Raw genomic sequence first — 288,358 nt, forward strand, 5'->3', positions numbered from 1 at the left:
TAGGGATAATTTAGGCCCGCATAACTAACAATAGACAACAATGGGCCCAACTAGAAATAGAGTATATAAATATGTGAGGGAGGCTTCACCATAACTGTAAATGGTTGAATAAGCTGAAAATGATGATGGTGGTGATAATGATGATGGTAAACAAAAGATAAAGTGGAACTGATTAGGGTAGACGCAGTATGATGAAAAAGTTTTTATTGACTTTTGATCTTCCAAGTTATATTAGTTTTAGAATCAATGATATTTAAAAAACACCTGGATATTTGGCCACTAAAAAACAAATCAGAAAATTAAAAAAGTTATCTTCTATATAAACAAACTTGCTAAATTACCGTCGCACACAGGGCTAGAATTGAAATCTAAGTGGTAAAAAGTAACCTTTAGAAATGCTATTTTTGATAATATTATCTCATTTAGAATATTCCAACTTGATAAAAAAATAATAATCAATTAGAGTTATATCTCTTAGTTTTTGTTTTGCAAATAAATAAACTCGTACTTTAAGTTCAATTTGATGGTTATGCTTAATTTCCAGAGTAGAATCGTTTTATTATACTGCGAATCTAACACAGAAGGCTTTGGAAAACAAAACTTTAGTTTACGTCAGTTGACAGCCTGCCATTTAAGTTTCCATTTTGCTTGACAGTTTGAAAGATGCTGTTATAAGCACTGAGTGCTGCGGTGGAAAGTGATTGCTTGAAGCACTGTTTTTTTTATTAATAATTTAACTTTGGCAGAAGAAAAACGTTAAAGGGATAAAAAGTGCCAACAATTCAACTAGATTTTTGAATACTTAATGGTTTTGAGAAGTTAAAAATGACAGTTTCTTATTGCGATTTTTTGCGATAGTACTCTTTTTTGTTAGATACTTCAAATGTACAAGTTAACATGAGAAAGATTTTTTAAAATATAACGCTCTTCGGCCGAAGAAAATAGCCATATTGATTTACTATGGAGGATTTTGATGTAAATAATATACTGTGTGATATAAAAATTGCAACACTCAGTATACTGGGTGCGTCTCAAAAGTGGCTCACCCCTATCACATCTTTATTTTTTCAGATAAAAAAACGACATTTGGTATGTTAGTATATGACATAAATTAGGATTGATTGACGTATTCAATTGTTTTTGGTCACTTCATGTTTCACCGGAAATGACTTTAAGGGGGTGAAAAGTTATAAGGGTGAGTCACTTTCGAAAAACACCCGGTATACCATAAATGTACTAAAAAGATTTAATAGGTACTATTCTTGCTTCTTTTAATAAAAATTAATAGAAAATAGTCACATTTTTTAAGATTGGAAGCTGAAAAATTCTTAAAATCTCTAATATACTTATTACCAGTTACTGTTCCACTTTAGCCCACAGTGCGCCGGCGATATAGAGAATTGACGAAAAAAAGACCACCGTTAGATGGCTTTACATATTTATTGACATGAATACTGCCGAAAAACGAGGTAAATCTTTCAGGTGCTAATTATATAAAGAAGGAAAAAAAAACAGAAATACCCCTCTAATTTTACTAAATTTTATGTTCCGCGAATAGGTACTGTTGGAAAACTACATTTTATTGCATACAAAAATAGCAAGAATCAACATTTTCGACAAGTTAGGTACAAAATAAACAAGCGACGAATACTAAACTTTTTTATCACCTAATCGCAATGCAAGGCAATTTTTGTAAATTCAACCCCTAAGAGATTAAAATTAGGGGCGAAAGATTTAGTCGTTTTTGTTTTGATTTGGGCAAAAAGTTTCTTCTAGCAGTAAGAAATTTTGGTAGATATATCCCTTAAGTGACGTAATTGTGCAATAACAAGCTAAAAATTCATCCGCGAAGAAGGTGCTTTTAACGAAGTTTCGCTAACTATGTAAGCATAACTAGCAGATAATTAAAACTAGTTTTAATCATGTATATATTAATACAAATTGGTCAGTAAATTTGTTAAAACATGCAATGTAATATAATCGTGCCATTTGTGGCCATTTTATAGTTCTGATTTAGCTAAGTAACATACCAGTGCCAATAAAGTTACCCAATATTATACATCCACATTTGTTATCACTCTGAGCCTCTCCTTTGCGAAACCCGAAACTGGCAGCCTTTTCAGCCATCTGGCTGACATCAAACGATTTTATGTAGATTTTGCAGTTAAGAAAATAAAAAGTTTAAAACAGTGCTTAATTTGAATTCCGCCTGTAAAGAAACCAAAATACGGATGCCGCGGCAGGATCTTTGATGGCTGGGGGCGTGCGTGAGATCGCAGCCATACACGTATCACGCATCGCTTCATCCACATCGCAAAGGAATCCCTTTTTTGTGTCTTGATAATTTTTCAATAAAAACAATCTCAATACTTGTGGTGACATAATTGATGTATTCAGTAGGTATAGGAGATTTGGTTATAGAAACAGTAAAAAAAGATAACATGAATATTTATACAAAAATGTGTTTAGTTATTATATTGTACACCCCTATAGTTTTTTTTATTTTTTAGATAAAAAAACGTATATGACATAAATCAGAATTGATTGACGTAGTCAGGTTACTTCCCGTTTCACCGGAAATTACTACAACTTTTGATTTTTAGATGGCACCCTCGATATTTTTTACTTTGTTTGATAGAAAATTACATTCTGAATAGAATGACATATCGTAATATGTCAACTCTTAACTTCATCGCTTAAATTTTAATTTCAATCTAGATGGCTGTATTAAAACATTTGTGTGAAGATTTACAGTGAATCTAAATAAGCCTATTTACTATGATTTTTTTATCTGTCTAGATTTGGAGTAGTGTGACTTTCAAATAAAATACTTTTGATATTCCTGAGCTTATTAGGGGAATCCAAAAGGTTCCAATCTAGCTGAATTAAAGATATGGTATGAGTATAATTTTTTTAAATTTAATAATTTAAGAATTAGCAACAGAAAATTTGATTTTTTATATGGGACACCCTAAATATCTTTAATTTATTGAAAATAATTTAAAATTACCTTTTCAAAAATATAGGACACTTGATATTTTGCTCGATTCCTCTTCGAGATATAGAGTTGTCAAAAATTCGCCCACTTTGAATAAGTAGACTTTGAACAGGCGCGGCACCGGCTGTAATGCAAAAAAAATCTAACTGTGAGCAGCAATTAAAACGAAAATAATATTTGCAGTGAGAGATGCAGCATTTTATAACAATTTAAATTACCTATATTTAACAACATCGACACATTTAAACTATATTTAATAACAATAAAAATTAATAGCAACCAAAACATGAGATTTTGCGACAGGTGTTCGACATGTCGACCGTTTTCTGTTGTGGACAAACGGGACCGTTTTCGAACATTTCTCGCGGAATTCATTAAACCAGTGGGGGTGAAAGTTACCCACGCATAACCGCTAAGTACTTGTAATGTCTAGATTACACGGGCAATTTAAAAATAAGAACCTTTATTCTTCCGCAAAGATAAAAATCCATAGGCGGTAAGTCCGGCGGCCTCGACGGCCAACGGCTGAGATTTTGGTTACCTATTCAATTATTCTCGAAGTTGATTGCAAAAATTTGCTGATAACTTTAGCGTTCTGAGGAGGTACTTCGTCTTGCTGGAAAAATATGTTTTCGAGTTCTATTATGGGCAGATCATCAATAAGGGTTCCAAAGCGTACTAGTTAAAAGTCAAGAACAGTTAACCTAATAGGACTGCTCATTCAACCAAAAGTGTCCGCCAGGTGCATGCGAAAACTACTCGCTTTGTGACGTCATTGTAGTCCTTGTCATAGTTATTAGTCCTTATCCGGCAACCAATAATACACACGTGCATTATTGATTACCGAATACAAAACGTTCATTATTTAGTTTATTTATTTAAACACCTTATATGTATGCAGTAAAGAAAATTAACTGTATAAATCGTATTAAATACTCGGATAATGCATTTTTAAGAACAGCAGGTCCCAGCATCACCTTTTGCAAGCATTCTTTTTAGAGTACTCCCATATTTTGCTTTAAAATAATTAATAAACAAAATCGTGGGCACTTAGTATGCACTTTGTCACAATCCACAACACAAAATGAACGTATTTATACACTCTATAGCTCTAAAAACTTTAAATACACCCTTTTCACATTTAAAATTGACAAAATAATTAACTCAACATTTCTCAGCTGTTATTTTTATAAGTTTATCATAGGCAACTAATAATACACACTATCATGACAAGGCCACGAAGGCTTTGACAAGGGCTACAATGACGTCACAACTGTCAGCTGAAGCGCGGGAAGAGGCGAACGTACGTCTTATGAGGATGAGCAATCCTATTAGTTTACCGTTCTTGGTTAAAAGTAGCGAACTTTAAAAAATTCTGTATTTCGAAGGGGACTATAACAAAATATCAAGTGTGCTATATTTTTGGAAAGGTAATTTTAATTTCTTTTAATTTAATTAGAAATATATAGGATGTCCCAAATAAAAAATCAATTTTTCTGTTGATAACTCTTAAATTATTAATTTAAAAAAATATATACTTAAACCACTAAATTCTATGTAAAAAGTGCTTTGGAAATGTTTTCATAAAAATACAAAATTTTCCATAGCAAAAAAGTTACAGCGATTCGTTAAAAATGCATATTTTTGAAAAATATCCCGTAACTCATAAACGGTAACAGATATCGATGTGTGGTTTTCACCATCATGATTTTGATAAAAATTGGGCTCCAGACACCGATATAAGTTTTCGTCTATCTCCTATAGAAAAGGGTGTTTCCCTTTAAAAGCGTCGAATTTGACCCACCCTGTACTTTCTAGGAATGCTATTAAGATATGCTTCAGACGCGTTTAGATCCGCTAGTTCATTTTCAGCAATACCAGCATGACTAGGAACCTAAATAAAAGAAATAGAAGAGCCAAGTGAAACTACTCAAAATAGAAAATCTTTAACTAGAGCATTGGTTGGATACAGTCTCTCTCTACAAGAGAGGGTTGAAAGAAAGACCGAGCTAAAGAGCAAAGTGAAGCGAGGTCTAGAATGTAAGTACCGTATGATCGAAAAAAAACTGCATCCAGTTGGCTGGGAAATGACGATCGATGACATTTCCCATATAAATTTACATATAAAATGACAGCGATCTTCATTTCATAACCAACGCTGACGCTGTTTTTTCTCGATCATATGGTATATTAGGGCCTACTACTACTGAACTGATGAAGTTTAAATCATATTTTATAGTTACTTACAATTTAACTGTACAACTTGAAGTTATTATCTGTGCCTGAATAACCTGTATGGATTATTTGGTTTTGGGAGGTCAGCTTGTTGAACTCAATGAACAATTATGGTAAAGCCATGAGTATCCTGATGTTTATCCAAAGAGAGCATTGTTTTGAAATACAGGGTAAAATAATAAGGTTAAAATACAAGTATTTTAACTGGCAGTATATTTCGGCCTCAGAAACACGCCTATGAGGTATTTTATGCGAAAAAAAATTTGGAATTTTTTGAAAACAACTTTTTGACATTTTTTTAGTTTTAAGTTAAAAAACATAATTTCTTGGTAATATGGCAACATAGGCAGTAGCTTAAATTTACATAAAAGAAAATCCAGAAAAGATCCAGTGGTTCTCAAAATTTTAGCAAAAAATCATTTTCAAAGTAAAATAACTCGGTTATCTTGGACTTATTTGAAAAACGGTAAAGAGAAAAAAAATCCTTTGACCAGATCTACCATCCCTTTAAATACTTGCACTTATTGTATCTTAAAAACAGCCCCTTAGAGACACCTTGTATATAAGAAGAAGAAATCCATGGGCGATTGTTGGGGGGATTATGAGGTAAGTGTTCTGGAGGATAATGTCTCATATCTTGTATAACCATCTAGATTATCTTCTTTCTATCAGTGAAATTTACATTGCGAATAGAGTAATATTAGTTCACAAACACACAAAAAACATTAATAATAATTCACACAATTAATGATTACGATATAGAAAAAAAACATAGTATCATATTCATGGATATTGAGTAATAAAATTTTCTGTTCTTTATCGATAACCGCTACATATAAGTATATTCAAGTGATCCTAAAACAGCAGGACCGTCAGCTTTATGGTGTTATTATTGACGTTTATCGTGATAAGATGAAAACTATAAAACCTAACGACTTTCCAACAAAAATTAATGGGCTAAAGGGCCGATTAATTGCAGGACAAACTGCTCGTAGGGACTATAAATCAATTTAAAACCGATTACCAGAAAATTGGAATAAGTGCTGGATACGGCGGATCCTGCTAATTGAGAGCAGGACTAACTGGCAATTAAACAATCAAGCCTCTAATCAGGGCCGTTTCCGAGAATCTAATAGTGTTTGGCTGAATAAATGACCGGGAATTACGAATGGAGAGTAAATCTAAATAAAAATTGGTTAGTAAGTATTGTAACAAGAAGTCGTAGTTATAAAAGTTCTTAAGTGAAAAACAAATACCCCAGTCAAAATAGACATTTCGATTAACAATAATTCGCATAGAGCTGAAAATTGGTACAGTAATGGTTCTTATACTTTTTTCTTACAAACCACCATTCCTGAACTCGTATTTTTCATAATATGCACACATTTCCGCACCACCTATGAGGTAGTGTACTTGGCGCGTTTTTTTTAACGTGATTTCCCCTGTAGGCCTAGTCCACGATCTATTGTGGTTAAGTTTTAGTACATATTATACTATTAATTTTAAAAAACGGTGCTCTTGGTAATGATTATAGTCGAACGGATTATTGTTGACTTTGGGAGAATTTTAATCTGAGTGGTAATCTTCAAATGATACTTCAACAGTATAATGTCTTCTTCGCTTTCTTCTTTCTCATCTTCTTGCGGAATATCTGGAAATCCATCTATGACAGATGCATCAGTTGTCTCCTCATAAAAATCCTCATCTCTATTTAAGTCAATATTGGAGCAAGACTGACATTGGCAATTAGTACATATTTTGGTGTAGAAAACAATCCGACTCTTTTACAACCACAGTTTGCGCTACAACACTTTTTGCAATTGCAAAAAATTGTGTTAAGTAGTTTTTCTGGAGCAGGTGGAAGTAAAGTTTTAATCGGCTCCAAAGTATTGTCTATAAATTTCCAACCCCAGTCTTCTGGATTCAGTTGATTACCTAGCTACAATTGAACTTGATAGTATACACGATATAAGTGTTGACAGGCAGAAGCAGATGTTGGAGGAAGACAAGAATGTTGTATATTTTTTTATTATTTTATTACGAGTATTTTTAACAAAACTTAAATATCTATACTTGTCTATAGAATCAGTTTTTTTTTGGAGCACCATATATAGCAAGAAGCAAGCGAATTCCACTTGTGATGATGACTTGTGGAGAAGAGTCAATCTTTTTGAATACATCTGCGCAATCAATTAAATCATTACGTGTTTTAATTTATATGGGCGAAACCCGTTACAATATTTTTATTAAATTGAGCCTCCTATGATGTATACTGGCCGAGTATATGTGCATATTAATATTTTCGATGTTATCTCAGGAATGGTGGTTCGTAAGAAAAAAGTATAAGAACCATTATTGTAGAAAATTTAATGGTCTACAACATTTGTTTAAGGTACTTTTAAAAAAAGCAAAAAAACATATTTTTGACCTTTGACATTAAATAATTTTTTTAGCAGACGTGGGAGCGGTAGGGACTTTTCAGATATCACTTATAATAGTGTATTTAAGTCCTGTACCAATTTTCAGCTCTATGCGAATTATTGTTATTTAACCCCCTTTTTTGTTTATTTTGACTGGGGTAAAAGGCGAATTGTTATGGAAGAAATGTTCCATTAAGAGACTTCTAGCATTAAAAGATTATCCATTAATTTTTTGACCCCCCTCCCCCCTTGTTGAGATATCGTGAGATTTGTTTCAACCAGATAAGATAAAGGATTATACTATATCCGTATTGTAGCACGTTTTTAGACAACTTCTTTATTTTTAAGATTTTGATGGTCAAACATCAACAAAATATTCCTTATGTTTGGACTAAATTTTCTCGAAAATAAAGACATAATTTAAAATTCCATTACAATACGGAAATAGATTGAAGTTTTTTGATTACAGTGATATAAAATTTATATGGTTTTGTAACAAATTGCTTGCTATTTTATGGCAAATGCTGAAGATGGGCAAACCTTAATCAAGACTTTATCAAAGTACGTGTGTTTGGAATTTTGGGTGTAGCTTAACACGACAGGATCGAGCTAAGCCTTAGGCAGATTTCTGAAATATAATATAAATTTCCTTAGGCTACACACCCGCTTTACCCGATCCTTGGGAGCGACCCGAAAGTACAGCGTAATAGACTCTTAAGGCTTTAGAGGCTCTTAAGCTCCTTAGGACTTTATTAAGGCTAGTATTAGAGACATTTTTTTTTCTTCATTACGTCTATTTATGGATTTAAATCAGGGTTGGAAAAAAATCATGATTTAAAAAAAAAAAAGATTTTTTTGATTTAAATCAGATTTTTTTGATTTTTATTCAAAACAATATTTAAATCGGATTTGCAAATAACTAGGACATATTTCCAATTAAAGTCCTATCCTAAATGGCTAAATCTATCTAGATTAACATTAACAATTCTAGGGGGCGTGTGATTTTTCCACTTATATTCCAACAATATATTCCGCAAAGAAAAGTCGTTCGCTTCAGATCAAAAGGCTTATTAATTTTTTGTCATTTCAACGCCTAGGCATAAAAGTAAAGCACTGTTACGCCTAAGCACAAAAGTGCAAAAATATATTATTAAACTGATATTAAGTGTCGAATTCAACGAGTGTACAAATCGGTGTTCGATTACTGTTTATATTATTTGCAATGTTTGAAATTGATTAAAAAATTATTTGTAATGTTTAAAAAAATTAGTATGTTCTATTCGGAATAAAAATGTATTTTTTGTGCCTCCCTGTAACGTTGGAATAGCTTTACGATGGTCCTTCCAAGGTACAGCATCGTCAAAAAAAGTATAATTTTTATTCCTAATAAAACAATACACTATTGTTCGGAAATAGTCTTAAGTCGAGAATGAAATTAGTATGTATTATCTAATATCAAAGTGAGTACTTACTCCAAAATCAAAAATCAAAATGTCGGTAGGAATTTGGAAAGATACAACCGTTTCAAAAAAAAAATAAAACAACATATTTTCTGACAACAAGTATAGATTCTCGGGAATAAAGATATAATCTCTATATTAGAAGAACCTACTTCTGCACTAGACTTTGCGAATGATATGTATTTGAACAGCGAATTTTTGTCACTTATACAGAAATTTTAAAATAAATCCTTGTGTTTAGTGGTCTAATGGATTCACACGAAATTAGTTCAAAAATCGGTCCAACAATTAAATTGATGAATATATATTTTTATATAGTTTTATAACGTTTACAATTATTTTTCGATTTATTATCTGCTACATGAGATATAGAAAATGTATATAGTTTTCTAGGAGACATTTTTATAACTTTTACAGTTATTTTTTGATTTATTATAAAGTTTCAATAAAATTATTTTTTTTTATTTAAATCACATGATTAAAATTAAAAAAATCACTTGATTTAAATCACGATTTAAATCATGATTTAAATTATTTGATTTAAATCATGCCAACACTGATTTTAATACACTTAGATACAAAAAAACATTTGGGTCATAAATGACCTAAATACAAAATATTTTCATGGTGTCTGTCCGTCTGTCTGTCCGTATGAAAATATGCCAGTTTTGGATTTATGAGTATGTGACTAGATGTATGTAAGCAAAGAATAATAATTATCCACCAGAAAAATACTTTCAAAACAAGGGTTCGACAAATAATTTTTTTGCAATACCAGAGAATTTAAACTGTGAAATATCTAAAAAAAATGTAAAAAGCCAAAAACAGTCAATTTTAAACTTTTTTCTTACAAATAGTGGAGAAAATTGTCCATTTTGGTCAAGTTACTGATTAAGATAAAATTACTGTCGTTAACTAAGTATGTAAGTGTAGAGTAAGGGTTTTGAGATATGTATGTATACCTACAGTGTGAGCATTAAAAATGCAAATATTTTCAGGGCTTGTAGATCTCGGTAAAAAAAATATATTTTCTCTTTGTCGTTTCTCAAATAAGTGGAGATATTTTACTTTCAAAATTTGAAAAATAAAATATTATGCTGAAATGTTAAAAACCACTGTATTTTTTCTGTAATTTCGTTCCTCTAAATTTAATCTAATACCTATGTTGCCATATTAACAAGATATTATGTTTTTTACCAAACAAATTAAAAAAAAAATCGAAAAATACAATTTTTTTTTCGAAAAAAAAAATTCGTAGACCACCCTAAGGATATTTCCAAATTTATTAATTTTATATTGCAACTTTTAACTAGTTAAAAATTATTCAAAAACAGGTGTAACACGATAACTCAAAAACCGCTGAACCAATTTTAACCAAATTTGGCACAAAAATACTGTGGCACCCGAGAATCTGGCCATTAGTTTTCGGTGGGGGTGGGGGGTTGGTAAGGGGGTATGGGAGTGTGTTAAAATTTTTTAAAATTCGTAACTCCAAAATTACACAAGTTTTCAAATTAAGATTAGGAATAATATTTGCAACAAAATTTGTAATAACATCAAAATCAGTCAAAGTCGCAGTTTTCGAGATATTAACATATTTTAGTATGGGCGGCTATACGTGCCTCCCGGCGTCAATTTTTTCAATTATTCTTCATAATGATAATAATCACCAAAGCTACCTCTTTGGTGATTATTGTTGTGTACGATTGAATATGGTTCTTAGTGTCGGAGATTGTCCAAAAATCAATGATTTTGTTCAAGATGGCCGAAATTATGAATATTCGCTTGGTTCTTGAAGAGGAATGGGAAAACATAACACAATATATTTGCAGCCTCATTAACAGTATGAACCGACGACGCCTACAGATATTGATAGCACCCGGGGAAGGCAATACAAAGTATCAGAGTATTTTTTACAAGTTTTTAGTATATTTGTATACTTAGTTATTACAGTTATGTTTTAATGTCCTTAGTTCTGTTAGAGTTATTATTATATATTTAAACCAAGCCAGTATCGTTACTTTTTAACGTTTTTTAAATTTGAATAGAGAATTCTGATAAATGTCGATATGACATTAAGATGATAATCACCAAAGCCACCTCGTGAGATTAAAAAATCACATCATAAAGTAATGATAGATGAAAAAGTTGCAAATTGTTGGTAGCTAGTTTATTTCGTTTTTAAAAATTAACCAGGGCCCGAATTCTGTAACTTAGAAAACGCTAAGCGCTTTTAGATGCTCAGCGTATATGACGTTAATTTACACTGAACGCGCACTTAACTACCGATTTGGGTATTCTCATCTGACGCGCTTGGCTTCTTTACTGATTGCGCTAAGCGCTTTGAAAACGGTTGCCTTAAAGGATCGTTTTGCTTGTCGAACTGTCGGAAACAAATCGAAAAAATTGTGATTTTGTGCGTTTTCTTGCTCTTTAATGAAAATTACTATTTCTTCTATAAATTCCTCAATAAGTAATTGATAATTTACGACAGCTATAAATATTGTTCAAAATATCGAAAATGCTAAAAAGCGTTTTCAACATTTCCCTCGTATAATAAGAATAATAATTATAAAAATATATATCCATAGAAAAATAGATTGACATATAACTCAACAATGGGTTATGAAATTCACGTAACATGACATTTTTCATTGTTTTATTCCAAAGTTTTATTCACATTTGACTCTTAAGGTATGGTTCATTTCACGCGGCCGTCGCATGAGGCAGCTGCAGCGCGACTGTCACCTGCGATGGCCGTTGAATCGAGTGGTTTCTTAGCTTCGTATCGCGTCGCGATTCAAGCTCGCGACTTGACTTTGATCAGTATAAAGACAACTATCTTTGGTGAAAGTCGTGATGGATCATCTCACATTGTACTTATTACTAGAAGAAGAGGAGGATGAAGAAATATTATTATAATTAGCCAATCTAAAAAATGGAATTGCCCCTGTAAATCCAATATTTAAACAAAGACGGGATGAAGGATGTTATACTACATTGATAAATCGGCATCTGCAACATGATGATGTAAAATTTAGAGAATATTTCAGGTTCAATAAAGCACAATTTAATTTTCTTATCGACTTAATAAAAGAAGATATAAAAACCGAGCCATTAATAGTAGATTATTTTCTTTTATCTATGGTCATTAAGTCACTAAGTTTAAATAAAATGCCTAACGTGTCAATGAAATATTTATTATTATTAAACTCAAAGAAAAAACTAAATAAGAACAAAATAAACACAAGTTTCAAAAAAGTAATGAGCAAATATACTCAACAAAGTAATAAAATATAGTTATTTGGTTAAAAGTTATCTAGATCTAATAAGTAATCTTCTGATGACGGCGAATTGTAAGTCGTACGTAAATTGCCTGAACTCGTTGCACAAGGGGTTGCTGGGCCTGGTGTAAGTTCAAAAGTATTTTGTTGCTGACTTGATCCAGGATGAGAACCTGAGTATGGTTGAGATTTATGACGAGGTGCTGAGTATGGTTGAGGTTCATCATGACGAGGTCCTAAGTGTGGCTGAGTTTCATGACGAGGTGCTGGGGATGGCTGAGATTCATGACGAGGTCCTGAGTATGGCTGAGGCTCATGACGAGGTCCGGAGTATGGCTGAGGTTCAAGACGATGTCCTGAGTATGGCTGAGGTTCATAACGAGGTGCTGGGGATGGACTTCACCAGCATTTCTCTGTTCTAGTTCGAATACCAGGTGCACTGTTCTCAATTTAGCTTCATTGATTAACTCAGGTCTCAATGCCTTTACTGAAGCTGCAATACTCTGGAAAAACAAATCCAGAGAATCTGGTTTGCTTGGACCAATTTTTTTAAATATTTCATTTCTTTCAGCACTTCTTTCTTTTATTGTAGCGATAATGTCGTCATTTATCCTCTCTTTTCTGTCGCGACTTGATTTGGAAAACTGTTTTTTTATTGCACCCGCTACCGTATTTCGAGCTGGGTTAATGTCTGTCAGGACACTTCCCCTGACTCAGTATCATTTTGCCTGTCTTCCTCACTCATCATGTCATTCTCCTCGTGTTGGTCAGTTCCGAGAGATGTACTTCTATCAAGAAAAAAAAAAATAACAATCGTATATTATATTTAGAGTACTTTTTGAACAAGAACTCACGGGCGTTTGTGCTCGGTTTGGTCCAGGAAGGACAACATGTCTGCTAAAGCCCATTTCGCCTGTTTGGGCAATGCAGCAGAACCTGTGCTTTTCTTTTTTTTTCTTCTTCTATTGTAGGTATCCTTAATATTTTTCCAACGTTTTTTGCAGTCGTCCACTAAAATTGTAAAATAATATAATAATAAAATAATATTATAATTAAAATTTTGTTATTGATTTTTTTTTCATAATAAATATATTTTTTAGATTTTTGGCAACCGGTGAGGCATTACGTTCCTTAGCTTTCACGTTTCGAGTCTCCCATAGTTATATTAGCAGAATCATAAAAAAAAAACATTATCATCAGATGAAGAAAAATAGGTTGACATAACTCAACAATAGGTTATGAAATTCACGTAACATTAACATTTTTCATTGTTTTATTCACATTTGACTATTAGATACCTACGAAATTGCGATGCTGTCAAAATGTGCTCAACGCGTATCCAGAAAACGATTCGCACGGCAGCGGGAATACCAAAAAAAAACTGCTTGGCGTTCCGCTAATCGCATACTTTCGCTCACCGCTTTGAAAGCGTAACGTTTTTATGTCAAAGTTACAGAATTTGGGCCCAGGGCATGTGTCGACATGAGTCAGAAAACAAAATGCTCAGGACACATGGTTCTGATGCAAAAAAAGGCCATTAACAAGCTGGATTTCACACAAAAAAATATGTTTCTTAGATTTCTGTGAACATCAACGGTATATAATACACGTACATGCTAAAAGCTAAAGCGTTCTTGAAAAGTTGTATTTAGATTTAGATTTTAAATTAACTAATAAGAAAATATATTTTTTCTACAAACGTCAGTAAAAATGTATTTTTTAACACATGCTGTCAGTGCCTAAAATGTGACATTATGTCACTGATGGTAAAAGTCATTTACTTTTAGCACTAAACCACGTGACTTACTTTTAGGACCAGTGCTAAAAGTAAATGACTTTTACCATCAGTGACATAATGTTACATTTTAGGCACTGCCAGCATGCGTTAAAAATTACATTTTTACTAACGTTTGTAGAAAAAATAATTATTTACTCAAATTAAATATACAATTAGTGAAATTACAATTGGAATTCCATGTCGATTATATGAAAACTTGTATTGATCCTTGGACTTGCTGGGTAATAAATCAAAAGTAAATCTATTAGCGGCTTCTTCAATTTCTGCTGGGAAACACTCAGTCTCTTCATCACTTTCCATCATTTTACAAGAGTTGAGGCACAAATTTGACATTAGTTGACAACAAATGATCGAATGTTTGGAATCTTTCAATTACCCTAGCAACAATAAACTTCATAATTAATTTGATTTGAGAATGACATAATATTATGAATTATTCATTAACGCAAAAGTAATAATACCTTGATATATAGGAGCATAAACTTGTTTGTAGAAAAAATAGTGTATGATATGTGTGCTAAAAGTGATTTTATTTTGTTCGAAGGGATGGGATACGACGCCGAAGCTTCCCTTCTCACAAAATAAAATACCACTTTTAGCACTTATATCATACATAACTATTATTGTATTGAAAATTGATGCAGTTGTTTCCAATTAATAGTATCTGAACCATCTCAAAAATTGAATCAACTTTTCTGTTTTAAAGAGCACAGCAACGGCTATATTAAATTTTGTTCACGTTCATTTATATTAATCGGTATAATTGTTTCATGTTGTTTTTTCAGCTGGCAGCTTCACGTCGTAAACTTAACTAACGATCCGTTCAGCTCCCGCATCACCCATAACAAATAAAGACTCTCTCCCGTTTTTTACGTTTCGATCATAGTGGTAGATTAGGTGATTGCGGTGTGTTCTTTAAGTATTTTTTAAACGGGTGTAATTTTTTTATTTGCGGTTTGGTTCATTTTCTAACTTGTGGGAAAGAAATACTTAGTAGAACCTATAGATTTTAAATTGAAACAAGAGGTTTTAGTGATTAGCTTAACTGTGATAAATGGTATAAGGTCTATAAAGTTGATCTAATACTAAAAGATGGCAGATGTTGAAATAATTATCTAATTTTAACTGACACGAGATATATGCTTGATAACTAAAAATGATAAATAATTTGTCACTGATAGATATACAACTACAAAAAATATGTTTGGTAGTTTATTATAAAATGCTACTCAGTTTAGAAACCACGAACCCAAATACTTAAATGACCATTTATTTTTACTTGTAGAAGAAGTTGCTTAATAGACAAACATTATTTAACGTTTCGGGGGTACATTTCTGCGCTTCATCAAAAGTAAAAAAAATCTATGTTAGGTTATGTTAGGTTGCTGGGATTTGGGATCATGTTTGATCCTTCACTCGGAGGCCTTGTGCCCATTGCTATACCCCTGTATTGTTGTGCCAAACCTTCCTCTCATTCTTTCTTTACGATAAAGCACTTCCAGCTCTTTGCAAAGTTCCCGATGTCGCTGATGTTGGCTTCTGCTACTTCCTCTAGTCCCTCCAAAAAACCTTGCCCTAAAGTTTTAAAGCGTCGGTATTCCATTGCCGGACAGTGGCACAGCAGGTGCCCTATGGTTTCTTCTTCCTCCCCGCATTCTCCGCAGTAGTCGTCGTTGAATCGAGATGATATCGAGATGATATCTTCCATCTCACGAGGTTTGCCCCCGTGGATCAGGTTCCAGTGACGACATCTACAATTATGCGTCCTAGGTTTTTTTTGTGCTCTAGTAGTTGTTTTGTCTTTTTGCTATCTACCACTGGCCATAGTTTTCGAGCTGTAGCGTAATCCTTATGGTGTTGCCACGTCTCTAGCTGCTTGGCCTTGATGGTAGTTCCTATAGCTTCCTTCAGTGTGTTGATCGTCACAAGTAATGGGTCATCTGCCACTTGCGGAAGCATCTGTGTAGACTGCTATCTCTTGAGAGTGCTCATTAAACATCCATATACAAAAATATCACAAAATTGTTTTTCAAACGATGCAGCAGAGTGATTACCTCGGATCTCTTAACTTGTAGTGTCCTGAAGATGCAAATACATTTGCGTAATAATAAATTGCTGCGAAACGTAGACTACTTTAAAACAAAGACATACTGTTGAGTTTTTTTTCGGTTCTAACCTAATTAAATGAAAACAGTCTAGATATAAACCTGGGTCTGGGTATTTCGCCCCTATGAAATGAAAACCTAAAAAAAGAAAAGGTATTTTTTGTGGTCTTTTACAGGTAAAATAAATTTGTCTAGTCGAGAACAAACATTTCACGAGACCTATTATAGTCCTCTTCTGATCCTTAGTTGCATTCTCCAGTCCTATCCTTTTTACAAAGTCTAGCAACTTGGAGACTGAACCTTCCAAACAGCTTTGTCAATGCCCCCCCCCCCTTTATTATTGTCTAGTACAAAGAAACTTACATTTTCCTGGCTGTCGCACCGACATAAAATCTGTCGTTAATTCTTCATATTGACAGAACCTACACATAGCTTCGTCCGTCAACCCCATCAGCTTTGATGTCAATTCAGCTTATAATGCCCTGTTATTAGACCCAGTACACCTTTGGTTCTTTTTCTGTCTTTTTTTCTTTGCTTATCAAAATCAGCAGATGATTAAAACTACTAACATTTTATTTTGCTGCTATATGTAAAGACAAAAATTATATCATTTATTATATCTTTTCTAGTAAAAATATGTATGCACTATGTGCACTTGTTTTCAATTTGTTCCTGTAATCTGTACATTTTCTTGTACAGTTTCCTCAATTGCCTACAAATGTTCTGGAATACCACTCAAAACACACTCTTTTAAGCAAATGCCTAATAATGTTAACGCTTAAATTTATTTAAGAAGAGAAAACATTTTGAACCTAACCGACGCAACGATTTGTATTTTTTATCAATCTGTATATGACAGTCACTTTGTATATGACAAATGACAATGTCCCTCAATGAAAATGCGAGTTGCTTAACTCTAATAATTCTAATTCTGAGCTAGCAAATGAGCTAAATGCTTTACCTAGACCTATAGATTCAGAAGCTATCGATGAAAATATGCATGAAAATTTACTTCCTAGCACACAACCAGAGGATATTGGTACCCAGGTACAGTATTAAGTTTATTATAATGCTTGCTATTGTAGCATTTTATTTAAAATTCACATAATTAATATAAATGGACAGAATTATTTTATTTAAATAGGTAATTCAAGTTTAAGTCTTCGCACCGAGATGGCATTCTAAGTATTGTTATTATCTTTTATTTTTTCTTCAAGTTTATTTCTGGCGAGATTTTTCAGTCCGGTCGAAGTTGGTTCGTCACTTTATTTCTGACGGGTATTGGTATATACCTCGTGCCTACCTTTATCGCCATATTGGTGGCTAAAGCTGAACCCGATAGAGCTATCGGCGTTTGTTGGTATTTTGCCGATTTGTTTGGGAAAACTCTCTGACGAAGACTTTTATTTTAAACGTGACGTTGAGTAACGTTTCCTAATACCTTTCTTTTCTTTCTATAGGGTTTTAGTTTACGGCAGAATTTTATTTTAAGGCATTTTATGGTGCCATTTTGTCTTTTTTTGTACCTAACATTTGGTCCACGTTTGTACCTACATTTCACACCGGGAATAACGGAGGAATCTCCTGAATCCACACAAGTGTTCGATCCTGTCTGTCCAGAAACATCTTATACCACAATCCAGTTCCGGTAGAAGTTCGCCACAACCAGCTTGTGGCCAGAACGGATAAAACAGGCCAGATCATTTGATTTTATATCTATAATTTAAATTCATTTTAATTCATTAAGCCCTTCAGGCATATTATATATTTAATTACTTAAGAATTCACTTTGATAAATTTTACATATGTTATGCATATTTCTGATATTCACATAGTACGGTATTTTTTTGAATATAAAAAGTCCCTACATTTTGGTAACAAGATCGCCAGACTTTATGTGGAATAATTAATTAGTAAAATATTATTCAGAAGCGTGCAGATTTAAACTACCATTAATAAGAGTGATCTACTCTGACATACAATTTACCAACAGATATTTTCAAACACCAAATTTTTTCATATTCTTATTTTATTCTATTTTACATTTAATTATTAATTATACTTAGTTATTAGTTTATCTCAGCGTTTCATTTGTGTAATTCCTAAAATAAGTAATACCTATATTCTGAGTTGATTTCTCAGTTTTCAACTTAGAAGTTTTCGAAAGTAAATGAAAAACTGAGTGGCGCCCAGTATCTTATAAAGACGTAAGTATCACAATTTAATTTTCACTAGCTTACGACCCATTGCTCACCGGCGAACAGCTCCGTCGCATAGTGTTAGTTGCTTTAAACATTTTTCCAAAAGAAATTTCTTATAAAAAAAAACATTCCAACTTTTTTTAAAAACTTCTAATGCTACACTATACACAATTATCAAATTATGTAGAAGTAACAACATTTGATAACTTTTTCTTCAAAACGAATGCTCTAATTCAAACTGATGACTCTTCATCGGAATAAAATAGCCTCAGTTTATGGTACCTACTTTGTTAAATTTTAGGTTCTTTGTCTAAAATAAAAACAAACATTAGAACAAAACTATTTATCAGCAAAAAATCAACATCAGCTCCATTAATTTTAAAACTAATTTCATCCGAGGCCAATAAAAGAAACAGTTGCCGGAGAGAGATTGAGTCGGTCAGGGCCGGCTGTGATCTACCAGCGGGTTAATGACGCGCGAACTGACAACGACAATGACGCTCAGTTGTTTCATTAATCCTGGGCCCCAGCTATTTTGATTATTATCCGTGTTTTTGTGCCCTCGACTGTGCAGTAGTAGCAGTCGCGAACGCTCGACCAGTTATATAATTAGGAGGATCGTTGCTACCGTTGCCTGCGATGGAAAGAGAGATGGAGGAGAAGGCAGACAATGAGATTTTTCTTTGTTGTCGTCGTAAATAGGAAAAATGCAGTGACCGAGAGCAATATATAAGTAGAGAATTAGCTAGATTACTGCGGGTGAGCTGCTGGGCTTGATTAAAATGGGCGCGGTGTGCGGTTATGTTGGATTTCTTGCTTTCTATGTAGTACTTAAACTAAAATTACTCTAGCCATTGCCAACTATATATCAAAAGGCATACTTTATTTAAAGAACATTATATACAGGGTGGTCCGAACTGTATTCCGGAAACCTCGGCAGCATATTCTGCGAATAAAATAAGTAAAAAAGTTTGTATCAATGTATGTCCTAAAATGCTTAGTTTCGGAGATACAGAGTGTAGAAGTTTCATTTTTATTTCGATATTTTCCAGATACTTTCTGAAGGAAGGTCAATATTTCGATGAAAATTGGTGACTGGGAGTTTTTCCACATGAGAAATTTGATTTTGATGTCAATATGGCTTCTATTTGTAGGGGGCGCCACCTACATGTGTTTTAAAGGTTTTGAAGAGTAATAATTTTTCGTCCGTATCTCTGTAAAACTACTGAGTGAAAAAATATACAATTCCGTGACTTTTTAGGTAAAAAATGTCTCTTGGTAAAAATCGCTACGATTAACCGTTCTCAAGATATTTAGAATGGAAATAGTCAATTCATGTCATTATTGACAAACGATAAACACGTTGAGTAAAATTTGAGCGAAATAATAAATTTCGGGAATTTTTTTTTAATTAATCATAAATTTTTCTGCGAAAAAATGATGATAAAACAGTTTCTGTTGAACTTTTGGCACAAAAACATTTCAAATTGATGATTTCGGTCTAATAACTATTTAGTCAACATGTTTAATTATGTCAGTGATGACAGGTATTGATAATTTCGATTCCAAATATCTGAAGAACTATTACTTGTAGCATATTACTCGAAGTATATTTTTTTACTCAGTTATTACTCTTCAAACCAGTTAAAAAATATGTAGGTGGCGCCCTATACAAGTAAGCGTCATATTGACGTCAAAATCAAATTTCTCATGTCAAAAAACTCCCAGACACCAATTTTCATCCAAAGATTGACGTTACTTCGTAAATTATTTGGAAAAAATCGAAATAAAAATGAAACTTCTACACCCTGTATCTCCGAAACTAAGCATTTTAGGACATACGTTTATACGAACTTTTTTACTTATTTTTATCTGCAGAATATTTTGCCCAAGTTTCCGGAATACAGTTCGGACCACCCTGTATATCGGGTATCACATGATAATTTTGAACTGTCCAAATATTGGCTCCTCTGTTTAGTTTACAAACAGAGTAAAAGTAAGTAAAATATATTGAACAATTTTGGATAAGCCGATTTTAATTAATTTAAGGAAAAACTGGATCTATTTTTAAATTAAATCAGAATAGGTAACAATGCAAAACCAGGCAACTGCCCACGTACCTCAATCTTACTCCTACTACTGCCATTACTCGCTGACGAGTATTTGACACGCACCAGATTGTTACACAATGCGTTTTCTTTCATAGGCTTTTCTGTGACTAAAAAGCCCGATACGTGATGTTATCTCTCTTCCGAACATTTAAAAATCGCATTGCTTTAATGCCTCTACTTTTTCTGTACCAAAAATTAACAAACTGAGTTTACAATTCTTTTCCATTGCGTTCTATTGTGCGCTTCTTCTTCCCATTAATTCTGCATGCGTATCTTCTTTAAGTTTTCGTGGAAAATATCCTTGTACCTTTTGTGTTATCCACCCGGTTTCCTCTTACCGTCTACAAACTTACCGTAAAGAAGAGATTTTGGTAGGCGGTTTTCTTGCATTTTGCATACGCGACCAGCCCATCTTAAGCGGGATTTTGTAATCATGACTTCAACGCTCTCGCAGCTAGTTTTTTCAAGTTTTTTCAAGGACCTATACGTTTGAGACATGGTGGAACTATTTGATTCTTAAGAGTTGTCTAAGTTGTCTCTGTTGCAACTTGTTTAATCCGTTCATGTGTCGGCGGTACGGTACCCAGGTTTTACTTCCATATAACATGGTAGGGATTATTATTGCTCAGTACACTGCAAGTTTCGTTTTTGTGCTCAAGTCGTGATTGTAGAAAACCCTGTCTCACAATTTCTAAAAATCTAATTATTTGGCTACAAAACTATGTGTCGAATGGCGTGAACAATCCTGTATATACATAAGTGCATGTCATTTACAAAAATATGTATTATGAACGTAAAAATGTGTAAATACATAAATGCCAATTCCACACACACCTCTTATTTAATTTTGAAACTTCTTCAATTTTCAAATATTTCGTGATATGATGAGATATTTGTGTAGAGTTTTTAGTGTTAAATCCTGTGGTGCTAAGACTACTCTTTTATTTCTTCCTTAAGTTTTATTCCGATGCTCCAATTGTTTAAGTTTTTCTTCGGTAAGTCAACAATATATTATTCAAGTGAGTAATTTGCATCTTCATGAGGCAAATCAACAACAACAAAAAACAAACAACAATATCACAAAAAAAATACAAACAACAAAAAATACACAATACAAATAATAAAATTCAAAAAAATTTAAGTCTTTAAAATTACAAAAAGAATATACATGGACAATTGTAGAACAGTACGCAGTAAATAGATATAATTTTAGAGTTATAAAATATTAAATACTTGACCTTTGACCAGTGTGTGAGATGATCAAAATTTTAAAATACAAAATTGTCTCCAGTAGGTATGATTTTAGAGCTTCGCAAAATGCGGGAAAGAATGAAAACGACTTGATATTCAAAGGCAGATGATTGTACATTTTTTTGGCATTGTACAGTATTGAACCTTTAACTAGCTCTGAGCTCGGGGTTCGCAGATATAGACCGTGCTCTGCATTCCTAAGTGGATAGTTATGAGATGGCATTTCGGGAATAGCAGATATGTGTTTGCGGATTAAGCAAACGGATTCAAAAATGAATAAAGAAGGAATAGTCAGTACTTTCAAATTTTTAAAGAAATTCTGGCAGTGAGTTCTACTGTTCAGTCCCAATAAATATCGAACTGCTCTCTTTTGAAGTCTAAAAACACGATCAAATTTTGTTGTGCAGCAAGTAGGTACCCCAGAATGGAAGGGCATAACGAAGATGTGACCCAAAAAGGGCATAATAGGCTATTCTAGAGGTCGAGAAGTTAAGTTCCTTAGAAACTGATCTTAGCGCAAAACAGGCAGCGCTTAGTTTCTTTGATAGAGCTTCGATGTGAAAGTCCCATTTTAACGAGTTGTCTACAACAATTCCTGAGAATTTCACAGAGTCCACGACGTCAATATCATTAAGTCTCTCTCCAGGCAACCACTTTCTTAAATTAGTAATGTCTTGCGCGTGGAACAATTTGTGGCTAAAATCTATGTTGCCTATTCTCATTTTACAACTTGACAACTCGTGGATTTGTTCTCGTATTATATGTATTTAAGTTACATCTATTTAAAGAGGTGGAGAAAATGTAGACAGATACCGGTATCTCAGCCGAAGACAAGCCCCTTGACTGTGAAGGGCACGGTTTGGGCAAAATGCGCCAAACCCCCAAAGAGTGTACCTTCAAAAGAGGTAGATGTCCACTCCTTGGAGGAAAAATGTCTGTTGTCAGAGGAGGATGGGAAATACTTTGTCCCTCCTACAATAGGAAAATCTCTATGTATGATGAGTTATAACTCAAGAAAAGGGGACACAATATATCTTTAAGGACGCGGTGATTAACCCTCCTGCAAATAAAAAATAATAATAAAACCGCGTATAAGTGAACCACGCACAATAAATCTCTGGTATCAAAATTGCAAACACGTATAAACGAAATATGCCGCGTAAAGGTACGCGCACACTGACAAAAGCCGCACGCGCCACATTGTCCAAAGAAAAATATTGTTTGTGTTACTTTAAATGAAGGTGCGCACACTAGCCAGAGTCGCACGAATCGCATCGACGAAAATGCGGCTAGCATTGTTGGGTCAGAATGATTTTTCCGTCAATGCGGCTAGTGCTAGTGCTGCTAACATCACACGTAATTCCTTCCACTCTACGCGGGTAGCCGAAGAGGAGATTAGAAATTCAATATGCTAAGAAAGTTCGCAAATTTTTCATGACTCATTTTGAAATATTGAAATATTTTTAGTTCGACCTCAATTAAATATGGTAATAATGTGTGGAATTCCCCTCCAAAGGTAATTTTTTTGCAAATATTGTGAACCCATAACTTTCGATTCTTTCTCGTGATTTCTTCTTCTTCTATTAGCAAGAAGCTCATAATTATTTCTTGTTCGTTTTCATTCATTGCCGACATATAATAAAAAAGACACGCGTATCATTGCAGACAGGACTCCGGAAGCGAGTGATGAGAAATTCGATTGGCAAATACAGGTGTAGTAAGGGCAAAAAGAAACAAAAGAGCGAATAATGCGGTGAGTGCGGCCCGTTCGGTACGGGTCAGTGTGCGCGGTAAGGAAAAAAAGTTCGATAGGAGCGGCGAGTGCGGCGCTGGTCAGTGTGGGCGTACCTTAAAACGGCTTTTTTGTAATAAGTTAATGCGAAGCTGGGAATTAATCTTCTACAGACTAACGTAAAAATGAATACGAATACCGAATAACTATAATGACAAATCAAAGTTGTGCTTACAGAGTCGCTTTTTTACAAAATAAATATTTTTTTTGTTTTAGTGACTATATTGTTGAATTGTTGAAACTTGGAATTTGCGGATATGACTTTGTTATTTAAAGTTCTAAATAAATCTAAATTATTATACAATATTTATTTAATCACACATCCAGTTTTTATTATCACAGATAATCAGAGTCCCTACCGTATGTGTACTTTTTGGGTTAGGCGCTAGATTATAGTACCATATAATTTTATCGCTCAGTAGATAACTGTGACCGTGTGCTCTAATAACAACGTTAACCGATACAATAAACAAAGATTAATTTTATTACGGGGATAAATTGAGCAATAAACCGCCAAAAGGTTTCGACGCTCGATATCGTATCGAGAGGCCTATAATTATTTTCGTTTCGTTTTTGAAATGTTTGCCAACTTTGTATATGATTTATTGTTCGTGACGTACAATAATAAATCTTGTTTGATAACGAATTATTTCTTTTCATTTTATAACAAGAACGACAAAAAATATGTTGGAACTAGATTAGAGGACGTCATACAACTATCAAAAGTCACATGAATTCTTCATACACACATTATCTTAAACGTTACTCCTTCATTTATAGGAAATAACGTATATACGCGCGTTTTAGCAGAATACGCGTTTTTTAGCAGAATGCTTTTAGGTGTTCCCTGTTGTTTCAAATAGAGAATTAATTTTGGTGTTGTTATTTTATATGAAGGGTCAGGGGAAAAAGCAGGTAAGTCAATTTTTCTCCAAACTGAGAGAAGCACGATTTAATGTTCAAAATGTAAATTGGCAGCAGGCCTGGAAATAGCAATAGAGTTTTTTTAGAACTAGGTAAGGTATTCTTAAAGGTATTTTTTATTAGATTAAATACCATTATAACATACAAAACGTAGAAACTCAACAATGCCTTGCATGCATGGCTTTCTTCTTTTTCAATGACTTGCCTGCTTTTTTCCATTTATAGTATAATTTTGACGCTATACCGGATGCGTCTTAAAAGTAGCTCACCCCCATAACTTTTTTTAATTTTTCAGATAAAAAAACGAGATTTAGTATGTTAGTATATGACATAAATTAGGACTGATTGACGTATTCAATCCTTATCGGTCAATTCCTGTTACACGGGAAACGACTTTTGATTTTTATATGGCACCCTCGGTATTTTTTTTACTTTATTCATTTTATATTTTTTATAATTTTCAGACCAATTTAATGCAAAAGATATTTGAAATCGTCTGATGACATTTTACACAATGACATAAACTGTTTACATGCTAACTTATTTAATGCCTGCACTGTATTTTTTTCGGCTGTGCATCAATTTTGTTTTAGCTGTCATTTTATTCTGTTACTTTTGCAAGCCTCCATGGTTACTGCGGCAATCAGGGACGCGCCAAGTATTATCGGCGCCGTCGTGCGAAATAAGGGTAGGCGCCTTTCTCCAATCTATACTAATATATATAAAATCCTTAAGTGACTGACATATTGATTAATCACGATCCTGCTCAAACCACTCAACGTAAGAAGCTCAATTTTGGTATACAAGTTGATTCTAGGATGTAGAGGTTCGATAAGAAGAGATTTTTCGAAATTCCAGTTCCAAGAGGGTGAAACCACCCCTCAAATATTACAATATTTTTTATTTAAAAAACGGTCAAGTTTCCGAAAAATCGCTTGAACACGTATATTTTATTTTGTTTTTTTACATATTTTAAGATTTTTTAAAAATGTATACAGGGTGTTTCGAAAAATCTGGTCATTGATTAATCATAATCCTGCTTAAAGCGCTTGACGCAAAAAGCTGATTTTTGGAAAACGGATTGAATTTAGGGTGCAGAGGTTCGATAAGAAGAGATTTTTCGAAACTTGAATTCTAAGGGGGTGAAACTATCCCTCAAATATTAAAATATTTTTTATTTAAAAACCGGTGAGTTTTTCGTTTTTTTTTAAACGCTTACACACGTATATTTTATTTTGTTGTTTTACATATTTTAAGATTTTTTATAAATTTATACAGGGTGTTTCATAAAATATGACCATTGAGTAATCACGATTCTGCTTAAACTGCTTGACGTTTAAAGCTGTTTTTTGGCAAACGGATTGACTGTGGGGTGTAGAGGTTCGATAAGGAGGGGTTTCTCGAATCTCAAATTCCAAGAGGGTAAAGACGCCCCTCAAATATTAGAATATTTGTTATTTAAAAAACGGTTAGTCTTTCGGGAAAACTCTTGGACAAGCATAATTTATTTTGTTTTTGTACATATTTTGAAATTTTTTAAAAAATCATACAGGGTGTTCCAAAAAGTTGGGTAATTGATTAGCCACGATTCTGCTTAAACTGCTTGACGTAAAAAGCTTATTTTTGGCAAACGGATTTTTCGAAAGTCAAATTCCAACGAGATGAAACTCCCCCTCAAATATTACCAAGTTATATAATAATATCGCCATATTGTTTTTTCTCATGCTGACATAAATGTGAGAAAATTTTATCCAGTTTGTATGTTAATGGAAATTCTTGCTTTGCTTTATCATCACCATTACAAATGATTAATTCGACGCGAATGAAGTTGCTGGTACACGCTAGTATTATAATATTAAGCCAAAATTTCAAATGGCCAGCGGCGCGGCGCGACGCTCGACATTGGTGGATAATATATTTTCACCACTGGCGTTGATAGATAAAAGTATTACTTAAATTTTATGTTAATTTGTTGATAAGTTCCAAAAAATGGTTTTATTATTTTTTAAAGTCAGTGACCGCAGGCGCCTTTAGGGCTTTGGCGCCGTCGTGTGCCGCACGACCTTGCCCATATGGACGGCGCGTCCCTGGCGGCAATTTTTAAATTGTCATTCATATTTCCATATATGAAAGGTCAGGGGAAAAAGCAGGTAAGTCAATTTTTTTGGTATATTTAAATATTCGATGCATTTGGTCCAGAGTGAATGATCTTTAGAAACCGCTAAACTGGGAAAAAAACTATTTAGTAGTTATACCGGGTGCGTCTCAAAAGTGGCTCACACCTATAACTTTTTTATTTTTTCAGATAAAAAAATCAAGATTTGGTATGTTAATAATTTACATAAATTAGGATTGATTGACGTATTCAATTGTTTTCGGTCACTTCCTGTTTCACCGGAAATGACTATAAATTTCGATTTTTAAAAGGCACCCTGGGTATTTTGTTACTTTATTCGATAGAAAATGACTCTGAATAGAATGACATATTATCAACTTTTGACATTTTCGACAATATGGTTTATTTGAAATTACAACATGCGATTCATAACGACAATTTGACTCGAAATACCAAGTGTGTAGTACCAAATTATTCGTAAAAAATGCATTTTCTAAATATGCTAATGAGCCACCCTCGCTCCATTTGAAAAAATTGAGATATTATTAAAAATACGATTTGGGTATCTTTTATCCGTCCAGAACAAGACACTAAAAACACTAGACGATCAAACCTATTTTTCCACGGTCCCTTGATTAAAAATTTGTATTTTTAACACAGCCATGGCCCCCTAGATTGAAATTTATAATACAGTTTTGTTTTAAGCGAAAATGTCAAAAGTTGGCACATGATATGTCATTCTATTCAGTGTGTCATTTTCTATCGATTAAAGTAAAAAAAATACCGAGGGTGCCATTTAAAAATCAAAAGTTGTAGTCATTTTCCGTGAAACAGGAATTGGCCGATAAGGATTTAATACGTCAATCAATCCTAATTTATGTCATATTAAACCTCGTTTTTTTATCTGAAAAATTAAAAAAGTTATGGGGGTGAGCCACTTTTAAGACGCATCCGGTATAGCGTCAAAATTATACTAGTCATGCATAAAGAAGAAATCCATGCATGCAAGGCATTGTTAAGTTTCTACATTTTGTATGTTATAATGGTATTTAATCTAATAAAAAATACCTTTAAGAATACCTTACCTAGTTCTAAAAAATCTCTATTGCTATTTCCAGGCCTGTTGCCAATTTACGTCTTGAACATTAAATCGTGCTTCTCTCAGTTTGGAAAAAAATGACTTACATGCTTTTTTCCCCTGACCCTTCATATAAAATAACAACACCAAAGTTAATTCTCCATTTGAAACAACAGGAAACACCTGAAGGCATTCTGCTAAAACGCGCTTGAACGAACATAAGTGCGCGTGATCGTTCGCGAGCGATCTGTTCGGCTTCGCGCCATGGGCGAAGTTAGTGGGGGGCTTGGGGGTGCTAATCCCCCAGTTCCTGAATTAGCCCCCCCAGACCGAACTAGCCTACACAACAAATAATTGAACATTATTGGTACTCAGACAAAACCAAAATAAAAAATACTTTTCTGATTTAGATCGGTAAAAATTGTATAATTTTTAGTTTCGACTCAGTAGCGAATGCGAAACTGAAGCGAAATTGGCAACCAGGCGTAACGGGAATTATGCCGATAAAGAGAGCGACAAACAGGGTTGCCACCTTTTGTATTTAAAAATCGGAACAGCACTGGTGAAACATTTTTTCTTAAATGTAAAATTTTATGTGCCTATCGGATTTTTAAACAATATTTATATCTTTTTGCGTTGACTTAAAAAAAACTATTCGAAATTTATAAATAATTATGTAAAAATAAAAAAAGATAAGTTGAAAACAAAATTAGTGAACAATCAATTAAATCTAAAACAACTAGAACAAAACCTAAACAAAATCAAAAGTTTCAGATGTATAATCTGTATAATTGGCTTGTGATATGAAGATGTTTTTTTAATTGCCTGTTTTCTTTTAGTTTTAATTTAATAATCATTACAATAAATTTATTATAAAAATAAAAAGTAATTTAGTTATTTATACAACAAGAAACAACATACAGTATACAGACAAAAAAAATATATTTTAATTATATTATTATCTATTTATTTTACCCTAGAACAGGTATTGGGGGTCCAGGTACCTTTTTAATAAAATTTTTATACCCTTTATGAGAAAATGTAGCGTAATTGGGGCGTGGCACTCCAAAATTTTTTCGCATACGGCGCTATTTTTGAAAATGACGGAAACCTTCCGCTTCTTCAGGTTTGTAATAATAAATTTCATAATTGGGGCTTTAGCTCCCCCAGATCCAACGACCTAACTTCGCCCATGCTTGGCGCTGCTAGTTTGAACGCGGCTTTAAAATAAAAAAAATAATGAAATTTGTAAATTATTTTATCATCGAAAGGAAATTGGTTATATATTTAAAATAGGGCCAAAAAAGTATCATAACAGAACATACAAATTTATTTTATTAAACAAAACCGGGCAACGGCCTAGCTACGTCGAAACACCGGTTCCCATTAGAACACCGAAGTTAAGCGACGTAAGGCGATACTAGTCGATGGACGGGTGACCGGTTCGAAATTCTGTATTGTGCTGTTGTTCAAAAAAAAAGGCAAAAGTGTAAAATCTATTGACACACATTGCTCATTCACACCGGTTTGAGGCCGGATGAGATCGGATATCTCCTGGGTAATAGTCGATTTAGACACTTGCCAAGTCGGTAGGCCATTAACCATGATATGGCCGAGGACCGCGGTTCGGATTCCGCGTAAACAAAGTAGGCCCCGTCTAGATTAGCCCTGGCAACAAAAAGGAGACGTTAACTTGAAATCTTTACTTTACTTTACTTTTAAACAAAACCTTGGCATTTACTAGAACACCCTGTATCTACCCACTACCGTATTTATTACCGAGCTCATGCAGCATTAACAAGTCCATTCTGATTCGGTAATGCCGTGGAGGGCTCAAAGCAATCGCCCTTTCGACGGCGCCAACGAGAAACCGAAAAGTAATAATATGGAAATTCGGAAAGGAAAACCTGGAAAGGAATCGCTTACCATCTCCACCGGGATTTGGACGATCTAAATAGAAAATGGAAACAATCAAAACAATCCAGGTTGAATCGCACCGACAAACCGTATTCGAACCTGTTTTGCTTCCTTTTCTTTTCATTTCAAATCGAATACATTGCCATCGTTGAAAGTTGTATGACATCGTTGAGAGTGGTGAGATATGGAACGGTTTATTAAAAATAAGTTTTATTGTGAAAGAATAGTTGTTATTTATATGTATATGTTACCCGATAGTGTGCTAGTGTATAGCTAGCTGGTTAGGACACATTATTCAAACGTCTGTGGTTATTTTGAAAAACAATCCCCCCCCCAAAAAAAAAATTCACTGTCTGTACAGTAGGGTGGATCGAAAAAATCGACTATTTTTTCACTTTATACTACTAAAAAAGGTTGGTAGATGCCTCAAAAAAATTCTCTCCAAATATGAGCTCTTAATTTTAATTGGAAGGTTCTCTGTCTTTCAGTTTTCTATTTTTTTCCTTATATTTAGGCCTTATTATTAGGTCTTTCCTTATTAGACTGTACGGTCGCTTTATTTATTTAAATAAAAATATTTATTTATCTAAATAAAGCGACCAACGAGCCGCTGCGCCACCTCAAGGAAAGCAATGGCAAACACCTTGAGTATATTTGCCTTGTACAGCCTCTCAAATAGTGCCGTTCGGATTCGGCGATAAACTGTAGGTCCCATGTACTTGTGAAACACTGATGACACACATCACAAGTACATGCGAGAGGTAGCCGACGCTCTATATAGAATATGGCACTGTAAGAAGAAGATTAGAAAAAAAATCATATGTTGGAAAAAATATCTTGTCTTATATTTTTTCCGACTTATATACTTATATTATTATTTAAATTGAATTCTCTACAAAAAAGGTCTCTTACAATTTTTTTGTAAACCTCATCGTTCGAAAGTTATTAAAGATTGAAGTTTGATTATTTTAAGGCAGATTTCTTTTTTCTTGTGAATTTTATAACTCGTTAACAAAAAATCAATTAAGTTCCTCAGTATTGTATGAGGAACTGAGGAACTTAATTGAAGAGGAATACTTCAGCTACGAAGAAGAAGAGCAGAATGGTTTCAGAGGCGGAAGATCATGTACAGATAATATCTTTGCATTGAAACAGATCATCGAGAAGAAATCTGCAATGAGCCAGGAAGTTCATATAACATTCATCGATCTACAAAAAGCATATGATACAGTGCCAATAATAAAATTATGGAAAGTATTGCACGAATCAAGAACTAACGCAGCTCTGATAAAAGTTGTACAAAATCATTACCCTGGAGGAAAATCACAAATAAAATCGGTCAACGGTCTCTCAGAGGAAATTGCTATAACTAAAGGGCTCCGATATTGTTGCTGTATGTTGTTGATCCCCAACACTATTCAAAATTTATATTGCCAAGGCCTTACATCTATGAAAAAGAAAATGTAGCGGAATGGGTATAGAACTAAATGACATATGCTTATACACCTTGCAATTTGCAGACGACCAGGCCATAATTGCAAACGACAAAGATGGCATGGAATATATGGTGCGGAAAATAATTGAAGAATATGCTAAATGGGGTCTCACAGTAAATACATAAAAAACAAAATACCTTCCAATTGGAGCCAATACAGAAAATCTTATTTTGGACAATAATATGGAAATTAGGGCATGTGAAGATTACAGGTGCCTGATGGGTTCGATATTTAGAAATAAACAACAGAGTAATACAGGCACGAAGAGTTATCAGATGCATAAATGGCATTCTATGGAGCACTGAAATTACAAAAAAACAGGAAATATAATATATACGAGACACTAGTTAAAAGCATATTACTCTATGGATGTGAAACATGGCGACTCACTGTAAGGAATAAAAGGAAATTAGAGACAACAGAAATGGACGCGATTAGAAGAGCAACGAGAATTTCACGGAGGGATAAGATCAGAAATGAAGACATTAGACAACAGATGGGAATAGAGGGAACAATAGTAAATGCTATGGAACAAAAACAATTAATATGGTACGGCCACGTTCAGAGAATGCACAATGAAAGCATTCCAAAACAAGTCATTCATTGGATACCACCTGGTAAACAAAAGAGAGGACGTCCCAAGAAAACATGGATGGAAGGAATAAGAAGGTCCATGAGCGAGAAAAATCTGACCGAAGATCAATCGGAAAATCGCACAGGGTGGAAGTTAGACAACGTCGTAGGACGTTCTGACGCGAATTTATATATAACAAAAAATCATTATGATACGCTCAACTCATGGTTTTGTAGAAAATCTACAAAAATGGTTTCTTATGATTAGTCGATTAATTTAGCCATTTACAAGATATTTATCGTCAAACTTCAATGCACAATAATTAATTAATTCCAATCAAAAAACTGTTTCATAAAAAAATGACTTTTTTATTCTAGATCAATACTTTTTATATTAAATTTGTCACAAAAACGTTATTTACTCGAAATTTAATGAATCATTGACCCTAAGTTAGAAAAAATACAATAATTTTTTGTTTCAATGTACCCAAACCATGCTTAGGACTAAAAAAAACTAGAAAAAGTTTAAAATCTTTCGTTCTTCATAGAAGCTCAAATTTGTACAAATTTTTCCGAAACTCATAAAATAAATTGAAATTGTTCGAATTATTAATCAAAAACTGTTAAAATTATTGTGCATTGGTGTTTGACGAATGTAGAATGTAGAATCTTAGAGAGGGGGGTTAATTAAACTGTGACCTTAAATATCTATTGTGCCCTCCTTCCTTGAGTTATAACTCATCACACAATCTATAACCATGTCTTTTTTTTTTCTCTGAGGATGGTAAAAAAAATCTTCTTAGACGCCCGGTCTGTTGTTCTAGCGACCGAGGTGTGCCGGATTCCTACCGACTAAAAAAAATCCACCCTATTTGGTTGATAAACTGCGCTGGAACTGCTCACGCATTACTTCGGCGCTGATGCTCCTCTCTACGTTAGACTTTGGTCATTCTTCAACCCTCCGTTGATCCAGCTCCTTCTGTCGTAGAATTTTTGATATAAACGCCACGAAAGCTTCCCATATATCTTCGTCCTCCACAATAGATGGTATTGGGTTTTCTTTTTTAAAGGGTACCTTAAAAATCCCTTTGATCTTTAATCTACCTGGTTCCCAGGCCGAGCATTCAAAAATGGTGTGACTGAGATCGTCGATGGCACTGCTGCAATATTTACAGGCCGCACTAGCTCTTTTCTTAAAACGATAAATAATGTTCGAAAGCTCCGAGACCGCTAAGTATCTGGGAAAGGTAATAGTCTACCTGTCCGTGTTTTCGTTCAGTCCATCTTCTTATATTCGGGATTAACATATGTGTCCATTTTCCACCGTACGCCTCATCCCATCTTCTTTGCCACTGTTGATATAATATCTCCTTCGCTTCATTTTTGATATCAGCCTTATCTGTTCTTCCTCTAGTTTTCTGATCATATATATAAGCCCTTTCCTTTACTACCAGGTCTATTTGTGGTATACCTGCGATTACGAATAAGGCGCTCCGTCGCTGAACTGAAGTTTCTGGTTTTCTTTTTTAACCTCCAGTGCCTTTGCCCATATTGGAGCGGCGTTCAAGATGATGGCGTGGACCACTTCATTTAAAAGTATCCCTTTCTCCTGCCTTGGACCTCCGATGTTTGGCATCTTACTAATTTAGCCACTGTTGTCTGAGCCTTTACCACTACCGCATGTATGTGTTCTTTGAAATTCAGCTTTTTATCAATTTGCACTCCCAGATACCTGAGGCTTTTGGACCATTTGATTTCCGTCCCATCCAACACAATCCTTGGATACGTAAAAGATCGCTTATCCGTTATCAGTACAGCCTCTGTTTTATGGACAGCCAGTTGCAAATTTTTCATCTTCTGCCAACGATGTATTCTATCTAAACTATCGTTTACTTCAATCTCCAGTTGTTCTGTTTTACTTGCCGATGCCACAACAGCAATATCATCTGCAAATCCCACTATATCTGTGTTTTCAGCCATTTCCAGTTCCATAAGCTCGTCATAAAATATGTTCCATAGGAAGGCCCTAGGACCGATCCTTGGGGAACTCCCATTGTCATGTCATACGTTTTTGTTCCTTCAGACGTTAGATATAATATTTTTCTCTCTGTAAGATAGCTATTCGCCATATTTTTCAGATATTCTGGGATTTTTTTTCTATCCAAGGCTTGTATAATTTCTCCCCATCTTGCAGTATTGAAAGCATTTTTGACATCTAAAGTTACTAATGCATAATATCCTTTATTTTTCCAATTCCCTTCCTTTACACTCCTTGCAATGGTGACTACTCGATTGATTGCGTCGATGGTCGATATGCCTTTACGATATCCATACTGCCGATGTGATAATCCTCCTATGCTGTCTACATGGACCTCCATTCTTTGTAGTATTAATCTTTCCAGGAGTTTGGCACTGGTGTCTATTAGGCAGATTGGTCTATAAGATGACGTATTCTCTATTGGCTTGTTGGGCTTGTGTAGAAGGACCAAATTTTGCTGCTTCCATTTGTTTGGGAAACATCCAGAAAGAAGACATGCATTTACTGTGTGTAGTAGTAACTCCGGCCATACATCAATGGCTATTTTAAGAACTTCGTTTGGTATGCCGTCAGGACCCGGTGATTTATTTGCCGATAGTTTTGTACTTGCTTGTTCTAGTTCGACTGCAGTAAAATATTTTAGTTCTATTGTGTTGTTCCTGCACGCTTTTTTCTTTCCTCTGTCATGTTTTTTATGCTGCTCCTTTGGGAAGAGTGTCTCTACTATTTGGCAAGCCCAATCTAGGTCCAACAGTCCTGGTATTTTTTCGTGTCCTATCCTCTTAAACACTATTTTGTAAGGGAGTCCCCACGGGTCATTTTCAATCTCATGGCATAAATCTCTCCAGAACTGCTTTTTACTCGATCTTATAGCTGCTCTTAAAAGCTTTCTTCGACTTTTGTATTCGTCTGCTAGTGTGGTGTTTCCCTGGCTTCTTGTCCAATTGCTTCTTGATCGTAAACAATCTTTTCGTAAATTATCAATGTTTGTTGTCCACCAATATACTGAGGTTTTACTGCCTTTCCAAGACTTTCTCCTAGGCATAGAGTGGTCGCATGCTTTTGTCAACGTTTCCACTGTATAATCTAAATTGATACCCGCTGCTTTATTCCGTTCTTCTTCCAGATAAGACCGTAGTTTCTCTTGGTCTAACTTTTTAACAACCCAGCCTTTTCTCGGTGCTTTTGTCTTCTGGATATTATTCGTAGCGTTGACCTGAAATTCGATATATCGATGCTTCGATATCGATGATTCGATATATCGATATATCGAACTAAGGGTAACCTCATCCAGTACTCTCCAATCTATTTGTCCGGTTGCGATACTTTCCGATCCTGAACTTACGTCTATCACCGAACTGCCGTTTCCATTTTGAAAGGTATATTTATTTCCTTCATTAAAAATCACCAGGTTATTTCTAGCAATCATATCTGATAATATCTCTCCTCTAGAATCCATTTTGTTTGAACCCCATTCTGGAGACTTACAATTTAGATCTCCCGTTATAAGTACCCTATTGGAGCGCCGTAGACTATCTTCAAGTTTCTCCATTTTCTCTCATTTTCTCATTCTCATTTCTATAACCATATCTATAACCCATCATGCATTTTCCGGTTGTAGGGGGGACGTACCCTATCTCCTACGGGCAATGTGACAAAAGATGTTCTTTCTCCGAGGGTATACACCCCCCCCCCCACCGTTTGGCTCTCCGTGCCCTTCACAGTCGAGGAGCTTTCCTCCGGCTGAGGTACCCGTGAGGTGGAGGCTGGATGCAAGATGCCTTTTCTGTAGAGAATTCAGTTTTCTACAATACATACATACATACTGCCATTACCCGCTGACGAGTATTTGATATGCATCAGAACATGGTCACGCAAGGCGTTTTCTTTTCCGATACGTGATGTTATCTGTCTAACGCACTCCGGACATTCAAAAATCTCATTGCTTTGTGGCCTCTTTACTTATTGGTTGTCGCTGTTAACTGACTTTACAATTCTTCTCCATTCCGTTCTATTTTGAGTTGCTTCTTCCCACTCATTCGGCTTGTTAATTATTCCCTTTAAGTTTTCGTGGAAAATATCCTTGTACCTTTTGAGTTGTTCACCCGGCCTCCTCTTACCGTGTACAAGCTCATCGTAAAGCAGATATTTTGGTATGCGGTTTTCTTGTATTCTGCATATGTGACCAGCCCATCTTAAGCGGGACTTTGTAATCATGACTTCAATACTCTCGCAGTTAAGTTTTTCATGGACCGATACGTTTGAGACATGATCGAACCATTTTATTCTTAAGAGTTGTCTAAGATGTCTCTGTTGCAACTTGTTTAATGCGTTCGTGTGTCGGCGGTACGGCACCCAGGTTTCGCTTCCATATAACATGGTGGGAATTATTATTGCTCGGTACACAGCAAGTTTAACTATAGCTTAACTATAGCAAATTTTCTACAAACAACTGGGACGAGATATTTTTTCCAAATAGTTGATACCGAGATATACATTTTTCTTTTTAATATTAAGGAAAAAATAGAAAACTGAAAGGCGGAGGACCTACCTATTAAAATTAAGAGCTCGTATTTGGAAAGATTTTTTTGAGATGTCGATTTTAGAAAAAAATAGTCGATTTTTTTCACCCACCCTACTGTACAGTTTGTAAAAGAGCTGAATAGTATATTCGAAGCAATTCGAATGTCATCAAAATATTCAGATATTAAGATAATTTGATTGTATACTCTTCAGATTTGGTTCTAGCCAATAAAAATAACGACTATTCTACTCTAATGCATCACATAATGATAAATGATAAATGGGGTCCATTAATAAGATTGTATTATATTACGAACGATGAGTCAATTATTTCCAATTGCTCTAGTTACAGATTTATTTCATGGAGACCGAAATAACAATGACCTAAACGTATTGAGAGTAATGTGAATCATTTCAATCAGAATCAATAGTTTAAGTTATCACAATTTAATATGGTTCGAATGGGAAATTGAAGAAAGGCGCAGACCAGTTTAGACATAAAAAATAGATAAATTAAAAATGTAATTACAAGTACATAGTTGTTAAAAACATCCACTAATTAAATAAATTAAAAAAACTCCTATATACAAGGTGTTTCAAAAAACATGTGCCATCTCTCGTGGGGAGATTCCTCATGTAAAAATAAGATTTATTTTTCATATGAACATAGGTCCGATTCTGCTTTGTTTCGTAGCTACAGGGTGTTAAAATCTTAATATTTTTTCGATTTATTATAATTTTCTACCAAGTACTTTTAGCGTTTCGCATGAAATTTTGACTGTAAAAATTACTATAAATGCGACATATTACATATTTTAAAACTAAAAAAGTGTTGACATATTCACCAGGGACATACATAAGGGTTATCACTGCACGCATGTGCGCCACTTATTTTTTTCTCTTGTTAGCAAAATAGTGTAAGCAGTTTAATGCCGATTGAAAAAACGCAATTTTATTAATTTGCCTTGATCCAAGCCTACTAACAACCTTTAAAAAATTAATATCATTAACTTGCGAAAGTTTTAAATAAGTAAGTACTCAATGATTCCTCATCAAAAAATATAAAAAAAAGTTTCTATACACATGAGTATGGAAATGCATATATAGTTTTAAAGTTAGAGAATGTTAAAACTTTTTAAAATTGTTTTTTTGTAATTATCTTAAATACCATTATTTTTTGTTAGAAATTTCGGTAGGTTGGACTAATAGTAATAATAACTAATCTCGTAACTAATAGTAATAATATTTAATAATAAATTGGGTAAAATATATACTTTACTAAATTTACTTTTATTTAAATTTTATGAATTGTTATTAATAAAATTGCGTTTATCTCATTAAAGAGGCCGAATTAGACAAATATCAAGAGATAACTTTTAATTGACACTAAATGGCTTACACAATTTTGATATTAAAAAACAAAAATCAGTGGCGCACATGTTTTTTTCTTGAAAAATATTCCAGTGATAACCCACATGCACGTCCCTGATGAATTTATCGACACTTTTTTAGAATTAAAATATGTAGCACTTATAGTAACTTTTACCCTCAATGATTCTTTCGAATCACTAAAAGTACTTGGATGAAAATTATAATAAATCGAAAGATTATTAAGACTTTAACACCCTGTAGCTACGAAACAAAGAATAATCGGACCTATGTTGATATGAAAAATAAATCTTATTTTTACATGAGGAATCTCCCCACGAGAGATGGCATATGTTTTTTGAAACACCCTGTATAAAATAAATAAATAATGAGTATAAATGCAGTTTTTTAATCATATGGACAATAACTAAAAACATTAAACGATCAAATCTATTGATATTCGACATGCTCTTTTGAGAAAGTTCATTTCCACTGACACGACCATCCTTCTTTCTTTTGGTGTAAATTGCCAGCATTCGGCATCGTATGTTAAAATTGGCTCTACGATTACTTTGTAAATCCTAAGCTTGTTTGGATGGATGTTTTATTTGACCACAGGAGAGGCCGATTACTTTCTTACCTTGCTGACCTCTGCTATGTTGGTGGTCTGCTTTCTTGAAGTTCCCCCTTCTTCAGATATAATACTTCCTAAATATTTATATTCGCTACACCTTTTAATTTCATGTATGTGTAGTTTCATGTATCTTCAGTTTGTCCTTCTCCTACGTTCAGATATTCGGTTTTTGTGAGATTGATATTGAGTCCCCATCTATCGTATTCTTCTTCAAGGTTCCTGAACATATGTCGGCATCCTCCGATTATGTCAATCAATCAATCCTATCCTGTAAATCAATCCTAATTTATGTGATATACTAATATACTAAATCTCGTTTTTTATCTAAAAACATAAAAAACAGTTATTTTTGTTTTGTGTGGTGTATTTGGTGTGTATATGTAGAAGTGCTTTGGTGTATTGTGGTTGTGAACTTGTGTTTTATATGGGAACACATTGTAGAGATTCTTGAAAAAGTTATGGTACCTATATTGTGGTTAATTTTATACTTAAGTGTAATCTAAGTTCATGACGGAGATAAGAAACAATAATGTGACAAAAAATGTTACTAAATAAAATCGATTTCTTTTTACATAACTACTACAATTTCCTCTTTAGAATTGTATTATTCAGAAAAGATGTTTGCCCATATCCAATACCGGAGTTTTCCTGCTACATCGGCTTGGTGAAAAATGAGTCTAGCCAGAGAAACTCCGGTCGCCGTGCCGAGCTTGAACTTTCAATGACCGGTTCGGGTAATCAGGTAAACGAAGCCAGATTCCAGAAACAGCTGAGTCTAGGCAGCGCACGTTAGAGATGGGCGCGTAGTAAATTGACAATTTGCTACGCTAGAAAATATTCTGTTACGCAACTTTTGACTGTGATAAATTGACATAAAAAAATTAGAGAAGAATATAACATCAAGGAAAACTCGAGATTTTTTTGGTTTCGAGTCTTTTTACCATTCCTGCTCACTCTTATGTAAAATGACGTCCTGAATCCAAATATAGCTCCAGTTTTTTTTCTACAACCCACTATTTTGGGGAAGCTGCCCACCAATTTTCGATAATAATAATAATTTTATGGATATGAATAATTTGAAGAGATGAATTGAGCTGTAAAAATAATAAATAAAAAGACCTCTACCTTTATTTGGTGCTTGCTTGCCATTTATTAAAGATGAGTAAAACTGTCGCGTCAAGCTTTTATATCATATACAGCGTGTTTCAAAGAACATCTGCTATCTCTCGTGAGGAGAATCCTCATGTTCATTCCTCATAAGATTTATTTTTCATATCAACATAGGTCCAATTCTACTTTGTTTCGTAGCTACAGGGTGTTAAAGTCTTAATAATCTTTCGATTTATTATAATTTTCTTCCAAGTACTTTTAGTGATTCGAATGAAATTTTGAGGGAAAAAGTTAAAAAAAGTGTCGATAAATTCATCAGGCAGGTGCATATTATGGGTTATCACTGGAATATTTAAAAGAAAAACATGTGCACCACTGACTTTTTTCTTTTATATCAATATTGTGTAGACCGGTTAATGCTAATTAAAAGTTATCTCTTAATATTTTGTAGAATTCGGCCTCCTGGATGAGATTAACGCATTTTTATTAATCACAATTAATAAAATTAAAATAAAATTAATAAATTATATATTTTACCTAATTTATTATTAAATATTATCACTATTAGTTATTATTACTATTAGTCCAACCTACAGCAATTTAAAGTAAAAAAAAATAATGGTTTTTAAGATAATTACAAAAAAACTAATTTTAAAAAGTTTTAACATCCTGTAACTCTAAAACTATGCATTTTCATACCCAAGTTTATACGAACTTTTTTTTAATTTTTTTGACAAGGAATCAAGTTATTTATTATTTTATTATTATCAACTTATATTATTTTTTAAAGGTTGCTAATAGACTTGGATCAAGGCAAATTAATATAATTGCGTTTATCTCATCAAGGAGGCCAATCGAAAAAATATCAAGAGACAAATTTTAATCAGCATTAAACTGCTTACACTATTTCGCTAAATAGAGAAAAAGTCAGTAGCGTACATGCTTTAGAAAAATGCTTTTTTTAGAAAAATATTCCAGTGATAACCATAGATACTATATTAGTAACTTTTACACTCAAAATTTCATTCGAAACTCTAAACATACTTAGAAGAAAACTATAATAAATTGAAACATATTAAGACTTTAACACCCTGTAGCTACGAAACAAAGCAGAATCGGACCTATGTTGATATGAAAAATAAATCTTATTTTTACGTGTGTATCAAGGAATCTCCCCACGAGAGATGGCACATGTTTTTTTTTAAGCACCCTGTATATTTTATAATGTCATTGATGGATTTAATTTAATTTAAAGTTTATTATATTTTTTAGTAATCTGAGTTTGTTTTTAAGAAGAATAGAATCTTGTCTTAATAGATCTTTTTAATTAACAATTTTTCCTAAGAAATCAAATTAATCTTTTTTTTATTCATCTGATTCTTAGTGAGAGTGTCTCTAAGAAATTCAAAAGATTTCAAATTTGTTACTGTAAACTTGAACTGTAACAAATTCAAAATTTGTTACAGTTCACCCATCTCTACATCCACCTCGACCGCCCGAATGAGCGCAGGTGTCTCTATCCAGAGCTTTTATCCAAAGTACAATCTGGATGGCGGCGAAGTCCACTTTCGTTAAATCGGCTCAAGGGCTTTAATCTCTCTCTCACGAGCGGCTAATTCAATTTGGTCTTTTTTTTCGGTCTATTTTCCAAGGTGAAGAAAAAGCTTTCATTTTGATAAAAGTTGTAAGCAGCAAGCTGGAGAAGAGACCTTGTTGATTCGATTATATGGAATCGTGAATTCAAGGCTGGACAGGAAAGATTGATATACCTATGTATATCGGGTGTTTCTCAAAAGCGGCTCACCCTTACGAATGACACTTACGAATAATTTGCTAGCACATATTTGGTATTTCGATTCAAATTGTCGTTATATTTTTGACCGTCGCACTCTAGAATCAAATTTAAAATACTATTGCAAACCAAACCAAACCATCTAAGATGAATAAGAACTTAATTTTCAATTAATTGATTATGCTACTTTAAATACTATAATAAACTCCATATCATCTAATGCGATTGGAGATGATGAGATATCAATTAGAGATTTAAAGCTTTGTTTACCGTTTTGTAAGGACGCTTTAATAAATACAATCAACTCTTGCATACTTGATTACGTATATCTAGATATCTGGAAAAAAATCTATTATTAGAGCTCTAGCCAAGGTATCTGTTCCAAAAACTTTTAATGATTTACGACCAATCAGTGTTCTATCGGTGGTCTCTAAGATTATTGAGAAACATATTCATAAGCAGTTATTTTTATTTTTTACCGAAAATAAAATAATGCCAGAGTGTCAATCCGGTTTCAGAAAAAAATTTAGTACAACCACATGTCTTGTAAAACTGGTGAATGACATTCGAGTAAATATGGAGGACAAAAAAATCACCTGTCTTGCTTTGCTTGATTTTAGCAAGGCATTTGATACTATAAATTATGATATGTTACTAGCTAAACTCCATTACTTCGGATTATCAGAAAAATCTATAACGTTTTTTAAAAATTATCTTTCTAATCGTCTGCATTGCGTTCAAGTAAGACAGGGGAATCATCAATTAAAGTCAAATTACGTTTCTATGACATGTGGAATTCCTCAAGGATCCATATTAGGGCCATTGCTATTTTCATTATATGTTGCCGATATGAATAAAGAAATTGAGTTTTCTACATTACAACAGTACGCAGATGATTCACAAATTTACTGTGCTTTTGCATCTGATAATTTAAAACAAGCTGAAGAAAATTTTAAAACAGATATTAATAACATATACAAATATTCAATGGAACATAATCTAAAATTAAATGCATCCAAATCGTGTATTATGCTGCTTGGAAATAATCAGACTATTCTCAATTATCTATCAGACAATCTTGATATATGTGTTAATAATACTAAAATACCAATAGTTAAGGACGCTAGAAATCTCGGCATATATTTTGACTCTAATTTAAAATTTGATATACATGTAAAAAATAAATTGAAAATTGCATATATGCGACTAAAAGGTTTGGTTTATTTTAAGAAACATCTTCCTCAGAATACAAAATATTATCTGTGCAATTCGCTAATTTTGTCCTTGTTTGATTATGGAGATGTGGTATACGGCTCTTCATTGACTCAGATGGTTGCCAGATCCATTCAAAAACTTCAAAATTCCTGCATGAGATTTTCGTATAATATCTCATTTCGTAAACATATTACGCCATATTTAAATCAATTTAATATTTTGTCTAAGGTAAATAGGCGAAAACTTCATATGTTAACATTTATCTACCGTATCTTACAAACTGGCCAACCGCCTTATTTCAAATCATTGTTTATACCTTTTGACCACACTCATGTAACAAGAAACTTACATCGTTTCAGAATACCTCAACATAGGACGGCTGGCTTTCAGAAATCGTTTTCTTTTCTTGCGCCGCAATTATGGTGTTCTCTTCCAATCAGTGTTAAATGCTTTAAATCACATTATTTTAATAAATATGTTAAGAATAATTTGCTGGTTTTACAATCGAATACAATACAGAACCTATTTCTAAATTTATCTTTTATCTTTTGTTATTTTGGCAAACTGTGGTAAACGGGCCTTTAATTTGATATGGTTTTGACTGGCTCACTGCTCAGCTTTACAATTTTGGAAAATATTTGTGTATGTGTTGAAATTGTATTTATATACTTTTTAACATTGCTAAATTGGTCTTGCAAACGCTTTGTTCTCTGAGCTCGGGGTTTCTTGCCGGTGGTCCTCTGTTTTTCTTACGGGTTTGTTTGTTGTTGGTATATTATTGTATTGAAAATGAAATTCTGTTTAGTTATTTCTTACAGGGAGTGTGCCACACTGATGCCTTTGGCAATCAGTGAATCGGTTTTATAATCGCGGTGCACTTCTTATTAGTCTATTAGGCTATTCGTCAGACAAAGTATGGTTTGTATTTTGTATATTTTTTATATTGGGGCCTAATAAAAAGATTTGATTTGATTTGATTTGATGACATAGTCTTAATTTCCAATAGTCATGAGAACGACAAGCACAAATTATTTTTTTTTAATTAAATTAATCGAACTAAATACAGCTAGCAATAAAGTAGGTCTCAAAATGAATTTAGCCGAAACTAAAGTCATGTAGAACAAGACAGAATAGACATAGCACAGATAGAAGAGTCATTCTAATAAATGACATAACACTGGAAATAGTAGAAGAAAATATATATTTGGGACAACTAATACACAGCTCAGGATCTCTACTACCAGAAATCAACAGAAGAATTCAGTTGGCATGGAGTACTTATGGAAGAAACTCAATCATATTCAAATCTAGGACGCCACTTTTATCTAAAGAAGAAAATATTCGACCAATGTGTACTACCAGTGATGACCTATGCATATGAAACCTGGATACTTAAAATGGACATCATAAGGAAACTGCAGGTCGCACAATGCTCAATGGAACGAAATATGCTAGAGGATAAGGCCGTAAAAGAATAGAGTGGATACCACAAATGACCCAGGTAATAGATGTCATCCACAGAGACAAATCCCTCAAGTAGCAATAGAACACCTGGCCAGAAGGATGGACAACAGATCGACCACAAAAATTACAGCATCGTACCCACGAGGAACTAAGACACCTAGAAGAATACCAAACTTGAGGTGGAACCATGATATTAGGAAATGGGCAGGAATAATTTGGGCTCCTATTGGGATAATAATAATAGCCAACAATAGACAACAATGGGCCCAATTACAAAGAGAGTATTTAAATATGTGAAAGAGGCAACATCATAATTGGAAATGGTTGAATAACTTGAAAATGATGATGACAAAATAATTCCTGAAAGTAGTAAATAGTAATAGATCTAAATATTTTATGTGCATTTTTTATTTGCCTAGAATATACAAACTCGAACGTAAAAGAAAACAAAAAGGCGTTTTGACACATACCTAATAAATTACCTAGCATAATAAAATCTATCATTTTTATAGAAGACATAAAGCAAACTCGCAGCCTATTCAAACAAAAGGCTGCAGCGCGTAATGCCCTACAGACAGTATTTAACCCTTAATATCTGACCTCGCGTAATATTTAGACCCTTATCTCGTTGGCGTCATCACCGAGCTGTTGGTAGCACGCAACTCTCTCCCCATTTCACCCCTTTTTATGCAATTCATTTGCTAAGTGCATTTTAATTCTAATTTCGATAATGTTCGGAATTAATCTGGAGGCAGATTGGCGATAAGGTTCGAGAAAAAAACGGATAACGTGTAATTTTTGGTTTGGTGTGTGATTTGAGTGATGGCGCTTGAAGGATTGACGTTTGGGTTGGGATTATGGAATAATTGAAAAATATAACAGATGGAAAATCAATTGATGAATTTATTAGTAATGGGACGGATTCCTTTAGTTTATTACTGAGTTTATTATTGACTTGTTACTGAGTAATAATAAGTATATAATGAAATAATTTGTTTGGATGTGGTATGTTTAAGATAATGGTGAGATGAAGAATCTCTATTTGATATCAATTAAACTTTTAGTTACGTAATCGAGGGCTCGACTTTTAAATTCATTGTTGCCAACCATGGACATATTCAGAGCTGGACTGACTAACTGGAATTTAAATTTCTCGCTGGTGATTCAGGTGGTAGCTCTGCTGTAAAAAAAACCAAACCACATTTAATTATTTATTTCCTGACATTGTCATTCGTTTTGACATACTAGTTTTGTATTACGAGTTTTTGGTTTAAATAAATAATGTTGTGATACTTTAAGCTTAAAAATGCTTACTAGCAGACGAGTGGAGGGGCCATATGGGAAAACGGAAAAATTCCCGGTGGGCCGGTGGAAAGATGGGCCGGTGGGCCGGTCCCGATCAGAGCTCAAGAAAAGATTGGATTAGCAAAAATTAAATGGTTAATCTTCTAACTAAAGTGGCGTAAGATCCTTAGTGACTCTATAACTAACTAACCAATTGGCATCAGTATAATCGTCAGTTGCTTTTAAACATACACACCAATTTGTAAAATAACTATTGTAGAATGTCTTTCTCTGGGACACTTACAATTTTAATAATTATCTGTTGTTTGTTCGGTTTGAAAAAATTATTATACAAGGTGAGTCTATAAGTGCAAATATTTTCAGGGCTGGTAGATCTCAATAAAATAAACATAATATATTCTCTTAACCGAGTTTCAAATAAGTCTTAAGTCTAAGAGTTATTAAAGTTTGGAAATTAAAAAAAAATAGATTAATTTTAAAAAAAATTGAGCCACCTCAATTTTTCGGTATTTGCATCTCTTTTAGTGCCGTAATATCAGAGATTAAGAAACTATATACCGTGGAAAAATTTGCGGCGAACAGGAAGTTCTAAAAAGTTTTCTAAAATATACAGGAAAATTTAAAAAAAAATGCTCGATTTTTAACATATTTTTTTGCAAAAAAAACCTCATAGACGTGTTCCTGGGGTCGAAATATACCACCCCTGAAAATATTTGCACTTATTTAAGGCTCACGCATAGTTTTACCCACTATTCTTTTATTAATAACTAGTAAATATGACTGACTGGCAGCAGAAAAAAGATTGAATAGCATTAGATAAATTTAAATAGTCTCGATCGAAATATATACTAAGAATACGGTAGCGTGACAACTGGGGGCCTCGGGGAAAAATTTTGGAGCTCTCCTTTGTAAAAAGGTAGACGAATTTGATGCGAACTCTGCGGTAGAAGGAGATAACATATAGATCTATACTTGGTTTGAATTGGGGACGGACTAAAAGCCAAGTCTAAATTGTTGTTTAAAATATTGCTAAAATGTATTTGCAAAAAATTACTCAGACAGCAGAGAAGAGTTAAATAAGGTTTAAACTAAGTAGATTAGATAATAAAATATTAATATGTCTTGAAAATCCAAATATTTTTATTATGGACTGTAACATAGCATTACATCAGAACATTGGTTTATATTCACTGACTAGGTATTGCCCAGGTTTTTTTTTTTGATTGATTCATGGCATTATCATACAAGATGCCAAATGTAGAAAAGTATAGAGGAAAAGTTTCGTGATAAGAACTATATAATAACCTAAAAAATGTTGCAGTTTTAATGGCGGCCTCGGTTCATTCAGTTAAAAACACATATACACGAGGCTGCTGCTGTAGCAGAAAAGAGAGAATTTCTTTCTACATTGTGTAAGAAAGTATATTCCCGAAAAGCTAAAAGTAATGTATTTCACAGAGGATTGGGTCAGCTGAACTGAATAAATCAGGAAGTCTTAAAGTTTCTCAAAATCGTAGCCTATTCAAGATCAAACTACCGTTATCGATAAGGGAGATAAAGCAGTTGAACCCTGTAAAACTGAGCCATAGTAAAAATTCAGATGTCCGACCCAATATTGGTCTTTACGAAAATTTTGATCAAGACAATTTAATTTCTTTTTTTAAATCCGGAGGCAAAAGAGCTTTTTCGCACGAGCGAAAAACACCCTTACTTATATATTAATAAATAAAATATGTTTCTTCGTTATGTTCAATTTGTTTTTGTGGATTTGGGTCGGTTGCTTGTTTTTCCCGGGCCGGTTTCCACTTCCCCATCCACCCCTGCTAGCAGACCTTGCAGTCGAACATTGTTCTCTTTAAAACCTCTTTTAGTGCGAAGTGTAAAAGATAGCTTAATAGCCGTAAAAAAACATCGCAACAATTAGAATATTTTGAACGGGAAAGCGGCCCTTTATCTCCATTAAGTGCAGTTAAGAAGGTGATTTTTGTTGATGTAAATAATAACTGTTTATACATAATATATCTATAATTAATTTATTTTTGTTTCCTAAAATATTTTGATTAAAAGAAAATATGTAAAAGTGGTTATTCGTTAAAAGTTATTCGATAGAAAATTGCACTTTGAATAGAATGACATATCATATGTCAACTTTTGACACTGTCGTTTAAAACAAAATTGTATTTTAAATTTCGATCTAGAGTGCAATCAATGGTTGTGTTAAAAACGCTAATTTTTAATCAAAGTGCATTGAGAAAATAGATTTCATTATCAAATGTTTTTCGTGTCTTGTCCTGGCCGGTTAAAAGATGCCCAAATCGTATTTTTAATCATATCACAATTGGTTCAAATGGAACGAGGGTGGCTCGATCATTAGCATATTTGGAAAAATCAAATTTTTACGAATAATTTGGTACCACACACTTATTAATCGCATGTTGGGATTTCAAATAAACCATATCGGAAAATGTCAAAAGTTGACATATGATATGTCATTCTACTCAGAGTGTCATTTTCTATCAAATAAAAATAAAAAATACCGAGGGCGTCATTTAAAAATCAAAAGTTGTAGTTATTTCCGGTGAAGCAGGAAGTGAAGAAACATAACAAATGTCGTTTTATTATCTGAAAAAAAAAATATAGGGGTGAGCCACTTTTCAGTATCTCCGTTATGAAGTAGTCTGTATCATCCGTTACGGTTAGGTTAGGTTAGGTTAGGTTAATAGGTGTTAAAAATATTAAATAGTTGTTAAATAGTAGTTACATTATTTTCAATGTATATTTTTGGGAAAGAGTTTTACCTAAAAATAAACAGTTTTCCCTAGTGAAATATTGACAAACCTACTTCCCAGTTCTCCCAATAATTCGAGCTGCCGTTCACAAGGGTGTATAATAAAAAAAACGTTACAACATCTACTACTGTTTCACGCAAAAGTTGAAGCGCAAAAAAAAGAAATAATACCTACCTATAATCAAGACTTCTCATCTCGACTCTCTACATTTTTTCCTGGAAAACAATCCTGGGTCGACAAGGTGGCAATTTTCAATTTGCGCTCACTTTTCACCCCCATCGAGCTGGCGCTTCAAATCGCTATCAGACAGCGGGCTTCGAATTAGATGCGGCGTCGATTTGCAATGCAAAGACGACCGCCCCCACAATTGGGGTCGCCGCCGAGTCCCGAACGGCGCCCCAGAGACTCCGCGAATCGCTAGCCCGGCTCTGGATTGACTAGGGGGGTGTGTGGATTGTGGGGAACCGCCGACAAAGAATCGTACCGGTGCTGATGACGATCAGGTTGGCACACAGTGGGAGACAGTCGATAAAGAGTGTAAACAACATATAAATAATATCTACCTTAATTCATTTTCAACTGTTACCCTGCTAATGGTTTCGGTGGGATGTATTTCTTATTCGGTTATACCTTTATGACGGGTTCGTTACATCTTAAAAGTCTGGGTTTCTCGTCTCTAAAAGAAACATCTATCTATCTATCTATTCAGTCTTCTTCGTTGGACATAGGAATACCCCAATCTTTTCCACTCTTCTCTCTTTCTCTCTCTGTCGCCGTGCTCATCCATCTCGTGCCTGCATGTTTCCTCAGATCGTCAGCTCATCTCATCTGAGGTCTTCCTCTACTTCTTATGTTCTCCCAGGGCCTGCAGTTTACGATGCATTTGTTTCATCGATCATCCTTCTGTCTGGTACTGTGACCAGCAAAATTCCATTTCACTTTTGCTACTTCACTTCTAACATTCCTTACGTTTGTTTTATCTCTGATCCACTCATTCCTTTTTCTATATGTCAGCCTGACATGTATCATTTGTCTTTCCATGGATCTTTGAGCTTTTGTTACCTTATCCATGTTATCCTGATCCGTAAGTAGGTAAGTACAGGTAGTACACATTGATTATATACTTTGGTTTTGACGTACTGTGGATATATTTTGTTTTTTAATATGCAACTTAATTTTCCAAATGCTGCCCAGGTAAGTCTTACTCGTCTCTTTATTTCAGCTATACTGTATGGTTTTCTTTTTTCAGTTTAATCATTTGTCCCAGATATGACTCTTCAACTTGTTCTATTTTTCATTGGTTTATTCTGGTTGTTATGTTTTTTTTGTTTGTATTTGTTATGATTTTAGATTTAGTGCAGTTCATATATAGGCCTATTCTTCTAGCTGCTTTATCCAGTTTTTCCAGCATTTCTACCAGTTCTTCTTTATTTTCTGTTATTAAGGCGATACCATCCGCATATCTTAAGTGATTCAAGTATTGTCCATATATTTTGATACCTTTTTTTCCGTCTAAATTTTTGAAACACTATTTTTGTTTTCTAATACCTGGTTAAGGAGTTTAAGGGATATTGCATCACCCTGTCTGACACCTCTTCCTATGCGAATTGGCTTTATTCCTTCGTTGATTTTAATAATTGTTTTTGTTGCTTCGCAATATATGTTGGCTATTAAGTCTAAGTATCTGTAGTCTATATTGCTATTTATTAAGGAAGTTTTTACTGCCCAGTGCTCAATACGCTCAAAAGCTTTTTCAAAAAAACTACAAATGCAATATATAGTAGGATGTTATATTAATTGGCTGGTTTTATTAGTATTTTCATAGTTAATAAGTGGTCAACTGTATAGTAGCCGTTTCTGAAGACTGCTTGTTCTTTTGCTTGGTATCCGTTAAATTTTGTTGTTAGTCTATGCGGTTAATATTTTCGTGAAGGTCTTATAAATTACGTTAAGGAGGACAATAACTTTTTAGATCTACCCTATCGCCTTTTTAATGTTGGAGGATTGTTAGGGATTCCTTCCAGTCGTTGCGTCCAAATTATTTTTTCTATTAGTATTTTATTCAGGGTAATATAAAGAGTATTAACTACAGCTTTTCCGCCGTACTTCAGCATTTCTGTTGTTATTCCGTCTTTTCCAGGTGATTTGTTGTTTTTCATTTTCTTCAATGCTCTCTTTATTTCCGATTTGCTTATTTCAGGTTGTAGTTCTAAGTTTACCTTTCTTATTTTTGTTTGTGAGTTTCTTTACGGTGTCTTCCGGCGGTTCCCGTTGTATTTGGTATAGTTCTGTATAGAACATCTGTGTGATTTTATAATGCCCTTTTTAATGTTAGTTTCTATGCCGTTCCTGTCCTGAATTAAAATGACAAACAACTGTGACTGTCATGTATATTTTTGTTGGAAAGACCATATTTTTGATACACTAACTTGCCTTCCGAAGTATTGATAACCCTATCTACTGCTAAATACAGACCACTGTGCAAAGGTGTTCTCTTTAATTCTAGCGAAACAAAATCTTTCGAGGAAGATTGCTCGTCGCTACACTTTGACTGGTTATCGCTATCCAAATTGGAATTTCTTATTTGAATATTACGGCCGTGATACGTAGGAGATTGGTTTTTCCTTTCGGCTTTCTTTCAGTTCTCTGGTTTTTACTAAATCTATTTCAGTATACATAGATCATAGGTAGATAACTTTTTTATTATCAATTTTCTTTAGTTCTGTGTACACAGAGTCTTAAAAGTGGTTCACCCAGGGGTTCACCCCTATAACTTTTTATTGTTTCAGATAAAAACGAGATTTGGTATGTTAGTATATGATATAAATTAGGATTGATTGACGCATTCAATTGTTTTTGATCACTTCCTGTTTCACCGGAAATAACTACAATTTTTGATTTTTAAATGGCACCCTGTTTTTTTTACTTTATTCGATAGAAAATGATACTTTGAATAGAATGACATATCATATGTCAACTTTTGACATTTTTTCATATGGTTTATTTGAAATTCTAACATGCGCACAGTATTTGGCACTGATAGTTGATCGAAATTTTTTTATGTAGACCTTATATAAATTATTGCTATTTTCAATTAAAGAGGAAATAATATGAACAAAATAAAGGATAATTCGTCGATTCTAAAAAAAGAAAGAAAAATCACTGTTCCAGTGTTTCCACGGTCAGTGCCAGTAGTAATATCGCAACTACTACTACTAATGCTACGACTGATCCGCGAGCAATGCCCATACCACTAAAGTCGCTACTAATGCCAAATTGTGCTATACTGTTAATGGCACTAATGCGATCGCTTTGTACACAACAATGCCATCGCGGTTTACACCTCGCATTAGTATATCACTGATTGGCAAATTAGAGGAAACCAAGAATGTTTTTCTCATTTTATCAGCAAAATCGCACAAAGTCGCAGTATTTTATTTTACTGTATGAAAGCCCAATGTTTACTAAGTAAAACGTATATAGACAATATGCTGAATTCTTCGAAATGCGCAACTAAATCTCTAAGTATAATAAAAATGTCACAAATTTAATAAAATTTTCTGAACGCCTAACTTTTAGTTGCAAAAAAAATCGTTAGTATGGAGAATATCAAAATAAATAATACTTTTTTGTAGAATACATACCTGCAGCTTGCTGAGCCATTTTCAATCAAAACGATAATATAAACGTAAAAAGAGCAAAAGAACAACAACAATTTATAATTTTAAACATAAAATTTAGCCATTTACCTCTTATCTGTGAGAAGTAACAACTTTGACGTTTCGTTGAAACAAATGAATGTAACTAAACACACCCATAGCAACGCCATTCATGGCAGAGATGATTTAACTTATCATTTATCTTTTTTGGGAAATCTTAAACACATTTGCTTTTTCGAATTTCGATCACCTTTTTCATGCTAATACCCCACCGTGATGCGGTTTAAAAGGACAATTTGACTCGAAATACCAAGTGTGTGGTACCAAATTATTTGTAGAAAATGCTTTTATCTAACATTCTAACGAGCCACCCTCGTACCATTTGAAAAAAAATGAGATATCATTAAAAATACGATTTGGGCATCTTTTAAACGACCAGGACAAGACACGAAAAATATTAGCCGATCAAACCTATGTTTTTAACACAGCCATGGATGGCACTCTATATTCAAATTTAAAATACGGGTTTTTAAAGCAAAAATATCAAAAGTTGATATATGATATGTCATTCAATTCAGAGTGTCATTTTCTATCAAATAAAGTAAAAACAAATCTGAGGGTGTCATTTAAAAATTAAAAGTTGTAGTCATTTCCTGCAAAACAGGAAGTTAATAAAAACAATTAAATACGTCAATCAATCCTAATTTATGTCATAAACAAACATTCTAAATCTCGTTTTTTTGTCTGAAAAAATAAAAAAGTTATAGGGGATGAGCCACTTTTATACTTGCTTACCACTCGGTATTTCGATACCAGAAACACGTCTGTGAGGTTTGGATTTTTTATAATTTTTAGTTAAAAAACATAAAATCGGTAAAGAGAAAATATTTTTCTTTTATCGAGATATACCAGCCCTGAAAATACTTGCACTTATTCAAGACTCACACTGTCGATATTCAAAAATTTTAATATTTTTTAATTATCTTATATCAGATATTGTCTTATGTCATATTTAAATATTTAGTATTAAAAAGTAAAGTTCAGTACTAACCCACTGGTCTTGATACCATTCTTTTTAATACAGAGTAGAAAAGAATACCAAATTGTTAATTGATTTTAATCTATTATATAGTTTAACTATATAATAGATAGAACACTATATAGTTTTATTGAAAAGTAGTAATTTTTACATTGAAAAATAGGTCAATTTTACCAATGTCAAAACCAATCTGTGTTTAATCGATGTCAAAACTTGTAAATTATCAAGAAGATAAAGAAAAACTAAAAAAGTTACATAATTCGTTTGATAATTTGTTTATTCGATATCTATTTCTGATCCCAAACTTATCTAACACAGTATTTCAATTACTGTTTATCGTTCCGTATAAGTATCTCACAAGTTTCAGTAAAAAAACTACTATTACATTTCCACATTTAAATTGATATTTCCTCTTGGTCTTCCAAACTCGTCACAATTACGTCATCGCGTAATACGTTCATTCATGCCCCAACTCCAATTGAAACAAAGAAGTCGAAACAAAAACAAAAAGCCGCGTGGCGGAACGGATATTGTCGCTGACCCAAAATAAAGCCACTAGACAATCCGAATATTAATCCCAATCTAGCAGGCCAGACCGATCCAGAGACAGATGCGTTCGTGGTTCACACGGACCGTGTCCTCTGCGTCCCGCACCTCCCCTAGTCTCCGAATCCACGTCCTGTGTCACTGATAGTTAATTACCAATTAACACTCTGACTTAGCTTCGTGTTAATTATCGTAATAGATTTCACACAGCGGACTGTCGAGCTTGGACGAGCTTATAGTGTCTCGCGTTCAACAGTATACAGTATGTCCCCGGGTCGCATATTTATACGAACGATATTGCGTAAACAGCATATGATATCGCAAATTCGTCTGGTAAACAGCATCCGTGTTTCCAAATTTTAACTGCTTTAACAAGTCTTATAAACACCAGACGATATCGCAAAATTTATTAATGGCTCGTAATCAGCATTCAGGATCGCAAATTTTGTTTGTTAACACAAATTAAACGAGCTAAAAAATAAAAAGGGGTTTTTCAAGCGTTTTTTTCCAATAACAACCACACATATTGCTGCTTAACTTTGGTGACCGTACGAAAAAATACACGTTGACGTGCTGTTGATTCATAAACATTTCTATTATTATAGAGGACTATAAAGTTAAACCTAAATCGTGTCGGGAAATCAACAGAAAATAGATGACACTATTTTATGTTCATCCAACTTACATACGTATGCAAATTACTTAAAACAAAATAGAGATACAATATATTTTCCATAGATAGAGATAACTCAATATAAATTTCTAATTTCTAATACCTAACTTTTCTTAAAAAAGAAGATGTGTCCTTTACTATAAGCAGTATTCAAGAAGGAACTCATTTTTTTCTTGATCTTCTTGTACTAGAATAAGTCAAATTTTACCTGCAAAGAAACTACACTTAATTTTCGAACTAAAGCTGGCCATTCTCTAGGCATTGGGGGGCAACCAATCAAAATGTCCTGGAAATATAAAACATTTTGTAACTTTATTCATTTCAGTTATTTTTGGTATCGATAATCTCTTTTTTAAAGTTAATTTGTTTTGGGTAATTACTCTTGTTAATTTCTGTAACAATTTCACTCAATTTCGTTCTTTTTTAACTCAATTTCTTCCTTTTTAACGAAACGTGTTCTGATAATTTCTTTATCTATTAACTTATATACTCGTGGTTTGGGGGCAAATTTATTTTTTTTTTGGAAAATATTATTTAGTACTATATCCTTTGGTAGACATCTTGCACTTGCGAATTTTGCGATCTTGAATGCTGATTACGAGCAACCAAAATTTGGAATCACGGATGCTATTTACTAGACGGATTTGCGATATCGTATGCTGTTTACGCGGTATCGTTCGGCCTAGAACCGAATCGCGATCATGAACGTTGTTTACAAATATACCCCCGGGTAGTCTTTACAAGAGCAAAACCTTTTTTGTTTTAACTTTTTAAAAACATAATTCTTCATTAAAAGTTTTACTTTACTTGTACTAATCCCGTTTATACTGTTCCAAATTTCCATACCGTTTTAGAGAACAATATAGAAACATGGATATTGTTTTTCAAAAGTCTTCTTCTTCTACCTACTTGAGATTTGTCGATCTGTTAGTTTTAAGGTTGCCACTAACTGGACCAGAACCTTTCTGCTTCCCAATTGGAAACCAGCTTAAAACAGAATTCAAGAACCTAAAAAACTCCATCCGTAACCTGGAATGGGAATCCTCCAACGGCCAAGTCCAAGTCCCAATCACTGGGCGATTTTGTAGCCAAGAACAGTTAACCTAATAGAACTGCTCATTCAGCCAAAAGTGTCCGCCAGGTGCATGCGAAAACTACTCGCTTTGTGACGTCATTGTAGCCATAGTTATTAGTCCATAGTTATAGCCATAGTTATTAGTCCTTATCCGGCAACCAATAATACACACACGTGCATTATTGGTTACCGAATGCAAACCGTTCATTATTTTATTTATTTATTTAAACACCTTATATGTATGCAGTAAAGAAAATTAACTGTATAAATCGTATTAAATACTCGGATAATGCATTTTTAAGAACAGCAGGTCCCAGCATCACCTTTTGCAAGCATTCTTTTTAGAGTACTTCCATATTTTGCTTTAAAATAATTAATAAACAAAATCGTGGGCACTTAGTATGCACTTTGTCACAATCCACAACACAAAATGAACGTATTTATACACTCTATAGTTCTAAAAACTTTAAAGACACCTTTTTCACATTTAAAATTGCCAAATAATTAACCATCATGACAAGGTCACGAAGGCTTTGACAAGGGCTACAATGACGTCACAACTGTCAGCTGAAGCGCGGGAAGAGGCGAACGTACGTCTTATGAGGATGAGCAATCCTATTAGTTTACCGTTCTTGTTTTGTAGCAACCAAGTTGAGCGATAAAATCGTTTCTAAATTTCTTGGAAATTTGGTTGCTTGGAACGGACCATTTATAAGACGATATTCAAGCAATTTGGTTGTCAATAAGTTTTTCTGGAAATTAATTTCAGTTGCTGTTTTTTTAGTAGAGTGCTTGGTTACATAAAGTGTAAATACGATTGAAGATAATGGAAAGATGGTGGCGGCAGCAGAAGTAATAGTGATTTTAACCCAAAAGCAACGACGACAAACAAAGAAAAAGAGGAGGCTTTGGAGTAGGAATTGGCTGCTTAAAAGAAGTCAGTTTTCTCATATGTCCCTCGTTCATGAACTTAGGACGGCTTATTTTCTAAAGACGTGAAAAAAACGGGTATACTTCAATAAATTTTTTAAAAAGGGTTAAAAAAAAATTAAAAACTCTTTCGTACAGTCAAGTTGTTCACTTTTCTCAGAATTTTCTTCCATATTAATTTCTGGTTATAAAAACCAACGAGAACAAGACTCGTACAAGACGAAGACGTAGAAAATACAAAAATTACGCCCAAATCGATAATTTCCGACACTCTTGTTCACGTACTAAATAATAAAAATAGTTGAGCAACCCGTTTGCCGACATCCACTGATTGGGGAATCCTCGTACAACCTCTTTACATTGCTGGCAATCGTAACCCGATTCACCTTCCGCACTGTAAATCAAAAGATTGCTTGGCAACCACGGTATCGCTTTCAATTTGATTGAAATGGCGCACTAACCTGGAGATCAAAAAATCACAATGAAAATGATCCTACTGCTGAAACAGAGACCTCTGCCAATCTAGTATTTCCAAAGCAACCGAAAATGAAGAAAAATTGCAACATTGCGTCAAACCATTTGTTGAATTGGATACAACTTTTGAAAAGTATCAAGACTTAGCTATATGGTCAGAGTGTATCGATAACGATTTGATTAAACTATGTCTAGTTAAAAATTTTACATATTTTCAAAATTATGACCATAATAATAGATATCCTAAATCTGAAATTACATGTGAAAAGCACACAAGACGTTTTTCCAATAGTTGTTTTTCAAAGGCTCTGTGAAACGGACAACAGATAAAGGTGCGTATTCATTATCCGAACGAACGAACGAACGAATGTTCGCTAGTGGTATGGACGGGGACCGTACGATACCGAACGCCTTTGATGTACCGACTCGAAACGGATGGCCGAGCGAACGAACGAACGGACGGCCGCATGCGTTCGGTCCCCGTCTAAATATACCGCACTTTCATTCGTTCGTTCGTTCGTTCGTTCGTTCGTTCGGATAATGAATACGCACCTTAAAAAGAAAATGACTTTGTTACTCACCAATTAGCGGAATGTTTTTTTTTGTATTGCATGTAAACCGTTCTCAAATGTACAACCATAGCTTAAAACCGGACTTAACGATTGGTCTAATATTTTGCGAATACTGGATATGCACCAGGAAAGTAATTCATCACAAGATTTCAATTTTAACATGGTTTTCAAGAAAGACCAATAAACATACTATTGACAGAGAACTAGAGGAGCAAACTAAAAAAGAAATACTACAACCCTATAACGAAAGGCTTTTGACATTCATACCCATAGAAAATCACACCTCAGAATACTTGTTTCAACAGATATCAGAATTTTTAAATATATGTGGTCTTTCTCTGCAAAATATTAGAGGACAGGCATACGACAATGCAGCCAACATGAGTGGTCGGTATAATGGAGTTCAGGCTCGGTTTTAATGCAATAAATAAATTTGCAGATTTTATACCTTGTTCGGCACATTCACTAAATCTGGTGGGGGTTGAAGCTGTAAAATTAATTCCAGAAGTCGACTTATGGTATTATTTATTTAAATATACTATTTTGGTATTATCCAATTCCAATCCCTTTATGTATTTTTCTCCGCGTCACCCCATAGATGGAATATTGTATCAACAATAGCTAAGCTGCAATACAGTCTTAAATCTTTTAGTGTAACAAGATGGTGTGCTCATTATGAGGCTGTTAGAGCACTTAAACTTGGATATGAAGATATTTTAAAAACATTAAAGCATATTTACATGGATGAAAGAGAAAAAAACTGATTGCAGAAATGAAGCCAAATACTTAATACAAAAAATGATTAAATTAGAATTTGCCATGTTAACATTAATTTGGGAACAGGTTCTAGAGTGCTTTAATAAGGTATCTACTAAATTGCAATCACCTGGTTTGGATATACAAGGATACCATTTATTAAATGCTTTAAGAGCAGTTTTTACAAGATATTAGAAATAAATCTGAGCTAGAAGTTGATAAATCAGAAGCAAATGCAAAAGAATTAAGCGAATATGTCGAAAAAGAATTTGCTGAATCTAACAAACCAATATTTACCTATTCATATTTACGTACTTTTTTATTTTGTCTCATTTTAATTTTAATAAATTTTAAAAGAAAACGTCAGTTTTATTTTACTTTTCAAAATAAAACTAGCAGTTACAAAGGGTGTTAAAGTTTGAAAAAAAAATATTATTATGTTTTTTAATAACTCGACTTAAGGCGTAGGGGTCCCGAAAAATCCTATATCTCCTATCTACAATATGCAATGGTTGATTTTTTCAATAACAGCTTATACGTACGTTATACAAAGTGAATTGATATGGCTAGTTAAATCTGATTGTACATTCCGATAAAAATTACATTTCATTGCGTTTCTACTAAATCTGCTGCTGATTACCCCGATTCAAATTTTAGATTATTTGTTTTTAAAATGGTTTATAATGATGTACAGTATTTGATTACACAAAGCAACATGAACATTGTAATCTTTTTATATTCAGGTAAGGGATATATATTTTCAACTTAACATAATTTTAAATTAGTGCACAAGTTATTGAGGCTATACCGTTTAATATTTTTGTTGCCAAGAACTGATCTTAATTTAATTTTATAAATGGAATTCTAGGTTGTAGATTGAATAGAAAAGTTAATCACCGCGACCTTATAGACCTATTGAGTTCCCCTTTCTTGAGATATAACTTATCATACAGTCTCAGGACTTTGACAAAAGCCAGTAAATAAGACGGTTTTAGAGATGTTAGTTCTCCATCTCCCATATTAGTAGTACTAAAGTTTAGGGCACAAATGGTTGTCGTCTCGGCGCACTCAGTGATAAGGGCTCAAACGCACTGACGACCAGGTCGCAGCGACCAGCATTTTATTCAATGTTATTACTGCGACCAGTAATAATAATGAATCAAATTGTGGTCGCTGCGACTTGGTCGTCAGTGCGTTTGAGCCATAAGGTATTCTGATGTTCCTCCATTTTCCCCACAGAATCTGCATTCGCCGTTGTTTCTCAGCTTCAATCTACTGAGGTGTTCATTGAGGAGACAGTCTCTTGTTAAAAACCCCATGGCAATCCGATTCTTCTTACTTAAATCTAGAAAGATCTTTGATTTTTCTCAGTTGTAAATAAATTTATTTGGGTGTCTTAGAACCTTGGAGAATTCCCATTCCAGGTTACGGATGAAATCTTCCAGGTTCTTGAGTTTCGCTTTATTTCTCTCTACTTTATGTTGAATTCCACTTGGGAAGAAGCTGTTGGGAAAAGTGTTCGCTCGTTGTATAGGTATACGGGTTTCTCACCGTAGCCGTTCGTTAGAAGTTTTTGAGGTTAGGAAAAACTTAGAAGTTTGAAATTTTGAGACTTAGGGTTATTTAAAATTTCCTTTCATTTAAAAATATTTTCAAGGTCATACCACTTGTTAGTTGCCATACCACTTGTAAGTTGCCATTAACTTCCTTATTTCAAATGGAACACCCTGTATATTATTTAATTTTTGGAGTTCCCAGAAAATTTTATGATGAGTTTCATTAAATTTACCTATACCTATTTTCAACTGTTTCTCAGATATCTTGATTTATTTGAAAATTTTTACATTTTTACCCCTATTTTTAACAGTGGATCTTTTATTCATTTTGAATTGGTGATAAACGCTTCTGCGGTAAACTGGAGCAGAGGACTAATACTTTCGAAGTCCATATTGACAACTAATTTATCTCATACAGGGTGTCCAAAATTCGATAACTGATTAGATTATTTTCAAACTCAAAAAAGTTCATTTTTTCAAATGAGACACCCTATATATTTTTCGATAGTTGGATGCAGAATTCAGTTCTGCATCGATTTGCTATAACTTTCCCTATACCCATTTTCAACGGTTTTCTTTTTAATCCGTATATTTTACTTTAACTCAATTTTTGGCAGAATCGACAATATCGTTTGTGTTTTTTAAAATAAAATAATTATGTTAAATTAATGAAATTGAATGTAATTAGAACATACGAACAAAACAGGAACAAAATATAATATTATACAAGGTATATAAAAATGTTTTGGTTTTGTTTTTTTTTAACGCTTTTTAGAACAAAATGTTAAACAGAAAAGTTATAAGGAAGGTTAAGAAGCACATTTTAAAATTACTGTAGAGTATACAGGGTACATCAAAAAATGTGTGTGATTTGTGATTGTTGTTCGGATATAACATATATTTTTAATGAGAATACCCTATTTTTATTTTATAATTAGATTCTACGTACAATTCGGTAACTAATTCGGTTTTTTGTATATCAAAGGTCACAGTGCAGTAACTCGTATCATTTTTGATACGATTTTCCAGGAAATCCCCAAAACATACCCAATTTTACATTAAATTATTATATTTTTTTAAACGAATTATTATCTTATAGAGCCGAGTTATCAATACTTTATTATCAAATGAAATATTTTGAATTATTTTGTGAAAATATCGCAAAAATTGTTTTATAATTAATACGAGATCCTGCCTTGTGACCCTCGATATGATATTATATATTAAAATTAATAGATTTAGAGAAATGTTAGATTTCGATACGGTAAAAATTATCAGTGATGCAAAATTTGTAGATTCTATCAGAAAAAATTATAACACAAACTTTTTTACTGGTGCGACTAATCCCGGTTATACACTGCGCGTTTTTGTGGTTGCCGCAGAAACGCGCGGCACCGGCATCGGCATCGACCTTAAATAAACTACACAGAGCGTCTGCGCCAGTGTTTCTGCGACATAACAGTCGCAAAAACGCACAGTGTACCACCGGGCTAAAACAACTGCCACTGCCGACCAGGGCCATGTAAGTTAAATATTCAAAATCCAGCAAAAATTTTCGATTCACGACGGCTGTTGGCGCTCATCGTCAAAGTAATGGAAAAATGTTTGTACAGGGATTTTCCTTACAGACAATACGACGTGAGCTACGACCAGGACCAATCAGAACGATCAGTCTTTCTTAGACAGCCCTGAAGTGTGTGTTAGTTTCTGTTGTGATAAGTGTGGTTGTGTTTGCAGTTTGATTTTTCGGTTTTGATATTATGTTAAAATTAATTTTGAAGTATTGTATCACCTGTTTTTATGTAATAGTACTTTTTTAGTTCTATGATCTGATATGTTATGACTTGTTAATGTTCGTTTAACAATGTTATACCAAAGAGGTTATACTTAATATATCAATTTGCATTAATAACTTTTTTATCAATAAACTTAGTAGATTTTCAGATTATTTAATTCCTTTTGTTTCCGTTTGTAATTTTATTTTTAAAACATGTTATGTGATTGTTTGACATAATAAGCGAATAAAAATAATTAAAATAAAAAAGTGTATTTTACAATTGTCCCGCCTGTTCCCCCGGCACCGCACCCCTTTGGCTATCCTATAAACGTCCTCTACAACGAGAGATGGCGACACGAAAATGGAACCGTTTTATTACAAGTAACTTGGGCTTCTTTTTCGTTAGTATATTCTGTGCCGCCGACTACGATTTTTCGCTATCGCAGTTGAGGTGTGCTTTCGGTGCCACATCGAGCCCGGTGCGTCTCGATCTAGAATCGAGACGCACCGATTAAAGAAAGAGAAACAGACAGTGAAACAGATTAATTATAGTTATTATGTTTCGTATATGATATAGCATAGGCCTGAATAAGTACAAATAACTATTTTTCTGCAAAATAGAAACCCTGAATAATTTTTAAATTTCTCATTTTTATAAAAAAATTATTTTTGAAATTTCAACCAAAGAAATAGAAATATACCCAGCTATATATGATTCGAGGATAACAATTATTATAAAAAGTTGCCTAATCAGGAAGAAATAAAATTCTTATAATATTCATCTGCGTAATTGGAAGGCTATTGTTTATTTCTTCTATTGTTGGTAAAAGCAGCGACTGCGATTTAACTGGTCCTAGCAGTCGAGACGCAGCCGATGCGACCCGATCACAGACGAGTTCAACGATTTAGTATTAGGGGGTATTAGTATACAAACTACATACCTGTACCCGAGCCTGTACCCTAGAAGTTCCCTATAGTTTGCTTCTGGGGTAGATACGTTGAAGCAGTCGACAGTCGTAGCCGTCAGTAAGTAAGTAAAAATAAAAACATTACTTTTCATATTGTTGTATCTGTATGTATTATGAAAACATTTCCAAAACACCTTTTTACGTAGAATTTAATGGTTTAAGTATATTTTTTAAAATTAATAATAAGTTTCGAGTTATTACTAGAAAAAATAATTTTTTGTTTAGGACACTCTAAGAATATTTTTAATTAAATGAAAAGAATTTAAAATTACCTTTCCAAAAATATATACAGGGTGTCCCAGAAATAAGTACAAATATTTTAAGAGGTGGCAGATCTCGATAAAAGAAACATATTTTCTCTTTATCGATTTTCAAATAAATCCAAAATAACGGAGTTATTTTACTTTGACATTTTCCAAAAAAAAATATTTTTTGCTAAAATTTTGAGAACCACTGGATCTTTTCTGAATTTTCTTTCTAGTAAATTTAATCTAATACCTATGTTGCCATATTATCAAGAAATTATGTTTTTTAACTAAAAACTAAAAAAAAAATCCAAAAAATTTTTCAAAAAATTTCGAATTTTCAAATTTTTTTTTTCGCGAAAAAAACCTCATAGGCGTGTTTCTGGGGTTGAACTATACTATCAGTTAAAATATTTGCACTTATTTGTGGGACATCCTGTATAGCACACTTAATATTTTGTTATAATCCCCTTTGAAATATAGAATTTTTAAAAGTTCGTCACTTTTATCTAGTAGGCTGTGGACCTCTTATTGATAATCTGCCCCTAATCGAAAAACAAAAATTATACAGGGTGTCTAATTTACTTTTATATTATTATTATTATTTCTAAATCTGTGCCATCTCTCGTGGGGAGATTCCTCACGTAAAAATTTTTTGGATTTTTTTTTAGTTTTTAATTAAAAAACCTAATTTCTTGATAATATGGCAACATAGATATTAGATTAAATTTACAAGAAAAAAAATCCAGAAAAGATCCAGCGGTTTTCAAAATTTTAGCAAAAAATCATGTTTTTTCGAAATTTTCAAAGTAAAATAAATCCGTTATTTTGAACTTATTTGAAAAACGAAAAAGAGAAAATATGTTTCTTTTATCGAGATTTACCACAACATAAAATACTTGCACTTATTTCTGGGACACCCTGTATATTCGAAAAAATCGAAAACGAAAACTTATTTTTCCAGCAAGACAAAGCACCGTCTCAGAATGCTGAAGTTATCAGCAAATTTTTGCAGCCAATTTCGAGAATAATTGAATATCTAACCAAGATCCCAGGCGTTGGACATCGAGGCCGGCGCGGCGGACTTAGTTCCTATGGATTTTTATTTTTGCGGAAGAATAAAGGTTCTTATTTTTAAATTGCCCATATATAATCTAGGCAAGAATTAGAACTACTTATACGAGGGTATCTTTCATCCCCACTGAGTTAATTAATTCCGCGAGAAATGTTCAAAAACGGCCCCGTCTATCCATAACAGAAGACGGTCGACATATCGAACAACCAAAATCTCAAGTCTTGGTTTGATATTAATTTTTATTGTTATTAGATATAGTTTAAATGTGTTGATGTTGTTAAATGTAATATAAATTGTTATAAAATTCTGCATCTCTCATTGCAAATATTATTCCGCCGTTCAAAGCCGACTTATTCAAAGTGGGCGAATTTTTACAAACTGTATATCTGAAGAGAAGAGAAAACGAGCAAAATATCAAGCTAATTTTAAATTCTTTTCAATGAATTAAAAATATACAGGGTGTCCTATATAAAAAAATCAAATTTTCTATTCATAATTCCTAAATTGTTAATTTAAAAAAAATATATTCTTAAACTATTAAATTCTATATAAAAAGGTGCTTTGGAAATGTTTTCATAAAAATACAAAATGTTCTATAGCAAAAAAGTTACGGTGATTTGTTAAAAATGCACTTTTTTGAAAACATTCCGTAACTCCGAAACGGTAACACATATCTATGTGCGGTTTTCACCGTCATGTTTTTTTATAAAAATTAAGCTCCAGACACCGATGTTAGTTTTCGTCTATCTCCTACAGAAAAAGGCGTTTCCCTTTAAAAGCGTCCAATTTGGCCCACCCTGTATATGTGTTGATAAATAGTATATGTCAAGGCCCGGAACCTAAGATACCGTTGAGTCGGCAGTCGTTGGTCGTCGCTGGCAGTCACTGGCAGTCGCTGGCAGTCGTCGGCAGTCACTGGCAGTCACTGGCAGTCGCTGGCAGTCGTCGGCAGTCACTGGCAGTCTTGTATAAAATGACATTTTGGCAATACGTGTACATTTTTTACCCTAGTGAGACGCCCCTCGAGGGAAACCTAATGATACTCATCATAAAATTTTATTAGAAATCTAAAAATAAAATAATATACAGGGTGTTCCATTTAAAATAAGGAAGTTAATGGGGACTTCCGGTGCAACCGGAAGTGGTTTGGCCTTGAAATTATTTTTAAATGAAAGGAAAGGTTAAATAACCCTAAGTCAAAGTTTCAAACTTCTAAGTTTTTCCTAACTTCAAAAACTTCTAACGAACGGCTACGGTGAGAAACCCTGTATAGTTTGATTTTTGATTACCTTCTATCTCTTGGTGGGCTGACATCCAGAGTACGAAGACTACTTTATTTTCTTTGCTTAATTTGATCAGCTTTTCTAGGTAGGGTTGCCATTTTATATTGCAATCATGTCGCAAAAATTAATACTTTGCTGACGTTCGTAAAAACATTTATTTATATATTTTATAATATTTCTAATTAAATTTGGATGAAAAGAATATTGCTGGTTACTGTAGATAATTTTCCCAGGGAAAATACGTAAATAAAAAGGACATTTTGGGTCAAAAAAAGTCAAAGGGACAATGTGTTCTAAAAAAGGACTGTGCTTTTCAAAAAAGGATAGGTGACAACCCTATTTCCAGGCATGCTTATTTGACCATCTTCGAATTGAATTGATGGTTACTGAGTTGGTCGCTTTTATTGTTTGGATGGCTATTTCTTGTTTCCGATGGTTCCTATCTAAGATAAGTTGAACGCATTTTTCAATAGCGTAGGAATCTGCCTAAAGGATGCTGAGTTAGATGCCTATTGGTTCGGAGTATTTAGTTGACAGTGACAGTTTTGAAGATCCCTAAAGTGACAGACATATTTTGGAAGTGGTCTGTCAAAATCTTCCCTGGCTCGTTGAACACTATACTAGATTATAGCTAAAATTTCAAAATTAATGGAAAATGTATATTTGGTATAAATAAATGGCATTGTAACGCTTTTGCAGTTACGCGAGCGCAGTCATCAGCGTATTGATGTTCTATGATGAATTTTGTACGTGTTTTTGCCCTGAGTCTTTTTATGTTAAATAGAACGCCGGCGCCGTCGGCGTCGTATCTGTATCTAATGCCCAGTCCTCTTTCCTGCAGTTTGTTGTCCACTATATGGAGAGCGCTGCTGATATGTTGAATAGAAGAGGCGCTAAGACACATCCTTGCCTAACACCTGTATTTGTTAAGAAGGGATCGCTCAGTGATCCATGATGGTGACTTGTTATTGTTATGGAGCATAGACTTAAAATAAAATATAGACTACACTATTTACATCTCAACGCGGACAAACAACCTTTTTTGTACACATGTTTACTTCTGGGTACAGTCGACCGAGCCTTCCTCATCCAGCCTATGTTGTCACGTCTTTAATATTATCAATATTTTTTTTCTTGTTATACCCATATATTGAGATATTAATACTACAGTTTAAAAAGTAGGTTTTAATATTCCAGAGATGTATTAAATAGTCCTTATACTACTAAATTATAAGTCGGATACTGTTTAAAAAGGATAAGTTCTTTACAATATGACAACACCGATTAGAGGCGAGGGAGCCTATTCATTCATTTATTACCTTGTAGTACGTGTCGCACGTGTGCGGTAAAGCTTTGTTGCCGCTATCTCCCCGGCTGTATTAACGCATTTTCTTAGCTTGTAGTGCTTAAGTGTTTATTTTATTGACTTTTTCTGTTCAAGAACTATAAAATATGGTTCGCCAGTGCCAAATTTGCAAGAAATTTGACTTAAATAATCCATTTAAGTCTTGAAACGACTTTTGACCGGTAGGCAACTCTCAATTTACCCATTGGGAGTCAGTGGCGTTGTTGTAGAAAGGCGCTTATTTAGATAATATTTTAGTAAAATGTAAAATCTGAATTTTTTCTCTTACATTACATTATTTACTTACTTACATTGTAACAAAATCATAATTATAACCCTGTTAATAATTAATAATGTTTTTATTAAAAATATATTCCGGTTTATTCTAAAATTATCTTCAGAATCTAAAATAACATACAAGAATTTTAAAATGATATTACATTATGAAACAATATTTTTTAATATACCGGGTCGTCTCAAAAAAGTGGCTCACCCTATAACTTTTTATTTTTTCAGATAAAAAAAAAACAGATTTGTATGTTAGTAGGTATATGACATAAATTAGGATTTATTGACGTATTCAATTGTTTTTGGTCTCTTCCTGTTTCACCGAAATGATTACATCTTTTGATTTTTAAAGGCACCCTCGGTATATTGCTACTTTATTCGATAAAAAATGACACTCTGAATAGAATGACATATCATATGTCAACTTTTGACATTGTCGCTTAAAACATATCCTATTTTAAATTTCAATCCAGGGTGCCATGGTGTTGTTAAAAACACTAAGTTTTTAATCAAAGGAGCCTTGGAAAAATAGTTTTGATCGTCTAATAGGTTTCGTGTCTTGTCTAGGCCGGTTAAAAGATGTACAAATCGTATTTTAATCATACATATGTCAATTTTTTCAAATGGAACAAGGGACTCATTAGCATATTTGGAAAAAGCATTTTTATGAATATATTGATACCACACACTTGGTATTTCGAGTCAAATTGTCGTTATGAACCGCGTGTTACAATTACAATTAAACCATATGCGAAAATGTCAAAAGTTGACATATGATATGTCATTCTATTCAGAGTGTCATTTTCTATCGAATAAAGTAGAAATATACCGAGGGTGCCGTTTAAAAATTAAAAGTTATAGTCATTTCCGGTGAAACAGGAAGTGACCAAAAACAATTGAATGCGTCAATCAATCCTAATTTATTTCATATACTAACATACTAAATCTTGTTTTTTATTTGAAAATATAAAAAAAATTATGGAGATGAGCCACTTTTGAGACGCACCCGGTATAATAAAGACAGTACCGAGTTAAATAAATGTAGTTTTTATTTTATCCACTTCCTATCACCTTCCTTGCTTTAATGGAACAGATTTATATTTTCTCTAATTTACATAATAAGACATCACTTAACCAGAACAAAAATTACAACAATCATATTTTTTCTCTCCCCTGTCGCCGATTCTATTATATCTGTGGAATAGATCCTGTTTTGATTAATATTAGGGGTTGTAAATGTTTGACTAAAATTAATAATTTATTATTAATTTCAAAATTACCTAATTTCGATTATAAAATTTCTTCTATAACGTGTATTTTATTATTTTTATCCTTTTTGGACTCTAAATTGTTTTTTCTAAAGTTTTATTTAAAAACCTGTCCTAAATCTTAATAAAATATAAAAAAGTTTAAATACGATATATTTTTAATTTAATTATAGCTTCATTAAAATAAAAAAATTACCCGGCTATGATACGGAGAGTTCAGGTGTACTTGAGAAACGAAAGACAGTGTTGTGTTTCTCGGCATAGTCGTCAGGGAACGACCGTTACGACAGAGACAACCTATCTATCGCTCGTGTCGCACTCGTTATAACCTAAAACAATAACAAAAACAATAACACAACAATAACAAGACAGTGTCTGACCGCATGTTCCAGCTATTTATGAATGAGATGCTCAGTCTATATTTTATTTTAAGTCTATGTTATGGAGGCTTTTAAACACTGTAAGACATTTGTTGGGTACTCCGAACTTTTTCATGTACTAGATTATAGCTAAAATTTCAAAATTATTAGAAAATGTATATTTGGTATAAATAAATGGCATAAAAATTAGATGAAATGGCATAAAAATACTACATATCTGATGGGATATAGAATGGATCTTTTTTTTGTTTCCTGTTATAAATAAAGAAAGTGCAATTAATAGCATCTCATATTGTCTAGACATAAATATCTTACCTTTATTAAAAAAAAGAAAATTATGTATTATATTAAAAATTTAATTTAAAATAATGTAGGTATCCTATTAGAAATAAAGCTTTTTATGATTTTATTACTATTTTATAGTATTATTTATGATTACATTATATTGAAATATACTGCATTCATAAAATTAATCATTACAAATAAATCATTTTTAAGACTGTTTGATTAAAATATTACATAGGCGCATTTATTCTTAGTTTTTAAGATAAATTTTATTATTAATTATAAAGGATTAAATCATTAAAATTAAAAAATAACTAACCAAGGCTGTTTTTGTATCTATATACTATAAAATAAATCATATGTTGTATACTCATATTTAGGACTTTTGTTACTAATAATTGTACATAAATCTGGCTATGTGAAACTTGTTCTCTTGGAACTTGTTAAAAAGTTAATTGTGGTACTTAAATTGAATATTTATTGCTCTAGATAAGAAAAAAAAATAAGTTAAGGTCTCCTTTTTGCTGCTAATCTGGAGGGGGCCTACCTTGTTTACACGGTATTCGAGCCACGGTCCTCAGCCATATCATTGTCAATGACCTACCGACTTGGCGAGTGTCTAAATCAACTCTTACTCACGAGGTATCCGATCTCATCCAGCCTCGAACCGGCGTGAATGAGCAGTGTGTGACAATATATTTTACACTCTTACCATAGAACGACAGCACGACAGAGTTTCCAGACTTACCGTCACCCGTCCATCCACTCGCATCGTCAAACGTCGCTTAACTTCGGTGATCTATCGGGGGCCGGTGTTTCGATGTAGCTGGGCCATTGCTACTATTGCTACACCTACATAGTACCTAAATAAATTTTTCGATTTATTTTGAAGATTTTATTAATTTTAATATAATTTCTTTTATACAGGGTGGCGCCTCTCATACGCCGCGGAGGCTTCAAGGAGAACGACTGTTTGTATTGAAATTAAATTTTGTGAGCATATGTAGGTTAATTCAGAGCACTTTTTAAAAATATAGAAAGTTCTACAGGGTGTCCCCCAAAAAATTTATATATCAAAGTTGTGTTTTTTGTAATGGAACACCCTATATATTAATTGATTTTCGGATTCTGGGAAAAAATAAAGTTGAATTTTATAAGAGAAGTATATGACTAAAATGTAAGGTTTTTGACATATTTAACATTTTCTAGAAAGAACAATTTTTAAATAACAATAAAAGCTACCTAAATTGGAATTTACCCGGTAGAGCCTAATATATAGTTAAATTAACTATTGTACTTTAAATCAAATTAAAACTTGACCGAAAAAGTTATACATGGTGAGATAAAATTAATACTGAACATTGGTCACCTTTAAAAGCATGTTACTCTTTTATTTTAAATGGATCACCCAGCATATTATTCTGATATTCAATGGAGAATTCATGTCTCTTCACAATACTATTTAGGATGCCTACCCCTCAAACAAAGATTTTCCTAGATATTTTCATTTACATTATTTGATCTGAGTAGATCTTTATTATTTGACAAAATCTAGGGGCATGTGATATGTCTGACGTTACTTCAACATAGCTGTCTAATTAGTCCAACTTTAACAACTAGTTATCATTTTGTGTGAGTTAAAACAAAAAAAAAATCTCAGAAATTTGCCGAAAATGCCAACTTATCCTACATCAGAGAGAAATCATATAATTCTATTGGTTCGTGAATGCAGTGTGCATTCACCAATTAATAGAATACTTAAATGCTTCTGATTTGATCTAGTCTGGTTTTTTTATGGGGGTATGTTAAAAACAGTGTTTACAAAACTCGGCCAACTATTGTCGACAACATGAGAGAAGTTATTGTAGCTGCTATTCGAGGTAGAACTCCACATATGCCTTTTAAAATGAAACGATCCTTTTGCAAAGACCTTCATTTTAAGCAGTTAACAGGAAAGGACGCATTTTGAGCATTTTATTTCATCTAGCTAATTTTTGTCACGCATAATTTTAGGTTTATATCTAGTTTTAATTCTGTAATAATTAAAATATGTTTTAAACGTGTATCTTTTTATTACCGTTTATTTTACTCTACAATCTTTAATTTTTGTTAAATTAACACAAAGCATATCACACAGTCACCCCTAGATTTTTTTTAAATAATAAAGATCTACTGACACAAAATCATAAAAATTAAAATATCTAGGAAAATCTTTGTCTGAGGGGTAGGCAACCTTAATAATATTTTGAAGATATATAAATTCCCCATTGAACACCGGAAAAATATACTATGTGTTCCATTTAAAATAAAGGAATAACTTGCTTTTAAAAGTGACTTAAATGTTCCATATTAATTTTGTCTCACACTGTATAACTTTTCGTGTCAAATTTCAATTTGGTTTAACATACAATGGTTACTGTAATTAAATATCAGGCTATACAAGGTCAACTAACATTTAGGTAGCTGCTATCGAAATTTAAAATTTACTCTTCTTTTTCACAAAATTTGAAATATGTCAAAATCCTTAGATTTTAGGTGTAATCTTCTTTAATAAAACTCACCTTTATTTTTTTCCTAGAAACCGAAAATCAATTAATATATAGGGTGTTCCATTAGAAAAAAACACAACTTTGATGTGTAACTTTGTTGGGGGGGGGTTATGATTCTATATATTTTTATAAAAATGCTTTCAGTTAACCTACATATGCTGCCAAAATTTCATTTCGATATAAACTACCGTTCTCCTTGGAGCTTCCGCGGCGTAGGAGCGGCGCCACCCTGTAGTAAAATTACGTGGGATAGATTTCCAGAAACCAAAAATAATATAAGTTTTTTACTTTTTATCCAAAAATATTTTTTAGGTCATAAGATTTTCTGAGTAATCTAAATAACAAATATCTTATCGAACAAGTTATTGCAGCAAATATTTTTATTTGTTACCAGCCATTTAAATCCCATGTAATAAATAAATGTTTGCATATTCCCGACTTTCTTGCTATCCGTGTTATTTTAATTTAATAGTTCTGATAATATTATTTGATCAAAACATATCGGAATTGAATCAGTTATGAAATTGCATCTATAATATAGTTTAGATTTCTATATTGAATGTTTCATTTTACTGTATGATCGAAAAAAAAACGGCGTCAGAGACAGCTGGTGAATGACAATAGATAATAATTTGGGCGTGGTCAATCTTTAGACGTCGTTTACTAAAAATTTACGTGAAACTTATCAAAATATAACACTAAAATTATAGAAAATTTAAAAAAGTATAGACGGGCACAGAAACACAACTATTATTTCTCAAATTTTAAACTACACTATTTAAAAATCATTTTTACGTATAAATAATTGTTTAAAATTATTAGAGATTGTTTTTGTAGGTACTTTGTGTCTGCTCTTAATCCGACGATCAAGCGGACAGTCATCCAATAACCACAATCATAACAATACCAAACTGGATGTATTTTTTAAAGACTGCAAAGAAAAAAGTGGAGTTGGTGAAAAAGACTATGAACGGATTAAAATGAGGAAGCTTCCCGAATCGGACGAAGGTCGCTGGTTTTAAAGTTACTAATGTTTACTTATTTCATTATGATTTGCTAATTATGAATTTAATAAAACTATGTTATGGTTCTTCCAAAGTCAATTGGATTTATCTGGGACTTTTAATTTTGGCGATGCCTTTGTCGGCGTCATTTTCGGTTTAGTCTGGACATTTGTCCAGACTAGAACTCTTAATTCGTTTGAATTTAGAGTTCTAAACCATCAGTCCAATTGACTTCGGAAAAACCGAATTTTTTTAAAGGTACATAATTATAATGTTAGAATCTTTTCAATATTTCATAAAACATATTTTTTAGGTATCTGCATGGTAGAGTGCCTTTTTGCTAAACTGCATATTATTGAAAATGACAAGTTTAACAAACGTGGATTCGTATTAATATTTACTCCAGCATTTGCCGGTAATATCAAACAACTAAGGAAACTGAGGGAACTTGGGGATGTATGCGACAAGGAAATATATCCGGACAAGGACAATGAATGCAGCCTAACAGGACAGATTCTAAACTGTCTGGGAAGAAATAAAGATTTGTTAAATAGCGTTAAACGAAGCTAATCAACAAGAATATAATGTTATGCACATTAATATGAAGTTGAAATTATGAAGTAGAAAAATATTTATATTCAAGAGCACCGCGGCTTGGAAAGTTTTATGTTACCTACCTATTTTATACAGTCAGCTGTAATATAACACTAAATATATAAAACTATGTAAAATATTTTTGTCATACTCTGTTATACTTTTTATATTCTAATTTTTATAAAGAAAGTCTATAGATAAATTCAATCAATTATTGAGTAATTATTTTTATTTAAATCATCTTCTTATTTTTTAAATTTACGTTTCTCTATAATGATGTTCTTACTGAGAAAATACTTTTTACAATAACTGGCTACCTTTCAACTATACAGGGTGGTCAGAACTGTATTCCGGAAACTTCGACAGCATATTCTGCAGATAAAAGTAAGTAAAAAAGTTCGTATAAATGTATATCCTAAAATACTTAGTTTCGAAGATACAGGGGGTAGAAATTTCATTTTTATTTCGATTTTTTCCAAATAATTTATGAAGTAACGTCAATAATTGAATGAACATTGGTATTTAGGAGTTTTTTGACATGGGAAATTTGATTTTGATGTCAACATGACTGCTACTTGTATAGGGCGCCACCTACATATTTTTAACTGGTTTGAAGAGTAATTTCATTTGTTCCTGTATAAAACTGCTGAGTAAGAAAATATGGATTTACGACATTTTTTACGTAAAAAAATTATCTTGGTAAAAATCGCTACGAGTAATTGTTTTCCAGATATTTTTAATCGAAATTATCAAAACATATCATCATTGACATAAATTAAACATGTTGACTAACTTAAATAGTTATTAGATTGAAATCATAAATTTGAAAAGTTCAACAGAAACTGTTTTATCATATAAAATAAAATATATGATTAATTCAAAAAATAAAAATTTTCCAAATGTAGGTATTATTTCAGATAATCGATTATTTCAAATAACACGTGTTTATTTTTTGTCAATAATAACCTGTATTGACTATTTCTATTCTAAATATCTTGAGAACGGTTGCTCGTAGCGATTTTTAGCGACATTTTTTACGTAAAAAGTCACGAAAATGTATATTTTCCACTCAATAGTTTCATACAGGTACGGACGAGAAAAGTTATTACTCTTCAAAACCGTTAAAACACATGTAGGTGGCGCCCCTACAAATACGAGTCATAGTGACATCAAATTCCTGTTTATCTTGTCACAAAACTTCCAGGTACTTATTTTTTTCCAAATAATGTCGGTACTTCAGAAATTATTTGGAGACAATCGAAATAAAAATGAAACTTCTTCACCCCCTTTCTCCGAAATTAAGAATTTTTTGGACATATATTTATACGAACTTTTTTATTTATTGTTAGCTGCAGAATATACTGCCAAAGTTTCTGGAATACAGTGCGGACCACCCTGTATAAAGCTCAATGTAAAAGATCCCATCTACCTACTCCCAAATTTATAATAACATTTTGTATCATTTTTAGAAGACAAGAAAATCCTTCCTCAACCCTGCATACAATTCTTCCCAACAACACATAATCGTAATAAGGCATATTGTTTCCGCGACAGTACTAAACTAATATAAGATCACAGAATAATTCCCCTAGAAAGAAATAATAAGCCGTGAACGAGGCTGCGATGACGACGTTTATGACGGTTTACGGTCGCCGAAATACATTGTAAAATGACAAACAAAGACAATAACCGGGATTAGGCGCGCAACAATTAGGCACCGGAGGCGACAAAGAGCGGCGCCGCTCTATTCCCACAGGATTACGTGCTGATTCACGACGGCTCGTCGCAACTCACGCCCGGGATTAGAACAGGGATCGACCCTGGAACAGATATATTTTATTTAGTTTTAACGTCGAATAACTGTTGTCTCGCGCGATCCAGCTTTATACTTGCTTTATTGTTGTTTTTTCTATAAAAAACGATAGCATTTGTTTTCATAAAATTTACAGACGGTAGGTATATTTTTAATTTTTCTTATAGGAAATAATCCCTATCGGTAAAAAACGTGTCGACGCCGACGTCCTAAGTGATATCGTCAATGCTAATAATGGCTTACTATGCCCCATATTACATACTTAAAATATATTTTCGAATATACGTTAAAAAGCAGTATAAAAATGTTCACTATAATAAACGTATACCCTGCTGGCAAGCGAAACTTTGGGTCGGCGTTTACATGTATAGGAGTGAATCGCTATGGCAATCTAGTAAGTCGGAGAGAGCAAAAATACGAAGTATTTATTACATAACCACTTAATCTGACGCTAGATTTCTTGGGCTTGGGAAAATACTTGTCTTCTGTCTTTATTCAGTCAGTACATCTTATTTTGCTAAGCGTGTTGACCGTACTAACAGAAAATAAAGCTCTTTAGTTTGCGTATATCATACAGTACGTCTGCTGGATCTGTGTCTATGAAAGGAATGCGGACAACCAAAAACATTTAAATAAACAGCAATATATTTTATACGTCGACTTGACGAGTACGTCACCGTAAATCGCTCCGCCCACTCATTTTATTGGCTTCTTGCAAATTTGTCGAATTTTTATTGATGGGACGCGTCGTCTAATTTTTTATGAAAAACATCGAGAGAATATCGTTTCCCCTCTCACGGATACCCCGTAGCTACAGAACGGACAGACGTACTGTACATTGCATATAAAAAAGTAATATGGTATACGTATATTATTTATACCTTTGAAACTTGAAACGATATACGATTGACAAACGTACGTGTGTACGACGGTACAAACATTATAGCTGTAGTTAAAGCAGAACGTTATATGATTAAAATTTAAAACCACAGATTAAACATTTTTAAAACCATAGAATAAACATTCTGAGCTAAGCATAAGCATAAAGGCGGATTTTGACGACTTGTGTACTTGAAAAGTACGCCAATATTTGCGTACTTGGCAAGTATGCTAGCTTTGTAAACAACATTTTTTGCAACAAGATCGGCACTCACACACCACGACGAGTGACAAATAATTGAACTAGGAAACCGCTCACACGACATTGCAAGTATATGCCGATAACCAATATTTTGCACCCAAGACCAGAAATGCCAGCCGTAGTATACTTAGATTAACAGAAAATAAAGCCTTTTAATATGCATATATTATACGTTGCATATAAAAAAGTAATATGAAATACAAATATTATTTATACCTTTGAAACTTGAAACAATATATACGATTTACAAACGTACGTGTGTACGACGCGACGGTACAAATATTATAGCTATAGTTAAAGCAGAACGTTATATGATTAAAATTTAAAACCACAGATTAAACATTTTTAAAACCATAGAATAAACATTCTCAGCTAAGCATACAGGCGGATTCTGACGACTCGTGTACTTGGCAAGTACGCCAATATTTGCGTACTTGGCAAGTATGCTAGCTTTCAAACATTTTTTGCAACAAACTCGGCACTCACGCACCGCGACGAGTGACAAATAATTGTACTAGGAAACCGCTCACACGACATTGCAAGTATATGCCGATAACCAAAGTTTGTACAAGTACAGGAGTCGTGAGAATTCGCCTTGTAACGGGAATTATTATTGTTATTATTATATTTACTATTGTTAAATGCGGTGAATGCGCTGGACACGTGCGAGGGAACCATTAAGGTTTATACCCCGCAAAAAATCTGGTATTCTATTAAAAGATAGGTAGGTTTTTACTGCTCGTGTGGATATTTGCAGTATGATGGCCAATCAAATAGCCACGAGGGTGTTAGTGAATAATATAACGAATATATTAGCGAGCTGTATCCCGGTATTAGGTGAGTTTTTCTGTTTGCTAATCGTAAATTACTTGTTCCCATGATTAAGGAATTTTTTTGTATTAGATCGAGCCTGAGCACGAGATTGAATAAAGCTGAGCCTGTCGTCTACACATTATTTTCCATCTCCATTTAAACCCCCACAATCCACCCCTTTATAGCCTTAATATATAAAGGCGAATTCTGACGACTCGTGTACTTGGCAAGTACACCAATATTTGCGTACTTGGCAAGTTTACTATCTTTGTAAAAAACATTTTTTTGCAACAAGCTCAGCGCTCACGCGTCGCGACGAGTGACAAATAATTGTACAAGGAAATCGCACACACGACATGGCAAGTATATGCCAGTAACCAAGTACACGAGTCGTCAGAGTCCGCCTTAATAAAATGATCTTCTACTTTGACATTGTTTTTTTTCGAGAGAATGATGACATTAACTAAATTGCCATAAAAAAATAAATAGTACAGGTATATTTTTTAAATAATTTTCATTCTCTCGGGCAAAAAACATTCACAAAACATAACAACTTTGCCACTGGTGGATCTTCGTTAAACGCGGATTCTGACGACTCGTGGACTTGGCAAGTACGCCAATATTTGCGTACTTGGCAAGTATACTATCTTTGTAAACAACATTTTTTTGCAACAAGCTTGGCGCTCCCACATGACATGGCAAGTGTATGCCAATAATCAATGTTTGTACACGAGTCGTGAGAATGCGCCTTTAAAGGCGCATCTACTTGGCAAGTATTTCTTTATTGGCGTACAGGGTCTGGCGAGAATGCGGCATAGTTCCTATTATAAATAACTTAGAAATGCTGGTATAGATGCCCGACGCACCATGCATACCCTGTATACCAATTACAAATGTTTGTCAAGTACACGAGTCGTGAGAATGCGCCATGATAGATCAAGTACAGTTGTACAAATATAGGAAGAGACTTGGGGATAGCACCGGTCGCATTTCATTCGTAGCATTTCACACGTCTGTAGCTATACTTGTTAAGTTGTAAAGTAAGTAAAGTATTTTAAGTTAACGTCTGTTTTTTCTGCTGGAGAAATAGAGAGAAAAAGATAAATGACCATCTAAAAAATATTTAATACTTATTTTGAAAAATATGTAGTATTACGTAAGAGAAAAATGTCATTTAACTTTATTTGGCCTTTCATGAAAATAAACTATAAACAAAAATTTTAAATATGTCTCAGTTGTTTCAAATATACTTATATCTACCTGATAATATCAGCGAGTGATTTACTTCTGTGGTTTGTAAATCTACACGTGCATGCTATCTAGATAAATAAAAGATAAAAAGTAGGCATATTTATGACAGCTCGATATATCTGTATGATTAAAAATATAATTTACTGTCCTATACGTCCCTTTAGTGTCAAAGTCGTTCTAAAAAATTTTGTATATTTTTACTAAATTTTAATCTTGTTTATTTTTAACAAAAAAAAAACGTCAGTTATTCTGATTACGTGATTTCATACATGCATTATTGAATTTGTCATAATTCTTATGTGATTTGCCTTATTAAATTATATATGAATATATTATATTATATATGTTACGGTTAAACTCCGATGTTCGGTTAATGTCGACATTAACATGTTAATGTTTGGGTTAGGTTATGTTTTTGGTTGTTTTGTTGTCTGTTATTCTTGAGATTAACCGGGTAATGTCGACATTAACAGGACATCGGACCTTAACCGTAACATATGTTTATAAATTATATTATTAACATTTAGCTTAAAGAATTAATAAAAAAATATAATTAGTATAAAATTACCAGCTAAACCCAATAAAATTTAAAAAATATGTTTTATTCAGTTTATTTATTCATATTAAAGCACTAATAACAAATCAGTCCAATGCAGGTGGCATGACATCGATTTTTTTTATTATCTATTATATTGCACAATTGATTTCATTGAATAATTTTTTTTTGTGTCTCCACGATATTATCCACATTATTTTTTTGTTAAATTAATTAGAGGGTTATGGTTCAGTTGCAATTTTCAAATATTATATAAATAAAACAACCATGGAGATGCCTTCTTGCTGTCATCTCATTGTATACCTTGACATGGCAGGTGACAGCAGATAGCCCAATCACATTAGTTGAAACTTGACGAAAGAATAAAAAAATAAAGAGTCGAAAGGTTTGACGCAGTTAGTTTCTATTTGTTAAGTAGATGACAAAATCATAGTCCTGCACATGATTAAAAAAAAACGGCTTCCAGTTGGCTTGGAAATTACGACCGATGACATTTTCCATATAATTTTCCATAAGATGACAGCGATCTTCATTTCATGGCCATCGCTGACGCCGCTTTTTTTTCGATCGTCATCTTCAAAAAAGATTATGAGCTAATATGTAGACAATTAAATTCTCTACAATTTTTGTATAAGTTATTTGTTCAGTTTAGAAGTCTGTGGTTTAGAGAAATCTTGCTTGGTATGTACCAGTGATATGGAAGTGGGAGAATGAGCTTCGACGAGTGCGCATCCAAATTTTTGTCGACGGCAAGATGGCAGACATCTTCCAGGTCTCGCTGTCACTTCCCCTCTTTAATTGACATCTGTTTGTTTTGTTTTTTTTTCGTTCGTGTTGTTATCTAGTTAAAATTTATTATTATCTCAATCAGAGTCTCAATTATTCTAAACACTAATTCAAAAAGGCTTATTGTATATTGTCATAGTCATTCTCAGAAAGCTAATACGCCGGGAAAAATGATTAGTTTTCATGTGTAAGTTTATACAACATAATCGTGTTTACAGATGATCCAAAACTGTTTATTTTAGTTTTCTTAAAGGCGATTTGTAAAAATCGTGATTGTAATTGGGAATGGTCAAAAATAAGTGTATGATGTGGCCATTTAAAGAGGATGTTTTTATTACGTGTGGAGGAAGAAAATACTTGGAATCAATGTTCTTGCTTCTGTAAAATAGTGCACTCTTATAGTGTCCATGAAAGCACAAGTTCAAGTGTACCAGAAATATGTCAAATAAGATTGGTCCTTACTTGACAAGAAGATTATTTGGAGGAAAAGAAAACATAAGATAGGAATTATTTTAATCGAACAGCGAAAATTTAACATTTTATTGTAAAGTTTGTTGTAGGTAGTTGTAGTTTTTGTGTGCTAAATATTTCTAACATTAGCAGCAGCAGTGTTCAGAGTGTCAAGAGGGGGAGAATTCAGTTAATTAGATTTATGCACAGTTACAGGTATGAAGGCTTTTTCAAACATAGTATCAAGTTCTATAGTCAACATTTTTAGTATTCCTACAACTGTAAAAACAAGGAACATTGGACTGAAAAAATGGCAAGATTTGTATAGGAAGAAAGGGTATTATGCCAATAAGAAAATTAAATCTGTAGGCAGAAGTTTCTTATTTAAAAACTGTTATGGGGCATATATTAATTTGTATCTGTGCCACAAATCACTGAGAAAAATCATGTAATATTCATAATTGTTAACGAGATGATATTTAAAGAGTGTTAAAAATGAGACTATTAGTCATGAAGCTTACAGTGTTACTTTGTTTCAATATTACACTTTTATTCTTGTAAAATCTATGATGAAGTTCAAAAGCATTTTGCAATGGCCTTAAATTGTGAGTTGTGAGCCAGGATTTATAGTAAAGGTATTTGATGCAATGAAACTTAATCGGTACCTTCCAGTATGTATTTTAGTAAGGGGATTGTCAATCCCATGTTTTTAAATAGATAAAATACAGGCCAAAGTTGACAATATTACAGTTGAGAAGAAACTATTTTATCTTAAAAAAAAATTTCTTAAAATTCTGAGATCATATAATCTAATTTTCTTAATAATAAATTAGGTATATGTACATACAGAATTTTGTTATGGACAAATAAGGATCGACAAGCTTCTTTTGTGCAAAAAATAAATGATTTTTTCTAGTATTACGACAAACCATAATGTGTTTTACAAACTTACCGGTAACAGTTTTTGTTTATAATAAAATATTTAGGAATAATTTGGGTTGTTTATCAATATATTAATGACTTGAATTTTGACAAATCGAATTTGTATCAAAATAATTTTACGAAATATAAAATTGATGTTCTATTACAAGATTGAGTTTTTATTGTCGACAAAAACCAGGATAAATACTAATAATAATACCCTTAATAAAATCAATGATGTTTATGTATTATGAAAATATTTGTTAGAGGACATGTTATGTAACAGTTTTTGAAACACAATTTGAAGGGACGAATAAAAAAAAATAAAACAAAAACATATTTTTTCTAGGTTTATATTAAAAATACAAGGTAGGTAATCATCAAAAATAATTATGAACCAAATGTTTTTTTATGAATATACAACTTGAACAAAAAGGTGTTTAGAACAATTTTTACCAAATTTGCAAAAATTTTAAATTGAAACGCGTAATTCAGTACAAGTAAACATGAAATACTGTAAATACTTATTTAATATCATTTCGAGTGTTTAACGACGAAAAGGTCATCTGTCCATAGCGTCTTTTGTCAGAATATTCGTATATTTAGTGTATTATATACCAATATTGTACTCAGTTTTGAAACTGATAATTAAATAAATCATATTAATGTTAACTAACCATAATAAATGATAGAATTTCACTTAATTTAAATTGCCCCCCGTATGGTTGAAAACAGCAAATTGATATTTGATTACTTATAGATTACCACCTATATACAAAATAACAGGAAGACCTGGAATATGGCGCCCAACTTGATTAGACCTTCTGCGCATGTTGACGCTCATTCTCTATCCCTTCTATTTCTCTGGTATGTACCTACCTAATATAAAGTATGTGACGTCAGTCGATGCCGTGGGGGTTAGTGAGGTAGAATCACAGAGGCATAACACTATCTTATTCTCTCAAAAAACATTTTTTATATTTAAAAATGCTTTTTATTGTAAATGTAAAGTATACCTTTTCTCCTTTTCATAGACTTTTGTATATAGACTTTATTGCCTTTAGTTTTTATTTCTTCGTTTTTCTGATATTAAACTTTTCCATGTTAAAGCTTTTCGTAGATACCTATTATATTTATAAATACTATCCGTGATCAAGGATTAATATTTCAATGACGTTCCCAATTCAAATGTGTAAAAATCACCTGGCGATGTGTGTCTGGCATGTCAAGATTAAATCTTCAAAGAATAATAAATGGCTATTTCACAATTGCTTATAAATAAACGTCAAATTATGTTATTACTGCCGAGTTTAAACGGATTATCTACGTCACCATATCAACCGAAAGTTTTGCATATGTCTTAAATGGATCTTCTTTGTAATTTTAAACTAATCTCTGAGTAAGGATTGTCGTAGTACGCTGGTTGTATCAGATATAGGCATGTTATATTTACAATGTAAATAATACCGCTGTATTACCATCGGTATACAGCTTTTAAGATAAAAAAAAGTACTGGTTTAAAATAGGCATAATAGATTAGCAACAATAGTATTTTTAAGTACGAGGCTACTTGTAATCTCACTTCTTATTAATTAAAAAAACAACATTTATTAATTACATACCTTATTCATGGTACCAATTGTCTTGGTTAGGTTAATGTGGTGAGCGTTGAAGCAATGGCAGAAGAAGCTAAAAAACTATTCCCTGTTCATCCAAACGTGATATTTAACTGTGATATTAGAGACAGTTTTGTAGATTTTCGTGTAAATGAAATGAAACAAGCCTGTGATAAATTAAAAAACGGAAAAGCCTCTGGACCTGGAAACGTGCCTGTCGAAATACTTAAGCAATTAATAGACAAAAAACCAGAGTATATTTTGAAGGTTTATAATCGCCTAGCAAGAGACTTGCTCTTTCCTCCCGAGTGGAAGAAAGCCGCACTGGTACTGATTCCTAAAAACTCTAATTCAGAAGATGGATCAGCGGTATACCGACCGATATGTCTTTTAGATATAGAAGGAAAACTATATGAACATCTTATCCTTATTAAACTAAATGAAGAACTCGATCGAATAGGAACTCTTTCAGCGCGCCAATATGGTTTTCGAAAAGGTAGACAAACATACATGCGATCGAACATGTACTTCTTATTGCCAGACAAGCAGCAGATTATGCACCAAATAATAGAAAATTATGCGCAGTAATTACTTTAGATGTGCAAAATGTGTTCAACAGTGCTTCGTGGCAGATCATTCTGGATGAAATGCAGAAATGGGGTATAAGTTCGTCTCTGACTAACATGGTGGCATCTTATCTCTCTGAAAGGACAATTTTGATTGAAGACGATACTGCTAAAAGGCAGATTAACGTAACCAGTGGAGTGCCACAGTGCGCAAAGGTTTAAAACTAGCGCCGAGCAAAACTGAAGCGGTTTTATTAACCACCAAGAGAAAACTCTCTCATATATCATTTGAGCTTCTCGGTACAACAATTTCACCAAAGAATGCAATAAGATATCTTGGAGTTTGGCTTGATTCAAAGCTCACATTCGGCGAGCATATAAATCAAGTTATACGAAAGGCGGAACGAACTTTGACCGTACTGGGTAGGCTGATGCCTAATATAGGAGGGCCACTTGCTTCCAAACGTAGAATCCTAGCCTGTGTAGCACACTCTCAACTGTTATATGCCGCCCCATTGTGGCACTTCGCAATATCAAAAGGATATAAGGCAAAAACTTAAAGCCGTAAACTGAACAAATGTCATATCCGGGGTGCATACTGATGATTGAATGGCAAAAGGAGTGGGATCTAGATAGATATGGTAGATGGACACATGATCTCATACCAGACATTAATACCTGGTTAGACAGAAGCTTTGGAGAGACGGACTATTTCCTAACTCAGGCATTGACAGGGCACGGATGCTTTAACAACTATTTGCATAAAAGGGAGAGATCCACCTCAAATTTGTGTATGTATTGCAAGGAAGTTGACAGTGTCGAACACACACTATTCCTCTGCAATGGAAACAGTTTAGAGGGTCATTCCAACGGGACAGTGGTGGACAAGTCTTTAATGCTAAAAATATGATGCAAGGGCTGCTAAGCGGTGAAACATCATGGAAAATTACATATAGATGCATTCGAGAAATAATAGGATGCGGGCAAAGGAAATAGAATGCGGGGCCTAACCGCATAGACAGCCTTCCAGCTGAAGTAATGCGCAACCGGTTTCCAGCTGGATAGAGCGATGGAATGCGAGGAGGGTTTTTTTAGTCGGTAGGAATCCGACATTACCCAACGGTGTCTTATGCAACATTTTTCGCCTCCTCCTCAAAAAAAAAATTGTCTTGGTAACAGAATTATTATAAAATGGCGGGCTTAACCCTCGAGTACTCGCGTGGGATACAGACGTATCCCATGTACGTTAAAAACACGCTTGCGCCTACACTAAAACAAAGCTGCCTACGCGCCTCTAGGTATTCTTTTAACACAGTTTGCTTGTGCTACTAGTATTATTGTGGATGTACCACTTTTGGATTTTACAGTGGTTACATGTATTGTTTTGCTGTGGGATACCGGTGTATCCCGCGCGACCCTTTATGCCATCTTATAATCATTGGTTTTAGGTAAGTTTTTTTTTATATTATTAATAAGAAAATGACTTATGAATAAAAATATAATTTAATATAATATAATATACGATGTACCTAAACAGCCGTTAAACGGTAACCTACTAAAATGCCGTTAATAGATATTGTGACGTCTTTCATGTCGGCGGAAAGTAATGCCTAGCCTTAAGCATTTTGCAAGAGCACCTGTGGGTCAGTGGCTGAGGCTATCGCTTCGTAAGCGAATGGTCCGTGGTTCAAATCTCACGCCGACCAAGACTTTTTTATATTTTTTTGCTTATAGCGTGATCTTATTGCATTGGTTTCACTCTTTTTGGTTGGATTGGTTTAGTTATTTGGCGGGTTGGTTAGCGTGGTTATTTGGAGGGTGTTAATTCATTGGTTAGTTGGTTATTTGGTGGGGTTGGTTGATTTTTACTAATTTATATTTGTTTTTTATATAAAACCGTAAAGTGTGTCACATCAACGACGTCATACCTATTAACGGCATTTTAGTAAGCTACCGTTTAACGGCAGTTTAAGTACAGCCTATAATATAATGTCTAATGAATATATTATGATGAATAATAAGAATGAGTTATGAATCTAAAACTCAAGCCTAAAATGTTTTATATTACATTTTTTATACCAAAGCATTCTGCTTTGGAGCAAAGGCCCACGAAAATATTAATTTCTATTATATTATTATGTATGACCTTTTGTATTAGCTCAGCAAAATGGCAAGCAGAGATCCGATTAAATGAATGCAATGGTACACGGGACAAAAATGACTTCCGTGGAAGTCATTTTTCAGTGGAAGATCAACTTCCGTGGATGAAAAGTCCAGGATGGGAAGAGACTGAAAACCGGAAATGGTCAATGTTATATTTTTGTCCTAGAAAAAAAAATGATATAGGACCAGAAACTATTGATCTTCATGTAGCAAGTGGATTTGCCTTGAGCATAAAAAGGAGCTATCAACGCTTTGTGTTAAAAGCACAGAAAATAAAAATTCAGTCATTTAATTTTTTTATATTTATATATGAATTGCATGTTTTTGTTTTTTGTCTGTGTTCATAATATAGTATTTTTTTAGTAAATATGTGTTTTATTTCTCATAAAATATATTATTATGCTAATTTTAAACGTAAATACAACAGTTTGACATAGGGTTACAAATGTATCCCATGCGACCGCTGGTGTAATTTTTTGCCCCGTGAGTACTCTATAGGAAACTAACTGAAAAACTTTATATATATTTTTTTAAAAAGTTGTCAAAGAACTTCTAGTCGGGTGTTACTTTGACATGCTCTTTGTTTTACTTGAAAGCCAAAGATAATGTTTGAGCAAGTTTCTTTCATACTCATAAATTAAAGAAATAGTAATATAGGTAAGTATTTCACAACTTATTTCATCAAAACCAAAGTCAAATTGGAAAAATTAAGCTGTTTATTCATAAATAGTATTATGAAAATGTTCATATCACTAAATCTGAACAGGATTTATGCATAATAAGCAGATATAACATCCCTTAACACGAAAAAAAAAATATTCTAAACTTCATAATTATCCGCATATAATTTGTTTTTTCGGGTTATTAGGCCGTCGTCGGTTAGAATTGCCACAGATTATACAGATTATAATCTTTGTTTTTTCTTTATTGTTTTTCGTGGTTCCAATTTTCGGAATCGGGCACTAGTTAGGTGACTAGTTTGCGCACATAGCACGCCCACTTATGGCCTCTAAAATTGTACACAGCGCCTGACCGGCACAGTTATTAGAGAGTTATCGGATAACCGAATAGCGTCATCCAGTATTTACGCGTACCTTATCATGGTTACGATATGCGCGAGTCAATTTTTAACGCAACACCCGCTAATAAACGTTACCGCCTGACGAAATTTGCGGATCAATTACACCAAGCGCTCTTTCTAAATAACCTCTGATAATGTTTAAAAATTGCTTAAATGGGCATGTGCGGGTATTTGACAACCGGAGCCGACCGGCGAGATCTTTTATTTTAGGTTATGTTTGAATTGTTTTGAATTATTGCTTTAATTTTATTAGATAATTTGATATTAAAGTAGCTGGGATTAGTTTTAATTAAATAAATATGGCCCAAAATATGGATTCCACCTCTTCCAATACTAAAGAACCTATAAAGAGTCTTTGTTGCTTGGAATTTTGCATAATTTGCTTTTTAAACGCATATCGTATAACAAATTAGTGATCGTTACTAACATGCATTTGTAATTTTTTATGGACAAATTTTAGGATATTCGGATTGTTTAAAGGAGTTTCTGAAAAAATGGAAATTGGAGCATTTATTTGCTATATTTGAAGGTAAGAGACATTTACCTAATGCACCTGTTTAGATAATGCATGCGTGACTATAGATAGAATAATAATATCTATAGGTATCGATTTTTTTATGCAAATAATTACAAAAATTTTAGAATTTCAACTCGTCGTATTAAAAAATTCAAAATGGGACCAAAGTTTATAATTTTAATAATTTATTTGCTTTACTTTGATTAATCGTGACGTAACATATTTTTGTAATTTGTAGAGTGATGAACCACCCCAAAAATACCAAGGAGTGAAGAAGCAGAAATAACTACTATCGAGGAAAGTAATATCAATTTTATTTCCCTGACGTTACTTTTTAGGAAATTAAAAACGTAATTGCATATTCTCATTGCCACTTTATTAGAGCTATCTGATAGTATTTTTAGATTTTCAATTGATTTCATGAACCAATTTTGTTTTGTCCCTTGATGTTTACGCTTTCACGAAGTGACAATATAAAGAAATATTGCCCTACGAATTGGTACTTCCTTGTAATAACTTAAAATATGACAAAGATCTAAAGAAATGCATTCCCAATTTTAATTAGGAATACATTTTTTACAGAAGGCAACAGTGCATTCGAGAAAATAAACGAAGTCTGACAACACCAATACTCGTGTTAAAAGTCCGAGGCGGTCCGAGGTGACGGCGGCGTTTACCAGCAAGATGAAATAAGCGCTACATCTGTGTAAGATGTATAGGCCACAACTTCAACGCTATAGCCGAATATAGGTACTAATTGAGTTATTCTATAACGTCGCTTAAAAAAAGTCATGCATTGAATACCGTCGTGGCAACTAAATTTGTTTTTGTTAATTTTCTTAATTTATACTGTAGGTACCTAATTAAATACATATCACCAAAACCTCGTCAAGCTGGACCGCTTTTAGGCCGAGCGCGCAGGCAGCGGCGTCGACGGGTGGCTGAGCGGCCGGCCGAGCGGCCCCCGATTGGCCCCCGGCCGTGAAGTATTATCGTCGAGTAAAAGGCCGTGATTTGGCGGCGAGGCCCCCGATCACCCGCCGCAATCACGGCAGCAGGACACTGCACGGCATCGGAGGGAGTGGCTGAGATTTGAGCTGCGGGGCCAATAATAACGCGTGTCGGCGGCAACCAGGTCCCCACTATTCTCGCTTTTTGGCCACGGTGGAGTCCTATCTTGTAGAGTATCAGGCGGAGGGGACAGTAAATCGTAATAGGCTTGGTGCATTTCAGTTGATTTCAACAAATTCCGACCGCAGCGCTTCAATGGCAAAAATCAGTAAATATCAGTACCTATTTTACACCGCCGGCGCCGCCGGCGCCTCGCCATCATGTTGATCGCATTAAAATAAAATTGAAATCGTGGTTTTGTCATAATATTTACCTAAGTATTTTAGTTTTTTGCTAGTGCAGTTACTGATACTATAAAACACCCAGGTACGAGGTTTGTTTGATGTAATGCTGTTTCGTGTAGTAAAAAATAAGTAAAAATTAATTCAAACTAGGCGTCGCGTCGTCGTCTTGAGTTGTGACAATTTCAAATGTTAATAAAATTGCCGAAAAAATGTTAACGCGTAAAGGAGAGCGTAATTAGGGCGTTTTTGGGTGCAAAACATTCAGTAATTCAACTTTCCCGGATATTCAACTCTCCCGAAACAACATTTTATAGCTTCATAGTTTCTCACACCCAGGGCCGGCGGAAGGGAAATATTGAGACCGGGCGAGTACCCTATCTGCCCCCCCCTTGATAGTTATTATAACTCTCTCTTTCTTTCAATACTATACATTAACTACAACTAAGCATCATTTATATTTATGCTACTTTAACAATAAATTTTCACTTTAGTCTACGGTTGCATCATAGAGTGCCATGGCTGTGTTAAAAACACTAATTTATTAATTTAAACAAGGAGCCATGGAAAATAGATTAGATCGTCTAATGTTTTTCGTGTCTTGTCCCAAATTTTTCAAATGGAACAAGGATGGCTCATTAGCATATTGGGAAAAAGCATTTTTTTGCGAATAATTTGATACCACACACTTGGAATTGGTATTTCTAGTCAAATTGTTACAAATTGTTCGTCGTTACAATTTTAAATAAACCATAAATATGCGAAAATGTCAAAACAGTTTCGTCAAATCAAAAAAAAATCAGAAAATCAGAAAACAAGGAAGACTTAAATTTAATAGATATTATAAGATTTACCAGTTTTTCTTATTTCTTTTTTGCTATTTATGGTTAAAGATTCAGTTAGTCGTCCTTGAGATAAAACATCCCTCTTATCTTCATCTGTCCACCGTTTGAAGGGAGTTTCCAATAAATTGCACACCAGTTCATTAATTGGGTTCATTTTTTAACACATGCACACACACAAAACAGTTTTAAAACACAACAACAAAACAAACAGCAAAAATTAACAAGTTAAATCAACAAAAACAATTAACAAACAACAATAAATAATTAACAACAACTTTACAGTCTTTACACGGTTAATTACTCGCCGAAGTAGCCGAATATTAGCATAAAGGAAGACGAAGCGAACTGCCCAAAAACTCATTCACATCGGTCGCCGATAAAAAAATTTCGAGGCGGGGGCCGAATTCCGCTAGGCTGACGTCATGTTACCATGGAAACCGTGCAGCCGCTCAGCTCACAAATATTTTCACTTCACTTGTCGCTTCGTGGAAACGTAGGCACGTGCGGGCCAAGAATGCTACTTTTTCGGCCGGAATTAACGATGCGGTGAACCTATTATGCAGAGGGCCGCTCGGAAAAAAAATAATTTATAAAAAATTACCAATTTATTATCTAGATCATCATTTAGCTTATACCGTCCACTGCTGAACAAAAGCCTCCCTTAACTCTAGCCATTTCCTTCTATTTTGTGCCACTTGAATCCAGTTTCCAGCCACCCTCTTAATGTCATCTGTCCATCGACTAGGAGGTCGTCCTCTGCTTCTATAGGCCTCGTGTCTGGGTCTCCATTCCACAAGTCTCTTTGTCCACCGTCCATCTGTCATCCTAGCCACATGTCCTGCCCAATTCCATTTAAGATGTAAGACAGATATCACCGCATCTCTTACTCCTGTTCGATTTCGTATTGTATGATTGGGTATTTTATCTCTGAGTGTAACTCCCAACATAGACCTTTCCATTTTCCGTTGCATGACCTGTATTCTATGTATGTTCTTTTTTGTCAAAGTAAGTGTTTCAGCTCCATACGTGAGGACAGGCAAGACACACTGGTTAAAGATCTTTCTTCTTAAACATATGGGAATATCAGATCTCAGTTCAGTGCCTTAGTTTGCCAAATGCCGCCCACGACAAACCTATTCTTCGTAGAATTTCGTGGGTCTGATTATCCCTTCTAATACCGATCTCATGCCCTAAGTATTTATATATATATGCACTTGTTCCACTTAGTACTAGGTTTGTCATGTATTGTGTCTTTGACAAGTTAATTTTCAAACCGACTTTTTCCGAAGCATCATTCAGCATATCCAGCATATTCTGTGTCTCCTGTATGTTGTCTGTTATTAAAATAATGTCATCTGCAAAACAGAGATGATTTATCAATTTGCCATCGATGTTAATTCCTGTTGAATCCCAGTTTATCATTTTTAACATACTTTCTAGCACAGCAACGAATAGTTTAGGGGACAGTGTGTCGCCTTGTCTTACCCCTTGATCGATATTGAATTTATCTATTGATTTGTCGATATTCTGACGTTTGCCGTGCTTGAAACCTGCTTGTTCGCTCGAAAGAAATAAGTCTATTTTATTTGTCAAACGCATGGTAAGTATTTTAGTAAATAATTTGTATACGTGGCTAAGAAGGCTGATGGGCCTATAGTTTTTAAGGTCTGTAACGTCACCTTTCTTGTGTACAATAATGATGGTTGCGTTGTTCCACTGTGAGGGGGTTATTTCTTCTTCAATGCATTTATTAAATAGGACATTTAAAGCTTTGATGATTTCTGGTCCTCCTTCTTGGATTGACTCTATTACCAGTCCATCGTCGCCGGCAGCTCTATTGTTTTTCATATCTCTAAGGGCACTGATAATTTCTTCCTCGGTTATTTCTGGGATTTCTTCCGATCCCTGATTTGTTACCTTTCGAATGTCGGTTCTGATCCCCTGCTGTTTTGATGTGTAAAGTTCTTGATAGAAAAGTTTAATAGAGTGTAGAATTTCCTGTTTGTGTGTTACTATGTTGCCGTGCATATCCTTGATCTTTTGTATTTCTTTTCTTCCCATTGTACTATTTCTCAATATCTTCAAACTTTGATTCTTCTCTATGACTTTCCTAATTTTTTCCGTATTCTGTTGCCTCCTATGCTTTCTGTTTTCTTCTGATTATTTAGATCCATGTAAATATATTAAACTAAATTAATATTTTAAGCAGTAAAGTTTTTTCTTTAATTTGAGTATTTTTTTCGGTGAAGTGCCCCTTCACCTACTGCACCTGACGAGCCGCCACTGGCTCACCCCTATAACTTTTTTATTTTTTCAGTTAAAAAACGAGATTTGGTATGTTAGTATATGACATAAATTAGGATTGATTGGCGTATTTAATTGTTTTCGGTCACTTCCTGTTTCAACGGAAATTACTGCAACTTTTCATTTTTAAATGGCACTCTCGGTATTTTTTTACTTTATTCGATAGAAAATAACACTCTGAATAGAATGACATATAATATGTCAACTTTTGATATTTTCGCATATGATTTATTTGAAATTTTAATTTGCGGTTCGTAACGAAAATTTGACTCGAAATACCAAGTGTGTGGTATCAAATTATTCGTAAAAAATGCTTTTTCCAAATATGCTAATGAGCCACCCTCGTTCCATTTGAAAAAATTGAGATTTGATTAAAAATACGATTTGGGAATTTTTTAACCGGCCAGGACAAGACACTAAAAACATTAGACGATCAAATATATCATCGTAGTATGATAATACTAAAAAATCTGTATAGTGTATGTAAATTGTTTTAAAATGCATATTTTTGTAAACATAATATATTTTTAATTTTGTTCAGTTATAGATATGTTTTCATATTAAATAAGCCAAATATTCAGTTAAGTATATAATACATGTAAGAATTAAATATGGTTGTCATTCTAATATAATTTATATACATATAGGTATTCGTTGAAATACTACGAGAATGTTATTAAATATTTACCTACGTATTTTATGATATTTTATAATTTATGGCAACTACTACGTAGTTTGATTTATTTATTGTAGAAGATAATATTAAAAGCTAAATAATTTATATTTTGATTATTAAATTCTCTAGGTATTGTCAGGATCAAACATGATTATTTACCTGATGATATAGGTATCTAAAGAACGCTAAATACAAATCACTTAATAAATCATATTATTCGCTGTGTATCTAGACTATAAAACTTAAATTTTACAACTATGTAGGTACTTTATGATCGAAAAAAAAACGGTGTCAGAGTTGGCTTGGAAAATAAGATCGCTAACATTTTATTTGTAAAATTAAGTATCTATAAGGTTGTATGCGGTGGCTAGAATTGCAGTAGATATCATCTGCAAATGTAACAGTCATAGCAGTATCGTCAACCGAAAAGTTACAACTGCTGTTGCCGAAATACAATGCTGGACAGCAAAATTGAGCATTAAATTGAATGAAAAAAAAATCAGTGCATATCGATTTCACTAATAGACAAATCGAGTACAAGCCAGTATCTAGGTATAAATCAACAAGTAGTGTCTTACAAAATTACCTACAGCTAATTTTCTTGGCATGAAACTTGATGCTAAACCAAGGAAATAAAATTGGAAATCGCATGTGAAAAACTCAAATTAAAGTACAGCAAAATGTACTGGTTACTAGGCCGGTATTATACCCTGTCAATATATAATAATGCTGTATATAATATATAATGATGCTTATACTTTATCAATAAGTCCTGAAACTAATATAGACTTATGATATTTAACTCACAAACTTGGTTATAGGCAACCAAACAAAGCAACCGAAATATTATCGGTATTGTAGCACATTCTTAGATAACTTTTTTATTTATAAGATTTTGATGGCCAAACATCAACAAAATATACCTTATGTTTGGATTAAATTTTCCCAAAAATAAAGAAATAATTTAAAATTCCGTTACAATACCGACAAAGATTAAAGTTTTGTGATTACAATGATATATAATTTATATGATTTTGTAACAAATTGCTCGCTATTTTATGGCAAATGCTGAAGTTCTGCGAACCTTAATCAAGCCTTAATCAAAGCATGTGTGTTTGGAATTTTGGGTGTGGCTTAGCCCGATCGTGTCGTGTTAGGCAGATTTTTAAAATATAATATATATTTCATTCGGCCGCACACCCGCTTATCGGACCGCTGAGTACGGTACAGCGTAAAAGACTCTTAAGACACGAACAGACGCTCCATAAGCGCATCAACATCGAGGCCTAGCATGCAACTCCTAGATAGCGATAGCTTAGTTAGAAGACTGAAAAGAATAAAACCATTTGAACTAATGTAGTGTAAAGTGTAAAGCTGCGTCCACATAGCTTGCGAGCAGGCCGAACGAACACGTGAAAAACGAGAAACATGGCAAACAGTCGAAGCGAGATGTTCGCGGCGCTCGCGACGCTCGCGGTGCTTCACGTGCTTGCGATCTCATAAAATGCCTGTTTCGACTGTTCGGCGCTGTCACGGTACATCAAAGAGACGATTCGGAGACATGCGAGCATACTTTACGGCGGTTCGAGACGCTCGAGCTGTTTGCGTTGTTTGTTAAGTTTTTAGTCAATTTCATTCATAGGATTCGGTATTTACTGCAGTGTGATGATACTACCATGATTTTTCTTATTTTATTTTGTTCAGAATTACAAATATTTGTGTGTTGTTCTTGGATTAATAATATTAAATATACCTTTAATAAACTATAACTATATTTATACAGCCTACTTATCTTAATCTGATCTTTGAGAACTTCATTTATATTTTAGCATAGTACGCCTGGTATTAACTATTTTTGAAATGTTTTGCTTGGAAACTTTGAATAAATAACCCAAACTGGTATGTGAGTCTCTATAGATGCAAGGAATCTTAATGTTATGGCCTATCTTTATTTAACTTTTTCTTTAACCGGAATATACTTCCTAACAGTTGTATTTTTTCTTTTTATATACGGTGGCCAACTGAGTTAATAAGTCTTTTAAAATAAGTAGCGGACATGCGATAAAAAATATTAAAAAACATTCTGTCTGTAAATCCCGTAGATGTTTACTTTCACTGTGCTGAGATCTACTTTTGAAATTATTGATTCTTCAACACCGCCTTTTTTCTCTTTGTCTCCTTTCTTTTGCAATAAAGATCGCACTAGCAGCCGCTGTTAAAAATACTTCGGTATCATCCATGTCTAGCACGAGAACGCAAGCACTACAATATTACAATGTAGACGCCGTTGCTTGCGAGCCGAAAGATCTTGAGAAATACGACAAACAGAAAGCGCAAGCAACGCAAGCACAATCAGAAGCAAGAGCGCGAGCAGGATCACGAGCAATGTGGACGCGCCTTTACTACAGCCCAGTGCATCCTAAACTAGTGTTAAACAGAACCGATAGAACCAAAATTACTATAATATCGGATTAGTGTTTTGTATTTTAACCATAGCAAATTAAGTAAAAATGAAATACCGTGTTAATGTAATTTTAGTAGATTGCTATACTAAATTGCCCAAGGGTGATTTTTAAAACAAAAGTATACATTGGATGCCATATCGGTCATCATTTCCAAGCCAACTTGATAGCGTTATTTTCGATCATACGGTATTGTCTTAACGGATAATTTTCATAAGCACTGAATTTATTAAAAAAAAATTTTTTGATGATCACCGTAAATTTTCAAATAGATAAGTTTGTTTAATTACATTACTAATATTTATTACCAGTTCCGAGACCAGTTTAGTATATTAGCCTTATTTTGTTAAAACCTATATATTTTTTTAATATTCATTATTAAGGTATTGAAGAATAAGAAATACATATGCAAGGATATGTTTGCTATTATTAATTTTAAATTAATTTACTTGAATACCAATTTTTAAATGATATGCTTAGTTTTTTCCTAAGCTATACAGGGCGCGTTTTAAATAAGTGCAAATATTTTTAAGGGTAGTATATTTCCACCCCAGAAACATGATTATGATTTTTTTTTTCGAGAAAAAAATGAAAATTTGTAATTTTTTGGAATTTTTCGAGGAATTTCTTTAGTTTTTAATTAAAAAACATAATTTCTTAATAATATGGCAACATAGGTAGGGGATTAAATTTATAAAAAAAAACAGAAAAGATCCAGTGGTTATCAAAATTTAAGCAAAAAATATTTTTTTTTGGAAATTTTCAAAGTAAAATTTCTTGGATTTTTTTGGACTAATTTAAAAAACGGTAAAGAGGAAATATGTTTTTTTTAACGAAATCTACCAGCCCTGAAAATATTTGCACTTATTTAAAACTCAACTTGTATAAGAAAGTTAAAAATACAGATCAATAAATCATAATTTGTTAAGTTATGATAGGCCATATCACTTAATGACTTAATTTTAAAATTAATAAAATTCAAGTTTTAGTAAAGACCGTTTAAAGTCAAAACCCAATCAAAACTTTTATGAAAAGCCACCTCGACTCCGCACAGCAAAAAAAAAGCACGCACAACAACCTCGAATCCATAAACTATTTACTATTTTCATTCATTGATTCGATTGTCAATATGGGCCGGGCCTAATCGTCTAGCCCCGCCTCCTTTTCCCAACGCACGCTTACCATAGAGGGTAGAATCGCTCGGCTCCGATTACCAGACTCCTCCCCATCGTCCCAATCTCGAGCTTATCAGAGCTTCCAGGCTATCAAACAAACAGTTGTCTCCCAACTGTAACATTACACGAACACGGAGCGTTAGGGCTGTTCAAGTTGATCTTTTGAAAGGACTTGTCGCGAAAAGGAATTTTGTCGCGTCTTGTGATCGGTTCGACGTACTATAGTGACATTTTCGCGGTGAATATACTTATGTTAGGGCAATTTTGCGGAGAGTGATATGGCGTTGGAACTCAGTTTACATAATACAGGGTCGGCTGTGATGCCGCTGGACTTTAGTAGTAATGGGGGCGGACATCATCACAGGGAATGCAGTCCGGAAGTGAACGTGTCGGACTCGGGTCCGGCGAGTCCGGTGATGAGTCCGGGTGGGCAGCAGGAAGCCGGGAGTAGCGCGTTTACTGTAGTCACGCCGAAAGGTAGAGATAAAAGTAAGTAAAACATTTATTTTCGTATTGTATAATATTCATATAAACATAATTCATATTCATTCATTCACATATGAAAATGTCACAACAAGATCCAATAGTTAGGAGTGAATGAAATTTGCCTTCCTAGTATTGTATTTTTATTGAACCCAAACGGAAACAAACTTGTCAGTAGCTTTTTACTAGTAAAAGAAATCTGCCTAACCGCCAAAAAATGCTTAAAGTTTAATGAGGTATATATCCTTCGCTTGATTAGGTAAAAAATGCACCAAAAAAATGAAAAACTATTTAAATTATATAAACCAGAAAGATAATATTAAACAAATAAAATAATAAGGTAATAAAATTTAATTAAGCTCTAATCTAAAATTTTTAAGCAAAAATAATGTTTGATACAGGAAATTCTAATAATTCTAAATAAACTGGAGTAGGTAATAGGAACTATTTGAGGTCTTAACTATTTTGTTTTGATTTAACAAGTAATAGATTTTAATAAAAAAAATATTATTTCGTAAAATATTACCATTCATTAGGCATTATAGGCATGTATAAGCCTTTTGAAAATTATATTTGATATAGCATCTGAATATAAATTAACTCTGTGTATGGAACAAATTTAATGTCTTAAAATATTAGCAATAATTTAGAACAAAAAAGAAGTAGTTAATTTATTTTACCATATATGCAAAACTATATAACTTTATGTAGTTATTGTATAATTTAAATAATTACCTTGAGGATTTATTTCTCTTATTTGATATACCATCTGATCGAAAAAAGGCGTCCGGTTGGCTTAGAAATGACGATCCATGACATTGTCCATATAATTTTCCACATAAAATGACAGCGATCTTCATTTCATAGCCATCGCTGATATAGTGTTTTTTTCGATCATATTGTTTTTCGCTATTTACTTCTGCTATACCTAATTAGTTATATTGTACAAATGTGATATGGATGTGAGAACATTTTTTTGTTAATAGATTAGGTACATTGTCTTACTTTAGAGGTACTGTTTTTCAGTGTACCTATATAGAAATACTGTGTGTACCTATATAGAAACCTATATAGAGTACACTGAAACAAAACGTGCAATCATTATTTCGTTAAAATAATAATATATATGTTCTGCTAAATAAGTTCAAGCAAATTTGATAATAAAAAATAATAATTAGTAATAATATTGCGTTAAATAGTATTATCACTTAAAACTAAATAAGTATATTATACACTCAAAAAAACAAATAATATATATATAAATGGATTATTAGGATAATATTTATTAATATTAAATAAAATATATTTATTTACATTGAATTTTGACAGATGTATTAAACTAGTGTAGTTTTTTTCAGAAATTTTTATGCTTATAATAATTTTATAAAAAAAACGTGAACTATTTAGCTAATACGGTAATATTCGTTATGTTTCGACAAAATGTTATATTTGTTTTATACCAATATGACTTATTGTTTGATACAAATATGGCTACCATAAATTACTAGTTTCGCAAGGACATTTTTAATATCTTCTATTTAAAAAATTATAAGGGGGTGATGGGTAAGTTATAATATAAAAAAATAAATATTTTTTTTTCAATTATTTTCTATAAAAAGGAAATGTAATAGAAAATATAATAAAATGCAGGAATGCAAGAGTCTTGGTATTTTGTCAGAACTCTTAGTCTTGCATTGTCGGTCTTGGTGTTGTATATAAAACGAGTCTTGGTCTTGCTTTCTGTGCCAACACCGAGACCGCAATACGAAGATCAGACTCGCTCATCACTAGTCATTTTTGTAATTCATCCCAATCCGACGGAAATAATTCTAATCGCTTCCAAGTGCACGGATTACATGTGCACACGAGCCAACTTAAGACATCGAACGTCGCTATAGTGTCGCGGTAAACAAGGGGTACTGGTGACCATAAGGGTCTGACCCATTAAATCTAATATTCCGATGAGCAGTGCACATATACATATCTGAGACAAAGCAAAGAACCGCTTGTTTAAATATAGTCTAAGATCCGGTTGCGAGATTTATTACGCTAATCATATTTTTATTCAAAACCTAATATTTAATGAAAACCTTTTTTTATGTATATTTGTGACTAGAGGTATACACATTTTTAATAGGGTACCAATCAAAAAGTTGCCGCAAATAGGGGTTGCCACGGTTCAAAGTTTTTCCTACCACTTTATATGGGTCCGGCAACAATGCGTCAGGCATCTGTAGCTCCTAAGTATTATATCTAATAAAAAACTTAAAAGCATATTTTATTTTTTAAAAATTACGACTTATTTTTTATAACTTACGATACTTATAGAAAAGTTAGTACAGACCAACTATAGTAAATACCTAGTAGAGTTTTGATTTCAGGATATTTCTTGTATTTTTAATTTTTTTTAAAAAGCTAAAAAAATATTTTTTTATTTATTTATTAATATTTCTGAAACTATCAAAACATATTTAATAATATCTTAGTATTATGCAAGTGATCAGAAAGAAAGCCAAAAATGCAATAATATACAGTGTGTTCCATTTAAAAAAAATCATCCCGATCAACACACACTTTTTTGAGCCGCCACACTGTAGAAGTTTGGTTTGGTTTGGTTTGGTTTAAGCGTACTTTGTTAAAAATGTATTCCCCTATTGATAAGTATATGTAAAACATTTTTGAAAAAATGTTTTGATTAAATTTATGATGAGCGTAATAACCCTGCAGCCGGATGCTGTAGTAATATGAATACTACAACGCAGCACAATGTCGGAGAGGATACGACTCGATGCGCAAAGCTCACCGATCGAGCGCGGTGGCAATACGAGTATACGAATCGTGCACTTAGATAAGAAATTTGTTGAGGTTTTTGTGTATAAATTTCAAGTCTATGATGAATCGTTTTTGCAATAAATAGAATTAATGACAAAATGACAACTTTGTCTCCATAAGAGACATTATAAGTTTAGGGTTTCATGTGAACATACGAGAAATCACCACTGGTACGCATTTTTTTATAAAATCTTCGACACACACGTTATAAACGGATCCTGATTCATTTTTTAAGCCTCAATCCGGGCAAAAAATACCTCACCCTCGTCCTTATTAGATTTCACCGTCGTAATTATGATTTGGCGCTCGGGAGCGCCATTTCTCCCGGGATTTTTCGAGCCGAAGCCCACTGACGTTCGTTCGCCGGCTGATTCGATTTGTTCGGTATAGATTTCCGCCGCCGCCGGAGTGCCAAAGATTTCCGAACGGAGCAAAGTTTTATGTATGTGGCGGAACGAGTTTGTGCCGATAAAAATCCGGTCGGGCGAGTGAGTTAAAACTATACGACGAAGAGATGGATCGGATGATATCGGGAAAAAAGATTTCGGAATTTGTGATTAGTGGAATCGATACAGAGCGGCAGAGTTTGCGGATATATAAAGTCCGCCTCGTATAGTGTCTCTTTTTGATTAACAGAAAATATATAAATTTATCAAAATCTATTTTCCAGCTTACTTTATCTGCGCTAAAGTAAACATTTTATGCAATAAAATAGCTCCTTAGACCGACATTTTCTTTAATATACATTTTGAGGTGACTGAGGCTTCCGAAAAAGCTCTACAGGGTGGTCCGAACTGTATTCCGGAAACTTCGGCAACAAATTAGGCAGATAAAAATAAGTAAAAAAGTTCATATAAATATATGTCCAAAAATACTTAGTTTCGGAGATAGAGGGTGTAAAAATTTCATTTTTACTTCAAGTTTTTCCAAATAATTTCTGATGTATCGTCAATATTTGGATGAAAATTGGTGCCTGGGAGTTTTTTAACAGGAGAAATTTGATTTTGCTGTCAATATGACTCCTATTTATAGGAGGTGCCACCTACACTGGTTTAACTGTTTTGAAGAGTAATAACTTCTCGTCCGTTCCTGTATAAAGCTACTGAGTGAAAAAATATACATTTCCGTGATTTTTTACGTAAAAAATGTCTCTTGTTAAAAATCGCTACGATCAACCGATCTCAAGATATTTAGAATGGAAATAGTCAATACATGTCATTACTGACAAAAAATAAACATGTTGAGTAGATAGTTATTTGACTGAAATGACGGGAACTTTTTATTTTTTTAAATTAAAAAATCATAAATTTTTCTTCAAAAAAATGATGATAAAACAGTTTCTGTTGAACTTTTGCCACTAAAACATTTCAAATTTATTATATAAGTCTAATAACTATTTAGTCAACATGTTTAATTTATGTCAATGATGACAGGGTATTGATAATTTCGATTATAAATATCTCGAGCACCATTACTCGTAGCGATTTTTATCAAAAGACCTTTTTTACGTAAAAAACGTCGTAAATGCATATTTTTTTTACTCAGTAGTTTTATCCTGGTATAAGGACACAAAAAAAGTTATTACTATTAACACAATTAAAAAATATGTACGTAGCGCCCTCTATAAGTAGGGGGCATCAAATCTCTCAAGTCAAATAACTCCCAGACACCAATTTTCATCCAAATATTGACGTTACTGCAATTATTTGGAAAAAATCGAAATAAAAATGAAACTTCTACAACTAAGCATTTTAGAACATATATTTGCGAATTTTTTGACTTATTTTTGTTTGCAGTATTTGCTTCCGAAGTTTCCGGAATACAATTCGGACCAGTCTGTATATTAGGTTTCTGTTTTGTGAATTTCCTTTCAATTTTTTACATAATATGGGGGTGTGGGCTATCTGTTACGTAATATTAAATATTACGTCTATTTACTAATTCCCTACTTTTAAAAGTAGCTTTATCGGGAAATAATATTTTAGTTAAATGCCCCAATTTTCATGAACTGTTTTAAGCATAATATGCATTACGAAATTCATTCTATTGATAAATTCATTTAGATCTAGATGTAGTTCCAATGTTTCAATTGATAAAGATGATATTTATGTGTTTTTATAATTCTATATTAACACTACTCAGACGTTGAACCGATATTTCTCGATAGGAAGCATTACGATTTTCTTCTTCTTCTAATACTAATAATACATTCAGTACACTCTCTTCTTTTATACAACATCGGCCATTTTTTGTATAATCCACATTGCCCGTACTATCAAACTTTCGTTTTAACATCTTGAATAAAGATACTTGTTGGGATAGTAAGCGTATACTCATTTTTCTCAACCTCGCCCTAGCTTGTTCTATTCTCATTCTGATATCAGTTGTGTTTGTTAAATTATTGTTCATATGATATCCTATATATAATAAAATTGTCAACATACTCCAGCTACACACAGCCAATGTGAAAATGTGCATCTAGGTATATTGGGGATCCTGCTGATCACCATCACTTTGATCTTATTAATATTAACGTCCAGGTCCGCTTCTTTGTAAGATACAACGACACTGTTAAATAATGTTTGCAGTTGTTCGGGGCTAGTATCGTATCATGTGCGTTCTAAATTATTTATTAAAATCGCTTCAATCCTATCATAATATTCCCCTTTTTTGATCTTTTAAAAACTTAAAACTCTTTATATTGTTTAAAAGAAACAATGATGTATTTCTTTTCAATTTCTATAGTATAGTCCTTAGGAAGACAATATATTTGTCGAAATATCGATTTGACTTTTCTTTGATCCAAATCCAACCAAAAAAAAACTCTAACTATTTTAGGTTCACTAGAACATCAAAAATATTAAAATATCCCTTTCACAAATTAGTCTGACCTTGCTGAGTCTGGAAATCTTTTACCATCACTCTCACTCCTCGCTCCCACAACAAACAAACCGAATTGAGAAGTTTAATTTGTAAATTAAAACAAATACCCCGGTCGGAAAAGAAGAGAAAAAAATTAATTGATGAAATGCCGCCGCCAAAGGACCGAGCAGTATTTTGGAGAATTAAGGCCGTGGTTGTTGTAATTTGACTGTTGCCAGCTTGATTGGAACCGCGCACAGTCATCCTTGTGAACACACAGTCACACGAACCAACCACTCTAATCGGCGAACTGTTCAAAATCCGGTTTATTAGGACTAATTGGATGATTTGGAACTACCGTCGATATTGATATAATGAGAACAAATTGAATGAAAATTGAGTAGTGCAAAATAAATGTACTTAAAACTTGTGGATAGATATTACGTATGCAGGAGTTTTTGTTATTAAAATCTAAATAAATAAAACAAAGTCAGGTTAGATATATCTACCATTTATAACTGAAAAATGGCTTATTGTCACGTTAATCTTTCCATTGCTCTTTGAGTTATTCTGATTTTGTTTACTGCTTTCTTGCTTAATGTTAGGATCTCCGCACCATACGTAACAGGTAGTACGCATTGATTGAATACCTTTATCTTCAAACATATCGGAAGTGCCTCTTTAAAAATGTATCTCAATCGTCCATAGATGGCCCAAGTCAGTCCTATTCGTCTGTTAAGCTCGCAAATTTGGTTATAGCGGCTTATACGTATTTCATGTCCCAAGAACTTGTAAGCAGTTGTTTCTTCTGTTTGGTATTATAATTGGTTAATATTTATTCCACCGCCAATTACTACTAGATTTGTCATTACTCGGGTTTTGGAGATGTTGATTTTTAGTCCCATTTGTTCAGAGGTTTCATTTAACTTTTGTAACATTTCTTGGGCTTTACTTACGCAATCGGATATCAAGACAATGTCATCAGCAAATCGCAGGTGGTTCAAGTTTTCGCCATTTATATTTATACCCAATTCGTTTTATTCTATCTGTTTGCACATGAATTGGAACAATTTTTTTTCTTATGGCCGCCATTTTGAATTTTTATACTGTTAGATAGAGCGAAAAAAAAGTGTATACGGTGGTATTTAATTTTTATTCGTTATTATATAAATTCACTAAAAAAAAAATGATTTTTTCAAAATTCGCCGAAAATCAAGTCTGCCTTGGAAATCCAATTGACACTTTATATGTCGGCAAGTTATTTTTTGTTTATTCTATTAAGTGTCAAATCTGGATGCACAAAATTTGTGTAGTAGAGTTCAATACAGGTCAATACAGAACCTAAAATTTTATTGTCAAGAATGCCAGACCATCAGACGTTTAAGGAATATCTTATTTGTGGTCTGTTTTCTCTAATTAAATGAGGATGTTCTTTTGAATAATAATGTGAATAAAATGTAATATGTAAAATGTAATAAATGTAATGTAAATAATAAATGTACCAGAATTTGAAAATAAAGATTCATCCGTCCAAAATATTTTTGTAGAAAAAAGGGGGTTTTTAAAGCTACCAGCAACTGCTAAATTTCTTGAAATCCTTGCGAAATTAGTACGTTGAGGCTAATGAGGAAAATAGACGATGTGTCATTTCAGGATACAATGTTCTATAACTTGCGCATGCTATATTGGAATTTCTATTATTTTTAAGTAAACATCATACATATCTAGTGTTTCCTCACTTGTGAACATATTGTTGACTGTTAATACACTTTACACTATCTACTATAAATTTTTGTGTCCAGATTTGACACTTAATAGAGTAAACAAAAATTAACTTGCCGTCATATAAAGTGTCAATTGGATTTCCAATGCAGACTTGATCTTTTGAGCGAATTTTTAAAAAATCTATTTTTTTAGTAAAATTGCATAATAATGAATAAAAATTAGTTACCACCGTATAGACTATATTTTGCTTTATCTAATAATATAAAAATTCAAAATGACGGCCATAAGAAAACAAAAACTTGACTGTTGTTGTGCGAAATCTAGAAGGCTTAGAAATTTTCTGAAAACGGCATTTAATTGGCCGAGGTCAAAAATATAAACCTACCAACTTATGTTGCAATAGATACAATAGTTCTAAAGATATTGTCATTTGAAATAAATGTATTATTTTCATTTTTTTGACATAAATCCGAAACTACCGCGGTTTTCTTCATAGGTGTTTGTCAAACATCTAATTACGCAACTTTTGTCTCATTTAACCGAATTCGTATCTCTCGTAGTTTCTGAGATGCCAATGTTGAGCATCGAAATTGTCACCACCTTATATAGTGGAATATGTAGTATAATGGAAAATAAATTTCTTGCAGTTTTTAGGTACCTATATAATAAAATTATATAAGAGTTTCTTGCCTTGAACGTTTCCACAATATACCTAAAAACTGCATGAAATTTATTTTCTATTATATAATTTGGGCTAGCCGAAAAAAGTCTTTATTTACTATCGATAGTTGTGCCTCGGTGGTACGAAAGTACTACCATTGCACGCAGGCCGCTATCTCGCGATGCGGGACTTAATTTCTTACCGCTACTTTACGACAAGTCGTGTTTATATACTCTGCGCTGTGCTCGACATATTGTGGAAACGACCCAAGCTCACCTGATGATGGGGTAGGGCCCCGAAACCGGTAGTGAGAGCAGGTTGATCCACATTATGTCGAGCACAGCGTGGAATTAATTTCTATATTAGCAGTTCAAGGCAAGAAACTCTTATATAATTTTATTATATAGTTATTATTATATAGGTATATGGGATAATAGTTATAGGTATATATAATGCAAACTATAGTGCTTATTATTCTTCATGGTACATTGACATGAGCCTAATTTAAAACACAGCTATCATTATCTTAATTAAGATTGACCTACGTCCCACCTAATTCTGTTTGAACAACACGGGGCAAACAAATCCAAGAGGCCCAGCTTTACTCATGCTTGCCAAGGAGCGACATAACAAACCTTAAACGCTTAAGCAAACAATCTGAATACGTCTCCGTACTCGACCTATAAAATAGCGAGTCGAATTAAGCCGATTAGGAATACGACGATTAAGGCGTCGTTTCCGATTCGTCCGGAGTGGATCCAGTCCGCTCGATTAACGTTGATTTGAGAAATTGACCTGTAAATGTCAGTCGAGGTTTCAGCAAATTACCATAAAATCGATTGTTTATGGACAGCCACAGGGGTCTACGATTTCACTTGGTCGATAAAACAAATAGAAATATTAGATTTTTCTTTATAACTGTTGTCTTTTACATCCTTCATCGTCTGGAATAGTTTGAAGACTTTAAGACTCTACCTGGGCAGATGGTATCGAAGGCATTGTTCTTTTTTTATACGTCATTCGATATTATCTATGTTTATATCATGTTCTTTAATGTTACTTTGAATGTTGTAGACAATTATTCAGTATTGAAACTAAAAGAATTTTGGACTTCTATTGTCTTTATTTATTTTTTGATTAACACAACGTTTCAGTCAGAAAGATAGGTCAGGGGCTTGGGGCAACACCCTCAAAAAGAAAATTCCACTTCTCCAAATTCCAATGAAACACAACTTTGAGAAACACCTCAATGTAGCATTGAGTAATATAAAGGATTGGAAGGGATAAACGTTTGCTCAGCATGTAAAATACCATACCATAACGTGATATACTGATGCTTCGAAAACCAAAGCAGGGACAGGGATAGGCGTATTTGGGCCGAAAACTAAATACTCCGAATCAATGGGCATCTACCCCCAGCATCCTTTAGGCAGAAATCTATGCTATCGAATAATGCGTACAATTTATCTTTGGAACTATCGAAAACAGGAAATAGCCATCTTATCCGATAGTCAAGCAGCAACACGATGTAAACGGTAAAAGTTGAAGTTGGTCAAAGAGAAGCTGAAGAAATTAGGCAAAGAAAATCCTACTCTAGGTGCCCGCTCATTAAGGGATAAAAGGCAATAAAAAAGCAAATGATCTAGCTAGAAAAGAAGCAAACACTAACTGTACCAGAACCGTTCTGTTTTCCAAGCGGAAACCAACTAATAGCGGAACTGAAGAACCTGGAAGACTCCATCCATCATTTGGAATGAGAGTCCTCCAACGGTCTAAGACACTCGAAAAAGTTCCTCAGAACTTACGACCTAGAAATATCAGGGATTTTCCTTGATGTAAGTAAAAACAATCTTCGGATTGTCACGGGACTTCTAACATGACACTGTCTCCTCAACAAACATCTCAGTAGGCTGAAGCTGAGAAACAACGGCAAATGCAGATTCTGTGGGGAAAATGGGGAAACAGCAGAACACCTTATTACTGGGTGCGCCGAGGCTACGACCGTTCGTATTATGAACTTTGGTACGGCTGATGGAGGATGGAGAGCTGGCCTCTGTGGAGCCGTCTCAGATACTGACTTTTGTTAAAACCCTGAGACTGTATAATGAGTTACAACTCGTTATAACTCAAGAAAGGAGAACACACAATAGATCTGTAAGGTCGCGGTGGTTAATTCCCCTCCTAAACATTCTACATTCTACAGTTAGAAAATTATATTTAAGCCGTTTTTATATTGGTAACGATGTAGCAGCCTAAAATAATTCCTTATTTTTGCGCTACCATCTCCAGCAGAATTTATATAAATAATGCCCGTCCATAGTTTGTACCGCTGCAATTTTGGTATTACCGTTAAAGCCGTTCGATGTGGTAGCGCAGGGTTGCCATTTATACTATTAGTTTGTGTGTGTGAATTATTCTCTAAATGTTATTGATAAGTTTCCTCAACGTTGCATATTTTGAGCACAGTTTGGTGTGTGTTTATTTTTTTTGTGGGATTATGGGAGATGGGAGGAGTTTTTTGAGAAGATTTTGAGAACAGCAGTAGTTTTTTAAAAGCAACAGTATTATGGAAACGAGAAGTTTTTTGAGTAATTTTTTGAAGAACAAAAGCAGACGTTTTTTGAGCATTTTTTGGACCTTTTTTAATGGTTCCGTGAAGGTTCGCTGTTGAAGGGTGGTGTGAACAGGCGAGTTACTCCTTTTTCGCAAATAATTTTCGAAGTTTTCTGAATGTTTGGAGCAGTTACGTCATGAATATCGGCCCAAGTATGATAGGAAATCAACACTAATTGACTACAGCTTCAGAATAAAAGCTAAGTACCGATTTATGTATTGTTTTAGAGAGAAACTTTTTTTGCTCTTTTTTCTTAACTTTCTACCTTTTTATTTAAACCTTTTAATGAAACTTAAACACAACGATTGCATTTGGTAATTTATAGTTGATAATATTTAATTTAAGTTTAAATATTAAAATAACATTAATTTATTTTATAATTTTTTCCTTATTCATTTTCAAACTGGAGATTCAACCTATTTAATTATTAATAAATGTATCTAGTTTATTTTATTAAATTTTGGTGTTTTAATTTGAGATATATCATTACAGAACATCTTTAGCTTGTGGTAATTTTCTTAATTTTTGAAATATCACATTAACTTTGCTTAAATTAATTGGTGCCAACAAAATGCAAAAACGATTAAATGAACCTACACCTACTGTCCACGAGACGAAGAGCAGCTATACGCTGCCCAGTTTTCTTTTTAATCTTTACCCCCCCTCATCTTTTAATATAATATTTCCTAACCTTTTAAAATGTCGCCGCAATAAATGCTAGTTTGTTTCAAAATTAATTTCAGTTTAAATCTTAAGTAAAGATTTTATATTGTAGATCTTTTATTATTAAAACTCGCAAGTAAAAATTGAGTTTTACACAATTTTAAATCTAGTTAAGCCAGAAAGCTGAACATTCACCATCCGCAAACTGATTGTTTATGCACTGTTTTTATTGTAAAATTAGTAAATCCTATAAGCTTCCATACTGATTTAAAATGAAACTGAAATTCATCACTGCAGACAGCGGCGAAACAGGCAGGATCAAACAAAATATCGTAGGCGTATCCATCAAAACTCCGCCGGTTTTCCAGGCGAAAACTAATTATTTTTTCGTCAATTTCAATTAACGCCACGCGGACGCAATCCAGCTCGCGCACTTCAAACAGAATCTAATATAGAAATCGAATTATTTCGGCACTTCCACTCTCGGACTCTGATCTGTTTTAGAGCTTGCTATCTCTCTCTCTTTTCGTTTACGCTTTATCATTTTTGTAATCGCTGCCTCGCACTGCGGTTGATTCCGGTAATTCCATTACTTTAGAGTTTGCAATCGGGCCGTATTGAATTATGAAGTGATCAGATGAGAGGTGGTGACAGCCAATTGATAATGATGGGATTCTTTTAGGATTACTAGGTGCAGATTGATTTTTTTGGTTCAATACACCTTGAAAAATATGCTTTGATACTACTAATTAAATATTATTCAGTTAATTCATTTGCAATTAAATTCCTTTGCCGCTATCTTCATTATTATTGTACAGGGTGGGTCAAATTCGACGCTTTTAAATGGAAACACCCTTTTCTATAGGAGATAGACGAAAACTAATATCGGTGTCTGGAGCTCAATTTTCATCAAAAACATGATCGCGAAAATCGCACATCAATATCTGTTACCGTTGCGGAATTACGGGATGTTTTTCAAAAATGTGCATTTTTAACAAATCACTGTAACTTTTTTGCTATGGAAAATTTTGTATTTCTATGAAAATATTTCCAAAGCACCTTTTTACGTAGAATTTAATGGTTTAAGTATAATTTTTTAAAAATTAATAATTTAAGAGTTATCAACAGAAAATTTGATTTTTTATTTGGGACAAACTCTATATTTTTAATTAGCATAAAAGAATTTAAAATTACCTTTCCAAAAATATAACACACTTGATATTTTGTTATAATCCCCTTCGAAATACAGAGTTTTTAAAAGTTCGCCACTTTTAACTTTTAGGCTTTGGACCCCTTATTGATGATATGCCCTTAATGGAACTCGAAAACATATATTTCCAGCAAGACGACGCACCGCCTCTGAACGCGGAAGTTATCAGCAAATTTTTGCAGCCAATTTCAAGAATAATTGATCCCAGCCATTGGCTGTCGAGGCCGCCTGACATAGTGCCCATGGATGTAATCCTATGGATATATTTGCGGAAGAATAAAGGTTCCGTATTCTTCCCTATAATCTAGACAAGAATTAGAAATACTTAGCAGTTATGAGAGGGTATCTTTCACCCCCACTGAGTTAATGAATTCCGCGAGAAATGTTCAAAAACTGCCCCCTCTGTCCATAACAGAAGACGGTAGATATGTCGAACACCTGTAGCAAAATCTCATGTCTTGGTTTGCTATTTATTTTTATTGTTATTAGATATAGTTCATATGTGTTGATGTTGGTTAAATATATTTTAAATTGTTATAAAATTCTGCATCTCTCATAGCAAATATTATTTTCGTTTTAATTGATGCTCACAGCTAGAATTTTTTTGCATTACAGCCGGTGCCGTGCAAAGCCTACTTATTTAGAGCGGGCGAATTTTTATATACTCTATATCTCGAAGGGGAATCGAGTAAAATATCAAGTGTGTTATATTTTTGGAAAGGTAATTTTAAATTCTTTTATGCTAATTAAAAATATAGAGTTTGTTCCAAATAAAAAATCAAATTTTCTGTTGATAACTCTTAAATTATTAATTTTTAAAAAATTATACTTAAACCATTAAATTCTACGTAAAAAGGTGCTTTGGAAATATTTTCATAGAAATACAAAATTTTCCATAGCAAAAAAGTTACAGTGATTTGTTAAAAATGCACATTTTTGAAAAACATCCCGTAATTCCGCAACGGTAACAGATATTGATGTGCGATTTTCGCGATCATGTTTTTGATGAAAATTGAGCTCCAGACACCGATATTAGTTTTCGTCTATCTCCTATAGAAAAGGGTGTTTCCGTTTAAAAGCGTCGAATTTGACCCACCCTGTACAATTCACTCTGTAATACGTCGGCGCCGTCCTAACTACCTCTACTGATCTGTTTTAGAGCTCGCTATCTTTCTCTCTTTTCGTTTACGCTTTATCACTTTTGTAATCGCTGCCTCGCACTTGATTCCGGTAATTCCATTACTTTAGAGTTTGCAATCGGGCCGTATTGAATTATGAAGTGATCAGATGAGAGGTGGTGACAGCCAATTGATAATGATGGGATTCTTTTAGGATTACCAGGTGCAGATTGATTTTTTTGGTTCAATACACCTTGAAAAATATGCTTTGATACTACTAATTAAATATTATTCAGTTAATTCATTTGCAATTAAATTCCTTTGCCGCTATCTTCATTATTATTGTACAGGATGGGTCAAATTCGACGCTTTTAAATGGAAACATCCTTTTCTATAGGAGATAGACGAAAACTAATATCGGTGTCTGGAGCTCAATTTTTATCAAAAAGATGATGGCAAAAATCGCACATCAATATCTGTTACCGTTTCGGAGTTACGGGGCGTTTTTCAAAAATGTGCATTTTTAACAAATCACTGTAACTTTTTTGCTATGGAAAATTTTGTATTTCTATGAAAATATTTCCAAAGCACCTTTTTACGTAGAATTTAATGGTTTAAGTATAATTTTTTAAAAATTAATAATTTAAGAGTTATCAACAGAAAATTTGATTTTTTATTTGGGACAAACTCTATATTTTTAATTAGCATAAAAGAATTTAAAATTACCTTTCCAAAAATATAACACACTTGATATTTTACTCGATTCCCCTTCGAGATATAGAGTATATAAAAATTCGCCCGCTCTAAATAAGTAGGCTTTGCACGGCACCGGCTGTAATGCAAAAAAATTCTAGCTGTGAGCATCAATTAAAACGAAAATAATATTTGCTATGAGAGATGCAGAATTTTATAACAATTTAAAATATATTTAACCAACATCAACACATATGAACTATATCTAATAACAATAAAAATAAATAGCAAACCAAGACATGAGATTTTGCTACAGGTGTTTGACATATCGACCGTCTTCTGTTATGGACAGACGGGGCAGTTTTTGAACATTTTTCGCGGAATTCATTAACTCAGTGGGGGTGAAAGATACCCTCTCATAACTGCTAAGTATTTCTAATTCTTGTCTAGATTATACGGAAGAATACGGAACCTTTATTCTTCCGCAAATATATCCATAGGATTACATCCATGGGCACTATGTCAGGCGGCCTCGACAGCCAATGGCTGGGATCAATTATTCTTGAAATTGGCTGCAAAAATTTGCTGATAACTTCCGCGTTCAGAGGCGGTGCGTCGTCTTGCTGGAAATATATGTTTTCGAGTTCCATTAAGGGCATATCATCAATAAGGGGTCCAAAGACTAAAAGTTAAAAGTGGCGAACTTTTAAAAATTCTGTATTTCGAAGGGGATTATAACAAAATATCAAGTGTGTTATATTTTTGGAAAGGTAATTTTAAATTCTTTTCAATAAATTAAAAATATACAGGATGTCCCATATAAAAAATCAAATTTTTTGTTGATAATTCTTAAATTATTAATTTTAAAAAAATTATACTTAAATCATTAAATTCTACGTAAAAAGGTGCTTTGGAAATGCTTTCATAAAAATAAAAAAATTTCCATAGCAAAAAAGTTACAGCGATTTGTTAAAAATGCATATTTTTGAAAAACACCGCGTAACTCCGAAACGGTAACAGATATCGATATGCGGTTTTCACCATCATATTTTTGACAAAAATTGAGCTCCAGACACCGATATTAGTTTTCGTCTATCTCCTATAGAAAAGGGTGTTTCCGTTTAAAAGCGTCGAATTTGACCCACCCTGTACAATTCACTCTGTAATACGTCGGCGCCGTCCTAACTACCTCTACTGATCTGTTTTAGAGCTCGCTATCTTTCTCTCTTTTCGTTTACGCTTTATCACTTTTGTAATCGCTGCCTCGCACTTGATTCCGGTAATTCCATTACTTTAGAGTTTGCAATCGGGCCGTATTGAATTATGAAGTGATCAGATGAAAGGTGGTGAATGTAGAATGTAGAATGTTTAGGAGGGGAGTTAATCACCGCGACCTTATGATCTATTGTGTGTTCCCTTTTCTTGAGTTATAACGAGTTATAACTCATCATACAGTCTTAGGGCTTTAAGAAAAGCCAGTATCTGAGACGGCTCCACAGAGGCCAGCTCAATTTCATGCGTAAATCAATTTCACAGCAAAAATATTACATTTTTGCTGTTTTTGACACACATTTAGACATCATAGATAATTTTATTTCTAAGTTAAATAATCGTTTTCCTTCCATTAAATTTACGCATGAAATTGAGAACAAAGACAGATTACCATTTCTAGATGTATTAGTTATTAGAAATACTAATAATTGCCTGGAATTTGATATCTATAGGAAAAATACGACCACACGCAGATATATTCCTAATGAATCACATCATAGTGTTGAAAATAAAATGGCTAGTTTAAAGTTCTTAGTTCAGAGATTACTTAGTTTCCCACTTTCCAACGAAAGATATGAAATAGAAAGAGATTACATTAGGAATGTAGCTGAGTGTAATGGATATTCTCCTTCACTAGTTGATAAATTAATTAGAAAACGTAGGTATACGTTAATGATTTCTGAAAATTCGACTTTTCAGGTGGAGAAAGATACGTCTAAATATTTCTCGATACCGTTTGATAGAGGGTTATCCCGTGGTCTAAAAGGAATTTTTAAGAATGTCAATTATAAACTTGTGTATAGTGCTAATAATAAATTACAACAATTATTAGGTAATCCAAAGGATAAAACACCTCCACTGGAAAGGTTGGGTATTTATGAAATTTCTTGTAAAGATTGTAATCAGAAATATGTTGGGCAAACTAGAAGATCAATATTAACTAGATTTAAAGAACATTTAGCTCAGATAAGATATGGTAGACCGGATAAATCTTGCGTTGCCGAACATATTGTTGATAAAGAACATTATATAGATCTTAATAATTTAAAATTAATTAAACAAGTCTCAAATTACAGGCAATTAGAATTAATAAATGTAAAGATAGTATGAACAGAGACAACGGTCCAATTTCTTCAAATTCTTTGTTCCTACTACTCTAGTGGCGGAAATCTAACTGTTACGCTTAGTAGGCTCTGACTCGGTTAGCTAGATTTTGCCACGCCCACTTGGTGCCCACTGAACGAGTATATAAATGCTCAACTTGTAGCCATTGTACTTTAGTTTATAATCATCTGCTGATGATGCTAACATGGTTAGCGAAACGCGCGTCCAGTGTAAAAGTAAAAGTGTTTTGGTGTATTGTGGTGATTTAGTGTTTTTATTTTGCTGTGTAACACCAAAGGTTCCAACCCTCAACTGTAAAGATTAGTTATTTTTTAACAAACAAATTTCTGTTCTTGTTTGTGGCAGTTTCATCTTCAAGGTTGTCGAAACCGTAAAAACCATTATAATTTTGTACTTCAGTCCAGCTTTTTATAAACAAACATTATATTCTGATACATCCAATACTTACCTAATCCTTTAGGGACTTCGTCGATTTCCGGCAATCACTTATTAACCGCGATCGATAGATACATCTCCGACCCGAACCAGCTAGCGAGATAGAGAAGCAGCGCATTAAAATTAAACCTCGAATCGTTTAGTTCCTTTGATACCGTTAAAACCAGAATAAGCTGCTTAGGCGGAATCTAGGATCGCCGTCGCTTCTATCTTCGAAGATTTAGCCTATATCCTATAAGGATTTTCTAGTTTATTATTTACGGATCCGATTTTATCTACGTTGTCGTCGACTCCAGATCTCGCCTTTATAAATAAACAATGATTCGGGGATCGATCGAGGCTTTCTCGATAAGCCCGGTTATTGTAGGGCGATTGGAAATGTTTAAACAAATAAATTGGTAAATGGAAAAGGACGAAGAATGTCTCAAAAGAGTTATGTAAGGATTTACAATGTTTTTTCAATTAGTAGAAATATTGAAATATAACGATGTTTCATTTCGCAATTGAAGGGTGGCTGTAATAACCCGACAGCTCCATTTTAATAAATTTTATTATATATATTCCTTATTTTATTATGTCTAATTTGAACATGTTTTAAATTATAAAAATGTATATCGGGCACACTTTACCGTATGTACTATAACATATTGTAATCGCAAAACATTTTCCGATGCACGTCATCAATCATATCGACATTGACACTAAAGTCTATAAACCTGACTAAATGAAATTTTGGCAAAAATATTTAAATTTGTAGTATAATTTAATATACCGAGCAGCTCTTCATTTTACTTTATAGAGCAAATGATTGTAACAGATATTTAGATTAAAGCTGCAAACATTAAAAAATGTTGTCCTTTATTATTTGACAATAATTGTCAAATAATGCAATTATTGCATTCAGTCATATAGGTTGACAACTTAAGGTATGTTGTCATTTTCCTGGTTTTGCATTATTCCCTGTTCTGTTTTAATTTAAAAATAAATGTAGTTTTTCTTAAATTAGTTGAAAACGGCTTGTCCAAAATTGCTTAAATTTGACAAGTGTATTCAACATACGCAGAACTTTAATAGACCGGTATTTACTGTTATATGGAGATACCTGATTACTGCGGGGTGCGACCGGCCTATTTTTAAAGAGTAATTCAGTAGAAATCTCATTTTCGTAAAAAAGTGGACCTGCCTGGTAATTGCAGCCTTCCCCGTTAAATTGTTAAAGTCTGCTCTCGGAGTACAAAATGTTGCATAATGTTTCCCTAAGAGCTGAAACGCACTGACAACCAGGTCGCAGCGACCAAGCTGCGACGCTGGTCGCTATACGACCTGGTCGTCAGTGCGTTTAAGCTATAAGTCGTGTCATCGTTCATTAAGAAACGATTTGAAGAAAGTTATACTTTATGTTGGTGAATTTTAGAATGAATGTTTGTATAAAAATATGTTAAAGTCTGGTCTAGGAGTAGAAAATGTTTACAGCTTCTTTAAGTGTTGTAGATAGGTTTCTGATCTCTAAGGTGTGATTTTTGGAAAATAAATTTTAAGGGTCTGAAATTAGGAAGAATGTTTGGGGATGAAAGAGCTATGAAATGTTGCGCAAAGGTTTCTGTTGTAAATAATCACTAAGAAGCAATTTTTAGAAATTTATCTCTTAAGGGAGTAAAATTGAGAGTAAAACTGTATGAACATTCGTTATAATTTATAATCTCGTCTAGAAGTAGACATTTTGTGAAGAAGAAAAAATATTTTTGGATATTCATTCTTTAAGAGATAAAATAAAAGGTGTAAAAGTTTGATGTGTCACATGTCCTGTCCTCTATATCAACGTTAATTTATTGTTTCAGGTCATTAATGATATTTTGTATTAACTGATTGTATAACCTGCTTGGCAGTGAATTAAGAATCATCATATATATGTTACGGTTAAAGTCCGATGTCCGGTTAATGTCGACATTAACAGGTTAATGTTTGGGTTTGGTTATGTTTTTGGTTGTTTTGTTGTGGGTTATTCTCGAGATTAACTGGGGTAATGTCGACATTAACCGGACATCGGACCTTAACCGTAACATATATAAGTAATTTTTTAAATAGTATAAGACCACTGCATTTTTTTGATGAAATGTTGTCCTAATGCACCTATATACTTTTTAACACATTGTTAATCACATCCTAAACTGTTTTTTGATCACTAATAAAACTTTGTTTACTTTCTATGATAATTATCATCATATTTAGAGCTTGGACATATTTTATTTCATGAGTAATAATTGATTTAGGTAAAATTAAGAGAATTTTGGAGTTTACATTGTCTTTATTTATTTTTTTATTTTAACTTACAACGTCATCATACGATTTCTTTAAATGTACGTGATTTTTATTGAGGTTCTCTGTGGACAATCCGAGCCTCCACTTTGTATTATGCTGCTTAGACCACACATGATGGTCTGCAATACATGACTCCATTGTTCCACCACTTCGATGAAGAATAAAGTCAGGTTTTGTAGACTATGGGTTCTTTTCTGACCGAAACGTTGTATAAGTTGAAATAAATAAAAACAATGGAAGTCCAAAATTCTTTTAGTTTCAATACTGAATAATTGTTCAATTCATTCAACGGAAAATTGATTTAGGTATTTGAATGCGCTGGCAATTATATGACTAACGAATTCATCTGTCTTAACGATAGAGGTCAAGTCCAAATTAGTTCTGGATTCAAAAAAAAGACGTTAACTAAAAATACTTTCATTTTTTAACCAAGTCGCCGATTACAGGAAGAATAATACATAGATGTGTGAACGAAATATACATAAATACGTGTCTAAAAATATACGCGCCGGATATAACAATTTTATCGCTTATGCAAACATTGACATTGGGCGGTCAATTTATATATTGAGCGACAATATTGACGGCGTTCCACGCGATTGGCCCGTAATTCCGATATCAAATATGCGCCGATTAGACAAACATCGACGGCGGCAACGCCAGAATCGACCCCGTTGTTTGCCGTTCTCCATTTGTCGATTCCGGCCGCGACCATTCCAACCTAATTTCGACAAATCAACGCAGCGAAATATCAAACGCTACGGTTTTATATTAGTTATTGTGTGTTTTATTTTCATAAAAATACTCTTTCACTCTTCCTAGGGTATCAATGCGTTGCGAATATTAGCGATCATCGTAGTAGTTATCATTTTTTTTATCTACCTGATTGTTGTTGAAAATTTGATGTCAGCAGCCAACGGGGTGAATCTGGCATCATCTGTCTGATGGAGCTAACGCTTTACCGCTTGATAGGTGATGAAATACAGCTGTACTTTTAAAAATAGTTCTAAAATTGATATATTCAGTCAGGGGCGCCGACTGAAAAATAGTGGGTGCGGAGCACCCACGAGCATAAGCATCTAATCTAATCAATTTAGCAACATCAAGGCATTCGCATCCCAATCATCAAAAAAGTCCTTTGGTCCATGCATAATGCCCATTATACTGTGGTAGTTTTTCAAAGAGTTCAGTTCGTTTCAGTAGTTCTAAGGAAGTTTCATCGTTCGTTCCTAGGTAATTAAACCAATCCTATTTTTCAACTGTTAAATCAGCAAGCAAATTGACATGAGAACCGGTCCATTTGCTTATATTAACTAACTTTTCTGTTCTTTTTCTGCTTTTTCCTTATTGCACAAGCTAACAAAATCCAAGACAGAGCTGAATTTCTGGGAGCCAATTTCCTAGGGGCCATTTCCCTAGGGACTCTTTTCCTAGGGGCCATTTTCCTAAGGGCAATTTTCACTTAGAAAAAATGTGCTGAAGTGAGTGCGTCACTCAGTTCATTAAAGATAAAACTGTACTGTAAAATTGCGTGTGTAGTTTTGAAAAACTATTTTGAGAACGGTTGCTCGGAGCAATTTTTACTATGAGATATTTTTTAAGTAAAAAATAACGGAAATATTTTTATTTTTGTATAGATTTTTGTACAGACGAAAAGTTATTACTTTTCAAAACAGTTAAAACAAATGTAGGTGGCGACCCCTGCAAATAGGAGTCATAATGACATCAAAATTAAATTTCTCATGTCAAAAAACTCCTAGACACCAATTTTCATCCAAAGATCGACGTTAGTTCAGAAATTATCTGGAAAAAATTGAAATAAAAATGAAACTTCTACACCCTGTATATGCGAATCGAAGTATTTTAGGACATATATTTATACAAACTTTTTTGCTTATTTTTATCTGCAGAATATGCTGCCGAAGTTTCCGGAATACAGTTCGGACCACCCTGTATATGACAAACATTAAACCGGTAGACACAAAAATAATAAAGTGTCATCAAAATCCGTCATAAAAGTGCGATATAAAAATAATAAAACGACAAAACGGCTAAACCCCAATCGTAAAAGCATTAAAGTATTTTTCCAATATAGAAAATTTTTTGATAAGCTTTACTACTTTTCTTTGTTTTTGACATTGGCTAAGACTCCTTGTAAATCTTATTTTATAGGTATTGTATATAAGGCTTAGATTTTCTGAAGATACAGTAAATTCAATGGTATAGATCAGTACATTCAATAAATGTATATAAAATCATGTTAAGGATTTGTTTATCGCACTAGAATATTGCCGTGAGATATTATTGGTTTAATTAGTGATGGTTGACAATTGAGTTAATTGTGTTTTATGATTGTTATAACGATATAGTCAGACATCTACTGTTTCTTTGTGTTTGTATGTACACTATTTATTTCTTAATTATATCATCAAGATCTGTATGTTATAATTTAGTAATGTTAAGTTAAAGCGCAATTGTATTTTTATAGTAGATTATTAAAAGTTAGTATTTTGATCTCGCAGTATCGTATAAAATCTATTCACTATCTATTGTTCAAAGTTATAAAATTAATTAGGTATTTATTATTAGGTACTATAAAATTTACATTAAAATATTATTTTTAAAATTAATTTAATATAATTATTTATATTTAAATTATATTTAAAGTATCAAAAACGGTAATACTTACTTACGGCAATATTATTGTAAATAAGAATAGTTATTTTTTATACAAGACGATAAAATGGTATTTACAAAGATAATGCAATTTTATCGTCGTGTATAAAACAATATTTTTTTTCCATAGCGAGTTACGTTTTAAAAAATATTCAGAAATTATTATTTCAAGGAATTTATTACGAGTAGAAAAAATATTGTGCTAGGTTGGCGTTGGTTTCTATGTAATTTGACAAATAAATACAGCTGTCTCTTTAGTTGTCAGTTTTGAGTCAATATTTTTTAATTCTCTTTCGTGTCGATTGCTGATTGAATGGGAGCCAGAAATTGCTCAAAACGAAATACGTAAATTACCAACAGATATTCAGGCTGAGGTGACAAACGCCATATCTAAACTACTTCCATTTAAATCCCGAATAACTTATGAAAAGGAATACAAAAATTTTCAAAAATGGAAGCAATTAAAAAAACGTGCGAGAAGAAATAAAGTTTTTAACCTATCCTCGCTGTTAAAGTATCATTTAATCTACCCTTGCGGTTAAAGTACTATTTTATCTACTATTTTTGATAGATATAAAGCAATTTAAAATAATTGCTATGGCAAGAAATAAATTATACTATATAACAGTTTAATCGTGTGGAAGAACATATTCTCTAGTTTGAGAAAAAATACTTTATAATCAATTACCTTTCCTCAAGCCATACAAAATCACTTACCACTTCTATTTTTAGATATAGAAAAGAAATTGAAAATAGAAGTTGTAGGCCTTTGCCTGAACTGCTATGGTCTTTTATCGCATAAAAAAAATTAACAGAGAAAATCTGTCGAAAAATTTTTATTCGTAGTTTTTAAATACAACAACCTCTATATTATTTAATATTCAGATATTGAATAACATACCATTCTATTTAAGATTTTTTTATTTATGTTAGCAAACATAATCTTTTGGGTATTATTGGTTAGATTTGTTTTTAATTTGTTATAAAGTGCCATCATAACAAAAATATTTTTTGGTGTTTTTGCGTAAAAGTATGTGAAAGGTATTATTTTACTTTGTTCTGTTATTAATTTAACATAAGGCTTGAATTATTTTTTTTTTGCTAATACATGAGTCCAGACAGCTTGATCACTTATGACGTCACGTCAATGCGACAATGATTAGAATGGTCATTGACAGTACTGGGAGAATTTTCAGGTCAGGGGCTTGGAACACCTTCAAAAAGAAAATTCCACTTCTCCAACTTCCAGTGGATGACATACCAAGAAATTACAACTTTGAGAAACACCTCACTGTAGTATTGAGTAATAAAAAGGATCAGAAGGAAGAAATGTTTGCTCAGCATATAAAAGACCATACCATAACGTAGCATACTGATGCTTCCAAAACCAAAGCAGGGACAGGGATAGGAGTATTTGGGCCAAAAACTAAATACTCCGAATCAATGGGCACCTACTTCAGCATCTTTCAGGCAGAAATTTAAGCTATTGAAAGATGCATACAATTTATCTTAGATAGGGACTATCGAAAACAGGAAATAGTCATCTTATCCTATAGTCAAGCAGCACTAAACGAGCTCAACTGGGTAACCATCATTTCGAACTTGGTCAAAGAATGCCTAGAGAAGTTCAATGGATTAGGCAAAGAAAATAAAGTCCTCCTACTCTGGGTGCATGCTCACCAAGGGATAGAAGGCAATAAAAAAACAAATGATCTAGCTAGAAAAGGAGCGAACACTCCACTGACTGGACCAGAACCGTTCAGTTTTCCAAGCGGGAACCAACTGCAAGCGGAACTGAAGAACCTGGAAGACTGCATCCGTAACCTGGAATGGGTGTTCTCCAGCGGTTTAAAACACTCGAAAAAGTTCTTCAGAACTTACGACGAAGAAAAATCAAAGACTTTCCTTGATTTAAGTAAAAACTATCTTCGGATTGTCACGGGGTTTCTAACAGAACTCAACGAACACCTCAGTATGCTGTAGTTGAGAAACAACAGCAAATGCAGATTCTGTTGGGAAAACGTGGAAACACCAGAACACCTTATAACTGAATGCGCCGAGATGAAGACCGTTCGTGCCATGAACTTTGGTACGGCTGATGTCGAGGATGGAGAGCTGACCTCTGTAGAGCCATCTCAGATACTGGAGGTTTCATTAAAGCTCTAAGCCTGTATTCGTTATAATTCAAGAAGGGGGGACAAACAATAGATCTGTAAGGTCGCGGTGATTAACTCCCCTCCTAAACATTCTATATTCTACATAATGATAGGAACGAAATTCAGCTAGATATTTTGAAGGTATTACGGGGAATTTCGAGGAATTTTTCCTGAAAAGCACAAGCTTTGGCAGTGATTTCCTCCTCGCTCGTAGTATAGATAGAGCGTTATAAATGAAAGAAGAATGCGCAATGGATTCATTGTCGTAATTAACAGTAGAATATGTCTGCATATGATTATGATGATAATGATGATTAGGGTTTTACTACTTGACTTGACTTTCAAGTTACTTGACTTGACTTGAAATTAAGTCAAGTTCAAGTCAATTAGTTACAATTTCAAGTACTTGAAAAGTCAAGCAATTGCTCACAACTATACTTGATTTTTGTCAAGCTACTTGATTACTTCAGTTGGTATTAAGTTTCATTTGATATTTTTAATCATCCACAAAATCCTGCAATAATTAACTTGCCATAGTATGAAATGGCAAAAAATTATGGTACTCATATAGTTGAACCAACATGACTTTGAGAACACGTGACTTTTTAAAAGTGAAGTTTGACAAACGCCCGTCAGTTTTAAATTCGCTACCAACACAAATATAGTGGCACCAAATTCAAATTTTCATGCATTAAGAAAACAGCATATGATTAGCGTAGCGAGCCTGTGTAAGTAAAAGCCTCGTCCTGTCACTTGTTCCCAAAGCTGTGTTGATTCAACTATAAAGGCAAAATTAAACCATTTTTGTATGCACTATATACACTACTTAGGTATGTACTACATGCGTACACCTATAATAATACAACATGTCGTTGTTCGCCGTAAAAATAAAAACTAGAGTTTGCGGCATATAACATATAATTTTGTGTATAATACAAATTACCAATATACGGTTTGTTGCCTCAACTTTATTTTATTTCATTCTAAACTCACTGGCTATGATAGAAAAAAAAATGAACACAGGTCAATATTAATGCCGGGTTTATACAACATTTGCATAAGCCGTAATCATAATCACAGTCTTAATCATCGTCATAATCACAACGCAATTTTAATGTGCGTTTATAGACCATTTTCATAATCATAATTTTTATATCAGTGAAGTTGGGTAAAATAATTAAAGGCTAAGTTCATGGTAGATGTCAACAGATTTATAAGAAGTGGATAGTTTAATTTTTATGATTATGACTCTGATTGTGATTACGACTATGTAAATGTTGTATAAACCCGACATAACTTGCGCAAAGACCAAATTATCCCTTAAAGAAATGTATCATTTCTAACTTTCAAGAAATCTTGAATTCAAGAAATCTTGCAAGACTCTTGAAATTTCTTGCATATTAAAGTCTTGTCTTGTCTTGAAATTTAGGACAAGAAATTTTGAAAGTCTTGTTTTGAATTTCTTGCAAGACTTTTTCAAGACTCTTGTGCAACACTAGTCAAGACTAACCATTGATGTTTTAAAACATCGATATTTTTCAACCGATGTTTTATCAGCATCCATAATATTAAGTGATATTATCATCGATGTTAGATGACAGATGTCCAGTTACTATTATAGGATGCACAATTGCACAGTGCGATAAGATGCAATCAAGTAATATCAAGTAGCTTGAAACTGCTTGATATCAAGTCAAGTAGTAACGATTGAAAATCAAGTAAAGGCAAGTAGTGATGAGCTTCTAAAATACTCGGTTTTCCAAATCAAGTCAAGTAGTTTCTAAAAACATCAAACTACTTGACTTGATGAATCTCTAATGATAATGATGAATAACTATTTCTGTTTGCAGAGAATCAAATTCGGGTCAGCCATTTTCAATCACCCGCCGCGTATTAATAAATCGGGATTGCCCGTTTTCGTAAAACGACTCTGCCCGTTTAGCTGCGAAATACCCGTTAATATTTAACATAAAAATCACATAATATGTACGGGCGATGTCGGGGCCGAATTTATGAATCCGCCGGGTGGCATTTAAATTGGCGCTCGAGTCAATTTTAATGAAACCGGACCGAACTGCCGAGCCGGGCTTCCGGTGTACGAACGGGCATAAATTGTTTCAGGTTGGTGGTGTACAGAGGGCGCTAAAATTCGGGATTTTATGGCGCCGAGGAAAGATCCGGTATGGTGTAGAACATAATTTTTTTGGTGTCGGGAATAATTAATTGTGAGGTTCTCCACCATTTTGAGAACAGAACATTTAACCTGGACTTAGTTTGGAAGTAGAAATCCAGAGTGTTCCTTAATGACATGCTAATATTTAAGAGCCTGATTCTTGGATCTATTCTAAAAGAAAAAAATCATATGAATGTATGTCTTAAACATCTTAATTTTGGAGATACAGGGTGGTAAATTTTTCTAATTTTTTTTTCATAATAACTCTGATTTTATTACAGATATCTTTGTGAAGGTGCCCGGTGGCGTAGAGGTACAGGCTCTCGTCTACCAATCTCAAGGTAGTGGGTTCGAATCCCACACCTGGCATTTCATCAGCCGACTATTTTTATTAAAATAATAGTTTGGGTACCTAGGTCGACTCAGCCTTAAATGAGTACTTGGGATTTACAATCCTGAGGTAATAACTGGCGGTTGAAGCGTAGTGCTAGCCAAATTACCTTCCTTGTATACCCGAACGGCTCTAGTATAGCAAGCTGTACCTTGCTACTCCCAAGGCGTTCAACGCTATATATACAGTGAAACTTGAAACACGTCTTCTATCCATCAAAATACCTTTTTTGGTATACAAAGACTTTTATTTATTTCAACCATTGCCGTCCATACCAATTTTACATTGAATATTTTTGGAGAAAAATACTTCTTTTAAAATAAAAATTCTTTTCAAAATATCCATTCATTTCTAAACATTTTCTCTTGATTTTTTTTGTCTGACGCATAGTTTTTGCTTAAGTCAATTTATTTCAGGGCCAAATCGCTGAGAATATGATGCGCTGACTGGTTGTGTGGAAATCATTTCTGCGTCGCACAGTGTGAAATTTTGACGTTCTAGGTGGAATTAATTCGATTTGCCAACTTTATCCCAGGTCCTAAGTTATTGTAAAATTTATTCAAGGAATGTCCATTCATCAATAAAAAAACATATGTTTATTTTTAAAATCAAGCTTATTATTTAAAAATGCTCATTACTTTATCTTTCGGACAAAACGATAAAATCATCTAAAAATATCTAGCCCGTTAGTCAATTTTGCAGGCGTTTTAGTGAGAAGTGTTTACTTTCACGGAATAACTACATTGATATTATTTTTATATTAGGCCTACATGGTAAGCTATCATTTTTTAAAAATATTTCTGCTATATAGTTTGACTGAAAAGAAATGTTAAAGAAGTACCTGCAGTTACCTATGAAAAATTGTAATTTAACTATTTTAAATATGTTTTTGTTACATAATACCACATAATACCATGATAACTTTGTCATTTCCTGAAAGGCTACTTATTATAACATTCGACATAAAAAAAATTAGCTGCGTTTAGGTGCGCTTTTGCTATACATATATATTTTTTAAGATGGCTGCGCACTTCACTCGTCAGAATGTATATGAGGTTTGTACTTCTAACACTCCAAAGAAGCGGCGAAGCGCTGTGGTGAATTTTATATTGCAACGCTTTGATTCTAGTAATCTTTCAAGAGCTGTCAAAGAAAGTATAAGAGTTTCGGCCAGGGCGTTTTGTCAGAAAATTGAGAACAAATGGAAAAAGGCAAATAGGCATAAACATATCTTCTTATCTAAAAATTCTGATTGGTTAAGGGGAGATTTCGATTATCTGTATTAGCAAGAGTAAAAAATGAAAGAAAAACCTCAAATAGAGTCTCTTTGTGCGGTAAGGTTCGTCGAGAAATCAACAATTGATTATTTTATTTTCTTTGATTGTATGATTTTCTCCGATTTAGATAGTTTTTCCAAATCGGTTTGACCCACAAACATTTTATAGTGTATTTTGTTTGTATATAGTACTTTCTTATTTGCCTTTCTTATAGATTATGTATTTTGGTTCGGCAACGCCACATTTTGTAGAATTTTATACACTCCGTATATTAAACTCCGTAGTTACTAACCTCAAAACTATTCTCTAATCAACAAAATTTTTTATTAAAAATAACATTTTATGAATCACTGATACTATAGTAAAAAAGTTTCCCATATATGTACCAAACATTATGAGAGACCCTGTATATGCCCTACTACGATTATTTTGGTGCATGGTCTACCTTGCCTTGATAAAATTTCTTATATAAAAACGAAAAAGACTAATATTTCATTAAAAGAGTCGCTGAAATATTTTTTTCCAGCTACAACCCGTAAATTTCACACTGTGCGTCGGCTGGAAGGAAATTAAGAAATAAAACAATTTTTTTGTATATGAAAATAACCATTTTGATGCATGGAAGACGTGTATCAAATATACCATCAGAGATATTTTGAAAAAAAAATAGAAAATATTACCACCCTGTATCTAAAAAGTTAAGATGGCATATATTCATATAAAATTTCTTAGAATAGATCCAAGAATCACCTCCTTAAATATTAGCATGACATTAAGGAACACCCTGTATACAGGCTGGTCCGAAAAGTTCGTATAAATTTATGTCCTAAAATGCTTCGTTTCAGAGTTACAGGGTGTAGTAATTTTATTTTCATTTCGATTTTTTCCAAATAATTTCTAATGAAAATTGGTGTCTGTTTTTTACATGAGAGATTTGATTTCGATATTAATATGACTTGTAGGGGCGCGCCCTGCATATTTTTTAACTGGTTTGAAGAGTAATCACTTTTCCTCTGTACCTGTATAAAATTACTTAGTGAAAAATATACATTTTCGCCGTTTTCTGCATAAAAAAGGCCTCTCGCCAAAAATCGCTATAATCGACTAACCGTTCCCAAGATATTTGGAATGTAAAATTATAAATACATGTCATTATTGCCGAAAAATAAACATATTGGCTACATAATTATTTGACGAAAATGATAAATCGGGAAACTTTTTATTTTTTTAAATTAATCATAATATTTTCCAGCAAAAATTATCATAAAACAGTTTCTGTAGAACCTTTGGCACAAAAACATTTCAAATTTCTGATTTTAGTCTAATAACTGTCTAGTTATAGTCTGTCCAACGAGAAGATCCTTGACAGTGATATATGTGTCTGTCATTTTAATTTCAAAGTAGTTTATTTTATTTTACAAAGAAATAAGTTGGTACAACTGGAACGCATAACAGGAAATATTTAAAATTTGACTGACAAGTGATTCCTTCAAAATATTATGAAAAAAACTGTAAAAAACTGAAAAAATGTAATCGAGTTATTTTATTTAAAAAAACGGTATGTTAATACAAAACAAACAAAAACAAAACACCACATACCAAAAAAATATAAATAGAAACTATTTCTTACTTTCAAGCGTCAAGAAACTTTCCGCATTTTATTTTACAATTTTGTGTACAAATACAAATTTGTAATATTCCACATAAATCAAACAACATAAATAAAACAAACTATTTTATTAATAATAACACTTACCAAATTTTACACCTTAAAGGTTGATTTTTGGTTGAACTTTAATCTTGAATCTGAAAGGTTGAACTTCAATCTTAATTTTTTTAAACCAGTACCTTTTGACATTATTTTTCTGCAGTACTAAAATCCATTATTTACTACTACTCCAGTTTTTAGTATGTGTTTAGTATGGTCCTATTCGAGATGCACTTATCTATGACGAGATGGTATACAAATTTTATTGATGGTAACTTGTAACTTTATTGGTGTATAAGACTTTCTGCCTGGACAGCGAGTATTAACCATAAACTGTGCTCTGGATCTACAGTTAATTTTCACTCGATTTTTCATCCACTTGACTTCAAAAGACACAAAACACACGTAATAACACGAATCAAAATGCATCATCTTCCAAAACGCAGGGCATTTGACACAAAATTATAACCTATAATTTGACAAGACTTTGACAAGCGTCAAAAATCTAAAGGCGAGTTCATACCCATCGGTGTCCGTTTATCGTTCATCGTTCCGTCAAACCAATAAAATTAAAATATGATCTGTCATTTTTAAAATAAACCAATAAAACTGGTTATAAACAACAACAGACGACGCATGACGGATTTATATTTAAACCCATCCATAGTTAACTTAAAAAATATTAGAAACTTTTTTTAGTAAAATAAATAGATTGGTATGGGACGTCATCTGCATTTCTTCTGTCATCGTCTGTTAGAGAGTTATAACCATAGATAAAAGAAAATAATCTTCTATTAAGATAGATATGAAACTTAATAGTAAAATTTTGGGCCAAAGCGCCCCTCCGTGTTCTTAGTAGAGACTACGTTTAACCCAGCGCCTTCGCCTTTTCTGCTGTAAATATTTTTTATGTTTATATTTGATTTCAAAGGATTTAGTTTTAAAGTTACATTGATATATTAGTATATCAGAGTAACTTTAATAAAACATAAGAATATATATATTTTACAGTTTATTAAATATAAATTTTGACTACAAGGTAGAAAGTAAATCACAATATTTGATAAAAGTTATAAGTATACCATTTTACAGTTAATAAATAATAAAACTATTTCTGACTATGATATTTAAAATTTATAAGATAGATAGAATATTAAAAAACATACCAGTATTTGCAGACGCAGGCCCAAATTCAATAAAAACCAAAATTTTTCCTGCGAAAATCGGGCTTTTTTCACACAAAAGGTATTTTTTGATTTATCAACACTCATTGTCAAGTTGACAATATACAGGGTGTTTTCTAATTAGTCTAAAAAATTGTGGTGTGATTCCTCATGTCGTGTTCTTAAAACAATTTTTATATAACCATTTGGTCTAAAGTACTTCCTTTCTGATCTACAGGGTGTTAAAAATAAAAAAAACGATATTTTGCTTAACATAAATGGTACACTACTGTTTTTTTAAAGAAAATATATTTTTTTCTTGACTGGCCATCCTTTTTCAACAAAATTATTGATCTTTTAAGTTTTTCTTGTTCATCAAACGGTTGCCGAGAAAAAAATAAATATACTTATTAAGAGCCCGCCTTAAGCCGTTTTCTAACGATTTTTTATTTTTTAGATTAATTAGGAAACACCCTGTATGTGCATATCACAGGCAACCAAATAAACTAGTAACCTCTAAAAATTATTTTTCCTACCACTAGCGACATATCGTGTTTTTAGTTAGTACTAAATTATTATATCAAAATTTTACCATATAAGTTTCCAGGCAATGGTTATAACGCATGTTCAATTTTTGTTAGTGATGACATGTATTGATTATTTCGATTCCAAATATTTCGAGAACCAATAATCGTAGCAATTTTTAGCAAGATATCTTTTTTTACGAACAGAACGGCGGATATGTATATTTTTTCACTCAGTAGTTTCATACAGTTTCGGACGAAAATGTATTACTCTTCAAACCAGTTAAAAATATGTACATAGCTGGCGCCCCCGCAAAGGGAAGTCGTATTGACATCCAAATCAAATTTCTCATGTTAAAAATCTTCCGGACACCAATTTTCATCTAAATATAGCCTTCAGTTCAGAAATTATTTGGAAAAAATCGAATCTAGTAAAAACCTAAAAATGAGATTTTATACTGTTACGGATTCCGTGGGTCCACTATTTAAACTCACGATAAAATACTTAACGAATTTATTTGTTTCACTCTGTACACACAACTTATACTATTTACAACACAACTTATGCAACTACTATTACTCTAACGGTATTTCGTGGTATTTTCAAACTTCAGTGCACCTTGCGATTTTTTTAGCAGTATGCAGTTATGCAACCAGTAATATACCTTGACAATACGAACTTTTCTCTCTGCAGAATATGCTGGCAAAGTTTTACGAATACAATTTGGACCCCCTGTATAAACACTTTATCAAAAGACTATACTTCAAAGTTTGGAATGAAGAGCAATATGAACACAACACACAACACATCATATAGCCACGGCTTATTCTGTATCTAGCTAACCAACTTTCGACTTCCGGTGTACGAACGGGACACCGTTTGTGTTCCATGTAGGTGGTGTACAGGGTGAGTCAAATTTGACGCTTTTAAATGGAAACACCCTTTTCTATAGGAGATAGACGAAAACTAATATCGGTGTCTGGAGCTCAATTTTAATTAAAAACATGATGGTGAAAACCGTACATCAATATCTGTTACCGTTTCGGAGTTACGGGGTGTTTTTCAAAAATGTGCATTTTTAACAAATCGCTGTAACTTTTTTGCTATGGAAAATTTTGTATTTCTATGAAAACATTTCCAAAGCACCTTTTTATGTAGAATTTGATGGTTTAAGTATATTTTTTTTTAATTAATAATTAATGAGTTATCAACAGAAAAATTGATTTTCTATTTGGGACACCCTCTATATTTTTAATTAACTGAAAAGAATTTAATATTACCTTTCCAAAAATATAATACATTTGATATTTTGTTATAATCCCTTTCGAAATACAGAATTTTACAAGAATTAGAAATACTTAGCAGTTATGAAAGGGTATCTTTCACCCCTACTGAGTTAATGAATTCCGTGAGAAATGTTCAAAAACTGCCCCGTCTGTCAATAACAGAAGACGGTCGATATGTCGAACACCTGTAGCAAAATCTCATGTCTTGGTTTGCTATTTATTTTTATTGTTATTAGATATAGATTAAATGTGTTGATGTTGGTTAAATATATTTTAAATTGTTATAAAATTCTGCATTTCTCATAGCAAATATTATTTTCGTTTTAATTGATGCTCACAGCTAGAATTTTTTTGCATTACAGCCGGTGCCGTTCAAAGCCTATATACTTATTTAAAGGGGGCGAATTTTTAAATACTCTATATCTCGAAGAGGAATCGAGTAAAATATCAAGTGTGTTATATTTTTGGAAAGGCAATTTTAAATTATTTTCAATAAATTAAAAATAGGGTGTTCAATACAGGGTGTCCCATATAAAAAATCAAATTTTCTGTTGATAATTCTTAAATTATTAATTTAAAAAAAATTATACTTGAACCATTAAATTCTACGTAAAAAGGTGCTTTGGAAATGTTTTCATAAAAATACAAAATTTTCCATAGCAAAAAAGTTACAGCGATTTGTTAAAAATGCATATTTTTGAAAAACACCCCGTAACTCCGAAACGGTAACAGATATCGATATGCGGTTTTCACCATCATGTTTTTGACAAAAATTGAATTCCAGACACCGATATTAGTTTTTGTCATCTCCTATAGAAAAGGGTGTTTCCATTTAAAAGCGTCGAATTTGACCCACCCTGGTACAGAGCTAATAAAAATATATTCGAATTTTCTTTTTGCTGTTTTTCATAAAGGCCAAAATAACCGAGTTATTTTACTTTAAAAATTAAAAAAAAAATATTGTTTTACTAAATTTTCAAAATTGTTGTTTTTTCGTTTTTCTAAATCTAATTTACTATCTATATATTGTCATATTATTGATTGTTGTTGACATGTTCTTTTAACTGAAAATTTTAAAATTTTCAATTTTTTTTTAATTACAAAATTTTTATCTTTTTACAAAAAAACTTCATAGACGTGTTTCTGGAGTTTTACACTTGTTTAAGTTACCCTGTATAGTTTATGTAATAAACAGTTTGCTTCAATATAAGCGATTTCGATTTACAAGGTATTCAAGGAATGTAACCCCCGCGTTAAAACGAGGGACTTCTGTATATTTAACAGCATAAACTAAAATATTTCTGTTTATTAAGCGTTATTAATATCGAGCACATTTTCAGTCTGCGAGCTGAAACTTCCTGATTTAAGTTCGTTAATGCGACAGATGAGACCGAAACAATTAAAAGCCAACAAAAAACTAAGTAGCATTTCCTCCGTCTGTGACGTAAATATAGGCTGCGGCGTTAAAAGAAAATTACAAATCTTTTTACATGTCTCTCCCCAATCCTTTTTTTACCACGAAGAATATCGGGTTACGTTGCAAGTACAGCTAAGCCATCCATAACCGTTCGAGTCATGTAACAATAACTTATGTTTAACATGTGCAGTCGCTTTTTTAAGATTGTGGTTTTAAAACGTCGAAGCTCGTCTAAGAAAAAGAAATATTAAAAACGATATGTAATTATCCCATATATTATTAGAACTTCATGCATTTGTAAAGCGATCAGATGGTATTCAGACCCCAAAATTCTACCCGTCAAAAGGATTGTCATTCGACATTTTCCGTCCCAATCTTCGTTGATTGAATTCAATCAATTCAAAATTGTTGCGTTAGAAAAAATTGACGTGCATCATTATATTAACAAACCTACTACTACTGTCTGTACTCGCTGACGAGTATTTGACACGCATCAGAAGATGGTTACGCAAGGCGTTTTCTTTCATGAGCTTTTCGGTGACTGAAAAGCCCGATATGTGATGTTATCTGCTTTCCGCAATCCGTACATTCAAAAATCTCATTGCTTTGTTGCCTCTTTACTTTTTGGTTACCGTGGTTAATTGAGTTTAAAATTCTTCTCCATTGCGCTCTATTGTGCGTTGCCTCCTCCCACTGATTCTACATGCTTATCCCGCTTTAAGTTTTTTGGAAAATATCTTTGTACCTTTTGAGTTGTCCAGCCGGTTTCCTCTACCGTTTTAAGCGGGATTTAGTAATCGTGACTTCAGCTCTCATAGCTAGCTTTTTCAAGGACCGATACGTTTCAGACAAGGTGGTACCATCTGATTTTTAACAGTCATCTAAGGTGTCTTTTATGCAACTTGTTTAATGCGTTCATGTGACGGCGCGGCGCGGTGCGGCGGTACGGTACCCAGGTTTTGATTCCATATAACATAGTGGGGATTATTATTGCTCAGTACACTGACTTTAATGACTGTCTTTTAATTTTCAGAATGCTCTGGAGGCGCCGCTAATTATGTGCTGAATTTCATGAGTAGAAATTTCTAACATATAAATAACTATTGAATTTTGTTTGTCTCCGTGGACTAATGCTCATACAGAAAGGGTATTTACAGTGGTAAATAGATTGTCGATAGGTACAGAAAATACACAATCATTTCTACATTCTTTAAAATGCATGATAATTACAAAATGCAATATGACGGGGTCCGGCGAATATTTTGTTAAAAAAGTGAGAGATACTCTGCTCGTAAAAAGATTCATTTTTCCGAAAAGTAGCGAGTTCTTTCCTTTTGATTTTGGAAGCTCGGCCAGAATTTTATTCAAAAACCACTGTAACAAACTAACCTAATTAAAATTATTCATATACTTATCATATTCATAAAAATAAATCTGAATGGATTCCAGATGGAATGAATGATCGTAGTAGTTATACCGATGACTACTAAACATGTGTTGTGGTATTGCTTACATTCATTGCGAATCTAGTGTTATAACGGAAGAGGATTCCAGATTTTTTACGTCATTATTTTACTTCTTCTGTGAAACTTATTACTTTACTTTTCAGAGTCATATTTAACAAATCGTGAACAACAAGTTTTAGTTTGCAAAAGGGGAGAACGAGTAGTTTCTACTTCTCTCAATGTTTCCGCTGGAGTTCCACAGGGCTCAATTCTGGAGCCACTACTCTTCATTTTATTCACCGCAGACTTACCTTCTAATATTTCAACTTCTTACTATTTATATGCGGACGAATGTCAGGTATATTTGCCTATTTTGCCAACTAGACAGACTGATTCCATTGCAGAGATTAATGACAATTTAACGATAATCAATTTGTGGTCGAAGAAGAACGGTCTGTTACTTAATCCTGAAAAAAACGTTAGCAATGCTGATTGGCACTGATAGGCAGATGGCCAAAGTCCAAATAAAGGACAAAATTTATCTAAACGGAGTTCCCATAAGTGTTGAAAACTCATGTAAAAACCTTGGTCTCACTTTTGATAGTAATCTAACATTTAATACTCATGTAACTAATATTTTAAGAGCAGCCTATCGAAGGCTGAAATCAATTTACAGGTATAAGTTTGTGCTGGATGCTAAAACAAAGTTAAGGCTAACTGAGGCAACTATTCTGTCACTCTTTGATTATTGCGATACTGTGTATGGTCCTTGCCTTTCAGATATAAACCAAAACAGAATACAGATCATGCAAAATACTTGCATGAGATTCGCCAACGGCGTTAAACGTAGAGATCATATAACGCCATCATACTTACAATATGGTTGGCTAAAAATGAATAAGAGAAGAGAGGTACATTTTGCGTGTTTCTTACGTCAAATTGTTAACTCTGGGCGGCCGGACTATTTATATCAAAGATTGCAATTTGCCACTAACATTATTGAGCATCCCAGGAGGATTTCACTCTCTTCTGGAATGTACCACCACATGCCACCTCTGCTTTTAAGGGGTCCTCGCTTATTACGCCAGTTTACTTTTTAATTCTCCCCTAATAACTTAAAGACTATAACAAATAGAACTACCTTCAAACGGAAGGTAAAAAGATTACCTCAAAGATCTGTGGAGTGCTCTCTGATTTTCCCCTCTATGTTTTTGTGATTATTTTTTTCTTTTGTTAGTTTTAGTTTTTTGAATACATAATACATACCTTCATAATAATTTTTGTTACATATTTGTTTAGTAATAGAATAATAGGATTTATTATACATACATTTGTAATATTTGTCAGGTTGGGCCTAAGCAGCCTTGGCTGAGCCCCGCCTAATAAAGACTTTTTGATTTGATTTGATTTGATCTACATATAATTTTAGGAAATATTTCAGATAATTAAATTACGTTATCTTACACTCTCTGTCATTAGCTAGTTATGACCTGTTACTCACATGCTCTAAATAATAGAATTTTAGCAGTAGGAAAATGATACGCAGATAATTCGAAAACTGTCAGATTGGGGCTTAAACCAATAATACTAGAATATATACAGGGCGAGTCTTAAATAAGTGCAAATATTTTCAGGGCTGGTAGATCTCGATAAAAAAAAACATTTTTCTCTTTACCGTTTCTCAAATAAAACCAAAATAACTGAATTATTTTACTTTAAAAATTTAAAAAAAATGATTTTTTGGAAAAATAATTTGAGAAATCTTTTTTTGAGAACCAGTGGATCTTTTCTGGAGTTTCTTTCTTGTAAATGTAATCTACTACCTATGTTGCCATATTATCAAAAAATTATACCTTTTAACTAAAAAAACATTTTTTTAATTCGAAATTTTCAAAAAAAAAATATTCGCGAAAAAACCTCATAATCGTATGTTTGGGGTCAAGATATATTCGTATACTAGCTCTAAAACATTTGCACTTATTTAAGAATCACCCTGTATAGTCCTTGGGTAGAAACAAATTGAATGAAAGTAGCTTATATTTTTGACGTTATATACATATAAAAAATATCAAGAATGAAGGTTTTTATATGAAATAGTAGAAAATTTATAATTTCTAAATATATTTTTTATCATATACTAGCTGACAAAGCTTATTCTGTTTTTATTTCAAATATTATTATTTAAAATGAATTTTACTTCCAGATGATACCTTGGACTACTCTTCCCTATTCGCCGCCAACTTCCTGCGACGGAGGCAACATGGCACGGGCAGTGTTTCCACTGCTGCCGCCCTCGGCCTCACCGGCTACCGAAGTGCCCTCTGGGATTCGTCGATAGTGCCCCTCGATCCACGGTACCTGTCCACGTTGGCGGCTCAAGCTGTGTCCGCTGCGGGGGTCAATGGTAGTGAAGACACCAAAGCCAAATCTTCAGGTAAAGCAGACAAATAATCTCCATCAATAACATAACATATAAAAAAAAATTCTTGCAACGGTGTTCTTTCACTATGAAAAGTTGTGTATATAAATTGTTATCTAACTAAACCTATCTACATCTGTAGTGACCTTATCAATATTAATCCTAGTTGACACGGTCATAGTATACTTTCATCAAATACACTTAGACGCTGCGCTGCGTCTCATTTGGACGCCACTTGGGTCATATCAACCGATTTTAAATCAGTTGGTCCGATCCAAACAACGACCAAGTGAGACGCGCGCAGCATAAGTGTATTTGATCCAAGTTTTACCTAACATCCAAGTGTATTTGAACCAGGCTTTAGACATATTTATTTCTATAATAATTATAATGACTTATTAAAATACTTTAGTTTTAAGTGCACTATTTATATTTACCAAGGCCAGGTTGTTGGTAGGTTTCAGGATGAGTTCAGACTTAAACCAAGTTGAACTATCTTGGTCCAGAGCCAGTATTGGGAAAACCCAAATGTATTGCCCGTAGTGCACTAAAACTCTGGATTAACGAAAAGCAGAATGTCCACTGGAGGAACAGATAGGGGTACAGACACATTAATGCCTTTATTCAAGGGCCTAGCTCTAAAATCACAAAAGAACTGTTAATGCTTAGCAGAAATAAAGTGCGGTGTAGTTGTGTATTACAACAGGTCTCTTGACAGGACACGACATGTCTGGCAAATGTTACCTGAACAAGCTCAACCTATATCAAGGAAGTCTTTACTGCAGTCTCTGCGATAAAGATTCTGAAGCAGCGCCGCGGAGCACATATATCACTGCGAGACTTTGGATCACAAGCGACATTTTTAATTGGGGACAGCAAGGCTAGAACCGGTGGAACTATGCTCCCATCCTTTCAAGGACTTGCATAAGTTGATGCAGGGTACAGGGATAGGAGATGGGTACAGGGATTGTGTCTGTCTCCTTTCTATATCTGCGCCCAAGATATAGAAAGGAGACCGACACAATAGGCCTCACAGGTCGCAGTGTTTCTGGCGGAAGATTATTGACCCTTGTTATTGAAAAAAAAATTACTTATGGTTGAACCTCGGGTTAAATTTAGTTCAAAAATTATGTATCTGACTATTAAAATTGAGACAGCCATTTTCGAGGTTTACACTAGGCTTTTAATCATCTTTTAACCTCATACTACAGAAATAAAATGGCCGAGTTCAGCATTTTTCAGAGTTTACATGGACTCAAGTTTAAACTATATTTGAACAATCAGGGCTTAGTAATCGAAATAGTAGATAATTGTTTTATAATATGGTGTTTTATAATTATAGGTCATAGAGATAACTTAAGAATGGGATTATTTTAAATATAATTGTTATTGTATACCGTGTGGTGCATCGGAACATGGGACATTAGAAATTCAATGTTAATTTTGAAAAGGTCAGATATTATCTCCCAAGATTATTTTATGCAAATGTTGTATTAAACCTTTTTGAAGAGGCGTTAAAGTTGTAAACTGAAAAAAAGGATCTTTCAGTCGAAATGAATATGACTTTGACCCAAAAGATTGGCGCTTTTCAATAGGGCCAAGAATGACGTTTCTTTGCCCAAAGTATTAACTCTCTTTTCTTAAACTTTAAAAACTTACTTTAGAGAATAGAAGAATCTATCTGTCCAAAGTATTTCACTCTTAACCCAAAATTAATATGCAAAGAAGTTCTGGCTACAAGAACAATAGTCTCTTTGATTCATGCAAAAATTCTTGATTGAAAAGGGACATTTCTTGATTAAAGAGACACTTTTCTTAAACCAATAGCGAATACCATTGACACAACTAAAATTTATTTTGATCTAACGGAAGTCTATATATCATATACAGGCATACAGGCATATTACGAGGTATATTATTTTCTGATAAATTTAGGTTTTCCTAGTCTGTAGTAAGTAAAGTGATATTATTTTTCTCGATAGTAGGTAGTTATTTCTGCTTCTTAACTCCTTGGTATTTTTTGGGGTGGTTCATCACTCTACAAATTACAAAAAAAATGCTACATCACGGTTAATGAAAGTAAAGCAAACAAATTATTAAAATTATAAGCTTGGGTCACATTTTGAATTTTTTAATACGACGACTTGAAATTCTAAAATTTTTGTAATTATTTGCATAAAAAAATCGATACCTATATTCTTATTCTATCTATAGTCAGGCATGCATTATCTAAACAGGTGCATTAGGTAAATGTCTCTTACCTTCAAATAAAGCAAATAAATGCTCTAATTTCCATTTTTTTAGAAACTCCTTTAAAGAATCCATATATTCTAAAATTTGTCCATAAAAAATGACAAATACATGTTAATAACACTAATTTGTTTATATGATATGCGTTTAAAAAGCAAATTATGCAAAATTCCAAGTGGAAAATTCCAAGCAACAAAACCCGTGCGTAATATGATGTGCGACCTATCAAATGCGACGTGAGACTGATCGGACTGCCGACTGATTGTATATACCATCCTTCGTCATCGTCTTTGGCGTGTCGTTATTATTTTTCATCAAGAGAGTATTTAGCTATTGGAAAAATGGGCATGTTTCTTGAATGAACTACTTCCTAGCGTATTTTTGTTATCATCTTAAAACAAAGTAACTTGCACTTGGTTGAATGAAAATAGATTCAAGAGAAATTTTCTAATTTTTCAAGAGAACAAGTTTTCTTGAGTTAAGAGAGTTTTTCTTCAGGGAACATATTTTCTTTTACGCTAAAATAAATTCTCTTGCCACTAATTTTTTAACTTTTGTTCAAGTCTATCTTTTTTATCAGTGTACTTTTGTGTAGAATTATTTTCAAATAAAAAATTTCAAATAAATAACTTATTATTATCTAGATTCCTCATTTATTTTAAATAGTATACTTGTAGTAGGTAGCATTCCAAAACTGACATCGCCATTTGCACTGACTAGTTAGTTTCCGTCTGGATTTAACGCATTTTTTCAAAAAAATAACTTACTATTTTCTAGATTTCTTTTTCAATTTAAATAGTATGGTAGGTAGCAATTCAAAAGTGACATGGCTATAAGTATAGGTTCTTGTAAACAAAATCAAATTTATAACATCTACGTTTATTTAATGTATTGTGATTTTATATAGGGTATATGATTTATTCCTATAAAATCTGATGTATAATTTTCATTAAATGATATTAATTAAGTATATTATATCAGCCACGCCTATTAGTAAATATTGACTTACTTATATTTTTAATGCTTACTACACATCAATAAAATTTGTGATAGAAAATATTCTTACCACATGCACTTATTACATAGTATCGAAGATAATAAGTTGCATAAAACCTCAGTATTGTACTTGGATGATTAACTAACGATTTTGATAAACGAATTTGAGAATTATGTTGAAGTGAATAGGGATCGATTAATTTATTTTCAACGATCCAATCGACTCATCACCTTGCGATATTTTTTTCCTTATTTATCTGAAAATAATTCACAGATATATTAAGTATTTCTAAGTCGAAGATAACATTGTTTATTAAAATCTAAATTTATGGTTGTTTCAAAGTATTAATTTATAGGAGGCAGCTTTTTGACGTTTGTACATATTATAAAAGACTCTGTTGCGATAATTGTACCAAATACCAATGCCTTATATACGTCATTAAAAACCATGAGTGATACTGGGCGTTAAACCTATAGTTTTTTAACTGAAAAAATATTCTTGACTAACGGAATAGTTTAAATAAAATTTCATCACCATAGTTTTTTTCAAATTAGAATTTTCATCAAAATATCGACCTTTGTGCAGAAAATATCCTAAATAAAAATGACCCTCCAATACCCTATATCCCCGAAACAAAGCATTTTTGAACATACATTTATACAAACTTTTTTACCATATTTTTATCTGCAGAATATGTTACCGAAGTTTTCCGATTACCAATTTGGATCACCCTGTATATTGAACCAGCATTACTTTTTTAATTTGTTTGCAAAAGTCATGAAAACACGATTTGCAATAAATTAAAACAATTGTAATTATAAGAACGAACAAGTAACTTTTTATCATTTTTATTTATTTCAGTGGTTCAAAAAATATGATTTTTATTTAAAAAAAACCGTTGAAAAAATGCTGTAATTTTCAAAATATATAGATTTACACAAGATGGTTATGATTAAAATCGATTAACTTTTAAAAAATTTGTAAGTAAATAGTTTGAATTGTGCTAAAGCATAACCTTTATTTTATTCGAAGTTTAGAAATGGGCCGAGCATGGTAGATTAAGTTTGGGGGATAGAGGGAGCAGTAGATGCTAGTGGTTAGCGATGGGAACTATCGAATGAATTAGACTATCGAATGGTTACTGAATGAATGATTTCAACTATCGAATGGTTTTATTCGAATAAAATCATTCATTCATTTGTATACTAAAGCATATGTGACAACCTCGCCGTGCAACTAAATGGTTATCGTTGAGCCACGACTATCGAATGCTTTTAATAAATGAAATTTAGTATTCGTTTGATTTTTGTGTGTGTCAGGCGTCAGTGCATTATTAGTTCTTCCAAATTTTTATAACTTCACCTTATAAATACTGTGCTATTTTTGCGTTTATTAAAATATTTAAAATACTAAAATAGTAGTTTTTTTAATTGGCGATTGTGTGCGTGTGCAGATGTCAAAATTTTTCCGAAAATTTGTGTGATTTTTCGTAGCCCGATCTTTCAATTATTTTATTTTATATGGTATATATGGTCTATTTTTTAATGGGAAATTTTGAGAAGTAGCAATTTTTAAGAGAGATGAGATGAACTTAGAATTAATTTTAAAAATACATATTTGTATTTTAGATGTTTTAATAATACGAATTAGTTGAACTTAATAATCATATTTAAGTAATGTGATTAAGTAAATGGTTATCGAACTCAAACTATGGGGTGAGAAAATTAAATTGAAAGTTTTACACGTGCCAATTTAAAAAAAAATAACGATGTTTGTATTTTGTTTATGCTAATTCTCTTACATGTAGTTTTTTGCGAAGAAATATTTCATTTATTTTTTAAAGTAAATGCCAGTAAAAGTAAATATTATTTTTAAATAGTAATATAAGAGTACCTAATATAAATAATTTTGATTCCTAATTTTTTATTTATATTTTCCTTCCATTACACTGCATGCTTAGAAAATTAATAAATCTTTATATTTCATGATTTTAAAGTTTCTTGTTAATATAACAAATTAGTTCTGTAATTATTATTATTTAATAAACCAACTTTGCCAAAAAATTTAAAGACTATATTATTTTTAAATAGGATCTAATATAAATAATATAATTTTGACATCTAATTTGTTGTTTATATTTTGCTACTACGTAAAAAAAATGTTTATATTAAATTATTTAAAATTTTGTTGTTAATAGGTATAACAAATTATTACTGTTATTATTATTTTGATTATACCAGTCTTTGCTTAAAAACATTAAAAATCATTTTCCTACATCCAAAATAACAAGTATTATTGCAGTATAACAACAGAATATTAATAAAAAAAATGCAAAATATATAGACATACTATCCCTAACTAACTAAAGCCAAACAATAATATTCTTTGCTAATATCAACTAATACCAAAATATGGCAACAGCGCCCTTCATAATGTATTTTCTGTGTAAATACTAGCACCTCAATAAAAAAAATAATGTGTCCTTATCTTTATATGACTCCGCAAAAAATCAAAGATGCCGGCTTCTTTCATAGCATTGCCACCGCTGTCGGGTTTCTCGGAAAGAAACCTACGTCGCCGGGTGACAACTAAAATCCAGGTAATATTTTATTATAATCGATCCTGACGAATAAATGAATTTCATAAATGAATGAATTTTATAAATGAATGGTTTTTGCTGCCGAATTACTAGAATACAATATTTCAAGGCAGATGACGCATCTATTCGATAATTTTTATTCGAATAGTTTTCAACGAATGTTTTTTCACTAGCTATCGAATTATTCGAATGAATTGCAACTATCGAATGGTTCGATAGTATTCATTCGATAGTTCCCACTACTACTAGTGGTCATTATTGTAGGGAGGTCAATATCTAAAATATTGCGTTGATTTTTTTAAGATGCGCCCTCGGACGCGTCCAAATTTAGTTGGTTTCTTACAAGGTACTTGTACTTGTACGTTTAGTTAAAGGAAAATAAATATAAACTAGCTTTTTCCCGCGACTACGTTCGCGTTATACCTCGAATCGTTCATGCATTGATTTCAATGATTGTTTACTTCTTTATAGATAGAGCTAATGTGAGCCTTACAAATGCAATATTTAAACTATGTTTTTAAGAGTTTTAGAGCTACTCGTATATAATATGAAAGTTAGCAATTGTCGATTTTCTGGGTATTATACAGGGCGAGTCTTGAATAAGAGCAAATATTTTCAGGGCTGGTAGATCTCGATAAAAGAAACATTTTCTTTTTACCGTTTTTCAAATAACTCCAAAATAACCGAGTTATTTTAGTATAAAACATTCCAAAAAATAAATATTTTTTGCTTAAATTTTGAGAACCACTGGAGCTTTTCGGGTTTTTCTGTCTGGTAAATTTAATCTACCTACTACCTATGTTGCCAAGAAATTATGGTTTTTAAATAAAAACTAAAAAGAAATCTAAAAAGTTAAATAATCTTAATAATTCTAGAAGTTGTTATCGAAATCAAAGTATTTCAAAGAAGTTCAATTTTGGCCCCAAAATTATTTTGAAATCTTGCTTTTTAAAACTCTTTTTCAAATTTTTCTAACTACTTCCATTGACTGAAACTAATTATGTATGTTTTGATAGAGGCTTTATGGCGCTCTTCTGTGGCGGTTTTTTTATTTCTTAATAATTATATATAGGGTGTTTTAGAACTCGAAGCGAAGTCTAAATTTTGCAAAATCTGAGAAAAGAAAATCTCTCGAAAATAATAAATACTGAAATGACATTTACCCTCTATGGATAGAACCCTACCTATGGTCCCATATAAACTGTATTACTAAAATAAAAAGCTTTGACATATAAAGTTTTTAATTGTCGCTTTCCTTGATATACTCCCCTGATTTTATTTTATTTTTCCAGAGCACTAATACTCTCTTTATATGTTATTTTTTATTCCTAGAAGGATGATTTGAAGAATAAATATTTCGTTCATATTATTGGTGTCACTAAATAAACCCTTGTATAATATGTGATACTTCTAGATATTTTAGTAATGCATTTTCGTACAGCAAACTTTCATTCCCTATTCTACCCTATTCCCAATTTATACCCTTAGTATGAATTTCATAAATTCCTATGTCCAAATAATTAACTCATGTCTTTTAAATAATCCTTTGTGCAAATTTTTATGTGTATAATCCAGAGGTCACGAAGGTTTATATAATTTTTACTTACTTTACCCATTTGGTTGATGAATTTCAAAAATCTTTTCTTATTCTTTCTTTAGAATTTCATTCTTCTAAACCAGATAGTAAAGGATTTTCATACAACAAATCGTTCGACATAATTTTACACTCTAAGAGTCTCTAGAGAACTCTAGTTTTGAAGCGAAAATTGGACAAATTGATGGTTTTTGTGAATAGTTTAGAATATCGGATGAACAAATATTTACAAAAAGTACAATTTAAATAGGTTTTTCCTAATTCTCTTCTGATTTTTTGGGGGGGCATTGACCATTTGACCGTATGGTTAAGCCGCCACTGTTAGGGAATTGAAATGGTTTCAAAAGGGATAGCTGTGATAACACTGTTGAGGGGGTGAAGCGGACAAACGACGAAAAGAAACAATAATTCATTCCGGTAAAAGCGGGTAAAAGCAATTTAAGTCGGCTGAAGCTAACAAAACTGACATTTTTTACCGCTAGTGTGCGATAAAGCTGGAAGCCGGTGCACTATGGACATATACTTAATACGGTAATATTCGATATGTAGAAGATTTCATACTTTATATGGTTTATTGTTGATGGATGCCATAATTTACATATTCGCTATGGCAATAGTTTGGGATAAACCTCTTTTTAATATTTTTTATTTAAAAAATTATAGGGGTGAGGAGGACGCTACCTGAAGAATTAGATAAATGAAAAATGTAAAAAATACAGGACCCCAAGAATTTTGCATGCTGGTCTTGGTCTTGTGTCAGTCTTGCATTGGTCGGTCTTGGTCTTGGTCATGGCAAATAAAACGCAGTCCGCAAGACCAAGACCAGGGCTAGTCACGCTCATCAGTATCAATCAGTCGATAGACCATAGCATCGACATATATTTTGCACTTTACACAAAGCATGCATGCCTTCGACGTGAGTTCGACGACAATATGTCTGTCATTTGGTATTATTGAAAGATTATAGAAATAATTATCGAAAGTATAGCATTTCTTTCTAAGTAATACATCCTCGCGATAGTTTTCTTATCAGCTAATTGATTTTGTTTAAACGGGTTTAATGTTTGATGTTTTGAAAATCAACATTGCTACAATAATTTGTGTTAGATTAAAAGTGATTTACAATCCGCGGGCTCATCCATCATGCTGCCATCGATATCTGAAATCCCTGCTTTATCGGCCCTTTTATCGTTCCGCTATCTAGGGAATGTCTGCCGGGATAATCCTTGCGTACACACACACTCGCACCGATAGCGGATCTCCAACAGCTGGCCTACGCTATATGTTGCGATCGTTTCCCGTAACGATTTTTCAATTACTTCAAAGAGGCGATAATGTTACAAGGTTACCCAATTAGGATTTTTTATCCGAAATGGCAGGGTGGGTTCCTTATTCCTACGTTGGAAAAGGTACAGGGTGTTCCAAACTATCTTGAAGAGATACGAGATCGGTTAAATGAAGACAAAGTTAAAAAATGTCTATATCTATGTGGCATGTGGCGGATTGATCTCTCCAAAAAATTTCTATATGAGTATTTTACACCTTACACAAAGCATGCATGCCTTCGACGTGAGTAAAAATTAAAAACAAATTAAAAATAATCATACAGAAAGTTTGAGGCTTTTTGGTTTTACCTTTATTAAGTAATTGTTATCAGGTAGTAATTGATAATTTTGAAGTTTAACTTGATATAATGTCATTTTAACAGAACGTCAACGGTTTTTGTAGATGTATCTGTTTAAAAAAAACTTAAGTGTTCTCGAATAGTTGCATTTAAATATTTTAAATAGTTTTTTTTCCTTATTCTTTGTATTTTTTTTTTGATTCCGACGATGTAAAGAGATGAATTTTCCGCAACGTTAAGCATTTTTAACATTGAAAATGTTTCTGTCATCCTATATATGGGAGCTCAAATCGAATTAAAATGCTACATTTGCCACACCATGACGTCATATATACAAGGGTATAGGAAATCTCGGCGCAGCGGCGGCAGTCGGCCAGCGCGCGCAAAAACCATTACATCGCTAATTGTTTATTGATATATCTTTATTAGTTTAAAAGCAAAAAATATGGGGTTTGCTTTGATACCTTGTCAAGACATAAGCGAAACTTTTAAATTGTTTCTTTTTTTCATTTAGGCCTTCGTTTTTCGTTAAATGAAAGTTATATTAAAAAAAGTCTATTTTTAAACCAAATTTTCGCATCGATTGAAATGAGTTATTCATATTTAAAGTTTGTTTTGGTCATAAGCGCTAATGGAAATGTTTTTTTGTAAATAATTATAAAAAATTACTCCCTACGAAGATTTTATTGCGTACTGGATCAAAAAATAAGTATTTGTTTTCTCTATACGGTGGTATTAATATATCGATTTTTGATGATAGTGCCCTTTTACCCGGTCTAATTTTGTACTACTTTCGGAATAAGGGTCCCCATATCATGTACTGTACTTCCATCCCTGAAAAATTCAGCTTGTGACACCGAAGTGAGACGTAAAGTCAAAATAAGCTTTAATCTACCTACATCATAGGTAGGTGTAGGTACTCTAGGTATATTCTACCTAGACAGTAGCTGACAGTAGTAATTAATTTGTTATCCGATAAGTAGTTGTCATTATATAAGTTTAATCATCTTATACCTCCTATAACGGTAGGTGTTGGATTTTCTCCTGATTGGTTTGTTAAACAAAAATATACTGGGCATATAAATGTCTAACACAATACATGTTTGAATGTACTTATTTTAACCAATGCATTGTTTTGTTTTTTTAATCTCACAAATAAGAAATGTTTTATAGTTTTTATTATAAAAAACAGTGATTATACAATTTATTTGCACGCCTTACACTGTTTTCTGTAAGGGGTGTAACCAAGAGTATATTTCGTAACCTCTTACGATATAAGAGGGCACAAAGTGTTTTATTACTTAATGCTTAGATTAAAATTTAATAATATATTTGTACATAAAATAAAATAGACTAGAAAGTCAATTAATTAATATTGACGGTATTACAAAATAATTAAAAAAAAAAATTTCTAAATATTTTAGTGTATTTTTAGTCACCTAATTATAAAGGAGAGATATCCAACCATTGCATTATTTTACTCACGAATAAATGTTTTATGGTTTTTATTATAAAACAAGGATTAATTTATTATACACCCCTTAACCCAAACACTCCAAGGAGGATATTTCGTGACCCCTTATTTAAAGTGGACAAGCTTTATTAGTCAATGTTTTAATAACCCAGCGTCTTTAATAAAAATCTAATGTAATTTTTCATAGAAATGATTTGACATAAAAAGCAAATTTTATCTAAAAACTTTTTGATTATCTACAAGGAGTAAACCGCTGACAAATGTCTGTATACTAATGCCAAAAATACAAATTAAATACCAAAATTACTCATATAATGCCAAGCTGATTCCAATATAATACCACTAATACCACGAATAATATGTAACACATTTGTTTAACGAATTAACTTGTAAAAATAGTGGTAGGTACGTGCACAGATTTTTTCCTAGGTAATTCAAAAGTCGTTAAAAAGTCTAATTATATTTAAAGAAGATATAATTCCAACTAATTGCATTATAAGGCCAACAATGCACAAGTAATACCATTAAAATTTTAGCGTTTTTAATTTGTGTAACATATTTCTTTAAAAAATTAACCTGTAACAATAGTGGTAGGTACACGCACAGATTTTTTCGTTAGGTAACTTATTAAGTCGTTAAACAGGCCTATAAAAGCTATAACAACATAGGTAACTAATATTTATAATTTCATTCGAGTTTTAATCTCAAATAATAAATGTTTTTACTGGTGTATTTCTGAAGTGTTCATTATTAAAAGTAGATATTCTTCAAGTTATGTGAAGTAATAAGTAATGTTTCCGGTGAGACCGCGTATATGTCACCGGATTCTGGTTAGTATAAAGACTTTTTTCTATAGAAAGAGTTTTTTCTATATTTTTCTTTCAAAATAAGACTAATATCTTCTTATTCTTTTAAATATTACATTGTTTCTTTTTCTTAAAATGTTATACTTAATTTGCGCTTAAAATTAAAAAATCACAAATGGAGGAAAATATACGTTATTGAATAAAGTTTATACAAATCACTTTACCATAACAAAAAAGTAAAAACATGTCATGGCGGAAGATATTCAGGTGGCATTTCACATATTTATCTATTAAAATCGAGATTAAAATAATAAACTTGCGTAACATGTTATACATGAGATAGAAAGTTTCAGAATCGATTAATAAGCAATACGCTACGCAGTCAACTTGTTCCTATGCGCGGATGAGCGTCTTCAAGACTCTTCCATCGGCCAGGGAGAAGTGTCTAGCCCTAGCAGTCAACTATTAAGCTTGACCAATCAGGTTGGTTAGCGTGGTTATTTGAAGGGTGTTAATCCATTTGTGTTTGTCAACAACTCTAACGTGTTTGGTCGGGCTTAATAGTTGCCTGCTAGGGCTAGACAAAAGTGGCCAGGGTCACGACACCGCGCCACCGAAGAGGAATCGGCCTACGTTTGGCTAAACAGGCTGGACACGGTGGACTACGATATTGGCGAGTCTGAATATTTATAAAAATTTGCAAAGTAAAATATGTTGGAAAAATAATTAATCCATACATATATAAAAGCTCAAAGTTTTTTTTGTTGCATCCATCCCGCCGAAACCGCTTCACCAATCTTGATGATTCTTTTTTTTAAATGAAAGGTATATATGTGTAGATTTGTTATGAAGTATTTTTATAGTGCTTAATGGCTATTTCTTTGTGTAAAACGACTAAATACTAAAACATACCTGAAAAATACCTACACACAATACCTCCAGAAATAAATTATTTGTCATTGTCGGTGGTGTGTCAGTTAGATTATATATTAAGTTTTTAGATATTTTAGGAATGAGTTCATACCGCCAGCTATAGATACATAAATATTAGCACAAAGGTTCGTATAAACGACATTAGTGAATTAGCTACACATAGCGATTTTAGGAAATTCATCCTCTTAGAGAGTAAAATTATGTCGGAACAGTTTGTTGTATGAAAATTCCTTACTATTTAGTCTAGAAGAATGAAATCCTACAAGAAGAATTAGAAGAAATTTTTGAAATTCTCAACCAAATGGGTAAAGTTAGTAAAAATTTATATAAAACTTGGTGACCTCTGGATTATACACATAAAAATTGGCACAAAGGTAAAGCGAATTTATGAAATTTATACCCTTAGGGAGTAGAATAGGGAATAAAAGTTTGCTGTACGAAAATGCAATATTATAACATTATAAACCAGACAGTATAAAATTTTATACAAGGGTTTATTTAGTGACATCATAACGAAATATATATTCCTCAATTATCCTTCAAAGAATAAAAAATAACCTATAAAGAGAGTATTAATGCTCTTAATAAATAAAAAAAAAGATGAAAAATAAAAAACATCTATGCTCACTAGCTCTCTATAAAGAAGTAAAAAATCATTTAAATCAATGCATGAACGATTCAAGGTGTAACGCGAACGTAGTCGCGAGAAAAAGCTAGTAATTTATTAAATTATTTTATTTAACTCATTAATTTTCATTGAAAAGGAATTTTTGTAATTCGCCACTATATTAGTTAAAAACTAAGAAACTCATGTCAAATTTAAGTTTTGAGATTTTGACTTATCATTTTTACAAAATCTGAACACATTTTAAAAGAAAAAAAGTTTTTGATAATATTTGTGTAGATTGACTACAAGTTGTATAACATAAATTTCTACGACCGGTCTACCTAGTGGTCTGCAGCATCGCCTTGTGGTGCAAACGTGGGCCTGTTAATCTGTGACGTGACGCACAACAGCCAAGAAAAACAGAAGCGTGGCTAAGAATTCAGTAATTTAAAAAAAAATGTATTTTAGATACAGTAGTAGGTATTAAAAAGTTTTGTGTTTAAATGGGATTTGCCTTTAACAGTTAAAAAATTATATCGTAAAGTGTAACTTTCCATAAGAATTCTTTATCTGTCATCGATCATGATCTGTCATCATGTTAACCTAATGTTTTGTATGTTATTTTGTTTTTTTTTTGCTTGTTTGTTTTACGGATAGGTGCGATCGCATAATTATTATTGATAATGTTTTATTTAATGTTAACATTACTACTTTTCCAGTGAATCTTTAAATCTGTTGTTTTTTGTTAAGTTCGTTATTTAAACATATGTATGTACACTCATATTAACACTAATCATATTTTTACGTTTTTATTCATCATTTTCAATGCCTCCCCGGTTGCATCTTTGTAAAGGACTGTGAATTTTTTGTTCGTTAGGCAAATTTGTTTATCTGTAAACCTAAGTAACTGACAAGTCGTTTCCGGCGTTGGATTAACGCAGCAGTGTTTACAAAAAATAATTATTTTATTTTGTAGATTTTCTTGCAGTGGAAAAAAGCCCGTATTGAATTTTTTTGGAGAGGCGACAAAGTTGCGCAATTTCATTTCGATCAATATGTCACCTTAACATATTTTTTGGAAATACTGGAATATTCGCCATTTCATCTTTATTTTTTATATTTGAATAGATATATGAAAATAAATTTCATATTTTCATTGCTACTTTTTTGTTTTAGAGAAATGGGTGTTATTAGATTTTCAAAAAGACGTTTCGTCTTTGAGCTGTCGTCATCGATTCTCCTTTTTTAAAATACGGATTGGAATTTTTTTATTAAGGATTTATGCCCACTTTCACCGTTTGTATAAACATTGTTTAAAGGCTAAACAGTGATTACTATAATAAAATACTATATAGTTAATCAGTGTTTAGCCTTTAAACAAAGTATATACAAACGGTGCAAGTGTGTATTAAAGCTTCTAAAGTCCGAAAACCAACGATTTATTCCACTTGATGTTGGCAGCATGCCGATATTTTTATAAAGAATAAAATTTTCCGATAAAACTGAAATAAAAAGTATTCCACATTTCTCCAATATTCTTGGACACACTATATAAATAATTACCTATCTATGGACAATCCTCAGTTTTAAATCTCTAGGGAAGCAAAATAAAAGCGGCTCTACAAAAAAAACTAGAAATTAAGAGTCCATTTCACTAGTCCGAAAAAGTAGCAAAATAAGCGTTCGGCATTTAACGTTTTATGTAAAACTGGCTATGTATTTTTACACAAATGAAGAAGGAAATTAAAGATAAAGGATTATACGTATTGTAGCACATTTTTAGACAACTTCTTTATTTTTAAGATTATGATGGTCAAACATCAGCAACATATTCCTTATGTTTGGATTAATTTTTTTCGAAAATAAAGACATAATTTAAAATTCCGTTAGAACGCGGAAATAGATTGAAGTTTTGTGATTACAGTGATATATAATTTATATGGTATTGTAACGAATTGCTCGCTATTTTATGACAAATTTTGAAGCTCTGCAAACCGTAATCAAGCCTTAATCAAAGCACGTGTGTTTGGAATTTTGGGTGTGGCTTAACACGACAGGATTGGGCTAAGCCTTAGGCAAATTTCTGAAATGTAATATATATTTCCTTCTGCTACACAGCCGCTTTACCCGACCCCTGAGAGCGACCCGAACAGTACAGCGTAATAGACTCTGAAGCTAAAAAATCACCCTGTATATTTGCTTTATAAGAAAAAAAATGTTTATGTCAAAATAAGTAAACTCCGTAATCTGATTCAAGCCTAATATAATATTTAGTAATTTCCTTGGTAAAATAAAGCGGTGTTTTGCTTTCATATATTACGGTTAGAGGGGCAACTAGGGGGGGGGCAGGGGCTTAGCCCCCCCCCCCCAGATTTCCAGTGCGTGTCGTAGGAAATTGGTTTTAACCTTACATCAATATTAGCTTAGAGTGACCTAAGCCCCCCCAAAAGACTTGAGCCCCCCTAAAAGTATATGTATAGTTGCGCCCCTGATTACGGTGCATATTTGTTTTTGTTTTAGAACCACGCCACCAGGCACACAGTTAGAATTTTTGATCAGTAATTTTACACACGAATCCAGTATATATCACGAAAAATATACAAACATCCCGGAATATTGAATATTTGATTTGTTTGCCGTAGTCCGACCTTTTATACTAGTTTTTTTTAATATTATTATTTGCGCTTTGTAAATAAATTTGTTTAATGCAACAAAAAAATACACTGGGCATTATTTAATTAATTTTGTTGTTTTTTGTAGTCACAAAAATAGTTTATAAACTAAATAAATGGAATATTTTGTTAACTTTTTTGACATAAAAAATAGAATAAAACACTACGAAAACCATTAAAATTACAAATAGAAAAAACTATTTGGTGAAATTTTTTTTACCATATAAAATAAAAAAACGGTGGCCAGTTGGCTTTGAAGTATTATCGTTGACATATCCTATCTAATTTTACATAAAAAGACAAGCGATCTTCATTTCCAAGCCATCTCCAACGCCATTTTTTTTCGATCTACAACTGAGATTTTGTAGCAGACCAACACTCTATAGATTCCGATATGTAACACAAAAAACATTCCAAAACACTACCAAACACACACTAAAATGCAAAAGCAATTCGCAAATATTTATAATTTTCCAGAACGCTCGTTTTTTGACATAATTTAACACAAATAATTTGACAAGAGTTTGACAAGGTTTAAAAATCTTAAGTTGAGTTCATACGCATCTGTGTTCATGCGGCGTTCATCGTTCTATCACACCAATCACATTAAAATATGATCTGTCATTTTTTAAATAAACCAATAAGTCTAGTTAAAAACGACTCTGGATTTAAATATACCCGGTGCGTCTCAATAGTGGTTCACCCCTATAACTTTTTTATTTTTTCAGTTAAAAAAACGAGATTTGGTATGTTAGTATATGACATAAATTAGGATTGATTGACGTATTCAATTGTTTTCTAAGAAATTTCTACAACTTTTGATTTTTAAATGGCACTCTCGGTATTTTGTTAATTTATGCGATAGAAAATTACACTCTGAATTCAGTAGAATGACATATCATATGTCAACTTTTGACATTTTCGAATATGGTTTATTTGAAGTTGCAACATGCGATTCATAACGACAATTTGACGTGAAATACCAAGTGTTTGGTACCAAACTATTTGTAAAAAAAACTTTTCTAAATTTCAAATTTAATAATGAGTCACCCTCGTTTCATTTGAAAAAATTGTGTTATGATTAAAAATACGACTTGGGCATCTTTTAACCGGCCAGGACAAGATACTAAAACATTAGACGATCAAATCTATTTTTGGGCCCTTTGCTTAAAAATTAGTGTTTTTAAAAATGCCATGACACTCTAGCTTAAAATTTATAATATTTTTTTTTAATTTTAAGCGAAAATATCAAAAGTTGTCAGACGAGTGATATGTTATTCTATTCAGAGTGCCATTTTCTATGGAACAAAGTAAAACAATACCGAGGGTGCCATTTTGAAACAGGAAGCGGCCGAAAAGAATTGAATACGTTAATCAATCTGAAAAAATAAAGAAGTTATAGGGGGTGAGACACTTTTGAGACGCACCCGGTATACCCTTTCATAGTTACCTTAAAAATACTAGAAACATTTTTTAGTGAAATTAATGGATTGGTATGGACGTCATCTGCCATCGTCTGTCGAAATCTTGGTCGTGAAATCGTAGTCGTAAAACAAAGTATACCTATAAGAATATAACAATGTTAATAACAAAAAATTGTAATACGATTCTGTTTATCGTTTTATCGGAGGACGTAAAGGAGCTATTATTAAAAATGCCGTAATTAACAACCTGTAGGATTTATAATCTTAACCTAATACCGATACCATAATGAGTAATAACATTTTTTTCGCGAATCCGTCGACTTAGGGGGATAGACAGATAGATATTAAATTATTTTCTTTTGTGACTTTTACGGTAGGTGTAATAAACGGTATTTCGATCTCTCATAATCACAATCAACATTATCGCTACATCCTCAGAAAAGTAAGTAACTATAGAGGTTTTAAAATTTTGAAATGCACTAAAAATTGTCACGTGACAACGCTTATTAAACATTCTTTCTGGGCTCTCAAATCATAATTCTATCTGCATATTTAAAGATCTTATCTTATTAAAAAACCAAAACCTCGTCCACTATTATTTATTGTATTTAAATATTAGACGATAACGAATTTTTTGTAGTTGGTGAAATCGATCCAAGAATGCTTATAATTGTTGTCGCAAGCTGCAAGCGCAAGGATTACAGTGCACACGAGCCAGCTGAATGTTGCTGTTTTATTTTGAATGTGGTAGATCATTATTAAAACTAAAAGAATTTCGGGGGCAACGGCCCAGCTACGTCGAAACACCGGTTCCCAACAGAACACCGAAGTTAAGCGACGTAAGGCGATACTAGTGGATGGACGGGTGACCAGTTCGAAACTCTGTATCGTGCTGTTGTCCAATAAAGGCAAAAATATAAAATCCATTGACACACACTGCTCATTCACGCCGCCGCCGGTTCGAGGCCGGATGAGATCGGATATCTCGTGAGTAAGAGTCGATTTAGACACTTGCCAAGTCGGTAGGCCATTGACCATGATATGGCCGAGGACCGCGGTTCGGATTCCGCGTAAACAAAGTGGGCCCCGTCCAGATTAGCCCTGGCAGCAAAAAGGAGACGTTAACTTCAAATTTTTACTTTACTTTAAAAGAATTTCGGACCAACAACATTATATTATCATGTTCGTTGAAGAGACAGTGTCCTGTTAGAAAACTTACAACGACGACAATACGAAACGATTGCGATTTTTAAATCGCTGTGACCTTCGATTGCGATTTTAATATTTAAATATTGTACTAGGTATATACCTAAGGGCTGGTAAAGGTTAGTCTTGGGTCGAGATTTCCGTATGTAGGAAGAGTACAATGCGTTTATAATGTACTGAACGAAGAGAAAACAGTAAAAAAAAATGAAATGAATCGAGAAACTGTGCACATTGCTAAGAGACGTGGAAGGGGATATAGCAAATTTGTCGCAGTTGACCGGTCGACCCAATCAGTACCTCTGTCAGTACTTAAAGTTCTAGGGAGAGGTGTACATCATGCATTTAATTACGTCTCGTGATACTTTATTTGTTTATTTATTAACGAGTCGTTGTAATTTTCCCTATAGCTTGAAAAATTTTAAGTGCAAGCTAGAAACACTTGCATTTTTGGTAAAAATAAGTGTAATTGAGTTGGTTTTCGACAGTGGTCGGGCTATTAGAACTCAGAATTCAAAAATCGATATCTCGAAATCAATTAGAAATAATTGATTGTAGTTTTTTCAAAAACTTGCTTAATATTTCTGCTGTATTTTCTTCGTAGACAGTAAGTGAAAATCTTTATCAATAAAAAAATTACACGACTGCTGAAAATAGCTATGCTCTAAAAGTAAATAGATAGTAGTAGCTCTAAAAGTAAAAGTAGTAGTTTACAATTTTTGAATGGAAAAAAAACAACCTTATCGAATTTTTCTTATGTAAACATATTGTAAAAGATCCTATCTCCAAAATAAAAAAAAAGTTTCAATATCTAAAGTGTTTCTTTAGTTATGGCGTGTTGTGTTAAAAAGTTGAGTTTTTAAATTACCGCGGATTACTGACGTTTTCTCGTTATAAAAAAAATGATACCTTAAAGATATCCTTATAATTCCATTTCAGATGCTCAGAAACATTTCTAATGATTTTATCTAGTTATCTTTTCAAAAAAAAAAATCTTTTATAAATAAACGGTTTGCGATCGTAATTTTACTATACTTGATAGGGAAAGGCGTATCGGCAACACCGCAACAGCACTCCGTCGCATTTCTCTCACTCGGACTTAATAAGATCTCTATGCGATTTACTTCCATACATGTAAATACCGACCCAAGAGTAACAGTTGCCAGCACGGTATAATTGCCTGTATATGTACCTATAACTTAAAAATTAAAAAAAGTTTATAAAACTCAGTTGTTTAGTTTTTAAGTTTTTTTAACATCTGCAACACATATAGGTAGGTATAAAAACATTATAATACGCTATACACTGCAACTGCTACCTTGTCGGCTAGGACAACACACGAAAAACAATAGACAATTAAATCTTATTTTCCGAGGCTCCTTGATTAAAAATTAGTGTTTAAAAAACAGCCATATACTCTAGATTGAAATTTAAAATACAACTTTTTTAAGCGTAAATGTCAAAAGTTGACATATGATATGCCATTCTATTCAGAGTTCATTCATCTCTATTCTTGGTGTAAAGTACAAAAATACCGAGGGTGACATTTAAAAATCAAAAATTGTACTCATTTCCGGTAAAACAGGATGTGATCGAAACGAATTGAATATGTCAATCATTCCAAATTCATGTCATATGCTAACATATCAAATCTCGTTTTTTTTTATCAGATACAAAAAAGTTATAGAGGCGAATTACTCTTGCGAAACACCGGGTATATTATGATCTTGTTCGTAGAAAAAATAATTCCTTCTCTATAAATAAATAAAATCAGAGAAAAAAAGTTTGCTATAAAATGGCTTCAATAATAAAAATATATAAAATAATAAATTAATTTTGCAACAAAATCGCAAATCACAACTCCTAAAGATTCAAACTCGTATTTAGAAGGTTATCACGGTCCTAGTTTACAAAATCGCAACTCGCAACTATAGTAATATTGGTTGCCTAAATTGAAAGTCGCAAATAGAATAAAAGCTATAAAAGCTTAAAGAAAAACACTAGCCTTCAAACAAAAGTAATATCAAATTTTATTCGCGAAAAATCGTATTCACAAAATGCAAACAAATAATAATTGTCCACCAAGTCACGACTAGCTGCCGATTAATTGCTCTCCTTGCCCGCCTTTTTCTTCCTCCATGTATTTTTGCTGATGCCAATATTTTGGCGGCACAGTCAAGAGGCAGTAGCGTGCTTCAAAATCATCGACAGCCTACAAGAAGAAATCGCAATCGCAGTTTCCTATGAGAGCCAATCGCAGGTTGTGATTGCGATTTGTTGCTCATCTCTAGTTGGAGGATTCCCATTCCAGGTGACGGATGGAGTCTTCCATGTTCTTGAGTTCTGCTTTTAGTTGGTTTCTGCTTGGAATGCATAACGGTTCTGATCCAGTTAGTGGAACCGCTTTTTCATTACCCATCTATGTTTACTTATTTCTGTGAGATTGTTACATGCGTGTACGTTCGTATGTACCGAGGAGATAAGACAAGATCCAGACCGCTTACTGGAACAAAAATAATTGATAAAAAGGTTATTCGGTGGAGATCAAGCGAATTAGACACTTTTATATTGCCGAGATTACGACGATCAGCGCGGTTTTGATAAAAATTGATTTACAACAACAAATTTACGCGCCGATGTTTGATTATTTATATGGGTGTAGAGCAACACTGTAAGCTTTATTTATATTTGATTTATTTTCTGAAAGATAAAGGGTTTTCGGTAAGTAACTAAGGCCATATCTAAAAATATATGCCGGGATGATTGGCGTAATATACTTAGAAACACTAAAGGCGATAAAGCTATATCCATGATTTATAACAATTGATAAATGGTTTTATACAAGGTGTTAAATAATGTCAGGAATGTAGAATGTAGAATGCTTAGGAGAGGAGTTACATCGCGACCTTACAGATCTAGTGTGTGTTCCCCTTTCTTGAGTTATAACGAGTTATAACTCATCATAAAGTCTCAAGCCTTTAACAAAAGCCAGTATCTGAGACGGCTCCACAGAGGCCAGCTCTCCATCCTCGACATCAGCCGTACCAAAGTTCATGTCACGAATGGTCGTCGTCTCGGCGCACTCTGTGATAAGGTGTTCTGGTGTTTCCCCATCTTCCCCACAGAATCTGCATTCGTTGTTTCTCAGCTTCAGCCTACTGAGGTGTTCGTTGAGGAGACAGTGTCCTGTTAGAAACCCCGTGACAATCCAAAATTTTTTTTGTCAGGAATGTCAGGTAAGTTTTGTATGATGCAGAGCTGGGAAATTGATCTGCACCAATTTCCAATTTAATTGGAACTCAATCAATTCCATCGAATCAATTGGAACTTGGACTGTTTATGTTCTCAGTGTTGCTAAAGGGTTTGCCTCCAGGGGCGCTATTCTGTACTATCGTCGGTATCGGTAAGTTACCGACAGCTATCGGTACGGACCAATGAGCGTCGTGTTGATTGTTGTTGTCATAGTTACCGATTGGCACTATGGCAGATATCGTAAATTTGTACCGACGACTCTCGATATCTCTACCGTGAGGTTAGCAAGGGCGCGGTTGAGATACCGATTTTCGTCGGTACAAATTTGCGATATCTGCCATAGGACCGATCGGTAACTATGACAACTAACAATTAACACATTTTTACTGTATACAAATACGTACCGAGAGCTGTCGTAACTTACCGATACCGACGATTTTACAGAATAGCGCCCCTGCTTCACCGCGAGGGTTTGTCGGTCCACTTCTACAGAGCCCCGCACGTAGAAGTAAGGGGTGCCTCTTGGTGCCCCAAGGCTGATCTGGTTCCGCCATGGCACACTCGGTAAAATGCTATGTTTAGCTTGACAAAATTCCAATTCCTTTTTTTTCGTATGTTTATCCACACATTTGTTTTTCTCATAACATTTGTAGGGCTAATTTTAAATATTATAAAATTTTCCATTCAACTAGAGTAGGGGTGGATCGTGAATTTGTGGGGCCCTGGGCTGAAATTACTTAGAGGCCTACATAAGTACTCAGCTAATAGCCATATAAAAAAACTGTTTCTATAATGATATATTATTATTCTTCTTCTTTACGTGCCGTCTCTTTTGTGGAGGTTGGCGATCATATTGGCAAAATCTTCACGATTCTCGGCTTTCCTTATGAGTTCTTCAAAAGTTAGGTGAGCCCAGTTTCTGATATTTCTCAACCAAGATAGTTTCTTCCTGCCGAGACCTCTCTTTCCTTCAATCTTACCTTTAACTATCAATTGTAAGACTTGGTATTTTTCATTTCTCAATATATGCCCTAAGTATGATGTTTTTCTTATTTTTATTATATTGAGCAATTCTCTTTCTCTGCCTATTCTGCTGTAGACTTCGGTATTTGTGATATGTGGATTTAAGTAACATAAATGTTATTTAAATCTACGCAAGTATTAGTTGTACAAAAGGCGACCTTATTGCTGTTGTAGAAATCTCTTCCAGGCAAACTTTGGGTGAGAGAGAAACCGAAATAGTGATATTTTGATAAGAATATAAAAAAAACAATAAAACAATTTTATTTATTTACTTATTATGAATTAGTAAAAGAAATTGATAGGTTGTAGTCACAGAAATTGACAGTTATTTGGTCATCACATTCCAAGTCTTTTGTTAGATCACAATTTATGGAAAGAAGTGATAAATTATTTAGTCGATGGTTCGACATTGTTGTCCTATATTTATTTTCTACATAGGACATCTTGGAGAAGGAGCGTTCTGCTTCACAGCTAGTGATTGGCAATGTTAAAAAAATCTTTAAAATGGTATAGCAGTTAGGGAACACGTTAATAAGTTTATTTTCATACATGAGCATAAAAATGTCACTGCAAGAGGTGTAAGACTCAGACATAGATTGGAGTAAGTACGATTTTAATTGAATGCACTCATTCACTAAATGCTCGTCTACGTCATCGGGATAGTAATCAATAATATGACGTGCAATTTCCAAATCTATGTTTTCGATATTTTTGTCTTGCAAATCCATTAAAAATTTGAATTTTTTGCTATATGTCTCATAGACTTGTCTCCTTTTATTTAAATCCATAATCAGCTTATCCAACGCAACTTTTAACGTGTCTCTTTAAATCTTTCTGCGCCGTATACTGAGAATTCACCTGTAGACTTATCTGAAAATTTTGGGATAATGCGTCTCTTGTTTATGTAATTGTAGTCTATTATTACACTAGTACTTAATTTTTTAGCTTTTTCGTCGTATTCCTGTAACATTTGATCTGATTGATGTCGTATGTTGCTCACAAAGTCTTTTAAAGAAACAATTAACTTGTTGCCTTCACAAATGTCTAAACCAGGGCTCTGTATTTTTTTATTAACTAAATGAAATCTCTCCAAAACTTCTTCCCAAAAGATAATCAAAATTGCAGTCTCGAGTTTCGCCATTTTATTGAATAAATTTCGTGCCTCTTTCCGGAAATCAACTTTCTCAACCTCATTTTCGCTGAAACTTTTGAAATTTTCATAATGTCATCATAATTATTTTTTAAGGCTTTGACAGCATCATAGTGGCAAGGCCATCTTGTCTGGCTTAAACTTTTTAACCTGAATTTTAATTTTATTTCACGATTCAACAGTTCCCACCTATGGGTCTATTGTTTTTCGCGGGGCCTGGGGGCCCCTTGTAACCTCGGGGCCCTGGGCTGCAGCCCAAACAGCCCGTAGATAGATCCGGCCCTGAAATAGAGTAGTCCCAGCGTTACCGAAAATTGATGCAGTTCGCACCTTTCGGAGCAGAAAAGAGTGTCATTTACACCCAGCGCAGCCATTTTAAAGTTTTTCTACTCTCAATAATATATGAAAAAAGCTTGTAATAAACTTAGAAATTCATAATTTAGTAAATGTGTCTTCTTAAAACTAAAAAAATCCTTTAATTTTATTAAATTAAAAGCGGAACTCCGTGGAACTCATAACTATAACCCATTATGCATTATGAAAACAAAATTATAAAAAAATAAACCCAAAATAGTGTGTTTAAAATATATCTGATCTACATTCAAAACAGTTCAAATTTATTATATTGATGTTATTTAATTGTACTACATGTCTGTAGCTATATTGTCCATAATGGTAATTAGTTTTCAAATGGCTGTGCTGGGTGTAAATGCCACTCTTTTGCGCTCCATGTTTGTGTTTTGGACAAACATGGAGCGCGGACTCTTTGTGAGTGACTTTTACTCAAATTTGTGTTACACTTAACTCGATTACTGAGTGAAAATAATACTCATATCTGAGTATTATTTTCACTCAGTATTGAGAAATATATTCTAAATGATTTTTTTAAAAGCTATATGTAAGCTAACTTGTTATTTTATAACAGGTGGGCAGGTGCCTTTCTAAGGTAAGTTTCAGTTTAGGACATGGTTCGAACATGTCCATTTCCTAAAATTCACTGTTGGGAGGCATCTGTTCACTTGTAATAAAATAACAATTATTATTAGTTAGCTTACATATAGCTTTTAAAAAAATCATTTAGAATATTTCAATGCCGCATATTAGAATTTTTTTTAACAAATCAAATGAAAAACTGTAGAACCTTCAAAAATATGTTTATTTGACAAAAACAAATAAAACCAAATATAACACCATTATTATAATATCAAAAACATATTAAAAAGTGTTCAACGCTTTTTGGAAAAAATACAGGAACTTTTTAAGCTAGACGTCTAGAAAAGTTGCATTGAAAAATGTCTCCGAATTTCAGTTTGAAAATCATTCTAATTATTAACCTGGGTTATTGTTTTTGTTTGGTTGTTTACGTATGTCTCTGGTATTCGTATTCGCTTCACCACGCCACGCGGCCACAGTCACACTTTACATCACACTTTACACACACACTATGGGCTTGTAACCTTGGCACCTTCGAAGGGACAAGACAACCTACGACTCGAACAGGTAATTAAAAACTGAGGAACAGGGGAATAGCTTATTCGGTATCGAAGAAGCGCGTATGACGTATGATTAGTAATAAGCGAAAATACTCTAAACTGGGAGATTTCACTCAAATTTTTATTGTGTTAAACTATAACATGAGTTTATGAATGAATTTTTCCATTCCATTACTCAAATATATATAGGGGTTACAACTCGAACATGAGCTTATTCAATCGCTATTGATTAAATAGAGATCATCTTTGAGTAAAATGATAAATTTACTCTATTTTAGATGAAAATGTACTCAATTATTTCAGTCAAAAAATTCACTTCCTGAGAAATATGAGTTCACTCAGGCTGATTTTTTACAGTGAAGTGAACGAGAAACAACGTCTCAGTGAAGCAATAATGGTCCGTGACATTGTAGGCTTTGGAAACAAGTTTTAAAACAATAGTTTAACGTCAAAGTGTTATTAGATCTGAATTTTTATCGTCACGGCAGCATTTGGTATAATTTGATTGATTCTTCAAATAAAACGCGATTTAAAACCCTATAAAATAAGGTAAAAGTCCAACTTTGAGATTACCTGATAATCTTTTAAAGTCTGTTATCTCCGCTCCTAAGATTAATCCATAAAAAATAATTTATTGTTTTTACTGGTTATTAGAAGATATAGCGTTACATCAGTTATATTATCTATGGTTATTGAATGAATTAATTAATTGCAATCAAACGAAGATATTTATCTAACAAATTAATTACGGTTTATTATATTTGATTAGATTTAGTTTATTAGCAACTGAATTTTAAATCATCGCTATTTATAAATGTTAAACTATATTAAAATATTCTTGCCGATAAATATTTGGCATAGCATTATGTAGTAATTAAAATTTAAAAAAGAATATAACCGTTTCAAAACACACAAATCTATTTCGAAAAAAAAATATTAATTTTTAAATAGGTCTACTTAAAAAAACCGGAAGGAAACATATGAATATTTCAACAAACAGAGAATTTATTTCATATCCTATAACATATCAAATTTCGTTTTGATTGCAGAAACTTTATAATAAATTAAAATAAATATTTTTTTGGCTCTCCCTGTGTACTATCCAATGAGTTGATTTAGACATATGGAATATAAAGACTTTCGTTAACTTTTAACCAAAATTTAACCTTTTACAATATTCATATCATGATTTTAACAATGCTTATTCAATATCATGTTTTTGTCATTTTTTTTTGTCATATTATGTTTTATTTATTATCTCAAAATATGTAAGAGATATAGGTATAGGTTGGTATAATCGAAAAATTATGTGATATGAAAGTAGTTTCGAAAAATGTAATAATATACCGGGTGTTTTAACCGTTTAAAATCGTTTAAAATATGAAAGATGCTATCGCTTTTCAACTGATGCGGCAACATTATAACGCTGAAAATATTTTAGAGAGATGGGGCAGGTGTCTTTATGTAGAAATCCAAATTTTCCAAAATATCTGTCACCGCTTTTTCATATAAACTTCTTAACGTGCCTTCGTCATGGGTGCGTCTATACGGGTGCGTCTCAAAAGGGGCTCACCCCCTATAACTTTTTTATTTTTTCAGATAAAAAAAAAGAGATTTGGTATGTTAGTATATGACATAAATTAGGATTGATTGACATATTCATATGTTTTCTGTCATTTCCTGTTTTGCCGGAAATGACTACAACTTTTGATTTTTAAATGGCACCCCCGATATTTTTTTACTTCATTCGATAGAAAATGACATTCTGAATAGAATAATATATCATATGTCAACTTTTGACATTTTTGTTTAAAACAAAATTGAATTTTAAATTTCAATCTAGAGTGCCATGGCTGTGTTAAAAACACTAATTTTTAATCAAGGAGACTTGGAAAATAGATTTGATCGTATAAATGTTATTCATGTCTTGTCCTGGCTGGTTAAAAGATGCCCAATTCGTATTTTTAATCACATCTCAATTTTTTCAAATGGAACGAGGGTGGCTGAAGCTTGATTTTCATGCATCCGTTGTCCGACGATACGATGACACAATATTAATTTTATTGGTTGAATTTAAAGGTTTCGATTGGTTAACCGTTTCTAACCAATCGAAGTCTGTAAATTCAACCATTAAAATTAATATCGTACCATCGTATCGTCGGATAACGGATGCATGAAAATCAAGCTTTATTAGCATATTTGGAAAAAGCATTTTTTTACGAATAATTTGATACCAAACACCTGATATTTCTAGTCAAATTATCGTTATGAACCGCATGTTATAATTTCAAATAAACGATATGCGAAAATGTCAAAGTTGACATATAATATGTCATTCTATTCAGAGTATCATTTTCTATCGAATAAAGCAACAAAAAACCGAGAATACCATTTAAAAATCAAAAGTTGTAGTCATTTCCGGCGAAACAGGAAGTGACAGAAAACAATTGAATACGTCAATCAATCCTAATTTATGTCATATACTAACATACCAAATCTCAATTTTTTATCTGATAGAATAAAAAAGTTATAGGGGTGAGCCACTTTTGAGACGCACCCGGTATTTAGAAGAAAGAGTATTGTTGAAACAAGTATTTTTGATTGTCGAAAAATCCAAAAAAATATATTATTTAACAAGGATTAAAGAAAACCCGATTTCGAGAAAAATCAATATGCCTTCGCCGGAACAAATTTTCGCACAAGTGGGCACGGAAATTTCACCTGCAATTTCCCATTTTTCCGCGCTGTCCTGTTTGTCTTTTTTATTTCGAAAAACAACACCGGTAGATTGGAAAGCGGGAGCGATTCAAACAGCTGCTGTTTTCAGATTTTCCATGATTGTTTTCGTTGGTTTGCAGCGTTGTTTAATTTCCATTGTGATTCGAAAGCACTTCGCTCGCATCGGACTGTTATTTCATAGAATTATTGCCACCAATTTGACGATTTTAATTATCCGGCGTTTGGAGCGTAGTTGGACGACTGAGTAAATAAAAGAGCATAATTCCGATATAACTAGGGATATTGCCATGCCAAAATACGTTTATTTGTAAATATACTCACACTGTGGAAACTTAATTAGTACATTGAATATCGAAAATTGAATGGTTTAAATATTTGGGGGCACGTATAACCAGAAATGGACTGGACAAAACGGAAGATTATCGGAGCATCTGGTGAGACAAAAACATAAGACCTAACACAAAAATACATATTGGAAGAGCCCTAGTGGAGTCGGTAGTAACTTATGAGTGTGAAATTTGGACCTTAAAAGCTGGACAAAAGCGAGCTTTGAATGCACTCGAAATGGACTATTTGAGACGCAGTGCGAGAGTATTGACAGAGTTAGGAACGTGAAAATCAGAGTCAAAATGGATGCCACACAGACAATAGTGGATAAAGTCGAACAGAGCGGCTTTAAGTGGTTTGGACACTTGCTGCGCATGGAACACCAAAGATGGCCCTACCGTATCTATACAGCTGGTCATCTCCTGGAAAAAGGAAAAGAGGACGGCCTAGAAGATCCTGGAATGAGACTATCAGAAGGGCAATGGAGGACTGTAACTTGGAAAATGAAGATGTTCTTGATCGTAATAGGTGACGGTTAGGCGTTGGGATGCGACGTTAGTCGCGACAACCCTGGGGTATATTTATACAGGGTATCCCAGAAATAAGTGCAAGTATTTTAACTGGTAGTATAGTTCAACCCCAGAAAAATGCCTATGAGGTTTTTTCGCGAAAAAAAAAATTGAAAATTCGAAATTTTTGAAAAAAATGTTGGAATTTTTTTTAGTTTTTAGTTAAAAACATAATTTCTAGATAATATGGCAACATAAGTATTAGATTAAATTTACAAGAAAGAAAATCTAGAAAAGATCCAGTGGTTCTCAAAATTTTAGCAAAAAAAATAATCTTTTTTTGGAAATTTTCAAAGTAAAATAACTCCGTTATTTTGGACTTATTTGAAAAAGGATAGAGAGAAAATATGTTTCTTTTATCGAGATCTGCCACCCCTTAAAATACTTGCACTTATTTCTGGGACACCCTGTATAATATCGAAAATTTGCAACAAATGAGAAATTATAAGTAACTTGTCTAAAAAATTGGAACCATTTTCCACAAAGTTCTTTTTCGACAATTCAATAATTTCTTTTCCCCTGTAGCGCAGTTTGTGGACGTTGGATGTAAAGGTATCCGACGACGTAGAGGTTAGAGGTGAGCAAAATTGCGATTCTCAAATCGCAATTGAAACTGCGACCTCACTGTAACCTACGATTGCGATTTTAATATTTACCAAACCAAATTATTCGTCAAAAATGCTTTTTCTAAATATGCCAATGAGCCATCCTCGATCCATTTGAAAAAATAGAGATATGATTAAAAATACGATTTGGGCATCTTTTAAGTGGGCAGGACAAGACGCGAAAAATAGACGGTCAAATCTATTTTCCAAAACTTCTTGATTAAAATCGGTGATTTTAACAGAGCCATGATATTTTAGATTGAAATTTAAAATAAGATTTTTTAAGCGAAAATGTCAAAAGTTGTCATGTGATATGCCATTCTATTCAGTGTGTGTCATTTTCTAAGTAATAAAGTAAAAAAAATACTGAGGGTGTCATTTAAAAATAAAAAGTTGTAGTTATTTCCACTGAAACGGGAAGTGACTAAAAACTATTGAAAACTATACGTCAATCAATCCTAATTTATGTCATATACTAACATACCAAATTTTGTTTTTATCAGAAAAAATAAAAGAGGTGTAGTGGTGAACCACTCTTGAGAAACACCCGGTATATTGTAATCGTGGCCCCAGAAAAATGATACCTTCTCTAACTTCTCTATAAATAAATAATATCAGAGGGAAAATTCAATCGCACTTTACTAACAAATGCTTAAATAGACCACAAAATTATATTCGCAACAATATCGCATATCGTAACTTCTAAAAATTCAAACTCGAATATAGAAATCACGGTCCCAGTTTACAAAATCACAATCGCAGCAAAATAAATCTATCCTAACCTAACAAAATCGCAAATCACTAAAAAATCGCAAATTTCGCAGCTATAGTAAAACTGGTTGCCTAAATTGAAAGTCGCATATAGAAAAAATCACAATCGCAGGTTGCGAGTGCGATTTTAAAATCGCAGTTTGCGATTTCTTTCTCACCTCTAGTAGAGATACAGCTCGCGTCTACCTATTTAAAAGTTGTAGGTTTGAATCCTCCAGCCAGGCTGGCTGCTGGCCTGAAATGCTGCCTCCAGCCAGGCTGAGCCAGCATTTTATCAGTCGAGTCAGCTACACCCAAGGCATGTACTTGCTGTATACGGGAAACTATTATTATGTATTTAGTATATCAAAATAAAAAAACATAAACTTTTAAGTATAGTATGTTCAAAAATAGGATTCATTGCAGTGAGTTGTTATAGTTATTTTAATTCAGAAGTAATTATTGGTCTTTTTTCAACATAAAAACACTAAACATAAAAACACTAAACAACTTTTTTCAACATAAAAACACTAAATACACCACAAAAACACCAAAACATTTTTATTTTTACACTGGACGCACGTTTCGCTAACCATGTTAGCATCATCAGCAGATGATTAAAACGTTTTAACCATCTGCCGATGATGCTAACATGGTTAGCGAAATACGCGTCCAGTGTAAAAGTAAAAGTGTTTTAGTGTTTTTATATTGCGATCACTCCGTTGAATAAAAAAACAATTTGTCAGTAATTTGGTTTGGTCTACCAATAAAACAAATTTGCCTAATCGACAAAAAATGCTTAACGTTTCAGCAGGTATGTCTCCTTCCGTCGTCAGAAGAACAAAGAAAAACCTGTTTAAAATATCTAAATACAAATATTCAAAAATACTTTGGTTTTTTTAGCAGGCACGTCTATTATAAACTTAGTAGTTTGCTTTATATTTTAATCATCATCATCATTATTTTCAGCTTATTCAACCATTTCCAATTATGGTGTAGCGTCCCTCGCATATTTAGGTACTTTCTTTGTAGTTGGGCTCATTGTTATCTATTGTTGGCAATGCGAACCCAAGTTATCCCTGTTAATTTCCTAATAGTATTGTCCCATCTCAGGTTCGGTCTTCTTCTAGGTCTCTTGATTCCTCGTGGGTACAATGCTGTACTCTTTGAGGTCCATCTGTTGTCCGTTCTTCTTGCCAGGTGTCCTGCCCATTGCCACTTACGTGATTTGACTCTGTAGATGACATCTATTACTTTTGTCTTTTTTATATATTGGTCTTTTGTCGTATCCACCCTATTCTTTTACGGTCTCTCTTGATTATTCTCAGCATATTTCGTTCCATTGAGCGTTGTGCGACTTGAAGTTTCCTTTGATGTCCATTTTAAGAGTCCAGATTTCGCATGTATAGGTCATGACTGGTAGTACACATTGGTCGAATGTCTTCCTTCTTTAGATAGAGTGGCATTTATATTTTATAATACTGATTGACTGTAAAACTAATTGAATTCCACTGATAAACCGGAATTTAATTTATCCATATTAAAACCTTTTCTCAATATCGCGAATTTTATTGATATATCTCCTCCTTTTTTTAGTTTTAATCAATCTATGTATTATATGTTGTTTATTACATATAACTTCATGTCATGTCACGTTTTGACCGGTTCATTCTGTTCCGTCCTGGCCCTTTTTGTCGCTGGGTCACTCCTGTTTGCACAAATACTTGTGTCATATTTATTTGCTCTTGTGGCGTGCGCGATTGCCATCGCTCGGCCGCCCGCTCCAAGCCAGGTATTAAATAAATATCGGAAATAAACATTAATAACACGAAGAACACGGTAGGGCGTGCCAGCCCTCAGGACATGTTTATATCGTAATAAACCAGGGTAATTAAAAACAAAATGAAATTACTGCATCGCAAATACTGCGCCGTGGAAACCAGTTAAAAAACAGAAAATTTACAGGCTGTGAATAATATACAATTTGTTAACGAAAAAAAAAATATATATATTGTCTATAATAGTGAGACATAGAGACTTTTAGAGACTAGTAAAAAAAACTTTTACCTCGGAATTCAATTACTGTGAATGTATTAATGTGAAACCTTCTGTATTGTGTTTTATAGATAAAATACTAAAATGTTTACCCATTTTCTTTCGTTGCATTTAATTTTATATTTTAGTAATTTTAGTAATTTCTTAATTATTTCCTTCTTAATGTTTTGATTTTTTTAATTCTTTTTCTAAGTAAATTTATTGAAATAAATAAATCTAGTGCATAAGCTATACACCTATTCTGCTTATATTCTAATCATTGAAATTTTGATTGAAATCGAATTATACAGGGTGGCGCGTCATATACGACGCGGTTTTTGCAAGGAGAATAAGAGTTTGTATTAAAGTGAAATTTTGTGAGCTTATGTAAGTCAATTTAATGCATTTTCTAAAATTATGTAGAGTTCTACAGGGTGTCCTCAAAAAAAGTTACACATCAAAGTTATGTTTTTTGTAGTGGAACACCCTATACATATATTAATTGATTTTTGGATTCTAGTAAAAAAATAAAAGTTTGTTTTATTAGAAAAGTATATGACTAAAATGTATAATATATACACAGGCACGAAAAATGGGCACCTTAAAACTTTGATGTATTTTAAAGGTTAATGGGCCGATTTAGATGACTTAGACTTTTAAGTGGTGTGTAGCCAAATTATTTTACTTTTTAGTATCTTTTTCTAAATTAAAAATGAAACTCCCCATCTGTTAATTATACGAGGGAAAACAAAATGTTGATATTTTGGTGAAAGTTTGAAACACCCCGTTTGATATATATTAAAACAGCAAGAAATTTAAAAATAATTTTATCATCTAGATACATCCTTTCTCGATGGTTTGTTTTTTGGTTCATCTCATTAGCTTTATTTCTATTGGAAATATTCGCTTTTTAAGAAGACACTAACATTTTTTCGTAATTTTTACATTAAGACTGTGATTAAGACCATGCCTTTGCTTGTGGGCCTAGGCCTAGTCAACACATCTAGTAAGTTCTGGTCCCGAAGCAGGCCTTCTTGACATAAGATTTGCTTCATTTAATCTTCTTCTTATAGCTCGTTAGTTAATATGTACGTTCCTTAAGTGCAATTCTTTATCAATTTGAAAAGCTGGCAAACGGCGGTTTCTTAGCGATAAACTTACAATAAGTCGATCGTCTCGATTAGAAGTTATCATACTAAGGTTCCTGGACGTCTAGATTGACGTCCTCATGGACTTGGTCATAATTCAAAAACCACTTAATATACTCTATGGTATTAAGATATTTTTGAAACCCGAATTTTATAACAAATTCACTGAACTAAACAAATATAGATATATATTTGACTCACCCTGTATATCTATAAAATATTTTTGAAATATGAACTACCATTAAATACATAGATATTTTGTAAAAAGTTTGAAGTGAAAATCTCAAATAGGCATCCTGATACAGAGCTTTTCCGGAATGTGGAGCCATCTTGTATGTATGCATTTGTATATGTGTGTTTATGTAAATACTAAAGTGAAAGCAACGAATTTAAATGGGTAAACTTTGTAATATATCTTATTAACAATACAATGCAAAAAGTTTTACAAAAATTTGTTCACAGTAAATGAATTCCGAGGTTTGTATCCCATAAGGGCTTAAAACACTCCACTAATTACCAAAGAAACGCGTTTTGATTTTAGAAATTTGAAAAAATCCAACCATATTTTCATGTTTTTATAATTTTCTCTAAAACGGTACGGTTATTTTCTCTAAAACGGGATAACCATTTTAAAACAAGCAATTATGAAGAATACATTTTTGTCAAAATATCAATAATAAAAAAGTTTTACCTCTTGTAAAGACAATCCGGGGATATACTGTAGAGACAGATATACAGAAGTCACACTAGAAAAACCAAAATATGCCAACTCACCGAATAAAATTTTATGACTCATTCATAAACTAAAGTCTACATTTGTCTGCTATACCGGGTGTTTTTGAAAATTGGTTCTCTCCTATAATTTTATGTTTTCAGATAACAAAGCGAGTTTTGGTATGTTAATATATGACATAAATCGAGATTGATTGATGTATTCAATTAGTTTCAGCTACTCTCTGTTTCGCCGGAAATGACTATTTTTCATTATTAAATGATACCCTCGGTATTTTTTATTTTTACTTTATTGTACTTCATTTGATAGAAAATGACATTTTGATTAGACTGGTATATCATATGTCAACTTTTGACATTTTTACTTAAAAGAATTTTAAATTTCAATACCATGACAATAAATCTGTGGTACTAAGGCAGAAATTAACGGCAATTTGACACGAAATACCAAATATATGGTACCAAATTATTCGTAAAAATGTTTTTAATCAAACCAAATTTGCTAATGAGCCACCCTCATTCTATTTGAAAAAATTGAGTTATGATTAAATCTACGATTTGGGTATCTTTTAATCGGACAGGAAAAGACACGGAAAACATTAGACAATCAAATCTGTTTTTGCAAAGCTCCTTGATTAAAAATGAATGGAATTAACACAGCCATGACACTCTATAGAGATAAATTTAAAATACTATTTTTTTAGTTATATGTCATTCTATTCAGAATGTTATTTGCTATCAAATAGAGTAAAAAAAAATATCGACGGTAACATTTAAAAATCAAAGGTTGTTTTCCTGCATCCTCATTCTGCGGTAATACAGAAAGCGGCCGAAACTATGTACCTGAATACGTCAATCAATTCAATACAATAAGCTTTTAAAGGGAAATTACAAAATCCAGATCCGCATTTAAATAAATAAAGGTGATGGTTGTAGCCTAAATATGAAACATCAAAGATGAGATTTGAAGGACACAGGATATAGTGCCGAAAAATTTCAAACCTTTCAAATTTAAAGTTTTGAAAATGAATGGTTTAGTAGATATTTCAGAAAATGTAGTTAGGAGTTTTTCACCAATCAGCCTGTATGTCAGAAACTCCTACGAAAAATTGGGCAATGCGGTAAAATATCTTAGATGAGCATCAAAAAAGGCAGCTTTTCTTCAATATATACGACCTTGTAGCACTTACTGTTCAGGAGACAACAGCCTGAATTAGACATCTTGTATAAGACGAGTTTTAAGAAAAAAACATACCTATATGAAAAATCTCTATTATTGTTACTATTTCACCCTATATATTTTGTATTACGAAGACAACGCAACTGTTCTTTTTATACTCATTGTTATTTTTTTGTTACGAATTGCAGTTTACTTAAGAATGCAAACTTGAAAAGCGAATTATGTCAACAACGATGTCCATCAGATTGGACAAATGTCTCTGTTTATTATCTGTATCGCACGTCTGCGTAGGAATGATTTATGGGGGTATTATCGGTGTTTATATTTCACAATTCCGTGCCACATTTCAATGTCGAGCGGTCATTTCCTTTCCTACAGCCTATTGTCTCTGTGTATTTTAACTTGCATTTTATTTGCTTTTGTAATAACAAAAATTTCAACCATAGGGTTGAACTACATAGTATTCTAATTTATAATTTTTCTGTAGGTTTTTGTTATAACTTTACTATAGTTTACCAACAAAATCTTTAAATAATCTTTAATGGTAAGGGTGAGAAAGTATCTGATATATAGATTAAGGCTATGCTTAATTTGGTCATTTGGTTGGCAATAAATGTAGAAAATGTTATTATTCTACCAGCTCAAATTCATGCACTTTCATGATTTTTGTGGTATGACTAATTCTTACTCTATTAAGAAAATTCTTTTTAATTTTAGTAGTTAAGTATTTTTTAGTAGATTAATATTTTCGTTAAAGTAGGTAGGTTTAATATTTTTATTAAAGGTTCTGTTTTTTTTCTTTCCTTTAGAATTGTGTAAGTTATGTGCTTCCCAGAATTATAATAATAAGTTGATAAATAAATAACAACTTCAGCAATGAATTGACCGGTTATTTATCAAGATACCAATACAAGGCGTGAGCTAGAACTTGGTTGTCAGGCTGTCATTTCTATTTCAATAGAACTTCTAAGATTAATATTAGCAACCTGATTTTAGTTTCGGAAATACTTTACGGAAATTTATTACCATTACAGAAATCAGTAATGTTTATCAATGAATGAATAGTCAATATCGTTTATATTACTAACTAAATCCTTATATATGTTACAGTAAAAGTTGGAAATCAGTTAACAGTTAACTGATTTGTTAACAATTATTACTAGTAAAGGCTCACATTCACTGATTTGCTAAGACTACGCCAGTAAAAGTTCAACAGCTATTTTTGAAACCAACTTTTACTAGTGAATGCTAGCTTTCTCTGGACGATAGCAGCACAGTTTAAAGAATGTAGCAGTAAGTTTGAAAGATTCAGTTAGCGCGGTTAAAACATGTTGTAAAATATAAGGATAAATAAGGATAAGTTCAATAATAGTCAATATAAAGATAACATTAAATTGGGGTAAACGTTGGCAACGTTGACAGACATCTGGTGTAAATTGGCTTTGTTTTTTGTGGTTATGTATAATTGTTTTGTTATCGTTGTAAAAAATGCTGTGCGGTATTTTCCCTATGGAAGAAATTTTCTGTGAAAAAAATAATGTAAACTAGGCACTTGCAAGAATGTAATAGTGCATTGCTTTTCATTTTTGCAATATAATGAAGTCATAGCAAAAGTTAAGCGTGCAAGAGAAAATTATATTAAGTAACCTAGTGAATATGAACGTTTTGATATACTTCAAGTAGCGGGTTTGAAAAAACGAATAACTCCCTTTGAAGAAAATTCGGGCATACTTTATTTTGTCCACGATGAGGAACTTTACTACCTACTATGTTTTTTTAATTGTTTTGTACCTTTTGCAATGTTTACTATATTTTCCCTTTTAATATTTGGAAGGTTATGTCGTTATTTTCTATAATTTTTAATAGATATACTAAAGAAGTAAATTGTAATTTTAAGATATGTGGATCAGCTTGAATATTGAGGTGATCCGATATTCTTAAAAGTTTTATTTGTTCTAACTTCCACCAACATTCTTCCTCACCACATTCTCCCTGTACAATAGAATAACTTTTACTGGTAATCTTTAATAAATGTTACTTTCACTAGTGAATGTTAGAAATTACTAGGAAAAGTTGACAAATCTCTTTAAAATACCACATTCACTGGTCCTATGCGTAATTCCTAACATTTCTTAGTGAATGTTAACAATCACTGAATTTCCGACTTTCACTGTAACATATATACTACAAAAGAAAAATGAATAGAAATCTTCGGTATATTACATCCTGTATTTCCTCAGTTAACCCTAACAACTGTACTCTAATTCCTCTTCCTTCATATCTTTGCAATTCCATCCAGCGACCGGCGATTCATAAAGATTCCAATAAAAGACAAGTGGTCGTGAGCCAGAACTCAATCGTTCGCCTCAACGCAGGTCACCGTTCAAACAATTAATTAATTGCGTGGGGTCAGCGGCCAGAGGGCGCCACTTTGTGGGGGGTCCCCTCGCTGCCGGAAGTGCTCTATTCGAGCTGCGACTCGGGATTAGTTCAGATTTTAAGTGGAGGCGTACGGTTCGAACCACAGCCTATTCAATATACAGCCAGTCGACTTCGCTGTTTTTTAGTACCCCTGTTGTCGCAGACATTCACCAGTCTCGATAGTTTTTATAAACAGAGCTTGAATGGAGCTCAGAAATCCAACTTGTTAGGTAACATGTTGATTAATGAGATTGAATGAGACCACCCTGCATACCGGGTGCATTTCAAAAGTGCCTTCATTTTTTCTCAGATAAAAAAACGAGATTTGGTATGTCAGTATATGACATAAACTAGGACTTGGCCCAGAAATGACTACAACTTTTGATTTTGGCACCCGCACAGTATTTTTTTACTTAATTCTTATAATAAAATGATACTCTGAGTAGTATGACATATCATATATCAACTTTTGATATTTTCTGATATGGTTTATTTGAAATTGTAACACGCAGATCGTAACGACAATTTGACTCGAAATACCAAAATGCGATATTGATGTAACAAATGCGAAAATTGAGATATGATTAAAAATACGCTTTGGGCATCTTTTAACTGGCCAGGACAAGGCACGAAAAACACTAGCCGATCAAATCTATTTTTCCAAGGCTCCTTCATTAAAAATTAGTGTTTTTAGCTTTTTAGCACAGCCATGGCACTCTAGATTGAAATTTAAAAGACGATTTTTTTAAAGTGAAAATGTTAAAAGTTGACATGTGATATGTAATTCTATTCAGAGTGACATTTTCTATCGAGTAAAGTAAAAAGTGGTACCATTTTAAATCAAAAGTTGTAGTCATTTCCGGGAAAACAGGAAGCGACCAAAAACAATTGAATATATCAACCAATCCTAGTTTATGTCATGTACTAACATACCAAATCTTGCTTTTTTATCTGAAAAAATAAAAAAGTTATAGGGGGTGAGCCAGTTTTGAGACACACCCGGTATAAACTCTTTTAAATGCTTTTTGCAGACATATTATGTATTTAAAAGAATCATTTAATTGAACAAAATATCCCTAAAGCTACTAAATCAAGCGACGACGCCCCATAAAACAAACTAAGCTACACAGTTCTTTCCTAAGAAAAAAGAGATTAATTACACTCCTAATAACTCTTATCAAGTCGCTCCCTTACCAGTCGCCCCTGCACCTTTCCTAAGGAACTTAACAAATTACCGGGGATATTTCTATCCTGCGTTTGTTGTTAGCCCAAGCCAGGCGCCTCCGCTCCAAGCAATTACAATCAAAAACACGTCGTTCTATTTATTACCTGAAAACGACAATGTTTCTATTTGCCGTAAAAGTGATTAATGGCGGACGGTTACGTCCGTGGCTCGCCCTTGTTTGTTTATCATTTTTCAATTATTTCATTTTGATTGATTATATTTGCTTAATTATTTCGTTTGCCGGACGAAAGTAGATGACCACGTTTTCCTATTATGGGATCGACCCCAATTTGTCAGACGGGAAAAGTAAACTTTTTTTTTCTGTTTCGTATTCTGGGAATTAATAAATATAGATGTATTAATTATCAAAACGTTGTCATCAAATAGGTACTTAATTATCAGTTTTTATTATTTACGAGCGATGTTGTAAGTTTGCGACATTATTTTATTCTTCTGATTCGGGAGATACAGCCCATTGAAGTAGAAAATTAAAAATCCAGGTAACTATTATACCGTATGATCGAAATAAAACAGCAAGAAATACGACTGGGAATTAATGGCAAAAGATTATAATTTTGTCGAGGACAATCTCCAGATGTCCTTTACTAAAAATTGACATTAAACTTACCAAAGATTAATACTTAATTTTGAAAACATATACATACATACTACTGCCATTACTCGCTGACGAGTATTCGACACGCATCAGAAGATGGTCACACAAAGCGTTTTCTTTCATGAGCTTTTCTGTGACTGAAAAGCCCGATACGTGATGTTATTTGCTTACCGCACTCCGGACATTCAAACATCTCATTGCTTTGTTGCCTCTTTACTTTTTGGTTGTCGCTGTTAACTGAGTTTACAATTCTTCTCCATTGAGTTCTATTGTGAGCTGCTTCTTCCTACCCATTCTGCATGTTAATCCCCTTTAAGTTTTCGTGGAAAATGGCCTTGTACCTTTTCAGTTGTCCACCCGGCCTCCTCTTACCGTCTACAAGCTCATCGTACAGCAGATATTTTGGTATGCGGTTTTCTTGCATTCTGCATACGTGACCAGTCCATCTTAAGCGGGATTTTGTAACCATGACTCCAATACTCTCGCAGTTAGCTTTTTCAAGGATCGATACATTTGAGACATGATGGAACTACCGGATTCTTAAAAGTTGTCTAAGGTGTCTCTGTTGCAACTTGTTTAATGCGTTTATGTGTCGGCGGTACGGCACCCAGGTTTCGCTCCCATATATCATGGTGGGGATTATAATTGCTCGGTACACTGCAAGTTTCGTTTTTGTGCTCAAGTCATGATTGTAGAAAACCCTGTCTTTTAATTTCCAGAACGCTTTTGAGGCACTGCTAATCCTGTGCTGAATTTCATAGTCAATATTGACCATTCTACTTTTTGAAAACATTTTCAGACACACACAAATCATTTCCAAAAAAATACAGCCAAGCAAAAAGTGGTCTATGCTTTTTACCAGACCATCATAATAATATCTTATAGCATTTTTCGACGCTGAGCATAAATCACTCAAACAGCAATCACATATTATTTTTTTTTCTAACCTCAAAACTTTGGTGAAAATCCGTAATAATTCAGGAAAATGTAGTAGGAAAAAATCATTTTTTCCTCTCATGTATAACACTATAAGCTAATGTAAATGGGCCTAATAAACTCAAAACACCCCTTCAGAATTGAACTAGCATGTCTCATATTTTTTTATATCTCAAAAAACCTACCACAAGTCATGATTTTCGAAAATCGCACGGATCTTAATCAAAACCGGTATTGATTTTTTTTTGGGCCGCTGATCATGAATCTGACGTCGGATTGGCAGAATTCAAAATGGCGGATACAATATGGCCGATGCGAATTTCAAATAATGCACAGATTTTAATTTCAATTTTCAATCAATTATTTATTGCTTGTCAAACTTCTTTAATATTATTTTGAATGATATATTACCCGAGATAAAATAGGAGGATAACATACAAAAAGAAATGAAATCCCATCAAAAATATAGAATGTAAAAAAATGCCAAGTCTCGCAACACAATTCTTTCCCTATAAAAAGTTCTAAGATCTCATGTAAAACCAAGTCAGTTTATTTTATTTAGTCTGTTTTAAGCACCTATTTAACAATTTTGTTATAAATTGTTAGTATCAATATTAGTGATCTTTATTTCTGTAATATTTATAATGACTTGGCAATTGCACTATATGATCTATGTCTATTTTAATTAAAAAAAACTTTATTTTTAAGGGCACTGTTTAGATTTATTAAGTAATCGAGGTGGTAGATTATTGTTTTATAATCATGGTGCTGTGCAATTACCCAAGTCATTATAATTATTACAGAAATAAAGATAACTAATATTGATAATAACAATTTGTAAGAAAATTATTGAATAGGTGCTTAAAGAGAGACTAAATAAAATAAACTGACTTGGTTTTACATGAGATCTCACCACTTTTTATAGTGAGGGAATTGTGTTGCGAGACTTGGCATTTTTTTACATTCTATATTTTTAACGGGATCCTTTTTACCGAGTCAACTCACTGATTATTCTAATCTTGGGGATATGCAAATGTGGGACCGAGTAAAGCACCATCAAAAAACGCGGATCAGAGCGTTTAACGTGCCAATTTGGAGATTAGTCTTGGAATTAAAGAGGAAAGGGCCTGAGATAAAAGGCGCGGTCGATACCGTCATTGTTCTTAACAAGGTAATTGGGGAGCGGAGCGAATCTAATATCAATTCGCACTCTCGGGATGAAAGGGATTTAAGAATGGCTGTTGCAAATCGTCAGGTCGGATAAGGACAAAGAGATAGAGGGAGGCGGCCGAAAAGGGTTCGTTTCAGTTCGACGACGGTTGGTTTTTGATTTGCCCTTGTTCGTCGGCGTTTAGTCGGTCTGGCAAAATTGATTAAAGGGCGGATTAGAAAAACTTTAAAGAGAATCTTCAATTGGTTAGTATTGTCTATAGAAATAGCGGAAAAAAGTAATGTCTAAGGTAAAATCTTTGTAGCGATTTCATCCGATGATAAACTGAGGAATCTTATCAGAATGTCAATTGGAAAAAGTCGAAATTATGTTTTTGTTTTAAATAATAGTGATTAGCGAGAGTGGTCTTGGTTTTGGTCTTGCATAAAAAGCAAGACAAATGAAACAAGAACAAAAAAATTTGCTGCAAAATTTAAATAAAAATTTAAAGGAGTAAATGCTATCCATGCATGGTAGACGGAATCGACATTATAGATGGGGATCATTATATATCTTGACAATTCTGTTTGACGTTTCATTTGATACATTTGAATTTGATTTGAAATGTTGTTTTTCTACAAACGTCAGTTTATTAGTAAAAATGTAATTTTGGTGGTAAAAGTCATTTACTTTTAGCACTGGTGCTAAAAGTAAATCACGTGATTTACTTTTAACACTGAAGCTAATCAATTACCCTAGCAACCATAAACTTCATAATTAATTTGATTTCAGAATGACATATTATGAATTATTAATAAACGTAAAAAGTAATAATACCTCGATATAGACGAGCATAAACTTGTTTGTAGAAAAAATAGTGTATGATATGTGTGCTAAAAGTGATTTTATTTTGTTCGAAGGGATGGGACCCAAGCTTCCCTTCTCACAAAATAAAATACCACTTTTAACACTTATATAATAAATAACTATTTTGTCTTTATTGTGCTTGTGTTTACGGTGTTTATTTAACGTTATTTATTATTTAAAATATACAGGGTGTCCCAATACTCCGTGGACAAAAACTATTACGTATTTTTGGAATCAAAATAAGTTTATTGGACAAAATTTACCTCTACAAGGTTGTTAACCACATACGACACGGAGTATTGTAGCTAAACGATGAGATTTTTACAAATTGTAAGTTTTGGGTTCGATGAAGGACTATTAGAGGGACAATTTAAAAATAATTTTACAAGATACAGAGTGTCCCAAATAAGTAAAAAATATCAAAGTTGTATTTTTTTAAATGGAACACCCTGTATATTATTACATTTTTAGTTTCTACGATTAAAATAAAGGTAAATTTGATTAAGATTTATTATACTTAAACCTTACCGTTTTTGAAATATTTTGTATAAATTAGTAAAATGGTCCTTTTAGTATTTACTACATTTTATGTCTCTTGTAAAAAAACGCCACTGCGTACACTCTTTGAGAAAAAAAAATCCTAAGCTGACTTCCAAAAAATGTTTCTTGTCACAAACAAGACAAGTGAACTGTAATAAAAGAAGTTTGACATCTAGCGAATAGATGCGCTAATAAAAATTAAATATCGAGACAAATCGTGAGCTGTAACAAATGGAGTTTGGTATCTTTGGCATCTAGCAAATAGATGGCGCCCATACTAAGAAATTTAAATAAAAATAGATTTTTAAATTCAATTTTATTAAAGGAAATAAAAAATGCTACAGAAGCACTTTTGCATAGAGGTAAATTGTGTGCAATTAACTTATTTTGATTTAAGAAATACTTAGATGTTCTACGTCCACGGAATATTTAAATTCCCTGTATATTTTGTAAGTCTGCTTTGAAAAAAAAATCTCGAACAATTTTTTCTCAAAAACAATGTAGCGTTTGTTTTACAGGAGACAAAAAAATGCAGTAAATACTAGGAGCACCACTTTACGAAACAACAATTAGGCGTCGGTGGAGTTGGAAAATATTTCTACTAAATTTTATGTAAGGATGGTGGTACTTTTCACCCTTCCCGTATTTTTTTCTTATGTGTCATGAGAGGCAAATTTTAAAGCGCCTAGCAAAACATAAGCAACTCAAATTTCATTCAAATCGGAATATCGGTTCTTAAAATATCTTAAAAATGTGTTTATTTTTTTAATGTTTGATGCGCTCTAGCGGACAAACGAAGCATTCTTGAATAGAGATAAATTGGGTCCAATGGACTTATTTTGATTCCAAGAATACATAGTAGTTCTATGTCCACGGAATATTGGGACACCCTGTATACAATACAAATATACATACGTGTAGTATAACCGAACATTTAAGAATTTCAATTAAATTTAACTAATTATTTTTTTTACATCATCGCTTTTATTTACTAAGTACTCGTTAAAAATAATTTTACAAAAATCCGCCAATTTGACTTACCTGCTTCAATAGCGAATCTGATGTTTGTATTTAAATAATTATTAAGTTATTCATTTTTATTAGAATTATAATATTTTCATAACCTAACAATTTACCAACATTTATTGATAACGTAAAATAAAACAAAAAGTTATTGAGTCTTCCCTACATTATATTTTTACACGTTCCGAATAAAACTAGAACGGCACTGAATAACCCGGAATTTAATTAAACCATTTTAGGTCAAGTTCTTTGATATGCTCCTTCCTTAATCTTTTTACTCAAATCCGGCAAATGTTACAATCAAAGACATCTAAATGGGTAGACAGAACACTCCATTCATAAAACTCAATTTTTTAGAATCATACATGGTTTGACATTTTTATAAGAGTTAAAAAGAGATGGGTACATAAATATGACAACACGGTTGAGTTACGTCTATCTGTCATTTGGCTCTATCAGTGGCGTGACGGTGGCGTGATTTTTTTATCAAAAATTGATGAATTTTATCAAAAATTGATTGGGATTGCCTCAGACCAATTTTCCATTACCTATAACTAGTTTTGCCAGCGGTCTTTACTTTACTTTTTCGTGTCCGGACAATAAATATCTATAGTATCTAAAATATATAAGTGTAATTTAAAATTCTTTAGCCCAATACCGAGCAATGTCTCTAGCATTTTCTTCGGCGTTCCATAAATCTTCTAGGCTACAGGTATGAGGGCAACTTCTGCAGGACAACAGATACAACATATGCTCCATATTTTGGGTTTCGCCACATTCACAGTCCGTGTCCTCGACGTCGATAAGCCCGCATTTGGCTTTGTTGGTCTTAACCGGCGCTACTCCTGTTCTAATTCGGTTCAAGGACTTCCAGGTAGCCCGATCAAGATGTCGGCCGGTGGGGGCTGCAAAACCGGAGGCTCTATAAAGTTGAGGTAGACTTGTTGCTTTCATACACCCGGTTGTTATTCGACACGTTTCATTTAAAGCAACGTCAACTTGTTTCGCATGGCTCGATCTGCTCCATACAGGGCAAGCGTATTCGCCTGTTGAAAAACATAGAGCCCGTGCCGTCATTCTTAAGACCGAGGGATTTGCACCCCACTTGCTTCCGGTTAACCTTCTTAAAATATTATTTCTCGCGTTGACCTTTGGTCGGGTTTTCTGACAGTGGTACCTATAAGTTAAGGTCCTGTCTAATATCACACCGAGATATTTAAGTGTTTCTGTGTGTTCCAGTGAACTACCTCTCCACAGAACATTGAGTTTTATCGTAGCCTCTCTATTGCGTAGGTGGAAGGCAGAAACCTGCGTCTTCGATGGGTTGGGCTTTAGTGAGTTTTGGTCGTAGTAATCAGCCATGGTGTCAAGTGCAGCTTCCAGTTTTAGTTCGATGCTGTTAAAGCTGGTGTCTTGCACAGCTATTGCCAGGTCGTCAGCATAAAGAAAATGTTTTGAGTAAGCAGGAAGGGGCTGATCGTTGGTATATATATTAAATAGCATTGGCGCCAAGACGCTCCCTTGAGGCAAGCCATTCTTTTGAATTCTCTGAGAGGTCTAATTGAGGGTAACTCCAATTTCACAATCGAAAGCGCCAACAAATAAGAAAATATACGTATTTTTGTAATAATCTACTTATAACAAAAAGTATCTAAATACGCTACTGTAAGCATGGCTTTAGGTAAAAAAAACGTAATAACACTTACCGTCGAAATATCAATTCCGGGTTAGAATAGTCCACCTTTTTACAAACTATGCACTGGCGAATCATCGTAGATCGTTAAAAACTACTTTAAATAGTTTTCTTTGCAATAAACACTAATAATTATTACAAAGTTGTTCGAAAGCTACAAAAACTTTGAAGTACCACAGAAAACTCACAACTGCGCGCTGTCAAATTTAATTTGAATGAAAACAAATGAAAACGTCAAATGTCAGCGTAATTCCTACAGATTTCGACAATTTCGTAGTAAAGATGAATCCAGAGCGATGCCGCTTGTTGTCAATGTAATTTCCTTAATATAATTTAATTAGAAAACTAAAAATAATTTCAATGGTATAATCCTGGCACAATCTATGTATATTAATTAAAGTTATATATCTATACAACTATTTAGTTTAACGTTTCTATAGGTACCCAAAAAACATTAATAACAATAATAACATTTGGAACTCGAACCGTATTCTATCACATACCGCGTAAATCTGTCATCATCGATTTTTGCGGAACACGGTTCGTGATCGTGATAAAATGTCAATTGTTTTGTCTCCCTTTATTTAAATGTCTTTGGTTACAACCAATATTGGAACCAAAATCTAGTGCCGTCTTTACCCTGTTGCCAATTCTCCCCCTTTTTCCCCACCCTTGCGGGGTTTCACGAATCATTAGCCGGTGACCGGATAGTTTAACGGGGGCACCCACCCTCGGTAAACACCACGTCGCGCACCCCCCGTTCTACTACTCATTTATTTCGACACGATAAATGTACAACGTAAAGAATGGGGGCGTAATATGCGCAAGGGTCGTTTTGAATAATTCATGTTTGGCTCTTTTGTGACAGCTGTTCGGAGGCGACTTTTCTCGCTGCCACCACGATCCCGGCTACTCTCTCCAACACTTGCTCTATTATTTGCTCTTTTCTCCGGCGATGATTGAAAATTTTATACAATCAAACACCTGCTGTTTTTATAGGCCAATGGATGATTTCGGGTGTTGGGGGAGAAAATTGCATTGATTTGTTCTGTATAATTTTTTATTGCAATATTAGTAGAACATATTTATTTGATTTTTACTAGTATTTTCATAATTATAAGTTTCTATTCAAGTTTGTTACTGCAAGTGACATGCTCATTTTTTCAGTCAGATGGACCACAAAAATTACAGCATGGTACGAACGAGGAATTAAAAGACCTAGAAGTAGACCAAACCTATAGGACCATGATATTATAGTAAACGCCACGAATGTTTGGGAGTCATTCATCGGTCGTTACCATGTGAACTAATCTGTTCAAGGTCACATAAAACTTAATTCCAGTGCCGTGGTGTTTCAAGTCATATAATAATCAATATATAATCTGTTGTAATTTGTTGTTTTAACTGTCAAAGTCTTGTCAAAACATATATTTGGTTAGAAATATACAATGGAATGCCCCATTGATCGCACTGCAAGCACACCAATGGACTGACTGCACAAAAACGAATCAATCAAAGAAACGCGATATAGTATCGTCTTTGTCAATTACGCTAACATTTTAGAATAAGTAGGAGGAGCGCAGGCAGATGATTAGACCGGACCTTTAAAAACCTACGACTGCGGTAAAAATTTACGTTTTTAATGTAAAAATGATAGTGCGCGTGTCAATTCTAACTTCATCAAGCGATGAATCACTCCCAAACATTCGTGGCGTTTACTATAGGAAATTAGCAGGGATAACTTGGGCTCTCATTGCCAACAATAGACAATAATGGACCAAACTACAAAGAGAATATCTAAATATGGGAGGCTACACCGCAGAATTGGACAGATGGACCACAAAAATAACAGCATGGCACTTGGCTATTTCTATAGGCGAACGGGGATTCTATAGGTAAAATGGGGAAACACCAGAACTCATCACTGACTGAGCCGAGACAACAACCATTCGTATCATAAACTTTCGTACGACTAATATTAGAGATGGAGAACTAGAACTGTAGATACTGGCTTTTGTCAATCATGATAAAAGATTTTTGGAAGAAATGGAGTTAATTAAAGAATGATAAAATTTAAATTATTATTTCTGAATTTTATTGTGTCATTTCCTTTTGTAGTGTTTTGACAAGTTTTTCGTCAACTATTGTTTTGATACGAAAACAGTCATAAACAATAAAAAACCCAAATTTATCGATTTCAGGACCCATTGATGATGATTGTACAATTCTAAGCAGAAATTGAGATACATACAATGTACCTCAAACCAACTATTCCCGAGTTATTGACTTTTGAAAATATCACTTAAAGAATTCGATTTAATTAATTTAGATGTGTTCGGTTTCATTTATCGATGACATTCTGCGGAAACTGTGATACTTAATAATATTTGACATTAGTGTTCAACTTAGCATTTATAGATGTATAAAATGAGATTATATCAAGTCATACATGCGTACATTATGTGTGTATTATGATTATGTACCTAAATTCAACAATTCCCGAATTATAAAGTTTTGATTTTAAGATGTCAAACAAAAATTTTCTAATTTCCAGACTTTTTGCGGTACCTCTTATATTTTACCTAATAATAGACCGTTCCCATACATATGATTTATTACATGTGATTTTTTTTTGTTTCAGATCAGATCACATTTGGTATGAACCGGTTTGTGTCTAAATCAGACGATGAGGAAGAATCACCAAACAACAATAACACCAAATACTGTCACAAAGAAGAAAACAGCGGCTACTTTAGTGGAGATGAGCGAACGTCACCGAAAAATGACAGTACGTGGGATCACTCTCCTAATCGACCTTCCCCTAGTACCAGCCCTGAATTAGAAGTAGATTCACCGCCACATTCTAGGACAAACTCGCCATCACTAAGGTGAGCATTATTTATGAGAAATATTAACTAGCAAAGTCACAGACCACACGATTATAAAACTCCTTGATCCATATACAGCAAAGTATCAAGTAGAAAATTCCTCCAACGACAGGTTTCATCACAGTGACACGTGTCTGAAATTTTAATTCACATATTGTATGGCTGTATTTCATTCTAAAACCAGGGTGCTAAACCACGGTTGGAAATCAGTTTTCAAATTCCTCTAAGATATCGGTAAAATACGGAACAGTTTGATAAGATAGTAACATTGTGAGATAACTTAGGTTTTTATTTCTTTCGAGTACCTTATCTCTTTTTTAACTTACGTTTTTATTTCTTTCCAATGGTACCTGGTGGCGTAGAGGTACAGGCTCTCATCTACCAATCTGAAAGTTGTGGGTTCGAATCCTACACCCGGCATCTCATCAGCCTATCAGACTATTTTTATTAAAATAAAAATAGTTTGGGTACCTAGGTCGACTCAGCTTTAAATGAGTACTTGGGATTCACAATCCTGACGTAATAATAGGCGGTTGTATTGTGTTGTGTTGTATTACCTTCCTTGTATACCGAACGGCTCTAGCTAAGTGGGGTTACCGAACGGCTCTAGCCTTGGGGTAGCAAGGTACAGCTTGCCACTTGGGAGTGGCAAGCTGTACCTTGCTACTCCCAAGGCGTTAAACGGTATATACGGGAGCTATTATTATTATATATTTCTTTCTTCCGTATTCTTAATATAGAAATGTTTTTTCATGCTTGATTCGTCCTTTCAATAGTTTAATACTAAAAAATACTTTGAAAATGATCTGTTAAACTAGTGTGACATTTCAAGTTTTCTTCAACAGAAAAAGATTGGATGACAGATAATTAACAAACGAACCAGAAAAAGCAGGCCTTTTTGCGTTGGTTAATTTGGTGACAATAATACAGTAATAACTGATGCTTCTCACACACACAGGAGTTGTGTTCTGTAATAATACAAATTTCAGGAAAAACGGAACGGAAAACCCGACAATTTCGGCACTTTTCATCATATTTTGAACATCCTGTATCGAAATCTTCGCTGACTCGTTGGACAGACTTTAGGTATATCGCAAAACTCTCAAAAAATGGAAAAGAATATATAAATTATTAAAATCAATATCGACAACAAAAAAATTTTATGATTTTAATATTTTTCAATTTTTTTTCTGGTTTTAGTAATGATAATATCCGGCTTTTTTAACAATTGCTTGCTATATACAAAGATATAAACATTATGCATTATTTTTATTATAAAATAAAGATAATGTAATCTACAGATTACGTTTATTTTATTAATTTATATTTGGGATAAAACGGTTCCTTAGATTAGTCGATCGGCTACAATTATTAGATTATATTCCTTTATCAACAATGGGAAGTGAAACAAAACAAAGAAACAACATAAGGTAACGTAATAAATTTTTACCCAGTAGGATATCAATAACTTTTCTAAAAAATTGAAAAGTCAATTTTTTTGTAAAATGTCAGTAGGTTAGAATCCAAATTTGAAACATTTTTTAGTAGATCTTTAGTTGTAATCACATTTACCTAACCAACAAAAATACCACTGTTAATAGCAAAACCAAAAAAAGGAAAATATTTTTCATTGTTAAATCTAGCGAAGAGTAGCCTTAACCGTACCGTTTTGCCCAAAATTTTAAAAATTAACCAAATTTTTCATACTGGATGGTTGTGATTCTTGCGCAATATTTAGTTTGATCTGTTCCATTATATATTTTTTCAGATATTTATTCGCATTATTTCAACAAAAATATTAATTTTTCTAATGTCTTGTAAATGGTATGATTATTTTGTGTTTCTATTCTTAAAGTTTATTTTATCTATTTGTTATTGCTGTTATACTGATGGCTTACTCTATTGCAGGGATTCGCCAAGACCATCCTCCGTCACCGACCTACACAAAGAAGAATCCCCGGGCAAAAAAAGCGAATCATTCTCAGTCAGCGCATTGCTCCGACCAGACAATCCCAAAAAGCTCTCCAAAACCACACCTTGTTACGAGGAAACCATCTCTGTAACCCGCTCGTACCTGTACCCCCCATTCGGCGACCTGATGAAAGACGCACAAGCCTTGAAGAGCAACCTTCAAGAGTACAGTCCTGCGTTTTTACCCCGAGGGTTTATACCTCCTAGTTTCTTTCCACCCAATTTATACCAGCAAAAGGAAGGCGATGAACGGGCATTTCTCCCGACGACTACGTCACTATATTTTAGCGCAATGGCGGCCGCTATGGCGAGTAGTAACCAGGCCGGGAGTCCGTACCCTGTGACGCCATCGGCTGAAGATATTTACCGATTGCGGCATCATCTGATGAATAATCCGGCAGGGGTGCACCCGCACCATCATCATTTGTTGATGAGGCCGGGAATGATGCCTCTAGGTAAGATTATTTCGCATTTTAAAGTTATTAAAATACTTAGCAAATAAAATATTACTGCAAATTAGATATGTTTTTCCATAGCAACTGTTAAAATTGCCTTATATCTATCAAAAAAAGTAGATAAAATAGTACTTTAACCGCAAGGGTAGATTAAATGATCCTTTAACAGCGAGGATAGGTTAAAAACTTTATTTCTTCTCGCACGTTTTTTAATTGTTTCCATTTTTGAAAATTTTTGTATTCCTTTTCATAAGTTATTCGCGATCTAAATGGAAGTAGTTTGGATATGGCGTTTGTCGCCTCAGCCTGAATATCTGTTGGTAATTTAATTATTTCGTTTTGAGCCATTTATGGTTCCAATTCAATCAGCAATCGACACGAAAGAGAATTAAAAAATATTGACTCAAAACTGACAACTAAAGAGACAGCTTTATTTATTTGTCAAATTTCATAGGAACCAACGCCAACCCAGGCACAATATTTTTTCTACTCGTAATAAATTCCTTGAAATAATAATTTCTGAATATTTATTAAAACGTAACTCGCTATGGAAAAAGATATTGTTTTATGCGATAAAATTGCATTATGGTCTCCCGAAATTAATCCACTCGCGATTTCATCGCTCGTGAATTAATCTTTTCGGTCGACGATAAAATACCATTTTATCGTCTTGTATAAAAAATAACTATTAGCTAGGAGCGCTCTGCAAAATAGAGAAAAACTCAAAAGCCTCCCATGCGGCAAATAGCTTATTACACAAAAAGTAATAAAAACACACGAAAAACACATATTACTAGGCAACAATCGCTCTACAACCAAGCCTCGATCTCAAAATAGCTCACCAAACAACATCTTTTCAAAATATAAACATATCTAAATTATTTTCTTTTTCGAAAAAACTGGATATTATCTCAAAATTTAACGGCCATAAAAAGAAGAACTAAATACTAACTTCAACACGAAATACATAATATTCTTCTTCTTCAACAACAACCAAACTGTTGTAATGCCGACATTTGTTCACTGCGACATTTTTAGATTTATTGTGATCCTCTTCTGATCTTTAATAAAACTAATCTGTATTATTTGAGAATTTTATCTGAAAAATAATTTTGGTTTTAGGTGACGTGTATTCTTGTATAAAATGCGAAAAAATGTTCTCCACACCTCACGGCTTGGAAGTACATGCGAGACGATCTCATAACGGCAAGCGACCTTTCGCTTGTGAACTGTGCAATAAGACTTTTGGACATGAAATTAGCTTAAGCCAGCATAGGTAAGTTTTTTATTTGTCGATAAATTTTATTCTAAAGTCGTAATTTCTAGAGCTGTACATAATGTTGAAAAAGTCTTTGAATGCAAGCAGTGCGGAAAGTCCTTCAAGAGATCATCTACTCTATCGACGCATCTTCTAATTCATTCCGACACGAGGCCTTATCCTTGTCAGTACTGCGGCAAAAGGTTTCATCAAAAATCAGATATGAAGAAACACACCTACATCCATACTGGTAAGTAAATTTGTTTCTTAATATACATTTTAAACTATACCCTGCTGGCAAGCGAATCCTTGGGTCGGCGTTTACATGTATAGGAGTGAATCGCTATGGCAATCTAGTAAGTCGGAGAGAGCAAAAATATATGAAGTATTTATTACATAACCACTTAATCTGACGCTAGATTCCATGCGCTTGAGAAAATACTTGCCTTCTGTCTTTATTCAGTACATCTTATTTTGCTAAGTGTGTTGACCGTACTCTTCGTACACACGAAAATCGGCACCCAAGATCAGAAATGCCAGTCCTAGCAACGTTGTTGGCGGGTTAGTTTTTATAAGCTGTTTATATTTTTTAATGCGAGTAAGCAATTTGCACACTCCTATCTTTCTCTACTGAAGTTGCTTCCTTCTATAGACGCTGTTGATGAATCATTTTAACACTATTCTTTATGCATATTCTTTATTTTTAATGATTTGGGGAACAACCAGTAAAGTAAATATACTTTGAAAGAGTTCTTGAAATATTTTACTTTATTATCAACAAAAATTTCGGCGGATAAGTAAGTATCTTTTAAATAGTTAGGAAGAAAAAATATCATTATATGCAAAGTACAATAACTTTGTTCTAACATTTTGATAAAATCATAGTTGTTATTCTGGTTTTTTTTCTCTTATGTTTAATACCAATTAGAACGCTTTGATTTAAACCTTTTTTGTTGCTTTTCTTTTTGATTTCTAAATTTTAATACGAATTAGATTGCTTTGGTTTCAACTTTTTTGCCGCAATTTGTTTTTTCCTTAATTTTAATATGAATTTTGGCTTTGGTTTCAATATTTTCATTTAGTGTTCTCTACATTATTATTATTATTCTTTTAAAATATGTTTCACTATAACGTTTCAAAAATGAAAATGATGAATTTCTGCAAGAATTTTCTTGCGTAAATGATGCTTAGAAAAAATTTAGAATGTAAAACAGAAACGTGTATTTATGTAACTGATTTCAGTTATTCTAAATCGGAAAACAGAAAATAATGCATTTCCGTAAGTAATTTTTATGATTTCGTGTTTGGGGAGGCTTCCATATACTGGGGATTATTTCTTTCTTGTTTTATAAGTGGTTTCAGCTAAAAAAACACCGCTTATTATTTTAAAACTTTATTTCTCGGACTGCTATCAAGTATGTAACAGCGCTTTAAGATGTAGCGGACCGTCCGCGACTCCATCTGAAAGCGCTGTAAAAGTATGTATTACGACATAGTATGAAATAAAAAAGTTGTGTGTGCACTATGTACCCATATTTGAAGTGAAACTTTTTAGTAACAGCTATTAAATTAAAGTTGTAGTTTTAAATGATGAAAAAGTAATAAATTAAAAAATATATTTTTTACGCGTAAAAAATAGTTTTTTACATGTAACAAATAGATTTTTGCGTGTAACAAATAGTTTATTACACGTAAAAAATTATTTTGAGTGTGTAACAAATAGTTTCTTACGTGTACCAAGTAGTTTTATTTACGAATAAAATAAAAAATTGATAAATAATTTGATTCACTAAGCTCTGTGTCACGGCCTTGAATATTAATTCCCAGCACGCGTAAAGAAGTTTCGCATCAAAAACTAAAGGAATAGTTTTGAGAATACAGCTTTTTACAACAAGCCTTGATATCTACTACACACTTTAAACCTTTTTTGTTAATGAAAATCTGCTAGATCCGGTAAAACAAAATTTCGGCTTCTTTAAACTTTCATCGCTCTCAACTTCGCGTCCGTCGGTTTGTAGCCGTATCGTTGTTGTATCGGAAAGTTTCGCCGCAAGCAGCTTTTAACAGGGTCTGAAATTATGGGCCCCGTCTTGTCTAATTAGTAAATAATTCACTGGTAAGCCGCCACGGCAATTAATAAACGGCTTTGAGACAGCCGGCGGCCCGAGGGGAACGATAGGGTTGGATGAGGTCGACGTAAAGTGGAATATTGTTTCTTCTTGGAGGGAGGAGATCCTTCTGGGCGTCTGTAAATTTAATTTGGTTAGTTTTCTATTTTTCATTATTAATTTAAGTGACAAATGTGCTGACTAGTGATGGACATTACGATTCTTTTTAGTGATTCACTTAACGCGATTCAATTTTTCATATTGAATTGGCTCCTACGATTCGTTCATTTCGTTCATTCATCACTACATGCACAATTTACGTTTCATAAAAACCAAAATCGTAATTGTCACTACCGGCGATAATTTGATCGGACAATAATTACTTAAGAAATCTGAAAAAGTAATATTCAGTCCTTTCATTTGTTTTTCAACACTTTATGCCTCTGGGGTAATTGGATTGATTATTTTACCAATAATATTAAATTATTATCAACCCAATTCATATATACTATTTATTCAAGACATTCTTTAATTTGATAATCATAATAAATAGTAAATAATACAGCATGATCGAAAACAAAATGGCGTTCAGTTGGCTTGGAAATGAACATCGATGACATTCCCCATATAATTTTACAGATTAAAATGATAGCGATATTTATTTTATAACAATCGCTGACGCCGTTTTTTTTATCATATTGAGCAGATGCCAACAATATTTATTTGGAGTTGCATAAAAACAGGATTTAGACTTTTAGTCCGACATTTAATGGTTTATAGTCGTTAATATTATTTTAACAAAAATATTAACGTAAACATTAAAAAGGTACCTACCTTACAGATACTCCCGTACTAAGCACAATATAAATAAGTTTTTTTTTCTTGTAAATAACTTTCTTATTGTTTGCATTTTAAGCCCATGATGTTTGTTTAGGGCTTTTGTTCAAGTCTAAATATTGGTGCCTGCTCTATGCCTAATATCACCGCCGGCGCCGCGCGGTAGAAACGAACGATCGCATTGTGATCTGATTCAATTCTCACAACTCTTTTTTACGGCTCATCGTTCAAATGATCTTTTGGATCCGTGCTGGCCAGGATTCAATTGAGTGAAGCGTAATGTAAGCAATGAATCAATTCTCACGACTTTTTGAACGAACGAGCCGTAGAAACGAACGAGTCGCATTGTGATCCGATTCAATCCTTACGACTTTTTACGGCGTGTTCGTTCAAATTCTATGGATCCGTGCTAGCCACGATTCAATTGAACGAACCGTATTGTATAAGCAATAAATCAATTCTCAAGATTCTTTGAACGAACGAGTCGCATTGTGATCCGATTCAATTCTTACGACTCGTATAATCTGTAGTCGTAGTTTACAGTATGTCTGCTGCTTTTCAATAAAAGTTTACTAAGTTTTTCTCTGAGTCCTGGTTTATTTTCAAGCCGAGTCTCTGTATTCTGAATAATATAACACCATGCTGGCCACGATTCAATTGAACGAGCCGTATACTAAGCGGTGAATCGAATCTCACGATTAATTTTTAATACTCTTTCAAATGAGCAACCCGTTGAATCTTTGCTCACTTCTAGTGCTGACATGTCCACGAATCACGCCGTTCATATAAACCTTCACTAATTCTAAAAATGTTTTTTTTATTTTGCACCAAACTCCCCTCTAAATCATTCTTACAACTTCATCAACGAAACAGAGAACGTTATTCGGAAAATATATACATTCTGGCAATTTATACGGCAACATATGCCGTGATACCAGCAGTAAGCCATTTGTCGTCTTAATTTTATTAGCACCCCCATGCGGAGAGACGGAGACACAGAGGCGGCGGCAGCGAGGGCAACGATAAAGTGAGCCCCCAGCCCCCTAAGTGACTAACTGATTATATCGTGTTGCAAATCGATGATGAGCCAGACGCACGCCAAGCTCATTGAAAGAATAGAATCGTCTTTATTGTCTGCTAAATGGAGAAGCCAGTTAAGAGGATTGATGTCGGTCTCGATTGGTATAAATTGATATAATCAAAATAAGATTCTAGCTATCTAGAGTGGTATTTGAAACAAATTGTTTTGATTAACACGATAAAATAATATGATGTATAAGCGAATTAAATAAATAAATAAAATGTATAACTTTATTAACAAGAAAGAAAGGTACTTCACAGGAAGTAACTAAAAAATAGAATAAACTACATAGGTAGTACAGTAAAAAATAGCAACCACGATATCAATATCTATTATAATTATCAAATGTAATACCACAAGATGTTTCGGGATTACCGAATAATACTTTTACCTGACACGAAATGCGTTACCTGGCAACACTACGACTCCGAAGGAGGAGTAGTGTTGCCGGTATCGCATTGTTGCCGGTATCGCATTGTTGCCGGTATCGCATTGAGTAACCGAACGTAACGAAACCTAACCTAACTAAACATCGAGTTGTATTCAAAAGATTATACAACGAAATAAAGTACATATAGTGAATTCGGATCTTTTAGACAATGAACTGAATATTTTGTCAAAAACCTATTGAATTGAATAAAAAAACATGCTATCGAAAGAAGGTGCACCTTGATGATATAGTAGTTTTTAAATTCCTTATTTTGTTAAACTATTCGACAGGTAGTTGCAAATTTTTGTCAGAATAAGAATATTTTTCTAGTTTCTTTTAAGCTACCTTGCACGTATGAACCTTTTTAAAAAAATGAAATTTTGGTTAATATCCAGGGAAAAGACAAGTCGAAATATATTTTAAAAAACTATTTTAAGTCAGGTGAGTCACTTCGTTACTTTTTTATTCAGAATATAAAAATTTGTAAATTACCGCTGTTAAATAAAAGAAAGGCTATGTTATCTTCAAATAAAATATAGAACAAATCCACGGAAAACATATTTTCTTCAAATCGACGACCAAACGAACCGAAACCCTATATTTCTCCCTTGTTTTTATTGCCCGATAAATTTTAATTCTCCTCCACCGTCCGACGATAAATTCCCCCACACCCTTCGCAAGAAAATAAAAAACAAAAGCAGCTCCTGGCACCCGCCACGGCCACCTATCCGAAATCAAAAATACGGCCTTCGGACTATAACGCTTAATAATTGAGCGTTATGGCTTTTTGGGAAAGCTTTCAAAAAGATTGAGCGCGGAGCCATAATGGGTTCTATTAAGAGGCGCTTTCGTATCGCTGGTAGGTGGCTGTGGAAGGTGAAGGAAGGGGGGACGCGAAACAGATGACTGCGGAAGAGCACCGTAGAGCCGTAATGGCGGCAGATTTCGCGCCGTGGTTATGTTTTAATAGAATTTACGGTTATTACGGGAACGGCACGGCGGGAAACGGGGGATATTAAGCATCGGAGGAGAGTTTAAACGGCGCCCTGTTGCCAAATTTCAGGAATTATATTTATAATTGTAATATATCCTACAGGTTTTGTTTAGAATCGTCGATGTGTTAACACACAAATATGTGTTTGTTTGAAAGTGGTTAGGTTAAGTTAGGTTTCTGGTGTTTGGGATCATATTTGATCCCTCACTCGGAGGCCTTGGGTCCATTGCGATACCCCTGTATTGTCGTACCAAACCTTCCTCTCATTCTTTCTTTGAGTTAAAGCACTTTCAGCTCTTTGCAAAGGTCCCGATGTCGCTGATGTTGGCTTCTGCTGCTTCCTCTAGTCCCTCCAAAAAACCTTGCTCTAAAGTTTTAAAGCGTCGGTATTCCAGTTGCGGACAGTGGCACAGCAGGTGCTCTATGGTTTTCTTCCTCTCCGCATTCTCAGCAGTAGTCGTAGTTGGAAATCTTCCATCTGACGAGCTTTACCCCCGTGGTGCAGTTTCCAGTGATAACACCTTATAATATATTGACACCTTATATTAATTATGCGTACTATGTTGTCACGTCTCTTGCTACTTGGCCTTGATGGTAGTTCCTTTAGCTTCCTTCAGTGTGTTGATCGTCACAAGTGGTCGGTTATCTGCCACGGCCTCTCTCCTGGCCCCCTCTTTGGCGGCGAGTCTATATGCTTCTTGATTGCCCACCACATTGCTCTGGCATGGCACCCTGCACAGATTTGACACAGCCAGACACACAGACATCACACACTTGACACAGCCAGGACAGTGCTTCTCGGCAGTCCATCACATTTTCGTTCTCACTGATTGCATGGTAATGTTTCTTAAAGCGCCTAAGCTGTCTGAGTATATCACGATATCTGGCACAATCACACACGATCGTTAACACTTTTCCTGACGCGTCTCGTGTGTCACGGCCTTCAATTTTTACTATCATCGCACGTAAAGAAGTTTAACTTCAAAAACCAACTACTTAAAACGTTAATAAAATATCTTAATAAGAAAATATATCTAAATTCCAATATAGTTTCATAACTAACTTTGATATGATAAACACTTTGTTGTAATTTTTAAAACCTACTAGTTTTTAATAACAACCAGAAACAAAGCATTCCCAAATAGCTTCTCGAATAACTCAAGAACGACTGGATCGGTTTTAATGATCTCTGATTTGTTACATTTTTCTCCCCACCAGAATCATCTCCTATCTTCCGCAATTGACTTATTACATTACGCATAGTTGTAGCTTATTTATAATAATTGATGTCCATTGCACAGCAGTGACATGGTAGACGTTATGGAATAGGAATTTAAGGGAAGATAGTGGGAAAAAATGGGCTCCGTTCGGTTTAGCCTTAGCAATAAAAAGGAGAAGTTAACTTAAAATACTGTTTCTATTTATCTTTGAAATCAAGATATGATATGTTTTTTACGAAAGCGTAGAGCTGTCATACCAAGGTTGTAATAAGAATATTTTTAGCAAAATTCACACTTTTTCTGTAAATTTAGACTTTTTCTGTAAATTCTAAACTTAACTTTTTCTGGAAATTTACATAATTTTTTTTTGTATTAATTTTCTGGAAATTTACACTTTTTCTTTAAATTTACAATTTTTCTGTAAATTGCATGCGAAATATATTACCCAGGAAGCGACGTGCGACGTCTCGGCATCGATCTGTTTGTTACTCAGAAGTTAAAAGCTCTGTCGGTTAATTTGCCATTGTGCCGATGAAGTACAGGTGATATTCATCAGATATTATAGACGAATACATTAGAACTTCCTTTCAAATCGGATTAAGTCACAAAGAAATTTTAACATGTCTGCGAGAAGACGGTTATGTTCTCAGTTTACGTCATTCGCGATGGCATTTAGGACGACTTATTTTATTTCGAAGAAAGATTTACACTTACACGATTATTACACGATTATTAAATTTTACACTCACTTAAAGATCAAATGAAAAATTCCTCTCTGGCAATTTTATAAAAACAACCAACGACCCGTCAATAATTGCTTATCATTTTATGACTTTTGTGAATAAACTGACGTAGGATGGAGTTCGATGGGAATTACTGGTAGAATACCACACCACTATTACTACTAACGCAGAAATTGACAGAAAAAGTGTAAATTTACAGAAAAACTATAAATTTACAGAAAAAGTGTGAATTTTCAGAAAAAGTGTAAATTTACAGAAAACGTGTTAATTTTGCTTAAAATATTTTTTTAATGTTGCGATGGCAACTTTACGCTTCAGTTGTAGATATTTAAAGAAAGTACGTATGTAAGTTATTTTAAACATTTAACGAAAGTTTTGAACACTAGGCAACGTCGCACACTTAAGATTCACTTTGCTAGATGATCTTTCTCTCGGCGCAGTTTAAAGTTTTATACTGTTTGAGATAGAGGGCGCCCCGGCGGGATGCGACGCGACGATTAAAAAGGGCTTTCGCTCCTGTCTCCCGGTAATTCCATAATTTTATGGTTTTAGGGATTTTCCAGATAAGCTTTTGATGATAATTGCCTCCGGTTTATCGTCCTCGAGGTGCGGATTAATAACTTTAAGAGGATATGGTGATTTCCAGAGATTGCTATATAGGGTAAACTTACGGAGGCAATATGATGAATTGAATAAATAGACAGTTAACATTTTTCGTATTAAATTATACAGGATTTTTAATGCAACTCGTCTATTAAAAGTTTTTTAGGAATGAATCAGAGATATAGTGGTAGGGAGAATGAGTATAAAGGTCCATAAAAATTCGTATAAATGTATGTCCTAAAATGCTTAGTTTCGGATATACGGTTTGTAGAAATTTCATTTTTATTTGGATTTTTTTAAACAATTTATGAAGTAACATCAATATTTGGATGAAACTTGGTACCTGGGACTTTTTTGATGAGAAATTTGATTTTGACTCCTACTCGTAGAGGACGCTACCTACATTTACTGGTTTGAAGAGTAATAACTTTTCGTCCGTACCTGTATAGAAGTACTGAGTGAAAAAATATACATTTCCGTGATTTTTACTTAAAAAATGTCGCTACGAGTAATGGTTCTTGAGATATTTGGAATCTAAATTATCAATACCTGTCATCATTGCCTTGAATTAAACCTGTTGATTAAATAGTTATTAGACTGAAATCATAAATTTGAAATGTTTTTGTGCCAAAAGTTCAACAGAAACTGTTTGATCATCATTTTTTCGAAAAAAAAATTATGATTAATTTAAAAAAATAAAAAGTTCCCAAATATATCATTTCAGTCAAATAACTATCTTCTCAGCTTGTTTATTTTTTGTCAAGGTACTGATTATTTTCATTCTAAATATCTTGAGAACGGTTGCTCGTAGGGATTTCTAACAAGAGACATTAAGTAAAAATTACGGAAATGTATTATATTATTTAACGGAAATGTTTTATACTAGTAGGGACAAATAGTTTTTACTCTTCAAAACAGTTAAAAATATGTAGGTGACGCCCTCTACAAGTAGGAGTCATATTGACATCAAAATCAAATTTCTCATGTCAAAAAACTCCCAAACACCAACTTTCATCCAAATATTCACGTTACTTCATAAATTATTTGGAAAAAATTGAAATAAATATGAAACTTTTACACCCTGTATCTCCGAAACTAAACATTTTAGGAGATACATTTACGATAAACTTTTTTACTTATTTTTATCTGCGGAATACGCTGCCGAAGTTTCCGGAATACACTTCGGACAACCCTGTACATAAATCGCAAGTTGCTTTATTATTTTTATTAAGACTGGTAAATACTAGTATTTAAGATTATTTAAATCATAATCTAAAATCACAGTTTTAACTTTAATATAATACTGAAATGGGAAGTACTAAAATGAATAGGGAACATTATTTATTCTAATTCAGTCCATATGGAGACTAGAGCACGGTCTCAAGAGAGACTGTTGGTACCAACAAATCCATGTTATTTTCAGTAAAATCATCTGCTCCTTCGCATAGCTCGTTGTGTGAAATGTAAACTACGCGCTATTATTTTTCAACCAATAAGGAATCGGGGACCAAATTTTCGATATGTAACAACATAAAAATACCCAATCTATTCATGGATTTTAATATACAGAAGAATTGTGTTAGTTTTCGGCATATTTTAATCTAGAAACATATTTTACATCGAATTAATTTAATTTTCTCAAATTTCTTTTTGGGTTATACCATTCTTCGGACAAAAGATATACAGGGTTGCCATCATACGCCCCGGAGTCTTCAAGGAGAACGACAGTTAGTATTGAAATGAAATTTTGTGAGCATTTTTTAAAAACATAGAGAGACTTAAAAACTGAGTTAAAATTAATTTTAGTTCTACAGAAGTTCTACAGAATTAAAATAAAATAAATTAAAATTAACTCATACCTCACCAGTCAGTACTGGTGTTAAAATCTAAATATATAATTTTAAGGTTTTGATAAAGATCTAATAAAGATCTAAACGTTAACTATGATAATGTGTTTGACTTAAAAAAACATTTTATTAAGGACCGTGAACCCAAGAGACAATCTTCAAAAAAATTATTTTCTCAAATTTTTACATTATTTATTGCCCGAATAAAAAATTACGTAATATATGCCGAAACCCCCTCTTTTCCCTAAGTGAGTTTTAGTGGTACTCGGCTTGACCACACTCCCCTTTGATTTCTTCACGTAAGTAATGGACGTCACCAAAGGCTTTTCTAAAAGACAAGCTATACGAATTTTTAATCTTTTATTTATTTAAATTATTATTATCGGCTAATTTAAATTCAAACTAATTGGATTTTTATGTCCCCGGTCCCCGGATTGTCTTTACAAGAGGAAAAACTTTTTTATTATTGGCATTTTGAGAAAAATGCATTTTTATAAAAAATTTTGCTTGTTCTAAAATGTTTAATCCCGTTTATACTTTTCCAAATATCCATACCGTTTTAGAGAAAATTAGAAAAAAACATCAAAATATGTTTGAATTTCCTAAAAATAAAAAGGCGTTTCTATGGTAATATAATTTTGATTTCATTCTTTGATAGATGGTTATTTGACGGGTTATTATAGACGGGTTTTGATTAACGTCATATTTCTTGCTGTTTTTAAAGTATCACATTTTCCGATAACTACTACCACCCTTTCCGTAGCATTGAACTAAGTAAATTTTGTGATTCTTTAATATTTTAAAACAGCAAAAAATATGACGTTAATTAAAATTCTATCAACAATAATCTATCAAAGAATGAAAACGAAATTATATTACCATAGAAACGTGTTTTGATTTTTAGGACTTTCTTTTTTTAGGAAAAAATTCAACTATATTTTCATGTTTTTTCTAATTTTCACTAAAATGGTATGAAAATTTGGAAAACTATAAAAGGGATTAACCATTTTAGAACAAGCAAAACTTTTTATGAAGAATAAATTTTTCTCAAAATGTCAATAATAAAAAAGTTTGTGTCTTCTTGTAAAGACAATCCGGGGACATACCTTCTATTTATTTATTATTTCTTTATATTATATTTTCCCTTATACTAATATTGTTTTGATTATTTTTGAGGCGCGATTTATTAAAACCACCCTCAATGCCACCCTTATTAATTGAGTCAGACACTTGAGCAACCTGTTCAATATAAACAAGGAACGTGTCCGCCAAGTGGTATAAAAGCTTTTCCATGGTGGCAAATGTTCAGCTGCGTCACGTCGTCAGCTGTTGCGGACTGGATTAAAATAATATTGCAAGCATATTAAAAAGTTTACTTTGTGCTCTATAGAAGCTACCGGGATATTTTGATTCTTGGTTCATATTCATCATTTAAAATAAATATAGGGATGATGTACTTTACAAGTGCCTGAGCAAAAATGAGAGTTTTTTTTAAATTAATTTTTTCGAAGTATTTCAATTTCTATAATATTTTAACCATCTGATAAATAAACTGTAGTAATTCTTGTGTCCTCGGTAGTCACACTTGACTGAACCCAACTCTGTCACAAGAGAATACCTTGCTCTAGTGTATAAGCTCAGTAGTTTTCGAATTTAGATTTACCCTCGGATTAACCCATACTTGATTGCTTTGTATAATATAGTCGAAAAAAAGAAAACTTCCTATATCTGTGAAAAATATCAATATCGTGTTATGTCTTTTATTATTTTAGAAAAGTTTTGTATAAATTGGAATTTTTTGTCAGAATAAATATCTCAAACTTGAAATAAACATTACTTTTAAGTTATAACGAGGCTTATTAACTTTTATGCATTTGAATTTGCATCTATACTCGTTTGCCATATACTTCAAAATCAGTAAATCATAAATAAATAAGCCATACACTTACAGAGCTGACATACTCTTTAAGCCAGCCATACTCTTACTACTTACAGTAAGTCATATTCAAAGACAACTGGGAAGAAGAACGGATAACAGATAGACCACAAAAATTATATCATGGTACCCACGAGGAATTAAGAGACCTAGAAGAAGACCGAACCCGAGATGGGACCATAACATTAGAAAATTAGCAGAGATAACTTGGGCTCGCATAGATAACAATAGACAACAATGGGCCCAACTACAAAGAGAGTATGTGAGGGAGGCTACACCATAATTGGAAATGATTGAATAAGCTGTAAATGATGATGAAATGTTAATTAAATAGAGTATATTAAACAGATACAGTAAAATAATGCCGAGTTCAAAGGTCGCAGATTCAATTCCTGCAATCTGGATTTTATATATAAAATAGGGTACCTATATCTATTGACTTACCAAAGTAATAGTAAATGGCTGAAGCATAGTGTAAATGGCTGAACCATATTAATTTTTTAGTAAACGATGACTCTAATATTATAATATACATATATAAGTATAATATACCGGGTGGGTCTCAAAAGTGGCTCACCCTTATAACTTTTTTATTTTTTCAGATGAAAAAACGAGATTTGGTATGTCAGTATGTGACATAAATTAGGATTGATTGACAGATTCATTTGTTTTCTGTCACTTCCTGTTTCGCCGGAAATGACTACAACTTTTGATTTTTAAATGGCACCCCCGATATTTTTTTACTTCATTCGATAGAAAATGACATTCTGAATAGAATGACATATCATATGTCAACTTTTGATATTTTTGTTTAAAACAAAATTGAATTTTAAATTTCAATCTAGAGTGCCATGGCTGTGTTAAAAACACTAATTTTTAATCAAGGAGCCTTGGAAAAATAGATTTGATCGTCTAATGTTATTCGTGTCTTGTCCTATCTGGTTAAAAGATGCTCAAATCGTATTTTTAATCAAATCTCAATTTTTTCAAATGGAACGAGGGTGGCTCATTAGCATATTTGGAAAAAAGCATTTTTTAAGAATAATTTGATACCACACACTTGGTATTTCGAGTCAAATTATCGTTATGAATCGCACGTTATAATTTCAAACAAACCATATGCGAAAATGTCAAAGTTGACATATGATATGTCATTCTATTCAGAGTATCATTTTCTATCGAATAAAGCAACAAAAAACCGAGGGTACCATTTAAAAATCAAAAGTTGTAGTAATTTCCGACGAAACAGGAAGTGACAGAAAACAACTGAATACGTCAATCAATCCTAATTTATGTCATATATTAACATACCAAATCTCAATTTTTTATCTGAAAAAATAAAAAAGTTATAGGGGTGAGACACTTTTGAGACGCACCCGGTATATAACTCTATATGCTGTAACATTCTGCTTGGCAGTAAGCTACACATAGCTATTTTGCAATACTGCTATTAAACTCGACTAACATAAACGATCAAGAAAATATGACTTTAAATAAACAATTAAATCCATTCTTCTACTTTCCTGCGTACTTCCACATTCCACACGGCACCTTTTCCTGCTTAATTGAAATTCTAGCAGTGTTACGATGAGAGATTTGCCTTCGAAATCAAGATGGCAACGGCATTACGTTAATTGCCGTTAAAAGAGCGCCATCTCCTCGAAACGAAGGACAGAAAAAAAGCGATCCGAAATCGAGACAAAGGAAGAGCGGCAGGGGGAGTGCCTCTACGTGCCGGCGACGGAACTAATTAGCGCGATATAAAAATCCGTCGAGACTGAGAAACAAATGAAAGTGCCCTGGCTAATTGGTTTACGGAGGAAAAGGGGTGGATGGAGGAGTGAAATGGATAGGAATTCAGAGTGACAATGTTTGTATTGGGTGTTTTTTTTGTCGCAGTGTCTGACATTTTAGATTTTTCAGGTGGCCATCGGCTTGTTCCACTGCGACCTATTGAGATCTATTGTCCAGCAACTTGGAGATTGAACCCTGTGGCTGGTACCGCTTCGCAACCTCTAACTCTCCTGCCAAACATTTCCCAAACGTCACACATGATGAGCATATTTTTATAATAGTATATAGTTCACAATACTCACCAAAACGTTGCAAATTTCATTCAAAAAATTGCAAATTTTTGGTAGCAAGTTCATTTCGTCCTTAAAAATTAACCAAGGCATGTATTGACATTATCAAAAAAATAAAATGATCAGAAGACATAGTTCTGACAGAAAAATGATATTTTAGGCTCTTATATACACATTGCTCAGGGTATTTTAAATTTAGGGTAAAAAAGCACCATTCGATAAACCTTGTATAATAAAGCCCAATACTAAAGTTATAAAAAACTGTGTAAAAAATTATGAAAATTGGGCTATAAATAAAAAAAAAATATCACACTTTAAATTTCACGAAAAATTTTTCCGATTCGTTTTTTTGCACCTGAGTGTAGATGGATAAAAAGAGAGAATTTAGGTACAAAACAGATACAGATAAATATTTTCAACTTGGTGATAAACTTACTTTACTTTTTCGTATCCGGATTATAATTTGTTAGCCTAGTAATGGGCTACGTTCAATGCTTCCTGTTTAGCCAGCTATAGGTCATCGAGGGTACATCTGTGGGGCAGGCAGGACATTGAAGGAGATGTTCCATGTCCTTAAAGACACCGCAGTTGCATTTGTTGTAATTTCTGTCCAGCAAACCCCATTTGATCAGATTGGATTTTACTGGGGTCACCCCAGTTCTGATACGGTTGAGCATTCTCCTGGTTTTCCAGTCGCTATAAACACCATTTGGTGGGTTCTCTCTAAGTGGATAGTGGTAGGCAGGTTCATACAAGGGGTGGTCTCGATCGAAGGTTACAGCGTCTGGATTTAAGTCTATTTGCGCTGCACTCTTGGCCAAAAATTGAGTGACAAAAATCAAAGGTTTGCTTTCAGTTTGTTTCTCAGTATGTTCATGAACTTTTTTGTGTAAATCGAGGCTTGTAAAACCAGGGGTCTTGTAAAAGTTTTCGAAGGGGGTGGGTTTCATACAACCTGTCAGTATTCTGCATGTTTCGTGTAGGCTAGTATTTACCTTTTTTGCATGGGCAGATCTACACCACACTGGGCAGGCATATTAAGCAGTTGAAAAACATAGAGCTTGAGCAGAAATTCTGACCACGATAGGTTTGGCTCTCCATTTGCTATTGGTCGGCTTCCTTATTAGGGAATTTCATGCTTTTACTTTTTTGCGTGTTTTTTTCGCAGTGATATTTGTAAGTTAATGTTCTGTCCAGCACGACGCCAAGATAGGTAGGCATATCTGTGTGTTCTAGTGGTGTCCCGTCCCAGATGACATTAAGTCTGCGGCTCGCCTGTCGAATTCAGGTGAAATGCACTCAGTTTAGTTTTGATGGGGTTGGGATTTTTAGAATTCTTTTTGTAATATTTTTTGTAATATTTTTGTAATAAGTTAAAATGTCAACTTACTTTTTAGGGTGGTTTCTAGTTTCTCCTCGATATCTTCGAACCCTTTGCCTTTAACTGTTATTGCTAGGTTATCTGCATATGCAAACGTTCTAGTGTTTTCTGGAATTGTGTATTCATTTGTGTATATATTGAAAAGAATTGGCGCTAACACGCTTCCTTGCACTAGCCCATTCTTCTGGTTTTGCCATCGACTCTTTTTGCCCTCGAGCGTCACGAAAAACTCTTTCTCTGTTCTGTCTGTTTTGGAGCAAAGATTTAAGTATCTTGACTAGGTGATAATCTTTCAAGGTTTCGTTGGCTTTATGCAGTAATATCTTGCGGTTTACCGTGTCATTGGTGGAACTTAGGTCGACTGGGGTCAGCCCTGTGATGTGTTTATTCTCTAACCCCTCCTCGATATATTCTGTCAATGCGAAGATTGACTGGTGCAGGACTTTCCAGGTCTGAAACCTGCTTGGTGTGGAATCAGCTTTGAATCGACGGTCTTCTCTATTCTGTAGAGGATTAGTCTTGTATAGAGCTTAAACAGATGGCAAAGGAGGGATATGGGTCGGTAATTTTTCGGAGACTCTGGATATTTTCCGGCTTTAAGGAGAGCTACTACTTTAGACTTCCGCCACAATAAACCAACCACCGGAAACAAATGCAATCGGTGATAAAAGTAAAGCACTTATATGCGACCAATGGCCAAAAAGTGCAAGAGTCTTTGTAGTACCAAAAAAATACTTTTAGAGAAATGATTCGAAACAAAAAAAATAAAAGAGATTTCTCTTGTCTCCGACGACACACTTTGCAAAATCCACCCCTGCAACATTCCCCCGTTTTTCCCTCTCCCACGCTCCCGTTTTTTTTCTCATCTCCGAGTGGCAATTTTAAAAATGGAGTTTTTCCTAATTACAAAAAGTCTAATTATAAGAAACACTAAGGACGTTAATTGATTTGGTAACAAGAAAAGAATGCCGGCCGGCTGGCAATTATTATTTGAAACGCTCGGCCTTATTTATTATTTTGATGGGGTGTACGTGAGACGCTGGTTGGAGAAATGAGAGGAGGAGAAAAAAAATGCGCGCCGCGCCGGCTCTCGTGTCAGTCCGACAAACGTCCGTTTGGCGTGGAATAATTCGCCATTTTCTCCCTTTTGTTGCGAATAATTAAATTGAAATTAAACTGGAGGTTAGAAAGCCAGACTTAACGATTTAAAAATGCTGCTAAATTGTTTTTTAAATGTTTTTTTTTCTCTACAAATAACGTAAAAGTTTCATTTTAACGCTAATTTTGTGTATTTAAAATATCATTTTATGGTAATGTTGTTAAAAGTAATATTTTTTATTACTTGTGTTAAAATTAATTAAGATATGTATTTTTAGCACTACTGTTATTAGTAGTTTTACTTTTAAGGCTGAGTTAAGAATATTAAAACATAAGAAGCTTTAACAGTATAATATAATTCATGGTGATTTCCAAACCAACTGGACGCTGTTTTTTCGATCATACTGTTATGTATGTAAATGCCTCGCTGATTGTGAAATAAACTCGGAAATAAACTAATCGTTTTAAACTTAACAAAACTATTTTATTCTCAAACAGTTACATTCGACGTTTCTACCACGAATTCTAAAATTTTGTCTTAAAAATCACTTAAAACTAAAAATTTGGGCACGATTGTGCACTTAACACATACCATATAAACCTTTGATCTTTACATGCATCCTTCATGCGTCAGGACATTGAAGAAGATAATCTCAATAATATTTAAGTTTGAGATATCATTTTCGAAATAAACCTAGGACTAGAAAAGAGTCTTTCTGTATTTTCTTATCGTGTCGTAAATTTTGGTTTATCATTGTCTAATACAGAACCACAAAATTTCCAGGCTGTTTCAGTGATATGATTTATTCTCTCTTTTTTTCTTGAGCTTGGCAAAATCTGCACATGGCTGCGTCCGTCAATCCCATCAGCTTTAGATGCCTATAAAGCTTACAATGCCCTGTTAGTAGACCCACTACTGCTATAACAGTCTTCCAGTTCTTGCTTATCTGGTCTGCCGTAAAAGTGTAAAGAAAAAAATTCTAAAGATTTTTTGGGTACTCACTGTTTTGTGACTCTTGTAACTGCTTATGAAGCGCCACAGAAGGGTTCTGGACCTAAGAATGGCATTGATCAGCTTTGTTTGTCCTTTTCATTTATCTTTTCACCGCCCGTTTGGTAACGTAACATTCTTACGTTTACTAAATAATGTATTTAGAGAACATATTTACGTTAGAGACTTGACTAAAATTTTTACGATAGTGACTTAGTTATATATAGTAGACATAATAGTCTAAGAGCTAGCAACGTTTTTGGAGAAAGTATTTTAAGACGTCCTGGCTCTTTGATATATCTTTTATTATGCTCTCTGGAACAGCGTGCAGGCCGTCTGGCTGCCGATACACGTTGCGTTCACTACTGCGCATCCAAAGAAGATCCTATATTTTTTACTTAGCGCTTTAAATTCTAGTATTGAATAAAAACCGAGTAAGTCTCCATTAGCTCGGCGCGTAGAGCTTTCGCCTATGAAGCGAAGGTCAGTGGTTCGATACCGGCTGGGGGTGCAACTTTTTTTTATTTTTTTTTCGTTTATATTCTGAGAGTAAAGTATTACATATTTGTTTTTTTATCACCAGAACGGATGGCGTTTATGGGTTTATGATCCGTATAGTGTATATAAGTAGAACTTGATACTTTCATTTGTTTTGAAGGATTATTGTGGTAATTAATTATTAGATAGGTTTAGGATGGTCTGGCTGCCGCGCCGGTAGGTTGCGTTCACTACTGCGCATCACATGGGTACAGGGTCTCATTTTCGTGCGTTTTTTGGGATTTCTCGTTTATGAGTGGAGATACAATGATGCGTTTTTTTTCACATTACTTTGCTAGTTTTTTATGTAATTAAATATTCTACCCATAGATTTGCACATTTTCTACACATTAACATTAATCAACCTTGCTTAAAAAGTATTATTATTTTATTTTATTTAATTTAACCAGATAATTTTGTTTTCCATCGTTATCTTAACAAACTGAACTGAAAATAAACTTGTGTAGCTTTTAGATAACAATGTGTTAAAAAAAGTATTATTAAAATGATTATTAAAATAATAAACAACAGCTGAAAAAAATATTTTGAAGAAACACAGGCAGAAATTACGTTAATAAAGCATTAAAATGTTAATTTTTATATATTATGTTTAAATCTTTAAAATGAAATTATAAAAGAATTAAATATTTTTATGAATGAGGCAAGAAAAAATTACGGCCAACATTTGTAGTTTTATTTTTAGACATTATGTATGAATCATTACAATCTAATTATTATAATTGAATTAAATATTTTTATTTAATATTAGTGTCAGCAAATATTTATTACTTTACTGTCAGAATAAAAACGAAAAAAAAATAAAAAAGTTGTACCCCCCCAGCCAGTATCGAACCACTGACCTTCGCTTCATAGGCGAAAACTCTACGCGCCGAGCTAATGGAGACTTGCTCGGTTTTTATTCAATACTAGAATTTAAACCGCTAAGTAAAAAATAGAGGATCTTCTTTGGATGCGCAGTAGTGAACGCAACGTGTATCAGCAGCCAGACGGCGTGCACGCTGTTTCAGAGAGCATAATAAAAGATATATCAAAGAGCCAAACGTCTTAAAATACTTGTTTTCCCGACGTTGCTAGCTCTCGTACTGTAAGCTTGATTCCGAATCTTGCAATTAGTGGAATAAATTAGTGGTTTCAATTAGCGTAGAAGTTTGTTCCTTTAATTTCAATTTAAGCATTCAGAACGTCAAAATTAGTGGTAGATATTTTCAATTAGTAGAAAAAGTTATCAAACTTTTGACTTTTCCACTAATTATACTTCAAAATTTGCGAGAAATGTCATTTTGGCCTTTGATTACCTTCCTTCAAGAGAAATTTTGGTTAAAAATCAAAAGTTGACTGTTTTATAAGGTAAATATTAGACTTTCTCTATGGATACAAGTGACTAGCACAAGCTGTTGCTAGGATATTCTATTAATTTTAATTGTGTTTTTAAACATTGCGTTCGTAAACTAAAAAGTAAAAAGTGTAATTGAAACCACTAATTTGTTCCACTAATTGCGAGGTTCTGAATGAAGCTTGACTACACTACTACACTAACAATAAAATTGCTTTTAAAGCTTCTTAACTTTTTTCCACTAATTGAAAATTACCATCACTAATTTTGACGTTCTGAATGCTTACATGAAATTAGAGGAACATTCTACGCTAATTGAAACCAATTTATTCCTATAATTTCCAGGTTCTGAATGAAGCTTAAGTTTGTGTTTATATAAACCTTTCATGCGTCGTTCGTCGTTCCGTCACTCCAATCATATTTAGGTATGAGGTATGAGTTGTCATTTTTTAAATAAACCTATGACTAGAAAGGACAGTATTCCTGACTTTTCTTATCAAATATGGTCGTAAATAATTGTTTATTTCTTTATTGCATTTTAAATATACATTCTCTTTATTAAACACAAAATTATTTTACTCTTATTATTATTCGACCACATATGCGACAGTTGCTTGCTTTTCGCAACCACCCCAAATCGCGTTAGTAACAAAATCTTAATCCGAATAACAGGTCCTGATTCGAGTGACATCTGATGTAACCGTACTCGTCTCCCCGCACGATATTGTTACACATGTGCGCCAGTGTGTGGCTACGTGTGAGTGTGTGACGTGTGGGTCTTTAGAGACCGGGCCAATTAAGGGCGCGCTAAGGGAGAGTGGATTCGTGGAGGACGGAACGTGAGAAATAGAAAGTGGACTCGATTGTTGTTGCTTTTGTAATGTTTTAAAGGGTACAGTTTATTTATATCACTGTGAATAGGATGTTCATAGTAACTTGTACTTATTGTTAATGAAAACATATTGAGATATGAAACATAATATTTTCTTCTTGTTTTAATAGACAACGATAACATAACTTCTTCTTTTAATAGACAAAAGTGTAAATTTCAGTATACATAAAATGAAAATTCTATAGAAGACTCCTTCCTTATCACAAGAATTATATTATGAATATTAAAAATGATAGCGTGATTCAGTATTGAGCCTTCTGAGTATTTTGGACTTCCACTATCTTTATTTATTTATATTTACACAACGTATTGGTCACATGTAACACTGTAGATTTATGGTTTTCCAATTTTAGTTCCTCCACTGAATCTCCACTAACTGGACCAGAACCGTTCTGTTTTCCAGGTGGAAACCAACTTGAAGCGGAACTCAATAACCTGGAAGACTCCATCCGTAACCCGGAATGGGAATTCTTCAACGGTCTAAGACACGCGAAGAAATTTCTCAGAACTTACGATTGAGAAAAATCAAAGATTTTCCTTGATTTAATTAAGAACAAACTTCGGATTTTTACGGGGTTATTAACAGGACATTGTGTCCACAATGAATACTTCCTAGTAGATTGAAGCAAAGACGGCAAATGCAGATTCTGTAGGGCAAATGGGGAAACATCAGAAACCTAATCACAGAGTGCGCCGAGATGACAACTATTTGTGTCATAAACTTTAGTACGACTACTAATATCGGAGAAGGAGAACTAACGTCTATAAAACCGTCTCAGATACTGGCTTTTACCAAGACTGTGAGACTGTATGATGAGGTATAACTTAATAAAGGGAGACATAATAGATCTACAATCACTTTAGATTTATGGTTATTCACTGTTTGTTCTTTATTTTCTTTAAACCTCTGCTGAATGTCATTCAGTAGTTTCACTAGCGATAATTAGTTTAAGACCGTAGGAATCAATAATCGACTAGCGTTTTCTAATATACACCTAGCTTTTGCTCTGTATTTTATTTTCTTCTAATCTGTATTTTGTGCCTACCGGCTGGCCTTTCAAAAGTCTAGCTGTTATGGGGAAGTGCATGGTTATCCCTTCGACACAAAGTTACATTAATGAGTCTTGATTGACTTGTTTTCAAACTTTATTTTTTTGTGTATTTCCTTTTGTTACATTTTAATACGAATTTGATTGCTTGAAATGAGAGGGTTCAGTTGAAACAGTTAACAGAGCCATTGGGGAAGTTTTAGCTAATTTATTGTTTTTGCTTCTAATGAGTGTTGTATTTTAACATTTCCCAAAACTATGTAGTCAATAAAGTGATTTTTCCGACAATAATTTTATTGACTACATAAATATGGCTGAAAGCAAATAAAAGAGTGACATTTTGAACGTTGACATTAATTCATGGCAATATACGTAAATATACGGGCTATGACGATAATGTCTGACGATACTTATGTCTGACGGTACTTACGTTATTAGTAGGGCTGAAACAAAGAATACATTTTGAACAGTAAAAACCAAGAAAATATTTTATTGTGTATCACCTTCAATGAAACATCTTATAAATATATTCAAATAATAAATAAATATATCTCACCAATATATTCAAATGAGAACCGCTGAATATTTTCTGGATTTTCTTTCTTGTAAATTTAATCTACTACCTATGTGGCCATATTATCCAGAAATTTTGTTTTTAAAATAAAAACTAAAAAAAATTCCAAAAAATTTTCAAAAAATTCCTAATTTTCAAATTTTTTGTTCGCGAAAAAATCCTCATAGGTGTGTTTCTGGGGTTGAACTATACTACCGGTTAAAATACTTGCACTTATTTCTGGGACACCCTGTATAACCAGACGACGAGAAGGTATGAAGAGATTAGTAGTGGAGGGCAAGGTGGAAAGCAGGAGAACTGGAGGAAATCGCACTGCGATGATATCGAGATAAATTGCATTGCCTATTATTCCTTCTCTCTCTCTCTCTCTCTCCGAAGAACTTTGATGTTTTGAGACGCACAAGAAAGAGAAGAATAGACAAAAACTATAAATCGATTAACATAATGTCACTAAATCCTTACGAAGGATATATGACAGAGAAGGAGACGATCATCCCAAATCATGAGCCTTAAATTGAATTAGCGAAGTGATTTTAAAACTCATTTGAGTGGCCCGTACGACGACACGCACGCACGCGTCTTTTTGACGAGCACCGGCACCGCAACGGGGGACTTCCCCGCGGCGGCCACGTGGCGCTCGGCTCGAGTTACTGGGCGCGGGATTACCAAAGCCATAACGGTAATTGCATTAGTATCGAGTGGAAATCCGACGGCGGCAGCGGAAAAGCCGATTCTCACGCTGGCCCCCTTTTGTGGCGGGCCTTAGGGGTGTCATCATCATTGTCTGCCTTTAATAGAATCGTTGCCTTTTAGCGCGTCATCTGTTAAGCGCTTCCCCGGCTAGAGTTCGATGGAGATAATTAATCAGATAAATCTTTCCGACGTCCTTATAGTTATTGTGAGCGGTAGTTAGGAGGAATATTACAGATATTTATTACAGCTGATCAAATAATGGTATCATATGCGAATTTCTTGATGCAATGCTTTTTCTTCGATGGGTAGTAAAGTAGTTTGTATCTTCTGTTATATTGTGGACTTATAGTCTGGGAGAAAGCCATTATTTGTATTTAGATACTATGCTTTTATTATTTGATTTAAGCCATATTGCGAACGTACAATTTTTTCAATAATTATGGTGAGGGATATAAAAGATTTATGAATGTTTCTGGAGTCGTATGAATTCATGCAGTATGGGTACGATTTGTATGTTGTAATAACGTGTAAATCCAAGACCATTATTAAAGTTCTTTGCGGCGCATGTCATTAAAAAATTGGACATTGAAAACAATTTTAGTTGATAATTTGATAACATTTCTACATATTTATTAATAGTATTTTTAATTAACGTCACAAAAGTATTAGTTGTTACGACGTGATTGACAATATAAAAAAGTCATTTTAACGCCTAGGCATAAACGTAAAGCTCTTTTACGCCTAAGCATAAAAGTACGAAAATATATTATTAAACTGACAAAGTCAAATTTAACGAGCGTAACCATAGTTTTTCGATATATACAAGGTACAAAGTATTACCTTTAAATATTTTTATATTATTTGGAATGTTTAAACTTGTTTAAAAAATTATTTGTGACGCTTGAAAAAATAGCATCTTCCATTCGGAGTAAAAATTTAGACTAGACTTTTTGTGCCTCGCCTGTATGTCGTCAAACATACTCGCCGCAAAAAGTATCATTTTTACTCCTACTAAAACAATATACTATCATTTTATATTTGTATAAAGTGCGATTCATATCTTGAACTATGATGAATATATCAATCGGCATTTATTTTCCTTTTATCGTATATATTTTGAAGCATTACTTAAGACTACCGTTTAGTAAAATTCTCATTGTTTTTAAAAATGAACATCTGATTTAATCACGATTTAGCCTAAATTAAGAATTTTAAATGCATTGTGATTTTTTGCTTATCTACATTAAGTCTAAACTGTCCATTTTAACGATAAATCAAAAATTAATATTATTTTTGAAAATATTGGAGTATGGCGCATTTTTTATTCCAATTTAAATTAAGTGGAATATAAAAGCTGTAGGAATCACTTAAGAATTGTTTTCTTTTGTTCTTTTTGCATTGAGTTTTGCTAGAATGAATAATCTGTATCCCCTATATATCATCTTATCCGATAGTCAATCAGCTTTAAGAGCGATCAACTTGGTAACCATAAATTCAAGGTTGGTTAAAGAATGCCTAGGGAAGCTGAACAAATTAGACAAAGAAAAATAAAGCCCTGGGTGCCACCCCACCGATGGATAGAAAGTAAAACAAACGATCTAGCTAGAAATGAAGTGAACACTCTATTAACTTGACCAGAACCGTTCTGTTTCTTAAGTGGAAACGAACTTAAAACAGAAATCAAGAATCTGGAAGACTGCGAAGACTCCATCTAATGAAGATTGCGAATCTGCAATACCTGCAATAGGAATCTCTATACTGTGTAAGATATTCGAAGAAATTTCTAAGGATGTACGACCGAGAAAAATAAAAGAATTTCCTTGATTTAACACACTGCCGACATAGTGACACACGGCCTTGAATGACGCGCGAGCTAGCTGGAGAAAAAGTGGTAGTAGCAGTGATGAAACTGATGAAAAATAAGTTTGTGGCAACACTTGGTAACGATCTGTGCCATACGCGCCTAAGAAAATCACTATAATAAACTTTATACTGTACCAACCTTGATGTGTGTTAGGAAGTAAATTTTCATGTATATTTATCGATAGATTTGTAGCTTTTGAATAACGGTCTAGGTAAAATATTTAGCTCATTTACTAGCTCATAATTAAAATTATTAGAGTTAAGCAGCTCGCATTTTTAATAACAAATCAACAAACAATAATCAACGAGAATATTAATATAATTGGACAAAATTACTGTAAACCACTACTATAAATACGAAGTTAGGTTTGGTTTTGGTTTAATGGTCACAGCTGCCAGGGCCAGGGATATCCGGCCGACGAACTTAGGTTTAAATTTTTTTCTCTTCTTAAATAACTTTAAGCGTTAACATTATTACGTATTCGCATAAAAGTGTATATTTTCAGTGGTATTCCATAAAATTTGCAGGCTAAAATGTACAGATTATAGAAATAAATTATAAATAACATTTATATAAAAACAGCATTATATGTCACTTAGTGCACCCACAATTTTTTTTAATTTATCAGAATTTTTTGGTCTGTGCATGTCAATAATTGGTAATAATTATTGATGGCGTTGAAAATAATCAATATTTTCGCTAGATAGGAATGAACAAGCATTATTCAAAGGAGTTTGCATTATTAATATTCATACCCGGTAGTGAATATTTAAAGTTTTAATCGTAATTTATTCCCGTAAACTTTATATTATTCGCTATAGATATTCCGGTGTAGTGTATAATGCAGTGAAGGCAAGCATCAGCAGCAGCAGCGCTAGCAACCAACGGCAGCACATATCCCGGATAATATTTGCGGAATTTCAATTTGGAAATCCCGAGCGCGGCAACCGAACTCCTAATGACGGTCGGTGATTTATGGCAGCAATAGAGCGCATTCCAGACGGTTTATTACCGAGTCGGACCGGGTATGATTCTTCAGATTTAAAGCTGTACCGTCGTTTATAGCTCAATCGATTTTGCGGCGGGGATTTTTCCGCTTTATTATAGCTCGTTGGGACGATTACCGATTTTAATAACGGAAAATATCGCATTAAATAACACTTTTTATTACAAAACAAAAAAGAATTAAATATCTTTTATTGCAGAAATCAATATAATCTCTCCAAGTACTTATAATTTGTTTACTGCGACAGTTGTAGCCTGTCGTGTATGGTTTTCTGTTTAATTTTTACAAGTTGCCTGAAAAGTTTGTCACTTAGTATCATTTGTGTCGCAGAAAAGAACAACTGGAAGTGTCCCACAAATTTAGAGGTTATTCACAGATTATTTTTTCAATTAGAAACTCACCTGAAAAGATGAACCATGAAACCTAAAACATGAAATAAATACTCTATAAGAAAATTATTAGAATTGCAACTTAAATCTTATAAACTTGGATAAGTGGGAAAGTAATATCGCTTTATTTTTTTTGAAGCCACGTCAGCGACATTTGACTATCTGATTGTCTTTATTTTTGAAACTAACTGACTAATCGTCTGTCTTTCTTTTGTATATTCTATTTTTACAAAATAAATTAAATCTTATATTAATATAATATAATAAGGGCTATAATTTTTGCGAATAGTGTAGAGGAGGTCTAATAGTTCGTCTATAGGTTATAGCTGGTTTGGTTTGGTTCCAATCTTAAAAAATTCAAAGAATGCCTGAATAAATTGGGCAAAGAAAATAAAGTCCTCCTACTCTGGGTACCATCCCACCACAAATTGATAGCCGGTAATGAAAAAGCAAACGATCTAGCTAGAAAAGGAGGGAACACTCCACTAACTGGACCGGAATGGTTCTGCTTTGCAAGTGAAAACCAACGCAAACAAAGCAGAACTCAAGAACTTGGAAGACTCAAGACATCTGTAACCTGAAATGTAAATCCTCCAACGGTCTAAGATACTCGAAGAATTTTTTCCGGACTTATGACTGAGAAAAATCAAAGATTTTCTTTTGATTTAGGTAACAACAAACTTGGATTGTCACCGGGTTTTTAACAGAACATTATCTCCTTAATGAACAACTTAGTAGATTGAAGCTAAGAAACAACGGCGAATGCAGATTCTGTGGGGAAAATGGAAGAAACACCAGAATACCTCTCCACTGAGTGCACCGAGACGACAACCATTCGTGCTATAAAGTTTGGTATGAATGATATTAAAGATGGAGAATAAAGCTCTGTAAAACCGTTTCAGATATTGGCTTTTTTTAAAGCTCTGAAACTGTATAATGTGTTATAACTCAAGAAAGGGGGACACAATAGATCTGTAAGGTCGCAGTGATTAACTACCCTTCCATATTTATATACAGGGTCGTTTTTATGTTTGGAAACTGTCGATTATTAAGTAAAATATAGGAGGTACCGCAAAAAGTTAAATACAAAAGTTATAGGATTTTTAAATATCTATCAGCGAGTAATAAATTTAGGTATACAGGATCATTCATCAAGTCGTGGCACATCAAAGTTTTATTTTTTTTTAACAGAACCGCCTGTATATTATTACATATTTCATTTCTTCGCGCTTCCTTCAATTAAAGCAACTAAGCAAAAATCGAAATAAACACAATGTACATCACAGCAACCGTTTCGAAATCAAATTGTTTAAGTGATATTTTCAGAAGTCAATAACTCGGAAACGGTTGGTATGAGGTACATTGTCGTATTTCGACTTTTGCTTAGAATTGAAGGAAGAACCGAAATATGCTATAATATATAGGGGGTTCCATTTAAAAAAAATGAAACTTTGATGTGCCACGACTTTATGGCTGACTCTGTATACTTAAATTAACTAATTAAACCCTAAAACTTTTATATTTAACTTTTTGCGGTACCTCCTATATTTTACCTAATAATCGACCGTTTCCATACATAAAAACGACCCTGTATATTATACATTCTACTCTAATATATCAGATTATGAGACTTGTAATTATGAGTTTCCAAAATACATTTATGAAATCACTATTTTTCTTTCCAAACCAAATTTATATCTTTGATAGAGTGGACTACTAAGGAAAAATCGGTTAAATCAACATTTACCTTAGGAAGCCCGTAAATCGAAGGAGAAAATGCACGAAAAGGCCGAAGCTCCGTACAAAGCGTCTTCGTCGATTCACGGGCAAGAATAACAAATCCATCTCAGCTTTCGCCGTGAATATGAGTGTTCCGAGAGCCGAGCAAACTTTAATCTGCCGCCGGTTACCAACGAAAATATTTAGCCAAAGGGCAATCTAAATTTGTTACTTCGAGAGAACAGTAGCGTAGTAAAATCAAAAAAGGCGTCCATTAATCCCAAAGAGACCTGGTTTATAAATCCAAAAGAAGCAAAAAGACTCAAAGTTTCTGTCTCAACATTAATTGAATGATGAGACAGAGACTTTGAGTCTTTTTCCTTTTTTTGTTAGAAAAGTCTGTTAAATTTTACTTCCGATTCTACTTTCTTCATGTTTTAGACATTAATACACATTAATACACTCGTGTTTTAAATTATTAGTACCATAACAGCAAAAGAACAGTAATTTGTTGCAATATTGTAAAATATCCTTGTGTCTGTAGAGGCAGGCTGCCAACTTGCTTGGATGTTACGAAGCTTTCCAACATGGTTTGGATAAAACAGTTGGTACGATATAAGCAGTGTACAAGTGAAACGCACAAACCCTGGCGTTTTTCAGAGGTGTCTCACCTCTATAACTTTTTTATTTTTTCAGACAAAAAAAAACGAGATTTGGTTTGTTAGTATATGACATAAATCGGGATTGATTTAATTATTCAATTATTTTTTGTCACTTCCTATTTCAGTAAAAATTACTAAAACTTTTGGTTTTTAAATGGTACTCTCGATATTATTTTACAACATTCGATAGAAAATGACATTCTGAATATAATGACATATTATATGACATTTTTGACATTTTTGCTTTAAAAAAGCTGTATTTTAAATTTTAATCTAGAGTGCAATGGATGACATTCTGAATATAACAATTTAAAATATGTCTATACCTATGTTGCGGATTCAACTGTATTTTAAATTTATATATATATATATATATATATATATATATATATATATATATATATATATATATATATATATATATATATATATTTCGCCACTGCATGAAAATCTACAAAATAAAATAGCTATTTTTTGTAAACACTACTGCGTTAATCAACAACCGTCAATAACCAACGGAAACTACTTGTCAGCAGGTAGGTTTATAGATAAACAAATTTGCCTAACGAACAAATAAATGCTTAACGTTTCGGAAAGTCTATCTCTTTCCGTCGTCGGAAGCACAAAAATACAAAAAATAAGGAAAAAAACTCTTTAAAATATTTAAATGCAACTATTCAATAACACTTTAGTTTTTTTTAAACAGATACGTCTACAAAAACCGTTTACGTTTTGTTAAAATGACATTACATCCAAGTTAAACTTCAAAATTAACAATTACTACCTGATAACAATTACTTAATAAGGTAAAATCAAAAAGCCTCAAACTTTCTGTATGATTATTTTTAATTTGTTTTTAATTTTTACGTATGTTATGTTTATTTATGTTATGTTCTTTAAAATCAAAGAAGCGATTGCCCTACATTACAGATCTAACATCTACAGATGCATGAGCAATACATTTATTTTTATTAGATTGTATTAAAAAAGTATTTTTTATTTTTCTTTTAGAGGCTATCGCTTCTTTCATTATAATTTTGGCGTTGTTAAAATTTATTCTGTGCCCTTTGTCCCATTCTTCTTAAGGTGCCGTGCAGATTCCTGCGTAGGCGTTCATCTTTTTCTTCCTCATCAGATGGTTCTGTTAACTGCCGCGACTTGGAGTGCTTGGAAGTCCTGTATGCCTGTCCAATGACGAATATTTCTCAGCCAGGATAGCTTCCTTCGTCCTATCCCCCTTTTGCCCCCCTCTATTTTACCCTGGAGAATCAGACGCTGAAAGTGATAGCGTTCTCCACGTAGTATGTGTCCCAAATAGGCTATTTTCCTCTTCTTGATGATTTCGAAGAGTTCACGTTGTTCCAGACCAGCTCTTCTGAGAATGTCTTCATTCCTAACACGGTCGACCCAGGGCACTCTTAGCATTCGTCGTAGGGTCCACATTTCGAAGGCTTCAATTCGGTTTATTGTTGCTACCTTCAGTGTCCATGCTTCCACACCATATAACAAAACGGACCAGACATAGCACTTCACCATTCTGTATCTAAGGCCGAAGTTCAAATTCCTATCTGTGAGAAATCTTCGCAGTCTCAGAAAAGTAGATCTTGCTTGTTCGATCCTGCATTTGATCTCCTGATCCGGATCCCACGTTTCGTTAACCATGCATACCAAATATTTAAATTGTGTGACCTGCTTGATGACCTCTCCATTTAAGTAAATTCTGGTGTTCGGAATATTGTTTCTGCTTTGTCCCATAAATGCTGACAAATCTTAGATTTGTAAAAATCTCCCTTTATTAAATAATCTTTATGTTCTTTAATTCGAACATTTAAGGGCCTAGATGTTTCACAAATAAATGGAAGGATATTATCTTTAATTTTGTCCCATCTGTTAAATTTTGATCTTGTTCTAATCTATCCCTAACTATTTTAAGCGATTTATCTACCGGTACATTAGTGAAAAGACTAACAACGTCAAAACTAACCATTAAACTGTTAGGTGATATATTAATTTTTGAAATTTTTTCTATAAAGTGTGGTATGTTTTTAATGTATGAATCGGGTGTTATTTGCAATCGGATTTAATATGTCTAATAAAAATTTTGCCAACGGATGGCATGGAGAATTTATACTGCTGACTATAGGTTGAAAAGTTATACCCTGTTTGTGTATTTTGGGTAAACCGTATAAATGAGGTGGTTTACTGTAATGGGGTGTTAATAATGTTCGTTGGAAGTCTGTTAATATATGTTTGTATTTTATAAAGTTCTGTATATTTTTCTTTCAATAGTTAGTGTTGGGTCTTTTGAAAGTTTTTTGTAACTACCGTTATTTATAAGATCTGTATTTTTTTCTTAAAAGCCACTTTCATATTTTTTTCTGGCAAATGTCAAATTGAAATAATATAACACTCAATCTTTTATAAAATTAAATTGAAAGCTGCACAATAAACTGTAAAATTTTTAATTAATATAGGTAATAATAATTCCGGTAAAAAACATTTATTAAGAAAAAATAGAATATCCTTGTGTGCCGCTACTGATATCGTCAAACTCGATTGGCCGTATCGAAAGCGGACCATGCCGTCTAGTGTTATTCCGGCTGGATTGGCTCGGCAAAGCAGAAGTGGATTTTTCATTAAATTTTCCTCCTTTCCCTCCGTTTCCTCCTCCTGTTCCTCCACTCTCTCGGAACAGTCGCCGGAAAAACTTTACGATTTTCTCAACTTCGATCATAAAGTAATTGGGCTTCGGCTGTTTTGATTCTATTAAAACTGATTCTCTAACTAGAAAAAGTTTTATCCGTATCGATTTCTTTGAGTGGGAAAACGATTTGTTTCGTGTTACGTTATAGATAAGCGAGTTGTCTTTTTGTTTTAATTTGGAGAAATATTAGAAAAATTATTAATCCAAGATAGTTATAGTGTGTTCAACGACAAAATCATTGACAGTGATAGATGTGTCTATCATTTTAATTTCAAATATCATTATTTTAGTAGGTATTAATTTCATCAATACCTTATAAAGAGTCTAAAATTAATTTTAAATAATTACTAACTTTAAACGGCAATAACTTGTTTAATTTAAATGGATCACCCTGTATATTTTATGAGAATCCGATGCACAATTAAATTATCTATTAAATTGTATTATACCATTTTTACTTATGTCTTTAAGTTTTCGTAAAAACTGCATTTTCTTAAAATTTAGACCTCATTTATCAATATATCCATGGAATATTGACATTTTAGATTATTTTTAAAGAGTACAGATACTAATATTGTCGACATAGTTCGTTTATTTCATTAACAATTAAAAAATCTGTTTATATATTTATTGAAGAGGAGAAATTAATATGATTCCAGTATTCAATCGAAAAAAAAAACGGTTTCGTCCAAGCTGGGAAATGACGATTGATGACATTTCCCATATAAATTTACACATAAATGACAGCGATCTTCATTTCATAGCCATCACTGACGCCGTTTTTTTCGATTATACAGTACATTAATTGACTGTTTGAGTTGATTAAGAATAATAATTGCTCTATATACTAAAAAACTGAATTTTGTATGTGTATTAGATAATGTTGTAAAAAGTAACACCTTAAAAAGTTTACTTCATTTTTTGACGAATGCTTATTTACAGCAACAGATAACGTCCATTTTCATATTTTATTATATTGATTTCTGATTCAATATTTGAGCGAAAATAATGGTGGTATATTTAATTAAGTATACCATTAATTATCTTTGATAAATATTTGTTAAAGATTTAGATAGTTTTCTTTTTGTATATAAATGGGCTAGTAATATTATCGTTTGTAGCACCTCTACATTTTGTACATGTGTTCCTTTAAAAACAATCTAAAATATCAATATTCCATAAGTATATTAATAAATGAGGTCTAATTTTTAAGAAAATGCATTTTCTACTAAAACTTGAAGAGATAGGCAAGAAACGGTTGATAAAAAAATAATAAAATTTGATGGACAATTAAATTGTGCATCTGATTCTCCAAAAATATACAGGGTGTTCCATTTAAATTAAACAAGTTATTGCCGTTTAAAGTTAGTAATTATGTAATATACATTTTTTTTCAGCAACTTTGATATTTTTTATTTATTTGGGACACTCGTAATTTGGCACACATAAAAATATTTTTAAATTGTAGCTCTAATAGTCCTTCAACGAACCCAAAACGTATAATTTGCAAAAATCTAGTCGTTTAGCTACAATACTCCGTATCGTATGTGGTGAACAACCCTGTATACCAAAATATTAACATCCGAACATGCTTGTTGTGATTAAATCGAGAAAGCTTTACTTTTTCCTAAAGTGTTTTCTACGACAAAATTACTTTTTCTCGTGTGCGCTCGAGCATCCGGATTTTGGTTGCAGACTAATGCTCTCCGGGGCACATTCCGATCCTTCCTCCGGATTGCGGCGCGGACAGGACATTCCGGGTGTCCGGGATTCCCACGATATTGGTCGCAGTCCAACCTCGGAGCTCTGAGTTGAGCGAGAACAGAGAAACGGAACGGAAATGGGGGAGAATTAATATTGCATTCCGCAATAGTCGGACTGGAAACTCTTTTCGGACTTGATTTACGAGCTCTGTGCCTGTCGTCATGCAAATTAACTACCCCCGGTCAGAGAAAGTTTTTACCAGTTTTTGGGAGAGACCAGGAACAAGGAAGGTGTAAATTAAAACAACCAATGATTTAGATAATATCAGATAACGGTGGGAAACAACAACTTCAAATATAGAAAGATGAAATGTATAAAAAAATATTTAAATAGAGACGAAAATAAAAATACAGAAAATATATGACAACAACTGTCAAATCGATTAGTCTCAATCATTCCAGGTCACTCAGGCTGTATTCCGTTGCAAAACCAGGCGAACCAGACCGGTAAGCTACGGCAAAGAGCGATTCCTGAAAAACATCGGTTTGATACGGAACGGTTTGGTAAAATACTGGAAACGTCAAATGTTGACGTTTTCTAAATTCCAATACCTCTACTATAAAATTTATCTGTTATGCATTTTTAATGTACCTATTCTCTGCTTTTACGTTTGCTTCTTCTTTCAATGGAAAGTACTTTATTATTAAACTGTTAAACTCGTTAGATAGCTCAAGTGAAGATTTGCAGGTCCAATATTAAAACAGATCAATAATAAATAAACAAATCTAATCAATATTGAACGTTGTCAACCTATTGAACGTTGCATAAGCGCAATAAAGAGGGTTTGAAAATGGTATGTCGTGATGTTGGAGACATCGTTTTTAATGCCAATCATATGGCGTTTATGCATTCATGTAAGTATATATGATCTAGGATATTTATCAATTACAATAAAAATTATATTGTGAAAAAATATATAATTAACAAACAAAAATGAATAAAAAAATTAGTCACTGTGCCTATCTGTGTTACAAAACTATACTACAGACAGTATATTTCTACAGATTTACTGAATTTTTATTTATTTAAATTCGTATTACATATTCCACCGACCTACAATCTGGCTAGAAGCTTTCTCCAAATCTGTCGAGATTTTTTAATAAATCAAGACAGTGTTCGGAGAGTGGAAGTTCCCTCTGGACCGTCATTTATACTCGTACATTTCAATGTTTTGCCTGTGGCTCACGTCCGAAATGTGGCAGTGCTGAAAGAAAATATCATATAGCCAGTAGCGTTACTTTTCTTTTTATAATACACAATATCTACTTGTAATAAACAACGTTTTATTATACATCGTACAATAATACCGTTTATCGAAAAAAAATCGGCGTCCAGTTGGCTTGGAACTGGACCATCGATGACATATTCCCCATATAATTTTACATATAAAGTGACAGTGATATTCATTTAGTAGTCATCGCTGACGCCGTTTTTTTTCGATCATATGGTATCAGACCATACATCAAAATATGCATCAAAATAAGATTGTAACCGTACCCTTGAAATGTCACCATCCAAACATAAGTTATAACTATCAAGTAAAATAAAATATATAATGGAAAATATTTTTTTTGCAGTTTTTAGGTATATAATAAAATTATATAAGAGTTTCTTGCCTTGAACTGCTAATATAGAAATTAATTCCTCGCTGTGTTCGTCATAATGTGGATCAGCCTGCTCTCACTACCGGTTTCACAAAAATAAAATTAATTATATTCATAAATTTAAATTTAAAACACGCTGATGATGTAGCTGATATTGTGTGATTTTTGAATAAATTTAAAGTGATTACTATTTAGCGCTAATTTCCTAAAGATACTAGTGAAATTATTTTATAAATTAACCCAGCCAGAGAATATACCATTCGATGGAAAACATTCCAAAAATTATAAAAATAAAAAAGTTACTTCTGAATGAAAATGACTGGAGAACTGCAGATATAACATCAGTGACGAAACAACATACTTTCTCTATATAGGTTATTACATCAGCTCCCATTAAGTTTTCTGAAATAATATATCTAGTTTAGTAAATATTTCACAAACGAATCTGTTGTTTAACAACCAACCACGAATGAATTTGTGTGAACTGGTTAAAAAATATCTCCCATTCTATTAAAACATTGTCCAACATTTTTATATATTAATTTATAATAAAATATCGAACATTAATAAAATACATTCTTTAGAGAAGTATCTACGCCACTGTTCAGTTTTTGTTTATTATTCTAACCCGATCTCGAGCTTCAGGCTGTTTTATTATTTTCGTGATTTTTCCGGGCAGATAGGAGAAAATGTCAAATCAGCCCTAAATTTTAGTATTCTCCATAGGGTACTTTATATTTTGTATTATTTATTTGGCTAGATTAAAACTATGTTTTTGTCAGTTTGGAAGAATCTTGGTATATTAACAATTTTAAATATATTAAGACATAATAAAAAGAACATAGATTATTACATTAGATGTTTGAGATAACTGATGTTGTTCCAGTGCAATTTTCATATCTATTGTAGTCCTTTACTGATCTTGAGAGTATATTCTGCAGTCCTATTATTTTTATTATTAAAGCTTTATTCAGAACCTCGAAGTCAGTGGAATGAATTAGTAGTTTCAAGTAGCGTAGAAGTTTGTTCACCTAATTTTAATTAGGTGAACAAACTTCTACGCTACTTGAAACAAGCATTTAGAACATCATAATTAGTGGTAGTAATTTTCAATTAGTTAAAAAAGCTAACAAACTTTTGACTTTTCCACTAATCATACTTCAAAATTTGCGAGGAATGTCTTTTTGGCCTTTGATTATCCCCCGTCAAGAAAAATTTTGGTTAGAAATCCAAAGTTTATTTTTTTATAAACTAAATATTATGCTTTCTCTATGGATAAAACAGACTACCGGAAGCTGTTGCTAGGATATTTTATTAATTTTAATTGAGTTTTTTAGACATTGTGAATAATCATAAACTAAAAAGTATAAAGTGTAATTGAAACCACTAATTTATTCCACTAATTGGGAGGTTTTGAATGAAGCTTTAGTCTCATAACTTGAGGATAGAACCCTCCATATAGGTTTGTGATTACCTAATTTTAAAACCACACACACATACATGTTCCAGGATGTCAAACACTGACATAAAATCTGCACATGATTTCGTCAGTCAATCCATCAGCTTGAGATACCTATTAGCTTACAATTCTCTGTTAGTAGACCCAGTACTGCTTTGACAGTCTTTTAATCTTTGCTTGTCATTTCTGCCGTAAATTTTGACGAATATTCTAGTATGAACTTTTTCGCATGTTTCTACCTTGGTGATTTTTTCTAGCCTTCTAGCGCTTTGTTGGCTACTCACTGTTTTATGTCTATTCTTGTAACTGGTTTTGCAAGCCTGCAGAAGGATTATAGGAGTATAAATGGCATAGACGAGTCTTTTTAGTTATTTTATCTACCTATTCGTTATCCTTGTGACCTTCTTGATCCGGTACGCAGACTAACATAACATTGCTACTCACCCAATATATTTAGAGCACGTTCTCAATCTTCCACAAGTCTAGAATTAACCTCTATGGAACCGAGTATCTTTAGTGCTAAAAGGAACATAAATTTATAGACACTCAAATAACTTATTACTATCCTATCGGCAAACGAAGTCTTAGGTAGGTTTTATGTAGTACTATTTATGTAGTATTTATGTTTACATGTCTAGGGGGTGAATTGCTATTGCAGTGTCGAAGGGTGAAAAATGCGAAGTATTTACTACATAACCTCTTAATCCGACGCTAGAATGCATGTGCTTAGGGCAATACTTGCTCTTCTTTTTTTATTTAGTATATCTTATTGTACTAAGAGTAGTGACTGTACTCACCGTACACACAAAAATTGGTAGCTAAGTCGAGAAATGCCTCTAAATGAATTTACCTATACAAATAGCATTACACTAATTTTACGAAAATAAGATTTATCCACCAGATAGACTTTAAACCTTATATTGTTTGGTTTGATCTTCTTAAGATTAGTTTTTTTTGTCCAAAGATTAATAACCTAACCTATAAAACTGGCCATAATAATCTCACTTTTTCTCTCACCTTCTTATATCCTGCATAACCCGTCAACATATGATACTCATCTCTTAAAGACCGCCGTGCGAGTCGCTAGTTATCGATTGCTATCAGTTTGTGGCGGCCGTGATTCGTTCCGTAAGGCCCCGCCCGCGCCCTCGAGTTGCCCTAGCAACGGGTGCAACAGGAACGGACGTATGCAGAGCGACCTGGTGGGAGTGGGACATGATGATACGGCGAAACTAATGAGGCTCTGTGAATAGCAAAAAGATGAAACAAGAGAGAATTTAGCGGAGGCTAGGGACCAGACTGGCATGGAAGAACAACGACATCGAGTGAAAGGATTTAGAGATTAGGGTTTCAGAACTATCTTGATTTTTCTTTCTGGTGAAGTTCAAAAACCTATTCCATAGAGAGATTTTTTCGCTGAATATTTATTCATTATAGAAAATTGACACATTAAAATTTTTATGTATTTCAAAGTTTAATATATTTTATTCTAGTGGGTCCGATTTTGATGATTTTTTAAGCAATTTGTAGCTAAATTATTTGGCTTTTTAGTGTCTTTTTCTAAATTAAAAATGAAGTTGCCTTCTGTTAATTATACGAGGGAAAACAAAATGTTTATATCTTGGTAGAATTTGGAAAACCCCTGTGGAATATGTTAGCAATGCAAGGATTTTAAAAATCATCTAGGTGCATCTTTTCTCAATAGTTTGTTTTTCTGATTCATCTCAATATCTTTATTTTTATTGGAGATTTATTAGTTCTTAAATAGGACAGTAACAGCAATTTTGGCATTACTTTTGGATCCTCATCCACACACTTATAAAATATTGTTTACTGTTTTTGTAATGTCACTGTCATAGAAAATTTATATTATTATTGTTTATTGACGTTTACTATAGTAGAGATAGTTTTAAGTACTGATGTATCGGCTATAGCTGATTTAATTGATTATGGTAGTTATCAACTTTTGGACTTAAAACCATATCTGCTAGAGTAACTGCACAACAGACAATCATAATATAATTTTTTAAAGGCAGTGACATAACATAAATCATAAACACTACTTTATAGGTCTGTTGATAAGGATCAAAAGCAAAGGCATGGTTTAAATGTAAAAAATACGAAAAAATGTTAGTGTCGCCGTTAAACGCGAATATCTGAAAAAAAAATATAGCTATTGAGATGAATCAAAAAACAGACTATCGGAAAACAATAAAATGAAAAAATAATTTTTACATTCATTGCTTTATTAAGTTACTCCACAGGGTGATGCTTTTTATAACTACTAGTGGGTAAATGAATTTCTAGATATATTACGATTTTTTTTTGGAACTTTAGTTTCGGTGATATACATTTAATCGGACCTTTTTAAAAAAATTAATTTTATTTTTCAGAAACTATTAGAGACAGAGTTTACCAAAAATGCTATTTATAACTACTAGTGGGTAAATGAATTTCTAGATATATTACGAATTTTTTTGGAACTTTAGTTTCGGAGATATAAATTTAATCTTTTTAAAAAAAATAATTTTATTTTTCAGAAACTATTAGAGACAGAGTTTATCAAAAATGCTTTTTATAACTACTAGCGGGTAAATGAATTTGTAGATATATTACGAATTTTCTTGAAACTTTAGTTTCGGAGATATACATTTAATCGGACATTTAAAAAAAAAATAATTTTATTTTTCAGAAACTATTAGAGACAGAGTTTACCAAAAATGCTTTTTATAACTACTAGTGGGTAAATGAATTTCTAGATATATTACGAATTTTTTTGGAACTTTAGTTTCGGAGATATCAAAAACCAAACCAAACCAAACTTTTACCAAATTTTAAAAACATTTTGTTTTCACTCGTATACCTGACAGATGAGAACTTAATTTCTAATTTAGTAGTACTAAAAAGTCAAAGAATTTTGCAGCAAATTGTTTAAAAAATGTCAAAATCGGTCGACTAAAACACAATATATAAAATTTTAAAATACATGAAAAATACATAATATAGTAATTAGATTTTTTACATCTAACATGTGATTCTCAACAATTTTTAAAACCACTGTATTTTCTATTACAATAAAATTGTACTACATATCTAAATTTAATAACTTAATATATCCATTAATTAAAATGGCGTTCGCAGGTTTAGGATCAGTAATTAAACAACCTTATATTTAAAAAATTGCCGACGTGTATTTTTGTCAAAAAACCATTTCATCTATATTATGTAAGGACGCAAATCTACCACATTATTTCCAATAATATGAATTATACCTAAAATGAATATTTATTAGTAAAACTAAAGGCATGGTTGTAATGCTAATTTATTTAGTAGAATACACAATTTTTACTTAATTTTAAGTAAAAATAAAACTAATAAAAATGGGACCAAACAGTTATAGTTAGAGAAAATTGATACTATAACAGTTATAGTTAGAGAGTTAATTCAATATAATAATATATTAAAAAAATGTAAATTTTTGCCAGACAAATATTCTTATAATTTCTTTCTTTAAAGTTTTATTTGCATTAAATAATGGATAATTGGAGTTAACACAACTGAAGGGTAACAGGAAAAACCGACGATATGACAAAACCAACCTACGGAGAAAACGATGATTTAATATTGCCAAATACCAATGTTAAAATTTTATTACTGCACGCGTTATTATTTGGAAAATGACATGGATGGACAAAATGAGTTGATTACTTAAAAATTCCATAAAATGGACATTGTCGGTTTGTCTCGTTATCTTTTAACTGTTTTTATTATTTTTGAAACAGAAAATATTTATTTTATAAAATGTTACCATTAAATTTATTGATATATTCAGTAAGAAAATGCAAAAAGCTACTCAGAACTTGCACTGACGCTGCCTGTATATTTAATTAGACACATTTTCGTATTTAAAATTCTTAAAAATAATGTTGTTTATAAGTTTTTGAGCTGAGAACTTTTTTTTTATTTGAATACTCAGCCACCTATTAAGCTTATTGTTTCGTATTTATTATCCAACCTTTTTTGTTCAATTGTTTGGCTTGGTTAAACGCAAGTTTAAATTAAATTAAACTTGCGTTTATTTCACTTGCGTGGGTTTATTTATTTGATTTTTTTCTTTCATTTTTATATAATACAATTTTTGTAAATTTAATTCTTATTATAGTACTTTCATTTAATAATTTATTTTATTGTAATTATTATTTTCCTATTTTTTTATTTCATTAGTTAAGAGTTATATAATTAAATATTTAGATATGTTTTTAAGAAAATAATAAAAGTTAATTCAATATAATATATTAAAAAATAAATATTTTCGCCAGACAAATATTCCTACAATTTCTTAATTATTTAAAGTTTTATTTAATTAAATTACTAAAAACACTATTTATTTAAAGATTTTCTATGTGGAAAGTGCCTCTAGTAAAAATCTCTTAAAAAAAGACGTGCAGAAAGACCAAGACCAAGTTTATTAACACCCAGGCAGTCTTAGTTTTGGTTTTGAATTTGCTTATCTATCTACCACTTATAAAGTAATTGTTATAAATTCATATTTCCTCATTTTAACAGTCTATAGTATAGTATATTTCTGGTTTGTTTCAGGTGAAAAACCGCACAAGTGCACCGTATGCGGCAAGGCCTTCAGCCAATCGTCCAACCTTATCACCCACTCGCGCAAGCACACCGGCTTCAAACCGTTCGCCTGCGACCTGTGCGGCCGCGCGTTCCAGCGCAAGGTCGATCTGCGCAGACACAAGGAGACTCAGCACACCGAACTGCGTCCCAGCATCACATAGTGCCACACTACCGGAAGTTCTACGCAACTTCCGCCGCCTGTCCGGAGTTCGCCGCAACAGCAACTGTCCAGTCCCATGCAACTGTCGGTAGGTAATACTCAACTGAACAGTTTTCACGCCGCGTCGCAGGGAAGGGACCAGTTGCAAGGTAGTTCAGTAGATAACGCTGCTAAGGCCCTGTTCAGACCGCAGTTAGGTTTGATGGATCAAGGTCAAGGAGGGTTGTTGGTGCAGACGCAACAGGAAGGATTGAGGTCGACCTTTTCAAATATTTGTTGGACGAATTAAATAGGTTTTGTTTATGGTTAGCTTGCAATAATTTTTAAACTGTCAAAATTTAAAAAAATAATTTATATTCTAGTACCATTTCACTTTGGATTAATTATAGTATACAGGGCATTTCAATATTCCGTGTACGTGAAACTACTATATATTTTTAAATTCAAAATAAGTTAATTGAAAATTATTTACCTCTACACCAAAGTGCTTCATTTGTCCTTTACTTAAAATTTATAAAAATAAATACATTTTTTTATATATTTTATGGATCTATATTCCAATTTGAATGAAATTTGGGATAGCCACATTTTTTGTGTGTTGTTAAAAGTGCTACCTCAAATAGCTTTTAACAGTTTTTTTCCAAAGCTGACCCACAAAAAATATTTCTTGTCACATCAACCATTAAAATCTAGTTGGCTGTAATAGTCTAGTTGCCGAAAATGTAGAATGTAATGTCAGTGTCAAATAATTTTTGACAGTAAGCTTCATAATTTTTAAATTAAGTTATCTTCATAGAGAAAGGAAATACATTTAGATTGGAATGCCCGTCAAAATTTTGGGTCGCGACGTTGTACGCGATCTGGCGCTGCTACAGCGGTCGGTAAGAACAACCGCAAACAAAAACAAATAATTTTCACTTGTCCATATCTCCATAGCAGAATTTTCAAAAATTATAAAATCTTTCAAAATCTAAACCGCTCTCATTGAAAAAAATCCGATAAATGTTTAAAACGTCAATTTTCAAAGTAATTATTGCTATCTTGTTAGTTTAATTTAAGTTTTATTTACTCAAACCCGTAATAATTGTGAAAAAGTGGCATTAAAAACTTAAAAAGCTGTGCTGTGAACTGTGAACTGCAAAAACCATCGTGGATCGTGGTATAACGTTGGTTTCCAATGTTTCATAGGTATTTCATACATGTTCTTATATAAAATAAAGTTTCTTGTATGCAACACACTGTATTCGGTATTTTATTTATAAAATTAAAAGAAAATAATAATAAATTTGATTAAATAATATTTGGCGATATAATTCCGGAGCCGGGATATAAAGCCGAACCGCTCCGAAATTTTCAAAAGCTTTGTGTCGTTGCAAGAATAGCGCCAAATAGTGTTAACATTGTCCTTATGGGCACTTTCCAATCTAAACTTGTTTCATTGATCTATGGTTATGTTTGGGTTTATTTTTTATTTGTGCCCTAACGAACAAACTTCTTTGTATAGAGGTAAATTGTGTCCAAGTAACATACCTATGATTTCAAAAATACCTAATTTAAATAATTAATTTAAAGTTAAGAAGGAATCTTTATAAAAATATGTCGGAAGTTTTTTTATTTTTTTTTCTCAAAATTTTTGTTTTATTGAATTGTATATTTTGACATTTATCTTGCAGTGAGGTACTTTTTAAATTCATCTTTGGAGTTTTTTATTGCAAGCTAATTTTATTTATTAATTGATAATTCTACAATATAAAAGAACGTTTTCATGTATCTGTGATGTTAGGTGCCATATTACAAATATGGCATTGTACTGTACATATTTAAGTCCCTACAGAATTATAGATAGACCAAAGATTATATTCAATCTCGATTGGATGACGAATGCATTTTTTGTAATTTTTGTACAAATTAATTCCATATAGAACTTACTCAGATGTACACACGTTTTGTGTAGAGCGTTAGTGAACTAAAACAATTTAGTTTTAATATTTGTAAAGTAATTGCTGTTATAAGTAATGTTATGTGCAATTATGAATGTGCAATTTTTAACTATTCTCTAGTTATAAAAGTTTGGTGAAAAGTACATATCAATGGTAATGTAATTTATCGGTCAGTGGGCACTTAAATTATATATCGGTCACTTGAATTATATGTTTTTTGCGCCAAAAAGTTTTTGTTATTAATTTTAAAATATTTTTTTACAAATTTTGAATCTTATAAGGATTATAAAAAATATGTTGATTCTTTGACACAACATATGTAATTGTAATTAGCAGTAAATATCTTTAAACACTAATGCTTAAATACTGATGATAAAATATAAAGATAAAACAGAATCATGTCCCGTTAAGTTATGTAAATTATTAGAAATTATAGTGGTTTCAAACATTTCTTACTTGCATACTAATTTTAAGAGGAGCATTTTGAATTAATAATGATTTTTTCCATAGAAAACATTCAAATCACTTAGCGCTTGAAGGGTTATTAAACTTAAAACAGTTGCATTTTAAATATGCTCACTCATGCTATAATTCACGGAGGTTGTAGTTAGGTAGGTATTTTTGCTACTATTAAAAGAAAATATTATACAAATATATTTACTGTTATTTTATTGAGAAATATTCTCTATATTTTCGGTTATTAGTTTTTAAAATATGCCAGAATATACTTTTTTAACAACCGCTTTTTCACTAGTTTTTATTTTTTTACATAGTTTCATCAGCAGATGATTAAATCAGATTTAGATCTGCTGAAGATGCTAACATCGTTATAGAAACGTCTATCTAAATTTTAAATAAAGTGTTTTAGATTCTTGTAGTATACAGGGTGTGTCTTAAATAAGTGCAAATATTTTCAGGTTTGGTAGATTTTGATACAAGAAACATACCTATTTTCTCTTTACGGTTTTTAAAATAAGTTCAAAATATCCGAGTTATTTTACTTTGAAAATTTCCAAAAAATATATAATTTTGCTTAAATGGCTATGCATATTTGCTTGGGCTATGGCTGTGCAAATTTGCTTGTGCTTAAATGGTGTACCACCATATTTGCTGTTCTTTTTCCTGTCAATTTAATCTACTACCTGTGTTACGATATTATCCAGAAATTATGTTTTTTAACTAAAAACTAAAAAAAAATCCAAATTTTCATTTTTCTTACGAAAAGAACCTCATAATAGTGTTTCTTGGGCCGAAACATACCAGCCCTAAAAATATTAGCACTTATTTAAGACTCACCCTGTATATGCATAAACTTATTATAATACAAAGTTTCCAAAGTATTTTTGGCGAAGTTATAACATATTTAAATAGATTTTGCATCACAAAAAATTCTTGTCAAAAATGTCTAGAAGCAAATAATATTCTGATATTTTATCATTCTATATTCTGAGTAGTAAAATAATTTAATAGAATTTAAAATACATGTGGTAGTTCAATATATCAACTATCGAAATAATGCAGGAAACGAAACAAGAAAAAATTGAGTAAAATGTAAAAAAAAGAAACGTTTATCATATCCTCTAGAGTTAAGCAGTTGTTAACCAAAAATTTATTAGTTGAATAATTATATAACTCTATATCTATTGCAAGATAATTTTAAAAACATCATAAAACGGATGTTTGGATATTTCAGTTTTTAAAACAAATATGTATACCGGGTGGTGTGTCAACGTTGGAAACATAGGAAATCCCATGCAAATTTTGGCTCCTCTATTAATTTTATAGCGAAGCCATAAATATATTTTTTAAAAGTCTACGTTTGGTAAACACACATGCCAAATTTGAACAATGTTGGACAAACCGATTTTAAGTAATTTGACTGTGTTTTTGACTGGTGTTTGATTGTTAACTGTTCGGTTTTAATATAAAAATAGATGCAATCTTTCTTAAATTACTCATAAACGGCTAGTCGAATATTGTTCAAATTTGGAATGTGTATTTACCGTACATAAACCTTTAAAAAATCTATTTACAACTTCGCTGTAAAATCAATAGGGGAGCCAATATTTAACCAGTTCAAAATTTGCATGGGATTTCCTATGTTTCCAACGTCGAGACCCGATATAATAAATACACACAGATAATGAAATTTTTAGATAATAATTTTAAATATATTTGGACGACTTAAGATAAACTGGTCCTAATATATTTAAAACTTTACTTTTCTTCAATCTATTCTTTGCAAAATTGTAGGTCATCAAATTTAATTAAAGTAATTTTGTACGAAATATTCTTCTTCTTTATCTCTTTGATTTCGGAAATACAAGGAAAAAATCTCTTTTCCTCCAAGGCTCTATTAATTTTCCCCAGAAATCAGGTTCCTCCGGAGCGAAAATAAGAGATCCTAATGAAAACCTGAGCGGCAAAACAATAGGAAGGAGCTCGGGCTATATCTTTATTTACAACGAGGCCGAGACGACGCCAGAATATAAAACAGACTTCTTGATTGAGCGGCTTGATTTTTAGCCCAGACTTTACTTCCTATCTCGCTCCGCCCGGATTGAAATCGTACGGGGAAAGATTTTTCTCCTGGTTCGGTTACGCGAATAAAATCCAAGATTTGCATCTGCCTGCTTTTAGATATTTCTATCAAGATGATGCCTAAATAATACACAACAGGTTATTTCCTTTACTTTAAATTACATATTTGCTAATAATTTTAGAGTTTTCTGTTTTTATTTTTTTTGTTACTGGTTTATTATTATATCATCATCATTTCAGCTTATTCAACTATTTCCAATTATGGTTTAGCCACCCCCACATATTTAGATACTCTCTTTGTAGTTGGGCCCATTGTTGTCTATTGTTGGCTATGCGGGCCCAAGTTATCCCTGCTAATTCCTAAAATCATGATGCCATCTCATGTTTGGTCTTTGCCTAGGTGTCTTGATTGCTCGTGGGTACCATGCTGTAATTTTTGTGGTCCATTTCTTGTCTGTCCTTCTTGCCAGGTGTACTGCCCATTGCCACTTGAAGGATTTGATTCTGTGGATGACATCTTTTACCTGGGTGTTTTGTCGTATTTACTCTATCCTTTTACAGTTCCTCTTGGTTATTACCAGCATATTTCGTTCCATTGAGCGTTGTGCGACCTGCAGTACCCTTATAATGTCCGTTTTAAGTGTCCAGGTTTCGCGTGAATAGGTCATGACTGGTAGTAGACATTAGTCGAATGTTTTCTTCTTTAGATAAAATGGCATTCTAGATTTGAATATGATTGAGTTTCTTCCATAAGTTTCCATCCAGCTTGTCGCGTATTATTATTTATCATTGAATTTATTAATGTCTTTGTTCCGCACAGGGGTATAGAAGAAAGTTACGTTTTTTTTTCAGAAAACTTTAAACTTTAAATAAAATTTCCGCAAAAATTGGTGTTTTCAAATATAACGAAGTCGATATTTTAATAAACTACCAAAATAAATATCACGAACACAATGGACAAATTTACAAACTAACGGCCATATATCTTTGCATTGACGCATCAAATCAATGCATAGTCACTATAGGGTTTTAGTCAAACCAAGAAATGTAACTCCAAATACTTACCTCACCAAACATACCGGCTTCGGAAATACTACATAAATTAGAACAAGATAAGTATTGAGCATAGAAAGAAAAACCCATCATATACTATTATGTTCATTAGAAAAATATAATAACTTATGTATCATATCTTCTTCTTCATGTGCCTTCTCCTCATCGGAGGTTGGCGACCATTAATTGGAATTCCTCCCTGTCTTGACCCAAACGGATAATTGCACTGGCCTCTCCTATGTTAAACCACTGGCGCAAATTCCGCAACCAGGAAAACCGTTTACGCCCGATGCCTCGTCGTCCTTCAATCTTTCCCTCAACGATTAGCTGTAGGAAACTATATTTGTTATTCCTAAAAATATGACCAAACTATGCTGCTTTCCTTCGTTTTATTGTAGTCAATAGTTCTTGGTCCTTACACATTCTTTCTAATACTTCGAGATTTGTTAATAACTTTGATTTTTGATTGTATAAACGGGATTAACCATTTTAGAATAAGCAAAATTTCTTATAAAGAATGGATTTTTCTCAAAGTGTCGATAATAAAAAAGGTTTTCCTCTTGTAAAGACAATCCGGGAACATACTGTTATATAGTAGTGATATTTTATAAAAAGCAACAACAAAATTTGAAATCAAGCTGAATAAAAATCGGAATAAAATAAAGAAAATTATTATTTGTTATCTCCGCGTCAGACACATTTAATGTTCAATCTTAGGATTGCCATCTTCTTAATTTCACTAGCTATTAAGACGACACGGTAGGGTATTACGCCTAAATTGATTGAATTATGTAAAACGGCTGATGTTCGCCACGTCAAGGGATGTAACACCATCCAGCTTGTCGCTCTATCTCGGGTTTCACTGTCTGGATACCTCGTTGAAAATCAGTAACCAACAACTAGGGGGAATGATACTGGAGACAAGGGATCGCAGGAACAAACTTTTAATGTTTTCGGTCTTCCTACCTTATTCTATTTGCTTAATTAATGTTAAAAGGTGACAAAGTTTTTTTAATTAAATCTGAATAACAAATCAAATTTTTGCAATTTTTTTTCATTTTACATTTTCCATTTTTTAAAGCCTGTCATTAGTGACGCTAAGAGAGGCAATATACTAACTATAGTGATGTAAATGCATGTTACATCATTAAACATTTCGATCTCGAAAATGTGCCATAAATTAGAACAAGAAGGAAAAAACTGGAAGGAAGAATTAAGGCGAAGCATTACGCATAAGTTAATTGAATTATATATTGCTCTTATATTGCTCTTATACTCTTCCTATTCCCCACGTCAGGGGATGCAATATTATACATTTACATTACTAGACATACCCATCTCAAATTATTACATTAATTAGAACAAGATAAAAACTAAGCAGAGAAAGACAAAGCTATCATACACTATATAATTATCATATACTATTAAGTTATGATAATTATTAGCAGAAAAGTATTATAAGTAATTATATAAAAGTGTACTACAAAATTTGAAATAGAGTCCTTTTACTAAACGTTCTTCAACCCAGTACGAGTACATATCAATGTAAAACCTCTGACGAGGGATAGGTGACTCAATTTTTTTAATTCCTTTTGTTCTTAACATTTTGACCTAAAAATTACCTTATTATATTTGCTCAATTAATGTCTAAGGGTGACATAGTTTTTTAATTCAATCTGACTAAGAAATCAAATATTTGCAACAATCAATTTTTCATCAATATATCGATAACAACGTATTTTTTTATACTATTTGTTCTTATTTATTAATTTCTAACATTAATTATACAGTATTGTACAAAATACAAAATATAGGAACGTTTTTTGTTGAAAAATATTTGATGCAGACGACTGTGACATACCTATAGCATAAGCAGACCATTACTATGATGGCAAATGAAATATATATTATATTTTAGGCAGAAAGTAGTCTCGACTGACTAGTGAGAAAGAAAATCTAGGAACTAGTGGGGTTGCAGTCGGAAGGGTTTGACAAAGAATTAATACACCTTGTTAATTGTCAAGCTTTCAGAATTTATTCATTCCTTCCTCTGCAACTTTGACTGCAACCCCACTAGTTCCTAGATTTTCTATTATATTTTACATATTTAATTTAGTAGAGTCGAACAACGAATTATTAACAACTGTGAAATAAAAAAAATTGTTAAAATATGGCATTTTTTTAGTTGTCAATTATTTTTAGCATGGTGAATTAATTGCAAATAGTTTTTTTCAATAACTATATGGTATATAAATGATCCCTTAAAGAAATGACCCTCAAAAATATCTTCCTAAAAAAGATTAATAATCCTCCAAGAAATAGCTTATTAAAACAGAGTACCCACTTATTTCAAAAAAATAATTAATTTTATATATTATCATATACCGGATGCGTCTGAAAAGTGGCTCACCCCTGTAACTTTTTTTATTTTTTCAGATATCAAAACGAGATTTGGTGTGTTAGTGTATGACATAAATTAGGATTGATTAACGAATTTAATTGTTTTTGGTCACTTCCTGTTTTGGTCATTTCCGATAAAACAGTAAGTGACCGAAAACAAAAAAATCCTAATTTTTGTCATATATTCAAACATATCAAATCTCGTTTATCTGAAAAAAATAAAAAAGTTATAGGGGTGAGCCACTTTTCAGACGCACCCGGTATAATATCATTCAAAAAAAAACGTCTTCTAATTATTAGTAATTTTTAATGTAAAATTATATGGTGAATGTCATCGACCATTTCCAAGCCAATTTAACGCTTTATTAATATCATACGGTAATTTTTTGTAGTACTGATAAAGCTACAAGCTGTCAATTCAAAGTTTGGCTTTAAAGTAATGGCTTTTTGGTGCTATCTAAAATCAGATCATGTTTAATCCTCTTTATACATAATGCATTTTGAACTTGTTCACATAATGAACAATTTAGAACATAATGAACTTTATATATAATGAACAGTTTAGAACATAATCTACTATACTTAATAAAGCAATTACATATTAGACGATTCTTTTATGTAGATATATAAACCAAGAACACTGACCGATAAAATTATTGACTGAAAAGCATTTCTCTCTAATTCTACAATTTTAAGTTGTGAACAACTAACGTAGGTTTAGCAACTGGTACTAACATTAATTTTTTTAAAATTTGTACAGTGTAAATAAAATAAGTATATTTAATTGTTAATTTTATGAATATAATTTAAAAGATTAAGTTTTGTATTTTTCTTATAAACTTTTATTTACTATAGTATATTATATTTATTTTTTACCAAAGATATGTTAAATTCAATTCATTTCTGTAATATTTACATGTATATATTTTTAAGATATGTCAATTCTCTCACTCTATGTTAAATTGAAAATTTTAATTTAATTTAATTTATTTTACATCACTGTTTTTTTCTAATTATGTTATATATTTTTTTTTTATTTAAAAAATGTAAAAATATCATAAATTAAATGTTTAGTGTAAAAAATCTTTAAAATAATGATGTAAAGTGTATTAAATGCTCTTGTAAAGCACCTTGGTAAAGACCTTATCTCTATGTAACGAGCTTCAACTTATTTCTTTGTCACAAATTTAACTGGGGTCTCATTAAATATTCAATAAAACTTGTAAAATGTATACGGACTTTTATTTTTTTACCTTTTAAACTACCTACTTATTTATTTGTTATCTAATTTTAATTACATTTTATGTAAGCCCAAAAATCCAACATATTTTGTTAAAAAAACTATTGAGGCTGAAACATTTCTAAATGTTTTTCGTTCTGTTTCATTTTGATTTAGATTCTACAAAATGGAGAAAGGATAGTTGAAAAGAACTGCAGCATTTAGACTCCGTTGGATCCGTTGTACAACTTTCTAGAGTGACGCAAATTTTCTAATCTTTCAGCTAACCTAGTTTAGAAACAAGATAGCAATGCGTCTTTCAGAGACCTTTTTCAAAGACTTTCTTTTTTAATCCAATATTAATATATTTCAAAGATATTCTTTATTTAAATATTTAACTCTTCTGCTTTATATATATGTTACGGTTAATGTCCGATGTCCGGTTAATGTCGACATTACCCGGTTAATCTCGAGAATGACACACAACAAAACAACCAAAAACATAACCAAACCCAAACATTAACCTGTTAATGTCGACATTAACCGGACATCGGACTTTAACCGTAACATATATATGATGATTATATATTCTGAAGGGTTCATGCATATAAAAACTATATTTTTTCTATTAACACACTGCAATAATAAACGATTTCCTTCAAGTATTACAGTATTGATTTCATTCCATGGTACAACGTAATTTGCGTCTACGACTGTATATACTAAATCCACTGTCCAAAGAATCACATCTTCTCGTTCGAGATTTTGCACCAAAAGCGGCTCTCCACCCTATAAATTTAGTTTACCAGCTAATCTTAGAAACATGTCTGCCACTTCGTGAGTTTTCAAATCAGGAAGTAGCTTTCAGTAAATATCTAGCGCTCGAAATTTTGTATTAGAGAAAAATTTTGTAGAGCATCTCTCTTGCCTTAAAATGTTCTGCTTTATATACGAGTTGTAAGTCCAAGAACGATCACAGTCAAAATTACCGTGGACGTACTGAAGAATCAAAGCTGTCAGCATAGAAGCATCGTTAATACTACGGAACAATCTGCCAGTTAACAGATCTAGTCTTAGTTGTTGGAAAAATCAGAAAGTGATATTGTCATATGTGTTTCTATATAGTTCAGAAACAGAGGGATGACATTTTCACAAATAATCATATACATAGTCATATAATAATAGACAATAGTCATATTTTAGAAATCATATTATGTATACCGGTTCTTATTGAATATAGACCAGGTAGATCGGCAAATATAGTACTGTGCAATCCCATAACATACAGTATTATTAGAACGTATATTACAGGAAACTGCGATCTCCAAACATTTACATCTAACATTTGTAGTAAAGTCTTAGAAATGTTCAACTCAAGTAACTCTTTCTTACTCGGCAATAGTCTATATATATTTATGACTTATTTCGTTATTTTCACTGATATACGTTGGAAAAGTATTCGATCTGTAAAATGTTTCTATTGTGTTTGAGTAATAATTATGCACACCCACACATGGCGTTGATGTATAAAGTAGCAGTAAAATACGTTAAATGGTCTGAAGCCAAGCTCCATATATATGTAGGTACATTCTGAAGGGCTCATGCATATAAAAACTATATTTTTTCTATTAACACACTGCAATAATAAACGATTTCCTTCATGTGTTACAGTATTGATTTCATTCCATGATAGACAACGTAATTTGTGTCTACGACTCTATATACTAAATCCACTGTAATTCATCCAAAGAATGACATCCTCTCGTTCCAGATTTTGCACCAAAAGCGGTTCTACACCATATGAGTTTAGTTTACCAGCTAATCTTAGAAACATGTCTTCTACTTCGTGAGTTCTTAAATCAGGCAGTAGCTTTTCGTAAATATCAAGTGCTCGAAATTTTGTATTAGAGAAAAATTTTGTAGAACATCTCTCTTGTCTTAAAATTTTCTGCTTTATATACGAGTTGTAAGTCCAAGAACGGTCACAGTCAAAATTGCCGTGGACGTACTGAAGAATCAAAGCTGTCAGCATAGATGCATCGTTAATACTATAGAACAATCTGCCACTTAACAGATCTAGTCTTAGTTGTTGGAAAAATCAGAAAGTGATATTGTCATATGTGTTTCTATATAGTTCAGAAACAGAGGGATGACACTTTCACTATAAAATTATATTCCGACATTACTATCTCTTCAGTCTAGTAACAAATATTGAACTATTTTCCATAGTTGCACGTTAATAGTTTCTATAAAATTAGAAAACTGTTGATGCAGATCGTTATACTAGTTATGAAATTGAAATTCTGTTAGAGACAATATGGAATTATCATTAGCGTAATAGAGAAATCTTAACCTCTCATGACATACCTATAATTTTTGTTAATTAAATAAAACAGAACACTAAAATGGAACCACTTTATTAAATAAGATTTTAGAAACCATATTATGAATACCGGTTCTTATTGAATATAGACCAGGCAGATCGGCAAATATAGTACTGTGCGATCCCATAACATACAGTATTATTAGAACGTATATTACAGGAAACTGCGATCTCCAAACATTTACATCTAACATTTGTAGTAAAGTCTTAGAAATGTTCAACTCAAGTAACTCTTTCTTACTCGGCAATAGTCTTTTAATATGACTTATTTCGTTATTTTCACTGATACATGTTGGAAAAGTCTTATTGGATCTGTAAAATGTTTCTATTGTATTTGAGTAATAATTATGCACACCCACACATGCGTTGATGTATAAAGTAGCAGTAAAATACGTTAAATGGTCGGAAGCCAAACTCCATATATAGGTACATTCCGAAGGGTTCATGCATATAAAAACTATATTTTTTCTATTAATACACTGCAATAATAAACGATTTCCTTCATGTGTTACAGTATTGATTTCGTTCCATGATAGACAACGTAATTTACGTCTACGACTGTATATACTAAATCCACTGTAATTCATCCATAGAATCACATCTTCTCGTTCGAGATTTTGCACCAAAAGCGGCTCTACACCGTATGAATTTAGTTTACCTGCTAATCTTAGAAACATGTCTTCGACTTCGTGAGTTCTTAAATCAGGCAGTAGCTTTTCGTAAATATCAAGTGCTCGAAATTTTGTATTAGAGAAAAATTTTGTAGAGCATCTTTCTTGCCTTAAAATCTTCTGCTTTATATACGAGTTGTAAGTCCAAGAACGGTCACAGTCAAAATTTCCGTGGACGTACTGAAGAATCAAAGCTGTCAGCATAGATGCATCGTTAATACTACAGAACAATCTGCCGCTTAACAGATCTAGTCTTAGTTGTTGGAAAAAGCAGAATCTGATATTGCCATCGATGATTCTGTATGGTTCTGGAGGATACACTTTGACTCTGAAGTAAAATCTCACGTTACTAACTGTACGTACTTGCGTTCTTATTAAATTATCTAGATCCAGCCAGTGTCTTTGATCCTCCATGCCATCGTTATCCATAAATTTTAGTCCCCAAATGAACTGGTTGTCGATGTTCTGTATGCGACAAATATGATTTAGAAGATCTTGACCCAAATCGTCTGACTTGTATTCGCATTCGTAATTTTCGCCATTTTGAAGTAGATGTACCGTACAAGGGTAAGATACCTCGATTCCCGTTTTAGATATTATGGTTTGCATTGTTTCCCCAAATTTAGAAAGACGACAAGACAGACATTGACAATTTTTTACGTTGTCATAAAAATGACATTTAGTCCATTAAATTTTATATACGTGTATAAAAAAAGCTTCTAATTGTTTTAATCTTCTAATAATGATAAATCTAATAAAATAATTATAAGATTCTAATTATAATATTGTATTTTACTCATGGTATTACTTACTGATTTTGGTCCAGTAAAACATATATGATAGGTCTGTTATTTTTCTCGTCGTATTATGAGGGCAGTGTAGTTAGGGCAGGCTTGGTGAATGTGACTAACAGGATTGGTTAAATATATATAGGATGTTCCAACATTTTGTGAACATAGAACTACTGCGTATTTTTAGAAACAAAATAAGTTCAATGGACACAATTTACCTGTACACGAAAGTGCTTCGTTTGTCAGCTAGAGCGCATCAAACTTTAAAAAAATAAAAAAAAATAATTTAATAGATTTCGATATAAAAAATAAAAAATGTGAAGAATTGACAGAAACATAATCTTGAATAAGCATTGGTTAAATCATAAACTTGGTATATTGAAAGCTGATATAATAGCTCTATACCTATGGAATATTGACATTTTAGATTTTTTTAAACATATGTACAAAATGGTGGTAAAAATAATAATACTGCAAACCCATTTGTTTACAAAAAGAAAACTATTTAAATCTTTATAGGGTGTTACTTTTTACCACACTGTCTAATACACATACAAAATTCAGTTTTTTAGTATTCGAAACAAGTATTATTAAGCAACGTAAACAGCCAATTAACAGAGTTTGAATACTGGCATCATATTAATTGGTCATCTTTAACAAAAAATATTTAAACAGTTTTTTAATTTTTTAATGAAATGAGCGAACTATATCGACAATATTAGTATCTGGTACTCTTTGAAAATTTGTCACATCTTTAAAAATAATCTGAAATTTCAATATTCCATGGGTATAGTGATAAATGAGGTCTAAATTATAAGAAAATGCATTTTCTACGAAAACTTGAACAGATAAGTAAAAATACAATATATAATATACAAGTATAATACAATTGGATAGACAATTAAACTGTGCATCTGATTCTCGTAAAATATAGAGGGTGATTCTCGTAAAATATACAAGTTAAATTAAACAAGTTATTGCCGTTTAAACTAGTAATTATTTAATATACATTTTTAGACACTCTGTATAAGGTAGAATTTTGTTTATTGTTGCAACACAATATCTGATCAATAAATAAACTTCAGTAAATATTTAGTATTAAAAACTTTGATGCCCTTGAAGAAATGAAGCCGTGACTTTACTGCAATTTCATAAAATTGAAAATATTTCAAAAACGGTAAAGTTTAACTGTGATAGACATTTTATCCAATTTACCTTTATTTCAGTCGTAGAATCTAAAAATGTAATAATATACAGGGTGTAGCATGTATTATAGTTGTATAAAAATAAAAATACAACTATAATATTTTTTACTTATTTGGGACACTTTGTATCTTGTAAAAATACTTTTAAATTGTAGCTCTTATAGTCCTTCAACGAACCCAAAACTTACAATTTGTAAAAATCTACTCGTTTAGCTACAATATTCCATGTCGTATGTGGTTAACAACCCTGTATTATAGATAGGTATTTCATACCAACTAATTAAATCTATATGCTTTTTCTCATGTTCCATGTTGTTTTCCTTACTTATCCTACTAAACAACAATAAATTAAGATATCTTTAATAAAATTTTCACGAATTGCTGGAAACTTGTCGACCTTTTCCACATTCGTTCGGGCATTTTTCGGACGGCTTCGCATGTCCAGAGACCGTTTGTCGCCATGTTAACGGGCGACTTGAGAAAGTCATGTTGCGGCAACCGTTAGATAACTCACAATCTGTGTTGAATTTAATATTTCAGCAGGCCGGGTTCCGTTCCGAATTGCTGTCGTGCTTTTTTTCTCCGCTTTCCTGAACACGAAAACCCACCTGTTTTATTATTTATCTCTTATTTATATGATGTTCTCATTTGTAAAATATGTACGTTGAGCTTGCTATTAGGTTTCTTAATAATTAAGGCAATTAATAATTCAATCAATATTTTTTTTATCTCCAAAAAACGCTTGTTTAGTGAGGAAATTGATCATATGCTGTAAATGTAAAAATTGAGACAATTTAACAAAAGCAATTTGAATTCGCAATCGATTGGAGCCATATAATATATCATATTGAAATCCGATCGAGCTACCAAAATCCCTGTGTTTTTAATAGGGGGTCAATTTTTAATAATTCTTAAATGATGTTTAAGGTATTAACGTTGAAATTAAGCGTGGAAGTCACTTCCAAAAATTTTGGCGTTTGGTCGCTACATTAAATTATACCAGCAGGAAAAAAAATAAAGGTGTAAATAAAAATAAGATGTTTCCTCTCGGAAACGGTAAGTAGCTAAACGACCAGTGATGCCTCTACGGATAGAGCTCTATAGGTATTCTCTCCATTTAAACTGTGTTTCGAAAATGCACAATTTCCGAGATATTTAATTTGATAGATTTTGACTGTATAAATAAATCCTCTGAAAAAAATCGTATTTTTTATTTATTAACTTTTTCCACTTTTTTCACCTGATGCGGTTAGAAGACGTTAATGTAAGAATTGTAAATGCAATTTGACCCTATTTTTGGGTTATGTTTATATTAAAAACTGATTTTTAAAGAAAAAAATATATTTTTTAGATTATGTTTATATTAAAAACTGATTTTTAAAGAAAAAAGAATATTTTCTTCTCCCTTTTTTTAAGAAAATATTAAAAATACCAGAACCTGTCCTGAAATCAAAACTATATTAGGTATTTACCTTACATGATCTGTACTCACTTTGCTATATATATCGTAATCTTAAATAATACAGGGTGTTCAAAATTCTACGCTAAACTTTCTAAAATATAACATAATTTTTCTTTGTTTTTTTTTTAAATGGTATATGTATATAATAATAATAATAGCTCCCGTATATAGCGTTTAACGCCTTGGGAGTAGCAAGGTACAGCTTGCCATGCTAGAGCCGTTCGGTAGGAACAACAAGGAAGGTAATGCGGCTAGCACTACGCTTCAACCGCCTATTATTACCTCAGGATTATGAATCCCAAGAACTCATTTAAGGCTGGGTCGACCTAGGTACCCAAACTATTTTTATTTTACTAAAAATAGTCGTCTGATGAAATGCCGGCTGTAGGAATCGAACCCACAACCTTGAGATTGGTAGACGAAAGCTGTACCTCTACGCCACCGGGCACCATTTAATCCCCCTATCTAATATTTATAATTCTATCCCCATTTTTTGCATTTAGATATTTTAAATATATATATTTTTTTTCTTCTATGTACTTTTTGCTTCTGACGATGCGACGAGATGTACCTCCTGCAGCGTTACAGCGCTTTCAGATGGAGCGGACCGTCCGCGCTGTTCATCCGCGTGTTTTTTCAAGATAGCCGTAGGACGAAATCATCCGGACGGAGCATACGCGACCCATGTGAAATTGTTCCAGGGGCGGCTTGTCCTATGAGGCAGATGAGGCAGTGCCTCACCAATACATTTGAAGAATTAAACGTATTAATCGATACATCTTTAATCACAATTTTATATTTTTTTCCCGATTTGCATCAATAATAATTGTATTTTATTCTACAATAAATTACGTCGATGGTATTCCTTTAAATGCGCTTCCTTTCCCATATGCGACAAACTGGACGATATATATGTAAACATATTAGGGCCATCGTAAAAAAAGATCGTCAGACACTGGCTCTAAATATAAGCAGGTAGAAAGTTTAGCTTCCAGTTATTTCAATTTTTACAATATAACGAAGAATTTACAACAGTAATTACTTCTATTTTTATGACTGTTTAAGTTACTTTCTTAATTTTTTTTCAAAATAATGAACCTAGCAGAAATATAGTCTAATGAACCCTGTTTGTCGTTCTTGTACATGACTACAATACAACTAAAAAAACTAATTTAATAAAAAAAACAAGTGGTTGTAGAAAAACTTTAAATATTATTTTTTTTTATTTTTTAACATCGAAACTCAAAGGTATAATAACAGGTATCATACCAACCATAAATAGAGTAGGTATGTCATATAAAAATGTTTTGAGTTTTTACTAGAATCGACCCTTGATAAAAAAAGGGATAGATTTAAGTTTACCTTTGATCCACTCTGTATACTATTTCTTTGGATTTTCTGCACGTGTGCAAAAACTACACTAGAACACTATATCTTATAGAAAATAAAATATTGTACCTTGAATATGAGGGATTTCATCTGAAAAATTATTAATTTGGAAGAAAACCGGCAACAAGCGGCAGAAAATAATAATATTTCCGTGCAGTCTTCTGGTCGCAACGACCAACGGACGGCCAGGACGTTAGTGTGCACTATATCATTTGATTCAATGGTTTTAGAGGTAGCTGCGGCCTGGCCGGTGCGACCTGGTCGTCAGTGTGTTCGAGCCCTAAACTCATGGTACTTGCTCGAAGTCGCAAACGGTCCGCTCCATCTGAAAGCGCTGTTAAGCATTTTTTCATCAGTTAGGCAAATTTAATTTACTAGTAAAATATCACTGACAAAATGGTTTCCATTTAGATCAAATCAGTGGTGTACAAAAAATAATTGTTTTATTTTGCAGATTTTCTTTTAGCGGCGAAAAACCTAAAATTGTTTTCAAGAATAAAACTTTTGAGGAAATTGACTCAGTTCCATGTTAAATACTCATCTTAAAATTACAAGAAAAAAAAACAAAAGCACCAAAATAAAAATATTTGCATTTATACTTAACCTCAAAAGCATCAAGCGTCTATTCGCTAACCGGCGCGGCGCGGCACGGCGACTAACAATCATTCGACACGAAAATCGAGTTTTATTGCTATTGTTTTCAACATTTTGTAATTCTTTAAAAATTATTTTTTTTAAATTTTAATATGTATTTGCTATACCGATGTAGAATGTAGATTTAGGAAGGGGATTAATCACCGCGACTTTACATATCTAGGTATTGTTTATTCCCCTTTCTTGAGTTATAACGAGTTATAACTCATCATACAGTCCCAGAGGTTTGACAAGCGAGTACCAGACAGTGTTCTGTTAGAAACCCCGTGATAATCCGAAGATTGTTTTTACTCAAATCAAAGAAAATCTTGATTTTTCTCTGATAAACTTTTTCGAGTGTCTTAGACCGTTGGACGTTTCCCATTCCAGATTATGGATGGAGTCTTCCAGGTTCTTCAGTTCCGCTTAGGGTTGGTTTCCGCTTGGATGCTGTATGATAGGATCTGATGGCAATTATCGCAAATTTTAAATAATAAGTTACCGGCCGCATATTTGAAAATTAGTTATTGAACCTATAAATACTATCATTTTACTGACTAATCAGTGAATGTGAGCTTTTACTTTAAGGGGCCATCCATAAATTAAGTAGGTACGTCACACGAATTTTAGGACTTCTGAACCCCTTCCCCCGTCCATGTAACGGGTTGTCACATTTTTAGAACCCCCTTCCCCCTGATGTGACGTCACATATTTCTCAAATTTATGCATGTATTAAAAATGTTTAGTGTCTCACTTGCATTAGAACGCCGCGCTCTAGAAGTTAAACTTTGTTGCCTGAGATAATCTCATAGTGAGAGTGCTAAATTATTAATAAATATACAGGTTAGCGCACCTCATTCGCTTCCGTTGATTATACGAAAACAGAAAGATGTAGAAACAAAATATTTTGTGGGTATATGTAGGAAGGCAATGTGCATAATTTAAAATTATTTTGAAATGTACAGGGTGTGTCAGAACTAAGATCCATACCAAAGTTATATTTTTTTCTTATGGAACACCCTGTATTTTATTTGATTTTTGGATTCTTGGGCATAAAATAAGGCATTTATTATAAGGCTTTAATATGTTTAAATGCTTTGGTTTTTGAGATATTTAAAGATATTTAAATATGCAAGCTATACCTTATAGAAAAGTTTGTCAACACCCTGTAAATTACTTTTCTAGTTAGAGTTAATTCTTGTGCTGACTTTGAAGCCAGTGAAATAAACTTTACTAAAAAATGCTATTGCTTTCTTAAATGTATACAGGGGTATCAAAAATTGCTGGTCTATTTTAAATATTCATTTTACATAAAATCTTCGTTATTTTAAATACAACACTATGTATTTTTTTGAATAATTCGAAGCAGATTTAAAAGCTCTTTCAAACTGTATTAGGGTTTCCTATACCTATCTGGCTAAGATATTAAATAAAAAGCGATTTTTCAATAAAATGTTTATCAAGATGGCTGATGTCGCCATGGCAATTTGCTAGTGACAGTTAGTAGCTATTTTCAAAATCGACATTAGTTTATGGACTTTATTTAACGGTTTACTTTTATTTAATTTACCTACAATATACCTGCAATAGTTTAATAAGTAAGTATTTATTATTTTATCAAGAAAAATAAAGAAGTAGCTCTTTGATTTATTTTACGATGACTTGTGATATATTGGATTTTCCATAAAAGAGCCAACTAAGGCAAATTAATTTTCTTCACTTCCAGTGACTTCCATCAGCTCTGCGAAATAGGAAAAGTAGTTTTTCAAAGGAGCGCTTGTCAAGAAAATTCCTATTTGGATATCTTTTTCTTTATATCTTCAGGCCAACAAGCAATTGTCCTCACAAAATAAAATCACTAGTAACATATCCATTCCTTCCGCCAGCAAATACTGCTTCATTTTTCTTGATAAAATGATGAATACTTACTTATTAACCTTATTGTAGGTAAATTAAATAAAAATAAGCTGTTATAAATTTAAATAAAGTCCACAAACTAATGTCGATTTTAAAAATAGCTACTAAGTGTCACTAGAAAATTGCCATGGCAACACCAGCCATCTTGATTACAATTTTATTGAAAAATCACTTTTTATTTAAAATCTGAGCCAGATAGGTATAGGAAACCCTAATATAGTTTGAAAGAGCATTTAAATCTGCTTCGACTTATTCAAAAAAATACATATTGTTGTGTTTAAAATAACGAAGTTTTTATGTAAAATAAATATTTAAAATAGACCAGCAATTTTTGATATCCCTGTATACATTTAAGGAAGCAATAATTTTTTTAGTAAAGTTTATTTTACTGGCTTCAAAGTTAGTACAATAATTAACCCTGAAAAGTAATGTGTGTTGACAAACGTTTTTTATTATAGCATGCATATTTAAATATCTTTAAATATCTCAAAAACTAATGGTTTTAAACATATTAAACCCTTATAATAAATTTCTTATTTTATTTCCATGAATCCAAAAATTAAATAAAATACCGGGTGTTCCATAAGAAAAAAGGTAACTTTGGTTTGGATTTTAGTTGACACACCCTGTACATTTCAAAATAATTTTAAACTATGCACATTCCCCCTCTACATATACCCATTAAATATTTTGTTTCTTTCTTTGCGTTTTCGTATAATCAACCGAAGCGAATGAGGTGCGCCACCCTGTTGACCCACATTAAAGTTGAAAATTTTTAAAGCTTTTTTTACATATCTAAATTTCGTGCTTTACTATTTAACATGTCACGTCACAAAACTTTTGACCTCCCCCCCTGCTCCTTGTCACACTATGTCACATTACACTGATACCCCCCCCCCTCCCTCCGTTAACGTGTGACGTAATCTATGGATGGCCCCTAGTAATTGTTAACATTTACTGATTTCCGACTTTTATTATAAGATATAAACGAAACTTTTCCAAAAAAGCATTAAAACGATATAGAAAGAGAAAATCCACCGATAGAATCTACAAAAGAAACAAAAAAGTCGAAGTAAAAATACTGAAAGCCGTTTCAACGTTTCGGCGCTAATATAATTCCGGCTGGTCAATCATTTTGGATGGGAATATAGGGGCGAACGAAGGAAAATCGACGAAAAAGCGAAAAAAGATTTAATAACCGAAGCTCGGCGAAATCGTCCATCATTTGACCGCCGCGCAGTTCCAGATAAAAAAGCCTTTTGCTCCGTCCGGCGTTAACAAAATTCAATTTGTCTTATAGCAGGTGCGGACTCAGGTACATAATTTGCTATTCTCTACCAGGTTACTCGAAATAATTATCTGTGATTGCCATTAGAAATAATTCAGATTGATTAAAAAAAAATAAAGAGAGCAAATATTCTTAGTTCTCAGTAGCACATACAAGATCACAACATTCAATGTAATTATGATTAAGAAGGTACTTATCGGTACCATATCGCTACAGATAACTGCGATTATTTGTTTAAATTATTAAATGAGAATCATCTTGGACGTGTTCCAACTTTTTGATATATTCCTTGCCATGTGCATATCAATAAGATTTTATAATTTATTATTCTCATAATTTAGAAATATATTTTCTCCGTCACCACCCCAGCATAGGTAGGTAGCATAGATAGTAGAAGAACAGGCTTAACTTGGACTGCCTTTGGCAAATTAAGACATGTATTCCGGTCTGACATCCCAGTCTGTTCCAAGCGAAAGGTGTATAATCAGTGTCTTTCTGAAACTCTAACCTTAACCAAAAATAGTGCGAACAAAATAAAAATAGCGCAACAAAGAATGGAACGAGTCATGTTAGGCCTATGTCTTATACATAAAATGCCTAATACAACTATACGCAGGATGACTGGGTTGTTGGATGCGTTGGAAATAATAACTCACTTAAAATGGAGTTGAGCCGGACACCTGGCGAGAAGATCGGATAATTGGTGGAAATTGGTGGACTAAGAGAATTATTGAATGGACGCCCAGGCAGGCAAGACGCTTATCGTAGTAGAGGTCGTCCACCCACACGCTGGTCTGACGATATTAAGCGAATCGAGACAAATTGGATGAATGCTGCTAGAGATCGTGAGTGGCAGAATGCTGCTAGAGATCGTAATCGTGACTATGTCCACTATGTCCAGCAGTGGACGCGAGTGGCTGTGTGATGATGATGATGATCCCAGCATAGAGGTCAGACATGAAGGCACAGTTTTTACAAAATTGTTAACACAGCCACTTTGCATATCTTTTTCAAAAAATTGGCGCCGGGAGGCACGTATAGCCGCCCATACTAAAATATGTTAATAAAAAGTTGGTAGGAAGTTCTTTTAGTTTCAAAGTAAAGAAATTTTTCCAATTTTTTATATCTCAAAAACTGCGACTTTGACTGATTTTGATGTTATTACAAATTTTGTTGCAAATATTATTCCTTATCTTAAATTGAAAACCGCGTTTCGCTAGCTACTGTAATTTTGGAGTTACAATTTTTTTAAATTTTTAACCCCCTCCCAGACTCCAAGCCCCACCACCACCAAAAACTAATGGCCAGATTCTCGGGTGCCACAATATTCTTGTGCCAAATTTGGTTAAAATCGGTTTAGCGGTTTTTGAGTTATCGTGTTAAGATGGACAGACAGACAGACACCATGAAAATATTTTGTATTTAGGTCATTTATGACCCAAATAACTCATTTTAAGTAAAATTAAAAAAACTTTTTTTTGCCGATATTTATAGCCTACCATACCTGTTGGTATGGTCGGCTAAAAATAAGATTGGAACAACAAAGATCTAAAGAAAGATATGATTATCTGATTAATCAAAGTATCGCTGATAAATGTCTGAAGAGCTACAACCCCAAAAATGAGTTCAATACGATCATCTATAAAATTAGTCTTCAAGATGTACCTAAAATCATATAGAATGAACAAGTAAGCAAATAAACATTACAGACAATGACGCCGCACTGGAAGTAGAAAATTAATAAAAAATATACTTGAGTCAATTGGCACAACTCAAATTCGTTAATTCAGAAAATTAAAAGAAGTATAAAATTAATGGAATCCTGAGGACATGAGCTTCCGATCAGATATTACTACCAGCACCAGCCATAACATAAGACTTTTAGAATTGGACATTGAGGTAAGAATGCATATCAAAACTGCAGGTAGACATAAGAATAGAGTGAATATGATAGAAATCCCAGGTAGCTGATGTTATCCACAGTATTATCTCCATCATATTGCTATGGACAGATAAGACAGATTACGCAGCGAGAAGAACTGACAAATGAAGAATCACAAAAATTACACAGTGGTATTTGAGAGGTGTAAAATATCAAGTACATGCTTAAATCTGAAGCCGTGTTTACATTAGTAAAAAATTATGTAGTGCGTGGGAATGCGACACAAATTTGTCTGTGCGTATAAATTTATGCTAGTGTGGACGTGTGGAAAATTTTTTGCCGTAGTCTACACACACGATCCGTTGCTTGCAATCCGCAATATCGCTTTAGTGTGGACGTATTTTTCGCGAAAATGATGCGTCTGATGCAGTTATATTAATGAAGAGAAAATGTGCCCCTTTCATTGTCATATACCATTTGACTCAGAGGAGACAAGAGCATAGAGTCAAGAAAAGCAGGCTCTATTGCATTAAACATTTATATCAAAATAAACACTAATGGAATCAAAATAAACTACTAATTGGAGTTCAACAGGCGATCTGATTCGTTACTTCAACCAATCAACCAATCAAGTCTTAACCCTCTGAATGGCATGAAACAAAGGACATCTGAAAGAAAACAATGACTTAAACCTCTGAACACATTAAATATGATGCTTATGATGGTTATTAAAGTATATATATCCCATTGAAACTCAAATACTCACATAAAACGAGGTTCAATCCGACCCTGGCGATGGAAAAAGAGCAACGCAATTTGCGTGGGGCGGCAGATTGACCGCTGGCCGAGCCGCTGATTGAATTTCCCAGAGGAACCGACCGACGGCCGGCCTCGCAGAGCCGCTGCCGCCGATTTTCAAATCCTGACGAATTGGAACCGAAGGCCGCAGTCCGGAACAGAAGCAAAATTCGTTATGAAATGGCTTTTTCATTTTATCCGTGTTCCCGTTTCCTTTGTAAGCCTTTATCTATTTCTTTAGATCTTTTGTGTGGAAAAGTTTTTATATTAACATCACTTTTGATACATTTTTTAAACCTAGATGAAATAAATCTTATAATATCATGATAAAGATTATTCATTAATAAAATATTTTGAACTGGTATTGCCTTTATGTCTAAAGTTAAAAACATAGTGGACATTTCACCCCGACGCGATGTTATATAGCCATTCGTTTCGCCGTAGTGACGATACTTTTACCTTCTAGGACAAATTACGCATGAAAACATATTGAAGCCAATCAAATAGTCGCGGACCTAAAAACATATAGAAAGTACTAAATAAAGGATATAAGTACTACTACTAATGGCAGTAGTAGCAGTAGTTATACTCGCTGACGAGTATTTGACACGTATCAAATTATTGGTTACGTAATGCGTTTTCTTTCATGAGCTTTTCTGTAAGGGAAAAGTCCCGATACGTGATTTTATCTTTTTTCCGCACTCCGGACATTTGAAAATCTCATTGCTTGGTTGCCTCTTTACTCTTTGGTTTTGGTTGTTAACTGAGTTTACAATTCTTCTCCATTACGTTGTAATGTGCGCTGCTTCTTCCCACTGATTCTGCATGCTTATTCCCTTTAAATTTTCGTGGAAAATATCCTTTTACCTTTTAAGTTATCTAGAAGCCCATCGTAAAGAAGAGATTTTGGTAGGCGGTTTTCTTGCATTCTGCATACGTGGCCAGCCCATCTTAAGCGGGATTTCGTAATCATGACTTCAACGCTCTTGCAGCTAGCTTTTCCAAGCACCGATACATTTGAGACATGGTGGAACCATCTGATTCTTAAGAGTTGTTTAAAGTGTCTCTGTTGCAACTTGTTTAATGCTTTCTTGTGTCGGTGGTACAACACCCATGTTTTGCTTCCATATAACATGGTGTGGATTATTATTGCTCAGTTCACTGCAAGTTTCGTTTTTGTACTCAAATCATAATTGTAGAAAACCCTGTCTTTTAATTTCCAGAATGCTCTTGAGGCGCTGCTAATCCTGTGCCGAATTTCAGAGTCGATATTGGCCTTTTCCGAAATCAAACTGCCGAGGTAATTAAATTCCGTTATATATTCCAGTTGTTCTTCTCTGATTTTTATAGCATTGTGTTGTAATCTTCCGGAGGGGCATACCATTTTGCTTTCAAATGTTGTTATCCAAGTTATCCCTGCTAATTTCCTAATATCATGGTCCCATCTCAGGTTCCATCTCAATCATTACTTTTAATCTCAATTTATATTATTGTTTTAAAACGCATTGAAGAGTGAAATAAGAAATACCCGTACATACGCACCATATTTTCTATCACTAATTCAAACTCGTCAAACCGTTTTTGAATAATTTGTGGTGGTTATGAGTATTAATTTATAGAAACAACAATAAATACCACATTTCATATATATCGTCATAATTTATAACAAGAACCTATTATAATATTGAACCTTGAATCCTTAGCGATATGTAAGAAATACTAACCGAGGTAGCAAGTCCCTGTTCTCTGGTCTCCGAAGATATCCGAACACGATCGAACACGACAGTTTGCGTGTTCGCTGGACTTGGGGGTCTCTAGCCGCCGATCCCCCTGTGCACTATAATGACCCGACTGTCGAGCGATAATTATAAGTCACGTGACACCTAATTGTTGTCGATAGTTAAACCGGGGCAAGATCTGGAAGCAATAAGGGTATATCGGTGTCGCCCACATATAAATCAATTTTAATCTGCATAGTCTCAAATTTACGTTTTACAACTCTGATTTTGTTAGTATTTGATCTCTCCTTGTTCTTTAGTTATATTTGTTAAATCCTCAATGAACTATTGAAGGTAACTACTCGTAAGTTACAGTGAAAGTTGGAAATCTAGTAAATGTTAACAATCACAAGAAAATGCTAAAAATGACGTCCTGAATCAGAGAATTTTAAAGAAATTTGTTGACTATTATCAGCAGTCGCTAGTGGTAGATATTATTTGGTAAAGTTGATACTAAAAGTCGTTCTATTGAACAACACGGAGCAGGTTGGTGGAAGTTGAAACAAATAAAACTTTTAAGAAGATGGAATCACCTCTTTATTTAAACAGAAACACAAAAATTAAAATATGTGCCTTTACTTCCCTTTTAAAAGTATCATAACATCATCGATAACATCTCTAATGAATTTATCAAGTATGAAGGACCGGAACTAAAATATTAACACAAAAACTTAGTGAATAATTAAACAAAGGCGAAGAACAAGGCTTTAGACTTAACAGATCAACGGTGGACGCGCTCTTTATACTGCGTCAAATGATGGAGGAATCCATAAAGTCCAGCAAAGCCAAGGTTATTAAAAGATAAGGTTGTCTCGTAACTCGATCATTATCGGAAATGTCATCTACTACGTAATAGGAATGCTATCACTCATAGATAAAGCGATAAAAACTGCCGACATCGACAGTCCGACAGTGCATTTCCGAATCGATATTCATTGTGTACTTAGTCCATTGCATCCATAGTTTTCAGTTGTTTGATGTGTGTTTTCTTTATTGTATTGCCCATTTATCTCTCTTTGTCGGTTGCATTTTATTTTTTACCCTATATCTATGATTTTATATGTTCTGTAGCATCCCTCTGACGTAGTTGGAGCTTCGCTGCTATTGGTACAGAAGTTACGAGGCAACCTTTAATATAGTAACTTTGCAGCAAAGCATTGTTTTTGTACTTTGTTGATCTGAAGCAGGCATTTGATAGGGTTCGTCTGACAGATGTCAAGAACAATACACCTGAAACTGATTGCCGATTAATAATCAGTTAAATACTGAGAACTCAATTCAAATATATCAAAATTAAAGCAGAAGGTAGCCTTTCTAAAAATATACTGTCGTCTCAACGGTCGTAGCTGCTACTGAATAACTGACTAAAGCGACACGAAGTTGCACGAATAAGTTTTTATTGCTTTGGTTTCGACCTGTTTTTTGTTATTCTCGATTTTTTTTAATTTTAAGACGAAATTTGATTGCTTTGAATGTCTTATTTTTAAGCGAGTTTATTCGAACTTATTTATTTACACTTGTATAGTGCTTTATTAATTTAAACATTCCCTGTTCAATAAGACCACCGATTTATCACAAATTGACATGCTAGAATAAAAAAATAAATAAGAATTCTGCAGATATCTGGTCTATATTTTTTTATAAAAGTAAGATTGCGATATGTCTATAAAACTAAAGCGCTTTAAATCATTGGACGAATCTAAAATATTTTCAATTTACGTTGAGTTTGATATACGGCATTCGGGACTGTAAAACGGAAATCGTAAAAATATGAATCAAGAAAGAGTATATGCAGGGATGAATGCGCATTCTTGATGTTCAGACATTGAGCATTTCTTCCGGTATAGACAGACAGTGGCGGCTGGTATCTAAAAAATAGATAAAAAACAAACTATACCCGATTATTTTATTAATTATAATTAAAGTTTAACCAGTATATGTTTAAAGGTTAGTAGAGGTTCGAATCCTACAGACGGCATTTCATCGGCCGACTATTTTTAATAAAATAAAAATAGTTTGGATACCTAGGTCGACTCAGCCTTAAATGTACTTGGGATTCACAATCCTGAGGTAATAATAGGCGGTTGAAGCGTAATGCTAGCCACATTACCTTCCTTGTATACCGAACTGCTCTAGTATGGCAAGCTGTATCTTGCTACTCCCAAGGCTATATTACAGTAGCTATTATTATTATAATATATTTCGGATTTGGAATTTAATTATTCTTAACTTTCTTTTATTGGTTTCGAGCGTATTACAATTTTAAGCGTAAACGCAGTTCGCTTTGTTCATTTTAACGTCATTATCTTTATTAGTGAATCCAGACGATAAATCCAGTGCATCGTCTTTGTATTGGGCATATTGCAGTGACACATGAATATCTGCTTAAAAACAAAATGCCCCCAATGTGCATAGTCTGTGGTGTTGAATTGACAGTAACCTACGTTATATGTGAATGACCTCAATAAACGGTAGAATCACCGCGACTTTACATATCTGTTGTGTCCCCCATTTCTTGAGCTATAACTCATTCAACAAAACAACATGACCAGATTGAACGTACGGTAACCACAACTTTAATGCAGCCAGAACACGCTTCAAAGAGAACTGCGCCAAATAAAGGGTAACTGGTGGTCACAAAAAGTGAATCAGATTCAAGAGTACGTCACGCATCACGATTATCGTAAATTTTTCTAGGCTATAAAAGAAGTATACGGCCCAACCAAGAAGGTAAGCTGCCCAATCATGGTACAAAATGGCGAATTTCTTAAAGAGAAAGAACAAATCAAAAATCGCTGGAAAAAGCATTACAGCCATATCCTTAACAAAGGAAACAACCCCAATATGGAAGCACTAAACACAATACCTCAGTATAACAGCCTCGATGTATTAGACATCCCAATAACAGAACAGGAAATAAAGGACTCCATAAAACAGCTTAAAACAACAAATCAGCTGGCTGTGACGCAATTCCGGCGGAAATCTGTAAGTGTGCAACTAAAGGACTTATTGGTCATCTTAAGGCTCTCTTCGATGTCATATGAGAGAGCGGAGGGGTCCCACAGGACTTTCGCAACGCGAATATAGTGAATATATTTAAAAACATAGGAAGTGCATCAGACTGCGGAAATTACCGAGGAATTTCACTATTGGCTATCGGAGGAAAAATTCTTGCAAAAATTATGTCAAACCTCCTGCACACACATATAGAAAAAATCCTTCCAGGATCGCAAACGGTTTTTCGCACCAAACGGGTTTTCGACAACCAAAAAGTAAAGAGGCAACAAAGCAATGAGATTTTTGAATTTCCGGAGTGCGGCAGGCAGATAATTAAACATCACGTTTCGGGCTTTTCAGTCACAGAAAAGCTCATGAAAGAAAACGCCTTGCGTGACCATCTTCTAATGCGTGTCGAATACTCGTCAGCGAGTAATGGCAGTAACTCATCATACAGTCCCAGGGCTTTGACAAAAACCAGTATCTGGGACGGTTTTACAGAGGACCATTTTCTCCATCTACAATATCAGTCGTGCCAAAGTTTACCTAATTGTTGTCGATGAGTGATGAGGTGTTCTGGTGTTTTCCCATTTTCTACACAGAATCTGCATTCTCCGTTTTTTCTTAGCTCCAATCTATTGAGGTGTTCATTGAGGAGACAGTGTCCTGTTAAAAATCGCGTAACAATCCGAAGTTTGTTGTTACTTAAATCAAGGAAAATCTTTGAAGTTTCTTGGTCGTAAGTCCTCAGAAACTTCTACGAGTGTCTCGACCGTTGCAGGATTCCCACTCCAGGTTACAGATGGAGTCTTCTAATCTAAATTAAAGTGTTTTGGTGTATTGTGGTGATTGAGTATTTTATTTTGCTGTTGTAGCAGCAAAGGTTCTAACCCTCAACTGTCAATGTTCTATTCACAAACTCACATTCACACTAAAAAAAGATTTTCAATTTCATACATACATTTATCAGTAGCAATCCAACGGAGTTTTATATAAGGCAACGCAAAATGAGTTTGAGCGCATACAAAGAGTAACAACTCCCAAGACAACAATTTCAATAGAAGCCGCATATCAAGTGCGGTTTAAAACCGACATAAACTAGCATCACCGGATACGTTTTACGCGACATTTACCCGTATGATTGAATATTCGTGCTTGGTCTCGACATAAAAGTTGAACGTCTAACTGAAACGACTATCGGGCGGCCAAGGGAGCCGGTGTCGGCGGCTGTCTTGGGGGGCACAGCCTCCCGTGGGGCCACCAACGGTCGCCCACTTTACCGCCGCGGGTTATGCGATCTCGCTTTTCAATAACTTTAAAAGGACCTCGAGAGGGTGTCGCGCCCACAAACACCGGGGGTAGGAAGAAAACGATATGGACAGGGGTACCGCGCGTGGGGGATGATGATCTTAAATATTTAGATCCCCGTGCAAGTTGAAAAGAATTCAAATCTATAAGCTTGACCTTTGTTATAGTACTTGGAACAAAACTTGGATCTGAATTTGATTTCATAATGTAAGAATTACAATTGTCGTAGCGGTAGAACCCAAATAGACGAAAAACGTATTAAATAATGATAGAAGCAAACCACTTATTATAGGTGGTATATACACATAAACAATCGATTTGACCCGCAGCACCTTATTGCAAGTGGAGGCAAATTTAAAATGGTGGCGTTTTTTAGAATTACTGTTTTTTTTGCTTCTTTATTGTTTTTTTTAAGTTTTTAATCGATTAAATTAATAAGTGTATTTTGAATTCAAATGCAAGAAAAAAACATTATGGGTTCTTTTTGGTACAGGTGCAAAGAGACGATATTTAGCAGCACACCTTAATCTAATATTTATGGCAATAATTATGGCAGGTAAGCTTCTGACACACAACTAACACACTTGGCCTAAAAAATCATATTTTAGATGCTCTTGGCGACAAGCTAGCGCTCTTCCTGGGTTTCATGCTTTTACAGGATGTGACACGGTGTTTTTCTTTTCTTACAAAGGAAAAAAGTCTGCCTGGAAAACATGGAATTCGCAGAGCAATAAGGCAACCAAAGCTTTTCAAGCTCCGACTTCTGCAGCACTGTATTAACATATCCTAAGGGCTGCTTATTAAGCTGGTCAAGTCTGGGGACGTTCTTACGATATGAATGACGTAACGCCATCACGTAAGGGACGGGGCTGGGTTGAAAAGAATTCAAAGTGGACTTCTCTATGGTCCTGCCTTCTCTATGTTCTGTTCTTCCAAATGTATGACAGGCATACCAAGAGCTAGCTAAATGCTCCTGTAAAACTGGACGTAGCAGGTGTAAATGCAAAAGAAGTGGTCTTCCAGGTACACCTCCATGTAGTTCCTGCAAAGACATATTGTCACACCCCATTTTGTGGGTTATGACTAGGGGCATAGCAAATAATAAATACTCCAATTTAACTTAATAATCAATTTAATTAATCTACGAATAATACAATAATTATAAAACTAAATGTGTACTTACATATTATATTTATGGACGAACATCATCACTGGCTCGGGGGTAGTGTCAGGGTAGTGTAACGCCAATGCCGGCATCTCGACCGCGACCTTATCGAACTTACTATCGACTATCGACTGTCGACCGTCCCCCAACAGGTGACATTTTTGTATTTATTGGTTCGTTACGTCGAATCATCGAATCAGCATTATTGGTCTATCGGTGCGATGACCGGTGCGATGACCGCGTTAGTGCTGATTTGATGATTTTATAAATTCGTAGTATTGAAAGGAAATATTTTCGCAATTGCCAATTATGCTTATAACTTTGATTTTTAAAACTTTACTTTTGTTGCGTAAATGCCAATGAACTTTAATTATTTTATACTTCCTTTCAATCGAATTATTAATTTACGAAATATATTAATATTAAATATGTTATTTTATATATCGAATAATTCCATCCTTGACACTTCCCCCGCACCTCTAAAGCTGGACCCCAGCGATAATTCAAGATTTATGAAATTATACTTTTTAACAATAATTATTATACATTGCAATAAATTGTGCTTAACGTTTCATAATAAAAAAAATGTTTTAAGTATACAATATTAAAAAAAAAAATTAAAAAAAATGTTTTTAAAGAAATTACTAACTAAAAAAAAATATAAAAAAAAAAGTTTAAGGATGGCGATTAGCCGTTTACATATAGACAAAAAAAAATGTCTTTTAATACTGGCACTAACGTGAACTGCACAATACCTATATAGTTTTTAAGTTTCAATACTTTGCACTGACTTCGTTCATAAAACACCCACCCACAAATCTCGTCGGCTGCTCACGGAGGCTGAAAACTGAAGTTTTGATTGTAGATCCACCTTCACATCATAAACCTAACGAATGCACACATGCCTCCCGTTCCCTGCACTTTGAAAAGCTCTTTGTTTTGGTAAGCTGTTTCTCAATTCTTGCGTCCTTAGGGAGTTGTTGGTTGACATCGGTGTAGGCTGATAATGGAAACAAAATTCCAGTATGATTTTGTTTGTCATCTGGATTGGCGTCGAACTCATCTTTCGAAGAAGAGACCAGATTTTAAAGACAATAAGTCTTCCTGTAGCTGCTTATATCACCAAACCAAATATCGACAGCACGTTCTGAACCCATTTTTGAATTGGACTACTTGCTTCGAACTGCATTACCATAGTGTACAGTTCACAAAGCTTCATAAACAAGGGTAGGCAGTTTGCATCGTATAGGCATGATGGTTGTGGTACTACATTCTTCTTTCTCCTGGGGTTGAGTCTATACGTCGATTCTTCTCAGTGGTGTTCCTTGATTTGTTGCTTGGTATTGGCAGTTTTGACCAGTGATTACATGAAAAAAGAGAACAAAGAGTAAATATGTGCTCTTACTTACAGCTTATTGTATTAAATTATTATGACTTATAAACTAGTTCTTAAAGTATATCAAACTTAATCCTATTTTAAGTTTGTTTGTTTAATTTCATTTTTCAACTTAGTTCAGAATATCATTTTTTTTGTTCTTGACGGCAAGGGAGAATATAAAATTTTATATGATTGGGCGTAAAACAAACAATAAACTTATATTTTCGTTGCAAATTTGTAGGATTTATGAACACTCCTACCTAATTTGTATGCCCTCTATCTCCTACCTACATTTGGGTTTATAATAATTTACTTTATTTCTTTTATTTTTTTATATTAAGCGCTAAATAATTAACTCTAGTGGTTCAATACTTTTCGTTTCAAATTGATATTTGTCCTAGAGTTTGCGCGCAGTTAGGGTTAAATATCAATTTAAAACCTACACACTAGGGGAGCTCCAATAATACATGTCATTAATAAAGACATCATTAATATTTTATGTTAAGAAAAACATATCTTTTTCCAATTATTTCAATATTCCATCTTGATTTTATTTTGAAGAAGACTAACTTGGGCATACAGAGTTGCCTTTCCAATACACGTATACACAATACTTATTCTATTTGTATGCATTCAATAGTTGCATTTATTTTATCCCCAGGAGATAGAGATAGGAGGTTCTGATTATCATTTGGCTCTAAATTATAATGAAATGTTCGATTTTCGCTAGATACGCAAGAGAGTTTAATATTTTATTTTCATTGTTAAAATTACATCTATTTAAATTTTTTAAACGCCTATTATTTTGCCTTTTTAACTTTATAAAGTAATGCCAAATACAGTAAATAACTAAACATAAAAAGAAAACAATGAAAAAAGTGCAAACTAGACTGACTAGAAACTGACCGTGAACCATTTGAATTACCTATACTAGTTTCATTTACTAAATTTTTTTTTTTTTTTTGCTAAAAATTGTCGTATAACGGTTTTGAATATAAAACTTTACTTCAAACCTGAGATTATATCTATTATAATTACGATTAAAATTACGATTTTTTTAATTATTTATACTTCTGTCACATAAAATTACTGTGTCAGCTAATGGTATATATAGAAATTAGAAATATATCACTCGATTTTACCTATTTTATATATTGAATTAAGAAATCTAAAAAAAATTTTGTGTATGTTGAGACTTTTGACTAGATAATTAGAACGAAAATGTAAACTTAAATTCTACTTTTATCGGTTTTCCTTTTTCGGGTACCTATTCTTCGCATTTTACATTTAATTTTGACTGTAAAATTTGACTATCTACAGCAATTCCAGGGAGGGTGGCTAGGGTGGATAATAATATCCTTTGCCATCATGACGTTTCGCTTCCTAGATATTATCTTTGTCCTATGTCTTCTTCTCGATGTATGCTCTTTCCATGGCATTGTATTATCTGTTTCAGGTTTATATTCTAAAACCTTTCGCTTTCTTGTAAATGGTAGTTCTTCATTTATGTTTTCTGACTCAATTATCGATTGAGGTTCAGGAAACTGTCTTTTTCTTCTTCTTCCAGGAATATTGTCAGAGGAAATAAATCTATTTTTTGCCTTATCTCTACTTAATATAGGCAAACTTGAGGAATTGCATTCTACTTCTAAGAGCTCATTCTGAATATTTTCTATTTTCGTACATTCTATTTTGCTAGGGAGGGTATTATCCCCATCCTCTACCTGCAAATATTCTCCAGCAACAGGGAGGGTATTATAGTCTTCCTCTGCCTGTGCATATTTCAACGCTACAGGGAGGGTATTATCATCTTCCTCTGCCTGCGCATTTTCTAAAGTGAGGAAATCCAACGTTTCCTCTTTATAGTCATTTACAAAATCATCTCTTTTTTAAAAATATCCTCTTTTGACATCATTAAAATATTTTCCTCCTGGTTACTATACATTTCGTATGGGAGAGTATCCTGATTATCACAACATATATTATTTGACGACCTAGTTGATTGTGAAAAATTACTGTACTTAGATTGACCTGCATTGTTTATTCTATCTGAACCATAATTATTATTATTATTTATAAAACTAGTTCTGCCCTTTAAGTTCGAATCTAAATGATTAGTAAAATATTCATATTGAAAATCATCGCGCCTCTGACTGATATTTGAATTTACTTGCTGTGATTGTCTTTTATTTATATTAGAATTTTGAGAATGATAAGAATTTCTGGAATATGCTGATGTTTTGGATTCTAATAATATATCTTTTAAATCGCTTATTTTATAGATTATATTTTTCAAACTCTGGAAATTCATATTTTCGGTAAGCAGTAAATAATAATGGTAATTATACGATTCATGTAAACCATATTCGAATTGATCTTTAAAGATTTCAAAATTTACTTTACCATATATTTCATATGCAATTGATAGTAAATCGTAATAATAAGATTTTATATCTTCATTTTTTCCCTGTTTCCGTGTACGGAATTTAGATTTTAGTTTGCGTAGTGATATTTCACTTCCAAACTCTAAAATAAAATCTTTTTTGATATCGCTCCAGACTTTATTAAAATTATTTTTGTCATTAACATATTCCTTATACCAATAAAAAGCAGCGTTTTCTAAGTAGCATTCTAAATATTTTATCTTAAAAGCATAATTCCAGCCATTCTTACTAGTTATTTTATCATATTCTCGAATAAAAGAAATTGGGCAGTCGATTGTAGGGTCAAAAGTAGGTGGCGGTATAAATTCCGGTAGAACAGGTGCTTTTACAAAAGACATAAATATATTTAAAAAAAATCAATTTAAATAATAATAAAATAAATAAATTCTAAACTATCATTAAAATAATTATCGCTCAGTATATCATGTAATGAAATACATTTTTTAACACACACAGACATATACTTTTTATGCAGTTCCAACTAAGTCAGCAGTATTTGTAACACGAATTAAATAAATATGGTCGCCTCCTTCAGCACTCATATTTCAAAATATTCCTAACAAGAATAATATTTTCTAGGTCAGTGTCATCCTTGATAATGATATTCAACCAACAGGTTAAATTGTACAGTTTAAAAATAACTGAAATAATAAAATTCTCATTAAAAAATTATGTTTATCATTATATATTTATCATAGCAACACTAAAAATAATTTAAAATATATATCATCAATATACTGGATGTCGTTTTATGTTTCGTATAGAATAAAAATAAATAAATTATTCTCAATAATAAAAATTCTCAACCTTCACAAAAATTATTACCATATGCAGTGATTATTACCATATGCAGTAATAAAAGAAAAATTAAACAATAAGGATTCGACAGCATTTTCTCTCTAAATAGTGTAAAAAATACTGGACATTTAATAAAAAAAATGTTCCTACACATTGAATTTATAAATGGTAAAAAATAAACAGTAAAAAATATTCAAGAAACATAGTAAAATAGACACACAGTAAAAATATGGAGTAAAAAAAAATTAAAATAAGATTCGAGGAACCTAAATAGACAATACTATATATTATACCCTGATTCGCACAGTTGTACTAATGAAGTTTTCTAACTCGAAGTCGGCTCGTGCTATTTCCTTCCAATTTACAATTAAAATGTCAGCATAATACTTAATTTCTCCGTTTAATTTTCTCAGTTTGTATACGGTCTTTCCTATTAACGTTCTTTCTAAACATTGTATATCTATTTTAATTTTTAAGAGTTTCTTGAGAATTTTAACTATTCTTTTTTCATTCCCTTGATTTATATAAAAGGTAATTTTATCTCGGAGATATTCTAAAGCCTTAATTTTATTTATTTTTGCCATAGATAATATGAAGTTATAAATACGTGTTTAGAAATAAAATTAAAAAAAAATAAATAAGAAAAACTGGAGTAGTATACTGTAATTAAATTATCTTAAAACATTATAGTTATAATTTGGAAAGAATAGCATTTGTAAATCAATAAACATAAACATAATTATTATTCGTAAATTAACTAACATCAATATTCATAATATTTATTTAATTAATTATATAATTTGTATTCTATTATAATTATTCAAAAAGAGAGCTTGGCGCCTCCACCACATATGTCACACCCCATTTTGTGGGTTATGACTAGGATCATAGCAAATAATAAATACTTCAATTTAACTTAATAATCAATTTAATTAATCTACGAATAATACAATAATTATAAAACTAAATGTGTACTTACATATTATATTTATGGACGAACATCATCACTGGCTCGGGGGTAGTGTCAGGGTAGTGTAACGCCAATGCCGGCATCTCGACCGCGACCTTATCGAACTTACTATCGACTATCGACTGTCGACCGTCCCCCCAACAGGTGACATTTTTGTATTTATTGGTTCGTTACGTCGAATCATCGAATCAGCATTATTGGTCTATCGGTGCGATGACCGGTGCGATGACCGCGTTAGTGCTGATTTGATGATTTTATAAATTCGTAGTATTGAAAGGAAATATTTTCGCAATTGCCAATTATGCTTATAACTTTGATTTTTAAAACTTTACTTTTGTTGCGTAAATGCCAATGAACTTTAATTATTTTATACTTCCTTTCAATCGAATTATTAATTTACGAAATATATTAATATTAAATATGTTATTTTATATATCGAATAATTCCATCCTTGACAATATGCACCAACAGTGTAATTCAAAAGTTGGTATTTTTAAATATTTTTATATTTTTCCGAGCTAGACTAACAAATAGTTTCGGAGTAGACGTATTCTTTTTAATTTTTTAATTTAGTTTACAAGATTCCGAAGACTAAGGAATGGTATCCGGCGCCATTTTGTAAAAAATCACGCTATTTTATTTTATTTTCTTAAAAACGCTGTACATTTAATAAATTATAAAAGTTAAAATTGCTATTCTATTAATTTCAACCCCATTAGTCTCACAAGAATTAAGTTAAGCTGCGCCATTTTGAAAAATTCCGCCATTTTGAATCTGCCTCCACTCCTGATAAGGTGCTGCGCGCCAAATCAACCTACTATATGTAAGTAAACTTTCTGCCAAGCGGTTTTATTCTATCACGATTTGAAACGTTTTTTGGTCTACCGCTACGACTACAAGTGATGGGTCTTAAATCTAACGATAAATATGTTGTTATAGCTTAATTATTTGATCCATGTAGTAGAGAAATTGCAGCATTGTTTTAAATGGAAAGAACCACTATCTTGGATGTTTTCGTAGACAATATTTTTATGATAGCCATTAACACAAAACCAGCACATAGAGAACCTAGGATAACCTAAGGTACCTAGAGAACCTAGGGAACCTAGGGTAACCCCCCTCCTAAACATTCTACATTATGCGTTTTATTATCAAAAATTATTTTGAGCTCGTAATCTAATCTACAGGGTCGCTAAAATTAGATTACGGGAACGGTCGATTATTATGTAAATATATATGAGGTACGGCAAAAAGTTAAACATAAAAGTTATAGGGTTTTTAAATATCTATTAGCGGGTAATAAATTTAAGTATACAGGGTCGGTCATAAAGTCGTGGCACATCAAAGTTTCATTTCTTTTCATAGAACCTGTATATTATTGCATATTTCAGTTCTTCTTTAAATTTTGAGCAAAAATTGAGATAAATACAATGTACCTCAAACCAACCATTTCCAAGTTATTGACTATTGAAAATATCACTTAAACAAATTCACAGCATGTGTACCTATTATGATTATGTATCTAAATTCACCAATTTCCGAATTATGAAGTTTTGATTTTGAAATGTTATTTTTTTTTTAATTTCCAGACTTGATATAATCTCATTTTATACATCTATAAATATTAACTTGAAAACTAATGTCAAATAATATTAAGTATCACAGTTTCACCAGAATGACATCGTTAAATGAAACCGAACACATCGAAATTAATTAAATCGAATTGTTTAAGTGATGTTTTCAAAAGTCAATAACTCGGAAACGGTTGGTTTGAGGTACACTATTCTCGATTTTTGCTTAGAATTGAAGGAAGAACCGAAATATGGCCATAATACACAGGGGGTTCCATTTAAAAAAATGAAATTTTGATGTGCCACGACTTTCTGACCGACCCTGTATACTTAAATTTATTACCCGCTAATAGATATTTAAAAACTCTATAACTTTTATACAGGGTGGCGCACCCTGAAAACGGAAAGATGTAGAAACAAAATATATTAGGGATATATGTGGGGAGACAATGTGTACAATTTAAAATTATTTTGAAATATACAGGGTGTTTCAGAACTAAGATCCATACCAAAGTTATATTTTTTCTTATGGAACACCCGGTATTTTATTTCATTTTTGGATTCTTATGCCCAAAAAATGCATTTATTATAAGGGTTAAATATGTTTAAAATCTTTAGTTTTTGAGATATTTAAAGATATTTAAATTTGCATGCTACAATAGAATAGACTATTAACACCCTGTACATTACTTTTCAGAATTAATTCTTATGCTGAGTTTAAAGGTAGAGAAATAAACTTTACTGAAAAATGGTATTGGTTCCTTAAATTTATACAGGGCTATCAAAAGTTGCTGATCTATTTTAAGGATATATATTTGATATATAAAAACTTTGTTATTTCAAGTATAACACCCTGTATTTTTTTAAATAAATCGAAGCAGATTCAAATGCTCTTTCAAACTATATTAGGGTTTCCTATACCTATCTAGCTCAGATTTTGAATAAAAAGCGATTTTTAAATAAAATTGTAATCAAGATGGCTGGTGTCGCCATGGCAATTTTCTAGTGACAGCTAGTAACTACTTTCAAAGTCAACATTAGCTTATGGATATTATTAATTATAGTTTATAACAGTTTACTTAAATTTACATACAATAGCAGTATCGGCTGGTAGAACGAATAGATATGTTACTAGTGATATTATTTTGTGAGAAAAATTGCTTCTTGGCCTCAAGGGCTTATGCTCAAAGATATCCAAATAGGAATCTTTCTGAAAAGAGGTTCTTTGAAAAACTTCTTGTCCTATTTCGCCTGGAAGTGTGGTTTATAAAAAACCTATTAGGCAGAAACCTGTCGTTGGAAGTGAAGAAAATGAATTTGCCGTAATTGGCTCTTTTATAGAAAATCCATGTATCTACAAGTCATCGTAAAATAATTCAAAGACTACTTCTTCGTTTTTCTTGATAGAATAATAAACACATATTTAATAAATATTATTTATTAAACTATTGTAGGTAAATTAAATAAAATTAAGCTGGTATACATTTAAATAAGTCCATAAACTAATTTCGATTTTGAAAAGAGCTACTAACTGTCACTAGAAACTTGCCATGACTGCACTGTCTAGCCATATTGATTACAATTTTATTGAAAAATCGCTTTTTATTCAAAATCTGAGCCAGATAGGTAGAGAGAACCCTAATATCATTTGAAAGAGCATTTAAATCTGCTTCGACCTATTTAAAAAAATACATAGTGTTGTATTTGAAACAACGAAGTTTTTATGTAAAATATATATTTAAAATAGACCAGCAATTTTTGATACCCTTGTATACATTTAAGGCAGGAATAACATTTTTCTGTAAAGTTTATTTCTCTACCTTTAAACTCAGCACAAGGATAATTCTGAAAAGTAATGTACAGGGTGTTAATAATCTATTCTATTGTAGCATGTAAATTTAAATATCTTTCAATATCTCAAAAACCAAAGATTTTAAACATATTTAACCCTTATAATAAATACCTTTTTTTGAGCCCAAGAATCCAAAAATTAAATAAAATACCGGGTGTTCCATAAGAAAAAATATAACTTTAGTATGGATCTTAGTTCTGAAACACCCTGTACATTTCAAAGTAATTTTAAATTGTGCACATTATCTCCCCACATATACCCATAAAATATTTTGATTCTACATCTTTCCGTTTTTGTATAATCAACCGAGGCGAATGAGGTGCGCTACCCTGTATATAACTTTTTGCCATTAGGGTACACATGTCGCGACCTAGCTGAGGGTTGTTTGCTACGATCGCTATACCAGGTTCTCTCTTCTAATCAAAACAACCATTAGGTAAGAACACATTTATTAAACAAAGGTTTACAGTGTGGATAAAATTATTGGGACGATTTCAGGAAATGCCAAAACTTAAGGGCCAATCTTATATTTTACCTAATAATCGACAGTTCCCATACATTCTGCGATCCTGTCTATTTTCAAATACACTTATTCAATAATTAATTTAGAAAAAACTTCCGGTTAAATTCATTTATTTCTCATCTCGTTTTCATTGGTTACATTATTATGGTAAACGTATTTTAGTATCTCCAAAAAATTAATCATATTATTTAATTTTTGGTTGTTTTGACGCTAGTGATAACAGCCAAAAAATATTCGAATTTTTTAAATTTATTGCCAACCAAATCAGCAAAATCAGAATTTCCAACTATTTCAACCACTGTTGATCGTTTCCTATAATTTTTAACCTACCTTTTTTAACAATAAAATTCTTAACACGATTGGATTTGGATATCTCATATTCGACTCATATTCGAACTCAAACTTCATACCAAACTTCTCCATAGCTCTCGACACAAACGCGTAAATAAAGACTTCCGAGGCGGAGCCAGCTCCCCCATTATCCATTCCTCGCTCCCCATTCTTATCTGTTCCCCTATTTCGTCCCCCCGTGTCGTCGATTCCGGACTTTGGAGACGGATCGCGCTCTATTCTCAAATTGTATTACGGGCAACTCCGCGCGCCGTACGTGAGCCTATTGTCAAATAAATAAATAAAATTTGGATAATGTTACATTTTAAAATAATACACTTTGCATAATGGCTGAACGAGCGACGACAGAAGGCATGGTGAAGAGAGAGGGGAAGGGGGTAGTCTGTCGTTTTAGCTCGCGTGTGATCTGGTTTGTAAAGCAGGGGACGATACAGGAGGATGGTGGCGATATGAAACTTTATTTAGCAATACAGTATATCTAGTTTCTGAGGTAGTTTTTAACTTTTAGGTTTGTTTTGCAGAATGTCCGGACTTTATAAACTTTACTTTTTGTTTTAGATAAATAGAAGTGTCTGATCGATCAAGGCAATAACACGTACAAACCAACAGATCTGAATTTGATTTAATTTAAGAAAATTAGAGATTACTACAAATCTTTCATCGTAGATCATCTTATTCGTCCATAGAGTAAATTTCTCCTTCTTCTTTATGTGTCGTAAACCGATAAGGTGTATCTAGTTTCTGATGTAGTTGTTAACCTTTAGGTTGTCTTGCAGAATGTCCAGACTTTATAAATTTTATATTTTGTTTTAGATAAATAGAAGTGTATGGTCGAATAAGGCAAAATATTTTTATTTTAATTTTATTAATTGTGATTAATCAAATTGCGTTTATCTCATCGAGGAAATCGAAATGAACAAAATATCAAGATACAACTTTTAATCGCCATTAAACGGCCTAAATAGTTTTGCTGGAAAAGTCAGTGGTACACATGTTTTTTTAGAAAAATATTCCAGTGATAACACAAATGCACGTCCCATGAAAATCTGTCGACATTTTTTACTTGTAAAATATGTAGTACTTATAGTAACTTTTACCCTCAAAACTTAATTCGAATCGCTAAAAGCACTAAGAATAAGACACTTATAATAAATCGATAGAAATTAAGATTTTAACCTCTTGTAGCTACGAAACAATGCAGAGTTGCAGTTATGTTGATATGAAAAATAGATCTTATTTTTACGGGAGGATTCCCCCCACGGAAGATGGTGCATCTTTTTTGAAAAAAAAACTGTATAAAAGCAGAGTTTTAAAACGCAATCTATAGGAAACGATTGATTCGTGATCACAAAGGAAGCCAAAAATGTAATAATATATAGGGTGTTCCGTTTAAAAAAATCATCCTGATCCACTCACACTTTTTTGAGTTAGCCTGTAGATGTTAAATTATTTTCCTGATATACGTCCTAATACATAATTTAGGTTTGCACTTAAACAAAATTGCTAAGTATCTTTTAGAAGCTACAGATGCCCGACGCACTATTGCCGGACCCTCTATACAGATATTTTCTACTGGACCACGTGGATTTGATTTTTAATAATAATTATTATTTTTATTTTTTTATAGATCCTAAATATACAAATGTAAAACAAAAAGTCATTTTTTTATAAACTTTACTTTCTGTTTTAGATAAATAGACCAAAATTTACTACCAAAGACACAATAAACAAACTAATATAACACTTAGATCAGTGGCGGCTCGTGACAATAAGAACTGATAAACCAATTATAATTTGAAATAATGTTTATACCTTTGTGGCCATGTATTCCATGATTGTAAGACCTATAATTACTTATATCGCAGTTGCTTGGCATAGACAACTACAGCCTTGGCATAGACAACTACAGCAAGGCAAAACCTGTGCAAAATGCAGAGACTGGCATGCATCACAGGAGTGTCCTAACGGAAACAGTACTGGAAGAATTGTCAGCACAGGAGCTTGGAACACTTTAAAAATAAAAATTCCACTCTTCCAATTTCCAGTGGATGACATAACCAATAATGTACAACTTTGAGAAACACATCACTCGAGTATTGAGCAATAAAAAGAATTAGAAGAAAGCTAATCTCAACAGAAAAAAGATACCATAACGTGGTATACTGACGCTTCCAAAACCAAAGCAGGATAGGAGTATTTGGGCCGAAAACTAAATACTCCGAACCAATGGGCACCTACCCCAGCATATTTCAGGCAGAAATTTACGCTATCGAAAGATGCGTACAACTTATCTTAGCTAGGAACTATCGGAAATAAGAAATAACCACCTTATCAAATAGTCAAGCAATATTAAAAGCGATAAACTAAGTAAACATTACTTAGAAGTTGGTTAAACAAATGCCTAGAAAATCTAAACAAATTATAGGCAAAGAAAAATAAAGTCTTCCTACTCTGGGTGCCAGCTCACCAAAGGGTAGAAGGCAATGAAAGGGCAAACAATCTAGGCTAGAAAAAGAGGGAATATTTTACTAACTCGACTAGAACCATTCTGCTTCCCAAGTGGTAACCAACTCCTATAAAACGACAGATTATATATAGCGATAAAATACATCTAATTTGTGATGTAGTTTTTTAACTTCTATATAGGATTATGTGACGCACATGAATGCTGGCTAACAGGTAGCTTTAGATGACTGCATTCCAGAATTATAGTAAAAATATCACAACTGGCAACGCCCATCGCCATCAACTTTATTAGCTTTTTAATCCCGATTATTAACTGATTGGTGTCGAGTTTCGATTGTTTTTTGTTCATTATGAGATTACTTTAGTCGGTAACGGTTTCCATTGTTTTTTTACGTCACCAGCTCCATTATCTGGGAAATAAAAAACGGGCGGTAGGAAAAAAGCTGGCGCTTATGCTTTATTTGTTAATTAGTTAAAATGATTTTTAAGATTTGCTTACCACTCCTTGAACAACTTTATATTGTCTAGGTTTATACATAATATTTTTAAAGTTATAACCTTGGATTACATTTTTTCTAAACATCAAAAGGAATAGATTTAAACTCAATACAAATACAATACAAAACACAATACCTCAATATAGCAGCATTGATGTATTAGATATCCCAATAACGGAACAGGAAATAAAGGCCTCGATAAAATAACTTAAAAACAACAAATCGGCTGGCTGTGACGCGATTCCAGCGGAAATCTATAAGTGAGCAAGTACAGAACTTATTGGACACTTTAAGGCTCTCTTCGATGTCATATGGGAAAGCGGTGAGGTACCTCAAGAATATAGTGAACATATTTAAGAACAAAGAAAGTGCATTAGATTGCGGAATCTACCAAGGAATTACTAGCTATCGGAAGAAAAATTCTTTCAAAAATTATGGCAAACCGCCCGCATCCACATCTGTAGCGGAAAAATCCTCCCAGAATCGCAAACGGGCTTTACAAGCAGCGGAACCGTTGATTCTATATTCTCCGTCGGCCAACTACAAGAAAAAGTAAAGGAGCAGCAGAGTAAACTTTATATTGCATTCATCGACCTAACAAAGGCTTTCAACTCTTGATGTACTTTGAGCAATTTTGCAAAAGTTCGCAGTGCCCAACAAATTTCTCGCAGTGTGTAAAAGCCTCCATAACAACAAGTCTAGAGAGTCACCATCATGGATCACTAAGCGATCCCTTTCTTACAAATACAGGAGTTAGGCAGGGATGTGTCTTAGCGCCTCTCAATTCAACATATTCATAGCAGCGCTCTCCATTATAGTGGACAGCATGGGAGAGAGGATTGGGCATTAGATACAGATACGACGGCGGTCTATTCAACATAAAAAGACTCAGGGCAATAATACGTATAAAATTCATCACAGAACTTCAATATGCTGATGACTGCTCTCTAATTGCAAAAACGTTACAGCAATTACAACAAATGCTGACCACATATACCTGGGCATACGAGGCTTTGGGCCTTAAGCTGAACATCAAAAAAACCAAAAAACAAGTGTACTTCTCCGAAAACTCAGAACAATGCTATTAAAATCGGAGAAGAACTATTGAAATATTTAGCGGAATTTAATTACCTCGGCAGTTTGATTTCGGAAAAGGCTAATATAGACTCCGAAATTCAGCAGAGAATTAGCAGCGCCTCAAAACCATTCTGGAAATTAAAAGACAGGGTTTTCTACAATCATGACTTGAGCAATAAAAATGCAATAATAATCCCCACCATGGAAGTGAAACCTGAGTGTGGTACCGCCGGCACATGAACGCATTAAACAAGTTGCAATAGAGACACCTTAGACAACTGTTAAGAATCAAATGATACCAATATGTCTCAAACTAATCGGTCGTTGAAAAAGCTAGCTGTGAGGGCGCTGAAGTCATGATTACTAAATCCTGCTTAAGATGGGCTGGTCACGTATGGAGGTTGCAAGAAATTCGCCTACCGAAATGTTTTCTTTATGGTGAGCTTGTAGACGGTAAAAGGAAACCTGGCGGACAACTCAAAAGCTACAGGGATTTTTTTCACGAAAACTTAAAGGGGATAAACATGCAGAATCAGTGGGAGGAAGATGCGCACAATAGAACGCAATGGAAAAGAATTGTAAACTCAGTTAACAACGACAACCAAAGAGTAAAGAGGCAACAGAGATTTTTGAATGTCCGGAGTGCGGAGTAAAGAGATAACATTACGTATCGGGTTTTTCAGTCACAAAAAAGCTCATGAGCGAAAACGCCTTGTGTAACATCTTCTGATGCGTGTCAAATACTCGTCAGCGAGTAATGGCAATGATGATGATAATGATGGTAAGCTATTGACAATGACATGGCTGAGGACCGCGGTTCGGATTCCGCGTAAATAAAGCAGGCCCCGTCCAAGTAGCCTTAGCAGTAAAAGGAAAGGTTAACTTAGTAAGTACTGTTTACATTTAGTGTCTATTATCTATCTATTAGTCTCTATGTCTATAATAAATAAACTTTTTTTTAAAGCAGTGTTTACTCATCTACCAAATATATCGTCAGTGAAACGTAATAACCTGCTAACTCCATTTTTTATGTTAATACTTTTTTTATACCATTAGAAAGAGAAAAAAATACTCTATAAGTAGGGAAAGCAAATACACTTTTCCCATTAAAGAAAATTTGCAATTTTAACTCAATAATATCTGCTAACTCCCAGTGATCTAAAATAGCCACCGAAATGCTGCTATCTCCGTAATTTTCGTTACCGATCACGCTAAAGCAAACACACGGATTCTTACTCGTATGTTTCTTTAGTACAGTACGTCGATCCAGGGTCGCACTAGGCCAAAGGGGCCCGGGTGGTAATGTAAGGAGGAGCCCGTGTGTATTTTTTGCATATTTTTTCGCCTTACGTTTTAGTCAATTTTTTCCTAGTATATCCTCCTATTACAAGAGTCTTAAATAAGTGCAAATAGCGAGAGTCTTAAATAAGTGCAAAGATTTTTAGGGGTAGTATATTTCGACCCAAAAAACACGATTATGAGGTTTTTTGCGCGAAATTTTTTTTTTGAAAATTTGGATTTTTTTTTAATTTTTGGAAATCTTTTTAATTTTTAGTTTAAAAACATATTTTTTTTGTAATATGGCAACATTGGTTACTGCCATGTTGGTTAGGATGGTGGTAGCAACATTGGTTACTACCATGTTGGTTACTTTCTGGTAAATTTAATCTACTGATTAAATTTACCAGAAAGAAAATCGAGTGATTCTCAAAATTTTAGCAAAATATTGGAAATTTTAAAAGTGAAATAACTCGGATGTTTTCGACTTATTTGAAAAAACGGTAAAGGGAAAATATTATGTTTCTTTTATCGAGATTTACCAGCCCTGAAAATATTTGCACTTATTTAAGATTCACTCTGTATAGAAATCAGGGAACTACCCTAATGCAAGGTAAATCAATGCAATGCAAAAGCAAATATTGTTAAGTATAAATAATGAACTCTAAAGGGGCCCCCGCGAAGACTGCCCTCCCACCCCCCAATAATTATATAATATGTAATATGGCCAGTCCGACCCTGCGTCGATCCGTTCTGTAAATACGGGGTATCCGTAAAGGGTAAGGGAAAAAACGAAATTCACTATATACGAGCAATTCATCGGCGTGCTATAAATAGTTTAAATAACCATTACTTACTTGTACAAGAATTTCCATAATACCTAATCAGTTTTATTTTTTTCAACGTTTTTCCACGTAAATGATAGATAATCTTTATAAAAATTAAACAAAAAAGTAATAAAAATTTAATAAAATCGCGCTGTTTTCATCCTATAATGACCGCACTGTTTTCCAAGCTCGGACTACTACCGTTTTAAAAAAATAAGATATGCATGGAAGGATTTTACCATATCTTCTAAGAATTATAAGTTTAATTTTTAAATTATTTTCATATTCATGAATAGTGAAAAGTTTAGTTCTTTAAAAATGCATTAAAAATTTATTCGTTTTTGGACTTGTATGTTTTGCTTATAGACCGACGATATTATAAATATATGGTTATGAATATCACATTTTTTAAATTTAATTGATGATTTCTAAATCTGTTTGGGTAATATTCAATTCCATTTTCAAAATTTCAAAAAATAAAGGTTGCTATCTCCAGAAATATAATTTTATTTCTTATTTTTGCAAGACGAATATCTGCTATCTCCCTATTGTGTCTGAAAAAAAATTAAGTAACACGAAATAACGAGTTTTATTGTTCCCCAGCAAATAAAATGCTTATTTCTTTATCATATGAACGCATGAAAATACTTCCTACATGTGTACATATTTTTCTGTACAGTTTTTTTTTCTCGCCTGTAAAATTAGGAATAATGGAGTTAGCAGTTTCTTTTTTTTAGAATAATGGAGTTAGCATTTTCATAGAGAATATATTTAAGATATTTTTGACAGATATGTAGAAAAAAATCGTAACAGGTTTGTCAATTGGGACATAATTTGTTATTATCAGATATACCTTTTGATCAGGACCGGATTATTTTAAGTTTAAGTTAAAGACTAATTTAGTATGTTTGTATCTCTCATATCTGTCTAAAAAGCGAATTCGTATAAATTATCCAAAATTAAAAATTTAGTTCATTTTGAAGAATTCTTTAAAAACCTCTTCTAATATATTTTTATCTAAAATGAAATAGCGGCGTGGGCGATGCAACACGCGAGTTAATAAGGAACTAAGTACTACTATTTGTGAATATTACGAAGTATTAATTGAAAATTAAAAGGAACATATGTACGACAACCAGTTTTCCTTAAAATACACCCCAAACTGACGCATCATCAGCATCCGACTTAGTCCTCAAACCCCGCAAAGCACTCGACGCATTTAAAGCCTTTTAAATAGGAAGACGATTATACGGTGAAGTGGGGGGTTTAAAAGAGTACAAAATTCGAAAGCCGTCAAGCAAAAACCTAAACACACGCGACCTTTTGTAGTGGCGTCGATTCTTGCGGCGCTGAGCAAATAGAGACTTCCGGCTGGCCGACCCTTTTATTAGGGGTGGCGCCCCCCGGGTGCTCCCGCGTGGCCTACAGGGGCGAATTAGCTTATACGCTGTGTACATGTTACATAGTGAAAGTCGGAAATCCAGTACATGTTAACAATCACTAGGATAAGTTAACAATTTTGCATTGAACCAGTTAATGTCGTATTTTTAGGAAAATGACTGACTTTTACTAGTAATTTTTAACATGAACAACCTCCATATTTAAGCTGATTCACTCATCTTAAAATTACAAGAAAACGAAAGCAAAATAGAAACACCAAAATTAAAATATTTGTCTTTATAGTTTATACCTCAAAAAGCATCAACTGTGTTGTACCGCAACCGAGTGGTAAATGACTATCAATCGATAAGAAAGTTCCACGATTGAGTTTTGATTGCTTTGGTTTCAACCTTGCATGATTTACTTCTGACGGGACTACGGAAAATCGGGGTAGATGAGAACGAGGATGAGGACATCCAAATCATAAAACAACTATATTGGAACCAAACAGCCGAAGTGAATATAAATGACACAGTCTCGAGCGGAACCTTTGAAGTAACCAAAGGAGTGCGACAAGGATCTATTCTGTCACCGATACTTTTTAACATCTATGTCGAAAAATATTCCAGCTTGCTCTTGTAAATGCGTCCACGGTTAATGAGTTCAATGTCAATGGAAAAAGCCCATCAATATTATCAGATATGCGGACGATACTGTTTTATTGGCCTCCACTATTGAAGATCTTGAAGAACTGCCAAATAAGAATAAATAGTGTGGGACGTATATACGTATGTAAACAAATCCAAAATATTAACCGCTAGACTATTTAGATCTCGTATATCGATCATATTTCAAACGAAGAAGTCCTGCGGAAAGCTGGTGTCGAAAGACAACTGCTTAATATAGTAAAGATCCGGAAAATGTCATATTTGGGGCACATTTTGAGAGGAAGTCGCTACGCCATTCCGAAACTAGTCCAGGGCTAATTGCTAGCATTCATTGGTAATTGTTTCAAAATTAGTTATTGAACTTTTACTGGCATAGAGTTGATTTCTGGCTTTTACTGTAACGTATATACAAGAGAAGAATAGTGTGAGTTTACCCGCTACTTTCCTATTTTACAAATAAGTAATCTAATCACAAATATAAATAATTAAAAGAGAATATAGCTCGTCGGCAAGTGTACCTAACCGCTAATCCATATGTATAAAACGACCACTGACTCACTGTCTCAGGGCAAACCACCTTGAGTATACTTGCTAGTAATGAGAAAAATCGATTAATTTCAATAACTGAGTACTCGAGTTGCAAGCGATTTCAATAATCGAGCGATCGCTCGAGCGAAATTTTGCTGGGATTTAAAATACGGTTTTTCGTTCGTCGCTTGTACTTGCAACTCGTAACGCCAAGCAGTAAGTTGCGTGCGCAGAGCACATATTCTTTCGGTGATAAATGGCAACTAGCAAGCAACGAGCGACGATTAATCGCTTGATTTAGTTTAGTTTGAAGTATTGTCGATTTAGGTCGTAAAATGTTGTAACCGCAACGGATAACGTCGTATAAATATGCTACCTGCCACCTGCAATGTCCGTAGCAAATTCTCTAGTCTGGCATCAGTATGTCACATTAAAATTATAAGTTAAAATGGGAATTTAATTTATTTCATTTTAGGAACGCTTGCGTTCGTCGCTTGTAACTCGTAACTTGCATCGGTCGTTCATAATCGAGCGATGTCGGTTATTTCAGTAATCGAGTACTCGAGTGAATTTTCGCTCGAGTTATCCCATTACTAAATATTTGCTTAGTATAACCTGCCAAATAGTGCCGTTCAGATTCGGCTATAATGTGAAGTAATGACCCACATCACAGGATACATACACATGATAAATCGCTTACATCCTAAATCCACATTTTCAGTTGGCATCGGATACGAGCGCGAAGGGAGCGCGAGACGAGGACGAGACCAGAGCGAGACCAGCGCGAGACTGCTTCCACCCAGTTTTTGAGAGAGGCCTGCCACGAGCCAAGCAAGCTATGTTTAGCATGCCCTGATATCTCGCAGCCGAGCGAGCACCACAAAAACATCCAGACTGAGTCGCGAGATGTTTTTGATCGGAAGACGGATAGCAACGAGATTCCATGAGTTGTCTCGCGAGAACCTTGCAAATCCCGTCCACATTTTAGCAAATTTGAAATGTTTCGCTCTCGTCTCGTCACGTCTGTACGCACCTTAAGCCGGTCCTGTTCCAGTCGTTTTACATAATTAACCTTTTTATCGCGCAACCCCTAACTACGAAAAGCAAGAAATAATAACACGCCCGGTCCCGTATAATTGCTTATGTGAAGGTTTTTACCTCGTTTCGCTAATCCGTCGCTCGACTCCGTTCTGAAGTAGTCTTGTCAAAAGGATGGCAAAGGGTCAGAATTAACATACTCGAAAATGGGGGACCGAGCTGTTTAATTTTCTTTGCTCTGAAGATTCGCGATTTTTCACAAGGATATACAGTCAGATTAATAGTAAGCTTGGAATATGTAAGATAAACAAAATAGTTATTTGTGTAAGGCGGTAAAGTTGATATTTTTTGGCCGAATCTGAAATTTGCGGCCGAGGCATAGCCGAGGCCAAGCAAATATCAGGTGAGGACACGATAGAGATATTAAAACCTCACCTGATATTTGCTTGGCCTCGGCTATGCCTCGGCCGCAAATTTCACATTCAGCCAAAAAAGATCATACGGCCGAGGTGCACACAAATTTTTTTAGAGTGTCTTTTGAAGTAGGTAACAATTTTTTAACAATTTTGTTTCTAAATAAAGACGAAAAAAATTTAAAAAAAAAAATGCGAGAAGTACTTCTTTTAATTTTTTTTTGTTATATATGTTAAACCATTTCATAAAAATGTCATACTGTTTTAAGTAAATTTCCCTGGATTTTTCAGGTAATAAATTTAGAGTGGCTGCATTATTGGCGGCTTCATAAATGTCAGCTGGATTGTCACTATCACTGTCACCCGTATTTTCTTTTTAACTGATTTTTATCACAGTATATCCCGTATAATGTGGTTTTTATTATTTGTTAGTTATTTATTTTAAATTTCATTTCACTGATAGAAACGGAAAGCTTGGAAATAAATAGCCTAGCAACGGAACCTTTTCTTTTGTTTTATGGGTAAAAATTCACAGTCCTTTACAAAGATGCAACCGGGGGGGCATTGAAAATGATGAATAAAAACGTAAAAATATGATTAGTGTTAATAGGAGTGTATTACATACATATGTTTAAATAACGAACTTAACAAAAAACAACTGATTTAAAGATTCACTGAAAAAGTAGTAGTGTTAACATTAAATAAAACATTATCAATAATAATTATGCGATCGCACCTATCCGTAAAACAAGCAAGCAAAAAAACCTCGAAAAAACAAAATAACATACAAAACATCAGGTTAACATGATGACAGATCATGATCGATGACAGATATAGAATTCTTACGGAAAGTTACATTTTACGATATAATTTTTTAACTGTTAAAGGCAAACCCCATTTAAACACAAAACTTTTTAACACCTACTACTGTATCTAAAAGACATTTTTTTTAAATTACTAAATTCTTAGCCACGCTTCTGTTTTTCTTGGCTGTTGTGCGTCACGTCACAGATTAACAGGCCCACGTTTGCACCACAAGGCGATGCTGCAGACCACTAGGTAGAGAAATTTATGTTATACAACTTGTAGTCAATCTACACAAATATTATCAAAAGCTTTTTTTCTTATAAAATGTGTTCAGATTTTGTAAAAAGTATAAGTCAAAATCGCAAAACTTAAAATTGATGAGTTTCTTAGTTTTTAACTAATATAGTGGCGAATTACAAAAATTCCTTTTCAATGAAAATTAATCAGTTACATAAAATAATTTAATAAATTACTAGCTTTTTCCCGCGACTACGTTCTACGTTCGCGTTACACCTCGAATCGTTCATGCATTGATTTAAATGATTTTCTACTTCTTTATAGAGAGCTAGTGAGCATAGATGTTTTTTTATTTTTCATCTTTTTTTATTTATTAAGAGCACTAATACTCTCTTTATAGGTTATTTTTTATTCTTTGAAGGATAATTGAGGAAGATATATTTCGTTATGATGTCACTAAATAAACCCTTGTATATAATTTTATACTGTCTGGTTTATAATGTTATAGTATTGCATTTTCGTACAGCAAACTTTCATTCCCTATTCTACTCCCTAAGTGTATACATTTCATAAATTTGCTTTATCTTTGTGCCAATTTTTATGTGTATAATCCAGAGGTCACCAAGTTTTATATAAATTTTTACTAACTTTACCCATTTGGTTGATGAATTTCAAAAATTTCTTCTAATTCTTTTTGTAGGATTTCATTCTTCTAGACCAAATAGTAAGGAATTTTCATACAACAAACTGTTCCGAGATAATTTTACTCTCTAAGAGGATGAATTTCCTAAAATCGCTTTGTGTAGCTAATTCACTAATGTCGTTTAAACGAACCTTTGTGCTAATATTTATGTATCTAAAGCTGGCGGCATCAACTCACTCTAAAATATCTAAAAACGTAATATATAATCTAACTGACACACCACTGACAATGACAACTAATTTATTTCTGGAGGTATTGTGTGTAGGTGTTTTCAGGTATGTTTTAGTATTTAGTCGTTTTACACAAAGAAATAGCCATTAAGCACTATAAAAATACTTCATAACAAATCTACACATATATACCTTTCATTTAAAAAAAGAATCATCAAGATTGGTAAAGCGCTTTCGGCGGGATGGATGCAACAAAAAAACCCTTTGAGCTTTTATATATGTATGGACTAATTATTTTTCCAACATATTTTACTTTGCAAATTTTTATAAATATTCAGACTCGCCAATATCGTACTCCACCGTGTCCAGCCTGTTTAGCCAAACGTAGGCCGATTCCTCTTCGGCGGCGTCGTGACCCTGGCCGAAGGAAGAGTCTTGAAGACGCTCATCCGCGCATAGGAATAAGTTGACTGCGTAGCGTATTGCGTATTAATCGATTCTGAAACTTTCTATCTCGTGTATAACATGTTACGCAAGTTTATTATTTTAATCTCGATTTTAATAGATAAATGTGTGAAATGCCACCTGAATATCTTCCGCCATGACATGTTTTTACTTTTTTGTTATGGTAAAGTGATTTGTATAAACTTTATTCAATAACGTATATTTTCCTCCATTTGTGATTTTTTAATTTTAAGCGAAAATTAAGTATAACATTTTAGGAAAAAGAAACACTGTAATATTTAAAAGAATAAGAAGAAATTAGTCTTATTTTGAAAGGAAAATATAGAAAAAACTCTTTCTATAGAAAAAGTCTTTATACTAACCAGAATCCGGTGACATATACGCGGTCTCACCGGAAACATTACTTATTACTTCGCATAACTTGAAGAATATCTACTTTTAATAATGAACACTTCAGAAATACACCAGTAAAAACATTTATTATTTGAGATTAAAACTCGAATTAAATTATAAATATTAGTTACCTATGTTGTTATAGCTTTTATAGGCCTGTTTAACGACTTAATAAGTTACCTAGCGAAAAAATCTGTGCGCGTACCTACCACTATTGTTACAGGTTAATTCGTTAAAGAAATATGTTACACAAGTTAAAAACGCTAAAATTTTAATGGTATTACTTGTGCATTATTGGCCTTATAATGTAATTTGTTGGAATTATATCTTCTTTAAATATAATTAGACTTTTTAACGACTTTTAAGTTACCTAGGAAAAAATCTGTGCACGTACCTACCAGTATTGTTACAGGTTAATTCGTGAAACAAATGTGTTACATATTATTCGTGGTATTAGTGGTATTATATTGGAATCAGCTTGGCATTAGTGGGGCATTATATGAGAAATTTTGGTATTTAATTTGTATTTTTGGCATTACTTTGGCATTAGTATACAGACATTTGTCAGCGGTTTACTCCTTGTAGATAATCAAAAAGTTTTTTGATAAAATTTGCTTTTTATGTCAGATATTTCTATGAAAAATTACATTAGATTTTTATTAAAGACGCTGGGTAATTAAAACATTGACTAATAAAGCTTGTCCACTTTAAATAAGGGGTCACGAAATATCCTCCTTGGAGTGTTTGGGTTAAGGGGTGTATAATAAATTAAACGTTGTTTTATAATAAGAACCATAAAACATTTATTTGTGAGTAAAATAATGCAATGGTTGGATATCTCTCCTTTATAATTAGGTGACTAAAAATACACTAAAATAATTAGAAAAAAAATCTTGTACTTATTTAGTAATTACGTCAATATTAATTAATTGACTTTCTAGTCTATTTTATTTTGTGTACAAATATATTATTAAATTTTAAGCATTAAGTAATAAAACACTTTGTGGCCCTCTTATATCGTAAGAGGTTACGAAATATACTCCTGGTTACACCCCTTACAGAAAACAGTGTAAGGGGTGTAAATAAATTGTATAATCACTGTTTTTCATAATAAAAACTATAAAATATTTCTTATTTGTGTGATTAAAAAAACAAAACAATGCACATACATATGTTTTGAATAAGTACATTCAATACATATGTATGTGTTATAACATAATATAGCCATTACTATTATACTATTATTATTAAAATAATATGTGTGTAAGATATTTCTTTAACGAATTAACCTGTAACAGACATTTATATGCCCAGTATATTTTTGTTTAACAAACCAATCAGGAAAAATCCAAAATCTACCGTTATAGGAGGTATAAGATGATTAAACTTATATAATGACAACTACATATCGGATAACAAATTAATTACTACTGTCAGCTAGTTCAGCTACTGTCTAGGTAGAATATACCTAGAGTACCTACACCTACCTATGATGTAGGTAGATTAAAGCTTATTTTGACGTTACCTCTCACTTCGGTGTCACAAGCTGATTTTTTCAGGGATGGAAGTACAGTACATGATATGGGGACCCTTATTCCGAAAGTAGTACAAAATTAGACCGGGTAAAAGGGCACTATCATCAAAAATCGATATATTAATACCACCGTATAGAGAAAACAAATACTTATTTTTTGATCCAGTACACAATAAAGTCTTCGTAGGGAGTAATTTTTTATAATTATTTACAAAAAAAACATTTCCATTAGCGCTTATGACCAAAAAAAACTTTAAACATGAATAATAATTTCTATCATGCGAAAATTTGGTTTAAAAATAGATTTTTTTTAATATAACTGCCGCCGCTGCGCCTTGTATATATGCCCTTGTATATATGACGTCATGGTGTGGCAAATGTAGCATTTTAATTCGATTTGGGCTCCCTTATATAGGATAACAGAAACATTTTCAATGTTAATAATCCAAACATGCAAATTAAGTGTGTCTAGTAGGCCGCCTTTATAATTTGACAATCGACTATTGAATACTGTGATTTGAATATCAGACGTGAAAATAACTCAAATAAGTAAATTAAATGTGACATAATATAATGACTTTGTTTGCAAAAGCGACCGTAAAGTAAAAAAGCGGCCAAAAAAGATACACTTTAGGGACGTTAATAGATCCGTAAAGCTTAATTTTTTGTCACACTCGCTTAAAATAGTTATTTGTGTACCAAGGCCGTAAAGTTGATCTTTTCTGGCCGAATCTGAAATTTTCGTCCGAGGCGTAGCCGAGGCCAAGTATTTTGTTGTTTTCGGTCACTTCCTGTATCACCGGAAATGACTACAACTTTTGATTTTTAAATGGCACCCTCGGTATTTTTTTACTTTATTCGATAGAAAACGACACTTGCTTAAACAATTGTATTTTAAATTTCAATCTAGAGTGCCATGGCTGTGTTAAAAATACTAGTATTTAATCGAGGAGCCTTGGAAAGATAGATTTGATTGTCTAATTTCACTTTTTAGTGTCTTGTCCTGGTCTGTTAAAAGATGCCCAAATCGCATTTTTAATCATATCTCAATTTTTTTAAATGAAACGAGGGTGGCTCATTACCATATTTGGAAAAAGATTTTTCTTGCGAATAATTTGGTATTACACACTTGATATTTCGAGTCAAATTGTGGTTATGAACAATTTCAATTAAACCAAAAATATGTTATTTAAAAATCAAAAGTTGTACATTTCCGGTGAAACAGGGAGTGACCGAAAACAATTGAACACGTCTATCAATCCAAATTTATGTCATATACTAACATACCAAATCTCGTTTTTTTTTTATCTAAAATAATAAAAAAGTTGTTGAGACGCACCCGTTATACTGTGTGACATAGAAAATGCAACCCCGGTATATGATTAACTATATTTCTTGATTGATTGGCTGCATGAAGAGAGAGAGAGCATCTTCCTGGTGCACCAATTGATCAGTATTGCAATTAGATATAAACTTTTCGAGGTACTTCGCAATGTAACCATTCTGAAGGAAATCCGTTTAAAGGTTGATTCTCACATATACTTTATTCTTCTATGTGTGACGACTTTTCTGTCGTTACCCAAATAGAATGAAAAAAGAATCCGTTGCTCAGGGTTAGAGGAAAGCTGGGTTCGTAGGTAAGGCTTCTGACTCACAGTGACTTTCTAATGTTGTTAAAAAACAAAAAAATGACAACATATATAGGCTGCAGAGATTTTAATATTGATGTTAAAAATTCAAATATGTAATAAGGTATGGTCAAAGACAGTGAAAAGGGCGCCACTTACTTTGTTTATGAGAGTGGTAAAGTAAGAAACCAAAAAGAAAAATACGATATCACAACATAGCTGAAATAAAGTAATCAACAGCATTAAGGGTCTATTATGTTTATCAGGAATAAAAGTCAGAAATAACTATCCTACATTAAACATTTATTGAAAACGAACACAAGTATCATCAATTAGTCACAGTGATCCCAATAAAACCGCAAAGTTATTTTAAATAGATTCGAATTTAGTAACTGTATTCTTTGAACTAAGTAAGCTACTTAATAAAAACAGGTGAGGTATGTATGTCTCAATACGATGATGTTTCGAAACATGTCGTGTACAAAAACCTTTAAAATGAATACGTGTTAATAATTTTCATATAAAATATCATAGCTAAGTAAGAGTGTACTGTACGAATCAAATTATAACTTATAACGTTAAATAAAAAATAATTTTGACTACAATATGTGGGATAAATAGTGATAATTTACCAGGTTATTAAATCTGTTGTCTCAAAATTTATAAAATAAAAGCGTACCTTGTGCATCAAACTTAAGAGAGAGACTTATCTGTACATAGTTTCTTATGATGTAAACAGGTAGGTAGGTATTCTACAGACTAACAGAAGTGGATGCAGATGGCCATGGCAGGAGAAGCCTTCGATATCAGCCAAAAGAAACGATTGTAATGTCAGGAACACTGTCTTAAGGTCTGCATAGGTCCATACAAAATGAAACTGGGTGAAACATACAATAATTACTGCATACCATGTGGTAATTACTGAGTACCATGTGGTAGTTACTGAGTACCATGGGGTAGTTACTAAGTACCATGTGGTACTTTTACTGGTCTGAAAATCAGCTTTACATAAATATATTCAAACCATATGCCGATCCAAACCAGTAATTAAATACTCGTTTCGTTACTAAGTAAACGAAATAACAAACGGAAATAAGGTGATCATTCCAAGAAGAAACCAAAAAAATACGATCTATACTCTGGATTGCATACTTTACAAGGTTTTCAAATCTCCAAATCGGATACCCATGCAATCGAAATCGAAAAGTGGATTCAGAGTGCTTTTCACTGGAAAATTTGTCGGACGCCAAAACACGCGTCTTCCTCAGATCCAAATTCCCAGAAAAAAAAACCTTCTTCTCAGTTTCAGAAACGAAAACCCAACTGTCATAAATGAAGTTTGACATCTAGCGAATAGATGCGCTAATAAAAATTAAATATCGGGACAAGGGAAATACAATTAAGGAAGTTTGGCATATAGCGAATAGATGGCGCTAATAAACAAGACAAGTGAACTGTTATAAATGAAGTTTGATATCTTTGGCATCTAGCAAATAGATGGCGCCAATACTAAGAAATTTAAATAAAATAGATTTTTAAATTCAATTTTATTAAAGGAAATAAAAAATGCTACAATACCTTCCGTTTCCATTTCATATCCACTTCATATCGGTTCAGTATTTTTATTGTATTGACGCTATGCGTAAGCTCCCGTTCCGTATCAGTTCCATACTTTTTATTGTACAATTCAGGGCCGTATCTGGGGGGGTGTTTTGGGGGTTCAACCCCCCCCCAACCCGGAATTATGGCCGAAAATTTTTAAAAAGTAATGACCATTAAGTAAGTAAGTAAGAACGAAACAAAAAAGAAGAAGAAGAAGAAGATGGATGAATATCAATGACTAAAGAATACAAGGACATGTAACGCCTATATACAGGCTGCAGCAGAATTTGTGACCTTAGACGCCAACTTTTTAGACATAACGACATCATCAGCTGGTCATCAGCGACGAATTTTAGCGATTTTTAATAGTTGGTTGTGTGTAGTAAACTTTGTATAAACTTTATTACAATGGTAATTTGTTCAGCTTTCAAGTATAAAAGGCGCAATGATAAGAAAGAGCGAGGAGTTACGTTTTATAGGGAAATAAACAGTCCCCTACACCTTTTTAGCTTTTTTTATTGAATTCGATAATTATTTTTCTGATATTATATGTACTTGATATGTACTATAGGTCGATACTAGTTATGTACCTTTTGTCAACATTTTAATACGTTTTTTTCGTAATTAATTAGTATACCACCCGATACACCATAGGCGTAGTGAAAACATATAATATCAAAAATATAAATATCCCTTCAAGCGGCAATGTTAAGTAAAATATTTGTTGGAAGTTGGAAGAATATGGCACTGTTTGGAAGAATGGTCACAGTTTGTTCTCGGGTGCTATTTGTCCTTGTATTCTTTAGTCACTGATGAATATACATTATAAACCCTAACTTCAATTTTCCACTTTGAAAGCAAATGTCATTTTCGATTTTCGACTTTCAACATTCAAGTGTTTAAAACAGCAAAAGTTTGAAAAGGACAAGATTTTGAATGTTGTGTGTTTTGCTGGTCATTAACGTGATTAACGTTTGTTATTGTTCTGCTATTAGACAAAGAATTCTTGGACTATGACACTTTAGCGGCAGAACTAGCCTTGTGGCGGCAAAAATGGAAGCAGCTACCTGCAGTCGACCGACCTAAAAACGCCATCGAAACGATAATCGGAGTGTAACCAGTGTATATTTCCAAATATATACATTTTATTAATGATCTTAGCAACTCTACCAGTGTCAACAGCTACACTAGAAAGGTCTTTTTCAACCCAAGTGTCGCAACCGCACATGCGGTATTCGGCGATCTCCGATCGGGGCTTCGCCGATTTCCTATGTGTGTGGATGAGGAAGTCGGAGTTCGGCGACGAGAACGAGAGCTCGTCTCTATGTTGTTGCTATCACAGCCCGCATGTATGGATGGAAAGGCGAAGTTCGATCACGAGCGTTCGGTAGTTTACGAGCGCTTGGAGTTCGCTAAACGCCGCATGTGCGGTTGCGGCATAAGGCGATTGAAGGACTTCCTACGTAACTCTACAGGTCAGGAGCGATTGACAGGACTTGCTCTATTAAGCGTACATAGAGAAGTAAATATCGATATCGAAGAGGTAGTCAATCGTTTTTCCTGGGAAAAGACCAGAGATAATTTTTACCTGTTACTTTTTTAAAATTTTATTTCCAATTAAGATTTGAGTGTAGCCCAAAGCGATTTTTTTATTATGCTTTTTTCCTAGCCGCTTTTGTACCTCCCCTTTCAAGCCCCCCCCCGAAATTTTGGTCTAGATACGGCCCTGGTACAATTTATATCATTACGAAAGTTTTATTTTAAAAATTTGTATCTTTTGAAAAAGGTAATAGATTTAATTAAGAGGCGAATAAATATCAGCAAAATTTTAACAGAGCTGGTACAAATGCAAGACTTGACAACGCAGTTTCCGATACGCTTCAGTCCATCCGCCAAAAAGATGTATGGAAGGAAAGGATATGGAACGGAAGGGAAACGGAACGGATAGGCATTACATACATAACAGATAGGCCAAACCTCGGCATTGACCTATTCATTTACATGATATAAGATTTTATGTAAACGGAAGGGAAACGGAAGGAAGCTGATATGGAAGGTATAGTGAGAATTAACCTTTATTATTACTTAGTTTAAAATTAATGGACGAATCAGCATATCTCAATTCTGAACTTGGCAGCGACCAAGAATCTGTTGATGACCCTCACATGACACAGTAATTATAAATAAAATAATCTACTGTCTATTACTAAGTAAATCTAAAGAGTGCTCATAAGAATAAAGTATTTTAATTAGTGGAATATGTTTCAGTGCAATTTCACTTGGCATTTGCCAAGTCATTATAATTATTATGGAAATAAAGATATCTAATAATGATAGGGTCACTATAAATGTTGATAGATAATTGATTAGGCAAAAATTTATACCACAGTTATTCAATAGGTGGTTCTATAGACACTAACTAAAATAACTGACTTGGCTTTACATCACTACAATGTTTTTTCAGTGGCAGAACTGCTTTGCGAGAAATTTTTTCCATTTTATGTTTTGATAAGGTATCATTTTTAAAACACTTCAAAGACATATCAATTAAAATAAACTAATAACGAAACAAATAAAACCTCTAAAATAAACAGTTAAACCGGCAATTTCAAACTGCTCAAATAGAAATAGTTTTCAGGTTGTAACTGGTAGATAGCTTTTGAATAAGATATAAGAACGGGAACGACTTGGATATCGAAACTTTCGATGTTATGTCTCCCATTAGTGCCGATAAAGGCACAGTTAACAGTTAAGGTAACCATTTTGTTGTTAAACTTATTGCTTAGATAAACCCAAAGTTAAGGAACGACATAAAAATTTAATTGGTATTTTACAGACAGTATTTGCAGTAAAGGTTTTATGGATGATTTAACTGTTGATGAAACTATTTCGAACAAGGTTAAAAAGCCGTTTTTGACTTTTTTGGTCATTGGATAATTTCGCGTAAATAATATATCACACAATAAGAACAAAAAAATTAAATAATAATACCTATTATTTATACAGGCTAATGATTTAGCAAATACAACACCAAGACTATTATTTTGGCAATTTTTACCTACACTGCTTTGACCAAATTATAGGTTATAATTTTTGTCAAATTATGTCAGAAACCTTTTTAGCAAATTGGTTTTGCATTTTGCTTCCTGCTATTAGTTGTGTGTTTTTCTGAAGTTAAGTGGTGGAAATATCGGGGAAAATAAAGCCACTAATAAAGTTTCTCTAAAATTGCTAATTCTACATTATTCTAAAATTATAGTGCATGAAACTATTTTCTAAAAAGCAAAATAATGTAAAAAATTATTTGGGTAGTTTAATCAATTAAATTTATAGATTGAGTGATATACGGCTAGATTCTTCTAGTCTGAATGACTTAGAAATGAAGCGAATAACTTAGGATGAAGCAAATAACTAAAAGAATTTTATTAACTATAAAATTTAAAATTTTCGGACAACATTTTTTTTTACAAACAACAAATTCTAAATTTAAAATAAAATTTAATGACGTTTCAAAATGACGTCTCGTAAGTAATGTTTGTGTATGTGTTTGTGCTTCTGCTACCTTGGTTAAGCACCCCAACAATGCATAGAGGAGCGTTTCGCATGTCAACATATCAAATTCTGACTTATTTTTCTCCACTTATTTGTTCAAAATAATATCGAATAAGGGGTTTTCACCGATTAAATCGTTATTAAGTCATACATATGAGTTGTAAATCAATGTTTTTAAATGAACTGTTGCCAAAATCTCTCAGTGATACGTGATACGTGAGTGAGTCAGTCTCAGTGATACGTGACAAAACATTACTGGTATCTTTTCTGT

General features: G+C 33.0%; 4 protein-coding genes across 4 annotated transcripts; 2 read left to right on the plus strand and 2 right to left on the minus strand.

Annotated features, from left to right (window-relative positions):
• Positions 1-12,633: 12,633 nt before the first annotated feature.
• Positions 12,634-16,751, minus strand: LOC115876344. The gene is made up of 3 exons (XM_030892084.1): positions 16,664-16,751; positions 13,249-13,408; positions 12,634-13,027 (listed from the first exon to the last, which is right to left on the minus strand). Exons 1-3 carry the CDS (start codon positions 16,749-16,751, stop codon positions 12,634-12,636), a joined length of 642 nt encoding a protein of 213 aa, XP_030747944.1.
• Positions 16,752-58,422: 41,671 nt separating this feature from the next.
• LOC115876469 lies at positions 58,423-72,366 on the plus strand. Its single transcript, XM_030892262.1, has 3 exons — positions 58,423-58,464; positions 71,578-71,748; positions 72,058-72,366. Exons 1-3 carry the CDS (start codon positions 58,437-58,439, stop codon positions 72,312-72,314), a joined length of 456 nt encoding a protein of 151 aa, XP_030748122.1. The 5' UTR covers positions 58,423-58,436; the 3' UTR covers positions 72,315-72,366.
• Positions 72,367-94,947: 22,581 nt separating this feature from the next.
• On the plus strand, positions 94,948-226,582 carry LOC115876877 (zinc finger protein Gfi-1-like). The gene is made up of 7 exons (XM_030892899.1): positions 94,948-95,315; positions 133,259-133,489; positions 181,772-182,018; positions 183,927-184,444; positions 185,567-185,720; positions 185,771-185,952; positions 225,925-226,582. The coding sequence occupies exons 1-7, from the start codon at positions 95,105-95,107 to the stop codon at positions 226,116-226,118; spliced, it is 1,737 nt and encodes a 578-aa protein (XP_030748759.1). The 5' UTR covers positions 94,948-95,104; the 3' UTR covers positions 226,119-226,582.
• Positions 226,583-236,987: 10,405 nt separating this feature from the next.
• LOC115876377 (FERM, ARHGEF and pleckstrin domain-containing protein 1-like) lies at positions 236,988-238,933 on the minus strand. The gene is made up of 2 exons (XM_030892125.1): positions 238,312-238,933; positions 236,988-237,292 (listed from the first exon to the last, which is right to left on the minus strand). Exons 1-2 carry the CDS (start codon positions 238,931-238,933, stop codon positions 236,988-236,990), a joined length of 927 nt encoding a protein of 308 aa, XP_030747985.1.
• Between the last annotated feature and the right edge of the window lie 49,425 nt (positions 238,934-288,358).

The sequence above is a fragment of the Sitophilus oryzae genome, unplaced genomic scaffold, assembly GCF_002938485.1.
Source record: "Sitophilus oryzae breed Bouriz unplaced genomic scaffold, Soryzae_2.0 scaffold_1059_pilon_pilon, whole genome shotgun sequence".
Lineage (NCBI taxonomy): Eukaryota > Metazoa > Arthropoda > Insecta > Coleoptera > Curculionidae > Sitophilus > Sitophilus oryzae.

What these genes read in the sequence shown, in the direction of transcription:
- LOC115876344 (XM_030892084.1), bottom strand. Translation starts at nt 16,751, where the DNA reads ATGGGGTTGACGGACGAAGCTATGTGTAGGTTCTGTCAATATGAAGAA. An exon ending in GGTGCGACAGCCAGGAAAAT is followed by an intron (nt 13,409 to 16,663) that starts GTAAGTTTCTTT and finishes TTACAATTTTAG; the next exon opens with TGGACGACTGCAAAAAACGT. An exon ending in ACCGAGCACAAACGCCCGTG is followed by an intron (nt 13,028 to 13,248) that starts AGTTCTTGTTCA and finishes TTCCAAATCAAG; the next exon opens with TCGCGACAGAAAAGAGAGGA.
- LOC115876469 (XM_030892262.1), top strand. Translation starts at nt 58,437, where the DNA reads ATGAACATTGTAATCTTTTTATATTCAG. An exon ending in TGTAATCTTTTTATATTCAG is followed by an intron (nt 58,465 to 71,577) that starts GTAAGGGATATA and finishes TTGTTTTTGTAG; the next exon opens with GTACTTTGTGTCTGCTCTTA. An exon ending in GCTTCCCGAATCGGACGAAG is followed by an intron (nt 71,749 to 72,057) that starts GTCGCTGGTTTT and finishes CATATTTTTTAG; the next exon opens with GTATCTGCATGGTAGAGTGC.
- LOC115876877 (XM_030892899.1), top strand. Translation starts at nt 95,105, where the DNA reads ATGGCGTTGGAACTCAGTTTACATAATACAGGGTCGGCTGTGATGCCG. An exon ending in CACCAAAGCCAAATCTTCAG is followed by an intron (nt 133,490 to 181,771) that starts GTAAAGCAGACA and finishes TTTTTGTTTCAG; the next exon opens with ATCAGATCACATTTGGTATG. An exon ending in ACACACCTACATCCATACTG is followed by an intron (nt 185,953 to 225,924) that starts GTAAGTAAATTT and finishes GGTTTGTTTCAG; the next exon opens with GTGAAAAACCGCACAAGTGC.
- LOC115876377 (XM_030892125.1), bottom strand. Translation starts at nt 238,933, where the DNA reads ATGCAAACCATAATATCTAAAACGGGAATCGAGGTATCTTACCCTTGT. An exon ending in CATGTTTCTAAGATTAGCAG is followed by an intron (nt 237,293 to 238,311) that starts GTAAACTAAATT and finishes CTATGCTGACAG; the next exon opens with CTTTGATTCTTCAGTACGTC.